The sequence below is a fragment of the Lacerta agilis genome, chromosome 2 (assembly GCF_009819535.1).
Source record: "Lacerta agilis isolate rLacAgi1 chromosome 2, rLacAgi1.pri, whole genome shotgun sequence".
In the NCBI taxonomy this organism is placed as follows: Eukaryota; Metazoa; Chordata; class Lepidosauria; order Squamata; family Lacertidae; genus Lacerta; species Lacerta agilis.
The window spans coordinates 115,000,082-115,251,246 of record NC_046313.1 but is presented as its reverse complement, the minus strand read 5'-3'; the positions used below and the strand labels follow the sequence as shown (position 1 = coordinate 115,251,246).

The window sequence follows — 251,165 nt, the reverse complement described above, 5'->3', positions numbered from 1 at the left end:
CCACTCTAGTCCCCCGCTGCCTCCATGCCAGGCTGTGCCCATCTCTCTTTGCCCTCCAGCATCTGCTTCTCCCTCCAGTGCTGTCCTTGAGCCCCTTTGCCTGTGGGCTGCCTGTCCCTGAACATCCCCAGATTGAGACTGATTTGGGGGATGGGGTTGGAAGGAGAGGGGAGAAGGGCTGGGGGTGGGATCTCCCTCCCCAGGATCCTGACTCCTGTGTTTCCTCCCTTTTGCAGCAAGTGACCAGGGGTCCGCCAGCTCCGCCAGGGGTAAGTGGGGGTGCAGGTGGGGGAAAAGGGGGGCTCTTGCAGAAGACTCTGTGGGGAACACCCCCAAATGGGGAAAAGCTGCTTTCCTGTTACCTACCTTGGGGTTTCCAAGAGTGACATAATCTGGAGTCGAAACAAAATAGAAAATTCTTTCCAGTAGCATTTTAGAGACCAACTGAGTTTGTTCTTGGTATGAGCTTTCGTGTGCAAAATAGAAAAAGAATTTTCTATTTTGTTTCAACTATGGCAGACCAACACGGCTACCCACCTGTAACCATAATCTGGAGTGTCCATTGAGCTGAAAAAAGCTCTTGTGACACATTCTGTCTGTCCCACTGAGCTCCACAGAGGAGCCCCTCCATCTGAGAAATAGTTTCTACCCACAATCTGAATGACAGAGAGTCACATTTTGGGTTCTGGAAGGGATCTCCCCTTCCAGTAGGACTGCTTTGTGTCCTTCCGGTATTCCACCAAAGAGTGCAGTTTGGCTCACTTGCTCGAGCTGCCCTCTGCAGGCATTTGCTCTGCAATTCCATCTTGGTGGTGTTCCTAGCATATCTCATGGCTGATTTGAAATGATGAGGGATGGTGGCTTTCCTTATGAGGCTGGACTAGGTGGCCTTTGGGTTCCCACTAGCTCTGTAATGCTAATGCCCCCACACGCCACACCATAATATTGGCTTCACTTTGAAACACTCCTGTTCTTTATTTCTGCAGTTTCATACCATCCCGGTGTGTGAGATGAGACCAGAAGGAGCCTGCCCAACTTTGGCTGTGAAATGCAGAGGCTCAGAGCTCCTGCTGTCCTTTAAAGATGTTTCTGATGTTCCTTAATCCTGGCTCTCACCCATCCATTCTGACTCCAGCTGTAACTTGAATTTGATTTTACTGTAACTTGAATTTAATTTTGCCAAAAAACCAGAGGCGTTTTTATTAGGCATTACAGGTACAGAAATTAAAAAAGAAGATTTAAAATTTTTTCAGTATGCAGTGACGGCAGCCAGAATCATAGTGGCGCAAAAATGGAAGCAAGACCTACTACCGACAAAAGAGGATTGGATAATGAAATTAACAGAGTACGCAGAGTTAGATAAAATGACAGGAAGACTTCGCGAACAGCGAGACCAAAAAATCATAAGAGACTGGTCTAAATTTCCAAATTATCTGAAAGAAAAAACTCAATTAAATATGTTAATAGGACTACAAGAGGCTTTGTAGATATAGAAGAAATATTGTTGTAGAATGAAATAAGCAATAATGATGTTAAATATGAATAGTAAAGCAATGATAGACTTAAGAGGTATAAAAACAAAAAGAGAAATAATTTTTGAAACCAGAAGGAAGGATTGAGGGAAGTCATGGCTATAAAAGCCAAAGTATTCTGTACCTGTAATAATATGTATAATATGTATAATATACTGTATGTTTGTAAAACCAATAAAAATGATAAAGGAAAAAAAAGAATTTGAGGATAATCATGTTTTTCTGATGGATTTTTGCCAATTTTGCTTTGCAGCTGATTTTCAGAAACGTGTTTGTATTAATCAGAAATGTGTGAAATATGTGCAACTAAAACTTTTAATAGGGAAGGGGAGATTCAGCATGACTTGCAGTGATTTTGATGGTATCTCTTGGTTCTTTGTTGCTGTGGTTCCCTCCACAAGCCCTTCCCCAACCTTGTGTCCCTCGCTTGCCATCCAAATTGAAGGAAAGGCAACATCTGAGAACTGCTTTAGGGGTATTATGCGTGAAATAGGCTAAGCTGTTCCTGCCTCTTGGGCCGCCAAGCCTTTGACTGCCCTATAGGAAGCACCATTCTGCAACCCCCCACCCCCCCACCCCACCCCCGTCAGACACAAAATTTCAGACTTCAAAGGGTTGTCACACGCACACATTTTATTTTACAAAACGCCACTTTCATGCTAACACAGTCCTGGACAATCGACAGCAAGAGACCAAAAGTGCCTTAAAATATTTTTACAACATACTCAGAAACGCCTAAGACATACAGGATCAAGAGACAGAATCGGAAAAGCAGCCAGACTCTATATTTAGGCAACTCCATCCGCTTACCTGGGAGTAAGTCCTATTGAACTCAGTAGGGCCTACTTCTGAGTAGAAGGCTGCTTGGAAAGAAGCTTTTGGGGGACTTCAAAAATGGGAGGCTGGGGGCAAGACTTTCAAAGTACAGCTTAAGTTCTCCCAGGGCAAATGTCCTTATTATGCAAATTCCTTAGAAGTCAGGGTTTTTATTAAAAAAAAAACAATCACAGGATTCTTCGTTACTTTTCATGAAAAGGTAAACCTTAAGAAAAAAATTTTGAGCTGTATTCTCAGATTTTTTTAAAAAAAACATCTCCCCCCTCTCCAATGTTCACAAACTGCCTTCTGATACTCCAACTTTCCTGCTACAGTGGTACCTCGGTTCTCGAATGTATTCTGTTCCGGAAGACCATTTGACTTCCAAAACGTTCGAAAACGGAAGCTTTTACTTAAGGGTTTCCGGCGTTCAGGTTCCGAAACGTTTGTCAATGGAGACATTTGAGAACTTAGTTACCACTGTATTTAATAGCTGCCCCCCCTTCATCTCTCTCCGAAGTGGGGCTCACACCCGCTTTTCTTCCTAACCCGGAGTTTCTACACTCAGAAAGGATCAGCCAATTAGGTGAGTCTCCTAGTGGCCCCATCATGGCAGGACTTCAGGGCTGTGGACCAAGGTCCCACTCAGCAGAAGGCAAACACAGTTATGCCACACACACCACCACCTCGAGAGGGGGATCCCAGAAGACCATGCAGCCCAGAGTTACTGCCCCCTCCTGTGCGGACGTCACTCAGCCTGGCTCCTTTGCACCAGGCGGTAATAGGGACCCCTCCGGTTCATCAGCTCAGAGTGAGTCCCCTCCTCCACAACCTCCCCACCCTCCAGGACCACGATCCTGTTTGCGTTTTCCACCGTCTGCATCCGGTGAGCGATCACCAGCACCGCCCTGGCCTGGCCGCTCATCAGTGACTGCTGGATCTAGGGAAAAGCCAGAACCCTGTATTAGATTCATTTTATTTATTAGGTTTACATCCCAACCCTCCTCCAAAGTTCCATGGGACATATATGTCAACCCTGCAAGGTAGGTAGGTTAGGCTGAGAGGCAGGGGTGGCCTCAAGGTCACCCAGTGAGCTTTAAGGTTGAGTGGGGATTTGAACCCAGGGCCCAGTCTAACACACTAACCACTGGCTCTCTCTCTCTGTGTGTGTGTGTGTGTGTGAGAGAGAGAGAGAGAGAGAGATTGAAAAAGGTTTGTAAACATTATGGATCCTGCTATGTTTCCCCACACAAGGATATAGAGCTTGGAGTGCTCCACATTATATTATTATTATTATTTATTATTATTATTATTATTACCCTGCACATGTTAGGTAGCCCAGCATTTGGGTGGCAGAACAGCATGAAGTCCAGGATATATACTAATAATCATAATCATAATAATTTATTATTTAAACCTGGCCCATTAAACTTCCCATTAAACATTTAAAACTTCCCTAAATACTGTCAATATAATTATGTCATGCAAAGGTTGGCCAAACAGGGCGGAAATGATGGAAAAAACTGAAAGGGCAAGTTAGTATGGTCCCCAGTGAGCACTTTACTAAAAGCTGTCTGGCACTGGAAAATGCAAGTCCATTTATTAATATTATAAATAACAATAATACAAAACCGCTCATGGGTAATGCTTCTCACGTCAACCACAATTCCTCCCCACCCGACACTCACGGCAGCTTCGCTCTCCACATCCAGAGCACTTGTGGCCTCATCCAGCACCAAGACCTTGGGGTTACGGATCAGGGCCCGGGCAATGGCCAGGCGCTGCTTCTGCCCCACGGACAGCTGGCCTCCCTTCTCCCCGACATCTGCAGGGAGGCAGGAATGAGAGAGACAGGGTGGGAAGAGGAAAAACCCACCAACCTAAATAAAGCCTGTTTGCCAGAGGAGTGAGAGTGGTCGCAGGTGTGCAAAGGTGAATTGCATGTAAAGGAGGATCCTGAACTCCTGGGATCCAGGATTTAAAACTTCAAAGCCAAACTGAGAGTATCTGGGTCAAAATTAAGGGAGAGAAAAATAACAGTGATCTCATTGTGGGAGTTTACTACAGATCGCCAAGCCAAACTGAGGACACAGATGATGCTTTCCTGGAACAGATGACCAAGTATTCAAAAGGAAGTGAGATAGTAGTAATGGGGGATTTCAACTATCCTGATATTTGTTGGATGTCAAACTCAGCCAAGAGCACAAGGTCAAACAGATTCCTCACTGGCCTTGCAGACAATTTCATTGTCCAGAAAGTGGGAGAAGCAACAAGAGGATCAGCCATTTTAGATCTGGTCTTAACCAATAGTGATGACTTGGTAAGTGGGGTAGAAGTGGCTGGATCATTAGGTGGGAGTGATCATGCTCTTCTGGAGTTTATTATACAGCGGAAAGGAGCAACCAAGCATACTAAGACTCAAATTCTAGACTTTAAGAAAGCTGACTTCAGAAAATTTAGGGAAATGCTGGGAGTGATCCCATGGTCAGTAATACTAAAAGGGAAGGGAGTTCATGATGGATGGGAGTTTGTTAAAAGGGAGATATTAAAAGCACAACTTCAAGCAGTACCAATGAGACGAAAACATGGAAGGTGCCTAAAGAAGCCAGGGTGGCTATCTAAAGAACTTTTAACTGATTTAAGATTTAAAAGGGATATGTACAAAAAATGGAAAAAGGGGGAAGTCACCAGAGAGGAATTCAAACAAATAGCCAGCAAGTGTAGAGACAAAGTCAGAAAAGCTAAAGCACAGAATGAACTCAGGCTTGCTAGAGAGGTTAAAAGCAATAAAAAGGGCTTTTATGGGTATGTCCGTAGCAAAAGGAAGAACAATGAAACAGTGGGGTCACTTAGAGGAGAAGTTGGTGAAATGCGAACAGGAGACAGAGAAAGGGCAGAACTCCTCAATGCCTTCTTTGCCTCAGTCTTCTCAAAAAGAGAAAACAATGCCCAACCTGAAGAATATGGGGCAGATGATTCAGCAGGGGAAACACAGCCCAGAATAAGTAAGGAGGTAATACAAGAATACTTGGCTAGTTTAGATGTATTCAAGTCTCCAGGGCCAGATGAACTACATCCAAGAGTATTAAAAGAACTAGCAGAGGTGATTTCAGAACCACTGGCAGTAATCTTTGAGAATTCCTGGAGAACTGGGGAAGTACCGGCAGACTGGAGGAAGGCAAATGTTGTCCCTATTTTCAAAAAGGGGGAAAGAGAAGACCCAAACAATTACCGCCCAGTCAGCCTGACATCAATACCAGGAAAGATTCTAGAGCAGATCATTAAGCAAACGGTCTGTGAGCACCTAGAAAGGAACGCTGTGATCACTAAAAGTCAGCATGGGTTTCTGAAAAATAAGTCATGTCAGACCAATCTGATCTCATTTTTTGACAGAATTACAAGCCTGGTAGATGAAGGGAATGCTGTGGATGTAGCCTATCTTGATTTCAGCAAGGCCTTTGACAAGGTGCCCCATGATATTCTCGTAAAGAAGCTGGTAAAATGCGGACTAGACAATGCTACCATTCAGTGGATTTGTAACTGGCTGACTGACCGAACCCAAAGGGTACTCATTAATGGCTCCTCTTCATCCTGGAGAGAAGTGACTAGTGGGGTGCCACAGGGTTCTGTCTTGGGCCCAGTCTTATTCAACATCTTCATCAATGACTTGGATGATGGGCTTGAGGGTATCCTGATCAAGTTTGCAGATGACACCAAATTAGGAGGGGTGGCTAATACCCCAGAGGACAGGATCACACTTCAAAATGACCTTAACAGACTAGAGAACTGGGCCAAAGCAAACAAGATGAATTTTAACAGGGAGAAATGTAAAGTACTACACTTGGGCAAAAAAAATGAAAGGCACAAATACAGGATGGGTGACACCTGGCTTGAGAGCAGTACATGTGAAAAGGATCTAGGAGTCTTGGTAGACCATAAACTTGACATGAGTCAACAGTGTGATGCAGCAGCTAAAAAAGCCAATGCAATTCTGGGCTGCATCAATAGGAGTATAGAATCTAGATCAAGGGAAGTAATAGTACCACTATATTCTGCTCTGGTCAGACCTCACCTGGAATACTGTGTACAGTTCTGGGCACCACAGTTCAAGAAGGATACTGACAAGCTGGAACGTGTCCAGAGGAGGGCAACCAAAATGGTCAAAGGCCTGGAAACGATGCCTTATGAGGAACGGCTTAGGGAGCTGGGTATGTTTAGCCTGGAGAAGAGAAGGTTAAGGGGTGATATGATAGCCATGTTCAAATATATAAAAGGATGTCATATAGAGGAGGGTGAAAGGTTGTTTTCTGCTGCTCCAGAGAAGCGGACACGGAGCAATGGATTCAAACTACAAGAAAGAAGATTCCACCTAAACATTAGGAAGAACTTCCTGACAGTAAGAGCTGTTCGACAGTGGAATTTGCTGCCAAGGAGTGTGGTGGAGTCTCCTTCTTTGGAGGTCTTTAAGCAGAGGCTTGACAGCCATCTGTCAGGCATGCTTTGATGGTGTTTCCTGCTTGGCAGGGGGTTGGACTGGATGGCCCTTGTGGTCTCTTCCAACTCTATGATTCTATGATTCTATGATTCTATGATGGGATGGAGTGAGCAGTTGGGTGGAGGTTCGGGCACAGTGACAACAGGAGCTGAGGCTCAGAGTCTGGAATTCTCCCTGTTCAGAAGAGACTGGAGCCCCACCAATTCTCCTGGAGGAATTCAGTGGGCCACAGAAATTCATGTTATCTCATTGGGGAGAAGAGAGGGTCAGAATCAGGCCAGCTGCCTTTTCTGGAAGGAGAGTGGAGTTTTGCAGAGACGAAAGGAGATGGGACTCGAAAGAGATTTCACCCACCTGCGGTGAACCCTCCTTCCAGCTCATTGATGAAGGTCAAGGCGTTGGCTTCTCTTGCCGCAGCCTCCACCTCTTCCTGGCTGCAATCCTGCACCCCATAGGCGATATTGTCCCATATGGACCCAGAGAAGAGGACTGGCTCCTGTCCCACCAGCGCCACCTGCAGGCAGAATGAAGTGTGACGACTAGGGGAAAATTGGATTCAGTTTCCATGTAAGGCAGACTCTACCATATTTGCACCTTCTCAAACAATATGAGAACCGAAAACACAGCCCAACCTTCAACATTTGCAATTCTCTGAATTTTGCAACTCGAAGCGTTACAAAAATGTGCGTTAAGAAGTGATGATTTAGTGAAAACAGCCCAGGAGAAATTGCTTGCAAAAATGTGTGTATTAGTCAAATCTGCAGACAGTAACAGGTTCATTAGGAGAGATTTGCACTGAAATATTGAAGTTTTCAAGCAGATTTTAAAAAAAACCTTATCCAAATGTGGGGGACACTAACAAGCGCTTCAACCTGGGGCGTTTTTCTTTTTTTAGCTTATTGTTGATTTTTATTATTTTTCAATGTTGTAAATACCGGTAGTTGTTTTCAACTTTTAAATTGTTTCTTTCTTCTTGTAAACTGCTTTGAGGTTTTATTACAAATAAGTGGTATATAAATCTTGTGAAATAAGTGAATAATTTGGGAGACTATGCCCTTTTAAAATGTGTTTTTTTGGGGGGTTGTTGGGCTGTTGCTGTTTTTATTTGGATCGTGGATTTTTTTTAAAAAAAACCATTTATACTTTTCAGATATATACATTTCACTGATTTTACAGTCATTTTGACATTTTAAAACTTGACTTTCTTCCCCCCTTTATGCAATTCCTTAAATTTATTTTTAGTATCTTCTGCCTGTCCAAATTAACTTAATAATAATAATAATAATAATAATAATTTATTATTTGTACCCCGCCCATCTGGATGTGTTTCCCCAGCCACTCTGGGCAGCTTCCAACAGATTAAAATACATGAAAATATCACACATTAAAAACTTCCCTGAACAGGGCTGCCTTCGGATGTCTTCTGAATGTAAGGTTTATCTCTTTGACATGAGATGGGAGGCGTTCCACAGGGCGGGCCCTCTGCTTGGTTCCCTGTAGCTTTGCTTCTCACATTGAGGGAACCGCCAGAAGGCCCTCGGTGCTGGACCTCAGTGTCCGGGCTGAATGATGGGGGTGGAGACGCTCCTTCAGGTATACAGGACCGAGGCCGTTTAGGGCTTTAAAGGTCAGCACCAACACTTTGAATTGTGCTCAGAAACGTACTGGGAGCCAATGTAGGTCTTTCAGGACCGGTGTTATGTGGTCTCGGCGGCTGCCCCCAGTTACCAGTCTCGTTGCCGCATTCTGGATTAGTTGTAGTTTCCGGTAGCCCCACGTAAAGCGCATTGCAGTAGTCCAAGCGGGAGATAACCAGAGCATGCACCACTCTGGCGAGACAGTCCGCGGGCAGGTAGGGTCTGAGCCTGCGTACCAGATGGAGCTGGTAAACAGCTGCCCTGGACGCAGAATTAACCTGCGCCTCCATGGACAGCTGTGAGTCCAAAATGACTCCCAGGCTGCGCACCTGGTCCTTCAGGGGCACAGTTACCCCATTCAGGACCAGGGAGTCCCCGACACCCACTCGCACCCTGTCCCCCCAAAACAGTACTTCTGTCTTGTCAGGATTCAACCTCAATCTGTTAGCCGCCATCCATCCTCCAACTGCCTCCAGGCACTCACACAGGACCTTCACTGCCTTCACTGGTTCAGATTTAAAAGAGAGGTAGAGCTGGGTATCATCCGCATATTGATGGACACCCAGCCCAAACCCCCTGATGATCTCTCCCAGTGGCTTCATATAGATGTTAAAAAGCATGGTTACTCATTAAGTTACTCATTTATTTATCTTATTTAAATATATACTCTGATGTAGCTGCAGGTTAATACAATTTATCTGTAAATATTCAATAAACGATTTCCGTTCTTTTATTTAAAAAACTTGTTATCTTGATTTCTTATTCTTCCAGTAGAGTTTTGCCATTTCTGCATATTCCATATAGAAGAATGGATTATGGATTTTTTGGTTTTATATTATGATTTTATTCTGTAAACTGCCCTGAGACCTGAGGATATACGGCAGTATATAAATTCAATAAATAATAAATAATGAAGAGGAAACAGGAGTTTGATCTCAGCCACATTCCGTGGCCCCCCTGGCTCACCTTGCTGTGTAGGTACTTGTGCTCATAATCCCGGATCGGGACCCCATCCAGCAGGATCTCCCCAGACTGGGGTTCATAGAAGCGCTCCACTAGTGCCACGCAGGTGCTTTTTCCACTGCCGTTGAGACCCACCAGAGCCACCATCTCCCTGGGACGGAGCTCAAAGGAGACATTCTGCACAGAAGGAGCAAGGAAAGGAGAAAAACACAGGGCTGTGATTCCCCTGCTCCAGAGCCAGGAGGGAAACGCAAGTTACAGAGCCTCTTTGCAGATAGGTAAAAAGCAAAATATATTCTAGGAGCATTTGTAGAATTATTTATAAGGTTTCTTTCTTTCTTTCTTTCTTTCTTTCTTTCTCTTTCTTTCTTTCTTTCTTTCTTTCCTTAAGATTGAAAATTCAAAAAGTACATAATTAAAGGGGGGGGGGAGGGGAAAACCCCAAAACTGTATATTTTACAAGGTTGTTACTGTACTTCACCAGATCTTAACCTATTATAGTATTTGTAAAAATGGTTTCCAAATATCACTGAATTTGTCCATGGCAAGTCTACATTTATATGCAAGTTGTTCATATGTTGCGAGTTTGTATAAGTCTTCAATCCAATTGTAGAAATTTTTCCAATTCATCAGGCTGGTTTCAATAAAGAATGGCAGGGAAGGAGAGAGAAATCTATATCCCTTGTTCTCGGTTCAGAGGAAATGAAGCTGCAGGTACTTTTAAACTTCATTCACCTGTGGAACTCACAGCCACCAGACAGCTATAAACCTTAGATGGGGTTTGAAAGACCATTCTGAAATTCCCAGCGTGGTTTTACAAGCCACCCCTGTCCACAAAAACTCTGGGAAATGTAGCTTCATGAGGGGAATAAGGGGTCTCCCAACCACCCTCAGAACCCTTAGCAAACTACAGTTCCCGGGATACTTTGGGATAAGCCAGGACTGTTTAAAGTGGTATGATGCTGCTTTGAACCTTTGGCACAAATGGGGTTTAAGGAAGGCTGGACCACCACATTGGAGGTCGGTCAAGGGGGTCCCCGTTCTCATTTAAAGAGACAGGCCTCCCCATAAGGCCATGAAGCCCGGAGTCTCAAACTGCCTCACAGCACCACTGAGCCACGATTCTCTGCTCCAACATCCTCAGGTGACCAGACTCTTGGCCGTGTACCTTTAAGACCTGAACATCAGGGCGGGAAGGATAGGAGAAGGAGACATTTCTGAAGGAGACGTGACCTCGAAGGAAGTCCGGGGCCAGCGTCCCCTCAGTGCGAACGGATGGTTCCCGGTGCAGGTAGTCAAACACTTTTTCTGCAGCTCCCACATTGCTGAGCGCATCTCCATATACGTACATCAGGGTCTGTGAGGGGAGAAAGAAGAGCAAGACATAAAGGTTTGTCAATATGCTAAACTTACCGTATTTTTCGCTCCATAAGACGCACTTTTTTCCTCCTAAAAAGTAAGGGGAAATATCTGTGCATCTTATGGAGCGAATGGTGGCCCCTGGAGCTGAATTGGCCAGGGGCCAAAAGCAGATTGTGCTTTTTATTTTACAAAGAGAAAATGGGGTGTTGAAAGGACCCCAATCAGCAGCTGATCAGCAAGAGATCGGGAGAGAGATAAGAGTCCCGGCTCCCTTTCAGCCCCGCCTTCATCTGTTGAATGTGCTGCAGAGGGAGGTTGCTTGTTTCCCCAGCAACATGTGACTGGCTGATTAGATTATCTGTCTGGAAACTGTAGAAAAGGCTCCCTTTCCTTTAGAAGCTGCAGAAATGTGAGTTGAACCCCATAAAAATGGGGCTTTTCCTCTTTGCTTTCTCCCCCCTTTGCAAAAGGAGCTTTGCTTTCCCCCCTTTGCAAACAAAAGCTGCATAACTTTTAGCTGATCCTCAAAAAAACAGGGCTTTTCCCTTTGGAAAAAAGCTGCAAAACCTTTAGCTGATCCTCAAATAAACAGGGCTTTTAGAGGAGGAAAACCAGAAAAATATTTTTTTCTTGTTTCCTCCTCTAAAAATGAGGTGCGCCCTATGGTCCGGTGCGCCCTATGGAGTGAAAAATACGGTATTTCACATTCCCACCCTTCAATCACAAAATGGGAGTTGTTAATAAATAATAATAATACCTTTATTGTCAATGTACAACCTGTGTACAATGAAATTAACCGAGCCTCCCCCCCCCAAACACTCAGTCCATTCAGCAGCCTAACAGCCCACAGATAGAATCTATTTTTTAGCCTGTTGGTACAACTGCTTATACTTCTATATCTCCTATGATCCCTTGCGCTGTCATCTAGCGGACTCAAGGGACAGCCCATGATATCATGTGCTGTATTCACCACCCTCTGTAAAGACTTTCTGTCCATGGCTGTCAAGCCAACATACCACACTGTTGGCAGCTCAAGATGTTTTGCCACCTGAGGCAACAACCCTGGTTAGTGTAGACGATGCTGAACCAAACAGACCAGTGGTCTGACTCAATATAAGGCAGCTCCCTGAAGGATGGAGAAGCGGCAGACGGACACGGTATGAGGAGTATGAAGGATGGGCAGGAGTATCACCACCATTTAGGGAGGCAGTGGTAAAACCACTCCTTAAGAAACCTTCCCTGGATTCAGAAAACTTAACTATCTACCAGCCAGTTGCTAATCTCCCTTTCCTGGGCAAGGTTCTGGAGCGAGTGGTTGCTGACCAGATCCAGGCGCTTTTGGAAGAAACTGAATTTCTAGATCCATTTCAATCAGGGTTTAGGCCTGGTTTTGGCACAGAAACTGCTTTGGTTGCCGTTTATTATGACCTCTGTCGAGAGACAAGGGAAATGTGTCCCTGTTAATTCTTCTCAACCTCTTAGAGACTTTCAATACCATCGACCATGGTATCCTTCTGGAACGACTCTCTGAACTGGGGGTGGGTGGCCCTGCTTTGTGGTGGTTCCAGCGCTACTTGGATGGTCGTTCCCAGAGCATAGCTGTCAACTTTCCCTTTTTTGTGGGAAATTCCCTTATTCCAGCGCCGCTTCCCATTGCAAAAAAGGGAAAAGTTGACAGCTATGGCCATTTCCCAATGCAAAAAAAAAAGGGAAGGTTGACAGCTCTGTCCCAGAGGGTGCTGCTTGGGGAATGCTTTTCAGCCCAATGGAAAGACAGGGAAGATGAGGACTTAGACCAGTGGTTCCCAACTTTTCTTTGGCCATGCCCCACCTAAGCATCTCGAAAATCCTGGTGCCTCCCCACCCCCCACCCCCCGGTGACATATAATTCTTCTTATTCAAAAAGTAAACTCCTATTCACGTGGAGGAAGTCTAAAAGGCCATTAACTGCTAATAACTCATTCTTGAATTGCCCCACCCCCAATCAAATTGCCTCCCCTGTGGGGTGTGTGTCCCATGTTGGGAACCATGAGTGTAAACAACGCTGACCCAAATGGACCAATGGTCTGACTCAATATACAGCAACTCCCTGAAGGATGGAGAAGCAGCAGATGGACACGGTATGTGGAGTATGAAGGGATGGGCAGGAGTATTACAACCATTTAAAAAACTTGAAAGCATGACTCCAATTGCGGAATAGATGGAATGTCATTCAAGACTGGAATGCCAGCGCTGTTGCAGCCTCCCACTGTGGATTTTCACCCACCTGTATGTAGGACCCAAAGTCCATCTGGTAGAGGATGAAGGAGAATAAGTTCCCTTGGGTCATGAGGCCAGAACGGATCTGCTGGTACCCAGAGTGAAGCATGATCAGCTTCAGACCCAGTTGCACGAGCTAGAGAGAGAAATTTGGGGGAAGATGTTGAGGACTGGCAGCCACCCTAGCAGGCGTTTCATGACTTGGCTGTTCTGCTCACCCCTTTCCCCCCTCCGAGGATGAAATTCAAATCAGTGGGCCTCTAAAGGAGAATCTATCAAATCTGCACTTTCCCGAAACAAGACACAAACCTAAAGACAGGCAGACTTTGAAATTTCGACCTCCAAATTTGGCAATGCACTGCTCCAGCCAAGTAATGTGTATTGGGAGGGAATGCTTGCAGAAATGTGCCCGTTGCTTGAAACTCCATTTGTTTATTAGGAGAAAGCCACTGTAAAATGCTGAAGCATTCTCATGTGTGTTTCTAAAAACAAAACCGACAGATCGCTGCAGAAATGTGAAGAACAGAATTTAAGATTGGAAAAAATGAGAAACCGGGAGAACCGACATTGACAGATCCTTCCCTCCCTCCCAGGTTCCCCAACAGTCAAGGATGCACCTAGTTTAAATCGGAATTAAGTAGGCCCTGTATCCTTTTGAAAAGTTACTTGTGATTTCCCCCGCCCTTTTGTTTCTTTTTTGGATCTTCCAGTTTGGCTATGAAAGAGGACTGCACAGCCCAACCCACTGAAGGCCTTTTGACAAGCAATGCTCAGTTTTTAAAAGTTTTTAAAGGGAAAACAGTATGGAGCAGGGAGCTCTTCAGAGTGCACATAAAGGTCTGAAAGAAAGGGGGCCATGCGCCCCCCACCTAAAAGAGCGTTCCACATCTGTGGGGTCACCAGCACAAAGGCCCTTTCACCTACCAGCCTGATTGATCCCACTGGTAGGTATATGAGAAGGGATTGTAGGATGTTGAATTCCCCATGTGAGACTGGCCTTGCCTGCCTGTGGGCCGGCTTCTGCACTCTGCCATACCTCCTCACCCTGTACATCCATAAATAAACTGGCCAGTATGAAGACACTGCAAGCTACCTGAAGTGTAGGTGGATTCCTACAAGGCAAGACACAGTGATAACAGCAAGAACCTTTATTGAAACTAACGGAACTGGACAACAGGGGCAGAGTTTAAGGCCCAATGGCAGAGGCCCAGATCCTGAAATGTTCTGTGACTGGGTATCATGTATCATTGGATATCATTAATCATGTTTTTGTACCGTGTTTCCCCTATTTTAAGACACTGTCTTATAATTTTTTTTCCTCAAAAAAACACAGGGTGGCTTATTTTTTTTGGGGGGGGGGGTGTCTATTTTTATTACGTCAGTATGGTACAGTGGAGCAATCTACATTATTCAATTAATCTACATTTATTCAATTATACCAGTGGGTGGACACAGAGGAGGAGGAGGGAGATGATCCTTGGGGCAAAGCAAATAAACAGCATGAGGGAAGGAATAAGCTTCAAAGCGCCAAGTTCCCAACAGGGGTTCCCTCTTACTGGTGTTTATTTCCATGTCCTCTGTGTTTTCTAAACGGGAGGAGGGAGGGAATTCCTTCTTACTGTGTTTATCTTCACTGGTCCGTGCCTCTACCTTTTGATCTCCCTGCGCACAGGCTCCCTGCGCACGCAGGAGGGGCTGAGGAGGCAACGCAGGAGGGGACAATGGCGGCACCATGGCTTACTTTCAGGGTACGTCTTATTTCTCGCAATTGTAAAAAAAAACCCTGCTATGGCTTACTTTATGACTACGTATTAAAATAGGGGAAACATGGTAGCATCTTGTCACAGGAGCCCGTTCGGCTTCGTTTTTTCCAAATAATGAGTTTTGTTATCAAAATTGTTTAGGTTAGCTAACCTTAGTTCAACTAACATGAAATAGTTTGGGAGGATTCTCCCCCTACTGCTCTTTATTCTTTTGGTTTGACTTTCGTAGCTTTCTGTAGTTTCTATAATTAATTTCCCTCGAGGAAACAGACTCTATCCAGTGAAACGAGAAAGAGCCGGCATCTCGTTAGGGTTTTTGTTATGAGGGTTTTCATTTGAGTTGTATATATTCTTGTCTAATTCCACTTAGTTGTTTAGGGGCCCTCACCCCAATTTTTTGGAGTTGCGTTTAGTTAAGTTTGGTTTATATCTTTACAACATCTCCATCTCGTTTCAGGGATTGTCACGGCTGAGTAATTTATACTTTTTTCCTTGGTTAGTCCAGACTCAAGCTCAGGCAAACACAGACCACTGAATATAGTCGTACCTCGTGTTGCGTTCGCTGCGGGCTGCGAAGGGCACGGGTTACAAACGCGGCAAACCCAGAAGTGTTTACTTCCGGGTTTCGCCAGTCTGCGCACGCGCAAAAACGCTCTGCAGTCTGCACACGCACAGAAGCATTATGCGCAGGTTCGCGCACGCACAGAAGTGCGATTATTGCGCTTCCGCGCATGCGCGATACCGCTGCTCGGGTTGCAGACTTTTCGGGGTGCGAACGGCGCCTCAGAACGGATTGTGTCCCACAACCCGAGGTACCACTGTACATAACACCATCAACGCTTGATATTCCAATGTGACAGTGACCTTGAAAAAGCTGCCCAGGACGTCAAGCTGATTGGAAAACAGAAGAACCAAAGAAAGGGGCGCCGTTTCAAGAAAGGTCTCCTGCCACAGCTCTCCTTTTGGAGGATGCTTGTCCCCTTTTTGACCTCCCCAAGCCTCTCCCCTACACAAGACCCCAAGGACTCACCCGTCTGAGGAGCAAGTAGACAGCTCTCTCCCCAATCTCTCTCTGGTCCTTGAGCCGGTGGGTCCTCTGCCAAGGCCGCATCGTAGCGCTCAGACTCCTCCTCCTCGGTGGCAAAACTGCGCACTGTCTCAACGGAGGAGACTGTCTCCCGCACCACCTCCCCAGACCGTGCCAGGGAGTCCTGGATCGCCTGCAGAAGGAACCTGGAGAAAACAAAAGAGAGGGCAAAGGGGAGAGTTTAGGAGCCTGCGCTAAACGCCAGAAGGGGGCAGACCACTGGGTTTGGCTGCAAGATACCATTGCTTCAGGCTACGTGCACACCATTCCTTTAAGAATGTTCAAAGCCCATTTTTCCCCCCTCTCAAAAGAACACTGGGAACTGTAGTTTATCCCTCACCCCTAACAAAACTACAGTTCCCAGGTTCCTTTAGGGGGTGTGTGCTAGCTTACCTTAATATGACTGACCGACAACAGGGTTCAACAGACTACAACTCCCAGCACCCCTGACCATTGGCCCTGCTGGTTGGGGTTGGTGGGAGTTGTAGTCCAACAGTCTCCAGAAGGCACCAGGCTCCTTATCTCTGGTCCACAGCACTACCAAATCCAAAGAGACCAGCTTGCGTATAAAAGAGCAAATCGACCATAACTCCGTTCCATTACGTTTATTGAAATATATTTATATATTGCCTGTCATGTGAAAAAAAACATCCAGGCAGCATAGAAATATGAAAACCAAGCAGCAGTATAATTATGCAATATGCTGGAAAACAGGCAAATTTAACAAAAGTTAAAAATCTTAACAGCGGGCCTCACATGCAGAGTCAAACACGCAGGCTCCAGCGACAAGCATGACGCCCCCTCCTTGCGGGCCCGCCCCTCGCGCCGAAAAATAGCCGCTGGAAGGAGGGAAGAGGCGACATGCCCCCGTTCGGAGCCCGCCCAGTGGGGTGGAGTGGTGGGGGCCAGCCCGCCCCCCGTTGCTACGCCCCTGACTTCACATAAATTCCAGTGGGAGCTCTGCGGAAAAAACTGCAAACTCTATCCTCAATTCTTCAGAGCCCAAGGGGGCTTTTGGGTCCCTGCGGCCCTTAAAGTATATAAGGCCAAAACGTTGGCACAGCTCCTCTATGGAGCCTTACTGGGTCCGCCCTCTTCTATCTCCCCCCCCCCCTTGAGTGAGTTCAATCTAAATTTCTCAGAGCTCTCCTCCAAGTCCCCAGATGTGTTTCAAACACATGGGTTAGACTGGAAACGGGGATGATGAGAGTGGAGGCTTCGTGAGTCCAACATCAATCTACAAATGGCTGACATTGAACCTGCTCCCTCGAGGAATTAGCCCCACTGATCTTCTGCAACCAGTTCCAGTCTACCCCTCTGAATGGACCCTGCCTCTCATCCACAGGGAGGCGCTCTCTCTCAAAGGTTTGGAAAAGAGTGAACAGCAATATCGTTTCTTGCACTCGCAGCTCCCAGTCTTCCCCCGCCTGCTCCCAAGGGCCCCCTCACCTTGTAGCGGGCATCGTAGACCTTCTGGGCAGCCAGCATGACCGGCACCTCAACGAGGGGTCAGCAACGTCAGGCGCCACGACAGGCCAAGCATGAAGGCAAGGAGCCCAAAGACCTTGATCAGGCTGCGGAGGAAGACATTGGCGTTGAGAGGCACCCAGCGGCTCATCATGGTGGTGTCTCTGGAGAGGCGGGAGGTCAGGTCCCCTGTGGGTTGAATCATAGAATCCTAGAGTTGGAAGAGACCCCAAGGGCCATCCAGTCCAACCCCCTGCCAAGCAGGAAACACCATCAAAGCATTCCTGACAGATGGCTGTCAAGCCTCCGCTTAAAGACCTCCAAAGAAGGAGACTCCACCACACTCCTTGGCAGCAAATTCCACTGTCAAACAGCTCTCACTGTCAGGAAGTTCTTCCTAATGTTTAGGTGGAATCTTCTTTTTGTAGTTTGAATCCACTGCTCCGTGTCCGCTTCTCTGGAGCAGCAGGAAAACAACCTTTCACCCTCCTCTAGATGACTTCCTTTTATATATTTGAACATGGCTATCATATCCACCCCTTAACCTTCTCTTCTCCAGGCTAAACATACCCAGCTCCCTAAGCCGTTCCTCATAAGGGCATCATTTCCAGGCCTTTTTGGTTGCCCTCCTCTGGACACCTTCCAGCTTGTCCGTATCCTTCTTGAACTGGGGTGCCCAGAACTGGACACAGTACTCCAGGTGAGGTCTGATCAGAGCGGAATACAGTGGTACTATTACTTCCCTTGATCTAGACGCTATACTCCTATTGATGCAGTCCAGAATTGCATTGGCTTTTTTAGCTGCTGCATCACACTGTTGACTCATGTCAAGTTTGTGGTCTACCAAGACTCCTAGATCCTTTTCACATGTACTGCTCTCAAGCCAGGTGTCACCCATCCTGTATTTGTGCCTTTCATTTTATTTGCCCAAGTGTAAGTGAAAGGAGAGGCTGGTCAGAGCTGGGAGACTGGAGGGATCAAAAGCACATTCCAATAAAAAATATTTTTTTAAAACAAAAAAAGCTCCACCCGAGGCAGGCGGATAACAGCAACAACTGGGGGAAAGAAAAACAGAACATCTTGCAAGGACAGGAAGAAACACCTCTTTCTCTCTATTGTCTTGACTACTGCTTGACTACTGAGAAAGTGAAAAGAAAAACACTTTTCTAAGAAAGGGTGGAAAAGAGAATAGTTGGCGGATAAGCAGATGAGAGGGACGCGGGTGGCGCTGTGGGTTAAACCACAGAGCCTAGGGCTTGTCGATCAGAAGGTCCGGCGGTTCGAATCCCCCGCAATGGGGTGAGGCTCTCGTTGCTCGGTCCCTGCTGCTGCCAACCTAGCAGTTCGAAAGCACATCAAAGTGCAAGTAGATAAATAGGTACCACTCTGGCAGAAAGGAAAACAGCATTTCCTTGCACTGCTCTGGTTTTGCCAGAAGCGGCTTAGTCATGCTGGCCACATGACCCGGAAGCTGTACGCCGGCTCCCTCGGCCAACAAAGCGAGATGAGTGCCGCAACCCCAGAGTCATCCACAACTGAACCTAATGGTCAGGGGTCCTTTTACCTTTACCTTTTAAGCAAATGGAGGGATGGAGAGACCGACCGATGGATGCATAAAGTCCTTTGATGAACAGATGAAGGAAAGAATGGCGCTGTTGATGAACTATAACTCCCATCATCCCTGCCCACTGGGCATGCTGGCTAGGGCTGATGGGAGTTGGGGTCCCATAATATCCGGAGGGCACCAGGATATTCCTTACCTCTGAACTTGGCAGCAAAAACAAACATGAACAGAGTTGCCCACTTGAGTGGCCGGAGCAGGATCTTGGAAGACCCAAGTTCAAATCCTGGAAAGCCTCACATCTTGACATTCCTCATGGAGCCTCAGTTACGCCACCCATAAAATGGGAGTATGTTAAGGCCCCAACATAACAGGGGTGTTGCAAGAATGAACCACAAGCGCTCTGTACGTGTACTAGAGAACACTCAGGGAGCTGGACTGAAAGGCAGGCCTGGGTTTGGAGCCAGGGAGCTCTCACCTGTTTTCACCTCCTGGAAGAACGCCAGGTCTTGCCGGACGAGAGAAGAGAAGAGGCCGCTTCGGATCCGGATGATGGCCCGGGAGACGGACATCATAAAGAGTCCCCCACGGGTGCCGGCAGAGAGAGAGCTGTAACAGAAATGGGGAATGCTCTACAAATGGAAACATTGAGTGTGCGAGCCCTACTCTGGAGGGTAGCAATCGAACCCATGGCTTCAAGTTACAAGAAAGGCGAAAACTTTCTGACAGTAAGAGCTGTTTGGCAGTAGAACTGTCTCCCTCATGAGGTCATGGACTCTCCTTCCCTTGGAGGTTTTTAAGCAGAGGTTGGATGGTCATCTGTCCTGGATGCTTTAGCTGAGATTCCTGCATTGCAGGGGGTTGGATTAGATGACCTCGGGTGTTCCCTCCCAACTCTAAGATTCTATGAATTGCTGTGCAAAAAAAGGGAGAGAAATATGTCCTTATCTGGGAGAGTCCTGACTGTTTATTTCAAGCCAGATACTTCATCTCACCATTTGTGATTTTGGAGGGGGGGGACCTTTCAGGACTGCCCCAACCCTGACCCCACACAGCATGTTGGGATGGGGTGAAATCCAACAGGAAACCAGTATGGTCCTCAACCCAGAGCATGTTCCAAATGGGATCCTTGGAGCTGCCCCCCATGTGATCAGGTTAAACACCTTTTTGAGTCACTTCGCACACTGGAAATTATTTTTTGGGGGCCATGGGCGTACCCAAGGCGGCAGCTGCCCCCCCAGAAGCAAAAATAATAATAATCAAATGGTTATCGGCAACCTAAAAGGAAAAAAAAAGCTCAAGACTGGTCTTTCTCCCCCTCCTAAAATCTCAATAACAATTGAGCTCTCCACTCTTGCCGCAACTCTGTGTGTGTGTGTGTGTGTGTGTGTGTTGCGCCGGCTGTTTCCCCCTCCCTCATGCCGACAAAGAGCTGGCGTGCCTAATCAGAGACCGGATCCTAGCCTGCACCCTGCTTGGTCAAATGGGGATGCAGGCTGAGACTTGGGCAGTGTCAGGGGGCGAATTCATCGTTGCCGGGATTCATCGGTTGCAAGGGAGCTTGGCAAACTGAGTTCCCTTGCATGGTGAGTAGTTCCTTTGGCAAGGACTGAGGATCCTGGAAACTGAGTTTTTCAGCCATTTGAGGCTTTCTGTTTGGGGGGGGGGAGGTTTTTCTGTTTTTTGAAGCTGTTTTGTTTTTGAACCTGAACGACCATGGCTTGCCCCCGCCCCTAGTTTTGATCCTGGGTATGCCCCTTTGCAGTTAGAAAGCAGTTATCCAAGCACTCCTCCCTCCCCAGAACTGCTTTCTGAATTCAATTTGATTCCAAAGAAATAATTTAACTTCCCAGATTATGAGAAAACTGAACACACCCCAGCCGAGCCTAACCGGGGCTCCTTTGCTTTTGGGCAGGGGGTGTTGTCAGGAAGAAACCCACCTTCCGAGCGACGCCAGGCACATGAGGAAGATGGCGGAGGAGAAGGGCATCCGAATCGTACTTCATTGCCCATAGATGTCAATCAAGCGTCCCGTATAGTAAGGGATGAATGTTTCACCTGCAGAGAATTTGTGCTTTGAAGACAGGGAGGGGGGACTCTTTTCGGAACACAGGAAGGGTCCCTTCACCCAGTTAACACCTCCCTGCCACAGACAGGCAGAGCTTCTCAAAATTTGGGAGCCACCCAGAACTATAAAGACCATAGTTTAATGTTAGAAGGTTCCAAGCTCAATTTCAGATGGAGGCATATTCCCCATCTGAAATAATAAGAAGATAATATTTTGTAATATATAATATTATTTCAGATGGGGGACATGGCTCTATCTGAAATTGAGCTTGGAACCTTCTAACATTAAACTATGGTCTTTTATTTCCTTTTTTCCAATTAATTTTTATTCCTCTTCAAATTTATAACACATCAAAACCAAAGTAAAATTAATTTAATACATTCCCCCCCCCAAAAAAAATGGGTTTCCCACTGTCTCAGGTATATTCCATTTCTTCCCCTTCTACATGTTACTTATTTTACAGATTTATCTCTAATTTAGGGTTCCCATATTGCAAAAGTTGCTGAGCAAAATCACACACAGAAAAAACAATTTTTAAGGAAATTTGCCAAATCTATACAGTACAGTACTTCCTAAATCGGCCAAATCTGGCTGTGTCCTGGAAAGTTCCAGAGTTTATGGCAGCCCTACTCTAATTAAAATCATTTTTTTTGTTGGTTGCAAACTCCTCATTCCTCAGCAGTCCCTTTACCAACTCCTGCATATAGATAAAACAAATTATATCAAATAACGACGAGTTAGGTTATAGTAATTTAAATCTTCCATTCTTCTTTCCAACCTGCATTATCCCTGATAGTTTCCAGCCTCTGCCTGTTTGTGCGAACCTTTTGAGCGGAGACCTCTTCCTTTCCAAACGCAAACCAGATTATTTCCTTTCCCTGTTCAGTCTTTGTTATTGACTTACGACCTCTCAAGGCCATTATTTACATTTCACTGGCGATAAAGCTTTACAGCCTGTGTGGAAAGGAGGTGTACCATATTATATATACGGTCTTCTATTTCCAAATAATACAGGTGAAACTCGAAAAATTAGAATATCGTGGAAAGGTTCAGTTCTTTCAGTAATTCACTTAAAGGTGAAACTAATATAGGAATAATTTATTATAATATTGGTCAAGTACATTTTCCAACATACTTGGAATTTGTTTCGGCTACATTGCAATGTAAACATACAAACTCTGTTCTTCTCACAATACAAAGAAGCAAAGAAACCCCACCCATAATTTACCTCCCCTTCAGCTATACAACTACAAATTTAACAATTTAATGGCACAAGGGAAAAAACTATTCCTGTGCCTGGCCGATTTTGTATATGAAGTCCTGTAGCGACGTCCAGATGGAAGTAAATCAAGCAGATGATGACCGGGATGTAAAGGATCTGCTACAATTCTCTCTGCTCTCCTTCCTAACTCGGGTAGCATAAATTGTCTCTATTGAAGGCAAGCTAGCACCAATTACCCAATTAATATATGAGATAGACTCATGACATGCAAAGCGAGATATGTCAAGCCTTTATTTGTTATAATTGTGATGATTATGGCGTCCAGCTGATGAGAACCCCAAATTAACAATCTCAACTTTGGGGTTTTCATCAGCTGTGGCGCCATTAATCATCACAATTATAACAAATAAAGGCTTGACATTGATGCTTTGAATTATGGTGCTGGAGGAGACCTCTTGAGAGTCCCATGGACTGCAAGAAGATCAAACCTATCCATTCTTAAAGAAATCAGCCCCTGAGTGCTCACTAGAAGGACAGATCCTGAAGTTGAGGCTCCAGTACTTTGGCCACCTCATGAGAAGAGAAGACTCCCTAGAAAAGACCCTGGTGTTGGGAAAGATGGAGGGCACAAGGAGAAGGGGACAACAGAGGATGAGATGGTTGGACAGTGTTCTCGAAGGCTACTAACATGAGTTTGGGCCAAACTGCGAGAGGCAGTGAAGGATAGGCGTGCCTGCGTGCTCTGGTCCTGGGGTCACGAAGAGAGTCGGACACGACTGAACGACTGAACAACAACAACAACAGCTAATGAAGACAATTGCTTACATAAATGAACTTTTCCACGACATTCTAATTTTTCGAGTTTCACCTGTATGTAGTACATCTCCCACTCCCCACTTCTCTCTCACACACCACATGCAAACCAACCTACTCACACAGCACAGCCATGGTAAGGAAGGAAAACGCCCTGCGAGGTAGGGCACATCTGGGCGGAAGAGCTTCACCAGCTTCCAGAGGGTGGCCTTGTCTTCTCCTCCCTTGTCCTCTTTCATCCTCCTCCCTTTGCCCCAGGACGTCCCAGATGATGTGGGCCAGAGCACTGCCCCATAGCCCAGCAGGGGCCAGGACCAAGGGGCTGACGACAGCAGGAAGAGGAGGGTCTCCAAACCAGCGCCCCACGGCGAGATAGAGGGGCTGCAGCAGGCTCACAGTTTGCCAGGGCCGCGAGGGGCATCTGGGAGGGCCAGGCCAGGGAGAGGAGCCCCCGTGCCCCACAGAGAACCAGCAGGCGCAGAGCCGCCTCCAGCCAGGCCGCAGGGACCCCCAGGGAGGCCAAGGTGGATCGCTGGAGATCTAGCAAGGGGAGAAGGACCATGTCGCACAGGATGAGAGGGATAGCCAGCTTCAAGGGGGCAGGCAGCATCATGGCGGCCGAGTCTGTGGGGAGAAGGAATTTCCAGGTGTAATTAACAGTCTGAAGTGTGAGAGAGAGTTGTGGAGGAAGGATCTCAGCAGCCTAACCCACATTTTGCTGCTGCCGCCGAGTGCTGAAAGGGAGACCGTCTCCCTGCTGCAAGGCCCATTTCCACCTGGCATAGGGGGCGGAGCCCTGACTCACCTTGAACAGCCGAAGGAGGCTCCTGAGAGGCCACTGGGACATTGCCGGAAACAAACTCTTGGGTTGGGGCAACTGGCTAAAATGTTTTAAAACAGGGGTCAGCAAAACTTTTTCAGCAGTGGGGCCGGTCCAATGTCCCTCAGACCTTGTGGGACTGGACTATATTTTGAAAAAAAAATATATATGAACGAATTCCTATGCCCCACAAATAACCGAGAGATGCATTTTAAATAAAAGCACACATTCTACTCATGTGAAAACATGCTGATTCCCGGACCATCCGCGGGCTGGATTTAGAAGGCAATTGGGCCGTATCTAGCCCCCAGACCTTAGTTGGGGACCCTTGTTTTAAAGGTTCCAATTTTGGTTCCTCTGTTTTGTTTTTGTTGGGTTGGTGTTGGTTAACTGTTTACTTGGGTTTGGCGGTTATTTTGAGTATAACTGTAAACTGTTTATTCTTGTTATTATTGTCGCTGTTGTTATTGGTTTTTATTGATTTATTGGTTTGTTTGTTGCTTGTATAGGATATTTTGTTTTTTTAAATGTTTTGAGGTTTTGTTTGTTTTCATATATGTTGTAAGCTGCCCAGAGTGGCTTGGAAAAACCCAGCCAGATGGACGGGATAAAATTTAACAACACCACCAATAATAATAATAATAATAATAATAATACAGTTGTACCTAGGATCACAAATGCCTTGGCAGTCGAATGTTTTGGCTCCCGAACACCAGAAACCCGGAAGTGAGTATTTTGGTTGCGAATGTTCTTTGGAACCCGAACATCCGGCGCTGCTTCCGATTGGCTGCAGGAAACTCCTGCAGCCAATCAGAAGCTGCGCCTTGGTTGTCGAACAGTTTCGGAAGTCAAACAGACTTCCAGAACGGATTCTGTATTGAGTTCTGAGGTACAACTGTAATAAGATGTCCTCCCATCAGACTGTCAAGGAAATAAACAACTATCTGACTTTTAGGAGACATCTGAAGGCACCCCTGTTTAGGGAAGTTTTTAATGTTTGATGTTTATCGCGTTTTTAATATTCTGTTGGGCAGGGGGCGTCGCTAGGGGGTGCGGTGGGGGCGGTACGCCCCCGGGCGACAGGTGTGACAAGCGGCAGGTGGGGGTGACAAGCGGCGGCCCCTCCCGCCACTCCCCACGCAACGCCGGTCACCCTGGGAGCAGCAGCAGCGCTGCACGGACGGGTTGCTCCCCTCGGCCGTGCGCTGTTGCTCCCTGGGCCTGGCGGAAGAGCGAACGGCGGCACGTGGGGGTGACAAGCGGCAGCCCCTCCCGCCACTCCTCCACGCGCTGCTGCTCCCTCCGGTCACCCTGGGAGCGGCAGCGCACAGCCCGACGACGGAGTGAGCCTGCGTGACATGTTCGTGCAGGCGCACCTGTTGTCGGGACGCCGCTTCCACAGCCTCCTTTTGAGCCGCAGAGCTTAAAAGCAGGCTCTTCGGCTTTAAAAGAGGGCTGCAGAAAGCAGCGGCGGCACTCCCGGAACAGCCCTGGGGGCGGGGCGTCAAGACGTCACAATGTGATGTCACGACACCCCGCCCCCGGGGCGTTTCCCTTTGCCGCCCACGGGTGCCGCGGAGTCTTACTCCGCCACATGCTGTTGGGAGCCGCCCAGAGTGGCTGGGAAGACCTGGCAGATGGGCAGGGTATAAATAATAAATTATCATCATTATCTTCATCATGATAAAAGCTGAGTTCCACCTCCCATGCGGACACTCCCCCCAAAGGTGGCAGGACCGCAACACCCATCAGCGCCCAGCCAACATGGACAATGGCTGAGGATGATGGGAGTTGTAGTCCAGGGTACCAGGCTGAGATTCCTCATCCCTGGCCTAAAGGGATGCCAGGCACGAATCCCACCCTCCAGTACGCTTTCTGTCAGTCTCAGTTTCCCCATCTGTAAAATGGGCATGGCAGTGACCTCACCAGCAAGTAGCACAGTCACTATCTAGTTCACCCAGAATCAACTCCCAGTGTGTTCAATGGAGCCCACTGGGGCCTTGGGTGGGTTCTCGCGAGAGCAGCTACTGGATAGCTCAGTCGGTAGAGAATGAGACTCTTAATCTCAGGGTTGTGGGTTCGAGTCCCCACGTTGGGCAAAAGATTCCTGCATTGCAGGGGGTTGGACTAGGATGACCCTCATGGGTTCCTTCCAGCCCTATGATTCTATGACTGTTGAGCACTTTGCAAAATAAAAATTGCACTGTGCTTAAGAAGGAGCCAGACATAAGCTATCTATGGCACTTACAGAGCAATCCTAACGTTTAAAACTGCATGAACTTCACAGAACTTCAGTTCCCTGGGAAAAGGGATTGATTGTTAAACTCCTCTGGGAAACCGAAGTCTCCTAACAACTCTCTGCAGCCTGAAACTACAGTTCCCAGGAGGCTTTGGAAGAGGACATGGACTGTTTAAAGAAATATAATACAGTACAGCTTAAATCAGGGGTCAGCAACCTTTTTCAGCCGTGTGGTGCCGGATTATATTTTTTTTGGGGGGGGACGGATGAACGAGTTCCCATGTCCCACAAATAACCAGAAATGCATTTTAAATAAATAAATTAAAGGACACATTCCTACTCATGTAAAAACACGCGAATTCCCGGACCGTCCGCAGGCTGGATTTAGAAGGCGATTGGGCCGCATTTGGCCCACGGGTCTTAGGTTGCCTATCCCTGGCTTAAATGAATAGTGCACATGAGGCCCGTTACTCAGAGGTAAGTCCCTACTGAAACCAAGGGGGCTTACTCTCCAATAGAGACTTACCTCTGAGTTAGACTGCCCTGGACAGCGCAAAAAGTGATTAAAAAAACCTTTCCAGACCCAGAAGAACCCACTTTTCTAACTTTGGGGGGCTTTTCTAGTTTGGGGCATTTTGCTCCGAAGAGACTGACAGGGCTGCCCTTCTGGAACTGGATTCTTTCTTGTCACAGTTATTTTAGTCCCCCCCCCCCATCTCCGATCAGAAAATAAAACTGAAACGGGACGATTTTAAAAGGTGGGGAAATATTAATTGTGGGTCGAATTTTTATTGTGCATTTTGTGTGTCCCAGCCCTGCTAAAACGGAGAGGCACGGATCCGATCCGATCTCAGGGACTACCAATTATTTTACATTAAGTAACCCCACCCCACCCCCGCAAAGAAGAAATCAAACATTGCGCGAGAGCCTCTTTTGATTGCAACATCTCCCCGATTTGCATTGAACCCCCCACCCCAGCCAGCCCCACCCCCTTGATGCCCTTATCCTGGATCTCCCACCCCGCAACCCCCTGGCTTTCCTCTCCCCTGCCCGCCTTACCTGCCCTCCGGTCTCCCAGGGAGGAAATTAGCTTTTCTGCTTCTCGCGGGGGATCGAACCGGCGCCCACTTTCGCTTTCGGAAGGGGAAATCCAGCCGCCTCCCTTCCCCCGCCCACGCGGGCCGCATTCCCCGCTTCGGCCACCAGAGGGAGCCCGCCTCCTGCGCTTTATAAAACCTCTATCACAAGCGGCTCTCAAACTCCCCCCCCCCCCTTGGTTCACATTTTCAGAAAAAAACGTTTGCAAGCGCCGCTCCCATTTTTTTTTATTGCTACGAAATACAATGGAGAACAACGGGCAACAGTGCTTGATTTATAGCACAGGACGCAAATACTTTGTAATATAAGTGTAGGGCATCCAGAAAGTCTAAAACAATGCAGCTACAGAAGAACAGGAATCATTCCCAAAATATAATTATAAACGAGTCTCATACATATAATGTACCTTAAATAGGTATACAAACTGGACGAGAAATGTGAGCTTGCAGTGCTCTCATTTTGAAAAGATATTTGGGCGGCTCCCAATCGAGTGTTAAAAACAATACAGCATTAAATATTAAAAACATCCCTAAACATGGCTGCCTTCAGATGTCTTTTAAAATAGGATAGCTGCTTATTTCCTTGACATCTGATGGAAGGGCGTTTCACAGGGCGGGGAGGGTGCCACCACCAAGAAGGCCCTCTGCCTGGTTCCCTGTAACCTCACTTCTTGCAATGAGGGAACCGCCAGAAGGCCCTCGGTGCTGGATCTCAGTGTCCGGGCTGAATGATGGGGGTGGGAGACGCTATACTGGACTGAGGCTGTTTAGGGCTTTAAAGGTCAGCACCAACACCACTGGCGGAGTAAGGTTCGCGCTACCCCAAGGCGGCGAAAGAAAACGCCCCAGGGGAAATGTTGGGAGCATATGGAAACATAGCATTGTAGAGTTGGAAGGGACGCCAGGAGTCATGTTGTCCAAACCTCCTGTGATGCAGGAACCTCAGCTAAATCACACATGACAGACAGTGAGAGGGCACATAACAGAGGATTGAAGGTGCAGGTCAATCCTGTGTCCAGGGAAGCTGTCTACCCGCTCCATGTGGTACTGCAGGCTGAGACCCTACCTGCATGCACACGTCTGGCCAGAGTGGTGCATGCTCTGGTTGTCTCCCGCTTGGACTACTGCCATGCGCTCTACGTGGGGCTACCTTTGAAAGGTGACCCGGAAAGTGCAACTAATCAGAATGTGGCAGCTAGACTGGGTGACTGGGAGTGGCCGCCGGGACCACGTAACACCGGTCCTGAGAGATCTACATTGGCTCCCAGTACTTTTCCGAGCACAATTCAAAGTGTTGGTGCCTGACCTTTCAAGCCCTAAACGGCCTCGGTCCAGTATACGTGAAGGAGCGTCTCCACCCCCTCGTTCTCCAGCACCGAGGGCCTTCTGGCGGTTACCTCCCTGCGAGAAGTGAGGTTACAGGGAACCAGGCAGAGGGCCTTCTCGGTAGTGGTTCCTGCCCTGTGGAACACCCTTGCATCAGATGTCAAGGAGATAAAGAACTATCTGACTTTTAGCAGACATCTGAAGGCAGCCCTGTTTAGGGAAGTTTTTAATGTTTGATGTTTTATCGTGTTTTTACTATTCTGTTGGGAGCCGCCCAGAGTGGCTGGGGTATAAATAAAATTTCTTCTTCTTCTTCTTCTTCTTCTTCTTCTTTTCTTCTTATTCTTCTTCTTCTTCTCTTCTTCTTCTTCTTCTATTCCTAGTCCCTAGTGTGGACAATTGCTGAGCTACGTGGACTGGAGAAGGCAGTGAGGAATGAGCTACAGGCATGGGGCACCCTCCCCCCATATCCGGATTGATCTACGTCAGGCATGTCCAACAGGTAGATCGTGATCTACTGGTAGATCACTGGATGTCTGCAGTAGATCACTGGTAGATAATGGATCCCCCCAAAGAATCTGAACAACTGTGGCGCCCCTAAAAAAAGCTCAACATTCTACCTCCTCCCTGAAAAAACTCAACAACTTGACCTGAAAACCCCCCCCCCCAAAAGAGGGGGTAGATCACTGCCAGTTTTTAACTCTGTGAGTAGATCGCAGTCTCTTGGGAGCTGGCCACCCCTGATCTACATCATGGGTAGGCAAACTAAGGCCTGGGGGCTGGATCCGGCCCAATTGCCTTCTCAATCCGGCCCATGGACGGTCCAGGAATCAGCGTGTTTTTTACATGAGTAGAATGTGTGCTTTTATTTAAAATGCATCTCTGGGTTATTTGTGGAGCATAGGAATTCGTTCATTTTTTTCTCAAAATATAGTCTGCCCCCCCCCAACAAGGTCTGAGGGACAGTGGACCGGCCCCCCTGCTGAAAAGTTTGCTGACCCATGATCTACATGAACCCTCTGCATACACTTTATGTGAAAGGCAATGAGATGAATGAGGAAGAAGTTCCAGACCCTGAAGTCCCCACAGCAAACCTAAACCAGAGAGGCTGTGGCATCGTCAGCATCTCAGAAAGGGCTGTGCTTCGCCGTTCTGCTGTGCAAAACCGAGAGGGCCAGGAAACACCTCCCGGATCTTCTCAATAGCTTGATGACCGCAGGTGTTTCCTTAAAGGAGAGCAGTTGAGTTTCCTGGAACTGCAATGCCGCAGACACCCACGGGGTGTAGATCCAAACCATGAGGACGCGAAGGGCTGAGAGCAACTGTCGTGGTGCCTGGACTCTAGAGAAAGCCTTTGGAGGAGCTTTAGTTCAGCATCAGGACATCTGCTTTTCATGCAGAAGGCCCCAGGCTCCGTCTCCAGCATCTCCACTGGGAGAGTCTCCCTCTCAGAAACCCTGGGGAGCCTTGCCAGTCAGTGCAGGCAATATTGGGGCAGGTGGACTAACGGTCCAACTCGGTTTAAGTTAGCTTCCTCCTTTCCTCTTTAAACAGCTCTCCGTTTAGAAAAAATGGTTCGCAAAGGACGTGGCAAGCCACCCTGGTGTGGCAAGAGAGGTTGACAAGTGTGACAGCAAGATGCAAGGACAGTCAAGCACACTCTATTTTGAACTGGACTACAGAATTGATGCTTTTGAATTATGGTGCTGGAGGAGACTCTTGAGAGTCCCAGGGACTGCAAGAAGATCAAACCTATCTATTCTGAAGGAAATCAGCCCTGAGTGCTCACTGGAAGGACAGATCCTGTTGGCACCACATGAGAAGTGAAGACTCCCTGGAAAAGACCCTGATGTTGGGAAAGATGGAGGGCACAAGGAGAAGGGGACGACAGAGGATGAGATGGTTGGACAGTGTTCTCGAAGCGACTGGCATGAGTTTGGCCAAACTGCGAGAGGCAGTGGAGGATAGGCGTTGCCTGGCGTGCTCTGGTCCATGGGGTCACGAAGAGTCAGACATGACTGAACGAATGAACAACAACAACAACAACAACAACAACAACAGACCTTTTGTAACTTTTAAAGATTATTGTCTGTCTGGTTTTCAGCACTGCATTTGTTGAATCCTGGCAAGGCTTTTAATGTGAGTAAACTCATGTTTTCTTGTTTACTTAACAGTCTGTGTGTGGTTTTTTTCATTAAGAGGGAAACATACGAAGGGAGAAAAGAATCCAAGTCTGCCTAAGCATCCTTGGTATCATAATTGGTCTAGAACAGGCATCTCCAACTCGGCCCTCCTGATGTTTTGGGACTACAATTCCATCATCCCTGACTACTGGTCCTGTTAGCTAGGGATGATGGAAGTGTAGTCCCAAAACATCTGGAGGGCCAAGTTTGGAGATGCCTGGTCTAGAAGGTTAAGCAACCTTTTCCCAAAAAGCTTTTGCATTCTCACACAAGTGAGAAAAAGAGGAAGAATAATAAATAAATAAAATATCCTGTCCTACTCATCTAAATCTATACAACGAAGCTGTCGTGGAAACAGTTTAACTTGAATTCAGTAACTCCCAAATGTTCAGTCCAAAACCTCCCACTACGTATGCTACTTCAGACCTGTTAAAATCTTCTTTAAAACACCGATTTCTTTATTGCACCTCCAGCACAAGGGGATCTATTTCTATACATTTTGGCTAATTTTTCTGGTGTCTGGTGCCACCTATACATCATTTTTAAGATGTTTTCTCTAAGGTTGTAACAGGCAGTGAACTTAATGTCCTCCTGCCACAATCTCTCCCATTGTTCCATCATACATATGTGGTGGACGTGTCCTGTATATGTAATTATTGGAATGCTGTATATGAAGAACATAAAAAATTGTTAAAGCACACATTCAAAAAAAGACCAGAAATGTTCTTGTTAAGCATCCTGCCTGAAGAGATTAAGAAAACAGAAAGAATACTATGTATGTACGGTATAACAGCAGCAAGAATGCTAGTGGCCAGGAACTGGAAAAACCCAGCCACACCAACTATAACGGACTGGCAAAACTAATGATAGAATATTTGCAACTAGCTAAAACAAGTAAAGTTAGGAAGCAGATGACGCAAGAAGTATGGAAAGAGTGGAGGATATTTAAAGAATACTTAAGGAATAGTGGTATAAGTGGAATCCTAATGGCAGATGCAGACTGAACCTTTAAACTAATAAATAGAGACTTAAGGATGGAAAATATGATTTGTAAATGAAATCTATAACTGTAAGCAATATAAATATAATAGCTCAAAATGCAAGGAGGATAATTGGAGGTGCAAGAATTTGTTTGTAAATAAGAAAAGAAAAGGATAGTAGTATGTATATGTCTATTTTGTGTGTTTGTGTTTGTGTATATGTCTATTTGTATTTTTTAAATAATAAAGAGAGATACTAAAAAAAAATCTTCTTTAAAACACCAGCACCGAATCAAAGACTTTATCAATAAAAATACTTTATTGCTGCCCCGTCATAAATGTAGCTCTGTCCCTTTCTGCCCTTTGCCCCTGAGTGCTGAAGCCTATCTGGCGTTCCTTGTGGTTCCCGGCTGCTCACTTCTTTTCTTCGGCGTACTGGTGGAGCAGATCGCTGACATCTGTGCGCCCGACCCGGATCCAGCCGTCTTCCTTCATGTGATACACTGCATGGGGCGACAGAGCGGTACCACACCGGTGAGCATGTGCAAAACTAAAGCAGGCTCTCACCAAACGAGGGGTGTGTGGGGCTGGGTTGGGGAAACGGCTGCAGAACAAGGGTGGGGGGGCACTTACTGTTCACCACACCGCCTGAGTAGGCGTCGCGGTGGGTGGCGTACGAGATGGCCTTCCTGCCGAGTTCGTAGGCCTCCTCCACGCTGAGATCGGGGCGATGGCCGCTGTCCAGGATCCCATAGGCATAGCAGTTCCCACTTCCCGTGGAAAAGAGGGGGCCACCCAGGCGTACCCCATTACTATCTATGTAGTAAAGTCCAGGGACCCTAGAAAAAAAAGGAAGAACCTGTAGGTCTGGCCTCTTTTGCCTCTGACCCCGGTTCGCTTCCACTGCCTGGCTGATCTCGCACCCACTCCCCACTGCTCGTTCCCACCCTATTCCTCAAAAGTCACAAAGTTGTTTCTCTCCCTCAGGCCCTCATTCTGGCAGCACTTCCCATGTGCCTCCCAAGACCCACATTCCACCTTTCTCCCAAGTCGGCATTGCTCCCCCTCTCATTCAACGCATTAAGGAAACCGGCTTATAAAGGTGGATTAGTGACTTACGAGTCAGGAGATGCGTCGATTTTCCACACAGCTCAGTTTCTCCTTGGGGGTCACCACGTGGCAGTGAGGCTGGCACCCGCCAGCAGCTAGCTCACGAAATGAACCTGTGACCCCCCCCCTCCACTAAACCTCTCTTGAAAATGTGCCCGGGTGAGTTTCCGGGCGGTATGATGTCTTCAGGCACCAGGTGAAAACATTCCTCTACAACCAGATCTTAGGATGATTCTATGGCCTTTAATTGATGCTTTTGAATTATGGTGCTGGAGGAGACTCTTGAGAGTCCCATGGACTGCAAGAAGATCAAACCTATCCATTCTCAAAGAAATCAGCCCTGAGTGCTCACTAGAAGGACAGATCCTGAAGTTGAGGCTCCAGTACTTTGGCCACCTCATGAGAAGAGAAGGACTCCCTAGAAAAGACCCTGATGTTGGAAAGATGGAGGGCACAAGGAGAAGGGGACGACAGAGGATGAGATGGTTGGACAGTGTTCTCTAAGCTACTAACATGAGTTTGGCCAGACTGCGGGAGGCAGTGGAGGATAGGGGTGCCTGGCGTGCTCTGGTCCATGGGGTCACGAAGAGTCGGACACGACTGAACGACTAAAGAACAACAACAAACAATCAGATCTTAGGATGATTCTATGGCCTTTAAAATATGTTTGTGGGACGGCAGGTTTGTTCTTGTTTTTTATATATGCTTTGTGGTCACATTTTACACATCACTTGGGAAGACAGGTGAACTAATGTCAGTGTACTGGAAGAAGCAAAGATCACCAGTGTCGAAGCAATGATTCTTCAACATCATCCAACTTCGCCGGACCGGTCATGTTGTGCGGATGCCTTATGATCGTCTTCCAAAGCAACTACTCTATTCCGAACTTAAAAATGGAAAGCGTAATGCTGGTGGTCAACAAAAGAGGTTTAAAGACTCTCTCAAGGCAAATCTAAAAAAAATGTAGGATAAACACCGACAACTGGGAAACACTGGCCTGTGAGCGCTCCAGTTGGAGAACAGCCTTTACCAAAGGTGTCATGGGCTATGAAGACACTCTAACCAGGGCCATCTCGTCATAGGGGCTGGGTGGCGCGGCGCGCCGGGCCCCCAGGAGCACCCCCACGAGCCCGCCGCCGGCTGCTGGAAGCTGATTTTCACCACGGCTGAGCAGGAGCAGCAGCGTCTGAAGCGAAACACGATGCCTCGTCTGCACTCGACGCGGCTCTCTCTGGACCATCCGCCGAGCCCACCCCGCCGCCGGGCGGAAGCGCCGGAAGTGCCGCCTTGGCTCTTACCCCCCTCCCACGTCTCTCCCCCCCGCCTTCGCGGGAGCGCAAAGAGTTAACGAGGCTCTGCGGACGCGCGTCTTGCGCTGGCGAGCTAGTAGGTGGCCGCGAGAGTCCGAGCTAAGGATTGCGTTCCAAAGAGGCTCAGGGAAAGCGAAAGAGGCGGTACGCCGGGGACGGTGGAGGGATCGCTGCGCCACAGCGGCTGATCTCCTTAAGACGGCCCTGACTCTCACTCAGGACGCAAGGGAGAAACGTGCTAAGAGGAAGGCATGCTTGGCAAACCCCCATCGTGATCAACTCCCATCCAGAATCCTATGTCCCCACTGTCGAAGGATGTGTGGATCCAGAACTGGCCTCCACCGTTACTTACAGACTTACTCAGCCCCGTCTTATGCATTAATTGTATTGGCGCAGGGCACCAGGGCGCTGGCCCCTCCGGGGGCACCCCTGCAAGTGCAGCAAGCGGGGGGAGCCGCACAGCCCCGCAGGTGGCCTCCCCCTGCCCCCACAGGCGGCTGGGCGCTTTCCCAAGGGGCGGCTTCCCCGAGGGCGGCCAGCGCGGGAGGGAGGCGGCCCCAGAGGCGTGAAGGCGGCACCGGACCTCCCCACCTGGACCCTGCACTCTCCCCCAGATGCCCCGGACGCCACCCTCCCCCCCCACCAGCCTATCACCACTACTCCCCGGACTTACTCGGCTACGAGGGATCGCCAAAGAAGAAGAAGATGTTCAGATGGAGGGCGGAATACAAATTAAACCAATAAATAAATAAACTATTATTCCCAGAACCTTTGCAAACTACAGTTCCCAGGATTCTGGGGGGTGGGGTGGGCTGGATTTTAGATGTGCAGTGTGTATTTAGGCAATGAATGAGGAGGAATCCTAGAATCCCTCTTCCACCCAGACTTCCTCTCTCATCAGAACACCCAGCAGCCCCACCTTTGAGTCACCCCTTATAGCCATCTCTGACCCACTGTGCTCCCATTTTCCTGAGAGATTCTTCCCCACCCCACTCTGCCTGCCCCCCAATTGCCCCCCCCTCCCCATGGTCATGTTGCTGGTACCTTCTTGTCCCAGCCGCACAGCATGCTCCCCACAGACAGCCCCATCCCCTTGTACTCAGCAAGCATGTTGGCCAGCAGTTTGGAAGCAGCCGAGATGCTGATTCGCTCCTTGTTGCGTAAGTAGTACAATCTGCCAGAAGAAATTAACAACAATAACAACAACAACAATAACAACAACAACAATAATAATAATATATTAATACTCCGTCCATCTAGCTGGGTTTCCCCAGCCACTCTGGGCGGCTCCCAGCAGAATGTTAAAAACACAATAAAACATCAAACATTAAAAACTTCCCTAAACAGGGCTGCCTTCAGATGTCTCTTAAGAATAGGATAGCTGCTTATTTCCTTGACATCTGATGGAAGGGTGTTCCACAGGGAGGGTGCCACTACCGAGAAGGCCCTCTGTCTGGTTCCCTGTAACCTCACCTCTCGCAATGAGGGAACTGCCAGAAGGCCCTCGGCGCTGGACCTCAATGTCCGGGCTGAACGATGGGGGTGGAGACACTCCTTCAGGTGAACTGGGCCAAGGCCGTTTTAAATGTCAGCACCAACACTTTTAATTGTGCTTGCAAGGAAGGAAGGAAGGAAGGAAGGAAGGAAGGGGAGAGGTAGAGAGAGGCAGGAGGAGAACGAAAGGGAGAGTTGCTCTCTCTCCTTCTTTGTCATAACTCCATCACCCCTGCCGTTTTCAGGTGGGGCCAACGACCCATCTTAAGGCCTCCCAAGTAAAACTGTGGTGGCACCATGTCAGGGCTTCACTATCCTTCTGGAATCTTCTGTCTATTCAACCGGACCCAGGCTGGGCTCAAATTATAATCCGTCAAGAGGAGGTCTGGCCTGGTAATTTTTTGCTGTGACTGCTGAGCTACCATTTCTAGAAGACCGGCAAGGGGGGGGGGTCGAGAAGAAGAATATAATGACACAATATTCCAGATCCTAGCTTGTTTTTCCCAAAGGGGAAGACCGGAAGGATCCTGCCTTGCTGCTCACGTTCGCTACGCTACATGTGACTTTAGGAAGCAAAAACGACAGTTGATACATGTCAGAACAATACCTTTATCAGGCCCACCAAAATATTCACAATATAAACGTACCAGCTTTCGGGATCTCCAGAACTCTTCATCGGGCCAGGGGCCTGGTGAAGAATTCTTCAGAACTCTCAAACTTGCACAACTGTTTTGTGCCATTTTGGCTGGCCTAAGAGAAGGCATTACCTTAGAATGGATATTGGAGTTTTCTTATGGCTGCCTTTGCATGAGCACACACTCAGTAATTCATTTCTCCCCCCCCCCCCTTTTGCCCTGCATATTTGTGAGATGGGGAAAATACCTGCAGAAGACAGAGGTTTACTGAGCAACCCAGCGGAGGTTGGATGGCCACCCAGCATGCATCTTTAGCTGAGATTCCTGCATCACAGGGGGTTGGACTAGATGACCCTTGGGTACCTTCCAACTCGGCAATTCTATGATCCTAGGTACCTACCTGCAGTATTTGGCCAGGAGTCGCTCCCAGTACTGGCAGTCTGCAGCACTCCCAGACATGGTGCCCAACAAGTAGGGGTTGATCTCAATCACTTTGTTGAACAACTTTTCACCTATAGGGAAGAGAGTCATTTGTGGGGGGTTCAAGCCAACGGTGGGGAGCATCTTCCCCCTCCCCAGTCTAGACCTAGGTCAGCCAGCCACCTCCATTTAATCTGTGATGCCATTTCAACTCTCTCTGTGGTTACTCACTGATGTAGGTGCCAGCCGATGCCCGGGAATCGGTGGCGACGATGACGCCATGCTGGAAAGTGAAGGCCATTGTGGTGGTGCCATGCTCCAGCTCAATCCGCTGCCCGTTGTTGCCGCTGCCCTCGCAGTGGGTCTGCAGGAAATCAGAAGGCTGGCGGGGGCGGGGGGAGGAGAAAGCAACGGCACGGAAAATGCTTAATGCTAAGAAATCTCTTTTATCTGCCATCCGAATCCACTTTTGAGACTACTCTTCTGTAATACACAGCAACAATAAATTATCCCGATGTCTGGGTGCTTCCTTTCCTCTTAGGAGGACTGCCACAACCCACCCCCGCCCCCACCCAAACTGGTATGAAGCTGAGCTTCAATAAAGAACGGGACAAATTTACAGTATATTTGAAAGACCACTTGGCAGGTTTTAACTAACACTTGCAATGATACATAGACTTTATATATAATAAAGGTAAAGGGACCCCTGACCATTAGGTCCAGTCGTGTCCGACTCTGGGGTTGCGGCGCTCATCTCGCTTTACTGGCCGAGGGAGCCAGCGTACAGCTTCCGGGTCATGTGGCCAGCATGACTAAGCTGCTTCTGGTGAACCAGAGCAGCGCATGGAAATGCCGTTTACCTTCCCACTGGAGCAGTACCTATTTATCTACTTGCACTTTGACGTGTTTTCGAACTGCTAGGTTGGCAGGAGCAGGGACCAAGCAACGGGAGCTCACCCCACGCAGGGAGGTTAAACCGCCAAGCTTCTGATCGGCAAGCCCTAGGCCAGTGGTGGCGAACCTTTTGGAGACCGAGTGCCCAAACTGCAACCCAAAATCTACTAATTTATCGCAAAGTGCCAACACGGCAATTTAATATGGGATAATAATTAATATACTGTAATAAAATGAGTGGGGGGCTGCCCTGAGTTGTTGCTTGGAACACAGTTGTTTTTTTGGGGGGGGGGGAGAAAAACAGTCACACGCCTTATAAACGCTTCCTATTGCACGCGGAGCAGAAACAACACATAGAGTTTTGGGGGACATTTCCAGAGTTTTTTTGGGGGGGTTGCCAAGACATCCAGAGCTTTTTTGAGGGGCTTGGATCACAGTAGTTTTTTTGGTGGGGAGAAAAACACACGCATTATAAACGCAGAGCAGAAACAAACACATAGAGCTTGGGGGGGGCATTGCCCAGAGTTTTTTGGGGGGAAGGGGTTGCCAAGACTAACAGAGCTTTGGGGGGGGGGCTTGGATCACAGTTGGTTTTTTTGGGGGGGGGAGAAAAAACACTCACACGAATTATAAACGCTTCCTATGGCACAAGGAGCAGAAACAACACATAGTCTCAAGGATCGCAGGCAGCAACCAATCAATGAAAACCCTGACAAAGCCACCAATCACATGAACTACAGCCTGCTGGCTGTAAAAAAATCCCACCAATGGCGGGGGGCGGGGAGGCAGGAATATAGCTGCTTTGGGGAGATAAACCTGCCTCTAGCTGCTGCCGGCAGGGTGGGAGCAGTTTACTCACAAGGAGCGTGGGGGGGAAGCTGCTGCCCAATTTGAAAACCCCAAACAACGGCACTGCTGGCGTGATGGCACGTGCCAACAGAGAGGGCTCTGCGTGCCCACTCTGGCACCCGTGCCATAGGTTCGCCACCACTGCCCTAGGCTCTGTGGTCAGGGCCATCTTAGGCAGATCGGCCGCCGTGGCGCAGTGATCCCTCCGGCGCCCCCGACGTGCCACCTCTCCACCTCTGGGGCCACCTCCCTCCCGCGCTGGCCGCCCCTCGGGAGGAGGGGTTGGGCAAGCGGGGGATGAGAGGCATGGCGCTGCAGCAGCATGGGGCTCCGCGCACCTTCCAGCACTCCAGCTGGGGCTCCCCACACGGGATGGGAGGCGAGGGCGGCCGGCTCGCAGCCCGCCTGGGAGCGACATGGCCAGCAGCGGCTGTGCCGGCGGCACGCGAGTGCCCGCCCGCCCATGGGGGTAGGGGCAGGTTGGGGAGGGGGCACACGGTATACCGGCGGGCTCGCAGGAGCGACCCTGGAGGGGCTGGCGCCCTGGCACACCGCGCCAGTAGCCCCTATGGATAAGACGGCCCTGTCTGTGGTTTAGACCACAGCGCCACCTGTGTCCCTCTTTAGATATAATGGAGGATTGTAAATTAGATAGACTTACTATATGCAGTTTAAAAAGTTACTTAAAGAACTCATGGAGGGGATGGGGGAAATCTTGAGATTCGGAAGAATCTTGTGTTCTACCATATGTGATTATAATTGTGAATGGAGTTGTAAAATCAAACAAACAAAAAACATTTAAAAAACAAAAATGAAACAAACTGGTATCAAGCTGGCAGTGGTGGATTTGGGGGCTCTCAAATTTGAGCGGTGTCCTGCGCGATGCCAAAATTTGGCGCTGCCACCCCAACTCCCTCCTCCTGCACTAAATCCTTGTGGCACTTGCTGTGGGGGCCTCTCGGCTCAGCACCCATCCCGTTCCAAAGCGACACAAGTCAATCTTCCTCACAGATCTTTCAAGTGCTGGTGGAGGCCGGTGAGCAGCATTCTGTGCATGCCCATGGGCAGCGCCATTCTTGGGCAGGCAGGCTTTTAAATGTAACTAACTTTGCCAAAGGCAAGGTCGCAAATCGGAAACAAATCCCCAGAATTACAGGAAAGTGTAAGTAAGAAAGATATACAGTAAAAGAAAGTCAGGCATTGCAGGAGGCAGTCCTGGAGCCTGAGAAAGACCAGTCACAAAAGCTCCCCGTCTGTCTCCTTCTGGGTCTGCTGAATTTCCACATAACAATTGGAAATGGGGCTCTATGCACTAGCCAGAGGAAAGGGGGGATTCCCCAACCCCTCCTTGCTAGACCCATGTGGATACATTGGAAGGAAATGAACTTCTGATACGCTTTCATCAATTTGGAGTTGTTTTAGGGTCACAGCTTTTAAAGAGCTGTAATCCAACCTGCGCTTTCTTGAAACTTAACAAAAATCAAGCAAAATAAAAAATAAAAAATCTTCTTCAGATACATGCACACGAAAGCTCATACCAAGAACAAACTTAGTGGTTTCTAAGGTGCTACTGGAAGGAATTTTTTATTTTATTTTGTTTTGACTATGGCAGACCAACACGGCTACCTACCTGTAACTAAAAATCAAGCAAGCAGGCTTAACCAAGAGAAAGTTCTGTTGGAGGCGCACATGGGCCCAGAGACAGATGCTACAAACAGGACTGAACAAATGCAAAATCCCAGCAACTTCTAGTAGGGGCTGGTGCAGGGTTGGGAGAACAAACGACAGAGGCAGGGCAGGGGGCTCTTTCTCTTTGCAGACCCTAACATGTAGGGCCAAAGCTGGCCCCCAATCTGCGCCTTCCGGAATACTGTACAGATAATATATTTTTCCTGCTTCTGTCAACGCCCAGCAGAGGGCAGCGGACCGAGATCACTCCCTGGCGTTGGAAAGGCACTCTGCCCGCGCTCAGAGACTATCCCCAGACCCCCACGGTTCATCGGAAAGTCACCGGACTGCTGCGGCCGAACCGCAGTGGTCCTTCCGCCTCTTCTTCGCCCCTTTCCCCATCTCACCTGCCTCCCGGGGGGCACGGCGATCTGGGGCTTCTCCACCCCGAAAGCGTAATGCCCGGCTGCCCCCGGCCGCGGGGTGTCGGCTCTCCGAGCGGGTTCCAGTCCCAGGCGCCGCGCTCCAGTCTGCAAACGTCGAGGAGCGCCATCGCCGCTTCGCCTCTTTCTTCTAAGTGAAAGCGAAAGCGGCAGCGCCCGACCAGTGTCGCCTCTCCCTGTCTCCCCCCGCCACCTCTCTGCTCCTCCCTCCCCGCTTCCCTCCGTGCGCCACGTCGGGGATGGGCAAGGGCGCGCTTGGAGAGGTCGGCGAAGGAGCAGGGCGCACGGCTGGGGAGAGGCGCGCACCGAGGGTTCCCTATCCAAACAGACCCCACACTCCACCCCCTTGGTTGTAGGGGGCGGGAGAATCTGGGGAAGGAAGTGGGGGGGAGCTGTGGGGGGGGAGAGAATCCAAAGGGAAGAACCCCCCCCCCGCACGATCCTTGCAGGATTCTGTAAATTTTTTGCCATGACCCTTTGGATATCTCCAGGCTCATTGCGCCCCAGCGCTGGTTTTAATTGCATACTTTTCCCTTTCTTAGATTATTTTATTTAGAAACGGTGTTTCGTGAGCTTCGCCTGGGCGAAAACGTAGCTCACAGTGTGTATACACGTGAATAAGGTCACGTGGAGAAAGTGGACAGGGAAGGTTTTTCCTCCATCTCTCACGACGGCAGAACTCGGTTGGCAGATTCGGGGCAGACACAAGAAAGTTCCTCACGCCAGTGCGCTGTTAATCTGCGGAACTCGCGCGCACAGGAGGCAGCGAAGGCCCTGAACGTGGTGGCTTTTAAAAAGCTTGAGACCAGTTCGTGAAGGAGGCGCCCATCGATGGCTACTACTAGCCACCATGGCTATGTCCCCACCACCACCACCATGTGAAGCAGTAAATGCCTCTGCCAGTTCCTGGAGAGCTCCCAATTGGGGAGAGTGCGGCTCTTGCTTGCAGCCTTCCAACTGGCGTCAGAACTTGGACCCCCATTGGACCCGAGGGTCATCCAGCCCAAACCCCTTGCAAATCAGTATACAATAATAAGCAGCACAAAAACGGCGCACACAAATCTACCAAACCATTCCACGTATTGAATTCTATATTGGTAGTCCAATCAAAAAGAGAGCAATGCAAGAAGTCAAACAAAGAAGCCACAAACAGAAAACTCATTCAAGTTGGTACAACAGGACAATTTCAGTATTAAATGTCTTTCGCCAGGCTCCTGTAGATAGTGATGAAAATAGGTCCAGTCAGATGATACGCACAGATGTTAATAGATGAAGGCAAGTCCGACTCCAATCAGATGGAATATGAAGATGTGGCGCACAAAAATTAGACAGGGTGCCGGCGTTTGTCCCCTGTTTCGCCCATGGACAATTTTGGGCTTCTGCAGTAAATTCTTTCCCAGGATTTACTGTATACTCATATATTCATAACAACAAATCAATAAACCTACATACAGCAACAGTGTTTTTTGTGTTGTGTAGGCTCCTATTTGTTATGTGCAAATGGCCTTAGATACCTATTAGATCCATAAATTACCATATAGCATATCTTCAACACAAAAAAACAGCGACAATCTGTTGTTGACAAAGGACAGCGGGACATATAAAGGGCCCCATTACCTTCAGTAGCTTGTTGTTGTTGTTGTTGTTGTTCAGTCGTTCAGTCGTGTCCGACTCTTCGTGACCCCATGGACCAGAGCACGCCAGGCACGCCTATCCTTCACTGCCTCTCGCAGTTTGGCCAAACTCATGTTAGTAGCTTCAAGAACACTGTCCAACCATCTCATCCTCTGTCGTCCACCTTCTCCTTGTGCCCTCCATCTTTCCCAACATCAGGGTCTTTTCTAGGGATTCTTCTCTTCTCATGATGGTGGCCAAAGTACTGGAGCCTCAACTTCAGGATCTGTCCTTCTAGTGAGCACTCAGGGCTGATTTCTTTGAGAATGGATAGGTTTGATCTCTTGCAGTCCACGGGACTCTCAAGAGTCTCCTCCAGCACCATAATTCAAAAGCATCAATTCTACGGCGATCAGCCTTCTTTATGGTCCAGCTCTCACTTCCGTACTACTGGGAAAACCATAGCTTTAACTATACGGACTTTTGTCGGCAAGGTGATGTCTTTGCTTTTTAAGATGCTGTCTAGGTTTGTCATTGCTTTTCTCCCAAGAAGCAGGCGTCTTCTGATTTCGTGACTGCTGTCACCATCTGCAGTGATCATGGAACCCAAGAAAGTGAAATCTCTCACTGCCTCCATTTCTTCCCCTTCTATTTGCCAGGAGGTGATGGGACCAGTGGCCATGATCTTAGTTTTTTTGATGTTGAGCTTCAGACCATATTTTGCGCTCTCTTCTTTCACCCTCATTAAAAGGTTCTTCAATTCTTCCTCACTTTCTGCCATCAAGGTAGTATCATCAGCATATCTGAGGTTGTTGATATTTTTTCCGGCAATCTTAATTCCGGTTGGGGATTCATCCAGTCCAGCCTTTCGCATGATGTATTCTGCATATAAGTTAAATAAGCAGGGAGACAATATACAGCCTTGTCGTACTCCTTTCCCAATTTTGAACCAATCAGTTGTTCCATATCCAGTTCTAACTGTAGCTTCTTGTCCCACATAGAGATTTCTCAGGAGGCAAATGAGGTGATCCGGCACTCCCATTTCTTTAAGAACTTGCCATAGTTTGCTGTGGTCGACACAGTCAAATGCTTTTGCATAATCAATGAAGCAGAAGTAGATGTTTTTGGAACTCTCTGGCTTTCTCCATAATCCAGCGCATGTTTGCAATTTGGTCTCTGGTTCCTCTGCCCCTTCGAAATCCAGCTTGCACTTCTGGGAGTTCTCGGTCCACATACTGCTTAAGCCTGCCTTGTAGAATTTTAAGCATAACCTTGCTAGCGTGTGAAATGAGTGCAATTGTGCGGTAGTTGGAGCATTCTTTGGCACTGCCCTTCTTTGGGATTGGGATGTAGACTGATCTTCTCCAATCCTCTGGCCACTGCTGAGTTTTCCAAACTTGCTGGCATAATTGAGTGCAGCACCTTAACAGCATCCTCTTTTAAAATTTTAAATAGTTCAGCTGGAATATCATCACTTCCACTGGCCTTGTTGTTAGCAAGACTTTCTAAGGCCCATTTGACCTCACTCTCCAGGATGTCTGGCTCAAGGTCAGCAACCACATTTCCTGGGGTGTATGAGACCTCCATATCTTTCTGGTATAATTCCTCTGTGTATTCTTGCCACCTCTTCTTGATGTCTTCTGCTTCTGTTAGGTCCTTTCCACTTTTGTCCTTAATTGTGGTAATCTTTGTACGAAATGTTCCTTTCATATCTCCAATTTTCTTGAATAAATCTCTGGTTTTTCCCATTCTGTTGTTTTCCCTCTATTTCTTTGCATTGCTCGTTTAGAAAGGCCCTCTTGTCTCTCCTTGCTATTCTTTGGAAATCTGCATTCAAGTTTCCCTGTATCTTTCACGATCTCCTTCGCATTTTGCTTGTCTTCTCTCCCCCGCTATTTTGTAAGGCCTCAATTGGTCAGCCACTTTGCTTTCTTGGCATTTCTTTTTCATTGGGATGGTTTTCGTTGCTGTCTTCCTGTATAATGTTACGAGCCTCCATCCACAGTTCTTCAGGTACTCTATCCACCAAATCTAAATCCTTGAACCTGTTCTTCACTTCAACTGTGTCTTCATAAGGAATTGATTTAGATTGAATCTTACTGGCCCAGTGGTTTTTCCTACTTTCTCAGTTTAAGCTGGAATTTTGCTATAAGAAGCTGATGATCTGAGCCACAGTCAGCTCCAGGTCTTGTTTTTGTTGAGTGGTATAGAGCTTCTCCATCTTTGGCTGCAGAGAATATAATCAATCTGATTTCGATGTTGCCCATCTGGTGATGTCCATGTGTAGAGTCGTCTCTTGTGTTGTTGGAAAAGAGTGTTTGTGATGACCAGGCTTGTTACTCTTGACAGAACTCTATTAGCCTTTGCCCCTGCTTCATTTCTGATCTCCAAGGCCAAACTTGCCAGTTGTTCCTTTTATCTCTTGACTTCCTACTTTAGCATTCCAATCCCTATAATGAGAAGAACATCCTTCTTTGGTGTCATTTCTATAAGGTGTTGTAAGTCTTCATAGAATGATCAATTTCGGTTTCTTCAGCACTGGTAGTTGGTGCATAAACTTGGATTACTGTGATGTTAAAAGGACTGCCTTGGATTCGGTATCGAGATCATTCTATCATTTTTGAAGTTGCAATCCCAGTACAGCTTTCGCCACTCTTTTGTTGACTATGAGGGCCACTCCATTTCTTTTACGGGATTCCTGCCCACAGTAGTAGATATGATAGTCATCCGAACTGAATTCGCCCATTCCTGTCCATTTTAGTTCACTGATTGCCTAGGATGTCAATGTTTATTCTTGCCATCTCATTTTTTACCACATCCAGCTTACCAAGGTTCATGGTTCTTACATTCCAGGTTCATATGCAATACTTTTCTTTACAGCATTTGGACTTTCCTTTCGCTTCCAGGCATATCCGCAACTGAGCCGTCCTTTTCGGCTTTGGCCCAGCCGCTTCATCAGGCTCTGGATTACTTGTACTTGTCCTCCGCTCTTCCCCAGTAGCAAGTTGGACGCCTTCCGACCTGAGGGGCTCATCTTCCAGCGTCCATATCTTTTATATGCCTGTTGTCTTTGTCCATGGAGTTTTCTTGGCAGGGATACTGGAGCGGCTTGCCAGTTCCTTCTCCAGGTGGATCACGTTGGTCCAAACTCTCCGCTATGACCTGTCCATCTTGACCTGTCCATAGCTTGCCTGGAGTAATTCAAGCCCCTTCGCCACGACAAGGCAGTGATCCATGAAGGGGTTCAGTAGCTTAGGGCCTCATCAAACCTAAATAGGGCTGTGCATTTGCTGACTCGGGGTCTCGCAGGGCCCTGCAAGAGGGGTCCGCCCTGAATAGGGCACAGCACCCGTCGCTGGGTTGGGAACAGACATTATTTCAACAGCCGCAACTCCATTCTATTAAAAAAAAAAAAAATCTCCAGCACGCAGTTTTCAATCACAGTAGAAATGAAGAGCATCTTTTCAATCTGATCCTAATAAGAACTCCCTAGCCTTTATTATGCTGAGGGTTGCAGCCTGCAAAGATGGAAGGTCTCGCTTGCTGGGAAACAAAAGAAAAAGGGAGCACAGAATTCGTGAAACACTCAATAGCAACTGAAAAAGTGTGCATGCACACAAAAGCTTAGACCCAAGAACAAAATAGCAGCTACAAATCGGTTTCAAAAGGGAGCAACCGGTGCGCTGCTCCTTTCAACCGCTTGGTGGCGCTGGCTACACGCGCTGCGGCGGCCAGCAGGGGGAATGCCAACCTTGCGTGACCGAATCTACCCAGCAACCGATGCGCGTCCCATGCCTTTCTTCAGCCCTTGGTTCGGCGGGACACCGCTAAGTTTATCAGCTCGGACTTTTGCATTATTTCCGATTTCAACAGCGGCCCTTCCTGCTGTTTCTGCAGAATGAGGCCCTGCAGAATGAGGCCTCCTCCCCAGCCCTGCCCTGAAAGCACCCGCTGTTTGCAAGAAACCGCTTTCCTAGGAAAGGGCTCGCCAACTTGGTTCTCCAAGCAGGGCTTCTGTGCCTTTGATTGCAGTGCAAAAAACAAACAAAAAAAACCTTCCTGCCAACTCTCCAGTCCTGGGAACAGCTGCACAAAGTGGATTCCTTTCTGCTGTTTTGCTCTTGAGGCAGGACGGGAAATTCTCTGACCTTGGAGAGGAGGACAAGCCAAACACTGGCTGAGCTGGAAGTTAAATATATCCTTGGGGTTTCCCCCTGGTGATGTCATGCTGCAAGTCTGGAGCTTGGTAATGAACGGGCAGGAAATATTTATGCACAGAGACACCACATAACACGGTGACCCTTCTAGACCTGCTGGACTCCAGCTCTGACCATTGGCCCTGCTGGCTTCTGCTGGGGGTTGGGAGTTCAGCAACATCTGGAAGGCCACAGCTTCCCTAACCGAGCTCTAATGATTTTTCATGCTCTGTAGTTTTCCGTTCCTGCCGATGTTCACCTTTGCTCCATCCGGAAGTAAACTGGCTCTTTCTACTGGAAAAGAGGGCAATGAGAGGAGATAGCCATCTTCAAATAACTGAAGGGCTGTCACATGGAAGAGGGAGCGAGCCAGTGTGGTGTAGTGGTTAAGAGCGGTAGACTCGTAATCTGGGGAACCGGGTTCGTGTCTCCACTCCTCCACATGCAGCTGCTGGGTGACCTTGGGCTAGTCACAACTTCTTTGAAATCTCTCAGGCCCACTCACCTCACAGAGTGTTTGTTGTGGGGAGGAAGGGAAAGGAGAATGTGAGCTGCTTTGGAGACTCCTTCGGGTAGTGAAAAGTGGGATATCAAATCCAACTCTTCTTCTTTCACAGTCCCTTCATCTTTCCCTGTTGGCCACACTTCTTTGAAGTCTCTCAGCCCCACTCACCTCACAGAGTGTTTGTTGTGGGGGAGGAAGGGAAGGAGAATGTGAGCTGCTTTGAGACACCTTCGGGTAGTGAAAAGCGGGATATCAAATCCAAACTCTTCTTCTTCCTCCTCTTCTTCTTCTTCCTCTTCTTCTTTCCTTCTTCTTCTTCTTCTTCTTCTTCCTCTTCTTCTTCTTCCTCTTCTTCTTCTCTTCTTCTTCTTCTCTCCTGCTCTGGAGGTAGGATCCGAACCAAGGCTTCACGTACCAGAATTGAGACTCTGACTCAACATTGGGAAAACTTTCTGACAGTAAGAGCTGTCTGACAGGGGAACGTTCCTCCCTGGGAGGTTGTGGACTCTGCTATCCTGGAGGTTTTTAAGCAGAGGTTGGCTGGCCACCTGTCCTGATGCTTTAGCTGAGATTCCTGCATTGCAGGGGGTTGGACTAGATGACCCCAGGGCACAAATTACATGTGCACAAATTCTTGCCTTTCTGTAGCAACAGGTGTGCTTAACCCCACTGCCCTCTGAGGTAGGTTAGGCAGAAAGGCAGCAACAGCCCCGAGGTCACCCGTTGGGGGGATTCAACTGTCACCCATCTGCTACCACCTTCCCATCTTCCCATTACCTGTTGCAGTGGAATAACCTTCACCACCCTGGTGCCCTGAAGACTGGAAACTGATGGCCTGATAGGTACCAGGGTGGTGAAAGTTGGCTGGGCAGGGATGGGAGAGAAGAGAAAAACAGGGTTATCATAGTTATACGATATACACCAGCCGTATAGAAACGTGTCTTCATTGTCCTGGGGGAATGAGATCCTTTCTTTACAGTGAAAAACAGCGGAAAGAGAAAAACCCACATTAAAAAGTGTATTTCATTTACACACATCTAAGGCAAAGCACATTTCTCTGGTCACACACATAAGAAACACACCAAAAAGCAACATGGTTCCCCCACCCCAGGAAAACGAAACAAAAACCTCAACATTTTAAGCATCTGCCTAGTCCTGTTTGAGGGGGAAAAATAACATCTCAGAGCACAGCCCCTTAGGAAGCCCCCATAGAGCTCTCCATCTCCATGTTATGGCATAAATAAAGAATGGAATTTGATACCCGTGGCCAGCTCTGCCGTAAGTAAAGGTAAAGGTCCAATTAGGTCCAATTGCGGACGACTCAAGGGTTGCCGGCGTTTGTTCACAGACAGCTTCCGGGTCATGTGGCCAGCATGACTAAACCGCTTCTGGCGAACCAGAGCAGCGCACGGAAACGCCGTTTACCTTCCCTCTGGAGCGGTACCTATTTACTTGCACTTTGACGCAGAGCCGTCTCATCCATTGGGGCTGGTGGCGGCGGCACGCCAGGCGCGCAATAGCCTAGAGGGCGCCTCCGTCCTCCAGCCCCGCTGGCAGCGCCTGCCGGCAGCGCCCTCTGACTCCCGGGCGGCGCGGCTGGGCAGCTTGTGCCCCATCGGGTGGGCGGCCGGCTGCGCGCAGGAGCACGAGCTGCCCGCTGCGCGCGGGAGCGCGAGCCGGCCGCCCACCCGATGGGGCACAAGCTGCCCTGCCGCGCCGCCCGGCTGCGCCGCGCCATCCAGATGCGCGCGGGAGCGCGAGCTGGCTGCCCTCGCCTCCCGTCCCGGAAAGCGCTGGAAGGGCGCGCAGAGCCCCGCGCCGCTCCAGCGCCACGCCCCTCATCCCCCGCTCGCACCACCCCCTCCCAAGGGGCGGCAAGCGCGGGAGGGAGGCGGCGGAGAGGCGGCAATGGCAGGGGCGCCGGAGGGATAGCCGCGCCAGGGCGGCAGATCCCCTTAAGACGGCTCTGCTTTGACGTGCTTTCGAACTGCTAGGTTGGCAGGGCTGTCTTAGGGAGATCAGCCGCCGTGGCGCGGCGATCCCTCCGGCACACACCGGCGTGCTGCCTCTCCACCTCTGGGACGCCTCCCTCCCGCGCTTGCTGCCCCTTGGGAGGGGGGGTGAGGGGCGTGGCGCTGGAGTGATGAGGCGCGGGGACGGGAGGCGAGGGTGGCCGGCTCGCAGCCCGCCCGGGAGCGGCATGGGCAGCAGGGCAGCGGCTGTGTCGCTGGGCGCAAGCGCCTGCCCGCCAGTGGGGGCGGGGCCGGGTTGGGAGGGGGGCGCCCGGTATGCCGACGGGTTCACGGGGGTGCCCCTAGGGGGGCCGGCGCCCTGGCGTGGTGCGCCAGTAGCCCCTATGGATGAGACGGGCCTGCTAGGTGGGCAGCAGCAGGGACCGAGCAACAGGAGCTCACCCAGTCGCGGGGATTCGAACTGCCGACCTTCTGATCGGCAAGCCCTAGGCTCAGTGGTTTAGACCACAGCGCCACCGTTAAGTAGGGGGAGGCAACTGCCTCATGGGCTGGTGGGCCAGGCAGCAGGGTGCCCAAGGCACCCTATTCCCCCCCCCCAAAAGCTGATCTATGTCCCTCTATGAAGGCATCTCCTCTCTTAAACTACGGTTCCTACTAATTTAATTTATCACAGTGACATTCCACCTTTTGCTCCAGTGAGCTCATGGTGGGCATTCATGGTTCTCCCTCCTCATTTTATCCTAACAACCCTGCGAGGTAGCTAGGCAGAGCGCCGGGGCCAGGCCTAAGTTCACCCACTGAGTGTCAGGGCCGGCAGGGATTCGGACCCAGGTCTCGACACCCTTAACCCTGACACCCTAGGAGAAGCGGGGCCTGTTTATGTGGCACACAAGTGTTTTAAATGGACGGCACGGATGCGACCAATGCCTGAATACAGGGGAGATGTACCGGTCTGCGAGTTTTGTAGAAAACCTTTGTACTGTATGACTGAAATATAGCCTGCACCATACAAAGGAAAGCGCCGCTTCTGTTGCTTCACGAAATCTGTCAGGCGGCCCCCAGAAGGCTCCCATGAGGAAATGCGGCCCCTCAGGCCTGAAATGGAGTTCTCCACACTCCTGACCCTCTGCTTTTTCAGACTCACAACCTTCCAAAGCTGCTCACAAGAACCGAAGCGATTAAACCGGCTCACTTTTTTTTTTTTTTTTTTTTTACAGTATGGCGTACAAACATACTGAGGGCTACAGTTAGGCCTCAACTGACTGCCCAAGGTGACTTCAAGGGACCTCTGGCAGCAAAATCTATTGGGACGGGCCCTGATAGTGAGGAGAAATGTGGGGTGAGAAGATGGTCCAAGCAAGGACACCTCCTGCAGACAACAGGTGTAGGCCACCTCTGGGTTGACATAAGGGAGGCAGAGAGGATTATGGGATCATGGCCTCTGTCCGGTATGAGTTGACACGTCCTTGATAAATGGCGATTCCCGAGCACCTGTTTCGAAACCCCAGTCATGCCAATCTTTTATGAAAAGATAGCGATTAACAAATGTGTAACGCCTCCGCTAGGGGTGCCAACTCGAATAAAATATTTGGGGTTGGGGGAGCCAGGTAAGCCTCGCCCCCACATAATCGATCATAAGAGTAGCCCAAAACATACGGACAAGATGTGTAAAGATATGCATTTCAAAAAAGCTGGAATTTTGTGGGGTTAAACCAGGAGTCGGCAAACTTTTTCAGCAGGGGGCCAGTCCACTGTCCCTCAGACTTTGTGGGGGGCCGGGATTATATTATGAAAAAAATAATAAACACGTTCCTATGCCCCACAAATAACCCAGAGATGCATTTTAAATAAAAGCACACATTCTACTCATTTAAAAACACCAGGCAGGCCCCACTAATAAACCAGAGATGCTTTAAATAAAGGGCACATTCTACTCATGTAAAAACACGCTGATCTGTGGACCGTCTGAGGGCCGGATTTAGTTTTCCTACCCATGGGTTAAACCCTCTCAGATATAGGAGATGCCTTGAAATAATGATTACTATTCTCACGGAGAGATTAGGAGCTGAGGAAGCTGCCTCATATGGGAGTCAGAGCATTGGGCCCATCAATCTCAGTACTGTTTACACTGGCGGGCAGCAGCAGGTCTCCATGGTTTCAGACAAGGGAGTGTTTTTACCTATTCACAAGAGGACTGAACCCGGGACCTTCTGCAGCAAAGCAGAGAACCTTTGGTCCTAGCAAGGTGATGTCTCCTCAGATCTTTTGCCTTGGCTGAGGTGACAAGCTGCAGGCTGGTGGATTGGGCACATGCCAGGCATTTCCCCATCCCTCCTGCCAAAAAGGGGGCAGTGATGGGCAGTGACCACAGAGGTCTAGACCAGGGATCCTCCGTCAGTTCTGAGCCCACTATAGATGCTCGTGGTCCCACGTCAACAAAGCCATCGTTGTTGCCCTCAACTCCATTCTGCTGCCTCTGCACCAACTGCCAGTAGACGCCCCTTCTTCTCCATTAGCTCCAGGTGGGTCCCTTCTTCCTGGATCTCCCCATCTTCCATGACCAGGATGCGGTCGGCACGCTCCACGCTGCGCAGGCGGTGGGAGATGAGCAAGACAGAGCGCCTGTGGCGAGCCTCCCCTTCGTAGATCTCCTTCTCCACCTACAGAGTAAAGAAAAAAGGAGTTTGTGTGCCGGGAGGTAGCCAACTTCTTCCCCTTACCCCAGTTGCCTCCTGAGTTGTTTTTGGAGGGCTCCTGTGCCTTATGTCAGTAATTTTTTTTTTTTTTACAAAGATTTTATTGGTTTTCCACAAAAACAAATGCAAATACAATAAAACAGATACTACAACAACAACAAATACAACAAACAAAGCAAAAATAACAAAAATACAAACCTACACCGGAACACCAACATTTCTTTCATTAATTAAAAATCTTGTTTCGAATCTACTCGGGGGACTTCCCCGTTTACTCTCCTTTGCTTCCAATTCTAATTTACTTTAATAACTTCACATCTCTAAAACTTGAATCCAATTCCTGTGCCTTAAATGAATCATTCATCAGGAAAAGCAGCGTTTTCTTTTCTTTCTTTCTTTCTTTCTTTCTTTCTTTTTTTATAAAATTTATTTATTTGGTTTTTCAAATTAACATTTTACAGTCGCAACTCACAACATAAAAACAAGATTCCAAGGAATCTCTTGGAGTCCCCTCCACCCTTTTGTAGGTCCTGTTGTTAATCATTTCCTCCTGCATGAGAATCCAAATCTTTTACCTCTCCATTGTGTCCAAAATTCACCATTAAACTACCGTACAAGTGCTATTCCAATCCTACTGTTTACATGGCTTTTAAGATAAGTTATAAATTTTCCCCATTCCTTATTAAAATTTTGGTCATCCTGATCATCATCATCATCCCAACATGAAAGAGGCGTGGGAAAGATTTTTTTATTCCTCCCCCCTCCCAGCATGGGTGTTAAGCATATGGGCACCCCAGCCCTGCAAAATCTTCCCACAAAAGAAGAAGAAGAAGAAGAAGAGGAGGAGTTTGGATTGATAGTCTCGCTTTATCACTACCCGAGAGGAGTCTCAAAGCGGCTAACATTCTCCTTTCCCTTCCTCCCCCACAACAAACACTCTGTGAGGTGAGTGGGGCTGAGAGACTTCAAGAAGTGTGACTAGCCCAAGGTCACCCAGCAGCTGCATGTGGAGGAGCGGAGACGCGAACCCCGTTCACCAGATTATGAGTCTACCGCTCTTAAGCACTACAACACACTGGCTGTGAAGGGGTGAAGAGGGAACATCTGTCTATCCCATGGCTCCCAGGCATGAAAGCCACAGGGGGAATTGCTGCAGTGACCATCTATTTCTGTAGGTATCGGACCCTTTTTCTAGAATATCACAGTAGAGGCACCCAACGCCTCTGGGCTTTCTACCCCTCCAACGGGCCCATCTTACCTGCTGCTGGCTCTCCATGTCGAGGGCACTTGTGGCATCGTCCAAGATCAGCACTCGGGGGTCTCGGATCAGAGCCCGGGCAATGGCGACCCCCTGCCTTTGGCCGCCGGAGATCTGGCCCCCCGTTCTCCAGCATCTGCAGGGAGGAACAGAAATGGCAGGAATTCCTTTGCTTCCATCAAAACTAGGACTGTCTCCAGCCTGAAACCCTAGAGTGCTGCTGCCAGCCTGTGTAGACATTACTAAGCTAGATAGACCAATAGTCTGAATCACTATCAGACAGCTTTCTGTGTTCTCTAAGACTTTCTAGGTCCAACTTAAAACTAGGTCCAACAAGAAATCTACCCACTGCTCAGACCCCCCAATACATTCCCTTCCCTTTTGGCAACCAATATCCTAGCAGGGCTGCCATATTTTGAAGAGCAAAAAAAAAAAAAAAAAAAAAGAGGACACATTTGCCAACTTCTACTTTTAACTACAGGGACGCGGGCGGCGCTGTGGTCTAAACCACAGAGCCTAGGGCTTGCTGATCAAAAGGTTGGCGGTTCGAATCCCCGTGACGGGGTGAGCTCCCATTGTTTGGTCCCTGCTCCTGCCAACCCAGCAGTTCGAAAGCACATCAAAGTAGATAAATAGGTACCACTCTGGAGGGAAGGTAAACGGCGTTTCCGTGTGCTGCTCTGGTTCGCCAGAAGCGGCTTAGTCATGCTGGCCACATGACCTGGAAGCTGTACGCCGGCTCCTTCGGCCTGTAGAGCGAGATGAGCGCCACAGCCCCCAGAGTCAGACACTACTGGACTTAATGGTCAGGGGGTCCCTTTACCTTTAACTATGGATCACGTCTCATTTTTTAAAAAAGAGGACATGTCCTGGAAATAGGACATATGGCAACCCTAGGTGGAGATGCACAAGTCAGATTGCATCTCAAGAGGAGAGAGAGCCAAACATGCCTGCTCTCAAGTGGAAGCAGGAGGTGAGGTCAGCAACCCTAATGCTGAAGGACACTGGCACAGGTCAGTGCAAGCAGGACAGGACGGTCTAGGACGTTGGAGGTTCCTTCTATCTACCTTGTTCTCATGCAGATGCATCAGCCTATGTTGCAAGCCAAGTTAAACCTCCTCACTTGCAACACCTGTCCAATAGGGAAAGGTCTTTCCAGAACTGGTTACTACAACTGAATCCTTTTGATGTCCCAACAACATCAAACATACCATCTCAGGACTATTTAATTGCTCATCTTCCAGCATTGTGATGCAATCAAATGCCAACAGTGCCCTTCAGCTCTCTATATTGGACAAACAGGCCAAACCCTACGCCAAAGGATAAATGGACATAAATCTGATATCAGGAATCACAAGACAGAGAAACCAGTAGGAGACCACTTCAATCTCCCAGGACATTCTATAAAAGATCTCAAAGTAGCTGTCTTAATACAAAGAAATTTCAGAAATAGACTGGAAAGAGAAGTGGCTGAATTGCAACTAATCACCAACTTAAAACCATGGCGAAACCTGGTCTGAACAAAGACATTGGATTCTTATCTCATTATACATAACAAAGCTATCTTTAGCCATCTCACCCCTTGCCTTTCCCTTTTAAGAGTCAACAGGTTTTCCACACCTATCAGCTGATCACCCATTCCCACCACCCTTCTGAGTAATACCCCTCCCCACTCCCTCACTATATTTAAGGATCTGGTGACTTCTGTTTCAGTGTATCTGAAGAAGTGTGCATGCACACGAAAGCTCATACCAAGAACAAACTCATTGGTCTCTAAGGTGCTACTGGAAAGAATTTCCTATTTTGTTTCGACTATGGCAGACCAACACGGCTACCCACCTGTAACTGAATCCTTTTGGTTAAGGTGGAGATGCCACAGATTGAACCCAGAACCCTTCTGGACGCAGAGAATCTGCTCTGCCCCTGAGCCACAAACCCCTCCCATGGATTCCTTACCAGGGTTAGACGGGGATTTGGAGAACTAGGAGGGTCCTGGGGAGGGGGTCCCTACCTGTGTCATAAGCGCAGCTCATCCTGGCAATGAATCGATGTGCTCCCACTCGCCTGGCCACCCCTTCCACTTCCTCCCGGCTCTTCTCCCCCAATCCGTAAGCAATGTTCCTGTGCAGAGACCGAGCAAAGAGCACCGGGCTTTGGCTCACCAGCGCCACCTGCAGGGAGGGCAGAAGAGTTCGTTAGAGAATCTGAAAGACTTTTCTTTATTCCAGGTTATTGCCAAGGAGAAACCCACTGTGCATGTGTAGACTAGGGAGGAAGAGGAATTCATTGGCTTGCACCTTGCTGATCCAACAAGCCTAACTTGCTTGCTGATTGGAATGCGAATCCTGGTTGGATCACACACTTTTAAAAGGGGGAAAAAAACACTGAAGAATTTTCAAACTATATAATCTATTATCCAATAAGAATCTAGATCACAAGGTTACAGAATTCATAGGGGGGAAAGCTTCAGAACTAGGGATAAAATTGGGGACGATGCACTTCTCAAGCATTTGTGACAGGTTTATCTGCACAAAATATTCTTTCCGTAAGAGATGTGTACTAAATGTGGGTTTCAAAGATGGAATGCCTTGAGAAGCATGCATCTTATGTATGCATTAAAAGTGGTGTGCAAAATGCGTACAACGAAGACTTTTTGTGCACTCTTAATTTTTTTTAAAAAAATCTCTTTATTGGTTTAAAATCATAACAAATAAAACCTACTCATCACATATTAACTACATATTCAAGCATATTCAAAACATAATTACATACATACATTACATACATAACTTCAAACAAAAATTTACATGCACACATTTATTCTCACATACCATGCCTACCAACCGTCAGCACTTGAAATCACTCATTCTCAAACTTCCAATTATCCTCTTTGTATTTCGTGTTTTGTTTTATTTAACATAACGTACAGTTATAGTTCCCATTTGTTACTCATATTTTCTTCTCATACTCTCTATTTACTTAAACTAAGTAAATCTTATTTAAAAAATATGCACAACTCGGAACGGACTGAGCATCAGCAGGACTAAACTATGACAGAATTAGTCCATCCTTCGCATGGACTAATGTATTTAATATTTGTTGGAAGCCGCCTAGAGTGGCTGGGGAAACCCAACCAGATGGGCGGGGTACAAATAATAAATTATATTATAATAGTATTATTATGGAACTCAAAAGTGGTTCTAAAATGACTCCAGTTGCAGAAGGAGGAGGCTCAGAGGCCGATGGAGCAAAACCAAGGCTGCAAATTGCCCTCCGCTCTCAACAGGCGTTTCCCTGTGTTGCATAAGATGATGCAGATTGCAAAGGAGCTCAAAGGATATGGAGAATGTGCTTTGGAGAAAGCAACTAAAAATTAGGGGAGAAGACACCCATACCACCCCTGACCTGCTGAAATACAGGGAAGGAACCGTCGCTATCTGTTCTGGGGTGAGATCCCCCCTTACCTTTTCATGCAGGAAACGGTGGTCGTATTTGCTCAGCTCTCTGCCATCCAGGGTCACCTGCCCTCTCTGGGGCTCGTAGAACCGCTCCAGCAGAGCCACAAGGGTGCTCTTGCCTGACCCCGAAGGGCCCACCAGGGCCGTCACCGTGCCAGGGCGCAGTTCTAGGGACACTCCCTGTGGGCAGGAAAGTGTGAGGTTTGGAGCTTTCAGGGTTAAAAAAGCTCAACATTTCGCCCCTCCCACAGGGAAGATGTGTCACAACATAGGAATAGGAATAGGAATAATTTATTATTGGCCAAGTACATTTTCCAACATACTTGGAATTTGTTTCGGCTACATTGCAATGTAACATACAGACACTGTTCCTCTCACAATGCAAAGAAGCAAAGAAATCCCACCCATATTTTACCTCCCCTTCAGCTATACAACTACGACTTTAACAATTTAATGGCACAAGGGAAAAAAACTATTCTTGTGCCTGGCCGATTTTGTATATGAAGTCCTGTAGCGACATCCAGATGGAAGTAAATCAAGCAGATGATGACCGGGATGTAAAGGATCTGCTACAATTCTCTCTGCTCTCTTCCTAACCCGGGTAGCATAAATTGTCTCTATTGAAGGCAAGCTAACACCAATTACCCTTTCTGCAATTCTTACAGCTCGTTGGAGCCTTTTCTTGTCTCTCTTGGAGGCTGTACCGTACCAAACTGTTATAGAATTACAGAGAACAGTTTCAATGATGCCTCTGTAGAATTGGATCAACACTTCCTGGGACAATTAAATTTCCTTAGTTGACGCAGGAAATACAGCCTCTGGTGGACCTTTTTAATAATACTATTGATGTTGCTTGACCATTTAAGTTATAAGAAATTATAGAGCCAATTAAATTATAGAAATTATAGAACATCCGGGATATCTGCTGTATGCGAAGCCTATGTGATTTATGTGACACACTGTTTATTTCCTGGTCAGTCCTACTTTCGGTTTTGACCGGGGCAACATGTCTTCTGTAAGCCCGGGAGAGAAGCCCCGCGATTTATATGCCTGTAAATAAAGCTTGCTTGACTTGAAACAACCTGGACGGTGTGGGAGTTTAATTGCTGGCAAGAAAGGCACACATACCGTTGCGCAAGAAGAAGTTTGAAGTTTGAACACTCTGCAAAAGCACTGGAGAAGCAGGAACCGCAGCAGGAAGCACAGCTGGACACCACTCCAAGTGCTAACTGGTTTGGAGGCTTTTCCAGTTAAAACCAAAAGCCCCAACAGGTTATGGATCTAGCTTATGGACAGAAGCTTTTGAAATTTCTGTAGAAGTTCTAGAGAAGTTCTAAAGGATCCAGAACATTTGTGCCAAGCAGAGAAGTGCCTCCCTGGGCCGGGACTCTGTTGCAGGTATGCCAAGCGGTGGCGGTGTTGGGGGGTGGGTGACAAACATACTGCGCATTATCAATGTCAGTTTGGGGGGTCCCAATAGTCCAACCCCCTGCAATGCAGAAATATTTTGCCTGATTCAGGACTTGAACCCATGACCTTGAGATTGAGAGTCTTGTGCTCTACTGACTGAGCTACCCAGTTTTTATTCAATTCAGGTTCCCTTTCTAAGAGTCTCAGCTGGCCTGCCCAAAGTTCTCTTTGTGCCCCTTTCCTGAGGCTCTGTCTACCCCCACCCTCAGTCCCAGCCTCATCATTCTGTGGGATGTAAACACAGAGCAGCCCAACACAACATTGCTAGAGTGGACATGAAGGTAACTCAGTCCTCCAGGCTTAACTTCCTGTTTACCTGGACTGAGTTACAGGAACCAGAAGTAGGTGTGGTCTCACCTGAGAACAAGATCCCAGGGAACTCTCTCCTTTTTGCCTTGTCTTTTGAACAAGCAGGATGCTCTCTCTCAGCTTGCAGCTGAGAAAAGCAGAGGTGAAGCCTGTTCCCCTATGGAATCAGCTTCACCACATGTAAATATATTTATCTAAGCTTATCTGCCTCTTTGAGCCTCTACTGTAACTCATGGATGACTGTAAGTAAACTCTTTTATATCTTATAATCAGTACTGTATTGTGTCTTGATTTTAAGAGGGAAGAAGGGGAATATACCAGGAATATATATTTCTTATAGAGGCTTTAGCAAGCCTATGCAACCGTTTTCCGCTGTGTTTCAGAAGGGAATGGAACTCTGCTAAGTTTGGAGCTTGCTCACACAAGCTGGGAAGATATATATAAAATAATATATACTCATCCACACTCCTAAACATTCCCACACATTCCCTCCCCCCCCCCCCAAGTACCTTCAGCACAGGAGGGCCTTCCCGTTGGGGTAGGAGAACGAGACGTCTCGCATCAAAACGTGCCCCTGAAGATCCTGGGGTGTTAGCGTCCCCGGAGAGCTAATCTGGGGTGTCCGGTCGATGTACTCAAAAAGCTTCTCGGAGGAGCCCACAGCTTTTTGTACACGTGGAGAAACGGAGAGGAGGACCTGCAAAGAGGGGAAGGGGAAAATATCTGACGGAAGAAGCATTGGAGGAGCCAGGAGCCGGTCATTGGTTCCTCAAATTCAGTATTGCCTGCACTGATCGGCAGCAGCTCTCCAGGGTCTCTGGCGGGAGAGGATTCTCAGAACTAGCTAGAAATATTGCCAGGGATCTCAGCCCCCAAAATAAAAACTTACCCTCACTGCTGTGGAAAACTCCATTTCGTAGAGGACAAACGTAACGAGTTCCCCGCTGCTGACGCTTCCCAAAGTGACCAGACGCCCTCCATAGTAGAGAATCCCCACCTTCAGAGCCAGGCCGGAGAGCTGGAAGGGGAAAACGGGGTTTGAGGGATGCTTGGAGCTGAGCAATCCAGAGTCAAACCGGTCGCCTATCCAGCTCAGTATGGCCTACACACTGACCGGCAGCGACTCCCCAGGGTTTCAGGCAGGGGTCTCGTCCAGCCCTACCTAGAGGTGATGTGAGATTCACCTACTGCATGCAAATGCCTGCCACTTGGCCGCATTGTCTTCCCTTAAAGGCAAAATAATATGCCGGACCTCATGGTTCTAAAAAGTTGTTTAAACTGAAACAAGGTCAGCTGTCTTATACAGAATCAGATCCTTTGTCCATCTACCTAAGTGTGTGTATTTATAAAAAATTATTTGGCTTTTCAAATTAAAAGTTTACATAAATATATTGAGTTACAGGTGGGTAGCCGTGTTGGTCTGCCATAGTCAAAACAAAATAAAAATTTCTTTCCAGTAGCACCTTAGAGACCAACTGAGTTTGTTCCTGGTATGAGCTTTCGTGTGCATGCACACTTCTTCAGATACACTGAAACAGAAGCAACCAGATCCTTAAATATAGTGAGGGAGTGGGGAGGGGTATTACACACCTATCAGCTGATCACCCATTCCCACCACCCTCTGAGTAATACCCCCTCCCCACTCCCTCACTATATTTAAGGATCTGGTGACTTCTGTTTCAGTGTATCTGAAGAAGTGTGCATGCACACGAAAGCTCATACCAAGAACAAACTCAGTTGGTCTCTAAGGTGCTACTGGAAAGGAATTTTTATTTTGTTATAAATATATTGATCATCAAAAACAAGATTCCAAGGACTTCTATCCTCCCCTTTGTGAATCCTGTTATTAATCATTTCCTTCTGCATCTTTTATGACAGTCCAAATCTTTTACATCTCCACTGTATCCAGAATTCACCCTTAAACTACAAGTGATATTCCAATCCTACTAACGATTTTAACTGTTTACAATGGTCTTTCCGTCTAGCCAAGTGTTATTGACACCAGGGCGGTCAAAGCAAGAGTACAAAACCCACACAGGCCACAAGGTGACTTACATTTCTATGTCGTAAATGAAAGTGTTTGCAATACATTTAACACACACAATTAATATATATAATTAAACAAACAATTAACAGATTTAATTATTAAACCAATTTAATACACAAACAGGTGCATGCATTTTTGTTAATGATGCATGACACAAAACTTATTTTTTAAAGGCTTCAAGATATGTTTTTGTTGTGGTTGCTGCCAAAAAAGGCCATGCGGCCCACGGGCTACAGGTTGGACCACCCCGATCTACACTGACTAGCAGTGGCTCTCTGGAGTTTTGGAGGGGGGAGCATTTCCTGCTTTCCCTGGAAGTGCCAGGGATCGAACCCACCACCTTCCACATACGAAGCAGACGCTGTCACTGAGCTGGGAGGCCCCACATCCTTCCCTCTGTCTCAGTCTTCCCAAAGGTTAAGCTTTCCAATTGTTTTGGAAACCCCCAAGAGCCCTGCGGCCCAATTCCTGCCTCCAGCTCCATCCCCCGCCCCACCAAAAAAAGAGCAGTTGGGGCCCCTTACGTCGCTAGTCCACATGGAGGCCGCGTAGGCCACGGCCTCCCACTTGTTCAGCTTATAGGTCTCCTGCAGCTTCTCGTCGTAGCGCCGAGCGGCGCCATCCTCGTTGGCAAAGCTGCGGACGGTGGAGATGGCCTGGAAGGTCTCTGTGGCCACTTCGTTGGCCTTGGCTAGGGACTCCTGGACCTGCAGCGCCAGGTTCTGGGAAGGAAGGAAAGGCGGGTTAAGAGATGGCCATTTCCCCTAAAACTGACGAGTTTCAGTAGCGGGAAGAAGCAGGCAAATTGGAGCATAGCAACCCCCCTTTAGCAGAGGTCAGGTTTACTTCAGTTGATCTTAGCTGGCAGAATCTCTCTCTCAGGGGCATTCTTAGCCCCTTGGCTGCCGGGCGCGGGAAGCCAAGAGGCACCCCTGGGGGTAGGGCATCGCAGTGTGTGCGTGCGTGCGTGCGTCATGACGCACGCGGCGCCCCACCCCGGGGGTGCTGGGCGGCGGCTTCGGGAGTCTCTGCGGGCTGCAAAGACTCCCGAATCTGCCGTCCGGGCTCCCTTGGTGGAGCGCAAGTCGGGGCAGGGAGAGGGGCGGGCCAGCGAGGAGGGGGTGGCACCCCACCTCGCTGGCCCGCCCCTTGCCTCCATGCCAAGCTCCGCCGCTGGAAAGGGGGGCTATTTTCAGCGCTGCCGGGGCGGAGCCGTAGGGGCGGCCAGCAAGGGGGGGTGACACCCCTCCTCGCTGGCCGCCCCTGCGGCTCCACCCCGGCATTGCCGAAAATAGCCTAAAAATAAAATAAAATAAAATTAAAATTAAAAAAGGCCCCCCACCCCTCCGCCCCCCTTGCTACGCCCCTGCTGGTTTTTTTTAGGGGCAGTCTAAGGGAAGAGCCACACCGAAATCACATATAAAGGCGCACAACTTCTCCCAAAGAAGTACAGCTTTCACCCACAAAACTACAATTCCCAGCAACCTCAACGAAAACTACAGTTCCCAGGATTATTTGAGGGGGAATTTTCTATCTTCCCACTACCACTGAATACCAGTTATGGGGGAACAACAAGCCAGAGAGGGCCCTCGCCGAGAGTGACGGGGTACCGAGTTCGAATGACTCACAGCAGTACCCTCCGTGGCACTTCTCATTATTTGGGTACCTGGTGAAATTTCCCAGAGAGCTTTGGCACCAGCAGGATGAAGGGCAAGGCCACCGTGACAAAGAGGGTCAAGGGCACCGACAGCCACAGCATCATCGCATAGAGGAAGACCCCTCGCATCAGGTACCACATCAGCAGGCTGAGGTCGCTGCTGAGGGCTTCGCTCATGGTGTCCGTGTCAGTTGTCACTCGGGAAGTGATGTCCCCTGTAAGGAAGGAGGGCGGAGGGAAGGAGGTCAAGGACGGTGGGACAGCAGAGGGAATATTTGGGCAAGGTTCAAGACAAGCAAAGAGGACCCAACAGCTGTATAATATATGCAAGGAAAACCAGGTCTGTGGGGGGGGGGGAATTATTCCTAATATCTGTCCCCGATGCTTTTCCAGGAATGTGAAAACTTTCCAGACAAACCAGAGCAGCTGAAATACACTCCTGCTTTTTAGCTTTTGAGGAAAACATGCGTTGTTTGGATGAGCATGGAAATCAATGAGGATCAGTGTTGGATTAATGCAGTGTTTTTCAACCACTGTTCCCTGGTGTGCCGTGGGAAAAATTTGTTTATTTGATTCCTATTCAAGAGAATTACTTTATATATAGTCAATATAGGCACAGAGTTAAATTTTTTAACATTTTCTAATGGTGGTGTGCCTCGTGATTTTTTTCATGAAACAAGTGTGCCTTTGCCCAAAAAAGGTTGAAAAACACTGGATTAATGACTGGCTGTGTCGGGTTAGATCAGTGGTTCCCAACCTAAGCATCTCTAAAATCCTGATGCCCACCCCCCTGTGACATATACCGTATTTTTCGCTCCATAAGACGCACTTTTTTCCTCCTAAAAATTAAGGGGAAATATCTGTGCGTATTATGGAGCAAATGGTGGTCCCTGGAGCTGAATTGCCCAGGGGCCAAAAGAGGATCATGCTTTTTATTTTACAAAGAGAAAAGGGGGTGTTGAAAGGACCCTGCTCAGCAGCTGATCAGCAAGAGATCGGGAGAGAGATAAGAGTCCCCGGCTCCCTTTCAGCCCCGCCCCCCATTGTTGAATGTGCTGCAGAGGGAGGTTGTTTGTTTCCCCAGCGACATGTGACTGGCTGATTAGATTATCTGTCTGGAAACTGTAGAAAAAGCTCCCTTTGCTTTAGAAGCTACAGAAATGTGAGTTGAACCCCATAAAAATGGGGCTTTTCCTCTTTCCTTTTCCCCCTTTGCAAAAAAAGCTGCAAAATTTTTAGCTGATCCTCTTAAAACCAGGGCTTTTCCCTTTGCAAAAAAAGCTGCAAAACTTTTAGCTGATCCTCAAACAAACAGGGCTTTTAGAAGAGGAAAACCAGAAAAAAATTTTTTCCTTGTTTCCTCCTCTAAAAACGAGGTGCGCCCTATGGAGCGAAAAATACGGTAATTCTTATTATTCAAAAAGTGAACTCCTATTCACATGGAGGAAGCCTAAAAGGCCTTTAACTTGGTTTAAACAGTCTCAAATTGCCCCCCTTAAAAATTAATTTTTCCCCCTGTAGGGGGGTTAGATCCTTGAGCCCAGCACTGCCGTCAGGGCAGGATTGGGGGGACAGAGAGCGCAGGAATCCTCCAAAATGCAGAGGAATTGACTTGTCACATTTCAGAGGAAGTGGGGTTTTTTTAATTTAAAAAAATTATTTGTTACAATTTGCAAATCACCTTTCACATAAGTCTCACATAAGCCCATTTAACTCTACTTCCACTGTGCTCTAGGAGTTGGGCAATATGCAGATTTCAACGTCGTGATATATCACCAGCTAAACATCGCAAAAAAAGAGGATGAAAGAGGAGAGCGCAAAATATGGTCTGAAGCTCAACATCAAAAAAACCAAGATCATGGCCACTGGTCCCATCACCTCCTGGCAAATAGAAGGGGAAGAAATGGAGGCAGTGAGAGATTTCACTTTCTTGGGTTCCATGATCACTGCAGATGGTGACAGCAGTCACGAAATTAGAAGACGCCTGCTTCTTAGGAGAAAAGCAATGACAAACCTAGGCAGCATCTTAAAAAGCAAAGACATCACCTTGCCGACAAAGGTCCGTATAGTTAAAGCTATGGTTTTCCCAGTAGTGATGTATGGAAGTGAGAGCTGGACCATAAAGAAGGCTGATCGCCGAAGAATTGATGCTTTTGAATTATGGTGCTGGAGGAGACTCTTGAGAGTCCCATGGACTGCAAGAAGATCAAACCTATCCATTCTCAAAGAAATCAGCCCTGAGTGCTCACTGGAAGGACAGATCCTGAAGTTGAGGCTCCAGTACTTTGGCCACCTCATGAGAAGAGAAGACTACCTGGAAAAGACCCTGATGTTGGGAAAGATGGAGGGCACAAGGAGAAGGGGACGACAGAGGATGAGATGGTTGGACAGTGTTCTCGAAGCTACTAACATGAGTTTGGCCAAACTGCGAGAGGCAGTGGAGGATAGGCGTGCCTGGCGTGCTCTGGTCCATGGGGTCACGAAGAGTCGGACACGACTGAACGACTGAACAACAACAAACATTGCAATACTGTATATCAATGTATCACAATGTCTGAAATATGGATGGAACTATGTAGCAGTGAGTGCTGCTGGTTTGGAAAGCAGAGTACAGTACACGTGATTTGGGCCACCAAATAAGTATCTTTTTGTTTCTTTGGAAATGCTACATTTTGATGGGTTCCCCACCCCACCCCTAAAACCCCCCAGCTTCAATCCAAATTGAGAAAAAGGACGACCTAACTGCATTTTAAGGCAACGGTGTGGACACAGCTGTAAAATACAAGGGACCGGGGTTCAAGTCCCCACTGGGCCTGGAAGCTCACTGGGTGACTTTGGGTCTGTCGCAGCTCAGCCTACCTCGCAGGGCAGTTGTGGGGGATTAAACGGGAAAGAACAACGTGTGCCACCTTCGAGCTCCTCAGAGGAAAAGGCGGCATATAAAGGCAATAAACAAGTAATTTAAAACTCCAGAAGAGCTTTAGAAATGGCTTTTTTTGGGGGGGGGGAACAATACGAATTAGCACAAGGTAGTGATCTGAAAATACAGGTGAAACTCAAAAAATTAGAATATCGTGGGAAAGTCCATTTATGTAAGCAATTGTTTTCATTAGCTACTGGAGTTTAATATATGAGTTACAGGTGGGTAGCCGTGTTGGTCTGCCATAGTCAAAACAAAATAAAATAAAATATTCTTTCCAGTAGCACCTTAGAGACCAACTAAGTTTGTTCTTGGTATAAGCTAGTGTGCATGCACACTTGGTATCTGAGGTAGTGTGCATGCACACGAAAGCTCATACCAAGAACAAACTTGGTTGGTCTCTAAGGTGCTACTGGAAAGAATTTTATTTTGTTTTTAATATATGAGATAGACTCATGACATGCAAAGCGAGATATGTCAAGCCTTTGCTTGTTATAATTGTGATGATTATGGCGCACAGCTGATGAAAACCCCAAAGTTGAGATTGTTAATTTTGGGGTTCTCATCAGCTGTACGCCATAATCATCACAATTACAACAAATAAAGGCTTGACATATTTCGCTTTGCATGTCATGAGTCTATCTCATTTTTACCGGGTAGTTTCACCTTTTAAGTTGAATTACTGAAAGAAATGAACCTTTCCATGATATTCTAATTTTTCGAGTTTCACCTGTAAAAGGTCCCAATAGTCGCACGGAAAATAAAGGAGTACCAAAACTTAAAGATGGGACGGGGGTGGCGCTGTGGGCTAAACCACAGAGCCTAGGGCTTGCTGATCAGAAGGTCGGTGGTTCGAATCCCTGTGACGGGGTGAGCTCCCGTTGCTCAGTCCTTGCTCCTGCCAACCTAGCAGTTCGAAAGCATGTCAAAAGTGCAAGTAGATAAATAGGTACTGCTCCGGCGGGAAGGTAAACGGTGTTTCCGTGCGCTTCTCTGGTTCGCCAGAAGCGGCTTTGTCATGCTGGCCACATGACCTGGAAGCTGTACGCCGGTTCCCTAGGCCAATAAAGTGAGAAGAGCATCGCAACCCCAGAGTCGTCCGTGACTGGACCTAACGGTCAGGGGTCCCTTTACCTTTTAAACTTAAAGACAAGTCCCATTCAGCGCAGAGTCTGACATGTTTTTTTACCTGTCTTGTTAGCGTGGAAGAAGCCGACTTCCTGTCGCAGGACGGCTCTGAAGACGTTGCTCTGGAAGCGAGTGTGGAAGTGGTTCATGGTGGTGTTGTAGAGATAGTCGCACAGGAACTCAGCCAGAGCGCTGAGAGAGAAAGAGGGGGGGGGGAGAGATTAGAAAGGGAGGGTGGGCCTCTGCCTTCCAACGCCCTACTTACTCCCACCAATAGCTGTCAAGTATCCTGTATTGGCCGGGATTCCCCCGTTTTTAAACGCGTTTCCCGCTCCTGTCCCGGATGGCTCAAAAACCTGTATATTCCTGGGTTGTGTGAGAAAGTGGATGGGGTGCTTTGGGGCAGCGCCTCGAGAAATGTGCCCCCCACTCAACAGCTTGTTTCGCTCCCCTCAGAGTCCGGCCGTGCGCCTTGCAGGCCTGCCGAGCAACGTGCTGCCCGCCCCCCCCCCGTGGGGCGCGGTGCGGCGTGCTGGCCGGGCCCATGGGTGTTCCTGCCTGGCAGAGCCGGCCCCTCGTCTGGGCGGAGGCGGTGAAATAGAGGCGGGAGGGCAGGCCCACGGAGTTACCGGGGCAGGGTCCTGAGGAGATCAAGCAGCAGCAACCAGGCACAGGAGCCAGGATCCGCAGCGAGGAGATGGCGCAGGTAAGCCCATGAGTGGAGCCTCGGCATCTTTTCCCATCGGCATTAAAATATATAATATTTTGCCGCGTTCTAGCTGCTCCGCCCACTTTTGCTTCTGGCTCCGCCCACCACTGTCATGTGACTGTCATAGGTGAGGCTGCTGATCCCTTCTTTTCAAATCTGAAAGTTGACAGCTATGCTCCCACCCCAAAACCTCCCTAAAACTTCTCCACCTGCTCCATACCTGCCAATAGTGAGGGCGGACATCACCCAGAGAGCTCTCTCGAAGGCAGAGGGGTCGGCCTCACCGGTGATCCAGTCGGTCACATGACCCGTGTAGTACGGGATCGCCATCTCCCCTACAGCACACAAGGGGGGGGGGAGAGACCCTCAGGACTCCGGCAACCCAGGGACAGAATGGTAGGAGTGGGGTGAAGGTGGGGGTAACAGGAGCTGGAGGCTTTTGTTTCGGGGTGAGAAGTGGGGTGTAGCAGGCTTGAGATTGTGCTGTAGCCTGCTTTCTTAGGCTACAGCACAGTCTTCGCCAACCTGGAGCCCTCTGTATAATCCGGCCTGCTCATAGGAGCTGACACCTAGGGGCCGTGGGCAGGGGTGTAGCAAGGGGGGCTGGGGGCGGGCCGCCCCAAGTTCCAGGGGAGGGGGGTGACACTTTGGCCGGCGGGCCCCGAACAGGGGCATGTCGCCTTTCCCCCCTTCCAGCGGCTATTTTTCAGCGCGAGGGGCGGGCCAGCGAGGAGGGGGCATCATGCTTGTCCCTGGCATGACACCCCCTCCTCGCTGGCCTGCCCCTCGCGCAGAAAAAAAGCCGCTGGGAGGGGGAAAGGGGGAGGCAAAGCAGGCCCCCAGCAGCGCAGAGGCTTGCTACGCCCCTGGCCGTGGGGGCTTCGGTTCCCCCACAATAAAATATTTCAGAAAAAGCTGGTGGGCATTGCCATTCAATCGGGGTGTGTGCACTGTGTCATGTGATCGATTATGTGGGGAGGGGCTTACCTCGGCCCCCACAATATTTCATTCAAGTTGCCACCCCTGGGCCTACTACTCGCCCAGCCCACCAATGTCTCTGCTGCAGCCGCTCTTATTATGCACCAAAATTAATCTAGTCCTGAAGCTGCAAGGAAATTGCACCTGCATGTGTTGCATCTGAGTAGATGGTGTTGGGTGAAAACAACCAATAAATTGAAAACAGCCGGCAGCAGGTCAGACTAACACCTACCAGCCTTCCTCCACACATGATTTAGACTACAATTCACCTGTGGGACTCATTGCTACAAGATGCTGGGAGAAGAAGAAGAAGAAAAAGAGGAGTTTGGATTTGATATCCCGCTTTTCACTACCCGAAGGAGTCTCAAAGCGGCTAACATTCATTCTCCTTTCCCTTCCTCCCCCCACAACAAACACTCTGTGAGGTGAGTGGGGCTGAGAGACTTCAGAGAAGTGTGACTAGCCCAAGGTCACCCAGCAGCTGCATGTGGAGGAGTGGAGACGCGAACCCGGTTCACCAGATTACAAGTCAGGATCAGGAGCATACACAACTTTCCCAAAGAAAAAGGCTGGATGAATGCAAAGAGGATGTCAGGTTCCTTTGTGGCTTCCCGCAGGCAAACCACTCGTCTCACTGCACGGACATCCTCAGGATGCAGAGAGAGGTGGACCCGGAAGGGTAATCTTACTTTTAGAAAACATCTGAAGGCAGCCCTGTTTAGTGAAGTTTCCAAAGTTTGATGTTTTATCGCTTTTTATTATTAATTATATTCTGTTGGGAGATGCCCAGAGTGGCTGGGGAGACCTGTTCAGATGGGCGAGGTATAAATATTTATAATTATTATTATTATTATTATTATTACAAGTAAAACTCTGCACTGGAGGTAGAGCTGGGAAGAGGGCTAGAACGAAGCCAGGGGATAGGTTTGGGACCCCCACCCACCCACAATCACTCATACAGAGGTCCCGAGCAACAAAGAACTAGGGCCAGGGCTTTCTCAGTATTGGCCCCGACTTGGTGGAACAGTCTATCACAAGAGACCAGGGCCCTGCGGGATTTGGCATCTTTCCGCAGGGCCTGCAAGACGGAGCTGTTCCACCTGGCCTTTGGGTTGGTTTCTGTTTGATAGTTATGCTTTATTTTTTTATTGGTGGGCTATTTGAAAATGAGACTGCAGTTTTAATTTTGAATTTTTGAATTTGTATTTTAATCTGTATTTTAAATTGATTGTTTTTATGTTTTTGCTGTGATTTTAATTAGTGTTAGCCGCCCTGAGCCCGGTTTTCGGCTGGGAAGGGCGGGGTATAAATAAAATTTATTATTATTATTATTATTATTATTAATTATACAGAGAAAGAGACTCACTTACCCAAGGATGAGACCACCAGCAGCACAGCAATGGCCACGAACCTCAGGGCATCTGGCCTCATGGTGGCGACAAGGCGCCAAAAGGACGCAGAAGGTTTCTTCTCCACCTCCCCCTTCCTGCGGGGGGCCAGGTGGTGCCACAACAGGGCCGATGCCCCCACAACAACATAGCTGAGGGCAAACACATCTGGCCGGGCCCAGCTGTGCGCCAGCTCTAGGGCGACCCCTTCAGACAGAAACAGGCATTGCAAGGTTGCGTAGCAGGGGACCAGGAAGCTGAGGAGGAGCGCTGCAGGCAGGAGGGTGTCTTGGAGGGTCCCCAGGCCCCCGGGACCCCCGTAGCAGGTGGCGGCACAAGCCGAGAGGGTCAGCAGCAGGCACCGTGCCAGGGCGGCGGCCCAGGACGCCACCAGGGGGCTCCACCAGGGCAGCCTCAGCAGGTGCCATGCCAGGCGGAGGGTGAAGAAGTCCAGGAGCGCCACTGGGGGTATCCAGACCCAGGGCACCCAGGAGGGCTTCATCTTCTCCGCAGCTAGAGAGAGATGAGCAGCTGCTGCCTTTGGAGGAGAGGCCGGAAAAGAGCAGTCCTGGAAAGCCCCGCTGAAAAAGAAATGAATTGAGAATTCGGATCAGGCCAAAAAAGATCTCATCTGGGAAAAAGCAGCAAAACACCACGGCGGCGTCTCAAGGAAGAAGCAGCCGCCGACGCCGCAACGCTCAGCAGATCTGCAGCCGCGCACCCAGTTCTCAGTTTCCAACGGAGGACGGCTCGATCCAGCAGCCGGAAAGTTTCTTTCTGCTGCAAATCGGCGTCGCTAAAAAGAGGTTAAAAGGAAGGGGGACGGCGCGCCCCCTGGCGGCCGCACGCCTCCTCGCGCCTCTTTGCGCAAGGGAGTAAAAAAAAAAAGGTTTTTTAATAGAACAGCTTCGGGTGTGTTTTGTGTATCCTGGGAGCTAAAAGTGGAACCGGAGTCAAAAGGGGGAGAGAGGGCGAGATTGGTTTGCAGCCTTTCGTCAGCCGCGCCTCTCTTCTCTGGAAATCCCCTCCGACGACCTCGGATCTTCGAGGAAGCGCAGCCGTTTCTGGGAAGTGGAAAACGAAAGTGGTTTGCTCGGTATCTCAGAAGTGGGACGGGCTGGAGGGCGAGAAGAAGAAAAAAGACCCGTTAGTAAGGATTGGAGGGGGAGGGAGTTGCAAATGGCTTTGTGTCTCTGGCTGGCAGGATAAACTGTCTCTGCAGGGCAGGCGGCGATTCAACCGGTGAAGCTTTTCCTACCAGATGCGCGGAGATGCAACGGGCAAGCTTCACCAGTTGGATTTTGTCAGACAGAGGGAAAAAGCAGCAGGAGGGAGTTTTCTAGGGGTGAAAACACACACTCTGCATCTGGCTAGTGCATTTATATTATTCCACTTTTCGATTTATTGCCATTTAAAAGAAAGAAAGAAACACGCGTGTTCTCCCGTCCACACGTGCTCCCTCTCCACAGATTTTCAGGGAGGTGCGTTTTCACAATCGCCTGGATACAGGGCGACGCCGCCGCCGCCGCGGATGCAGCAAGCAGAGACGTCGACTGAGCACCGGGGAATCGTGGAGCTGGTAGGGCACCCCCAGAGATCCTGTAGTCCGACCCCGTTGCTCAACGATCTCTCTCGTCTTCTCTCACCATCAGCGTGCAGGGCGTCCCTTGCAAGTGCGGATTCCCCCACTTGCCCCGCCCCTTAGCCTCGATCTGACGTCTCATAGAATCACAGAGTTGGAAGGGACCCTGGGGATCATCTAGTCCAACCCCCTGCAATGCCGGAATATGCAGCCGTCCCTTATGGAGATCGAACCTTCGACCTTGGCATTATCAGCACCACGCTCCAACCAGCTGAGCTATCCGATCTGTGCGAGGAACGACTTGCGCTCTGCACATGCTCTGCGACGCTCTCGCCGTCGCGATTCTTCCCCATGCCGGAGGGTTAACGCGCGTTCATTCATTCATTCATTCATTTAGAAATGTGAACCTCGGCAGCGGCAACAGGCTCCGGAGAGCTGGCTGCCAGTAATCTGAACGCTGGGGAAGCGGCTTGGGATGCCTGAAGACCCAGATCCCCATCCAGGGGCAGCAAAGGCTGATCATCGCCCCCCCACCCCACCCCCCATCGCCCCACCGCGCCCCATTCAGAGCCAGGTTAAACTTTAACGCGAGGAGGGGCGCCCTCTGGCGGCCGCGAGCGGCTCTGCAGGCATCGCCGCCGTCTATCACTTTCATTCTCGGCCGGTTCCCGCGGAAGAATCTGCCTGCAGCGCTCCGGATCGGGGGCCACCATGGGCCACCGCGGGCCGCAGAAGATCAGCATCGGCGTGAGTATCTCTGCGGGTATCCTGGACGCGTGAGGTTTGCCTAGGATTCGGAGAGGGCAGGAATCCAAACGGCCCTGGACACTTTTTTGGGGGGGGGGGAGGTGGTCGCTCCCCCCAAATAGGGACTAGTTTGGGGCTGGATAGATGGGTGGGTGGGGGAGAGCGAAATCGGGGAGGGGGCTTAAGGTACATTCACCTGTTTCATGTTAGTGAGGAAAAACGGAGGCAGGAGGGCAGTTTTGCACCACAGTCAGTCACGGATCTCACCCACACTATTTATTTTTATTATCATTATCATCAAGATTATTAAAACAAAACAAAATAAAAAAATTCCTTCCAGTAGCACCTTAGAGACCAACTAAGTTTATGCTTGGTATGAGCTTTCGTGTGCATGCACACTTCTTCAGATACATGCACACGAAAGCTCATACCAAGAACAAACTTAGTTGGTCTCTAAGGTGCTACTGGAAGGAATTTTTTATTTTATTTTGTTTTAACTATGGTAGACCAACACGGCCACCTACCTGTAACTGGAACCATTATTATTATTATTATTATTATTATTATTATTATTATTATTTATTATAATGCTGGCGTGCTCTGGTCCATGGGGTCATGAAGAGTCGGACACGACTGAACGACAACAAATTATTATTCTTTTTTTGCCCATAGTATTTTACTAAATTGTGGGTTTCTCGCAAGGCAGAAATTGCTTTCGGAGTGAGGCTCCCCCCCTTCTAATCCTATTGGTGTATTCGCCTGTTGTGTGAAGTACATCATTCCTCTTCCCATATCCCCTACAGAATACAGGTAGGTAGCTGTGCTGGTCTGCCATAGTCGAAACAAAATAAAAAAAATTCCTTCCAGTAGCACCTTAGAGACCAACTAAGTTTGTTCTCGGTATGAGCTTTCGTGTGCATACGAATATTAACAGAATATTAACAGAATCACAGAAACGTAGAATTTGTAGACCTGGAACGGGCCCCGAGGGTCATCTAGTCCAACCCCCTGGAACTCAGCTAACCTCTGCTTAAAAACCTCTGAGGAAGGAATGGGCCCAGCTGTTCGCATTTTACAGAGGAGAAACTGAGGCAGAGAGAAAAAGGTTTACCCAACATTAAACGACTTATCTGTTAGAAGTGGTGTGACCTCCCCGGGTTCAAAGCTCTACCCACTAGGCAGTAGCACCCACTCCCCAAACGAATGAGATCAAAGTGAATAAACCAGCCCAGAGCCGTGTGCAGTGAACAGTTAACGCTCTGCACATGCACAAACACCAATAAACAACCCCTCCCCGGGCTTTTGTGAACTGTATCAGTTAATTCAAATTGAGGACATTTTTTTTCCTTTCCCCCATTATTCATATTTATTATTTTGCACAAGCTTTTCTGGTTTGGTTGGTGAAGCAGCCCCTCAATTTAAACACGTCCAATAGCTCCCCCCTTCACCTCCAGACATTGTTGCATTTGGGTTGTACCCCTATAGTACATAGAGGTCTACCTGAGAGTAAGTCCCATTGAACTCAAGGGGATATGCCTGACCAGACGCACAGGAGGTTAATATCCTCTGCCTTTTACATAACAAATATTGGAGCAATAGATACAACCAGTGAAACAGTTTCGTACAAAACAGATCCAATCGGGAATACAGTGCAGTTTTGAATCTTCTGTGCGGATGTGCCAGCCTTTCGCTCCTTTGCAGAGGCAATGGCGGATAATACCGCATATAACTGATAAGCAGGAAGTGTGCAGTTTAATGGAGAGGGCGGTGTTATGGATCTGCCCTCAGCCCAGGGCTGGCTCCAGGTCTGAGGGTCCTCTGCTAGCCGCCCCTCCCTATCAGTGGGTTTCAGGTGGACTCCCCTAGATGCGGCGGTTGCACTCTTGTGTAGCCCTGGGCGGCTGTGTCTAGCCCCCTTTTCAGTTTCCCACAGTGCCGCAGAGTGATGCTCTGCCAGGTGCATTGTGGGAAATGTAAGGGCATTTCAGCCACCTGATGCTGCCTGGGTGGGGGGGAGGAGAAGGAAGGGACCCCCATCAGCATCATTAATGAATGCTAGAAAAAATGAGCTGCGAGGAGCATTGTTGTATTCAAATAATAAGTTTCTTCGGCATTGGTTCCATCTCCTTTGCCCTGCTGGATGTCAAATAATAACATTAATATTTATACCCCTGCAAAACGGATCTGTTAATAGGCCCAAAAGAGAGGAAGACAATAAATGATCCCTGGTAGCACGTAGCTACGTCTTTTAACTTGCATCTTCACTACTGCAAGATTGCAAAGCCCGGCTTCCTATTTAGATTTAAAGTCAGCCAATTTTTTTTATTATATATAATTTTTATTAAATTTTCTGTTTTACGGTTTTAAATACTCATTTTCCATCCTTAAAATATCCATGACTTCCCTTCTTCTCTTTCCGTGGTTCACTTTACATATCATAAATCCCTGCATCTTTACAAAAACTGTACCACTCAGTATTCCATTATTGCAACCACGGAAACTTACTTACACTGTTGAATTTATTTGAAATCTGCCAGCGTTCTCAGCTGTACACAGTTACAGCGGTACCCTGGGTTGCGTACATAATTGGTTCCGGGTTACAGATCGTAACCCGAAAAGTACGCAACCCAAACAAGCGCGCGAAAAACCTGGAAGTAGCGGTTTGCGCATGCGTGAACGCGTCTGTGCATGCGCGAACTGCACAGAACGCTTCTGCGCATACGCACATCGTGCGCACTCCGGGTTGCTCTTCCGGGTCACCAGAGTTTGTAACCCGAAAAGTACGTAACCCGGAGTTTACGTAACCCGAGGTACGACTGTATTTCCCATATATTCAATAAACATTTTCCAATCTTCTTTAGACGCATGTTTGAAGCAAATGTTGGAATCTATAACCAGCAGTATTTTATCCTCTCTTCTCTACAGTAGCCTAATTAATAATAATAATAATAACCCTGCTCCATTTAGAATCCAGCTGTCTCACTGATTGCACGAGTCTAAAACTATCAGTGCCAGGGGGCCAGGGCCTCCAAATGCCGACGAAAACCCTACCCCCCATTTCGTCTCCTTTGCAAAAGATCTCCATGGAGTCTGCTTCCCTGGGGCAAATGGGGCACTGCCCCACCAGCCTCACTCTGCCCTCCGCCTGCCTGCCTGCCAGTGCTGTCAAGTATCCCGTTTTCCCCGGGATTCTCCCTTATTTTAAGCAGTTTCCCGCTGCTCTCCCTTATTTTTTATTTCCCTTAAATTTCCCGTTTTAATGGAAGCAGCTCCTCCCCTGCTGGCCAGGGACTGGGTGGGAAGACCTCGCCTACTTGGAGAGAAAAGCCTCAGCCCTCAAAACAATTAGGAGCCGTTTCCCGTGCTTACAGGGGGGTGTATTCCTCCCCCTGCATCAGCCCCTATCCGTTGCCGCCGAGCCCCTCAGCCGGCCAATAGGGTTAGCTGGTGGGCGGAGCCTGGCTGCCTTTGAGCAGCTGCTGCTTCCTGTCCTGTTTTGATGGGATCAGACAAGAAGACGATGGGGCTCCATCGCGCGGAGCACATGGCTGCCCTCCTCTTTGCTCCGCTCCGATCCCGAGCCCGCTTGGAGTTCACATTGCTGCTCCGCCCACTTTTGCTTCTGGCTCCGCCCACCACTGACATGTGACTGTCCCCGGGATAGGTGAGACTGCTGATCCCTTATTTTCAAATCTGAAACTTGACAGCTATGCTGCCTGCTCAGTCTCGGTGTTGTCCTTGTCAAACTCAGTGGGGAGGAGGGACAAGCAATAGAATTACAGTCAAATCACGTCCTGCGTCCGCCTCCGCTTGCGTCCGTTCCGGCGAACGTCCGCAGCAAACCCGGAAGTACCGGAACAGGTTACTTCCAGGTTTGCCACTCGCGCAGAAGCGCTAAATCGAGCTTCGCGCATGAACATTAAGCGCAAAACCGCTCCATGCGCAGACGCGGCGTTTTGGCCTGCGTCATTTTTGGCTTGCGGCCGGGGCTCCAGAAGGGATCCCGGCGGCAAAACGAGGTTCCGCTTTAGTCGGTTCTGGCGCCACCTTCTGTTCGGCTCCTGGCCTGCTGCCCTACCAGTTCCAAGGGGCACCAGTCACCCCTGAAAGAACTCAGGACTCCCCCTTATTTCCCCTTCTGCAGACAACCATCATGGCCGTGGAGTTTGACGGAGGGGTTGTGATTGGATCTGACTCCCGAGTATCTGCAGGGTAAGTGTTGTGCATTTGAGAAAGAGGGGTGTTTGTGGGTTTGTGCACACCTGTCTAATATGTCTGGTCTCTCCACCCAATGGTGGGAATCACAGGGCAATGTAACATTTCCGGGGCTAGTTTTCTGGGCGGAAGTTTCCTTCCTCCGAGATGCGGGACCGCCTCTCCTGGTATGTCCCATGTAGGACCTTAAGGTCCTCAAATAATAATCTTTTGGAGGTCCCGAGCAACAAAGATGCTAGGTTGGCCTCAACTAGGGCCAGGGCCTTCTCAGTATTGGCCCCGACTTGGTGGAACTGTCTGTCACAAGAGACCAGGGCCCTGCGGGATTTGGCATCTTTCCGCAGGGCCTGCAAGACGGAGCTGTTCCACCTGGCCTTTGGGTTGGTTTCTGTTTGATATTTATGCTTCATTCTTTTATTGGTGGGCTATTTGAAAATGAGACTGCAGTTTTAATTTTGAATTTTTGAATTTGTATTTTAATCTGTTATTTTAAATTGATCGTGTTTATGTTTTTGCTGTGATTTTAATTAGTGTTAGCCGCCCTGAGCCCGGTTTTTGGCTGGGAAGGGCGGGGTATAAATAAATTATTATTATTATTATTATTATTATTATTATTATTATTATTATATCTCTTTGTCCAAACGAGGCCTTGAACGCATGAAGAAAAGCCACCTTCCACAGGACTAGCTGCTTGCCCAGTTAAATGGCTGGCTTCCAGAGTCCTGTTTACAGCTCTCAGTTGCTGGAACCACGTGAAGTGTGCCGGGCCGTGCACGACAGGCAAAATGCCCACCTCTGATTTCCTCTGTTGAAATATCTGTGGGATTCCTTTCCTGGAGTTGTGGGAATGTTGATTTTTGCCGCTGTAATGTCTCTCTCTCTCCTTTCGCACTGTGCCTTTGACATCTCCTTCCACATCCCAGGCAGTCCGTGGTGAACTGCGTCTTCAACAAGCTGGAGCGGCTGCACAACCGAATTTATTGCGCCCTATCTGGCTCGGCAGCAGATGCGCAGGCCATTGCCGACATGGTGAGCTACCAGCTAGAGCTGCACAGGTGAGCACTAGTGGCAGCTTCTCAGGTGAGGGAGGGGGCAGGCTGCCAGCAACAGGTGCCATCTCCAGAGGGCCAAGCATCACCTTAGCTCAGGCGATTTTCAGGGTTGTTGTTGTTCAGTCGTTCAGTCGTGTCCGACTCTTTGTGACCCCATGGACCAGAGCACGCCAGGCACGCCTATCCTTCACTGCCTCCCGCAGTTTGGCCAAACTCATGTTAGTAGCTTCGAGAACACTGTCCAACCATCTCATCCTCTGTCGTCCCCTTCTCCTTGTGCCCTCCATCGTTCCCAACATCAGGGTCTTTTCTAGGGAGTCTTCTCTTCTCATGAGGTGGCCACTGCAAAAACAAGAGAGGGAACAGTTACAATTAGAATTGCAACTAATTCATAGAATCATAGAGTTGGAAGAGACCACAAGGGCCATCCAGTCCAACCCCCTGCCAAGCAGGAAAAACCATCAAAGCATTCCTGAAAAGATGGCTGTCAAGCCTCTGCTTAAAGACCTCCAAAGAAGGAGACTCCACCACACTCCTTGGCAGCAAATTCCACTGCCGAACAGCTCTCACTGTCAGGAAGTTCTTCCTAATGTTTAGGTGGAATCTTCTTTCTTGTAGTTTGAATCCATTGCTCCGTGTCTGCTTCTCACCCCTTGCTTTTTCCTGTAAGACCAACTGCAGTCATTAATAATAATAATAATAATAATAATAATAAGAAGAAGAAGAAGAAGAAGAAGTTTTTATTTATACCCCGCCCTTCCAAGCCAAAAACCGGGCTCAGGGTGGCTAACACTAATTAAAATTCCAGCAAAAACATAACACAATCAATTTAAAATAACAGATTAAAATACAAATTTAAAAATACAATATTAAAACTGCAGCCCTTAACAGGTTTTCCACACCTATCAGCTGATCCCCCATTCCCACCACCCTTCTGAGCAATACCCCTCCCCACTCCCTCACTATATTTAAGGGTCTGGTGACTTCTGTTTCACTGTATCTGAAGAAGTGTGCATGCACACGAAAGCTCATACCAAGAATAAACTTAGTTGGTCTCTAAGGTGCTACTGGAAAGAATTTCTTATTTTTTATTTCGTTCTGACTAAGAGAGGGAACGTTCCATTTTAACAGCAGTTTTGGCAGAGCATGGGACTCTTAATCTCAGGGCTGTGGGTTCGAGGCCCACACTGGGCAAAAGATTCCTGGGTTGGGTTGGACTCAATGATCCTTATGTAACTATGATTCTATGACAGGTGGGTGGGACAATCCATTTATCAATCATTTGATGACAGATGATTGACAGGAGGGTTGTCCACCCAGCCCACCTGTCACAGTTGGCTCACGGAGACAGGGTATAATAAAGATCTGGTCTCCCTGGCCAAAAAGTTTCCCCAACCTAGAGTAAACAACAAAGAAAATTGGCCAATCCTTTTTTTTAAAAAAAGAAATAAATACTCTGAGCATGTACAGTTTCTCATTTTAAACTCGCAGCACCTTAACGACTACAGGAATAAAATGGAGTTTGCTTCTGTTTCCCTTGTGCTTAGTGCCTTTGCTTGGACACAAGTATTATTTTGTTGTAAGGGGAAAAAAGTAATATATATTTTTAAGGAAAAATATTTAAAGAAAATGAGCATCTGGACTCAAGTGGCTATAAACATGTCTTAAAAAATAAGAATAAAGGGAGGTTGCTGTGGTGACCAACCTCAATGATTTGGCAGGCCTTGTGGCATTCTTGTGTCTCTCCCCCCCCCCATTTTGCCATTTCCACCATTTTTTGCTGCTTCCTAGCTGTGGGTTAAACCACAGAGTCTAGGGCTTGCTGATCAGAAGGTTGGCGGTTCGAATCCCTGACACGGGATGAGCTCCCGTTGCTCGGTCCCAGCTCCTGCCCACCTAGCAGTTCGAAAGCACGTCAAAGTGCAAGTAGATAAATAGGGACCGCTCCGGCGGGAAGGTAAACGGCGTTTCCGTGCGCTGCTCTGGTTCGCCAGAAGCGGCTTTGTCATGCTGGCCACATGATCCGGAAGCTGTCTGCGGACAAACGCCGGCTCCCTTGGCCTATAGAGCGAGATGAGCGCCGCAACCCCAGAGTCGGACACGACTGGACCTGATGGTCAGGGGTCCCTTTACCTTTACCTTTAGATGGTAATAGGTGGGGTGGGGGCTGGGTCTTGGCCCTGAGGTCTAGCCACACTGCCAGCTGCAAGCCTCAAGATGGCGGACCCCATCAAATTTTACCCCATCAAATTTTAAGCTACCCAACAATTGATTCAGATGTTGTGTGAACTCAGCCTGGTTTCTGGAAGAGAAAATACAGTTTCTTGGTACTGCACCGCCCTCTAGTGGCCAAAGTAGGAAGAAGTCTCTGTTCTCTCTTCTCTGTTCTCACCTGATTTCCCAGAAAAGGAGACTCCAGACTCAGCCGTTAAGGCTGTTGCTATCAGGAGATATCCTGCAGCCAATCAGAAGCGGCGCCTTGGTTTTGGAAGTCGAACGGACTTGCGGAACGGATTCCGTTCGACTTCCGAGGTAGCACTGTACATGTGAAAAGGGGCTTGTGCAGATCTCTTCGCGTTCAGTGTATATTTTAAAGTGAGGGGAGCATATCCTATATAGAAACGGCAAGGTCAATGTTCTTATTCTCACACAAGAGAATCAGCCGGTTTGCGGAGGTGGGGAGACCCCCCCAAATTTTGCAGAAATACAAAAAAAAGTGGAGAAAATGTGAAGGGTGGGAGAAAGTCTGTTGTCTTTGTCCATGGAGTTTTCTTGGCAGGGATACTGGAGTAGCTTGCCAGTTCCTTCTCCAGGTGGATCGTTGTTGTTGTTGTTCAGTCGTTCAGTCGTGTCCGACTCTTCGTGACCCCATGGACCAGAGCACGCCAGGCACGCCTATCCTTCACTGCCTCTCGCAGTTTGGCCAAACCCATGTTAGTAGCTTCGAGAACACTGTCCAACCATCTCATCCTCTGTCGTCCCCTTCTCCTTGTGCCCTCCATCTTTCCCAACATCAGGGTCTTTTCCAGGGAGTCTTCTCTTCTCATGAGGTGGCCAAAGTACTGGAGCCTCAACTTCAGGATCTGTCCTTTTAGTGAGCACTCAGGGCTGATTTCTTTAAGAATGGATAGGTTTGATCTTCTTGCAGTCCATGGGACTCTCAAGAGTCTCCTCCAGCACCACAATTCAAAAGCATCAATTCTTCGGCGACCAGCCTTCTTTATGGTCCAGCTCTCACTTCCGTACATTACTATCCAGGTGGATCACATTTAGTCTAAACTCTCCGCTATGACCTGTCCATCTTGGGTGGGCCTGCATGGCATAGGGCCTTCTCGGTAGTGGCGCCTGCCCTGTGGAATGCCCTCCCATCACAGGTCAAGGAAATAAACAACTACCTGACATTCAGAAAATACCTGAAGGCAGCCCTTTTTAGGCAAGTTTTTAATGTGTGACATTTTTGTATTTGATTTCTGTTGGAAGCCGCCCAGAGTGGCTGGGGAAATCCAGCCAGATGGGCGGGGTACAAATAATAAATATTATTATTATTACTATTATTAATATTATTATTCCCTGAGTTATTCAAGCCCCTTTGCCACGACAAGGCAGTGATCCATCACCCCACCCCAAAAAAACAGGCCAGCGAGGATTGAGCCAGTGTGGTGTAGTGGTTAAGAGTGGTAGACTTGTAATCTGGTGAACCGAGTTTGCATCTCTGCTCCTCCACATGCAGCTGCTGGGTGACCTTGGGCCAGTCACACTTCTTTGAAATCTCTCAGCCCCACTCACCTCACAGAGTGTTTGTTGTGGGGTAGGAAGGAAAAGGAGAATGTGAGCCGCTTTGAGACTCCTTCGGGTAGTGAAAAGCGGGATATCAAATCCAAACTCTTCTTCTTCTTCTTCTTCTTCTTCTTCTTCTTCTGAGCATGCTCAGTAGTCACAGAATGCTGAATGTGATGGAGTATCTTGAAAAAGGGCATGGCATGGCTGGCTGCCCGGCTAGAACCCTGAGCAGGAGTGCGCTGCACTGCTGTGGTTTTCTTGCAGGACCCAATTCCCCTCGTTTTTGCGTAATATTTCGTTCGTCTCCCCGGCAGCTTGAACGTGGAGAGTCCCCCGCTGGTCCTGGCCGCAGCCACCTTGGTGAAAAACATCAGCTACAAGTACAAGGAGGAGTTTTCGGCTCACCTCATGGTGGCAGGATGGGACCCCAAGAAAGGCGGGCAAGTAAGCAGAGAGAACGATGGGCCAGGGATGGTTTCTGCCTTCCCACCTCCTCCACTCATTCTCTGATACCTTCCAGGTGTACGGGACTCTGGGTGGGATGCTGACCCGGCAGCCTTTCGCGATTGGCGGATCTGGGAGCACGTACATTTACGGCTACGTCGACTCTGCCTACAAGCCAGGAATGAGCCGGGAAGAATGTCGCCAGTTCACAATGAACGGTAGCCGTCTAAGCTGTGTCCATTTCATGGTGGTGGCGTGAAAGGGACTTTTTGGGGGGAGTGGAGAGGCGGAAACAAAGCTAGACTCCTAGAAAGTCCAGTCTCATCTTCACGGGAGGTGCAGAGTTTGACCCCGACTCGGAGAGAAGTAGCTCCGAAACGGGATTTGTAGATCCTAATTTCCTTTTTTTTTTTTAATTTATTTACAACACATAAACGTACACTCGTCAAGCTAAACATAGAAATAATAATACAAAATCAGAAGATAAACAAACAACAATAGACCACAAAACACAAACTAAAAATAACGCCAATAATACCAGTAGTACATAACAACGTATGAGAACTTATATAAGACAACTGATCAATTATTTTATACGCACCCACACCCACACATACAAACATTTCAATTCTTCTTTACTTCTTAACTTAAACCTAAATTATAAACATAAACTAAACCTTAGTTTAATACTTAAATAAACACACAACATGTAGACTTCCTGTGTCTTTCCTGATAAGCGTTCATTTTCTACTTGTGAAAGTACTTGACATTTTCATTTGTCCTTTATTGAATTCCAAAACCTTCTACAAACCCAAACACTGCTTCCTTTTCTGACAAACAATATTTTCCTCCAGGATCATTCAAAAGCCGCCACAGACTTTATACCGTTTTTGATGCCTTGCAGGTACTTTCTGTATCTCTCCCATTTTTTCACAAATACCTGTCTATTGTTTCCTAACTTCCACTTTCTTTGGGGTCTGTGGTTTGGTGGGGGCAGGATTTAAAGCGAAATCATGGCGCCGTTGTGTCAAAGATGGAGCTTGGAGAACCATCGCTAACCACTGTTCATCGTTGTTAACCCTTGGAGGAAGTCGCAGTATTTCCTTGAAATGGGTTGTGGTTTTTATAGCTCTGCGAGTGGCTCCATAAAAGCAACAGGGCCCCATCTGCACTAGGCATATCAAAGTGCTGTGATGCTACTTTAAACACTCATGGCTTTCCCCCAAATACCATATTTTTCGCTCCATAAGATGCACTTTTTTCCTCCTAAAAAGTATGGGGAAATATCTGTGCGTCTTATGGCGCGAATGGTGGTCCCTGGAGCTGAATTGCCCAGGGGCCAAAAGAGGATCAGGCTTTTTATTTTACAAAGAGAAAAGGGGGTGTTGAAAGGACCCCGCTCAGCAGCTGATCAGCAAGAGATCGGGAGAGAGATAAGAGTCCCCGGCTCCCTTTCAGCCCCGCCCTCCATTGTTGAATGTGCTGCAGAGGGAGGTTGTTTGTTTCCCCAGCGACATGGGACTGGCTGATTAGATTATCTGTTTGGAAACTGTAGAAAAGGCTCCCTTTCCTTTAGAAGCTGCAGAAATGTGAGTTGAACACCATAAAAATGGGGCTTTTCCTCTTTGCTTTCCCCCCTTTGCAAAAGGAGCTTTGCTTCCCCCCCCCCGCTGCAAAAAAAGCTGCAAAACTTGTAGCTGATCCTCAAAAAAAAGGGTTTTTCCCTTTGCAAAAAAAGCTGCAAAACTTTTAGTTGATCCTAAAAAGGGGGCTTTTCCCTTTGCAAAAAAAAGCTGCGAAACTTTCAGCCGATCCTCAAAAAACAGAGCTTTTAGAGGAGGAAAACCAGAAAAAAAATTCTTGTTTCCTCCTCTAAAAACGAGGTGTGCCCTATGGTCCGGTGCACCCTATGGAGCGAAAAATACGGTAATCCTGGGAACTGATGTGAAGGGTGCTGAGAGTTGTTAGGAAATGCCTCATTCCCTCCACAAAGCTACAATTCCAAGAGTGGTTTAACAATCAATCCCTGTTCTTCCCAAGGGAACATTGGGAATTGTAGCTCTGCAAGCAGACTGGGAGTCTCCCAACAGCATGGAGCAGCCTTAACAAACTACAGTTCCCAGGCTTCTTGGGGAGAAGGCTTGACTGTTTAAAGTGCTTTGGTACTGTTTTAAATGTATAGTGCTGATAGGCCCTACCAACAACAACAGGGGTAGGCAACCTAAGGCCCATGGGCTAGATGCGGCCCAATCGCCTTCTCAATCCGGCCCACAGACAGTCCGGGAATCAGCATGTTTTTACATGAGTAGAATGTGTCCTTTTATTTAAAATGCATCTCTGGGTTATTTGTGGGGCACAGGAATTCGTTCATTCCCCCCCCCCCAAAAAATATAGTCTGGCCCACCACATGGTCTGGGGGACGGTGGACCAGCCCACGGCTGAAAAAGGTTGCTGACCCCACAACAACAAATTTATTATATCATGCTCATCCTCAAAGCTTTTTCTACAGCATCAGCTGAATTTAAACGCCCCCTTTCCTTTCTCTTCCCTCTCCTTTCAGCCATTGCTCTCGCCATGTGCCGGGACGGATCCAGCGGGGGAGTCATTTACCTCGCCACCATCACCAAAGAGGGTGTCAAGGAGGAAGTTGTCGTGGGAGACGAGATTCCCAAGTTCTACGACGAATGAATTTTCTCCCCTCCCCTCTTTTTTATTAATCCCGTTAGTGGAGGCCGGCCCATTTGGACAATGGGGCACTGCCCCACCAACCTGCCTTTGGCTGTGGCTCCCCCTAGTGTTGGCCTCCCTGCCTCCTGCCCTATCAGTCTCAATGTGCACCCCCCTCCGCTGACGGCAATAAACTTTGCTAGAGAAAAACTGTGCCCCGTGTGGTCCATGGCTTTCCACCACTGTGTGCATGCACATGTGTGTTCAGTTGTGTGTGCGCACATTTCTGTGTGGGAATCTGCTTTGTCAACATCTTAATCAGGCTCATGAAGGGGGGAAAGGAGCGAAGTTGGTGTGTCTCCACTTAGGCATTTTTTTTAGGCGCCAGGAATACTTTCCCACAGTCCTGACGTATCAGTGGCATCTCAGGCCCTTCGTTTGACTTCTCTCCCCCTCATCGTTCCACAGATCTGATTCTCTTTGTCTGCTTCTCTGGAGTCCCGGAGATGCAGCAATTTTAAACGGGATCACTCCCGAGATATCCTTCAATCTCTCTGAGGGTCTATCTGTCGCATGTGTGGAGGAAAAAGTGAAACACACTAGCTGGCCCAGCCACGCGTTGCTGTGGGTTTTTCTTTCTTTCTTTTTTTCTTTTCTTTTTAAAATTCTCCAGACCCCAAGAGTATTCTGGAAGCTCCTGTTTTCATTCTTCCCTGTCCCTTTAGAGCAGGGGTCAGCAACCTTTTTCAGCCGTGGGCCGGTCCACTTTCCCTCAGACCATGTGGTAGGCTGGACTATATTTTTTTGGGGGGAATGAACTAATTCCTATGCCCCACAAATAACTCAGAGATGCATTTTACATGCGAAGCTGCGGCGGCCATTTTAGGTGAGGGCACTGGCAACCTTAAAGAGTATTCTCCCCCACCCCAGTCTCAAAATTACCCAGTCCCAAAATCACGCACCCCAGCGACAAAATCCCCTCAGAGCCGGTCTTACTCAGTGCGACCTCTCAGGCATGCCTCCTGCTCTCTGTGTGTTTTTTTTCTCGGCGCATGCGAAGCTGCGGTAGCCATTTTAGGTGAGGACACAGGCATTGTTGCTCTGGCCAGGTCTGATGATGTTGATGGGTGATCCGCCTTTCTATTGGATGCTGTTGGAGTCTTCATTCCTTTTGCTGGTGAGGTATAATAGGCACGCCACTTTTTTTGCCTTTATTCTATATTTTAGGCATGACAGGTGTTTTTATTTTATTTTTATGATGCCAGATCCTTCCTTGATGGTCAAGTTATGCTTTGTCCTAATTTGATGCACTTTGGTCCAGCCGTTACGGAGAACATCTGTGTCTACCGCGCACACAATGGGAACATTTATATATATATAGATTGAAGAGTTCCCAGAAAATAGGCCAGAGGCAATTGTACTTCATCCAGCAGAGCTTTACTGCTACTGAAGGCAAATGAGCATAATGATCACAAATCCAATACATTCAGGATTGGCACTGTCCATAAGAAATCCAGTTGCAGCAGAGTTAACTTAAACTTAACAATATAATAAGACAAAAACCTTAACACTATATACAGAACATCACACCAGAAAGATAGAAAGAAAGAGAGAGAGAATGAAACTCAGGTTCTTTCTGACCTCACTATTTTAGTCAGCATGACCTTGACAGAAAGAAATAACAGTTTGAACCAGCTGTACTCAGAAGGAATAAGAAGAAGGGGAGTTTGGATTTGATATCCTGCTTTATCACTACCCGAAAAAGTCTCAAAGCGGCTAACGTTCTCCTTTCCCTTCCTCCCCCACAACAAACACTTTGTGAGGTGAGTGGGGCTGAGGGACTACAGAGAAATGTGACTAGCCCAAGGTCACCCAGCAGCTGCATGTGGAGGAGCGGAGATGCGAACCCGGTTCACCAGATTATGAGTCTACCGCTCTTAACCACTACACCACACTGGCTCTCAATAACCCAAACAATCACTGCTAGTCCACCCACTACTTAATAGTGTGGAATCAAAATCTTAAACATATTGCTCTTTCAAAAAGCAGGGAGAGGAAACATTACTGAGAAATTGAGGGCGAAGTGCAGTGTTTTTCATCAGCCAAGAGCAATTCTTAAATGTTCACCCTCTGGGTAGGCAAACTAAGGCCCGGGGGGCTGGATCCGGCCCAGTTGCCTTTTGGATCCGTCCTGCGGATGGGCCAGGAATCGCAGCGTGGATCGGCGTGGATCTGATTGTTTGGGCTGCGCCAGCATGCGCATTCAGCGGCGCCTCCTCCCTTCTTGTAATCTGGTGAACCGGGTTCGCGTCTCCGCTCCTCCACATGCAGCTGCTGGGTGACCTTGGGCTAGTCACATTTCTCTGTAGTCCCTCAGCCCCACTCAGCTCACAGGGTGTTTGTTTTGGGGGAGGAAGGGAAAGGAGAATGTTAGCCGCTTTGAGACTCCTTCGGGTAGTGAAAAGCGGGATATCAAATCCAAACTCTTACTCTTCTTCTTCCTCCTCCTGGCCTCTCCCTGCCCTGCCTAGAGCCAAGAGGAAGGGGGCTGGGCTCTGTTGGTGCCAGCAGCAGCAGCAGCAGTAGCATTAGCACTCGAGTGGCCGCCATTTTAAGAAGGCTCTATTTGGGCTTTGCTTCTTTCACACAGAGAAGAAACCTTCCAGAACCCTCTTGGATTAAGCAGAACAGGAAAGATCTCTACACATCAGAACAATACTTCCTGTACTCAGAAATGCAAACTGACACGCTCCCCATACGGGGGAAATCCTCAAAAACCACATCAGCAAACAACCATCATTGGGCCAGAGGCAACTCTCCCTTGTCCGCCCTGGCTGGTGAATCACAAGATCAGGCCTGCTCAGCATCCTCAAGGACCACGCATGGGATGGCCCCACCCTCTCCAGGGTCACCTGCAGAGGAAGAACAAGACAGGTATGCACAAGAGCTGTTTGACAGTGGAATTTGCTGCCAAGGAGTGTGGTGGAGTCTCCTTCTTTGGAGGTCTTTAAGCGGAGGCTTAACAGCCATCTGTCAGGAATGCTTTGATGGTGTTTCCTGCTTAGCAGGGGGTTGGACTGGATGGCCCTTGTGGTCTCTTCCAACACTATGATTCTATGAGAGTGTCTCAGGAGGCCAGGTCCTAACCCTTTTCTGTGCTTTTTATTTATTACAATGGTACCTCGGGTTACATACGCTTCAGGTTACATACGCTTCAGGTTACAGACTCCGCCAACCCAGAAATAACGCTTCAGGTTAAGAACTTTGCTTCAGGATAAGAACAGAAATCGTGCTCTGACGGCACAGCCGCAGCGGGAGGCCCCATTAGCTAAAGTGGTGCTTCAGGTTAAGAACAGTTGCAGGTTAAGAACGGACCTCCGGAATGAATTAAGTTCTTAACCCGAGGTACCACTGTATTTAATTTATTAAAGTATCTCTATACCACTGTAACACGCAACATCAGCGCAGTGCACAAAGTTGAAGGAGAGAGGGTTGTGTGTGTGTGTGTGTGTGTGTGTGTGTGTGTGTGTTGTTTTTATCATATATTTTGTGTGTTTTATCTTGCATTTTTATGTTGTGAACTGCCCTGAGGTTTATGGATGAAGGGCAGTCCACAAATTTAATAATAATAACAATAATAATAATAATGACAAACCTAGACAGCATCTTAAAAAGCAAAGACATCACCTTGCCGACAAAGGTCCGTATAGTTAAAGCTATGGTTTTCCCAGTAGTAATGTACGGAAGTGAGAGCTGGACCATAAAGAAGGCTGATCGCCGAAGAATTTATGCTTTTGAATTGTGGTGCTGGAGGAGACTCTTGAGAGTCTCATGGACTGCAAGAAGATCAAACCTATCCATTCTTAAAGAAATCAGCCCTGAGTGCTCACTAGAAGGACAGATCCTGAAGTTGAGGCTCCAGTACTTTGGCCACCTCATGAGAAGAGAAGACTCCCTGGAAAAGACCCTGATGTTGGGAAAGATGGAGGGCACAAGGAGAAGGGGACGACAGAGGATGAGATGGTTGGACAGTGTTCTCGAAGCTACTAACATGAGTTTGGCCAAACTGCGGGAGGCAGTGAAGGATAGGCGTGCCTGGCGTGCTCTGGTCCATGGGGTCACGAAGAGTCGGACACGACTGAACGACTGAACAACAACAAAATTTAAAAATAAACATAATGCAGAGGAAATATACTTACACATGCCTCAACTAATTGTCCTCACCCTGAATTTACCTGTGTTGGAATGAACGTGCAAAGAGGAAGGCATCACTCACCTGTTGCTGCTCTGTATCCGTCTCTCCTTTTCTCTGCAGAGACAGAATCAGAGAGTTAGGATGGAAAGAGACTTTGTAGAGATCCTCCAGCTTTATCCTCTGCAAGTAGGAAGGACCTCGTGGCAGGTGCCTCCTCTGGTCCCTGCCTAATAATCTCCAGGGGTGAATGAGGAACGAACCAAGCACCAGGGGATGGGGGGGGGGGGGGGAAGACCAGACCATGGAGACACCTGGGTTCCTTCAAAAGGGGATATAGTCTCTCCCACAACAGAATTAGGTCCCTAACCCCCAGCAAGTCCATTCACAAGTTACTTACTGATGCACACCAAGATCGCAGCAATTCCAGCTGCTGCCAGCAGGACAGCTACCAAGATACACCCAATAACAAGTCCCATGTTGGATGCTAAAAGTAGATTAGGGGTGAAAGGGGAAATTATTGAAGGGAAATCCAGAGCAATATTTTCCATTCATGGGAGAGGTCTGACATTCACTTTTATTTATTTGTAATTATAATCCCGCCTTTTTCTCCAAGGATCTTAAGGTGCTTCTCCTTCTCTACTCCCAGCCCCGCAACACCTGTGTCAGGTGTGCAAGAGTTCCCCACAGAACTGGGGAAGCCATAATAAGGTGTTATTCACATCTAAAAACCAGAGCATTTATGAATGCTTTGTGAACTCAGAACCACACACGTTTACAGACGAAAAGATGGCCGCCGTCTTTTACCTATGACAAAATATTTTGAGCTCAAGGCCTGCGAGTTTGCAGGTGCTTTCCTGAAAAAGGTGCGTTACTATGGAAATCTTCAAATTCCAAATGCAGCCGTACCTTGGTTGACGAACGGAATCCGTTCCAGTAGTCCGTTCAACCTACCAAAACGTTCGAAAACCAAGGCAAAGCGGCCAATCGGAAGCCGCGTCGGATTTTTGGCTTCCAAAAAAAGTTTGCAAACCGGAACACTCATTTCCAGGTTTGCGGCATTTGGGAGCCAAAACCGATGAGTACCAAGGCTTTTGAGAACCAAGGTACAACTGTAACTTGTTTTGCTCCCAGAAAGGATCCAACTAAGGGTTGCCAATCTAAGTTGTGATGCAGCTGTTGGGCGTCTCTGGCTGTTTTCCTCACCCTTCATCACTGGGATTGAAATTTAATAGATAAAATGGGGGGGAAATCCCCCTCCCAGAGCCCCCCCTTCCCCTCCTGTCTGCCTGTCTCTCACCTGGCTCCTTCTCCCAGGCCACGTCCAGAGGCTTCTCCAGGCTGTCATGCTCCACCCGGCACCAGAAGCGGTCCCTCTCCTCGGGGTCGATCCTGACACTGAGCAAGACATAGTAGGTCCCGTCCGAGTTGGGGGCGACCAATCCTCGGGAGGTGCCCTCCTGCCAGACCTCCCCGTCCTTCACCCAGTTGGCATCAATCTCCTTGGGGTAGAAGCCATGGACTTGGCAAACGAGGGTTTCCAGGTTGTCATAGCCTGCCTTCCTGGTCACCTTCACCTCCGGAGCCTCTGCAAAAAGGGCCACATTGGGGTTTACAGATAGACATCCACAATGGGAACCTGAAGGAATCCTGTATTCTTTAAGAGCAGAAACCCAAGGGACAACCTAGGCCTGCCTCCCAGAGTGTCAGAATCTCCTCACATCTGCAGAAATTAAAAAGAACTGCAAATAAATGGGATTCCTCAACCTCCCTTGGCATCTTCCCCAGTCAGTGTCTATGGTGGAACTGTTTTTAGATGTTTTATCCTTTCTTTGCCAAAGCAGACTCCTTTGGGAGGGAGGACGGGGCACAAATTAAATTCATTTATCATCTTGTGGTTCCAAGATTGTCCCAGGGAGCTGATCCTGGTTCCTCTCTTCAGGGGGAAGAAATGCTGGACTCGCTATTCTCTGTTCTCTGGGACTTTCCAGCTCAATAGGTAGTGAACAAAGCCAACAGCCCTGGAAAAGACAGAGCTCCTTTATAGTTCCCCCACCTGCCCTGAAAGGGTCCCCTGAGGTTGGAAAGGGCCCATCTCCCTTCTCCACGGCAGTAGCCTCCCCTGGAGTAGGAATGGCAGAAGAGGAGGCCCAGTAACCCAGCAACCTATGCACATTTAATTTGTGCACATACAGCTTTGCAAAAATATTGGCAAAAAATATTGTAAAAACCAAAAAGTGGGTGGGGAGGGGGCGGGCGTCCGGGGAAGGACTTTGGCAAACCCAATCGCCCTTGAATCCAATGTGTTTTCAATATACACAATTTTGGCTTTAGGCACAATTTGCAGAATGTAATCCTTGTTTAAAAACTGGCTCCCTGGGTAGCTGTTGTCTGAAGGGGCTGTTCCAGGATCCCACCCGCTTTGCAGTGCCTGGACTGGTTAACTCTGTCTAGGAGGGGATGTGACTCTGCTGGGGGGAGCAGGAAGGAAGGAAATTCAAGCCCTTTCCCCACAGAAGCCCAAAAGAAGACCTCCCCACCTCATCCACCCCCTCACCTGTCCTCAGCAGAACCTCCATCCCAAAGAGGATGATTCCCAGCCTCCTTTGCACATTGTCACCCTTGAAAATGCTTCATTGTGGCTTTTGAGGTGAAATCCTCACCCTCAAAAAATATACTCAGTGTCTCTGGGGTGAATTATCACCAGGTCCCCATGGATGAATTTGCTCAGATCTCTCAAAGCACGGCTAATACATATGTGTCGTTCCTCAAAAAGGGAGGGTGCTAGAATTATTTCATTTTTAATTACTTTTCATTTTAGCAAAGCTAATAAAGAGAGACAGGAAGAAAGCCAGTCAAAACACTGGATCATGTGATTGGCCCCTGTGCCAGATTCCTGAAGGCGGAAGAGTGGACTGTACCATTTCAAGGCACGGGGTTGAGGAAGATGACACTTCTGAATGTTCCCCATGGGAAAAAGTAGTATTACTCACAAATAAAAAATATAAAGAGGTAGAAGAGGGAATTCACATATTCTCTCACTATGTGCAGGTTTTCTGCTTCTAGGCCACGAGTGGCCAACCTCCAGTCTTAGTGAGGGGGCTGCATCCATATTTTATGGGCTCCCCACACATTTTCTATTTTTAAAAAAGGTTAATTAATTTAGTTTTTAAGATTTTCCCCATAGGTCCATACCGAAGTGTAAAGGCAAAAGCTTTTTCTGTATCCTGCCTCAAATCTGTCCATTTCAATTTTCTTTTTTTACTTAATTTAAAATGCATTTTGCTTTGATGACCACTTCCCTCCTGTTTCTTTGTGCCCCCCCTCCCAATTTGTCTTTTGCCATCCCTTATTCTAGCCAAAGGGACACGGGGGGGGCTGTTTTTAAACTCCCCCCATCATAGTCTAAAATGACACCCCTTCCTCCTCCCAGAGTCCCAAATTTCTTTTTGCCACCACCACCAAGAAAAGTGTTTGCTGTTTGCTCCAAAAAGGAAGACTTTTAAGGGGAGAGGGGGTGGATTTGTAGGGAAACTGCCCCACTGAGCCCCCCTCCCCTCCCCTCACCCTCCCCACTCCCCCCACCCCTCACCTGTCCTCAGCAGAGTCTCCTTCCCATAGTCCAGGTATGTCTGCAGCCACTCAATGCACTCCTCCTCCAGGTAGGCTTTCCGGTACTGGCTGTCGGCCACAATAGGATCCCACTTCCTCTTGGTCGCTTGGGCCCCTGTGTCAGCTGCTGTCCAGGTGAGGGTGTCCTTGTCGAAGTTGACGAAGTCCCTCCCGTCATAGCCGTACTGGTAATGCCCTCCTTTGCGCCCGTCTGATCTCAGCTCACAGCCGTACATCTGCTGATAGGTGTGGATCCCTGGAAGAACCAAAAGAGGCCCAGGAGGTCAAGGGGGGTCAGAGTAGCCCCTCCCCCCCCCATCAGCAAAAGCGTCCAGGAAAAAGGATTTATTTGCCTCAGACTCAGGGAAGAAGCAGCAGTCAGTTGAGAAAAATCAACCAGCATTTTCTCTTTTTTTGAAGACTCATCCGCATAACACTGAGGCAAACACTACAATCCTGAGCCTCTAAAGTCCCCCTTTAGGGGCTTGGTGATGGTCAGAAGGGTCAGCCAATCAGCACCTCTGTCTGGGCATCTGTCTTCTCCTTCAGCAGGACCAGAACTCAAGGCTTGCTTGTCTCAGCCTCAGGATTCCCACCCTTCTCTTCCCCTCCCAGAGGAAAATGAACTAGACAGATTTCCACCTCAGAAGGCCTAAGCTGAGCCTAGCATGGAAGGAAGGGCAGGCAAGGGGGATGTTTCCTTGGCAGGATGTGCAGGTCCAGAGAGTGTCATTCTGGAGGGTCTCTCCCCCCAAATTCTCATTCTCTGCCCCCCCATCCCACACCATCTCAGCCCCCATTAAGACCTTGAATGGGATCTTCCCTCTGCCCTCCCCCACTCCTTCAGTTATGAACTGACCAGAAGGGAAGGGGAAGAGGCTTCTGCCCTGGGTGGAGACCCCCACCCTCCATTTCCTTTCCTCCCAGCAGCCCCCTCCCTGCAATTCTGGCCCCTGGAGGGAAGGATATGGGGGGGGGTGCGACTCTGTGCTTCTCCTGCCTTCCACTCACCTCCGCTCTGGTTATAGCGATTCTGCAGAGTCTGCAGATCCACCCTGAACACCAACTCATTGCCCTGAGATATCTGAGTGTTCCTGTGCCAGTACTGAGGATCGTCCTTTTCCACCTTCCTTATCCAGGGGACATGAGGCAGCGCCTCCTTGGTGTCACTGTCGTACTGAACAAATTGCTGGTCATCCACGTACCCCACAGCGATGAACTGGGGCAGCCCCTGGCCAGGCTCAGACACGGCTGTGTAGAAGTAGCGCAGGGAGTGAGAAGTGGAGCCTGGAAAGGAAGAGAGGGGGGCAGAGAGTTAGGGGTCCTGCAGCTGAAGGAAGCACCCTAATCCTGCTGTATTACAGGCAGACGCCCTAAATTAGGAGATCAGAAGTTCAGCAGGGTTTGGGGGAGTTTGCAGACCTGCCCTTAAACATAAGAGGAGACAGGTCTGTAAACTCTGAGCAGAGGAAGCCTAAGAATCAGAGTTGGAAGGGGAAAAGACAGGATAGAAATAGAAGTAACAACAAGAGCCCATCATGGAGCAGGGAGCCAGAAAAAGCTGTGCCAGGCAGCATGTCTAAATCTCTGCATGTCTCTGCTGAGGCTCCCTGTGAGGGAGAGAGAGGCCAGCTCCTCCCCTTTGGCCAAGGGGGCAGGAATTGCCCCCCACTTGCAAGCGCCAAGCTGATGAGAGCTCCCACAACAGGGTCTGAAGGCTCAGGATGCAGGCACCGATGGAAGCTAAGCAGGCTCAGGTCTGGTAAGTGGATGGAGGGGAGACCAGACGAAGCAACATCCATATATTGGAAGAACAGAAAGCTGCCTCATCCTGGGTCAGACCACTGGTCCAGGTACCTCAGAGTTGTCTGCATTGGGTGGGAGTGGCTCCCCAGGGACTCAGGAAGGGGTCTCTTTCTCTGGGATTGAACCAAGGACCTTTTGTGGGCAAGGCAGGTGTCACACACCCCTCCGCTGGAACTCGGGGCAGCCCACCCCCCTTGCTACGCCCAATAAAGCCGGATGAGCACCGCAACCCCAGAGTCGGACACGAATGGACCTAATGAATGGACCTTTACCTTTAAGCCTGACAACGGCCTTGCAAAGCAGCGGGTCAGTATTGTCTCCCCCGCTTTTAAATATGAAAGGGGAGTGCAGGTGCTGAAGCTCACATCACTCAGTTTGTGAATGGCAGAGGCGAGAAGTGAACCAGCCCCCCCTCCCCAGCAGAGCTCCCTTCCCCACGAGCTATTCCAACCCTGGCCACTAGGTGGACCAAGGAGCAGACACAGCACCCCCCTACCTGAAGCAAAGGAGAACTCACCTTTGCCAATTACTCCGTAGACTTCCCGGTTCATAGCCACCTAGATCGCTCCCCCACCCTTGTTAGTAGCCCTCTTCACACATTACGGTGAATGAGTGTCAAGCGGTTTGGAGGACGACCCTTCCCTTCTTTGTGCGTTAGGGAAGAGACCAGCGCTGCATTGGTAGGTAGATGATGATGAGACCCACAAACACGACCCCCCAAGTCCCTTAATTCTCGCCTTGCGCTCCCTGCCCCCAGGCGGCACGCAAAACGAACAAAAAGTCTGAGAAAAACAGGTATTTCCCAAGGGATCTGGCTCCACTTCGGGTAGGGAACTGCTCCCCCCTGGTCTCCCCCCTTTGATGACAAGCATTGCACAAAGTCACACACACAACCCCCGGGATCATTGGACTTTGGGATCTTTCTTTCCGTCCCGCCGGAAAGAAACAGACTCCGGAGGTACTGACCAGCGCAGTCCGGCAACAGGAGCAGGTGGGCAGCAGCAGCAGCGCACAGGATCCAGCCAGGGCCCCCACGGATGAGGACCCCCATCGGGACGAAGCAATCCCCGCCCCGCCAGCAGAAAGGTCCGGAAGAGGAGCCGTGGGCGGAAATATTCCACCAATGGAAAAAACGGCATGCAGATTACGGCTGTGGTTGCTGGGTAGACCCGAAGACCGCAGCGTGGGAGATACTTGTATGCACTGGAAAGCGAAAGTGAAACTTCTCCCCTGACTCTGCCACTTCCTCGTTTCTCCTGCCTCATCTGCTGGGGAAGCGGGTAAAAACTTGAATGTTGCTGAAACAAAATAAAAATAAAAATCCTTCCAGTAGCACCTTAGAGACCAACTAAGTTTGTTCTTGGTATGAGCTTTCGTGTGCATGCACACTTCTTTAGATACCTGTCTGCTTGGAAGCAAGTCTCACTCAGTTCTGGGGGGCTCACTCTCCCACTGGCTGCAATTCTACACTTATTTACCTGGGAGCAAGCCCCACTGAATTTAATGAAATTGCTTCCGAGTAGACAAGTATGATAGGATTGAACTGCATTCCCACCACCCTTCTGAGTAACACCCCCTCCCCACCCTCTCACTATATATAAGGGTCTGGTGACTTCAGTTTCAGTTTATCTGAAGAAGTGTGCATCCACACAAAAGCTCATACCTATAACAAACTTAGTTGGTCTCTAAGGTGCTACTAAATTAAATTAAAAGACACCTGCTTCTTGGGAGGAAAGCAATGACAAACCTAGTCAGCATCTTAAAAAGCAGAGACATCACCTTGCCGACAAAGGTCCGTATACTTAAAGCTATGGTTTTCCCTGTAGTAATGTATGGAAGTGAGAGCTGGACCATAAAGAAGACTGATCGCCGAAGAACTGATGCTATTGAATTATGGTGCTGGAGGAGACTCTTGAGAGTCCCATGGACTGCAAAAAGATCAAACTTATCCATCATTAAAGAAATCAGCCCTGAGTGCTCACTGGAAGGACAGATCCTGAAGTTGAGGCTCCAATACTTTGGTCACCTCATGAGAAGAGAAGACTCCCTGGAAAAGACCCTGATGTTGGGAAAGATGGAGGGCACAAGGAGAAGGGGACGACAGAGGACGAGATGGTTGGACAGTGTTCTCGAAGCGACTGGCATGAGTTTGGCCAAACTACGGGAGGCAGTGGAAGACAGGAGTGCCTGGCGTGCTCTGGTCCATGGGGTCACGAAGAGTCGGACACGACTGAACGACTGAACAACAACAAGGTGCTACTGGAAGGAATTTTTTTTTATTTTGTTTTGACTATGGCAGACCTACATGGCTACCTACCTGTAACTTGAATGTTGCTGGGAGAGTCTGGAGGGTCCATGTGCATCACGGAGGAGGTGAAAATATTTATTGGAGAACCATAAGGGTTTTGCCAGAATCCTCCTGTAATGGGAAATGGGTAAAACAGCTTTCCTAACTCCAAATCAAATACTTTTGAAAGTCCTCAGTGGCTTGTGACCCTGGAAGTGGGGTCTTCTCCCGTCCTCTCCTCCGCAGATGACTTTTCTCCCTCTCCTTTCCAGAGGTGAGGTGGTCGACAACTGCTAACTGCCAAGGGGGGGGGGTGGAATTCCTCCAGTAGCACTTTAGAGACCAACAAAGTTTGTTCTCCTGGCAAATAGGAGGGGAAGAAATGGAGGCAGTGAGAGATTTCACTTTCTTGGGTTCCATGATCACTGCAGATGGTGACAGCAGTCACGAAATTAGAAGACGCCTGCTTCTTGGGAGAAAAGCAATGACAAACCTAGACAGCATCCTAAAAAGCAAAGACATCACCTTGCCGACAAAGGTCCGTATAGTTAAAGCCATGGTTTTCCCAGTAGTAATGTACGGAAGTGAGAGCTGGACCATCAAGAAGGCTGATCGCCGAAGAATTGATGCTTTTGAATTATGGTGCTGGAGGAGACTCTTGAGAGTCCCATGGACTGCAAGAAGATCAAACCTATCCATTCTCAAGGAAATCGGCCCTGAGTGTTCACTAGAAGGACAGATCCTGAAGTTGAGGCTCCAGTACTTTGGCCACCTCATGAGAAGGGAAGACTCCCTAGAAAAGACCCTGATGTTGGGAAAGATGGAGGGCACAAGAAGAAGGGGATGACAGAGGATGAGATGGTTGGACAGTGTTCTCGAAGCCACTGGCATGAGTTTGGCCAAACTGCGGGAGGCAGTGAAGGATAGGCGTGCCTGGCGTGCTCTGGTCCATGGGGTCACAAAGAGTCGGACACGACTGAACAACAAAAAGTTTGTTCTTGGTATGAGCTTTCGTGTGCATGCACACTTCTTCAGACAGCACACAAAGCTCATACCAAGAACAAACTTATTTGGTCTCTAAGGTGCTACTGGAAGGAATTTTTTTATTTTTTATTTTGTTTTGACTATGGCAGACCAACACAACTACCTACCTGTAACTGCCAAGAGGGGATTTTAAAGTTAGACACCCTTGTAGTTCAGATTTCCTATATGATTGCTTTGTTGCATGGTTTTAAATTTAAATTTCAGATTTTTTGTCGAAAAAGTAGGGAGGGTTGGAAGAATCTGAGTAGTGTGGGAAGGAAATGATGCAGGGAGGAGGGGAGGAAAAAGCAGGATCATAAGGACACAGGCACGACCTCACTTGATACACTTAGTTTTGTAAGTAATAAATTGATTGTATAGCATTTACCGGTATATCCTGCCTTTTTGCTTAGACACCCTAGATGGTTTACAATTTTACACTTCTCCTAAACATAAACCACCCCATCCCTCCTTTTCCTTCTCTCAGGGCATAATGGGGTCTGTTGTCCTGCATCCTATGCAGCTTTGCAATCCTTTCACCGGGGCCAAAAGTGTCATTAATAGTGAGTGGTGTCCATTGCCAGATAGTATCTTAAGCTTCCTTTTTTTCCTCCTCCAACCCAACCCCTTTTCCTTTTGTGTTGTGTCTTTTTTAGTATAGGCCTGAATGCAGGGACTATCTTATTGCTGAGATTTGTAAGCTGCTTTAGGACCCTTTTTTGGCCGAAGAGCAGGATAAAAATGCTGTAAGTAAAATAGCCTCAGCTTCCTGATTTGCATACAATATATATTTTTCAAATCCTGGGAGGTAGAAATGAAACAGCCGTCACAAGTTCCAGACGGGTAGCTGTTGCAGCAAAACACACAGAGCCTTGTGGCATGAGAGTCTTATGAAATGTTATTGCAATACTATGATAAAATTATAAAAACACAGGTAATCACTGTGAGGGATCCTATTCCCTCCCCTTCAATACTTCCCCAACAGTGACTCTCCCTAAGTTTCACTGACAACTAGGATGAATCCTTCAGTGTTCATACGGGAGTTGTCTCTGGGGTACCTCAGGGCTCTACGTTTGAAAACCTCTTGCCACCTATGGGATCTCCCTGCCAGGGTTCCCACCTACTGCAGTTTGCCTTCCCTTTAGGCAAATAAGTGGCACACTTGGCTTCACTGTCCAGCCCTCTGTATGACAGGAGAACAAGCAAACAGTTTCCTCTTCCTCAGGAAAGCTTTGTTCTCTCCTCTTAGTCACACCTCTTAAGGTACTGATACACTGCCAGAGTCAACGAACGTTTAAGCACATTTAACTTTATTAGGTAACTAGAAAACATGGATGTCTCGGGTTATTACTGGTACAAATCTTCTTCTCATGTAATTCAGCTTTGTTATAATATTTCCTGCATCCCTTTAGCAATGGTAATGACCTTTCCTCCCATTCCCCAAAGCCTAACCTCGTATTTTCTCTCTCTAAACCTCCACCCCCCAACTGCCAAACCCCCAACTGCCTTTTAACGGTTGTTCCCCCTCCTTTTAAAACGCCAACTAGCTCCGCCTCCCAGGGAACACCTTCCTAACATGGGAGTGAGAGGTTAACCCATAATGAACCTGAACCATCGGCAGGCATTATTCCGCCACAATCACCACCTCCTTTATTTGAACAAGTTAGATTGGTGCAGCGCAGGGATGTCCAACGCCTAAGAGACTGTGATCCACTCGCAGAATAAATAACTGGCAGTGATCTACCCCGGGAGGGGGGGTTCAGGTCAAAGTTGTTTAGCTTTTTTTTAGGGAGCAGATACAAACATGTTGAACTTGAATAAAGACAAAGCTATCTTTAGCCATCTCACCCCTTGCTTTTTCCTGCAAGACCAATTGCAGTCGTTAACAGTCGTCAACAGGTTTTCCACACCTATCAGCCAATCCCCCATTCCCACCCCCCTTCTGAGTAATACCCCTCCCCACTCCCTCACTATATTTAAGGGTCTGGTGACTTCTGTTTCAGCGTATCTGAAGAAGTGTGCATGCACACGAAAGCTCATACCAAGAACAAACTTAGTTGGTCTCTAAGGTGCTACTGGAAAGAATTTTTTTATTTTGTTTTGTTTTGACTATGGCAGACCAACACGGCTACCTACCTGTAACTTGAATAAAGGAGAAAGGGGATAGGTCGCTCACCGAAATATCGCTAAGGAAACAATCAGCCTCACAGCGAAAACTCCGTCTTCCGTTCTACCGATCATGTGCGAATGGGGAACGGGGCGAGGGGGCAGGGAAGGATGCTGTTTTGCCACAGCAGAGGAAAGGGAGCCCGCCATCGACTGTGCTCTACCAAAACCTCACGGGGGTCAACAAGTCGATCGCAATCGACCTGTGTTGGACATCCCTGGTGTAGCGTATGCTGGCTTCTGCATTACGCATAACTCTTCAAGAGACCCATGAAAACAGACTTATTTTGGGCTAGGTGTGTGTCTGTGCTTTCCACATAAGTTGATGTTAAAGTGGGGAATAAACAAAGTCAGCCAGTCATCAGCTCTGATTACATCCTGAGGAATTAACACTCATTGCCAAACTACAGATACCGTTTTTTCATTCCATAGGGCGCACCAGACCATAGGGCGCACCTTGTTTGTAGAGGAGGAAACAAGAAAAAAAAAATTCTGGTTTTCCTCCTCTAAAAGCCCTGTTTTTTGCAGCTTTTTTGCAAAGAGAAAAGCCCTGCTTTTTTGAGGATCAGCTAAAAGTTTTGCAGCTTTTTTGCAAAGGGAAAAGCCCTGGTTTTTTTGAGGATCAGCTAAAAGTTTTGAAGCTTTTTTTTGCAAAGGGAAAAGCCCTGCTTTTTTGAGGATCAGCTAAAGGTTTTGCAGCTTTTTTGCAAAGGGAAAAGCCCTGTTTTTTGAGGATCAGCTAAAGGTTTTGCAGCTTTTTTGCAAAGGGAAAAGCCCTGGTTTTTTGAGGATCAGCTAAAAGTTTTGAAGCTTTTTTTGCAAAGAGAAAAGCCCTGTTTTTTTGAGGATCAGCTAAAAGTTTTGCAGCTTTTTGCAAGGGGAAAACCCCTGTTTTTTTGAGGATCAGCTAAAGGTTTGCAGCTTTTTTGCAAAGGGGGAAAAGCAAAGCTCCTTTTGCAAAGGGGGAAAAGCAAAGAGGAAAAGCCCCATTTTTATGGGGTTCAACTCACATTTCTGCAGCTTCTAAAGGAAAGGGAGCCTTTTCTACAGTTTCCAGACAGATAATCTAATCAGCCAGTCACATGTCGCTGGGGAAACAAACAACCTCCTTCTGCAGCACATTCAACAATGGAGGGTGGGGCTGAAAGGGAGCCGGGACTCTTATCTCTCTCCCGATCTCTTGCTGATCAGCTGCTGAGCTGGGTCCTTTCAATACCCCCTTTTCTCTTTGCAAAATAAAAAGCACGATCCGCTTTTGGCCCCTGGGCAATTCAGCTCCAGTGACCACCATTCGCTCCATAAGACGCACAGATATTTCCCCTTACTTTTTAGGAGGAAAAAAGTGCGTCTTATGGAGCGAAAAATACGGTAGATGCAGGGAGCCGTCTAATCTCTTGCGTTTCTTTTAAAGCATTAACAGCTGCATTTGCTGGAGGCCACTGTTCCAGTTTTTATTATTATTACTAAAACAATTTCCTCATCCCCACCATAATTTAGCTAAGCAATTAAAAATATAAGACTTAGGAACATCTAAAGCTGCCTTCCATAGGGTCAAACTACGTCCTTCTAGCTTAGAATTCTTGGCACCAACATGTGGCATAGAGTCACAAACAGTATTTTTCTTTTTTTTAAAAAAGGACGCTGCACACTTCCACCCTAAGATATGGTATGACGGAGAGCAGCAAAAAAAATGATGCAAAGTTCCCATGTGCTTCTTCCTGCAGAGCAAAAGCCCCAAACCCTTAAATCTGAATAAGAGGGAGAAAGTTCTAAAGAAATCCCATCTGCGACAGGAAGCACAAAGATCAGCCCATTATAGGGCCAAGTATTTTTCGACTTGCTGGCTTGACGCAATCCTTTCAACAGAGGTTCCTCCATCTGGTGTCCCGAGGCCCATCCTGGAATTCTCCAATTGAGCTGCTTCAGATTTCCAGCTTGCATCTCTTCCTTGAACGGCCCCCATAACTGTCAATACATGGCTCTCCCTTATTCGCTGTCCTGCCATCGGGCAGGCAAAATAACTCCACAAGAGGAGGGCGATCTACCCACCTCTCTGCTCAGATGTCAGAGAGGTTCCTCTGTTTCTACTGCTCTTCGAGCCGATGTATCTGCTGCAGAAAAACACACAGGAGGGTGTCAGGTTAACTGAGCACAGTGAAGCTGGCAAGGGATGGGGGCATCCAAATCACAGAGCATCTAGTCCAGCCCAGCTCCCCTTGCAGAGGACTCCAATCCCAGGGCATGATCAAGACCAGGCACCCCCAAACTGAAGCCCTCCAGATGTTTTGGCCTACAACTCCCACGATCCCTAGCTAACAGGACCAGTGGTCAGGGATGATGGGAATTGTAGTCGAAAACATCTGGAGGGCCGAAGTTTGGGGATGCCTGATCAAGACGTACATGAAATGTACAAAACAAAACAAAATAAAAAATTCCTTCCAGTAGCACCTTAGAGACCAACTAAGTTTGTTCTTGGTATGAGCTTTCGTGTATGCACACAAAAGCTCATACCAAGAACAAACTTGTTGTTGTTCAGTCGTTCAGTCGTGTCCGACTCTTCGTGACCCCATGGACAAGAGCACGCCAGGCACGCCTATCCTTCACTGCCTCTCGCAGTTTGGCCAAACTCATGTTAGTAGCTTTGAGAACACTGTCCAACCATCTCATCCTCTGTCGACCCCTTCTCCTTGTGCTCCTCCATCTTTCCCAACATCAGGGTCTTTTCCAGGGAGTCTTCTCTTCTCATGAGGTGGCCAAAGTACAGGAGTCTCAACTTCAGGATCTGTCCTTCTAGTGAGCACTCAGGGCCGATTTCTTTAAGAATGGATAGGTTTGATCTTCTTGCAGTCCATGGGACTCTCAAGAGTCTCCTCCAGCACCATCATTCAAAAGCATCAATTCTTCGGCGATCAGCCTTCTTGATGGTCCAGCTCTCACTTCCAACTAAGAACAAACTTAGTTGGTCTCTAAGGTGCTACTGGAAGGATTTATTTTATTTTATTTTGTTTTGACTATGGCAGACCAACACGGCTACCTACCTGTAAATGAAATGTACAGGAAGCAAAAATCAAAAGGGCACCTTCTGGGCAAAAGTATCCAGGTGAGGCTTGTTATGGACAAAGGTACCTAACCCACACATCAGAAGCGTTGAACTCCTGAACTTTGCTTCAGAGCATGGGTAGGCAAACTAAGGCCCCGGGGGCCAGATCCAGCCCAATCGCCTTCTAAATCCGGCCCACAGACGGTCTGGGAATCAGCGTGTTTTTACATGAGTAGAATGTGTCCTTTTATTTAAAATGCATCTCTGGGTTATTTGTGGGGCATAGGAATTTGTTCACACATGACTGAATACATGGATCTCGCAGAACTGACCGCGAAACTCCGAGACCAGAGGGAAGAAACGGTGCACGAGGATTGGAAGACTATTTGAAAAGACGTGAAAAGATAGACATTTGAAATTGAAATCAGTGGATATATAAGGCTACAGTAATGCCAGAAGTTAGATTAAGATAGGATATAAGAAGTAGTTAGAAATATGATATGTTTGTTTTTATTAGGATTAAGATTAAAGTTAAATGATGATTATTGTTTATTAAGATTAAGATTAGATGAGAAAGAAGATTTTATAATGTTATAAAGTTACTAAAGAAGATTAGAAATGAACGCAGAAGGGAGGATGTGAGGAAGTCCCCAAACAATGTTAGGAACAAGATAAGGATAGTTAAATAAGTGTTTGTTTGTTAAGGTTTTTGTATTTTTTTGTAGTTTGGAGTTTTTGTTGTATTTTGTATTTTGTGTTTTATTGTTAAAATTTAATAAATTCTTTATAAAAAAAAGGAATTCGTTCACACCCCCTCCAAAAAAATATAGTCCAGTCCCCCCAAGCTCTGAGGGACAGTGGACCAGCCGCCTGCTGAAAAAGTTTGCTCACCCCTGCTTCAGAGCAAAGGAACACGCTTTGCTGCATAGCATTTATATACATATGCAGTTATATACATGCCACATGCATTTATATACATATGCAATTATATACATGTCACTGGTTTCTATACATTTCTCTCCATTAGACAACCTATATGTAAAGGTATAGGACCCTTGGACAGTTAAGTCCAGTCAAAGGCGACCAGGAGGTTGTGGCGCTCATCTTGCTTTCAGGCCTAGGGAGCCAGTGTTTGTCCACAGACAGCTTTCTGGGTCATGTGGCCAGCAGGACTAAACTGCTTCTGGCGCAACGGAACACCGTGATGGAAACCAGAGCGCACGGAAATGCCGTTTACCTTCCTGCCACAGTGATACCTATTTATCTACTTGCACTTGTGTGCTTTCGAACTGCTAGGTTGGCAGCAGCTGGGACAGAGCAGCGGGAGCTCACCCCATTGCAGGATACTGGCACACACGCTGCGATGAACCTCCACTTCAGACTCTCCCCTTGTTACTAAATGAATTTTTAATCAGGTGTTCTGGGTCAAATTACAATGCACCCCACCTGTCCCTCTGAGGTCCGTCTGTTGTTGCCCTTCCCTTTTATCTATAATCTGGGGATCCCTTAGTAACGGGAGTTTTCCTGTCCAGCGGCCGTGGCCGGTTATATCCTCTGCTCTGGGCTTCAGGGGTTAACCTCTCCTTTGCCTACAGTTCGGGGTCTCTCCTTATTAGATCTCTTCACTATATCAGTTGGCTATAGCCCTCTTAGCAACTCTGTGGCAATACCAAGGTTTCCGCCCGCTAGCCCCTCCTGAGGGAACTCCAAGACACAAACTATCGCCTTTCAGGTTAGTTTTGTCCTTTCCCTGAGTTCCCCTCCTCAAGAGCCTATATAACTCGCTGCACCAAATGAACGACGATATTTTCTTAGCTCAACAATAAGAGGTCTTTATTTCTTACAGAACATAACGGTTTCAGTGATGGTTCATAAGCTTAGTTTCACAACAGTGTAAACTCTTTCTTTCAGCAACATATACACATCTTCAACGATCCTAACCTAACCTAACCTAACCTAACCTAACCTAACCTAACCTAAACCTAACCTGGCCCCACACCCTCCTTCTTCCAGTCACCACTCTCCTCCCACTAACGGCTGCTCCCTCCTTTTAAAGAGCGGAATGTCCCGCCTCCCAAGGGGTATCTGCCACTCAAACTGGGGAGCCCATTAACTCCTAAAACACCGAGGGTCTCTGAACAGCCCCTAACTTAGATCTGATTCATTACACACGCACAGCGAAAGTGATGCCAGACCCAATCCTTCTAAATGGATGGATCCAACAGCAGCTCCAACCTGCCCCATGTAGACTGGATAAACATTGCTTAAATCTGCTAAAGTCTCACACTCCCTTCATCTCTCCCTGTTGGCCTCGCTGGCTGAGGCCAAAAGCATTTGGAGGGCTCCAGGTTGGGGAAGCCAGCAGTTGAGCATTGGCACTGGCAGAGCTGAGCCAAATACTTTGCGGAGAAAGGTGAGTTTTGGAGGAGGCACTTGAAGGAAAGGGGGTCCTATGCAGGTGTGTGCGGAGGCAGTTTCAGACATACAGGCCAGCAGAAGGTGTGCCCTCACTGCTTCTAGTGAAGGACAGAATGCTGCGAATTGCCCCGTGAATTGCCCCTCTCTCAATTTCCCCTTAATGTAATTTTCTGTTTTCTGGGAGTATGGGAGGTTTAGCTGCCCTTTAAAAAAAATAAATAAATATCAACTTTATTTAAATTTAACAATTTCACAACAAATTTAAAAACCTTTCGTAGATACAAATACAAAGGAATAACAACAACCGCAAAAGATAAAAAACAAACAAACAAAAACAACAAAAGTAGAAACCACAAAAAGTTGAAAAGGGGAAAGGAAAAAAAATAAAGAAAAAAGAGAAGGGGAAAAAAGGGCAAGACTAAGTGTATAGTCACGTAGGTAGCTTCTTCCAATGCAAGAGAGAAACAAGCAGAGGAAACAAAATACAGTAGTTAATTCTAATTACACATTATTCAACGTTTTTCCTTTCCTATATTCCTCCCTGCATTGCTGCAGTTCTACACAAATAATCTATACAAATAGTCTATACAGTGACTTCCACCTTCCATACAGTACTTTGCTTCAGATTCATCCTTCCGTCTGTTTTAAATCTTTTTCCTATCTTTCATCTTTCTTAATTTTAATTCAAAATAAATCTTCCTACTTTCTTTCCTTTCTTCACAAATTTCTTTCACTCTAAACTGAACCAGATTGTCGATTTTGATCCTTGTTTTTTAAGCTGCCCTTACCTTTCCGTAAGATGTATTTTATTTTCTGTCTCCAGTTTTACAGTGACCTTGTGCTGTTTCGAGTTCACACAGGCACCCCACATGCCTTGAACAAATCCTCCCTTGTGCCACCGTCCCACCCTAGGCCTGTCCCGTGCCGGAGGAAAAACTCGCAAAGAGGGACATCTCACTTACTTGGCGCAGCTTGGTGTCTTAGCCACATCTCTGCAGAGAGAGAATCAAATTATGAGTTTCAGTTGTCACAAGGGAGGGCACATAGCATAGCCAAGGCCTGCAAAGCCCCAAAGTCACAGAAATCCCCTACATTTTAAGTGGCCAAATGAAGAGGAACAACGAGAAAAGTTTTCCTTCACAAGGAAAGAGCTTAACTGTGAACAGTTGTGAGACCTAGTCAAACAAGTGGGTTACAGATTCTGGAGCCTCTAGTCGTTTTACTCATGACGATTCTTCAGGACAGAAAGGGATGCAACGGAGATCGTCCAGCCTCCTTGTGGGGAAGGACCACCCAGCAGATGATTTTCTGGGGAAAGATCCCAGCAGACACTCCAGGAACCTGTCACTAGTAAAAGGTAGGAAGTCTTCCAGATTCCAACTACCGTATTTTTTGCTCCTTAGGGCGCACCTCGTTTTTAGAGGAGGAAATGGAAAAAAATATTTTTCTGGTTTTCCTCTTCTAAAAGCCCTGTTTTTTATGATCAGCTAAAAGTTTTGCAGCTTTTTTTGCAAAGGGAAAAGCCCCGTTTTTTGAGGATCAGCTAAAGGTTTTGCAGCTTTTTTGCAAAGGGAAAAGCCCTGGTTTTTTCAACCTCCCTCCCTCTGCAGCACATTCAACAAAGGAGGGCGGGGCTGAAAGGGAGCCGGGGACTCTTATCTCTCTCCTGATCTCTTGCTGATCAGCTGCTGAGCAGGGTCCTTTCAACACCCCCTTTTCTCTTTGTAAAATAAAAAGCATGATCCTCTTTTGGCCCCTGGGCAATTCAGCTCCAGGGACCACCATTCACTCCATAAGATGCACAGATATTTCCCCTTACTTTTTAGGAGGAAAAAAGTGTGTCTTATGGAGCAAAAAAAACATCGGAAAATCGGGACACTTGGAGGGTACGTGGTACTTACTGATGCCCACGGAGATGCCGGCCACCAGGACTACAGCCCCCACGATGCATAGAATTAGAAGCCCGCTGCTGAATGCTGGAGGTTGAACAGAAGAAAAGAGAAAATAAATACAATTTTTATTTAAAAAAAAAAGTATTAAAAAAGCTTTTTTAAAAAAAGAAATCAAATTTCTTTAAAAATCCCTTAAAAAGATAGTTTTTTAAAAATCCTTTTAAAAAAATAAAAAAATGTCCAGTAGCACCTTAAAGGTAAAGGTAAAGGACAGTTAAGTCCAGTCGCGAACGACTCTGGGGTTGCGGCGCTCATCTCGCTTTACTGGCAGCGTACAGCTTCCGGATCATGTGGCCAGCATGACTAAGCCACTTCTGGCAAAACCAGAGCAGCACACGGAAACACCGTTTACCTTCCCGCCAGAGCTGTACCTATTCGAACTGCTAGGTTGGCCACTAAGTTTGTTCTGGGTATAAGCTTTCGTGTGCGTGTACACTTCTTCAGATAGAAGAAAGAGGCCTGGAAACGATGCCTTATGAGGAACGGCTTAGGGAGCTGGGTATGTTTAGCCTGGAGAAGAGAAGGTTAAGGGGTGATATGATAACCATGTTCAAATATATCAAAGGCTGTCATCTAGAGGAGGGAGAAAGGTTGTTTTCTGCTGCTCCAGAGAAGCGGACACAGGGCAATGGATGCAAACTACAAGAAAGAAGATTCCACCTAAACATTAGGAAGAACTTCCTGACAGTAAGAGCTGTTCGGCAGTGGAATTTGCTGCCAAGGAGTGTGGTGGAGTCTCCTTCTTTGGAGGTCTTTAAGCGGAAGCTTGACAGCCATCTGTCAGGAATGCTTTGATGGTGTTTCCTGCTTGGCAGGGGGTTGGACTGGATGGCCCTTGTGGTCTCTTCCAACTCTAGGATTCTATGATTTACAAACACTTCGGGTTCATAGAATCATAGAATCCTAGAGTTGGAAGAGACCACAAGGGCCATCCAGTCCAACCCCCTGCCAAGCAGGAAACACCATCAAAGCATTCCTGACAGATGGCTGTCAAGCCCCTGCTTAAAGACCTCCATAGAATCATAGAATCAAGAATTCTATGATTGACAGGAAACTCAGAACAATATTTTCCCCTTAAGGGGGAGGCCACAGGACTTGGGAGCTCATGAAATTCAGAGGGGTTCGGGGAGGGATATCTAAGACAGACAAACACACACCCCCGACTCCATCTCCTCTCCTCTCAAGGTTTGCATGAGTCCCCGACCATATCAGCAAATAGGAAAAGTTTGTCTCCAATTGGAGGTTGTCAATATCAGCTGCGATGCTGCTAGTTCCCTGGGGTGCTCCGTCCTCCCATAAGCCTTTGCTCCCTGCTGCCTCTCACCAGGCTCCTGCCAGGCCACATCCAGGTGTTTGGCCAGAGCTCCGTGCTCCACGTGGCATTGGAAGCGTTTCCTCTCCTCGGGGTTGGTTTTAATACCGAGCACGGCGTGGTAGGTCCCGTCTGAATTGGGGGCGACAACTCTGCGGAAGGTATCCTGCACCCACACCTCTCCGTCTTTCCTCCAATAGGCGTTGATATCCTTCGGGTAGAAGCCGTACGCCCGGCAGACGAGGGTGGCCGGGCCTTTGGAGTCCTCCTTACTCGTCACCTTCACGACGGGAGGCTCTGTGGAAATGACAGAGGCGTCCAAATGCTGGACTTGCAGCTTTTTGTGCTCCAAGACTTTTTTTCACCTTCATTTCCTCTCACACTTTATGAATTCAAGTGCCGGGGGTTGGGAACCAAGCAGCTCTAGAAAAGACAGGATTCCTTCATAGTCCTCCTGCCTGCCTGCCCTGAAAGGTGCCCAGGAGGTGCAGGAATAGATTTAGACAATAGGAAAAAGGATATATAGTTTAGTTATTATTATCCTCCCTCGCTCATGTGAGTGAGATCAGCAGAGTACCATCCTTTGCCAATTTAAAACTAGAAGCTAAGACAATGTTACTTTAAGCTTCTAGAAACAATAATCCAGGATGCTTTCAGGCAGAATGGATTTTCCTGGTACAGTGGTACCTTTGTTTTCAAACGGCTTAGTAGTCCAACAACAACAACAACAACAGAGAATTTTTGGACCAGTGGGCTCAACAAATTTCTACAGTGATGTCAGGAGAAATTTGTTGAGCCCGCTGGTCCAAAAATTCTCTGGACTTCCAGTAGAGATCTAGCTTACCCTTTTACTCCAGGATTCTAACCCAACAGTAACCTTGCAAGTGGCAAGGTATCTGACTTCGGTTTTGAACTATAGGAGGCGAAATGGCCTATTACAGGAATCCTAATGGTTCTTTTCCACCCCTTTTGGGCCTATAACTCCTGATAGGTTGAATTTTTATTTATTTCTCCTGATTGTGAATATTTTATGTTATTATTCTTATTTTAATGTAATTATTTTAGCTGTTTTTGCATGGATTGTAAGGCAGGTATGATTTGCGTGTCTATTTATGTATGAGCTTATAGCTGCAATAAAGTTTTGTTATTATTATAACAACAACAGCAGCAGCAGCATAATAATAATAATAATAATAATAATAATAATAATTATTATTATTATTATTATTATTATTATTATTATTATTATTATTATTTATTTATTTATACTCTGCCCATCTGGCTGGGTTTCCCCAGCCACTCTGGGCGGCTTCCAACAAAACATTAAAATACAATAATCAATCAAACATTAAAAGCTTCCCTAAACAGGGCTGCTTTCAGATGTCTCCTAAAAGTCTGGTACTGTAGTTGTTTTTCTCTTTGACATCTGTGGGAAGGCGTTCCACAGGGCGGGCGCCACCACCGAGAAGGCCCTCTGCCTGGTTCCCTGAAACCTCACTTCTCGCAGTGAGGGAACCTCCAGAAGGCCCTTGGTGCTGGACCTCGGTGTCTGGGCAGAACAATGGGGGTGGAGACGCTCCTTCACGTATACTAGACCGAGGCCGTTTAGGGCTTTCAAGGTCAGCACCAACACTTTGAATTGTGCTTGGAAACGTCCTAGGAGCCAATGTAGGTCTTTTAGAACCAATGTTATATGGTCCCGGCGGCCACTCCCAGTCACCAGTCTAGCTGCCGCATTCTGGATTAGTTGTAGTTTCCGGGTCACCTTCAAAGGTATGGATCCTAAACGTTGCAAACCTGGAAATAAATGTTCTGGTTTGCAAACTTTTTTCAGTAGCTGAACATGCTCCATTTTGAGTGCCACACTTTCATTTTGAGTGTTACGCTGAGGTCTGTCTTTTTCTGCTATTTATTTTGTGTTTTTGTGGCTTTTTGTTGTTGTTGTGATTGTGTGGAACCCAGTTCAGCTACTGATTGATTGATTGATTGATTGATTGTGTGACTGCAGTACCTTGTTTATTGATTTCATTTTATGGATCAATGGTCCTGTTCCATAGTAAAATTCATGTTAAATTGCTGCTTTAAAAAGTCTGGAACGAATTAATCCGTTTTGCATTACTTTCTATGGGAAAGTGCTCCTTGGTTTTGGAACGCTTTGGTTTTGGAACGAACTTCCTGAAATGATTAAGTTTCAGAACCAAGATACCACTGCATTATCCCTCTTCTCCCCCACTTAAAAGCAATCACACACACACACACACACACACACTGTTTTGTGAAGAAATAAAAGCAGTGTTTACTTACATAATCTGGGTCTCAAAGCAGCAATTACAGCAGCAAAATTAAGGCAGGTTTATAACTACTATCGAAGGTACAAAAGTACAAAATCTAAGTACGAAACGGTGGCTGAGCATGCAGATGCGGTTACAGCTTCTTGCCAAGGCACAGAAAGGAAGTGATCTCGCAGGTTTTTCTCTAGCCAATTTAACAGGAAAGCTCTGAACCTCAGCCCTTTCATATATGGCAAAACATGAATCATTGGGTGACCACAATAATGTTCCACATAAGGTAAAAAAGGCCCCAACTCCCTGGAATGGAGGCGACATATGAGTTAACCGGCAGGTCCAGCGAGAATTTCAGGAAGACGTGAAGCCATAAAATACCTTAGTGTTTTTTATGACTTTCCATAGGGCTGAGGCTTTTATTTCAGGGCGGGGTGGTGCAAAGAGAATAATTCAAAGCCTGGACATGTTCTGATATATCCAGCCTGAAAGTTCTCAACATCAAGAAGAGAGAATTAAACCCTTTCAAGCAGAAAACTTGGTCAGGTCTGTCTCCACTCTGCTTGCGTTCTTTATTTATTTCATTTTTAAAAAAATAAATCATTTTTATTTTATTTTACAGATATAAAATTATAACAACCCAGATGCGTATCCATATATAGAGATTACTCTGAATCTCGAGACTCCCCCCCACCCCCTCCATGGGTCCTATTGTCAACATCTACAACTGCATATTTTCCTATGATCTATATTTTATATCCATCTATATGATCCGTAGTATTTGTTACATTACAAGTGAGATTAAATTCCTGCTAATGTTTTCATCTGCTTGCAAAGGTCTCACAAATAAATTATATTTCCCCCCCCATTCTTTTAAAAAGTTTTTGTCCTCTTAATTCCTGATGTTCTTTATTCATTTCAAAAGATGGGGATAAATATTCTAGAAGTGTGTCCTCTCCACCACCCCCAAGCTGTCATCATCATCATCATTATCATCATCATCATCATCATCATTATTATTATTATTATTTCTACAGTCATACCTCGGGTTGCGAACGCTTCGGATTGCATACTCCGCAAACCCTGAAGTAAAGATCGCCCCACACGTTACGACAAACCTCCCTGCCCACTACCCCTCTGTTACTAAGTGTATTATTTCTGAGGTGTTCGGGGTCACTTTTTCTATCCACCCCACCTCGATGCCTTGAGGTCCGTCTGTGTGGATAATCCCCTTTTATTATAACTAGGGCTAACTTAGTAAATGAGTTCTCTTGTCCAGCTGTCATGGCCTGTTATATATATATATTGCTCTGGGCTCCTGGGTTAAGAATACCTCTCAGCTCTATCAGTTCTGGGGGTCTCTCTCTCATTAGATTCCCCCCACTGCGTCAGTTAGCTAAACCCTTTTAGCCACTGTGTAGCCTTACTGAGGTTTCTGCCCTTTTGCCCCTCCTGAGTGAAACTCCAAGACACAAACTATCACCCTGCCGGTCAGTTTTGTCTTTTCCCTGAGTTCACCTCCTCATGAGCATCCATATATCGCTGGACCAAATAAATGCCGTTTTTCTCTTGGCTCAACAAAAACAAGTCTTTATTTATTTCAGAACATCATGTTTCGCATATTTCAATAGTTAATCAGCTTAGTTACATCTAGAATATAAACTCTTTCAGTATAACCAACTGATCTTCATCCTATCCTAGCCTAACCACCACTATCCTGGCCCCACACCCCTCTTCTTCCCTGTCTCCACACACACCCTCCCTCTTCTCAACTGCCAAAAAAAGGCTGTTCCCTCCTTTTAAACAGGGGGTCGCCCCGCCCCCAAAGGATGAACTGTCTGTCAAAATGAAGGTGGCTTAACTTTTTCTGCGCTGGGGTGTCATACCTCCTCCACCGTAGGGCCAATCCGTCACACATGTGCAGAAGCGTTCTGCGCAGTTCACACATACGCAAAAGCACGATATCGCGCTTTCACGCATGCGCAAAATGGACACTTGGGTTGAGTACTTTTTGGGGTGCGAACGGAACCCCGAAACGGATCAGGTACGTAACCCGAGGTACCACTGTATCATGTGGCAGCTCTTGGCTCCCATCAGGGCCGTCTTAAGTAAATCCGGTGCCCTGGCGCGAAGATCTCTCCAGCGCCCCTTGCACTCCACCAGGCAGGGCCAGGCGCAGCAGGCAGCTGGAGGGTGCGGCACGCGGGGACGCCGAACTCACGCTCCGCCGGGCAGGGCCAGGCGCAGCGGACAGCCAGAGGGTGTGGAGGGGTGGGTGGGGACGCTGCCAGCTGTGCTCTGCCTCCACCTGCTTGGCTGAAGCGGCGGCGCGGCGCTGCCGTCCAGGGAGCCTGGCTGCAACGCCGACGGGAGGCTTGCCGACAGCCTCCCCGCGTCCGCAGCCCGAGAAGAGGCGGGCGAGAGCGGCGCTGCCGCCGCCGCTTCAAGTCCCTCGTCTGGGGGTTGGGGGGGAGGAACGGGGCGAGGGGGAGCAGCCAGAACGAGAATACTGTACCCCTAAATTGCCGCCGCTGATCGCCTCCTCCTGCCTTCCCATGCCCTCCTCCAGTCCTGCGCAGTGGCAGGCTGGAGAAGCGCTCCGGCGGCCAATTGCGGCGCCGAGAGGAGGTGCGGCCGCCGGGGATCGCACCCGCCTCCCGGGCGGGGCGCACACACCAGCCAGGGAGGGAAGGAGGGAGGCAGGGCTGATTGCTGCGCACCCAGCTCGCCGCCGCCAATCGCCTCCTCCTGACTTTCCCCTGGCGGGGGGCAGGCTGCTACCCCTACTGAGCCCCCGACGTGGCCCCGGACCTCTTCTCTGGCGCCCTCCAGAACGTGGCGCCCTGGTGCACCGCGCCACTAGCCTTTATGGCTAAGACGGCCCTGGCTCCCATCACCTTTGCGGTGTGGTCTAGGATGGGTTTAGGCTGGGTAGAATATGAAGGAATTTCCACACACACAGACACAACCCATCACAGGTCTTGTTCCCATCTCCCTGCATCTGCCCTCACGCAAACACTCACCTGTCCTCAGCAAAGCCTCCTTCCCGTAGTCCAGGTATCTCCGCAGCCACGCAACGCAGTCCTCCTTCCCCTCGTAAGCCATCACAGAGACCGTCTGGTTTCCAGTCCGGCTCACTCGGGCTCCTCTCTCGACTGCCATCCAGGAGAGAGACTCCATGTCAAGGTCAAGGTAGACTCTCCCATCGTAGGCTTCCTGCTCGTGCACTCCTTGGCGCCCCTCTTGGCTCAGATCGCAGCCGTACCTGACCTGCCAGGTGTGCAGGCCTGTGAGAAGGGGCAACGCAAGAGGTCAGTGGGACAGGGGAGCAGGCGAAACCCCCACAGACCCTTAAAAGAGGTTGGGCAAAAATTTGATTATTTTTAACCTCAGGGAAGAAGAGGCAGACTGGATAATTAAGTTAAGTTAGATGATGTGTAAGTCTAAGTTTAAGAGAAATAGAGAAGATTAAATAATTAGGTAATTTTGTTTTAAAAAGTGATCAATATGTTTAGATATATAATATGCTTGGAAATTACAAACAAGGAATTTAAGAAAGACAAAAGTTACTAAAGAATATTTGACAAGGGACGCAGGAAGAGGAGATGGGACGAAGTCCCACCACAATGTGAGGAAGGAGTATTTGATAAGAGGTAGATTTTGTGTTTATCTTGTGTGATTTGTAGTTGGTGTTTGTTAGTTTGTAGTTTGTTTGATTTTTGTGCATAAAATACTTAATAAATATGATTTAAAACAAAAAAAACAAAAAAATGCTTGGTGCATGGAGGGAAAAGGGGCTTCTGTCCAGAGTAGAGCTCCTCCTTCCTTTTCTCCCAGTTGCCCCCCCCCAGGCTCCCCATTTCCTGACCAGGGGAGGGATAAATATTGGGGAGGGGGACTCGCTGCCCCTTACAAAACCCACTCACCTGTGCTCTGCTCGTGGTCACGCTGCACACTCTCCAGAACGACTCGGAAGACTTCCTCCGCATCCCGAAAGATCTGGGTCATATTGTCCCAGTAATGGGGGTAGTCCTGCCCCACCTTCCGGACCCAGGACACCTGAGGGAGGGCTCTTTTCCTGTCACTGTCATACTCAATGAAGATGTGGTCATCAATGGACCCCTGAGCGGTGAACTGGGGAAGCCCCTGGCCAGGCTCAGACACCCTCGTGTAGAAATAGCACAAGGAGTGTGAGGAGGAGCCTGGAAAGGAAGACAGAGAGGGGCAGAATTAGGGGTCCAGTAGGTGGCCATGTGGGTTAAACCACAGAGCCTAGGGCTTGCCGATCAGAAGGTCGGCGGTTCGAATCCCTGCGACGGAGCGAGCTCCCGTTGCTCGGTCCCAGCTCCTGCCCACCTAGCAGTTCGAAAGCACATCAAAGTGCAAGTAGATAAATAGGTACCACTCCGGCGGGAAGGTAAACGCCGTTTCTGTGCACTGTTCTGGTTCGCCAGAAGTGGCTTCATCCAGGGGTGTAGCAAGGGGGGCGAGGGGGCGGGCCGCCCCGTATTCCATAATGGAGGGGGTGACAAATTATCAAGGAACAAAAAAAAATTGATTTTTTTTTTTGAAAAAAAATTCCAATTTTTTTGGGGGGGAAATACCTGCTCCGAAGGTCTTATGTTACTATACTAGGGATTATATAGCTATATATTAAATTTCATGCATATCGGTTAATATCTTGACCCTCCTCCACCAAAATAGCTGTTCACTTGGCTGTTTTCCTATGTCATAAAGGCTGAAATTTCAGTTCAGAGAACACTTTACTGTTCCCAACCCTAACCCTGTGGAAAGCCATCTAATTAGACTTTAATTTGATTTTGAGATGTTTTTAGGAGGTAATTTAATTATTCTTTGATTTTATACCAATGTTATGTATCTGATGTTAGCCACCCTGAGCCCGACTTTGGCCAGGGAGGATGGGATATAAATAAAAGTTTTTATTATTATTACTTGTTATTATTCCTTTGTAAGAAAATATGAAATAACGTAAAACAATTTTTGCGGGGGGGGGATGAATGGGAGAGTTGACAATAAATTTTCCGCACCGGGTGCCACCTGACCTTCCCATGCCTGGGGGGGGGGGGTGACAATTTTTTTTTTGCCCCCGGCTACCAATTTACCTTGCTATGCCCCTGGCTTCATCATGCTGGCCACATGACCCAGAAACTGTACGCCGGCTCCCTCGGCCAGTAAAGCAAGATGAGCGCTGCAACCCCAGAGTCGGATACGACTGGACCTTTACCTTTACCTTAGAATCATAAAATGAAGGTATCCCCGAGGGCCATTTAGTCCAACCCCCGGCAATGCAGGAATCTCATCTAAAGGTTTCTAAGTATTTAGGAAGGATGTTGACAAGCTGGAACATGCGCAGAGGAGGGCCTAGAAGCCAAGCCTTATGAGGAACGGTTGAAGGAGCTGAGTAGCCTGGAAAGGAGGCGACTGAGAGGAGATAGGAGATCCATCTTCAAATATTCCAAGGACTGTCCCATCGGAGATGTAGCAAGCTTGTTATCTCCTGCTCTGAAGGCTAGAACTCAAACCAATGGCTTCAGGTTTCAACAAAGGAGATTCTGACTAAATATCGGGCAGAACTTTCTGACAGTAAGAGCCGTTTGGACAGTGGAACCGTCTCCCTCGGGAAATTATGGACTCTCCTTCCTTGGAGGTTTTTAAGCAGAGGTTGGATGGCCATCTGTCCTGGATGTGTTAGCTGAGATTCCTGCATTGCAAGGGGGTTGGATTGGATGACCCCAGGGGTTCCCTCCCAACTCTAAGATTCTATGAATTGCTGTGCAAAAAAAGGGAGAGAAATATGTCCATATCTGGGAGAGGCTGACTGTTATTTCAAGCCAGATACTTCATCCCACCATTTCTGATTTGGAGGGGGGGGGAACCTTTCAGGACTGCCCCAACCCTGATTCCACACAGCATCTTGGGATGGGGTGAAATCCAACAGGAAACCAGTATGGTCCTCAACCCAGAGCATGTTCCAAATGGGATACTTGGAGCTGCCCCCATCAATGTGATCAGGTTAAACACCTTTTTGAGTCACTTCACACACTGGGGAATTTTTTTGGGGGGGAGGGGGCTTTCCTTTGGAGTTAGAAAGCAGTTATCCAAGCACTCCTCCCTCCCCAGAACTGCTTTCTGAATTCAATTCGATTCCAAAGAAATAATTTAACTCCCCAGATTATGAGAAAACTGCAAACACCCCAGCTGAGCCTAATCAGGGCTCCTTTGCTTTTTGGGCAGGGGGTGTTTTGTCAGGAAGAAACCCACCTTCCCAGCGATGCCAGGCACATGAGGAAGATGGCGGTGGAGAAGGCATCCAAATCGTACTTCTTGCCCAAGATGTCCCTTCCAACTCTAAGATTCTATGACCCAGTGCTTTTTTCCTAAACAAAGTGTTTAGGGGTACTCTCATTTTCCTAAAGGTAAAGGGACCGAATGACAAAGCCGCTTCTGGCGAACCAGTGCAGCGCACGGAAACGCCCTTTACCTTCCTGCCGGAGTGGTACCTATTTATCTACTTGCACTATGACGTGCTTTCGAACTGCTAGGTGGGCAGGAGCTGGGACCAAGCAACAGGAGCTCACCCCGTGGCAGGGATTCGAACCGCCGACCTTCTGATCAGCAAGCCCTAGACTCTGTGGTTTAACCCACAGCGCCACCTGGGTCCCCCTCATTTTCCTACTCATATTGAAATACTGCCCCTCAATGAGCCCAAACTTAGATTCACAAAATGTTGAGGGGTATGCGTACCCCTGCGTCTCCACAGAAAAAAAAGCACTGCTATGATCCATGAATCTTTGTCCAACATGGAGCTCAAACCCACACCCCTGAGAGGAAGAGTCTCATGCTCTACCGACTGAGCTATCGATTCTGCCGCTCTTTGCTGACTTGGAAGAAATGCAGTATTTTAGCCATAATTCATGTGTGGGCATGGACCTGTGCATGTTCCTTGCAGTTCCATGCACTCTCTAATAATAAATACCACCCTGGACAGCACAAATGCAAGAAAATTTGCTATTTGATAAAGCACATTCCATTAACAAGTGAACACAAGTTACCAACATTGGCACAATCACATAAAAAGTAAAAAACCCAAATGTCAGTTGAGTCCAATGACAATCGGATCAAAGAGCAGTTCTTTTGTACTTTATTTTGATGGCCATATCGCTTCGCAAGTTGCTTTGGGTGCCTTCTGGGGAGGGGGGAGAAACTAAAAAGGTGATGAATAATATTAGAGATGTTAGCACTCCAACGGTGGGCAATGCCTTTTATTCGGCCGTCTGTTTTCTGCACATTTTGCTTTACAACCAACTAAAATGTCACAATAGTGGCAAATTTTCTAGTCCTCTTTGTTTGCCCCAAGCGGATATTGCACAAGGAAGAATATAAAGCAGGAGTTTTTCGCTTGGTGTTATCGCTGGTGAGCTCAGCTTGAAGTCGTGGTCCCAAGGAGGAGATTGCCCTGCAGAGGAAGGTTCGACATTTCCTGTTTTTTAATTCTGCCGATCTGCTGTTTTCCCTTCAAATTAAGAGCCAAACTACACCTAATGTAGCTGTACCAAGTGTGTGCGGTTGTGGTTTGTTATCAAGACCGCAACATGACAGGGGCGGAGGACATAGGGAGGGGAGGTTTATTTTTTAAAAAAACTTTAAAATCAGCTTTTAAAACTACAAATCGCATTGGTGCCCATTGGTGCCCCCGACCCCGGCCCAACCAACTAACCCCAGAAACAAAATAAAATAAAAAAATTCCTTCCAGTGGCACCTTAGAGACCAACTAAGTTCTTGGTATGAGCTTTCGTGTGCATGCACACTTCTTCATTGTACAGTATCTGTGGGGAAAAAAGACTGTATCTGAAGAAGTGTGCATGCACACGAAAGCTCATACCAAGAACAAACTTAGTTGGTCTCTAAGGTGCTACTGGAAGGAATTATTTTATTTTATTTTGTTTTGACTATGGCAGACCAACACGGCTACCTACCTGTAACTAACCCCAGAAAGTGAAACTTGCCAGAGAGGAAAGAGAGTCTTGTGACACCTGAAAAATTAAGAGGCTTTTTTATGCCATAAGCTTTGAGAACTAACATCTACTGGAGGAGGTGCAGAAACTGTTTTCCTGAGCGGTTTGTGTTTGTGTGTGTTCACACATGGAGGTTGTTTTTTTTTAGGGGGGTAAATAGTGAGGCCAGAAGTAAAAAAGATGCAGAAATGTACCTGTTACAGGTAGGTAGCCGTGTTGGTCTGCCGTAGTCAAAACAAAATAAAGATTAAAAAAATTCCTTCCAGTTGCACCTTAGAGACCAACTTTGGTAAGTTTGTTCTTGGTATGAACTTATATGTGCATGCACACTGAAGAAGTGTGCATGCATGTACCTGTAAGCTCATACCAAGAACAAACTTAGTTGGTCTCTAAGGTGCTACTGGAAGGATTTTTTAAATTTTTATTTAGAAATGTACCTGTTACTACAAACGTTTCGCCCACCGGGAAGCCAATTAATGCACAGACCCCAATAAATGCAGCCCAGCCATGCAATTAAATCCTTGCATATCGTGGAAAGTCGACTTGCACCCCTGTTCCTGCCTGAATTCCTTTGGGCGTCCTCCCAGCAAGAACTGGGACAGCAAAATCCGCCTGGCACCGTCATCTTTCAGTGCCAGGCAAAAGCTTCTCTCTTCTGCCAAGCAGCTTTGCAAATTAGGGTAATGTTGCTGAATGTTATTTGTGTTTTGTGGCCAAAGCAAAATTGTATTTTCTCTCTGCTGTTTGGCTGGGATTTATCCCACGGCCTTCATTGTATTTTTCTTTTCTCCAACTTAATGTTATGGTTGGTGTTTTTAAAATGGTGTAAGTCACTTGCTTTGGCGGGTGGTGCTGTGGGTTAAACCACTGAGCCTAGGGCTTGCCGATCAGAAGGTCGGCGGTTCGAATCCCTGCAACGGTGTGAGCTCCCGTTGCTCGGTCCCTGCTCCTGCTCTAGCAGGACTGTAGTTCTCTTCAGGTGAAAATGTGGTGTGTTAAATTCAGTAAATAAATCAAGAGAAGGAATGCGGGGGACTTATGGGAACTGGGGAGGGGAGATAAGGTTTTACCTCTTGCTTGTTTCTTAGAAGGCCTTTAGTTTCCCTTCCTTATTGCTACGGCTCTCCGATGTGTGAATCGTAGTTCGCCAGGCGCTGGGCAGAAAGGAAACAACAGACAAACACAGAAAGCAGGGGGGCCACCCCATCTACACACCAGACTTTTACAACACATTCAAAGCACATTTCCCCCGTTCCCAAAGAATCACAAGAACTCTAAACTGCTGGCAATTTAGGTCTTTCAGGGGTAAACTACAGTTCCCATACTTATTTTTCCAAAGCTGGAGGGAGGTGGGGGCAGGTCAAACCAGGCAGCACGGAAATATTTTCCGGAGGGGGGCTAACAGGCCGTACATTCAAAGCAGATGCAACAAACATTGAAAGCAGCTGGCTCCCCCCCCCCAAAAAAAGTCCAGGGAACTGTAGTTTGCAAAGGGCGCAGGGAATTATAGCTCTGCAGGGGGGGAAATGAGGGCTGCCTGCAACTGAAAGCGCAAATTATGGTCTGAAGCTCAACATCAAAAAAACTAAGATCATGGCCACTGGTCCCATCAACTCCTGGCAAATAGAAGGGGAAGAAATGGAGGCAGTGAGAGATTTCACTTTTTTGGGTTCCATGATCACTGCAGATGGTGACAGCAGTCACGAAATTAGAAGACTCCTGCTTCTTGGGAGAAAAGCAATGACAAACCTAGACAGCATCTTAAAAAGCAAAGACATCACCTTGCCAACAAACGTCCGTATAGTTAAAGCTATGGTTTTCCCAGTAGTAATGTACGGAAGTGAGAGCTGGACCATCAAGAAGGCTGATCGCCGAAGAATTGATGCTTTTGAATTATGGTGCTGGAGGAGACTCTTGAGAGTCCCATGGACTGCAAAAAGATCAAACCTATCCATTCTCAAAGAAATCAGCCCTGTGTGCTCACTAGAAGGGCAGATCCTGAAGTTGAGGCTCCAGTACTTTGGCCACCTCATGAGAAGAGAAGACTCCCTGGAAAAGACCCTGATGTTGGGAAAGATGGAGGGCACAAGGAGAAGGGGACGACAGAGGATGAGATGGTTGGACAGTGTTCTCGAAGCGACTAGCATGAGTTTGGCCAAACTGCGAGAGGCAGTGAAGGATAGGCGTGCCTGGCGTGCTCTGGTCCATGGGGTCACAAAGAGTCGGACACGACTGAACGACTGAACAACAACAACCCCTTTGGCGCTTGCAGAGTTTTTGTAAGGGCTGCAGCCATTGCTACGCAGAGTAGACCCAATGGGCACGACTAACTTAGGTGCATGAATTTACATAGGCCTGCCCTTGGAGATCTTTTTTATGTGCAGCAAGTGACTAATAAGTTCGATACTGTTGTGAGAAGGACGAGAGAGTTCACCCCCACCTGAATATACCTGTATTTAGGAAAACACGTTTCTATCTTTTTATCACCCAAATTTCTGGGTTGGAGGAGTGGGCAGGACTCAGGAGGTGCCCTGAACAAATTTGGAGCATTTTCTGCTGACGAAAGAGGCGCTAAAGTATGGGTTGCATTCTGTGCAAATCTACTCTCTCCAACAACCCGCTCACTGTTGCGGACAAACACACACACATGCGCACGTACTGGGTTCCAATTCTGCTCCCCGGTCGACATTTAACCCCCGAAAAAAGCCACTCACCCGCGCAGCCCCCCAGCAGGAAGGCAGCAGATGCCAGCAGCAGCGGCAGCAGCAGCCAGACGGGCCACGGGCGCAGACCCATCAGCAGCTTCGCGTTGCACAATCCTCTCTAAGAAGCCCGGGGAACTCGCGGCCACTGGAATCCGGGCAAGAACCGGGACATCTCAGTCTGGTTGGGTGTCTCTCTGGGCGTCTCCGCGGAGGATAACTGCGCGCGCGCGCTCTGCTGTTTCTGAGCAGTTCCTATTTACAACTTTACCTCTGTCTGTCTGTGACGCTCTTCTGCCTCCTGCTAGCTACTTCCCAGGTCGAAAATGCAAGCAGTAAGATTTCTTAGAAATCACCAGTGTACGTCTGAGCAAGTCACGGGGCGCATGCAAGATCAGGGACGTAGATAATAAACACACACCGGGAGAGAGAGAGAGAGAGAGAGCGAGAGAAAGAGAGAGAAGGACGCCCTGAAATTCTTGCAGTCTTGCCGTTTCTTGCAGATGGATACGAAACAATTAAGAAAAAATGCTATTTTAATTTAAAAGGGGGGTGGGAAGCTTGGCAAACTCTGGAGCCCCATTCATCCCACTGGAGGGGGATCAGAGCTATCTGTGCAAAAAGACAGGCTGTATCTGAAGTATCTGAAGAAGTGTGCATGCACACAAAAGCTCATACCAAGAACAAACTTAGTTGGTCTCTAAGGTGCTACTGGAAGGAATTTTTATTTTATTTTATTTATTTTGTTTTGTTTTGACTATGGCAGACCAACACGGCTACCTACCTGTAAACAGACACAAAACAGTCTGCCTCCACCACTGAGATGATCCGGGAAGCCTTTGCAGCATGGAAAAAGCCACGCATCAGGGATCTCAGTCACCCAGGAGAGTAAACTGGTCACTTTTGTGACATTGGGTAGGTGCCTTCCCATTTCATCAGATGCATGAAGATTTATTTATTTTTTATTCTCTTTGTAAACCACTTGGAGTCCCCTCTCCCTTTTTTAAATCAAGTGATGTATACATGTTGTGAAATAACTATATATATATAGTTTTGAATTATGGTGCTGGAGGAGACTCTTGAGAGTCCCATGGACTGCAAGAAGATCAAACCTATCCATTCTTAAAGAAATCAGCCCTGAGTGCTCACTAGAAGGACAGATCCTGAAGTTGAGGCTCCAGTACTTTGGGCACCTCATGAGAAGAGAAGACTCCCTAGAAAAGACCCTGATGTTGGGAAGGATGGAGGGCACAAGGAGAAGGGGACGACAGAAGATGAGATGGTTGGACAGTGTTCACGAAGCTACTAACATGAGTTTGGCCAAACTGCGAGAGGCAGTGAAGGATAGGCGTGCCTGGCGTGCTCTGGTCCATGGGGTCACGAAGAGTCGGACACGACTGAACGACTGAACAACAACATTATATATACAGTATATATACACACACACACACACACACACACACACACACACCAGCACACTCGGACTATCTCTTGAAAAAATGGAAAGGGGCTTGTTTCGACCAGGAGGGAAACAGAGCTTCCTGGGACTCTCAGCTTCCCCCCTTAAAAATAATAATCAAGTTACCAGTCCCTAAGGAGGAGCAAACACTTGGAAGCCGGTGTCTGTGAAATGAGAGCAGGGGTGCATGAAGGAGAGCTCAGGCACTCGGGGAATTGGGAAGAATGAAGAGATTTTGCAAACCGTGCTGCTTTGGGGAAAACACAGCATGTGTACACTAAATTTCCCTTTCTTTGTTTAGCATGGAGAACACACAGACCAGGCTGTTACTGAGAAAGTTCTCCATACCTGTTCTCAGTGCACATCTTCTCCCCTGCGACGCTACTGAGTGAAACTCAGGGAAAGAGAACAGACACTGAGTTATGAGTTCCAGTTACAGGTGGGTAGCCGTGTTGGTCTGCCATAGTCAAAACAAAATCGAAAGTTCTTTCTAGTAGCACCTTAGAGACCAACTGAGTTTGTTCCTGGTATCTGAAGAATACCAAGAGTTTGTTTGGTATCTGAAGAAGTGTGCATGCACACGAAAGCTCATACCAGGAACAAACTCAGTTGGTCTCTAAGGTGCTACTAGAAAGAACTTTCAATTTTGTTTTGAGTTATGAGTTGTTTTTATCATCTATAAAGCACCTAAAATGTAGTAAACACACACACACACACACACACACACACACACACACACGACAAAGAAAAAACTCCCAACTACAACATGAGATGTTTCAACTCTCGCCATGTTTTGTGACATTCGGACTGTGCGCCAATCTCTGTGTGTGTGGCCTCGGTTTTGATATCTGCATGTATGCATCTTTAACATTTCTTCCCTTTATCAGTATATTTATATATTTGTGTACTTGACTGGTCTTTCTCCAGTATTAGGAAGAACTTCCTGACAGTGAGAGCTGTTCAACAGTGGAATTTGCTGCCAAGGACTGTGGTGGAGTCTCCTTCTTTGGAGGTCTTTAAGCAGAGGCTTGACAGCCATCTGTCAGGAATGCTTTGATGGTGTTTCCTGCTTGGCAGGGGGTTGGACTGGATGGCCCTTGTGGTCTCTTCCAACTCTATGATTCTATGATTTTTATCTGTTTTATCTGTATTCTTAGTCGTAATGGCCTGTTGGCTACGTGAATAAAGTTTGATTTCATTTGAAAAACATTTCTTCCTACTTATTTACAAAAACAAATGGGGTGTCAATCACAGAGTTTTGCAAGTCAGAAACACTTACCGTACTGTTCCGTGTATAAGACTAGGTTTGTTTTTTTTACAAAAAAAGGTTTAAAAGTGGGGCTCGTCTCAAACACGGGTAGTGCTGAGGGGTGTTTTCGTAATTTGGAGTCCCCCAAAATGTCTTATACATGGGGGCGTCTCATAGACGGAAAAATGCGGTAGTCGACCACCAAGCCCATTGTTTACACTGAGACATGCATACAAAACATTAGATAAAACAGATGGAGGGTCCATGTATTCCTCTTCCATTTGCAGCCTGGAAATATCTCTGGCGGGGGGGTCTCCAACGTTGTTGTTTTTAATGTATTTTTATTAAAGATTTTCTTGATTTACAAAAATATGTGCAATGTCTCTCTCTCGTATTTTTTCCCTATGTAACATTTTTACAAGTAAGTTTCGTTTGTTGAGACATTAGGAAGAAAGGGGGGAAAGAGGTGGAGAGGGGGAAAGATGGACGGGGGTGGGGTCGGGTGATGGTTTTTCTATTTTACTTAATATATGTAGGGTTTGGTGTCAGCGTTGTTTGTGCAGGTTCTCTGCTGTTCACTTTTGTTCCTTTGGTGGTGACAGAGGTTGGGGTTGGCCTAGCCCAGGGGTCAGCAAACTTTTTCAGCAGGGGGCCGGTCCACTGTCCCTCAGACCTTGTGGGGGGCCGGACTATATTTTGAAAAAAAAATAAAAATGAACAAATTCCTATGCCCCACAAATAACCCAGAGATGCATTTTAAATAAAAGCACACATTCTACTCATGTAAAAACACGCTGATTCCCGGACCATCCGCGGGCTGGATTTAGAAGGCGATTGGGCCGCATCCGGCCCCCGGGCTGCGGGGATTCTTTGGCTGGAGCTTCCCACGCGCAGGACAAGGTCAACTGCACACGGGATACCAGTTGCTGGGGGATCTGTGGCCAGCGCCTCACGTGCGCCCTTGCCCAGAGCACCGGCCAAGCCTGCGGACGGGACGGCTGATGATTCCGGAGCCCAGCTCACACAGCGCCATGAAGAGGAGTGTCCGCCAGGCTGAATCTGAAGGATGAGTGAGTTGTTCAGATGAATGAGTGCCTCGTAAAAGAATCTGCAGGCACTTGCGACCTCTTAAGTTGTTCCCAAAAGCAAGGAATAAAAGTAAAGGTGGCCAAAACGGCAGCCAAATGATAAGCTAGTAAAATAGCAAAAATTAAACTAAAATGAAATAAAGACAGACGACCATGGTTTCTCTTAATGCGGCTTTGGCTAACTCACGCGGGCGGTTTCTTCTCTCTATACCTTGCCACGCAACCTTCTATCTGAGCTTGTCCATACCACCTGTACTCTTCTTTTAGTTCCGCAATGGTTCTACCCAATTATCCCAAAACCTCCCAAATATTCCCACCGTAATTCTTCCGCAATACTACCCCAAGTTCTATCTTAGATCGATCTTTTCACCTATCTATCCCGCCCAGCACGGGGAGCCGCAGCCTTTTATTGATAAGAACAAGCAACGTCATGATCAACACTTTTACCAATCAGAACACTGTTGCTGCCCTTGAAAAGGGCAGGAAGCCGATTAACTGACCATTAAACAGTTTAAACTTAGAGCCAAAAAAGTCCCGGGCAGAGCGATCCCAGCGGCAAGTCGCCCACTGGATCCTCCTTTCACTTTCACTTTTAACGTGGAAGTATACATCAAATAGTACCTAAATAATAATAAACAAACACAAATGACCGTAGGTGCAATCGCACCCACGAGTTGTATTCCCACACCGGGCCTTAGTTTGGGGAATCCTGGCCTAGGGTGTGGTTGTTCATTTGTGGATGGCTGTGGTGGTCTTTGCTTTTATGTGTGAGTGGGGTGGGTTGGTGTTTTGGATCAGGTTAGCCATATTGATTTGTAAGCTGTTGGTGGATTTTTGTCGTTGTCTTGTTGGGGTGTGTGTGTGATAAAGGGGATAAAGCCATACCGGGGTGAAGGCGTCTTCTTCTGTTTGTCCCCGTGTCAGTTTCAGTTTATTGGTTAATTTTTCTAGTAAGGCTGTTTCCCATACTATTTGGTACCATCGGTCCATGCTTACTCCTGACAGGTCTTTCCGGTGTCTGGTTATGATGTTTCTGGCTGCTGAAAGTAGGTGGGTTGTGAGTTCTTTGTGGTGTAAGTGGGCCTTATTGTCTTGGAAGATGTTTAGTAAGGCCAATTCTGGGGTGATTTCTAATACTTGCTTGGTTATTTCAGTGGCGTAGCTAGCCTCAGTGCTGCTGGGGGCGGCGGCAGCGCAGAGGCACCCCCCTGGGGGAGGGGCACGACACGTGCGTCGTGACGTCATCATGACGTCACGATGCACGTGTATGCAGAAAGGGGGGGTTTCCCCCTTTCTGAGGCTTTTTTCGGCGGGGGGTGGTGGCCAGCTAGGAGGGGGTGACAAGCGTGACACCCCCCCCTCACTGGTCGGCCCCCCCCGCCGAAAAAAGCGGCGGAAAGGGCAAAAAGAAGCAGAGCAAGCGCTTGAATGCGCCTGTTCTGCTTCCTTTCCCCGCCCCCCCCAGCGTTTTTTCGGCGGGGGGGTGGCCAGCGAGGAAGGGGTGACAGGTTTGACACACCCCCTCGCTGGTCCCCCCCCCCGCCGAAAAATAGCCGCTGGAAGGGGGGAAAGGCGACATGCCCCCCCCCGTTCGGGTCCGCCCGGTGGGGCGGGGTGAGAGGGGCCGGCCAAGGTGTCACCTCCCTCCCCTTGACCTAGGGGTGGCCCGCCCCCCGCCCCCCCGACGCCCCTGGGTTATTTTACATATTTCTCGTATGGTTGTTGTCCAGAATAGTTGGGTTTTGGGGCACTCTCACCACATGTGGAAGTATGTGCCTGTTGAGGTTCACCCTCTCCAGCATTTTGGTGAGGTTCCTGGGTGTATTAGCGCTAGTTTTCTTGGTGCTAGGTACCACCTGTAGGTGAGTTTCAGAGCGAGTTCTTTTCTTTTCGTTGATATGGATTTAAAGGGGGGTTTAGACCACATTCTGGTCCGTTGATTGGGGTTAATTTCATAGCCTAACTATGTCACCATTGTTTTATGCCTTTAGGCACCTCTGGGATTTAGAGGAAGGGGCATGCTGTCAATCAATAGCTGCGGTGGCTGAGTGTGCCTTGCACAAAAGGAAAAGCTCTACTCAGCCAGAAATGGACAGTCTCTAACTTGCATGGTTGCTAAATGAGACACACACCCTTTTCCCAAAAAAAGCCATCCTGTTAAAGGTCCGTTAGCTGCAAACCATCCATTAAAATCATGGATCCAGCACTGATCAACACCACTATTGACAGAGAGGTTGCTTCTAATACGGTGGTTGTTCTGGGAGGAAAATCCCTTATAATAACCATCTGGTACCATACGTGGGTGGCGCCGTGGGTTAAACCACAGAGCCTAGGGCTTGCTGATCAGAAGGTCGGCGGTTTGAATCCCTGTGATGGGGTGAGCTCCCGTTGCTCGGTCCCTGCTCCTGCCCATGTAGCAGTTCGAAAGCACGTCTAAGTGCAAGTAGATAAATAGGTACCACTCCGGCGGGAAGGTAAACAGCATTTCCGTGCACTGCTCTGGTTCGCCAGAAGCGGCTTAGTCATGCTGGCCACATGACCCGGAAGCTGTACGCCGGCTCCCTCGGCCAGTAACATGAGATGAGTTTGCAAGGGATGCTGCGTAAAAGCTTGAGCGTGCCTGCTTTGCTTCCCCCCCAAAGGGAAATGGCCCCAGCCAGCACCGAAAGAACTGGCCGAAAGGGGAGAAAAAAAGGAAGCAAAGTGGGCACATTCAAGCTTTCCCCTTTTTTCCAGGCGCAGGCATGGGGCGTTGCGCTGTGCATGTGTGCCATGATGTCATGATGCACACACATGCCGCGATGCCCCGCCCCAGGGATGCCTCTTGGCTTCCCACCCCAGGCAGCCAGGGGGCTAGAAACACCCCTGAGAGTGGTACCTCGGGTTACAGACGCTTCAGGTTACAGACTCCGCTAAGCCAGAAATAATGCTTCAGGTTAAGAACTTTGCTTCAGGATAAGAACAGAAATCGTGCTCTGGTGGGGCAGCAGCAGCTGGAGTTCCCATTAGCTAAAGTGGTCTTCAGGTTAACAACAGTTTCAGGTTAAGAACGGACCTCCGGAATGAATTAAGTACGTAACCAGAGGTACCACTGTAGTGTAATAGGTTAAGATCTGGTGAAGTACAATAACAACCTTGTAAAATATACAGTTTTGGGTTTGCCCCCCTCGCCTCTTCGTTTTCCCTTCTCTTTTTCTGTTTTGTTTGTGTCTCACCATGTCTGGTGCACATATAGGTAAAGGTAAAGGGACCCCTGACCATCAGGTCCAGTCGTGTCCGACTCTGGGGTTGCGGCGCTCATCTCGCTCTATAGGCCAAGGGAGCCAGAGTTTGTCCACAGACAGCTACCGGGTCATGTGGCCAGCATGACAAAGCCGCTTCTGGTGAATCAGAGCAGCGCACGGAAACGCCGTTTACCTTCCCGCCGGAGCGGTCCCTATTTATCTACTTGCACTTTGACGTGCTTTCAAACTGCTAGGTGGGCAGGAGCTGGGACCGAGCAACGGGAGCTCACCCCATGGCAGGGATTCGAACCGCCGACCTTCTGATCAGCAAGCCCTAGGCTCTGTGGTTTAACCCACAGCGCCACCTGGGTCCCTGGTGCACATATAGTTATGTACTTTTTGAACTTTCAATAAAGATGTTTTTTTAAAAAGAAGCCTTTTTTAAAATAGGAAATTTGCCCAAATATTGACATTTACAACATGGATTGCCATACGCCTGGATTCCCCCGGACATTTTAACTGAGTTTTGTAAATTCCACCCGGACACTGTTTCCGACAGACGAATCCCGGATATCCTCCAGATGGCGAGACCCCTAACACGTCCCAAAATCCATTACCACTTCTGGATGTGAGGCAATGCATATTGGAAATGCCTTTGGGCAGATCCTTTGGCCAGTGCTGACCAAGGATAGGAGCCGAAAGTGTTATAGGAATTTTAAGGTCTTAGATATATAATAAATGTTCGTAAGTGTACCAAGCAAACACGTACAGGAATGTATAGGCCACATGTCTGAGAGGACAGTCCTGAAACCATTTTGTCTCCTAAAACTGACCAAATGTTTCTCTGCAAGGAGGGAGGGGGTGAGGGAACCTTCCCATTGTCTCAGGAATTAATTACCACCTCAGAGGAATGGCCAGACTACCAGGAAAGGCAATCAGATAAGGCATTATCATATAACCTGGCAGACAGGAGATTCCACCTAAACATTAGGAAGAGCTTCCTGACAGTGAGAGCTGTTCGGCAGTGGAATTTGCTACCAAGGAGTGTGGTGGAGTCTCCTTCTTTGGAGGTCTTTAAGCAGAGGCTTGACAGCCATCTGTCAGGAATGCTTTGATGGTGTTTCCTGCTTGGCAGGGGGTTGGACTGGATGGCCCTTGGGGTCTCTTCCAACTCTAGGATTCTATGATTAAACAATGCACTTAGATTTCTGCTGTAGACCGCTTCTTCTGTGATGTAGGTATGATGTATCTGGGGGGTGGTCTTGGGCTACACCCCTTCTGTGATGTATGTATGATATATGGAGGGGTGGTGTTGAGCTCCAGGGCAGGGAATTTCAAAATGTCTATATAAGGGCAGGCACACCTTTGTTCTGGGTCCTTCTCCAATCTCCTGTGTGTGAGGGTGTGAGCAAAGCAGCTAGTAAGATCAGGCTTACTAGCTGCTTTGCTTCTCAATATTCTCTGGTTGGCCTCTGTTATTTCCTCCTCCCGATGGAGAACCTACAAAGGACTCTATGAGGGCTCTTGTGTACCTATAAGGGAATAAGGGCAGATTTTGTTTATAACAAAAGCTTCCATACAGAAGCATCACTACGTGCTCAGGAGAGGAAGGATGGATGGGGAGGGCAGAGGGGAGCAGCAGTGATTTCCCATTTTGTATTGGAAACAGAACAAAACTAAAATAAAATGCCTTGTTGTCATTGCTTGGCATTCCTTTATACAGTGCGTGTCCGATGTGGGTCTTCACAATCGAACTCCTGTTTCATGTGGGAGACAATATCTTGTTGCACATTCAAATCACTTCTGTGAGTTCTTTGATGACATGCACGGTTTATCTTGTTATTGTAGTTGTTTCCACACTCCAAGCACTTATAGGTTTTCACCAGCGTGCGAGTCCTTTGATGCAAATTCCAGCCTAATATTACAGTGAAGCTCATTCCACACTCCCGGCAATTATGTGGCCTCTCCCCATGTGAATTTGTTGGTGTCAAGTGAGGTAATTTTAATGTTTTGCCACAGGCCTGGAACTTTGATGGTTTCTCCCTTGTGTAAACTGAGAGACACATCTAATGAGATGTAAGATATATCCTCTGAGTGAAGCTCTTTCCACACTCCTGGCATTTATAAGCTTTTTGTATGGTGTAAACACTTTTATGAACATGGAAGTTTGCATGCTTAATGAAGCTTTCCTCTCTCTCTCTCTCTCTCTCTCTCTCTCTCTCTCTCTCTCTCTCTCTCATGAATTCTTTGATGACAAGTGATGCCTATCTTCCTTTCCACACTGCAATCATTTACTGTACATGATTTCTCACAGACTGAGATTTTGCAATGAGCTTGACATCCTGTTTTCAAATTGATAGTTTTGCAATTCACATGGTATTGTTTTGTTTCCTTTCCACCCTGTTTTTCTGGGGCAGTGAGCACTCTCACGGTGGTTCCTGCCTTGATAAGAAGAGGATTTAATCGCTTTTCTCTGTTCCAATCCACTTTTCCTCCTCTGCTGTTCCCTCTTTCTTTCCCACAAGAACCTAAGCAGATCTCCCTTGTTCTTGGTTTCTGATTTGTCACCCTCTTCGATGAAGAAAGGAAACGGGTTACAACCTGAGGAAGAAACGGTGCCTCAAATAATTGGTTAGCCAAAAGTGCTTCATGAGAGCCAGTGTGGTGTAGTGGTTAAGAGCGGTAGACTAGTAATCTGGTGAACCGGGTTCGCTTCCCCGCTCCTCCACATGCAGCTGCTGGGTGACCTTGGCCTAGTCACACTTCTCTGAAGTCTCTCAGCCCCACTCACCTCTCAGGGTGTTTGTTGTGGGGGAGGAAGGGAAAGGAGAATGTTAGCCGCTTTGAGACTCCTTCGGGTAGTGATAAAGCGGGATATCAAATCCAAACTCCTCCTCTTCTTCATGAGCCACCTTGAGAATGTTGGCAAGCGTCTCGCCCAGGGCAAGTTGTGAGACTGACCCTCCAGGCAGGGACAAAGCCTGAGTGCATTCCTGGCTACTCGAGGCCAGTGGCTCATTGATATGCAATTGTTCCCCAGCGTGAAGAACAACACACACAAGCCATTAAGGCTAAACTATTTTATTGTTGTCTTTGTCCATGGAGTTTTCTTGGCAGGGATACTGGAGTGGCTTGCCAGTTCCTTCTCCAGGTGCCACTGGTCCCATCACCTCCTGGCAAATAGAAGGGGAAGAAATGGAGGCAGTGAGAGATTTCACTTTCTTGGGCTCCATGATCACTGCAGATGGTGACAGCAGTCATGAAATAAGAAGACGCCTGCTTCTTGGGAGAAAAGCAATGACAAACCTAGACAGCATCTTAAAAAGCAGAGACACCACCTTGCCGACAAAGGTCTGTATAGTTAAAGCTATGGTTTTCCCAGTAGTGATGTATGGAAGTGAGAGCTGGACCATAAAGAAGACTGATTGCCGAAGAATTGATGCTTTTGAATTATAGTGCTGGAGGAGACTCTTGAGAGTCCCGTGGACTGCAAGAAGATCAAACCTATCCATTCTTAAAGAAATCAGCCCTGAGTGCTCACTGGAAGGGCAGATCCTGAAGTTGAGGCTCCAGTACTTTGGCCACCTCATGAGAAGAGAAGACTCCCTGGAAAAGACCCTGATGTTGGGAAAGATGGAGGGCACAAGGAGAAGGGGACGACAGAGGATGAGATGGTTGGACAGTGTTCTCGAAGCGACTGGCATGAGTTTGGCCAAACTGCGGGAGGCAGTGGAGGATAGGCGTGCCTGGCGTGCTCTGGTCCATGGGGTCACGAAGAGTCGGACACGACTGAACGACAACATTTTATTGTAGATAAGATGCAGAGTACGTCTCTGCTCGCCAGCTCAGTAAGTCAGAGCTGTGCATAACGCATCTAGCATCTCTTGAGCCAGAACTGAAAGTGAAAGTAAAGATATACAGTAACATCACATGGTTGAGAAAGCAGACAAAACAGCTGTCTTTCTCATGGGAAAAACACAAGTCATACCAGCCTCGCTGCTGCTTTTGTAGCTTTTTGTACCAATATCCTAACAGAGAGGGCTGGCAGGCCTAAATATGCTCAGACCTGAAGTTCATGGGGATGTCTTGAGTCAACCCTGCTCTCTCCCAGCCTAGCCTCCCTCACAGGGTTGTTGTGAGGAAAAAGTGAAGGGGGAGAACAATGGACGCCACCTTGAGCTCCTTGGAATATCAATGTAGTAATAATAACAACTATAATATTAACAATAATCCTGTCCAGAATAGCGCACTTCTCCTACAAAGTCTCTCCTAACTGGAGGTGCTACAAAGTCCTGGAAAATCAAGAATTGTAAAGTAAGTGAACTATAGCAGGACAATGTTAGAAAATATTAGCCGAAATTTTTGAGGCCGAAAGGAGGGAAGGGGGTAAGAAAAAGGGGAATAGTTTTGAAAACGTGGTTAGAATAGATAAAATTGGTTGAGGAATAAGGAAAGTGCAGAAGTATAATGAGGCTGAGGTAGTGAAGAAATGTTAGTAATTAATTGTGGAATATTAATGTTTTCTTTTGTTTCGACTATGGCAGACCAACACGGCTACCCACCTGTAATGTTAAAAATATTAGCCAAAATTTGTGAGGCCGAAAGGAGGGAAGGGGTAAGAAAAGGGGTGTAGTTTTGAGAATGTGGTTAGAACAGTTAAAATTGGTTGAGGAATTAGGAAAGTGCAGAAGTATAATGAGGCTGAGGTAGTGAAGAAATGTTAGTAATTAATTGTGGAATATTAATGTTTATAAAAGTGTTAAGGAGGAAAGAAATGTGGTTTAAAATAGATTAGAAGATGAGAGGAAAACTGGGAATTATGTATTACTATGAGGTCAGCAGGGGGGGGGGATCAGAGGAAGTCTATTTAAAAGATGAAATTGTAAGATGTATGAATACCTGGCCCAGGAAGTGGGTTGGAGTTAAGCAATGATTTTTATAAAGTATGGGGTTAAACACAAAATGATTTTATGTACACCTGTGAGAGGGGGGTTTGGATACTTTGCTCCCCTCGGTGGGAGAGGGGGGAGTATGAAACGTTTAACCATGTAATGATTTGTGCTTTTAATTGGAAAAATTTCAATAAATAATAATTTTTAAAAAAGTAAGTGAATTATAGCAATGTCAACACAGGAAGGTTTGGGTTGAGGAAATGTGAATGAATTCTTCTAGCAACTAAGTTTTGTCCCAGAAGAGAAGACAAGTACAGTCAAACCTCGGTTGTTGAAGGTCTCAGGATGCCGAACGTTTCGGAAGTTGAACGGACTTTTGGAACGGATTATGCTCGAAAACTGATGTTCTGATGTAAATTACACGATCCAACAGAGAAATTAGTTAGGGTGGTTCCTTCATCTGAGAGACAGGGATGAAAGCCTTCTGTTGGGTTGACAATCCCTCCCAACAGATCAATTCAAAGGCTACTATCCTGTCTTCTCAGAGGCCAACTGGATACCCCTGGATGCCCCAGAGGCAGGACATGACCACAACAACACCGGCCTGCTCATGAGCCCCTGGCAACTGGTCTTCAGACCCCTCATGCTGGAGGTAGCCTTTGTCGCTTGGACTCTCTCAGAGCTTTCTCCTTCGTGACTGACCCCCCAGGGGTAGTGGCCATCGCTATACTCCGAGGAAGGAAAAACCCATCCTTTTAGCTATGCACAGTCTGTAATTGATACCTGTGTGTCCTTACCTGGGACCCAGATGAACGACCTAGAACCAAAGTTGTGGGGTCAACACAGCAAGCAGGACTCTCTGGTCCTACACAGGGATTGCAGTACCGATGTTTCTTTCTTTTCTTTTTTTATAATAATTTTTATTAGTTTTCAATTACAATCCAATAATAGCCTCATTATAACAATACCAATTTATAGTACAATTATTAATACCAATTGTTCAAATACCAAATTATATAATTTAAATAGAATTGGTGGCTTTATTATTTGCTTTATTTCTGCGTTCCAAAAATCTTATTAATTTCCATTACATTCTGGTCATAATAATCCTTATGCAACAACTGCAATATTAATAACTTCTATTCGTGTTGACGCATTAAATGACTTATAAGCTACAAGTGGGGAACTCTAACTATATCCTTGTTCTTCCTTTGTGTGGCAATTATTCTGTCTGTGGTGTTTCTTCCTGTCCTTGTAAGATTTTCTGTCTTTCTTTCCCCTGGTTGTTGCTGTTATCTCACTCGCTGGATCATCACCGTGTTGTGATGAGTGGGCTTGCACATTCCTATGACCCTTGTGAGCAGGGACGTCTTAGCCATTGAGGCTACTGGCACAAGGTGCCACAGCCTGAGGAGGGCGCCTGCGCCCTCCAGCCCCGCCGGCAGCACCGCTCTTGCCCCCCTCTTCTCGGGCTGCGGACACAGGTATGTTGTCGGCGAGCCTCCTGTCGGTGCTGCAGCCAGGGCTCCCTGGAGGGCAGCGCCGCTGCTTCAGCCGAGCAAGCGGAGGCAGAGCACAGCTGGCAGAGCCTCCACCCGCCCCTCTGCGCCCTCCAGCTGCCCGCTGCGCCTGGCCCTGCCCGGAGGAGCGTGAGGGGCGCCGGAGGGATCTTCGCACCAGGGCGCCGGATTTACTTAAGACAAGCCTGCTTGTGAGCAAAGCTGTCGGTAATCTCGTACTCCCAGCAGGGTCACCCAAGGCGGTAAGGAGCTAGACAAAGAATGATCCAAGAAGTCCTCAACGGCAGAACAGACGGATGATAACAAGCGGTATGTTACAATGGCTGTGAAGGAGGATGAAGGCTGCAGCAGACAGGAATCTACCGGGGTCGCCGTGACTACTCATGCCATCGGAACAGAGCCCTACTGTGAAGACACTGCGTTGGTCAGTGTGCACTGATCTACACACATAAAACAAATTCATGCACAGGCGTCTTCCAAAAACCCACCCCAAAGTCCCATGGCGATCGGCAAATGGTAACGGAGGCAGAATCGTGAAATCTGGAAGCCCCTAGTCATGAACCGGCACATGGGCGGTGGATACAGATTCAGTCGTTCTGACTCAAGGAACGAGGCAGTTGAGCAGCTCTGCAGCTGTATCCATGACTGAGCAACCCTTTTAGGATCCACTCTGCTCACCCTGAAAAGTGGGAGGGGCTAGAAAAGGTGCCCTCAACATAGTCTGCCTCCCTTTTTCCCTGACTGGATTACTGCGCCCAGTGGGGTCACCACCCAGTGGTCGTAAAAGACAATTGAACTTTGGAACATGGAATATACGGACTTTGTCGGATAACATAGATAATGAGTGTCCTGAACGCAGAACTGCCATCAATGCAAGAGAGCTGCGGTGTTCTAACATTGATATTGCATTGCTTCAAGAGACTCGAAGAGCAGGCGAGGGACAACTGAAGGAAGAAAAAGGGGGCTACATTTTCTTCTGGAAAGGACTATCTGAACAAGAATGTTGACTACATGGGGTAGGCTTCGCTATAAAAAACGATCTTGTGAAGCTCCTGTCAGAAGTCCCTACCGGCATTAATGAGCGACTCTCAACCCTTTGAATAAAACTCACCAAAAACCAACAGTCTACTTTTATAAGCATTTATGCATTGGGAAAGAAGGAACCAGAACGGAATCTTACTTTTGACGTTATGTGCAGTGCACACCCTTGTTATTACCAACACGCTCTTTCAACCCCCTGCTTGGCAGGGAGTTGGACTGGATGGCCCTTGTGGTCTCTTCCAACTCCATGATTCTATGATTCTATGACAGAAAAATAAATTTAAAACTTCATGAAGGCATCCTCGGTCAAACCACTGGCACCTCTTAGACTATGTTATGGTCTGTGCTAAAGATTGCCGTGATGTGCTCCTTACCAGAGCTATGACGAGTGCCGAAGACTGCTGGACCGATCACCGACTAATACGCTCCACGATGGCCATCAATATTATACCTCAACGCAGGCTTCAAGGGAGGAAACCAAGGCCCAAATTAACACTCAAGCCCTTCAAGATCCATGAAGCAGAATTGCTTCCAAACAACTCTTAAGGACCTTCAGAATTCCCTGATAACATCGAGGAACACTGGACCAAGCTAAAAACATCCATTATTGAAGCCTGTGAAAGAACTATTGGATACCAAACCAAGAAACACCAGCACTGGTTTGATGAGAATGACAGTGAGATTGAGCGCATGATTGACAAGAAAAGGTAGGCCTTCAGATCTGGCAAAGAGATAGAAACTGTACCACTAAGGGGGGAAAAAACCTATGCCAATGCTAAGGCTGAGGTTCAAAGAAGAACCAGAGAACTAAAAAACACCTGGTGAATTAAAAAAAGCTCAAGAGATCCAGCACTTAGCTGACACTCATGATGCACAGAATTTCTTTAAAGCTACAAAGAAGCTATTGCACTGCGCTGGAAAGAACATCACCAACATCTCCTTAACCGCAGCTCCCGCGTAGCTGCTGCGATCCTCTCACAAATTCCACAAAAACAAGTTATAGGTGAGCTTGCAGTATCTCCAAATCTGGGAGAGTAGCATACAGCTATTAACCAAACACCCAAAGTCTTCAAAGTGGGTGGAATTGAACTTACAGAACAACTTCACGAGCTCATAGAAAAAATCTGGGAGAGAGAAGAGATCCCAGCAGACTTTAGTGATGCCAAAATTATCGATCCCTTTATTAAAAAAAAAAAAGGGGTGACAGGAACGATTGCAGAATCTATCGAAGGGAAACTCCCCACCGGAGTAGAAATCATACATTGAACAGATGAAAAGCTCTTCAATCTGAGCAGGCTGAAAGCAAAGAGTAAGGTTACCGTAACTTCCGTCATAGAGCTTCAGTATGCTCATGACAACGTAGTGTGTGCATGCTCACAGGATGACCTCCAAACCATCGTAAATATCTTTGCAGAAGCTTACGAAAAGCTTGGCCTATCACTCAACATCTAAAAAACCAAAGTGCTGCACCAACAAGTACAAATTAACCCCTCTGCACTGCCACAAATCCAACTCAATGTTGTAACGTTGGAAAATGTTGATCACTTCTCCTTCCTGGGCAGTTATCTTTCCACAAGGGCCAACATTGATGCCAAAATCCAGCATCGCCTGAGCTCTGTGAGTGCAGCTTTCTCCCAATTGAAGTGCAGAGTGTTTGAGGACCGAGACATTCACAGGGAAACCAAAATGCTTGTTTACAAAGCTATTGTACTACAGTACCAACCATCACCTCCTGGCTAATAGAAGGGGAAGAAATGGAGGCAGTGAGAGATTTCACTTTCTTGGGTTCCATGATCACTGCAGATGGTGACAGCAGTCACGGAATTAGAAGACGCCTGCTTCTTGGGAGGAAAGCAACGACAAACCTAGACAGCATCTTAAAAAGCAGAGACATCACCTTGCCGACAAAGGTCCGTATAGTTAAAGCTATGGTTCTCCCAGTAGTAATGTACGGAAGTGAGAGCTGGACCATAAAGAAGGCTGATTGCCGAAGAATGGATGCTTTTGAATTATGGTGCTGGAGGAGACTCTTGAGAGTCCCATGGACTGCAAGAAGATCAAACCTATCCATTCTCAAAGAAATCAGCCCTGAGTGCTCACTAGAAGGACAGATCCTGAAGTTGAGGCTCCAGTACTTTGGCCACCTCATGAGAAGAGAAGACTCCCTGGAAAAGGCCCTGATGTTGGGAAAGATGGAGGGCACAAGGAGAAGGGGACGACAGAGGATGAGATGGTTGGACAGTGTTCTCGAAGCTACTAACATGAGTTTGGCCAAACTACGAGAGGCAGTGAAGGATAGGCGTGCCTGGCGTGCTCTGGTCCATGGGGTCACGAAGAGTTGGACACGACTGAGCGACTGAACAACAACAACCAACCTTACTGTACGCTTGTGAAACATGGACCACATATAAACGCCATCTCAAACTCTTCAAAAGATTCCATCAACGATGTCTCCAGAAAGCGGAAACTTGGGAAGACAGGCAAACTAATACTGGAAGAAGCAAAGATCCCCAGTGTTGAAGCAATGTTTCTTCAACATCAACTTCATTGGACTGGTCGTGTTGTGCGGATGCCTGATTATCGTCTTCCAAAGCAACTACTCTATTCCAAACTTAAAAATGGAAAGTGTAATGCTGGTGGTCAGCAAAAGAGGTTTAAAGACTGTCTGAAGGCAAATCTTTAAAAATGTAGTATAAACAGCGACAGCTGGGAAACACTGGCCTGCGAGCGCTCCAGTTGGAGAGCAGCCTTTACCAAAGCTGTCATGGGTTTTGAAGATGCTCAAACTCAGGACAAAAGGGAGAAATGTGCTAAGAGGAAGGCACGCTTGGCAAATACACACCGTGGTCAACTCCTGCCCGGAAACCAATGTCTCCACTGTGGAAGGACGTGTGAATCCAGAATTGGCCTCCACAGTCACTTACGGACTCATTGTTAAAACTGTGTTTATGGAAGACAACCTGACTCGGCTACGAGTGATCGGCAAAGAAAAAGTTGCTGTTATCCATCATGCCTTGGGCGAAGCTGGTATCCCATTGTTTTTCCAGAAATTTCTCCACTGTTCCGTGCTTCATTGTTTTGCAATTTAAACAACAGCTGCAAAAGTCACTCTGTCGCAATAAATAACCTGTTTTCACCATTTTCTCTCTCAGCCTGGGAAAAAGAGCAGTTTTTCAAACGCAGATGACTCAATAATGAACCTTATCAGTTTTTCGGCAGTTAACAGACTCCTTTCATCCTTCCTTCCAACTGAAGATATATGAGCAATTACACTTCCAATTAAATTTAATTCCAAGTCCTCTTAGTGTTATTCAGTTCACTCCGTAAATAATAAAGGATGGGGAAGAGTCAGCTCTAAGTTTCCATCCTAAACCTTTTGCAAAATAGAGCTTCCCTCCCTTTTTCCTTTTTTTATATACACAGTTCTGTTTAATGTTATATTCCATATCTATGATCCAATTTCTGCATCCTCGGCTTGTACAAGTATTCTTATCTCAAGTTCAAACCTTAAAGTCCTTGCAGTTATTTTTGTTCCGCAGTTTGTGATTTCATCTCTTCTAGCACACGCCTGTACTTTAGTCCAATTAAGCTCTAATTAATAGGAGAACATTTGCTTCTTAATGGAGACATTGGATGCTTTTTGGCAGGCAAAGTGTTTTTGCACCCAAGGCTTCCCTGACCCCTGCAATCCATGCTGGAGAGAGAACCAGATACCGAGATGAATTGCGAGTGAAGTCCATTCCCCCCTGTCCCTGCCAATGAGCCAACCTCCATATCTGCCTTGGCAGCTGTGGATCCCCTATTCATTATGGCTAATTGGGACTAAGTTAAAGGCCCTCTGTGGGGAATAAGCTGCTGAGAAATTTGGCTGTTGGAGTCGAGGATAGTGATGAAATTAATTCCTGCTGTAGAGGAGCATCAGAAGAGAAGAGGAGCTTTCTATGTTTTCACGGTTCTGGTCTCTGTTCCACTGTTTGGAGCTTTCAGGGTTAAAGAAGCTCAACAGTTTGCCCCTCCCACAGGGAAAAAGATGTGTCATATATCCGGGGTATCTGCTGTATGCAATGTCTTTGTGATTTATGTGACGCACCGTTTATTTCCTGGTCAGTCTTACTTTCACTTTTGACTGAACCGGAGAGGCAGACATGTCGTCCGTTTCTCCGGGAGAGTGTCCGTTATTTATATGCTTGTAATTAAAGCTAACTTACTTTGAAACAACCCAGACGTTGTGGAATTTACTGCTGGCACAAGGCACACATACCGTTGCGCAAGAAGGAGAAGTAAGAAGTCTGAAAAAACTCTGCAAAAGCACTGGAGAAGCAGGAAAGCGCAGAGGAAGCGTAGCTGGACACCACTCCAAGTGCTAAACTGGTTTTGAGACTTTTCCAGTTAAAACCAAAAGCCCAACATCCACCCTCATTATCCTGCATATTCTTTAAAAAAAAAAACCAACCAATTTTATTAGAGTTTATAAAGAGAAATACAAAACTTAATACCAAATCTCTTTTTAAAGCCAAGATAAGCTAAAGAAGCTATTGTACTGTGCTGGATGGAATATTACCAACATCTCCTTAACTGCAACTCCCCTGTAGCTGCTGAGGTCCTCTCACAAATTCTGCAAAAACAAGTTAGAGATGAGCTTGCAGTATCTCCAAATCTGGGAGAGTTGTGTACAGCTATTAACCAAATAAAAAACAACAAAGCCAGTGGACCTGATGGGATACCTGCCAAAGTCTTCAAAGTGGGTGGAATGGAACTTGCGGTACACAACAACTTCACAAGCTCATCAAAAAAAATCTGGGAAAGAGAAGTGATCCCAGCAGACTTCAGGGATGCCAAAATTATCCATCTCTTTTAAAAAGGTGACAGAACTGATTGCGGAAACTATCGAGGCATCTCTCTATTAGCTGCAGCCGGCAAAATTCTTGCAAGGATCTTCGCAAACCGTCTCTTAACAATATCTGCGGTGACCCTTCCTGAATTCCAAAATGGTTTTCGGCCTTCTAGGCCTTCTAGATTTTCACCGCTCCACAGCTTCAAGAAAAATGCAGAGAGCAAAACCAACCCTTGTACATGGCATTTATTGAGCTGACTAAGGCTTTTGACGCTGTAAATCATAATGCCCTGTAGACCAGGCTTCCCCAAACTAAGACCCGCGGGCCGGATGCAACCCGAGGGACTCAGTTATCCAGCCCGCGGCGCTACCCACTGCCACCGCCTGCTCTTACCAGCGAGGCGTGCCTCCCACTTTCAGGTTGGCGGAGTGCTGGAAATAGCTTGTGCGCATTTCCGGCACACGTCTGGGTGTGCGGAGGCCTGTGCGCACATGCACAAGCTATTTCCGGTGCTCCACCGACCCAGAATTGGCCCGGAAATAACGTTTGCACATGCGCACAAGCTATTTCTGGCGCTCCGTCGACCCGAAAGTGCGCCGGAAATAGCGTGTGGGCGCGCGCTCCCCCGCCCTCCGGCCTGCCACGCGATCGGCGCTGGAGGAACCAGCCCGAGGCCAGGTAAGTTTGGCGACCCCTGCTGTAGACTGTCCTTCTGAAAATTGGCTGCCCAGATAAATTTGTGAACATAATTCGGCTCCTCCATGATAATATGACAGCAACAATCGCAGATAACAACGGCTCTCAAAGTGAACCATTCGCAGTGGGATCAGGTGTTAAACAGGGTTTTGTTATTGCCCCAAATCTATTCATTATTTTCATTGCCATGATCCTACACTTTGTCGAAGGGAAACTCCCCACCGGAGCAGAAATCATATATCGAACAGATGGAAAGCTCTTCAATCTGAGCAGGCTGAAAGCAAAGAGTAAGGTGACCGTAACTTCCGTCACAGAGCTTAAGTATGCTGATGACAACGTAGTGTGCGCACGCTCAGAGGAGGACCTCCAAACCACCCTAAATATATTCACAGAAGCTTATGAAAAGCTTGGCCTATCACTCAACATCCAAAAAGCCAAATAACCCCTCTGCAGCGTCACAAATCCAACTCAATGGTGTAATGGTGGAAAATGTCGACCACTTCTCCTACCTGAGCAGTTATCTTTCCACATAAAAATAAAAAGGAAAGAAAGAGAAAGGAGGAAAAGAGAGAGAAAGAGCGCTAAGAAGAAAGAAACTAAAAAGGGCTTCAAAGAGAAAATGGGGGGGGGGGGTAGAAATTAAAGCGTTTCTGATTCTTCATATATCCACTATACATATAAACAATAATCACTTCTGCACATTTTCAAACAGGAAGGGTTCAGCCTCAGAGTTTGAACTGCTCTCTGTCACTGGCTCTCCCTGCTCACTAAACCCTGTTGCCCCTTTCAGCATCCGACACACACTTCCCACACTTCCACCACCAAACCCCTGGCTCTTCCGGGGGTTCCCTTGGGGGTTCCCTGGCTGGGAGCTCCCACCACTCCTCTTTGTCCAGCCATTCCCTGACATCTTGAACCTCCCGCTCGCTGCTAGGGATCTACATCCACGTACCAGTGCACTGATCATTAAATTCCTCAACTTGAAAGATCAGGAGACTGCAAATCCTAGAATCCTAGACTCGTCAAGCTGGAAGGTACCCTGAGGGTCATCTAGCATGTCCTGCTCTTTCACCCAACGTGGGGTTCAAACCCACGATCCTGAGATTCATAGTTTCGTGCTCTTCCTTTGCTGGGAAACTAAAGTTTCCAATTCAGGGAAGGGTAGGGGGGGTCAGGAAGCTTGTGGAAGTGCCATGTGTATTGGTGGGAAGTTTTAACACGGAGATTTTCCAAGGGGCTGTGTTAAAAGCAAGAAGAGCTGTCTCTGAGCTTTGACCAGTTGATATATTAACTGGCCGTTGTTCTCAAGGAGGTAAGAGGTGAGTGTGTAACCTTAGATCACATGCGAGGCTATTGTATTGCAAATCTGCCAACTTGGAAAGCTGGTGGCTCTTTCTCTCTTGTCAAACTCCATGGAGTAAGGACTTCCCTTCCTTGGAGGTTTTTAAGCAGAGGTTGGATGGCCATCTGTCATGGATGCTTTAAGTTGAGATTCCTGCATTGCAGGGGGTTGGACTAGATGACACTTGGTGTCCCTTCCAACTCTGTAATTCTATGTAAATGGTTTTACAGGAGCACAGCCTTGAGGACTGAAATGCCAGAATGCTGGCAATGAAGCCTGTGTGTGAGAGAGAGCTATGTTTGCCCGCTCTGATTATAAGTTGATTTTATTTGTAAGATGCTGGGCCTATGCTCAACAGCACAAGAAACTGTACAGATATTTTGAATATCTCTTCGATGCTTTTGTTATGTTTTTAAAGAAAGTTCTGTCGGTCAAAGTTTGGGTCGGGACAATGCTTCATTCCCAAAGGACTCAGGTTTTATGCATCCAGTCAGTTCAAATATCAATATCTGCAATATTCCATACCACCCAGAGTCTTGCAGGCCAAAACAGCCACATTTTTTCAGGGGCAACAACTGGTTGCAGTCCATCTTTTCGGAGGAGATCAGGATCCGCATTTCTTCGGGGCGGCAAGCAAAAGAGCTTCAAGCGTGGACCAGATCAGGATCTGCATTTCTTCAAGGCTTGCTTGACCAAAGAGCGACAGTCCCCGGCCATAGTAATAGTAATTAATAATAATTTGTTATTTATATGCTGCCCATCTGACTGGGCTGCCCCAGCCACTCTGGGCAGCTGCCATTAAAAAAATATATAGTAAAAACACAACATCACACACTAAAGATTTCCCTGAACAGGGTTCACCTAAGTGCGATTCGCGGATGGTGACTTCCTGGATCCCCTTGGCAGGAGGAAAAAAGACCCAGAGGGGAAAGGGGGCTTCTGTTGGTCACCAGTCCAGGGTCTCCTTTTGGCTGGTAATCTTCGGGCTCTTCTCGCCGTAGAATTGGGAGAACCAACGGCGGTGCCTCTGGATCGCCCCATCTTCCTTCACCAGAAGCGGTTTGGAGAGGTATTGCTTGTGGTTCCATATCATGACGTCCCGCTCAAACTGAAAAAGGAGACCAAAAGGGGGGGGGAGAGAAAAGTCAATCCATTGCAGGGATCACAGCAGTCTAGTGAAAGGCGTCTGCAGATCAGTCATAGGATTGTAGAGTTGGAAGGGACCTCGAGGGTCATCAAGTGCAAACCCCTGGAACAGGAACAGGATGACAGAAATACCCCCACCATTCAGCCTGAGGTCCAGCACCGAGAGCCTTCTGGTGGTTCCCTCACTGTGAGAAGTGAGGTTACAGGGAACCAGGCAGAGGGCCTTCTCGGTGGTGGCCCTCCCTCCAGATGCCAAGGAAATAAACAACTACCTGACTTTTAGAAGCAGTTACAGGTAGGTAGCCGTGTTGGTCTGCCATAGTCAAAACAAAATAAAATAAAAAAATTCCTTCCAGTAGCACCTTAGAGACCAACTAAGTTTGTTCTTGGTATGAGCTTTCGTGTGCATGCACACTTCTTCAGATACTTCAGATACAGCCTGTCTTTTTGCACAGATAGCTCTGATCCCCCTCGAGTGGGACGAATGGGTTTCTAATGCTGCCTGCCCCCTTCGTCAGGGGTGCAGGTCTGGCCGGCTTTCCAGCCCACGGGAAGGTCTCGGTTTCCCCCCCCCACACACACACTGCTCAGGTGCCCCCCGCTGGCACTCCGTACCTGGCTGCACTCTGCCCGGAGGAGCATCTTGGGGATGAAGGCAGGAACGTTCTTCTGGAAGTATATTCGGTGGATCACCTGCTGCATGAGAGGCTCCACGGGGGTGACGCTTTGGATGATGACTCCTTGGCCCAGGAGGGGAAAGCGAAGGACGAGGAAGACCAAACCGGGCCCCACCTGCAGGGAGAGAGGGAGAGAGAGACAGAGAGGGAGGGAGAGAGACCGTCAACCAGCTTGGAAGCAACATCATGGACTGTCTAGCTTGGTGCTGAGAATGCCAAGGTTGCAGGTTCGCAACGGCGGAGGAAGCCTCTTCTCTGCCCGGGGGGGCGACGCAGAGGCACCCCAGACCCAAAAAAAGCTGCTGAAGGGGGGGAAAGAGAGTGAAGCAGGTGGATAAAGCGGCTGAAGGGGGGGGAAGGAGAGCGAACCTTTCCTTTCCCCACCCCCTTTCAGCGGCTTTTTTCGCTACTCGGCTCCCTGGGCGGAGCCCCGACATGGAGGCGAGGGGCGGGCCAGCTGGCCCTGGGGGGGGGTGACACTTGCTGGCCCGCCCCTTGCCTCCATGCCGCATCTCCGAAGGCCAGCTGAGTGGCGGGAAAACCCGCTGAAAGGTTTTTTTTCACCGCTCGGCTCCCTGGGCGGAGCTGGCGCGGCATGGAGGCAAGTGGCGGGCCAGCAAGTGTCAACCCCCCCAGGGCGGTACCCGGGGTGGCCTGCCCCCCACCCCCTTGCTCCGCCCTTGCAGGTTCGAACCCCATCCAGGACAGCTGCCTTGACGGGGGTTGGACTGGATGACCCTCTGGGTCCCTTCCAACTCGACAGCTCTAGGCGTCTGTTGCTCAGCTGCTGCTGTTCAGAGGCATCCTGGTCCTCTGACCTACATAGCAAGCCAAGCCTGAAAGAGAATCTGCCTTGGGAAGGGCAAGGCAAAGTGGCTTCAACCAGCCTGGACAGGTCACTGAATGAGAGAGAAAGAAAGAAAAAGAGGGGGGGAGGGAGAGAGAGGCAGAGAGAGAGGCAAAGAGAGCATAATGTATAAATCTAAATCAAATCAGTGTTGGCAATGTAAAGAGAAAAAAGGTTCTTTTTATCATATGTGGAGTGGTGGTCTTGTAGTAAGGTTAAAGCTTACTGGGAAGTGATCTATATATATAAAATGTTCCCACTGCGTGTACGCCGGAAACCTATGTTCTCATGTAACCGCTGCACCAAACAGCATCAAATTAGGACAAAGCGTAACTTGACCATCAAGGAAGGATCTGGCATAATAAAAACATTTAAAGCCCACACCTGTCATACCTAAAATAAAGGATAAAGGGGGGGGAGTGGTGCACCTATTATACCTCACTAGCAAAAGGAATGAAGATTCCAACAGCATCCAATAGAAAGGCGGATTGCCTGTTGACGTCATCAGACCTGCGCCAAAAAGAAAACCCCGTCCACCATTTTATAACTGCCATCTGTAAGCACCCAAGGACTTTCTGACACAAACTGCTTAGTGGAAATGTGGAAAAAAGACAGAGCAGGGGGCAGGGCAGTTGCGGAAGAGAGGAGGGAGGGAAAAAAATGCGGGAGCGAAATAAGCCAAAGGCTGCCTGAGAGGTCGCAGTGATTAAGACCAGCTCTGAGGGGATTTTGTCGCTGGGGTGCGTAATTTTGGGACTGGGGTGGGGGAGAATGCTCTTTTTAATGGCGTAGAGCATGGGGCCAGTTAATTGTGAGGAGGGGAGTGTTTGTGGGGGGTGCGCTTTTACAGTAAAAAAAACCCACAGCAAGGCCCGCAGTAGGCCCCCATAAGGTGCCCAGTGCCCTCACTTAAAATGGCCGCTGCACACTCACAGGCATTTTACAATTTCCCAAGTGCCCTCACCCAAAATGGCCGCCGCAGCTTCGCATGTTCAACACACACAGTTCCAAGTGATCAATACCACCAACCAATGTCTTCTTTTATGTAAAATGCATCTCTGGGTTATTTGTGGGGCATAGGAATTTGTTCATTCAAATGGTCTGAGGGACAGTGGACCGGTCCACGGCTGAAAAAGGTTGCTGACCCCTGCTCTAGAGGGACAGGGAAGAACGAAAACAGGAGCTTCCAGAATACTTTCGGGGTCAGAATTTAAAAAAGCAAAAAACCCCACAGGAACACGTGGCCGGGCCAGCTAGTATATAATGAAATGAAAAGGATGTTTAAAATAACGTCCATAAAAAAACAAAACACAGAAGCTTTTCTCTTGGGAATATGGGACAGAACTATCTAAACTGTATAGAAACTTATTAATGTATGCTACTACAGCGGCAAGAATGTTACTCAACCAGAAATGGAAAGAAGAACATGTCCCAGCAGAAGAAGCGATACAAAAACTTATGCAGAAATGGCAAAACTTCACTGAATTTTTACAGATACGTTGTAAACAGACATAAACATTGGCAGGTCATTGTAATAACCTGCAGTTTCATAAGAGTGTACTGTATATGTAAAGAAGATGAATATAAACGAACAAATTAAGTGAATTTGGACATGTGGTAGATATTAAAAATTAATTTAAGGAACCGCAGAAAGTGGGGGGGGGGGGAGGAAGTCAACTTTTGAAATGTCAAAATGATTGTAAAATCAGTGAAATGCATAAATCTGAAAGGTATAAATAAAAATTTAAAGAGAGGAGGAGAAAGAGGGGGGAAGGAGGGGGGAGAAAGGGAGGGAGAAAGGGGAAGAGGGAAGGAGGGAGACTCCTGGGTTCCTCTTGCCAAATTTACAAACCAAAAGTACATATTGGATAGCTTCCATTGATGAGAGCATGATGCTGAGAACGCCAAGGTTGAAGTTTCGATCCCTGTATGGGACAGCTGCCTTGCTGGGGGCTGGACTAGATGAACAACTCCACAAATCCACGACAAGAGACAAGCCATACTCTCACATTTCTCCGCCTCTTTCTGTGATGCTTGTATGATCCTTTCAGGTGGTCTTTGGCTAAGGGGTCGGGCAATGTGTTTAAAAGCTACGACCCAATTTTGTTCTGGGTCTTCATCTTCATTCTGGGATGTACTGTATTTTTCGCTCCATAAGACGCACCTTTCCCCTCCTAAAAAGTATGGGGAAATGTCTGTGCGTCTTATGGAGCGAATGCATGGTCCCTGGAGCCGAATTGCCTAGGGGCCAAAAGCAGATCGTGCTCTTTTTTTTACAAAGAGAGAAGGGGGTGTTGAAAGGAAGCCACTGAACAGCTGTTCAGCAAGTGATCGGGAGAGAGATAAGGCTCCCTTTCCAGCCCCGCCCCCTTGCCCAGGCCTCCATTGTTGAATGCAGAGGGAGGCTGTTTGTTTCCCCAGCGACATGTGACTGGCCGATTAGATTATCTGTCGGGAAACTGTAGAAATGGCTGTAGGACTAGAAGCTGCAGAACTGTGAGTTGAAACCCATAAAAAGGGGGCTTTTTCCTCTTTGCAAAAAAAAAGCTGCACCACATTCAGCTGATCCTCAAAAAAGCAGGGCTTTTCCCTTTGCAAAAAAAGCTGCACCACTTTCAGCTGATCCTCAAAAAAGCAGGGCTTTTCCCTTTGCAAAAAAAGCTGCACCACTTTCAGCTGATCCTCAAAAAAGCAGGGCTTTCCTCCTCTAAAAACTAGGTGCGTCTTATGCAGCGAAAAATACGGTAATAGCTGGGATTCAGGGGGGTTGGACTAGATGACCCTGGGATCCCCTCCAGCTCTACAGTTCTATGATTCTAGAATACTTAATTCCTGGGTCATGGGTTCAAGTCCCACCTTGGGCCAAAGATCCCTGCCATGCAGGGGGGTGGGGTGGCTGAACCAGATGACCCTAGGAAAAGTCGAGAAAAAACACAGTCTACAAACCATCCTCTTACAGCCTTTCCCCGTCACAGACTATACCTGCCAGGCTGAAGCGCTGAGATCCATGAAGCCGAAGTGCTTTCCGAAGAGAGTGATGTAGTGCTTCAGCTGCAAACGGGAACAATGCGCATTGGGCTCCGGATCCGGGTGCCAATCTGCCTGCGGTAGAAAAAATGGCAGAGTCATAGAATTGCCGAGTTGGGAGGGACCCCGAGAGAGATGTGGCCCAACCCCCTGCGAGACAGGAACCTTGACCCAGAGATACAGAGTCTCGTGCTCTTCCGACTGAGCTGTTGGGTGGGACCTGCAAGGGTCATCCAGTCCAACCCCGCTCAAAGCAGGAAAGGTTTGCCCAGCATGGTGCTTAAACCCACCACCCAGAGTTTTAGAGTCTCATGATCTTCCTCTAGCAACCGAGCTAGAAATTATTGACCTTGGCGTTCAACTTGGCCAAGGTAACCCCAACCCTCCTTTCATAGTATCAGAGTTGCCGAGCGGGAAGGGTACCCCCAAAGGTCATCTAGTCTTACCCCCGGCAACGTAGGAATGATATTTGTGTTTCAAGCGCTGGGTCCCGCCGGGGGGGGGGGGGAGAGCCCCCTTTACCTGCCAGTGGTGCCGGAAGAACGTCCAGAAAGGGGAGTCCATGTAGCGCAGGTCGGCACCGCTCAGGAAAGCGTGGCGGTGGAGGAAGGAGAGGTGGGCCGTATCCGCTCCGTTCTCTGGGATCTCCTGGCATCGAGAAAGGACAGAGCTGCCTGGAACTCTGCAGTGCTTCTGCCAGTTGGAAGGGTCCCCCCCAAAGGTCATCCAGCCCAACCCCGACTCAAACATCAAAGACAAATGGGCATCCAACCTCTGCTTCAAAACAAGGAAGGAGAGTCCACAACCTCCAGAGACCCCTCCAAGGGGCTGGCTTGGTCTTAAACAGCTCCCCCCTTTTTTACCAATGAAATGTATGTATGTATGTATGTATGTATGTATGTATGTATGTATTTATTTATTATTAGCTATTTTCCATCAATGATATGATATTATTATAAATAATAACAATAATAACAATTCCATTTCTATACTACTTTCTATTTTAAAGGAAAAAATCTCCAGGCTGTTGACAACCCAGCCAGATGGGGTACAAATAAATTATTATTATTATTATTATTATTATTATTATTATTATTATTATTATTATGGAATCAAATCAAACAGTCCAGAACAAAATAATTTCAAGCTTCAAGGAAATCTCCCATTGCCAGTTCAGTGCAACAATAAAGGTAAAAAACAAAAACAAAATTCAGTCCTGCTGGACTTCATAACATAATTGTAGAAGACAATTTTGAGCGTGCCTTTCCAAATGTAGACAGTTGCTTTCATATGTTTGTAATATTCACAGCCTCGGCCCAGTATACCTGAAGGAGCGTCTCCAGCCCCATCGTTCTGCCCAGACACTGAGGTCTGGCGCCAAGGGCCTTTTGGCGGTTCCCTCATGCGAGAAGTGAGGTACATGGGAACCAGGCAGACAGGGCCTTCTTGGTAGTGGCGCCTGCCCTGTGGAACGCCCTCCCATCAGATGTCAAGGAAATAAGCAGCTATCTGGCTTTTAGAAGACATCTGAAGGCAGCCCTGTTTAGGAAAGTTTTTAATGTTTGATGTTTTATCATGTTTTGAATATTCTGTAGCGAGCCGCCCAGAGTGGCTGGGGAAACCCAGTTAGATCGGTGTGGTTTAAATATACTATTATTATTATTCTCAGCATGGCCCGCCCCCAACTCTTCAACCCCTGCACAAATCCTGCCACTCAGCCTTACCAAGTGCCACCATCAGACCATGCCGTGACGCCTGCCCACCCTCCTCCATCGGGACCCCCGACTCGTCACAGCGCCCTGCCTGGCTGTGCCCCCACAAGCACCTCAATGTGCACGTTGACAAAGTGCTCAGTGATGCCGCGGAAGGGGCACGGGCGCGGCAGGAACTCTTCGCGGTCCGGGACTTGCCACGTCGGGTCGATGCCGTCGCAGTGGTACCAGACCAGGATCATGTCGCTGACCTCGCACGATGGCCACACCTTGATCTTGGCGAATTCGGGCACTGCGGGGAGAGGGAGCGGGCGTCAGAGGCAGTCCCAGTAGGATCCGTGTCTCCTGATTCAGAGAGCTCAGATGAACCGAGCTATCCAGTTCACCCGTGTTCAGCACCTTCCGGCATGCTTGCGAACAGGGCCGGCGCTAGGGTTTTCTGCGCCCTAGGCGAGATCACCTTCTGGCGCCCCCCCGGCCAATCCCTAGCACCGGCCCTGCGGAAAAGCCCGATTTCGGGCTGCTCCCCCCTCCTCCACCACTCTGCCGCTGGGGAGCGACACCGGGCAGTGGCAGGGGGCGGGGGCAGGCTGGCCAGCACCCCCCTCCATTTTGGCGCCCTAGGCAACTGCCTAGTTCGCCTAAATGGACGCGCCGGCCCTGCTTGCGAACTGCTAAGGGAAAATCCTGGGGTGCGGATTTACTTCACTGTCCAGCCCGTATGGGTTTCACTCCCCGCGGGTCCCTCTGGTCAGCAAAAGGAGGAGTCTCTCCAGCCATGTTAAAGAAACGACAGCCAGTAGACCTGATCTTTATTGTTGCAACAAGTCAAAACAAAATGAAAAATTCTTTCCAGTAGCACCTTAGAGACCAACTAAGTTTGTTCCTGGTATGAGCTTTCGTGTGCATGCACACTTCTTCAGATACACTGAGACAGAAGTCACCAGATCCTTAAATAAAGTGAGGGAGTGTGGGAGGGGTATTACTCAGAGGGTGGCGGGAATGGGTGATCAGCTGATAGGTGTGGAAAACCTGTTGACGACTCTTAACGGCTGCAATTAGTGTAAACAGCTTCTGTTTCAGTGTATCTGAAGAAGTGTGCATGCACACGAAAGCTCATACCAAGAACAAACTTAGTTGGTCTCTAAGGTGCTATTGGAAAGAATTTTTTCTTTTGTTTTGACTATGGCAGACCAACATGGCTACCCACCTGTTGCAACAAGGTTCAAACACACCAAGAGTAGGAACTCCAAGACTAGGGTTGCGTGAACTTTTAAGACCTCTCCCCATTTCCCGTAACACATTATCAAACAGCATCATTGATACGCCACAGATATGTCAGTAGGAGTGTTTGGTGTGTAGAAACACGAGCCCATGGCCCACCCCTGTTCATCATCCTTGTTCCTGACACCTTTTAAGTACCTGCTTCCAGTGGCGGAGGAAGAGAAGAAGAAGAAGAAGAAGAAGAAGAAGAAGAAGAAGAAGAAGAAGAAGAAGAAGAAGAAGAAGAAGAAGAAGAGGAGGAGGAGGAGTAGTAGTAGTAGTTTGGATTTGATATCCCGCTTTATCACTACCCGAAGGAGTCTCAAAGTGGCTCACATTCTCCTTTCCCTTCCTCCCCAACAAACAAACACCCTGTGAGGTGAGTGGGGCTGAGAGACTTCAGAGAAGTGTGACTAGCCCAAGGTCACCCAGCAGCTGCATGTGGAGGAGAGGAGACACGAACCCAGTTCACCAGATTATGAGACTGCTGCTCTTAACCACTACACCACAAAGGACTCTATGAGGGCTCTTGTGTACCCATAAGGGAATAAGGGCAGATTTTGTTTATAACAAAAGCTCCCATACAGAAGCATCACTACGTGATCAGGAGAGGAAGGATGGATGGGGAGGGCAGAGGGGAGCAGTGGCTCTCGGAAGCCGCTCGGGTGCCTAGGGCGGTGCGCCCAGGGGCGGGGCGAGCTGCCCCATAGGGGCGGGGCGCACCATGGGGCCTCTGGAGTCTGCCTGCCTCCTCCCATTCAGCTGCCCTACAGCTGCGGGGGGAGGCAGCGGGCAGACAGTTTGGGCAGCACAGAGCCTGCACGCAGTGGCTCAGGCACGCAGCAGGCCCCGCAGTGAGTGCTGCCCGGCATTTTGTCACACACACCCCAGTGGTGGCACCCGGGGCGGACCGCACCCACCACCCACCCCTTCCTCCGCCCCTGCCTTCTTCCAAGAACAATAAAAGTATTTACACATCCCCCTAGCTGCAAGGCTATCCCCACAATTCTCCTTTGAAAGTAGCAGGATTCAATCCACCATCCCGATGGATTTCTGTCCGGGTATGTGCTGCCCTCGATTGTCTCCTGCCTCCTATTGTGAGGCTACGTTCCCACCTTATGGAGGGGCAGGGAGTATGTGACCTTACGCTTAAGGGATTATGGAAGCAGGGGGAGCCCTCGATTCCCCTCTTCCAGAGGAGTCATTAGCCGTGGGAACCAAGGAAATCCATCAAACCGTTGAATTTTGGTGATTATTTGATTCTATACAAAATAGAAAATTCTTTCCAGTAGCACCTTATAGACCAACTGAGTTTGTTCTTGGTATGAGCTTTCGTGTGCATGCACACTTCTTCAGATACACGAAAGCTCATACCAAGAACAAACTCAGTTGGTCTATAAGGTGCTACTGGAAAGAATTTTCTATTTTGTTTCGACTATGGCAGACCAACACCTGTAATTCGATTCTATGTTGGACAGTCAGAGGAAACAGTACAGTGCACGGTATCTGCTTATTGCCACAATTTTATAGACTGCTTTCCTGAGCCTCTTTGCTGTTGTGTATTATGGTGCCTGTGTCAATGGTCATTGTCCTGGCCTTAGTTTGAGGCTGTGGTGGCGACTTGGGATTTTGGGGGAGTCATTTAATCTCCCCCCCCCCCGTTCCTGGTTTTAACAGAACCTTTGCTTATCCTCAGGGACGGAGGTGGCGCTGTGGTCTAAACCACAGAGCCTAGGGCTTGCCGATCGGAAGGTCGGTGGTTCGAATCCCTGCAACAGGGTGAGCTCCCGTTGCTCGGTCCCAGCTCCTGCCAACCTAGCAGTTCGAAGCACGTCAAAGTGCAAGTAGATAAATAGGTACCACTCCGGCGGGAAGGTAAACGGCGTTTCCGTGTGCTGCTCTGGTTCACCAGAAGAAGCTTAGTCATGCTGGCCACATGACCCGGAAGCTGTACGCTGGCTCCCTCAGCCATTAACACGAAATGAGCGCCGCAACCCCAGAGTCGGACATGACTGGACCTAATGGTCAGGGGCCCCTTTACCTTTTTGCCTTATCTTCAGAGATTTCTGCTTTGTCTGTGCCCACATGGCCTTGCGCACCTCTGTGAGGGCTGCCCCCCCTTGGCCCCCAAAGTGCTGAGCCGCTCCCTGTCTTCCAGGCCCCAGGTGTGAAACAGGTTCAGGGTTCAATGAGATCAGGGGCGTAGCAAGGGAGGCGTAGGGGGCGGGGCGCCCCATGTTCCATAATGGAGGGGGTGACAAATTATCAAGGTACAATTATTGCCTACTAGGGCGGTTCATAAAAAACTTTTTTTAAAATGCCTGCTCCAAAGGTCTTATCTTACTATAGCTATATACGAAATTTCATGCATATCGGTTAATATCTTGACCCTCCTCCACCAAATAGTTGTTTACTTGGCTGTTTTCCTATGTTGTGAAGGCTGAAATTTCAGTTCAGTGGAGCACTTACTGTTCCCAACCCTAACCCTGTGGAAAGCCATCTACTTGGACTTTAATTTGATTTTGAGATGTTTTCAGGAGGTAATTTAATTATTGTTTGATTTTATACCCATGTTATGTATCTGATGTTAGCCACCCTGAGCCCGACTTCGGCCGGGGAGGGCGGGATATAAATAAGTTTTATTATTATTATACTTGTTATTATTCCTTTGTAAGCAAAATATGAAATAATGTAAAACCATTTTTGCAAGGGGGAGGGGGAATCAATGGAGGAGGGGGGGGTGACAAGAAATTTTTCGCACCGGGTACCACCTGACCTCCCTACGCCTCTGAATGAGATGGGCAAAGGCAGCTCACCTTTCTCGGTGTACGGGATACTGACCACCTTGCCGCTCTCTCCATCGAACTGCCAGCCGTTGGAACGGGCACTCAATGCAGCTGCCCACCACCTGGCCTCCGACACCGAGGTTGGCACCCAGGTGAGGGCAATAGGCGTCCACCACACAAGCTTTCCCATCCGAGTTCCGGAAGACGGCAAACTGCTCCCCTGCCGGAGGCAAAGAGAGAAGGCAGGATGAGGCCCAGGGAGCTAAGGCTGGCTCCTCCCTCAGCTGGGGTGAAGGATTGATTCTCTCTTTTTTTTAAAAAAAATAATTTTTTATTATTTTATACTACATTACCACAAAAAATAAAATATACATTCACATTCTTTTTCCAATTTTGGCTATCATAGCCGTGACTTCCCTCAGACCTTCCACATGGCATTCAGAATTATATCTTAATATTATACTTCTTTGATCTACCATTGCTTACATTATCATAAATCTCTTACTCACTCTATCTACCATAATTACAATAATATTTCTACACATGAACTACAAAGCTTCTTGAAGTCCTATTAGCGTATTCAACTGCGAATTGTTTCTCAAATAGTTCGTAAACTTTAACCCGTCTTTGATGAATTTCTGGTCCTGCTGTTCCCGGATTCTTCCCGTCGTTTTGTCCAGTTCTGCATATTCCATTAATTTCACTGTCCAGTCTTCTTTTGTCGGTATTTCTTCTTGTTTCCACCTTTGTGCTAGCAAAATCCTAGCTGCAGTCACTACGTATTGGAAAAGTTTAATGTCCTGTTTTTCAATGTCTGTACCTATAATACCTAGTAAAAAGGCTTCAGTTTTTTTTTAGCAAAATTATATTTCAACATTTTTCTCAACTCATGATATATCATGTCCCAATATGCCCTCACCTTCTTACACTCCCACCACATATGATAAAAGTTACCGACACTTTCCTTACATTTCCAACACTGTGAAGGATTTGATTCTCAACTGAGTGGGGGAAGCCCAAAGAGAATCATAGAATCATAGAATCATAGAGTTGGAAAAGACCACAGGGGCCATCCAGTCCAACCCCCTGCCAAGCAGGAAACACCATCAAAGCATTCCTGACAGATGGCTGTCAAGCCTCCGCTTAAAGACCTCCAAAGAAGGAGACTCCACCACACTCCTTGGCAGCAAATTCCACTGTCGGACAGCTCTCACTGTCAATAAGTTCTTCCTAATGGTTAGGTGGAATCTTCTTTCTTGTAGTTTGAATCCATTGCTCCATGTCCGCTTCTCTGGAGCAGCAGAAAACAACCTTTCTCCCTCCTCTATATGACATCCTTTTATATATTTGAACATGGCTATCATATCACCCCTTAACCTTCTCTTCTCCAGGCTAAACATACCCAGCTCCCTAAGCCGTTCCTCATAAGGCATCGTTTCCAGGCCTTTGACCATTTTGGTTGCCCTCCTCTGGACACGTTCCAGCTTGTCAGTATCCCTAGGTCGAAGGTTGCCCTATTTCATAAAGTGAAAATCCAGACACGAAGGTTGGGCAAAGTTGGGGAGGGGGCTAAAATGACATTTTTACCCATTTTATAGGAAAATTGGGCTGCCGTGTTCCCAGGTTTTCCCAGACATTTCAAAATTCCACCTGGATGCCACCCAACCTCTGTTTAAAAGCCCCCAAGAGGGGAGAATGGTTGCACTCAGCTCTGTCCTCTATTTTGGTGGTTCATGTGAAAAGGATCTAGGGGTCTCAGTGACCCACAAGCTTATCATGAGTCAACAGCGTGATGCGGCAGCAAACAAACAAACAAAAAAAGCTAACACTATTCTAGGCTGCATCTAGTGTCCAGATCCAGGGAAGTAACAGTCCCACTGTATTCAGACCAAACCTGGAATACTGTGTTCACTTCTGGGCAACCAGACATTGGCAAGCTGCAAGATGTGTAGAGGAGGGCAACCAAGATGCTCGAGGGTCTGGAGACTAAGCGTTAGGAGGGAGCTGGGTATGTTTATCCTGGAAAAGAGGATATAAGATCGGCATCTTCAAATATCTCAAGGGCTGTCACATGGAAGATGAAACAAGCTTGTTTTCTCCTGCTCTGGAGGGTAGGACCCAAACAAATTGATTCAAGTTGCAAAAAAGGAGATTCTGGCTAAACATCAGAAAGAGTTTTCTGCCAGTAAGGGCAGTTTGACCGTGGAACGTTCTCCCCTCGGGAGGTGGTGGACTCTCGTTCCTCGGATGGCCATCTGATGCTTTAGTTGAGATTCCTGCATCGCAGGGGGTGGGGCTGGATGACCCTTGGGATCCCTTCCAGCTCCATGATTCCGCGATTCAGCTGTTTGAAAGGGGTGACTTAAGGAGAAGAGTCCCGGAATGACGAAAACAGGATTTAAGCCTAAAGCCGTAATTTGGGTAAATGCCCGATTTAAACAAAAAAGAGGCTGTTGCAAAAACCAGGCGTGGAAAAATCTCGCATCCACTTTGAGTGTGTGACACCAGGCGTATGATAAGACGCACTTCGCGGTTGGACAGTATTATCTAGGGCAAAATGCAGCGGGTTTTCTCCTGCTCTGGAGGGTAGGACCCAAACCAATGTCTGCAAGTTTTATCCAGCTCTGAGAAGAGGAGTGACTGTCCGGATGGGGCCAAACGGAGCCCATCCTGTCCGCACAGCGGAGAAGCAGAGAATAAAAAGCAAAGTCTGCTATGCTCCGTGGCTAGATATAGACTCATAGAATGGTTGGAAGGACCCCCAAGGATCATCTAGTCCCACCCCCTGCAAGGTGGGAATACGCAGGTGTCCCATACGGGGATCAAACTCGCAACCTTGGAGTTATCAGCACCACACTCTCACCAACTGAGCATGAGGCTCTTAATCTCAGGGTCGTGGATTCAAGGCTCATGTCGGGCAAAAGATTCCTGCGTTGCGGGGGGGTGGGCTAGATGACCCTTAGGTTCCCTTCTAACCTCCACATTTCTAATGATAGATATACTTATTCGGCTATAAGCCCACAAGGTAAAACAATCAATAAATAAAACAGCATTTTACATTCTGAAATATCAACTAAAATATTTCAACGCATATCTCCTTCGCATTACTTACAATCTCCAGATGTACCGTATTATGGCCTTAAAGATAAAGATGGAACATAGAGTTTACTAGATTTTTAATAGTCATGAAGCATTCCATGAAGTCTTTTATATGAAAGAACTGAAATCAGGAATCTGGCAACCTGTAATGTTCTATAAGAACATTCTAGAATGTTCTAGAATTCTCGCCTGCCACATTTCTAATGGTCTGTTCCTGCTGTGCTTCATACGGCATAAAAATCTAAACAAACGCTCAAAAACGGCAAGAGTAGCCGGCCCGATGCCTCCGGGGAGCCCACAATCGTGCAGAGATGCATAGCTTCTCCAGAGCGCACAAATGAGTTTGGGTACGAGCTGCAGATTCAGCTTAAAAAAATAAATAAATAAAAATCCGATATTGTAAATTTAATTGTAAAATTAGTAAACTTTCCCCAAATTAGTAAAACATCTGTTGTGCCTTGCAGGGGGTGGGGCTAGATGACCCCCTGGGGTCCCTTCCAACTTGACGATTCTGGGCTTCTACGATGCCGGAGAGCTCGGGTTGGTTAGAGTGCGGTGCTGACAGCACCAAGGTTGCAGGATTGATCCCCTATAGGGCAGCTGCCTCTTCCTGCCTGAGAATAGATGACCCTCAACATAGGAGCCAACTATGCTTTGGCCCTCATAATCAAATATTTTAGGGGACCGGCCCCCCATTTTATAAGCATTGCCATTCAAACGGTGTTTGTGTGCGCACTGCATCATGTGATCAATGATGTGGGCCTCCCCCCATATTTTATCAAGGTGTCACCCCCTCACAGTCCCTTCTAACTCAATGATTAAATGCCAGAGGTTTTCAAACTTTTGAGTCCTCACTCTTCTTCTTTGGCTGTTTTCTGATTTTTTTGGGGGGGGGGGGGGTCCATGGCTCTCTTGACCAACTACATTCTTTCTGCAGCTCCCCTGAGTCCAGTTATATCCCCCCTTGCCTGCAGAGCCGGCAGCCCCTCGCCCTTTTCGAACCCCCTCCCTTGTTCCCTCAGCCTCCTCTCCCCTCCCCTCTCCTTGGGAAGAAGAAGAGTTTGGATTTGATATCCCGCTTTTCACTACCCGAAGGAGTCTCAAAGCGGCTAACATTCTTCTTTCCCTTCCTCCCCCACAACAAACACACTGTGAGGTGAGTGGGGCTGAGAGACTTCAGAGAAGTGTGACTAGCCCAAGGTCACCCAGCAGCTGCATGTGGAGGAGCGGAGACGCGAACCCGGTTCACCAGATTATGAGTCTACCGCTCTTAACCACTACACCACACTGGCTCTCTCTGGGAGTCCTCTGAGCAGCCGCTGCTGCCGCCCTGGTCCCTGAGCTGTCCCCCTGCCCCAAAGAGAGGTGCCTCCTCACACTGCCCCACAGGAGCCTGGAAAGGGGATGCCCCCAGCCTTAGGGGCCCAACAGAGACTGGCCAAAGGTGAATGTGAGGCCAGCACCTGGGGTGGCAGCAGCGGGCGTTGCCAGGCCTGCGTGGCACAAAGGCTTCCCTTCAGCTGCGGGCACTCAGCTCCCAGGCAGGCCTTGCACACAGCAAGCACAAGAAAGGCCAGCACAGAGTCTTCCTTCCTGCCTGGCCGGCCTCCCACTTGTCTGTTCGTTCCCAAAAGCAAGGGCTGGCAGGCTGGCTGGCAGGGCTCCCTCGCCCGCTTGCTTGCTTACCGAGGCCGCCTCAGCTCCTGGCACCCAGCACCCCCCTGGCCAGCCCAGAGGCACCATTCGCCTGCAGAGCTTGTAGCCAGGGCTGTTGCAACCAACAGTTGTGCAAGCCTGTGGGAGGCAGAGAATCGAGGGCATCAGAGGAGGGAAGGAAGGAAAGAAAGAGGGACAGAGGCCAGTGTTGCCCGTGGCCATCCTTCAGGGCACCCCAGGGTGCCACGGCACACAGTTGAAATATCTCATTGTTGTTGTTGTTGTTGTCCAGTCTTTCAGTCGTGTCCGACACTTCGTGACCCCCTGGACCAGAGCACGCCAGGCACGTCTATCCTTCACCGCCTCTCGCATTTTGGCCAAACTCATGCCAGTTGCTTCAAGAACACTGTCCAACCATCTCATCCTCTGTCGTCCCCTTGTCCTTGTGCCCTCCATCTTTCCCAACATCAGGGTCTTTTCTAGGGAGTCTTCTCTTCTCATGAGGTGGCCAAAGTCCTGGAGCCTCAACTTCAGGATCTGTCCTTCCAGTGAGCACTCAGGGCTGATTTCCTTAAGAATGGATAGGCTTGATCTTCTTGCAGTCCATGGGACTCTCAAGAGTCTCCTCCAGCACCATAATTCAAAAGCATCAATTCTTCGGCGATCAGCCTTCTTGATGGTCCAGCTCTCACTTCCGTACATTACTACTGGGAAAACCATAGCTTTAACTATAAGGCAAGGTGTTGTTGGCAAGGTGATGTCTCATACCCTCCAGTATTTCTCCAATGAAAATAGGGACTTCCTGTTCCATAATGATAATTATATTACGTATTAATACACAACATATCTTACTGGGTTGCCTCAGCCATTCTGGGCAGCTTCCAACATACATAAAAACACAATAAAACATTAAGCATTTAAAAAAAAAAAACTTCCCCATACAATCATACCTTGGAAGTTGAACTGAATCCGTTCTGGAAGTCCGTCCGACTTCCGAAATGCTCAGAAACCAAAGCGCAGCTTCTGATTGGATGCGGACCAGTCGGAAGCTGTGGAAGCCCTGTCGGATGTTTGGCTTCCAAAAACAGTTTGCAAACCGGAACAGTCACTTCCGGGTTTGCGGCGTTTGGGAGCCAAAACGTTCGAGAACTAAGCTGTTCGGAAACCAAGGTATGACTGCACCTTCAGACGATTCGGGAGTCGGATAACTCCGTACCCTCCAACATTTTTCCAGTGAAAATAGGGACGTCTGAAGGAAAAGTGGGATAAAATCAGAAACTGGGACGGTTTCTCTAAATCAGGGACGTCCCTGGGAAATAGGGACATTTGGAGCTTGTGGTGGATTTACAAGCAGTGTGAAGATGCGGCTAGGAGCAAAACGGCCACCTAAACTGGACTGCAGGAAACTCATTTCTCAAGGTCAACCGGGGGAAGTTTTCCCATCAGAAGCCACTGCCCTCGGCCCAGCCTCATCCATGGGGGGCAAGCAAAGGAGCCAGAAGGGCTTATCAGCACTTTGGGACAGCCTCTTTTCCCACTGCGCAGACCTCGTGTCAAATCTTGCTCACAGAATCCCAGAATTTTCGGGTTGGAGGGGACCCTGAGGGTCATCTAGTCCAACCCCCTGCAAGCCAGGAATCTTTTGCCCAATATGGGGCTCAAAGCCACGTTGCTTGAAAAAAACAACAACCCGGGTCTGATTGATGCCACTGGAGTAGCCCGACTCAAATTGATTCCTTTTTGGTGGTGTACTTTCTGACAAACCCAAAGTTTTGAGTGTCAGCAGCGCAGATGCTGACAAGGCGGAGCAACGTGGTAAGTTGGCCGCTCTGCCAAAGAGCGCTTAAATTCTCTTTTAAAAAATGAGCTGGCTAGGAAGCTCTCCAGACATGAATATATTCCTTGGAAAGACAGAAGAGAGAATAATTGAGGCCCAGGGGCGTAGCAAGGGGGCGGGCCGCCCCAGATTACATAATGGAGGGGGTGACAAATTATCAAGGAACAATTTTTTTGAATTTTGTTTTTTTTTAATGCCTGCTCCGAAGGTCTTATCTTACTATACTAGGGAGTATATAGCTATATATGAAATTTCATGCATATCGGTTAATATCTTGACCCTCCTCCACCAAAATAGCTGTTTACTTGGCTGTTTTCCTGTGTCGTGAAGGCTGAAATTTCAGTTCAGTGGAGCACTTACTGTTCCCAACCCTAACCCTGTGGAAAGCCGTCTAATTAGACTTTAATTTGATTTGAGATGTTTTTAGGAGGTAATTTAATTATTGTTTGATTTTATACCAATGTTATGTATCTGATGTTAGCCACCCTGAGCCCGACTTTGGCCTGGAGGGCGGGATATAAATAAAAGTTTATTATTATTATTACTTGTTATTATTCCTTTGTAAGAAAATATGAAAAAACGTAAAACCATTTTTGCGGGGGGGGGATCAATGGGGGAGTTGACAAGAAATTTTCCGCACCGGGTACCACCTGACCTTCACATGCCTCGGGGGGGGGGGGTTGACAAAAATTTTTTGCCCCCAGGTATCAATTTACCTTGCTGTCAAGGCCCATATGGCCTTCCATGGGATTAGACTAGATGACTCTCGGGATCGCTCCCAACTCGATAATTATAGGATTCTACGAAATATCTCAGTCGGAAGAGCAGGAGACTCTGAATCTCAAGAGTTGTTCAGCTGAATAACAGTGCCCCCTCATAATTAAGATCTCATTTATTTTTGTTTTAATTGTGCCGAATCCCGATTCAGCTCATTTTATTGGTTATATATATGGTTTTTATCAGTATCTGTAATATGTGTCTTTCTGATGCAACGGCCTGTGGGCTATGCAAATAAATAAAGTTTGTTGTTGTCTCAAGAGTTGTGGGTTCGAGCCTTGCGTTGGGCAGAAGATTCCTGCCTTGCAAGGGGTTGGACTAGATGACCCTAGGGGATCCCTTCCAACTTGACAATTCCAAGGCTGAACAGGGCGGGGGGGGCATGCGGCCTGCCTTTGGCACGCTGCTCGCTTCATCAACCTGCTTTTCTGGCTCTGCCGCACGGGGCGAGGAACTGGAGGAAGGGTCAAGCAAAAGCCGTTGAGAATGCCTCTGCTGGGGTGGGGCAGCCAGGAGCTCAGTATGGGCAGTGGCGGACTGATGTTCCGGGGTGGTCCGAAGTCCCGCCTGCGGTGGGGTCCCCTTCGCAAACAGCAACAAGGCCGGGGTCACCCCAGCGACCTTCTTTCGCAGAGTTCTTCCACGACAGATCGCCCCGTTTTCTTTCTTTCTTTTAACTGCTGCATCTCAGTCAACCCAAAGCAGAACCGCTTGATGCAAAAAGCGGCTGCTTTTTGAGAATCCTGGAGCTGTTGAGTTGAAAGGGACCCTGTGGGTCATCTAGCCCAACCCCCCTGCAACGCAGGAATCTTCAGCCCAACGAGGGACCCACGTGGGTCAGAAATGTAATAATAATAATAATAATAATAATAATAATAATAATAATAATAATAATAAATTTTTATTTATACCCCGCCCTTCCCAGCCAAAAACCGGGCTCAGGGCGGCTAACACTAATTAAAATCACAGCAAAAGCATAAAAACCAATCAATTTAAAATACAGATTAAAATACAAATTTAAAAATTCTAAATTAAAACTGCAGTCTCATTTCCAAATAGCCCACCAATAAAAGAATGAAGCATAAATATCAAACAGAAACCAACCCAAAGGCCAGGTGGAACAGCTCCGTCTTGCAGGCCCTGTGGAAAGATGCCAAGTCCCGCAGGGCCCTGGTCTCTTGTGATAGGCTGTTCCACCAAGTCGGTGCCAATACTGAGAAGGCCCTGGCCCTAGTTGAGGCCAACCTAGCATCTTTGTTGCTCGGGACCTCCAAAAGATTATTATTTGAGGACCTTAAGGTCCTACCTGGGACATACCAGGAGAGGCGGTCCCTTAGGTACGAGGGTCCTAAGCCGCATAGGGGTTTAAAGGTCAAAACCAGCACCTTAAACCTGACCCTGTACTCCACCGGGAGCCAGTGCAGCTGGTAGAGCACTGGATGAATGTGGTCCCGCGGCAAAGACCCCGTGAGGAGCCTCGCCGCGGCATTCTGCACCCGCTGGAGTTTCTGGGTCAGCTTCAGGGGCAGCCCCGCGTAGAGCGAGTTACAATAATCAAGTCTGGAGGTGACCGTCGCATGGATCACTGTGGCCTGATCTGGGCGAGAGAGGTAGGGGGCCAACTGCCTGATACGGCGGAGATGGAAAAATGCCACCTTTGCTGTGGCTGCAACCTGCGCCTCCATGGAAAGAGAGGCGTCGAAGGTTAAACCCAAACTCCTGACAGGAGGCGCTGGCACTAAGTGAGAGCTGGACCATAAAGAAGACTGATCGCCGAAGAATTGATGCTTTTGAATTATGGTGCTGGAGGAGACTCTTGAGAGTCCGATGGACTGCAAGAAGATCAAACCTATCCATTCTTAAAGAAATCGGCCCTGAGTGCTCACTGGAAGGACAGATCCTGAAGTTGAGGCTCCAGTACTTTGGCCACCTCATGAGAAGAGAAGACTCCCTAGAAAAGACCCTGATGTTGGGAAAGATGGAGGGCACAAGGAGAAGGGGACGACAGAGGATGAGATGGTTAGACAGTGTTCTCGAAGCTACTAACATGAGTTTGGCCAAACTGCGGGAGGCAGTGAAGGATAGGCGTGCCTGGCGTGCTCTGGTCCATGGGGTCACGAAGAACACTGTCCAACCATCTCATCCTCTGTCGTCCCCTTCTCCTTGTGCCCTCCATCTTTCCCAACATCAGGGTCTTTTCAAGGGAGTCTTCTCTTCTCATGAGGTGGCCAAAGTACTGGAGCCTCAACTTCTGTCCTTCTAGTGAGCACTCAGGGCTGATTTCTTTGAGAATGGATAGGTTTGATCTTCTTGCAGTCCATGGGACTCTCAAGACTTTTAATCTCTGGGTTGTGGGTTCGAGCCCCACCTGGGGGGGTCCCTTCCAACTTAACCATTCTAGGGTTCTATGAAAACAGCAGGCTTGGAAGGGATCTGAGGGTCATCCAGTCCACCCCCCCCCTGCAGTGCAGGAAGATGCAGCTATCCTTTACGGGGATCGAACCTGCGGCCTTAGCTAAACTCTCATCCTTTCTTTCATATTAGCTTCCAGTTCGAGTGTCGATTGCTCAGTCTGGGAGTGGCGCAAAACGAGCCCAAAACTTTGGCATCAGTTTGGAGTCCGTCATCAGACAAAGTTGGCTGTTTGGGTGTCAACAGGTCACCCTGGTTTACCCCATTTGTGGGGTGGCCCACAATGTTCCCATGCTAGCACACAACTAGAACATCGATTTGTAGGAGAGTCAACATTTCTGGGTAACACCTTAATGAAGATGACTGGGCTCGGCTTTCGGCCACAGCCCCTAAACACCCACCCTTTCTTCCTTATTGCGATGGGCTCTTCTAGGTCATGGGTTCAAGCCCCTCATTGGGTAAAAAAGTCCTGCCTCAAGGGGGTTGGACTAGATCAGGGGTAGGCAACCTAAGGCCCATGGGCCAGATGCGGCCCAATAATCGCCTTCTCAATCCGGCCCGCGGACGGTCCGTGAATCAGCGTGTTTTTACATGAGTAGAATGTGTGCTTTTATTTAAAATGCATCTCTGGGTTATTTGTGGGGCATAGGAATTCGTTCACCCCCCCCCAAAAAAAATTATAGTCTAGCCCACCACATGGTATGAGGGACGGTGGACCGGCCCACAGCTGAAAAAGGTTGCTGACCCCTGGACTAGGTGTTCCTGGGGATCCCTTCCAGATCAACAATTCTTCAATTGCAAAGCCGAACAAGGCAGGGTGGCGAGGTCTGCCTCTGACATGCTGCACACTTCCACAACCCGTTTTTCCGGCTCTGCCGCGCTGGCTGGGGACTGGAGAAAGGTTCGTTCTGAATCCTTTGGGAATGTCTCCGCTTCGGTGAGACAGCCAGGAGCTGCCTGCTCTGTGGAGAAGGCAGCCAAAAAACAAAAAAAAGAGAGAGAGTCTGCCAAGGTTGCAGGTTCGATCCCCGTAAAGGACAGCAGCACACTCCTGCCTCGAATGGGGTTAGACTAGAGGACCCTCGAGGTCCCCTTCCAATTCTATAGTTACACGGAATACAATACAGAGAGCGCCAGAGACCTGCCAAACTCAGCTTTGCTCGAAAAGGCCTGGAAGAAAGTGGGACACCGAGATAGCTCAGTCAATAGAACATGAGACTCTTATTGCCAGCGTTGTGGGTTCGAGTCCCAGCTCAGGAAAAAGATTCGTGCTTTGCAGGGGGTTGGACTAGAACAGGCATAGGCAACCTTCAGCCCTCCAGATGTTTAGGACTACAATTCTCATCATCCCTGACCACTGGTCCTGTTAGCTAGGGATCATGGGAGTTGTAGGCCAAAACGTTTGGAGGGCCGAAGGTTGCTTATGCCTGGACTACAGGACTCCTAGGGTCCTTATTCTTTTGATTGTATGAGAAGACTTTGCACATATCCAACTGAGAGCTGGTGTAGACTTGACCTTCCTTGCTGAGGCGAGATTCCCTAAGGACCACATTCCCACGTGGAGATCTCCGGATGCCAGATTAGCGACGGACATCTTATCTGGTTGGTCCCTCCAGCTTTCTTAAGCAGATAAGCAAAAGAGCTTGTTTATGACATTTATAGCCTACCTCCCCCCCCCCCAGGAAAACCTCCCTGCTTAGTTAATCCCTACAACGACCCTGCAGGGCAGGCGAACAGGCAGCGACTGACTCCAGCGTCACCCAATGAGCTTCATAACCGAGTGGGGACTTCAACCCAGATCTCCCAGGTTCTGGTCCGACCCTCTAGCCACTACACCTCACTGCCTTCCTCAATTAAGTCGGGCCATAAAGACGAGGAAAGCAAATATCCCTTCGAGAAGGATCTGAAATATTTTCCAGGAAGCTTCTGGGTGGTTCTGGATTGGATGTTTGAACGTGTTGGAGATTTTTCCTTAAAAACATAAGAAATGTCACGGCAAAAAGAATCCAGTCGGGATTCAGGCCTCATCATGGGACTGAAACTGCCTTGGTCGCGCTGGTTGATGATCTCCGGCAGGCTAGGGACAAAAGTGAGAGCTGTTTCCTGGTTCTGCTGGATCTCTCAGCGGCATTTGATACAATCGACCATAACATCCTTCTGGACCGTCTAGAGGGATTGGGAGCTGGGGGCACTGTTATACAGTGGTTCCGCTCCTTCTTCCTGGGCCGTGTCCAGAAAGTGGTGGTGGGGGATGAGTGTTCAGACCCCTGGGCCCTCACTTGTGGGGTGCCTCAGGGTTCCATCCTCTCCCCCATGCTTTTTAACATCTATATGAAGCCGCTGGGAGAGATCATCAGGGGGTTTGGGCTGGGTGTTCATCAGTATGCGGATGATACCCAGCTCTACCTCTCTTTTAATTCTGAACCAGTGAAGGCCGTGAAGGTCCTGTGTGAGTGCCTGGAGGCGGTTGGAGGATGGATGGCGGCTAACGGATTGAGGTTGAATCCTGACAAGACAGAAGTACTGTTTTTGGGGGACAGGAGGAGGGCGGGTGTGGAGGATGCCCTGGTCCTGAATGGGGTAACTGTGCCCCTGAAGGACCAGGTGCGCAGCCTGGGAGTCATTTTGGACTCACAGCTGTCCATGGAGGCACAGGCTAATTCTGTTTCCAGGGCAGCTGTTTATCAGCTCCATCTGGTACGCAGGCTGAGACCCTACCTGCCCGCAGACTGTCTCGACTCTCGCCAGAGTGGTGCATGCTCTAGTTATCTCCCGCTTGGACTACTGCAATGCGCTCTACGTGGGGCTACCTTTGAAGGTGACCCGGAAACTGTAATTAATCCAGAATGCGGCAACGAGACTGGTAACTGGGAGTGGCCGCCGGGACCATATAACACCGGTCCTGAGAGATCTCCATTGGCTCCCAGTACGTTTCCGAGCACAATTCAAAGTGTTGGTGCTGACCTTTAAAGCCCTAAACGGCCTTGGTCCTGTATACCTGAAGGAGCGTCTCCACCCCCATCGTTCTGCCCGGACACTGAGGTCCAGCGCTGAGGGCCTTCTGGCGGTTCCCTCACTGCAAGAAGCAAAGCTACAGGGAACCAGGCAGAGGGCCTTCTCGGTAGTGGCGCCCGCTCTGTGGAACTCTCTCCCTTTAGATGTCAGACAACTACCAGACATTTAGAGGACATCTGAAGGCAGCCCTGTTTAGGGAAGCTTTTAATGTGCGATATTTTAATGTATTTTGATTTTTGTTGGAAGCCACCCAGAGTGGCTGGGGAAATCCAGCCAGATGGGCGTGGTATAAATAATAAATATTATTATTATCCTTACACATTTTGTGATGGCGACCGCAAGCCAAGTTTAAGGTGAAATTATCATAGAGTTGGAAGGGACCCAAGGGTCATCTAGCCCAACCCCCAGCAATGCAGGAATTTGGCAATTAGCTGATGTACCTCGGTTTCTAACTATGCCTACTGCTGGCTGCAATATCAGGCCTACCTTACTGGGCCTGTTTTTTTTAACACTTACCAAGGTAGGATATGTGATCCGTAAACTGGTATGCAAATTACTTCTTCTAAGAGCTGGTGGTTCGCCAAAAAGAAGTTTAATTATTATTATTATTTTATTTATATGCTTCCCATCTGACTGGGTTGCCCTAGCCACTCTGGGCGGCACCCCATGAAAATATTTAAAACACAATAAAACACCAACCGTTAAAAACTTCCCTGTACAGGGCTGCCTTCAGATGTCTTTGGAAAGTCAAATAGTCGCTTTCTGAAGGCTTGCTCAGCTTTGCGGTAGGCACACAAACAAACACACACACACACACACCCTTTCGAGAACGGCCAAATGGAAATTGAGGCCATAAAGGCTTCTGACAACACTGCAACCCAGTTATTGCAAACAACTCATAGAATAGCTCGCCGCAAAAGGCAGACGGTTTCCTTTGTTCCTGGTTTGATTAAAGGGTGTATGTCGAATCGCCGGCAATCGTGGGTGAGCCGGCGAAAGAAGCTCTGGCAACGAGACGACTTGGCAAGCTTTGAGCTTCCCAAACATCTCCAAGGCCACCAAGTGGGATGCAGAAGACGCGGAGCTCTGTGTAGGCAAGTGGCATGGCGAGTTTCTGCAACAAGGAGCAACGAAGAGAACAGCGGGGAAAGAATCATAGAATCCTAGAGTTGGAAGAGACCACAAGGGCCATCCAGTCCAACCCCCTGCCAAGCAGGAAACACCACCAAAGCATTCCTGACAGATGGCTGTCAAGCCTCCGCTTAAAGACCTCCAAAGAAGGAGACTCCACCACAGTCCATGGTAGCAAATTCCACTGTCAAACAGCTCTTACTGTCAGGAAGTTCTTCCTAATGTTTAGGTGGAATCTTCTTTCTTGTAGTTTGAATCCATTGCCCCGTGTCCGCTTCTCTGGAGCAGCAGAAAACAACCTTTCACCCTCCTCCATATGACATCCTTTTATATATTTGAACATGGCTATCATATCACCCCTTAACCTTCTCTTCTCCAGGCTAAACATACCCAGCTCCCTAAGCCGTTCCTCATAAGGCATCGTTTCCAGGCCTTTGACCATTTTGGTTGCCCTCCTCTGGACACGTTCCAGCTTGTCAGTATCCTTCTTGAACTGTGGTGCCCAGAACTGGACACAGTATTCCAGGTGAGGTCTGACCAGAGCGGAATACAGTGGTACAATTACTTCCCTTGATCTAGATGCTATACTCCTATTGATGCCGGATGGGCCGCTCCAAGATAGGCAGAGAAAGGGGTTGGCATTGGGTGCCAGGAGACACCAAGGGGCACCCAGGTTCTGCCACCCTGTACGCCAGTGTTAGAAACTGAGATGTGAAAGCGAGGAGCGGGATGGCACCTTAAACCGAGGTTATGGGTGCATCAACGGAATTTCTAGACACAGTTTTTGTATAACAAGAACACAAAGCTGAAAATGAATGAACTGCAGCTAAAATATTGTGTTCATTTTTCACACGGTCTGGTCCTTCCCCTGTCCACATCCCCTAATCTTCTTAAGAGGGTCTCTTCTCCAGTCTTCAGAGAGTAGCTGGAAGTGGGGAGGCAGAAAAAGGTCCCCCTTTCCTTCCACTCCGCAGTTTTATCTGAAATCTTAGGCGCACTACTGCGCCCAGATCTCAGAAACTGCTCACGCTAATGAAATTCCCTGTCGCAAAATGCGCCTAGGACAATGGGAGTTTTGAACATTGCTGTACGCAAATTGAAAAAAAAATGTGGTAGTTTGGCGATGGGCAGTGCTAGAAATTCAGAACTATAAGCTGGCACCAAATGGCACCTTAAACCTAGGTTGCAGTTGCCACAACAGAGTACCTGGGCATCATTTTTTTCCTACCAATGAAATTTATGATTATGATCCAGTATTAGAAACTCAGATATATAAGCTTAAATAGCACCTTAAACCTAGGTTGCAATCGCCACAACAGATTTTTTTTTTGCAGTGAAATATATTATTATTAGTGTTATTATTCATTGCATTTCTACACTGCTTTATATTTTAAAGGAAAAAAAAATCTCCAAGCAGCTGACAACACATTTAAATGTCAAATAAAACAATCCGGAATGAAACAAATTTAAGCTTCGAGGAAAATATTTCAGGTCACATTGCTTTGCCTATATTTATTGACCTACTGAATGTATAGAGCTGCCCCGTAGCAGAAGGACTCTAGGAAGGCAGTGGGGTGTAGTGGTTAGAGTGTCGGATGAGGAGCTGGGAGATCAGGGTTCAAATTCCTCCACCCCGTCCTGAAGCAAACTGGGTGACCTTGGAGTCAGTCGCAGCCTCTTCACCTACCTCGCAGGGTCGTTGTAGGGATTAACTGAGGAGGGGGGGTGAACCATGTACTCTTTGGAGAAAAAGGTGGGGTCTAAATGCAGTGAATAATAAGCTCTTCTGCTGAGCTGCTTAAGAAAGCTGGAGGGCCCATCCAGATGGAGATGTCAGTCGCCAGCCTAGCATCCAAAGTTCTCCGTGTGGTTGCAATTGGACCTGCGCCAGTCACAAAACGTAATTGGCACCTGGGGAATTTCTAGTACTGGCGATGGGGTTCGGGCAGAGCTTAGCAGGGAACGGCAGGAGCAGTAACACCCCTCCCAGCAGCTGCCACCACCCTCCTGCCCTCCAAGTTCCCCCCTCTAACCTACATTCTGACTCTTTAAAACAAAAAAGGGCAGCTCTTTTGGGCTGGGAGGCAATGGATTCAAACTACAAGAAAGAAGATTCCACCTAAACATTAGGAAGAACTTCCTGACAGTGAGAGCTGTTCGGCAGTGGAATTTGCTGCCCAGGAGTGTGGTGGAGTCTCCTTCTTTGGAGGTCTTTAAGAGGAGGCTTGACAGCCATCTGTCAGGAATGCTTTGATGGTGTTTCCTGCTTGGCAGGGGGTTGGACTGGATGGCCCTTGTGGTCTCTTCCAACTCTAGGATTCTATGATAAGTTTCTAAAACAGTCTGAGACTGGATTTGAGTTTCCTGTGTAGACAGGGATTGTTCAGAACAGTTTCAGTTGCAGGAGGGTACCAAAACCTGCAGTACAGAAGACAAAAACTAAATGGGGGTATGCATTTTGTTGGCCTCTGAGTGCTGCCTGTCAGCATCCACCGATTTGCCTTTTCTGCCAAACACATCTGCAAAGTGCTGGCAGTGAGAAGGGTGGCGGAGGAGAAAGGGAAAGACATGGAACAGTAAAATTGGAAGGGACACCAAGGGTCATCTAGTCCAACCCTCTGCAATGCAGGAATAAACTCAGCTAAGGCACCCCTGACAGATGGCCATCTAACCTCTGCTTAAAAACCTTCAAGGAAGGAGAGCCCACAACCTCTCACTGCCGAACAGCTCTTACTATCAGAAAGCTCCTCCTGATGTTTAGTTGGAATCTTCTTCCTTGTAACTTGAAGCCATGGGTTCGAGTCCTACCCTCCGGAGCAGGAGGAAACAATCTTGCTCCATTCTTCCGTGTGACAGCCCTTGAGATATTTGAAGATGGCTATCTTATCTCCTCTCAGGTCTCCTCTTTTGCAGGTTAAACATACCCAGCTCCCACCTAAGGCTTGGTTTCCTGACCCTTGGTCATCTTGGTTGCCCACCTTTGCAGACGGAGCAGAATTTAAGATTTCCAGGATTCAAGTTGCCACATACAAACACACCAAAGTCACGCCTAGCAACCCCAGAGGGTCGTCTAGCCCAGTGTTTTTCAACCTTTTTTGGGCAAAGGCACACTTGTTTCATGAAAAAAATCACGAGGCACACCACCATTAGAAAATGTTTAAAAAAAAATAACTCTGTGCCTATATTGACTATATATAAAGTAATTCTCTTGAATTTTTCAATTTTTCCCACGGCACACCAGGCAACATCTCATGGCACACTAGTGTGCCACGGAATAGTGATTGAAAAACACTGGTCTAGCCCAGCCCCCTGCAATGCAGGAATAAAAAGCATTTTGCAAAATGTGCTTCCCGTAGTATATATTCTCACAGGTGTCTCAGAAGAAAGATTCTATTGACTGTGGTCTTTTCTGGGTGTAATTGGAGTGGGTTTATTTTATTTTATTTTATTCAACAGAGGTTGTCAGCGATTCTTGAGCTGAGATTCCTGCCTTGCAGGGGGGCTGGACTAGATGACCCCGGGCTCCCTTCGCTGTCAATCATTCCGGGATTTTATAGCCGGCAGCATTCCTGACTCGCGGTAGAGGACTCGTGGAAAAGAAAGGGAGAAAGATTTCCCCGCAGCTAGCAAGCCAACTTTCAGAGACAAAGCTACGACCGACCCTCGTGGGGACACCCTGGATTCCTTTCCATGGGGTGGAATCCCGAGGCAGGGCTTGCCAACAGCGCGCTATGCCGCGCGCTTGGCAACAGGATTCCGGTGCGCTCTCAGCACTTCCAAGCTGCCCGCCCCGCAATCTGCCCATGCTCCGGAACCCCACTTACCCAGAGCAGCCACGTTGCGCACCTCTCCGCGGGCCAGCTGCGCCGAATCCAGCAGGCGGAACCAGCCGTTGGGGTAGACGGGCGGCAGCTGCCCGAGCCGCCGGCTCCTGCGCGCTCGCCGGGCCGCCTCTGCGCGGCTGCACCCGGCTTCGCCCGCGTATCCCACCTCGTCCGGAGCGCGCAAAAGCCGCAGGGGGCGCAGCGCCAGCCACGAGAGCAGCAGCACCCCAAGCAGCACGATCCAAGCCCCGGGATCCGCGGAAGGCAGCGCCCCGAGAAGCCAGTCGCGCAGCGCCATCGCGCCCCACCTGCCGCGCCCGGCTGCGCGCCCGGACCTCTTATGGGCGCCCTCAGGAGGCGGCCCCACCCCAGCCAGCCCAGCCCAGCCCAACGAAGAGGGTTTGGCTGGGAATTTGACCCCCGGGTGCAGCCTCCAGGGGGCGCCACTGAGGCTCTGCCCGCCTTTGGAGTCCCCGGGAGAGATGGCATCTGGCTCTGCAAGTTTGCGAGAGAGAATCCTGGTATCGTCGACCTGGAAGGGTGGAAGGGACCCGAGGGTCATCTAGCCCAACCCCCGGCGATGCAGAGGAGGAGAGGAGGAGGGGCCGTATACAAATTTAAGCAAACAAATGTTCTAAGTGGAAATAGTGCCCTTCCTGGCTGTTATAGGATCAATGGCAAGGATGATGTGCCTTTCACCCTCTGATGCACACTAGTCAGCTTCCAGATCAGTCTCAAATCAGAGACGGTTTTAGGATTGAGTAACCAGGCTGCTGCCCTGCAAGGGCACCGAAACGATGCTGGGGAAGGAAAGGGAGGGGTTTACGCCAAATTTTAGCCTTGCACAGGGCATTGCTGAAATCTGAAGGCCTAAAGTCCACCAATGCTCAGATTCAATTCTGACAGCCTCTCTAGTTTTCAGCCACTCAGTTCCACAGGACAGGCTAAGTCGAGTCTCTAGACAGTAGGTAAAGGGACCCCTGACCAGACGACTCTGGGGTTGCGGCGCTCATCTCGCTTTACTGGCCGAGGGAGCCGGCGTACAGCTTCCTGGTCATGTGGCCAGCATGACTAAGCCGCTTCTGGCGAACCAGAGCAGCGCACGGAAACACCGTTTACCTTCCCGCCGGAGTGGTACCTATTTATCTACTTGCACTTTGAGGTGCTTTCGAACTGCTAGGTGGGCAGGAGCAGGGACCGAGAAGCGGGAGCTCACCCCGTCGAGGGGATTCGAACCGCCGACCTTCCGATTCGCAAACCCCAGGCTCTGTGGTTTAACCCACAGGGCCACCCTCCCAGTGGAGGGAGGGACAAATTAACAATAGATGCCATCAAAAATCACTGCAAATCACGCTCAATATCATCTCCCCCTTCTAAAGGGAAATAGCCTCTAGTTGTGTGTATTTGGCACATTTCTGATGAATACAAACATGTTCCTGAAAATCAGCTGAAAAGTAAAATTAGCCAAAACCCTGCAGAAAAGTAACTTCCCCTCAAATGCAAGTTACTGCTGAGATTCCTGCACTGAAAGGGGGTTGGACTAGATGACCCTCGGGGTCCCTTGCAACTCTTCAGTTATATGATTATATGAATCAGAATGGCTGAGGGAGAGCTAGGATCAACAAGCTTGATAAACAGGGCTAAAAGAGAGCAGGAGCCAAGTCTCCATACTTCACAGAGAAATGTGACCAGGCTCCTTCTGGTCTCATCTCACTCACCAATCTGAGATCAACAATCTGGGACATTGACTGGATCCAGGAAGCTTTTTATGTTGTTGTTTTTAATACTGTTTTTACTTATTTACATGGTACAGAAGATAAATTTTGGGGTGGAAAACAATTATTACAACAGTAAACTTGTCCTGATAAAATTGCAGACTTTTATCATGCCATGCGTTGAAGTTTCATTTCATTACTCTAAGACAGGCACGCCCAACAGGTAGCCAGTAGATCACTGGACGTCTTGTGGTAGATCACTGGTAGATCACTGGCTCCCCCCCAAAGAAGCTCAACAACTTTGGCTCCCTAAAAAAAACTCAACATTTTTGCCTTGTACCCCAAAAAAGCAGGGCTTTCCTCCTCCGTCAAACAAGCTCAACTTCTTTTACCTGAACCCCTAAAAATGGGCCTTCCTCCTTCCTAAAAGCTCAACAACTTTGACCTGAACCCCCCAAAAGGGGGTAGATCACTGCCAGTTTTTAACTCTGTGAATAGATCGCAGTTTCTTGGGAGCTGGCCACCCCTGCTCTAAGAGATCACGCCATATTTCCCCAAGAGTTCTGGGTGGATTCCTGCCACAGTCTGAACAATTTATGTATTCAATAAACATTTGCTGGACCATAAAGAAGGCTGATCGCCGAAGAATTGATGCTTTTGAATTATGGTGCTGGAGGAGACTCTTGAGAGTCCCATGGAAGAAGATCAAACCTATCCATTCTCAAGGAAATCAGCCCTGAGTGCTCACTAGGAGGACAGATCCTGAAGCTGAGGCTCCAGTACTTTGGCCACCTCATGAGAAGAGAAGACTCCCTGGAAAAGACCCTGATGTTGGGAAAGATGGAGGGCACAAGGAGAAGGGGACGACAGAGGATGAGATGGTTGGACAGTGTTCTCGAAGCGACTGGCATGAGTTTGGCCAAACTGCGAGAGGCAGTGAAGGATAGGCGTGCCTGGCGTGCTCTGGTCCATGGGGTCACGAAGAGTCGGACACGACTGAACGACTGAACATGAACATGAAACATTTGCCATTTGTCATAAAAGGAATATGAATTGTGCTGCTCTCGCCTGGCATGTTAGTTTCTCAGCCAATGCTATGGACCATACTCTGTTATACCAAAAATCTAGGTTCAGCCACCTGTTACCGGCATATGAGCAGCAGCCAATAGAAATGCCAAGAGGTCATCTTTAGGATAACCACAAGCAGACGGGAACCTAAGCCCAAGTAGCGCCAGTGCAGGGGACATTTCAATTGTTTTCTTGTATATCAAGCTTACAGGAGAAACTCGAAAAAATCAGAATATCATGGAAAGGTTCATTTCTTTCAGTAATTCAACTTAAAAGGTGAAACTAATATACGAGATAGACTCATGACATGTCAAGCCTTTGTTTGTTATAATTGTGATGATTATGGCATACAAGCTGATGAGAACCCCAAATTAACAATTTCAACTTTGGGGTTTCCATCAGCTGTACGCCATAATCATCACAATTATAACAAACAAATGCTTGACATATCTCACTTTGCATGTCATGAGTCTATCTCATATATTAAACTCCAGTAGCTAATGAAAACAATTGCTTACATAAATGGACTTTTCCACGGTATTCTAATTTTTCGAGTTTCACCTGTATTTATTTGAAGGCAGCATTCCAGAAGGGTTTGATGATGTAACACCAAACTCCATGACCAGAGGGAGGAGAAGGTGAAAGAAGATTGGAAGAAATTCAAAGAATATTTGAAACAACATGAAAAGCTAGATATTTGAAATTGAAATCAGTGGACATTATAGGCAATAGCATTAAAATGTTAGTTTAAAATAGGACATAAGAAGTTTAATTGTGATTTCGGCATTTTTTGTATTTCTGTTAAGAATAAGGTGATAGTTATAAGATGTTAGATAAGGATTAAGATTAGTTATAAAAGTAGAGTTAAAATAGTTACAAAGTTACTACAGTATATTTGAAATGAACGCAGAAGAGAGAATGTGAGGAAGTCCCCCGCAAGTAAGATTGTAAACAAGATTAAAGAAATTAAATAGGGGTGTTATTGTTTTATAAGTGTTTTATGTTTTGTATGTTTGCTTTTTTGTTGTTTTGTATTTTGTATTTTGTATGTATTTTTTCTCTTTTTTGTCTGTATTCTTTTTAAATACCAATAAATTCTTTATTAAAAAAAAAGATGATGTAACACCACCACATATGGAAATAGGTACCTTTGACTGCCCATCCCCTCCGACAATAGGGATTGACTTCCTTACATATTTGGGATAACCTCACCGGTGTATAATGCCACCAATGCAGAAGTTTTAATGAGGCTTCCCTTATTTTATTTTTTTTGCAGAAACTGATTTCAACATTCTCCCAGACCACAAAGCCATCCATTTTTCATTTGGTATTTGCACATCTATGTCCATTTCCTGCAACATTTTTGTGTACAATAGATTGCCATATTCTAGTGTTATTGGAGCTTCAAAAATCGAGGAAGCCCGGCCCTTAGACAGTGGAGAGAAGTTAACAAATATGTGCTCTACTGCTGTTTGTTTCCTGTTTACTGGAATGGAAATGTCTGGGTTTGACAGGAATCCTCACAGCTGGTTAAAGTGGTACCATGGTCATTTAAAGTTTGCTATGACGAGGGTGGCGCTGTGGTCTAAACCACAGAGCCTAGGGCTTGCCGATTGGAAGGTCGGCGGTTTGAATCCCCGTGATGGGGTGAGCTCCTGTTGCTCAGTCCCTGCTTCTGCCAACGTAGCAGTTCGAAAGCTCGTCACAGTGCAAGTAGATAAATAGGGACCGCTCCGGCGGGAAGGTAAACGGTGTTTCCGTGTGCTGCTCTGGTTCGCCAGAAGCGGCTTTGTCATGCTGGCCACATGACCCGGAAGCTGTACGCCGGCTCCCTCGGCCAGTAAAGAGAGATGATCGCTGCAACCCCAGTCGTTTGCAACTGGACCTAACGGTCAGGGGTCCCTTTACCTTTACCTTTACGGCAGCTATGAATTGTTCTTTCTGTAGGGGTTTGCATGTTGTTGTTGTTGTTGTTGTTGTTGTTCAGTCGTGTCCGACTCTTCGTGACCCCATGGACCAGGCACACCTATCCTTCACTGCCTCCCGCAGTTTGGCCAAACTCATGCTAGTCGCTCATGCTAGGGGTTTGCATAGAAACCTTTTAATCTAAAAAGGCCCACCTGTTCCCAACCATTCCAATCTAAGCATCGCCCTGCTTCTTTAAATGATGGGTGAAACCGAAGAGGGATAAAGGGAGATCTTGGGGGAGCCAGTTTTTCAAACTTTGCTTTCCACACATTTAGTGTGGTGCAGAGAAAAGGGTTTGCAATAGTATGGTTTTTAGTAAGTGAGGAGTAACAAGAGATATGTTCTATATAAAGGATCTGCAATTTCTGTATCTACCCATGGTTTTCCTTTTTGCCTGTGGATCAGTAATATCAAATGCTGCCAGTGTGGTGTAGTGGTTAAGAGTGGTAGACTCGCAATCTGGGGAACCGGGTTCGCGTCTCCGCTCCTCCACATGCAGCTGCTGGGTGACCTTGGGCTAGTCACACTTCTCTGAAGTCTCTCAGCCCCACTCACCTCAAAGAGTGTTTGTTGTGGGGGCGGAAGGGAAAGGAGAATGTGAGCCGCTTTGAGACTCCTTCGGGTAGTGATAAAGCGGGATATCAAATCCAAACTCTTCTTCCGTTGGAAGGCGTTGTAATGAGTTTGGAGATGTGGGATTCCAAGCCCGCCATTTTGGACACTTCCATATATAATTCTGGAGCCTAGTCGTGCTTTTTTTCCGCTTCATGAATAGACTTGTTTATTGAGCACTGACAAATTTTAAATTGTTTGGCTGTAATCATGATTGGCATAACTTGAAAGAGGAAACAAACATTTTGGCAGGATAGCCATCTTTACCGCAGCCATGCGTCCTGATCTTGATAAACGTAGGTCTTTCCAAGGTTCAAGATTCTGTCATACCTGTAGGAATACTGGTGTGAAGTTTGCTTTCTTTAGAGCCGATAGATTTTTAGCTCTCTCGTGTGGGTATCCCAGTGGCATGCTGAGAATTTTTTCCTAGGGGAATCAATCAAACCGCCTGCAAGGCAGGAATCTCCACTCAAGCATCCCTGGCAGATGCCTAAAAACTTTCAATGAAGGAGAGTCCACAACCTCCCAAGAAGTCCATTCCCCAGACAGCCGATTTGCCAGTTCCGTCGGGAGAACACACCCACATGTTGGAGGGATTCTGAATAACCTTCCCCAACATTGTGAGGATGGACCTACGCGTCTGATAGACATTTGTTATACCATCTTCATCATTATATTGAACATTATATGGCACTTTGTATTTTTGCACTTTGTACTAGCACTTTGATGATTTAAAGCATATATAGGTTTGCGTCTGATGAAATATTTATAAATGCCCTTTGCATTATATTGTCAGTTTAGTTTCATATTTATGCAATTCTTCCAGTGATATACACGGTTTTGTATTTTTTCTGATTTGCCAGTTCCTAGCAGTTTGCAAAAAGAGAAGTTTGGCTTTGCTTTGTTTTTTGAAAAAGACAGCCCCAGGTGGGCAGGTGGATCTCCCCCCCCCTTTTAAAAAAACATTTTTAACACCCCCTCCATTCTTCATCATCTCCCTTTCTATGATTGTGTTGTTGTTGCATGTTGCTGCTGATGCTTCAGGTTCTGACAGATTGGGGCTGTGGGCTTATTTTTATTATAACACCACACTTTGAAAACACACAGAGAGACAAACATAGAGGCTGAAGGAAAGGAGGAAGTGAGATATGAAGGTTGCAGGGATCCTGTATTCCACCCCCATCCCACAGGCACGTCAGGCTTTCTGAGTCCTCTTCCTTAAAAAAAAAATGAAGAAGGGGCTACAGTTCTGCTTCAAACAGCCACTTCCTGCTCAAATGTGTGTATTGCTCTGCAGAGCTGTGCAGTTTTGCAACCTTCATGGAGGTAATCAGAGAGAGAAAGAGAAAGAGAAAGAGAAAGAGAGAGAGAGAGAGAGAGAGAGAGAGACACGACATATGCACACACATACACAGAGCCTGGAGACACTGGCCAAGCAGGTAAATGGAAAGGTCCTGCCAAGGACAATAAGGGAACTAGGCTATTATTATTATTATTATTATTATTATTATTATTATTATTATTATTATTATTATTATTATTATTACATTTTATAAACAGCCCTATACCCAGAGGTCTCAGGCTAGTCCCACTAGTCCATGAACCACATGCCACTAGGGTATTCCAACTGTTTTAAAGTGATTTTAGGTGGTTTCAAATTAGCTGATTCTAAATTTAAATCTTTTAAATGGTATTGTTTTAACATTGTGATGTTTGCTGCCCTAAGCTCTTTTGGGAGGAAGAGTGGGACAAAAAGGCAAGACGAATTAATTTCAGTGGGAGAACTTCCTCCTGGGATTGTGGGCTTCTGGGGGAAATCCTGCCTTCGTCCCACCACATCCTGCCCCAGCTCAGATATCTACATATTTATTTTATTATAATCCCAACCCTCCTTTCTTTCGTCCTGGAACCAAAGGCAGCATCCAGGTCGTCCCCCATCCAGGCACTGACCAGACTTCAGACCCTCTTGGCTTCAGAAATATGGCGGCCTCATGTAACTTAATCCCACCCCTGCAAAACCACAGATTATGTCTCCTATCTCGCTTTGGATACTTGGTTCTTCAGCCACTTCGCACTGGAAGAACAAATATTGGAACCTCCCTGCCAGAGGCTACAAACTCTGAATATTCTCAGGAACTTCAAAATCTCTGGAACTCTTGTGGTAAGAAGGAAAGAACCACCAAAGAAGGGGGGGGGAAACACCTTTATTTATTTCAGTCAAACGGATATTACAAAAGGAGTAATAATAATTACATCCAGTGTCTTCAAAGCAAAGTGCAGCAAATCCGTTGGGTTAGGCAAGAAGAGTCCTGCGGCCCCTGCAGGTCTAAGAGAGTTATTGCATTCTTATTTCTAGGAAAAGAGTCTCCTTAAGGAATACCAGCCTATGAGAAGGGAAGGGAGATGGTGGGAATCATAGGGTGGGAAGCGCAGAGAGGCGAAGGATGTTCCTCAAGGGCCACAGGTGGAAAAGCAAGAATGGGCGAGATAAAAATTAGACAAATTGAAGGCAACAGAACCAGTTTACTCTGAAGAGTTCATGTGGCCTGACTCCCAGTGGGTCACCCTTCCTAGAAGGCTGTGGGGAGCAGGCACCAAGTCTCATGAACTGCAGCCAAAAAGATGGGGCTTCTTATTTCAGATCAAATTGCGGCCATGGAGCTCCTGACCTGCCTCTTCTCCTTGCTGCCTTCCTCCTTGGCTGTCTGCAGGATCAGTCCCTCTCATCCCCTGAAGGAGAGTTGCAACGCCCCATCTCCTTAGCCTGTCTTACCTCCTCTCTGTTCCCCGTTTTCTCTGTTTTCCCCTTCAACTGCTTCTTCCTCCCCCTCCAGCCTGTTACTCAACTCATGGGACCTGGAGCTGCATGAACCAGGCTGGAGAAGTGGAGCCTTGCAAGGTATCTGGTGAGAAAGAGGGTCTGGAGAAACCTGCGTCAGTAGCTACCACTGCCCATGGGAGGGTCTGAATGCCCGCTGGAGCTCCTCATTCTCTGGCTCTGCCTGAGGATGTTTGAAAAGACTCCAGCAGAAGTCACCTCTGGACCTCTCTGAATCTCGTCAGAGGTTCTGGGGATGGAGGGGGTGACCCAGGAGGACTGGTGGTGGACATCCCTCCCAGGAGCTTCATCTGCAGGGGGACTGGAGCACGGCTCTTGGTCAACACAGACAATACCAGTCCATATCCAGATGTCGTAACTGTAGATGATGCCCTCCTTGGCTTCTACGGGATCAATGGCCAATGTCTGTCCATCTTCGGAGACAGACTTGCAAGGTTCCAATTAGAATCAGATCCAATTCTGACAGCCTCTCTTGTTTCAGACTCTCAGTTCCTTCTCTCTTTCAGCTTCAACTCCTGAGCATCTAAGTATCCTTCCTCCCTGCCAACCATCCCTCCCTGCCAGTTTCTTCACTTCCTCACACAGAAGGTGGGTTGGAAAACACTCAGCCAGAGCAGTTAGACTGCTTTTATACATTCCATGACATAGCATCCGCTTAGCCAAAGGCTGGGCGGCCCAGGAGGCAGGTCGGCACTAACAATTTAGCCTATTTCACGCATAATACACCTAAAGCAGTTCTCTAATGTTGACTTTCCTTCAATTTGGATGGCAAGCGAGGGACACAAGATTGGGGAAGGGATTGTAGAGGGAAACACAGCAACAAAGAACCAAGAGAAACCCTCAAAATCACTGCTCAATCTCCTCATCCCCTTTTAAAGCTTTTAGTTGCGTGTATCTCACACATTTCTGATTAATACAAACACATTTCTGAAAATCACCTGCAAAGCACAAGTCCATCAGAAAAACATAATTATCCGCAAATTCAAGTTACAGCTGGAGTCAGAATGAATGGGTGAGAGCCAGGATTAAGGAACATCAGAAACATCTTTAAAGGGCAGCAGGAGCTGTGAGCCTCTGCAATTCACAGCCAAACTTGGGCAGGCTCCTTCTGGTCTCATCTCACACACTGGGCTGGTATGAAACTGCAGAAATAAAGAACAGGAGTGTTTCAAAGTTAAGCCACCATCATGGTGTGGGGTATCAGCATTACAGAGCTAGTAGGAACACAAAGGCCATCTAGTCCAGCCTCACAAGGAAAGGCACCATGCCTCATCATGTCAAATCAGACCCAAGATATGCTAGGACAGTGGTGGCGAACCTATGGCAAGTACACTTCCATGCCGGGGGTGGAGGAGAGGAGGGCTTGTGTGCAGCGTCCAAAGTCTGTGGCACCAGGGCCTGGCGAGTGAGGGGCCCAGCAGGCATTGACTTTTCATGCGCCAGGGCCTCCTGCCAGTCTGTTTTTCCTACTCGGGAGTAAGCTGTCTTGAGTTCAGCAGGGCTTAGCTCCCAGATCAGTAAGCATATGAAGACGGCAACCTAAGAAGGGGCTGCTGGGTTTACATGTTCGCTGAGCTTTCCTGCGAAGCCAACAGAAAAATTCATTCTGTGGAGGCTGAGATCAAACAGCAGCCAAAGAAATGGCTAATAATAATAATAATAATAATATATTAATTATTATTATTACCCCACCTGGCTGGATTTATTTATTTATTTATTTATTTATTTATTTTTATTTGTATGTGTGCACACAATCATATTATCTCATATGAAAAACTGGGAGAGGGTGGCTCTTAGTACAGCCCTCCATTGTATACTAGAGACCAAAATTTTGGAACCTTCTGGAAAAAAATGTATTTCCAAAGTTTGATGGCTCATAACACCACTTTGTTTTGGAGTAATGCCAGTGCTTTTTTTCTGTGGGGACACAGGGGTAAGCATACCCCTAAACGTCTTGTGAATTTAACGGGAGAAGAATTTCACTATTTTTCCTGATTTGAACTGTATTTATTTTCCACCGGTGGTGATTTTCTTGGGTCAAAATGAGAGGAGTACCCCTAAACATTTTTAAGAAGCAAAGCACTGAGTTATACCATAAAATTATATATCAATGGAAAGATAATTTAATGAAGAATGTAATGCAATAACTTTTATGAATGATTATTTATTGTATCTGAAGAAGTGTGCATGCGCACGAAAGCTTATACCCCCCCCAAAAAAATTGTTGGTCTCTAAGGTGCTACTGGACAAGTTTTTGGGATTTTTTTTATATTTCAACTGCATTAGACTGACATGTCTACCTACCTTTGAAACACACAGAAAAAAATGAGATATATAGGTTAAATAGCAGTGTTGGCACTTTGCGATAATTAAGTGGGTTTTGGGTTGCAGTTTGGGCACTCAGTCTCTAAAAGGTTCACCATCACTGTGCTAGGAGCACCACCAAAATGAGCCTGCAGACCAAATGCCTGCAGAGGGCAGCTCAAGAAAATGAGCCAAGCTGCACATTTTGGGGAAATACCGGAAGGACACAAATGAGTCCTAATGGAAGGAAAAATTCCTTCCAGAACCCAAAATGTGACTCTTTCTCATTCAGATCCTGGGTAGAACCCATCTGGCAGATGGCAAGGATCCTCCATGGAGCTCAGATGGACAGACAGAATGAGTCACAAGAGCAATTTTCAGCTCAATGGACACTCCAGATCAGGCATCCCCAACCTTCGGCCCTCCAGATGTTTTGGACTACAATTCCCATCATCCCTGACTGCTGGTCGTTAGCTAAGGATCATGGGAGTTATAGGCCAAAACATCTGGAGGGCCACAGGTTGCGGATGCCTGCTCCAGATTATGTCACTCTTGGAAACCCCAGGGTGGGTAACAGGAAAGAAGCAGCTTTTCAGAATTTGGGGGTGTTCCCCACAAAGTCTTCTGCAAGAGCCCCACTTTGCCCCCACCTGCATCCCCACTTACCTGTGGCGGAGCTGTCGGGCCCCTGGTCACTTGCTGCAAAAGGGAGGAAACACAGCAGTCAGGATCCCGAGGAGGGAGATCCCACCCCACAGCCCTTCTCCTCCCTCCTTCCAACCCCATCCCAAATCAGTCTCAATCTGGGGATGTTCAGGGACAGGCAGCCCAGAGGCAAGGGGGCTCAAGGACAGCACTGGAGGGAGAAGCAGGTGCTGGAGGGCAAAGAGATGGGCACAGCCTGGCATGGAGGCAGGGGGGACTAGAGCGGGGGTGGGTGAGATCTGGGCAGAAAGGGGGCAGAAAGGCAGAAGGTGGGGGGAGAGTAGTGCCGAATCTGGAGGGAAGGGTTCCTGACACCCTCAGACTTGAGCCAACCAAGCAAATCTTTAGCTTCAGGTTCTAGTAAATTAAACAACCAGAGATCCCTCTCTCCTCACACCCTCGGCTCTTCCTCCTGCTGCTGGCTGAAGCCCCTCCCTCAGCCGACAGTCTCTCTGCAGCCTTTTCCTGGCCATGAAGGACCCCTTGCTGCCCACAGACAGGCTGAGCAGACAGGCTTAAGCTTTCCATCAGGGTCTTGTGCTTAAGGACTAGGCCACCACCATGTGAATTTTTGTCTGTTTGTAACCTGTTACTGCTCCATAGTGGAGGGAAATATGTCAGACAGAGAGAGGGGAGGAGTCACTCACTTGAGGCTGCGTTGTAGGCTAAATCCTCCCTCCGTTTCCCTGTAGAGACAAAAGCAGAAGGTCAGAGCTGGAAGGGACCACCAGAGGCCACCTAGTCCCATTTCGACAATCTGGCTCTTAGATGCTGAAACTTTCCCTGCAGATGCTCCTCCTGTCTCTTCCAAACACCTCCTAGGAAGGTGAGTCCTGAAGGTGAGCTTTTCAAGGAACTCAAGTTACAAAGAAGTTGAAAAAAATGAGAAAATTAAATAAAAAAATCAACATAGGGAAACGAGGCAGTGGATAAATTCCAAGAGACTGGGAGGAAACGTTATCCAGTGCCTTCACTCATTCCTTTTCAGATTATTATTTCACTCCAAGAAGGCCCCTAATCCTCAAACTTGCCCAGTGAGGTGGGGGGGGGGGGAGAGTTTACTTACAGCGAATGAAGAAGATGATCAGAGAAACCAGAGCGATGGCAGTCAGGACACCCAAAGTGGCTCCCACAATGAGCCCCAGGCTGACTAAAAGGGGACAAGAGACATTTTTATTCAGACTGGCGGCAGCAGCTCCCCAAAGGCCTCAAGCAGGAGATTTGAGTGGAGGTGCTGAGCTATGAGCCCAGGAGGATCTTACGTGTGCAAAGCAGGCCCTCATTCTCTCTCCTAACAGGCCAAGGTCCTCTCTGTGGTGGCCCCGATACAGGGGAGTTCTTTTCCACCAGAGTCCAGCCTTAGAGGTCTTCAAAATAACCAATTTATTTAAGGAAGACAGTTGATAGGCACATCTGTTTCATCATACACTCCTCCTACTCAGGCGCTTCATCTGTCATGACCCTCCCCTCTGAGGACCCCCCCCAGAGCCCAGCATTACAGGCCTTCAGGGAAGGCACAGACCCTTAGAAAAAAGCATCTTGTATAGGGTTGCCATACGTCCACTTTTTCCTGGACACACCTTCCTGTTTCAGACTTAATGAGGCAAAATGACCAGGTTTTTTTTGTTTGGGTGGAATCTATGGAGTTGAAGTCCACAGTGCTGGTGAGTGAGCACGAGACAAGAGCCCTGGTCCCCTCTGCCCTGCCTGTGTGTCTGGCTCAAGGGCTGCTTCCATAATCCTTGTCACAGCCACATAGTTGATTCCCCTCAGGTTGCTTGTTATCACGCCACAAATAACGGGAAGTGAGTGTGGTGACCATTTTCTACACCTCTTTGGCACCAGTAAATAGTAAAGGAAGCCTTGGGTCATTGCTGTTGCATTGAAAACAACTGGAAGTGTGGGTGGCCTTGGGTCATTGTCGTTGCATTGAGAACAACTGGAAGTGTGGGTGGCAGCCATCTTAACACCCCTTCCGCGTCTGTAAACCCGGTCATGGTGCCGCAAATAACCAGAGGTGTGGCAAGCAGCCCCTTTCTTTAACCCTCTCGGGCGCCTGTAGCAATTTTAACGGAAGTGTTAGGGATAATTGTTTTTCCCTTTTCTCTTTAGCCAAACCGTTGAAGATCATAGTTACAATAAATACAGCAAATATAAAGGATAACTAATAAAGCAAATAAATACATAAATAAATAGATAACTGAATATTATTATTTTGTTGTTGAAAGTTAAGAATATTGCTACTAGAAATGTATCACAGCTTCTATAGCCTACATATAGTTGGGGTATTTGAAATGAGTCGTCATAGCGATCAGTAGTTAAAAGGAGAAGTCGGCAAATGTGTCCTCTTTTTTGCAATTCAAAATATGGCAACCCTAACACCAGAGCTTGTGAAATGCAAGGGGGTCCCAGGCAGGGCAGATAACCCAAAATGGCCCCCAAACAACCCTCATCTCCTCCCAAGGTGCCCACGAGTACATACAGAGCTGAAATAGGAAAGGGGGGGGGGTCTCTTTCCACAGATGGGTGCCAAAATAAAGTTTTACTCCACACACTGTGCTGACACATTTGATTTTGAAGAAGTAAAATATCTGCCCACGTTATGTGACATCACAACTACTTGGGCTTAAAGGCAAAAAAGTGACAGCCAGTTTTTATCTACGACATCCAATTTGAGTTCAAGGCCAGTGAGACACTTGCTGGAAAAGGCTGCATCTCTGTCGAAATCTCCAGATTCCAGTTACTGCCTTCAAAGACATACGCAGGATCTAACTTGGGGGTTCCCCATCTGAGCTGTGCTGTTGCTGAAGGGAGGAGTTGGGTGAAAATCCCCCTCCCAGAGCCCACCCCTTCCCCTCCCTGCTGTCTGTCTCTCACCTGGCTCCTTCTCCCAGGCCACGTCCAGAGGCTTCTCCAGGCTGTCATGCTCCACGCGGCACCGGAAGCGGTCCCTCTCCTCGGGGTCGATCTTGACACTGAGCAGGACATAGTAGGTCCCGTCCGAGTTGGGGGCGACCAGTCCTCGGGAGGTGCCCTCATACCAGACCTCCCCATCCTTCATCCAGTTGGCATCAATCTCCTTGGGGTAGAAGCCGTGGACCTGGCAAACGAGGGTCTCCAGGTTGTCATAGCCTGCCTTCCTGGTCACCTTCACCTCCGGAGCCTCTGCAAAAATTGAAGCACTGGAGTTAAAAGATAGACATCCACAATGGGAGCCTGGGTGACTCCTGTATTTTTTAAGAGCAGAAACCCAAGGGACAACCTCGTCCTGCTTCCCAGAGAGTCAGAATCTCCTCACATGTGCAGATAAATGGGATTCCTCAACCTCGCTTGGCATCTTCCCCAGTCGGTGTCTATCTGAAGAAGTGTGCATGCACACGAAAGCTCATACCAAGAACAAACTCAGTTGGTCTCTAAGGTGCTACTGGAAAGAATTTTTGATTTTGTTTTGACTATGGTGGAACTGTTTTTAGATGTTTTATCCTTTGTTTGCCAAAGCAGACTCCTTTGGGAGGGAGGACTGGGTACAAATTAAATTAATTTATCATCTTGCAAAGCTCTAACACTTTTCAAATATGACAACCTATGGTTCCAAGATTGTCCCATGGAGCTGCCTCTAGGCAGTGTTAGTATTTCACCCCCTCCCTTTGTGAGAATCGTGTGACTTGTGGTCTGAGAGAAGGGGGAGGGAACTGAGTCTTTGATCTCTTAATTAACTTCTCTGTGTCAGACAGAATGTGACCTTCACTGTGTGTGTTAGACAGGGTTCGTTCTGTAGATAAGATGTGTGGAAGAAAACTTAGCCACACAAGCTGTATAGTTATGTATATATTGTAGCTTGTAGAAAAATAAAGAAGAACTGTTTCAAGTTAACATAGCCAGCGCTTTATTCAACCTCTGAGGAAGTGAGGGTGCTCATGACAGACAGTCTTGAGTCCAGATCCAGATCCTGATTTATCCTGGCTTAAATCAACATATGGTAGCAGAGGCGGATGGTTTCGTTCCTCCTATGGTGGCAAGCGGCTGGTTGGCGTTCCTCCTGTGTTGCAGAGCGGCTGGTTTTCGTTCCTCTGCAGATGAAGGCTGCTGAATCCTGCTGCTGCTGTGTTTGGTGAGACAGTTCGGCTGCTTCATTTCGGAGCTGTTTTCAAGCTACAGAATTGATTTACAATGGTATGCTGTTTAGCTGCCAGAACAGATAGCAGAGACGCTTTTCCAGATTCTTGTTAATTGCGCTCAGTTTGGGGGAGTGAAGTTAAAGGGAGTTAAGGCTTATTTTGCTGCATGAAGAAGTGGTGTTTGCTACAGTTAAAAACGCAAGCATGTCTTCTGCACAGTTTGGCCAGATATCTCTCTCTTTTCCTCCTCTTACGCCAGAGACTTACCCTACCTGGCAAGTTAGAATGAAAGCGCTTTTACAAAGGGAAAGGCTTTTCCATACCATTGAGGATGATCCCCCACAGCAAGATGACGATGATTGGGATGCCTGGCATGAAGCTGATCAAAGAGCCAGAGGGACTATTGTTCTGGGCGTTTGTGATACCCTGTTGGTTAGTTTAGAAGATGCTGAAACGGCAAGAGCTGTTTGGGACAAACTTCGTAATTTGCATCTTAGGCAGGGAGCAGGGAGCAGTATTCTTTTTTTCAAGAAATTGTGTAGACTGGAGTTGCAGAAAGATGGCGATTTGCCCAGCCATCTGTCCCAATTACAACGTCTTAGACAAGACCTCATCCAAAGAGATGCTGTTTTCTCCATGCTAATGATTAATAGCCTGGATGAGTCATATGATGCTATTGCTTCTCAGTTATCAGCATTGCCTAATGATCGTTTAACACCGGATCATGTATCTGGCGTGCTCTTAAATGAGTTTGACCGCAGACAGACTGTTAAAGAAAGCTGGGGCAAAGCTGCTGAAAATGTTTCTAAGCCTTCAGCGGGAGAAAGTGAAACTACTGCAAAGGCACTGAAATCAGTACGTTGCCATGGCTGCGGAGAGCTAGGTCATTATCGGAGTAATTGCAAGAAAGCTTCAAAGAAGAAGGGCAACTTCAAAGGTGGTGGAGGACGACGCAGACCTCAAGGGCCAGCTGCACAAAAGGCTTTGATCTCTCGTTGTACTGATAAGGACGCATACTCTGTCTTTGTTGTCGATTCTGGGGCCACGCGCCATGTTTCTAATGATAAAAGCATTTTCATTAATTTGCAGAGACAAGAAGGCCGAATTCAACAGGCCGATGGGTCAGAGATAAAGTCTCCTGGCCAGGGAACGATTTCTCTGCAGAATCTTAATGCAACAGTTAAGAATGTTATGTATGCACCTCATTTGCAGGACAATTTGTTGAGTGTTTCTCAGCTTACTTCTCAAGGTCTCAAGCTGGTGTTCACAAAGTCCCGATGTGACATTATTAGAGACAACAAACTCATTCTTTATGCCAAATGTGTTAATGGTTTATATGTATTGCCTTTTGTTACAGGTGCAACAGCTGGTACAGCTAAGAAAACTAAACAGGCCCACTGCAACATATCAATTGATAAGAATGAGAAGTTGCATAACCATTGTATTCATGATTATCATCGCTTGTTTGGCCATCTTCATTTTCAGGCTTTAACAAAAATGCAAGATTTGGTTGATGGTATGAAGGTTAAGAAGTGTCCTTACCACATGAAATGTATCTCTTGTGCAGAGAACAAAATCAAACAGGCTTCCAAAGGTGTAGAATCAGGAAGGGAGGTTACAAAACCTTATGAAGTAATTCATGCTGATTTGGTGGGACCTCTAGCGCCCTCTAGAGGAAATTCACGGTATTTTCTAGTTCTGATTGATTCATTTTCCAGATATGTCTGGGTTTATGTGTTGCAAAAGAAATCAGAGGCTTTTCAGAGATTTCAGCAATTCTGTGCATGGCTTAAGAATGTGCACAATGAACATGTACGCTGTTTTTTTACTGACCGAGGTGGTGAGTTTTGTTCAGAAGAATTTGAAAGTTTCCTCTCTGAACAGGGAATTGAACACTTGACCGCCACACCCAGGTCACCATGGCAAAATGGCCTGTGTGAGAGAATGAACCAAACGTTGCAACAAGGGATAAGAACTCTGTTGCATGATTCAGGCCTCTCTAACCTTTTTTGGGGGGAAGCTCTGTCTTGCTTCACTTATGTCTATAACAGGAGATTTCACTCAAGTATTAAGAGTACTCCGTATGAGATGCTGTTTCAGAAGAAACCATTTGTAAAACATTTGAAAATTTTTGGTTCAGAAGTCTGGGTACACACTGTGAAAAATGACAAATTGAGTAAGTGTGGTCAACATGGTATCTTTCTAGGATATGAGAAAGGTTCTTATCGTGTTCTGATGACAGACACAAAAGCAATAAGGTTGACCAGGAGCATAGACTGCAATCCTAAATGGGACACAGTTGGTATTTTCCAATGTTACCCACTGTCTGATGGTGGAAATGTAAAACCAAAACCAGAAAAGAAAAAGGTTGAATCTGATGATGCTGATTCTAGTGATGGTGGAGAGTCTGATCCAGATACAGACCTTCACAGTGCCCAAGCCTCAGTTAAAGATGAGCCAGAGGCTGGTGCAGATGAGCAACCTTTGTTCACAATAGATCCTCATTCCCCTAAAGAGGAAGTGGATCCAGATGATCAGGAGACTGTAAGAAGGTCCGAAAGAACCACCAAGGGAAAACCACCAAAGCGTTTTTCCGTTGAGTTTGCCAAAACTGCTGTTACTGCCAGTAATTCAGATTCTGTGTTTGAACCAACCAGTTACAAAGAGGTTCAAAACATGTCAGCCAAAGACGCAGAACCTTGGCTTAATGCCATGAAATCTGAATTGAATTCCCTCAAGCAAAATGAAACGTGGGAATTGGTTCCACAAGAACCAGGCATGAAATTGGTAGATAGCAAGTGGATTTTCAAAGCCAAAACTGACAAACATGGTAAAGTGGTCAGACACAAAGCTAGACTAGTAGCTCGTGGTTTTTCTCAAATTCCTGATCAAGACTACCACGAGACATATTCACCAACAGTTAGGTTTGAAAGTGTCAGACTGTTGATGAAACTTGCTGCTGAGGAAGGCATGACAATTTCACACCACGATGTGAATACCGCATTTTTATACGGTGTTCTAGATGAAAACATTTATATGCAACCACCAGATGGTGCACAAGTAAAGAAAGGAATGGTGTGCAAGTTAAAAAAGTCTTTGTATGGCCTCAAGCAGAGTTCTCGCTGTTGGTATACCAAACTTACTGAAATACTGTTTTCCTTAGGTTTTGAACAAGGAAAGGCCGATTCCTGTGTTTTTGTAAAGGAGCACAAGCAACAGAAGTTGTATTGCATCTTTTATGTTGACGATCTCTTATTCTTTTGGAAAAATGTAAATATTTACAAAGACACACTCACAAAGTTGCAGAAACATTTTGATATGAAAGATCTGGGAGATGTGACTAATTACTTGTCATTAGAAGTTGAAAGGAATGACAAAGGTGATGTTCTGTTACATCAGACATGCAAAATTAATGATTTGGTCCAGAAATTGAGACTCACTGAGTCAAATGCAGTGGACACTCCCATGGTCACAGGGTACCAACATGACACAACTGCTACAATGTTTCCTGATGTTACATTGTTTCGGAGCATATTGGGCAAGCTAAGTTTCATAGCTAGATGTACCAGGCCTGATATTGCCATTAGTGTAAATCTGCTCAGCAGATATTCAAACAATCCCACAGTGCAAGACTTTAAGGCGCTCAAACGCATTGTAAATTACCTTAAAGGTACTATGCACTATCGCTTGCGTCTTTCTAGCCAGAAGTCAGGTGGTCTAGAAATTTACACGGATGCCAGTTTTGGAAGTGACGCAGTTGATGGAAAAAGCACTTCAGGTATCTGTTATATGTACAACCAATGTGTTTTTGATTGGGCATGTAAAAAGCAAGCGACTGTAAGCTTGAGTTCATGCGAAGCAGAGCTCAATGCATTAACTCACTCACTTATGGACATTGAGTGGTTACTGCAGCTATGCCAAGACATTAGACTGAAAGTTACTTGTCCAGTTAATGTATACCAGGACAGTAAATCTTGCATAGCACTGATACATTCTGAAGGTTGCAAGCAAAGAACAAAGCATTTGCAGATAAAATTACAACGCGCCAGAGAATGTATTCAGAAAAATGTTGTGAAGGTTTCATATGTACCAGGGAAGGAAATTCCTGCTGATGTGTTGACTAAGGCTGTGAACAAGGAACAACTTGGTATATATGTTAAACAGTTACAGTTATGTTAGATTCTCCCAAACCTCGGGATGAAATGGGGGAGTATGTTAGTATTTCACCCCCTCCCTTTGTGAGAATCGTGTGACTTGTGGTCTGAGAGAAGGGGGAGGGAACTGAGTCTTTGATCTCTTAATTAACTTCTCTGTGTCAGACAGAATGTGACCTTCACTGTGTGTGTTAGACAGGGTTCGTTCTGTAGATAAGATGTGTGGAAGAAAACTTAGCCACACAAGCTGTATAGTTATGTATATATTGTAGCTTGTAGAAAAATAAAGAAGAACTGTTTCAAGTTAACATAGCCAGCGCTTTATTCAACCTCTGAGGAAGTGAGGGTGCTCATGACAGACAGTCTTGAGTCCAGATCCAGATCCTGATTTATCCTGGCTTAAATCAACAGGCAGAGGGGCAAATTTCACCAGGTGGGATTTGAAAGGGCCCACTTCCTTTCTCCATGGCAGCCTCCCCTGGAGTGGAAATGGCAGACTAGGAGGCCCAGTAAGCTAGCAACTTATGCACCTTTAACTTGTACAAATACAGCTTAACACACTTCGCAAAAAATATTGTAAAAACCAAAAACAGGGTGGGAAGGGGGCGAGCGTCCGGGGAAGAAGGACTTTGTCAAACCCAATCGCCTTAGAATCCAATGTGTTTTGACTATACACGATTTTGGCTTTAGGCACGATCCTCAGAATGTAACCCTTGTTTAAAAACTTGGGTTAATATTCAAGAATGCATCCCTCCCCCTTCCTGGCTCCCTGGGTAGCTGTTGTCTGAAGGGGCTGTTCCACGCTCCCACCCGCTTTGCAGTGCCTGCACTGGTTAACTCCGTCTCGGAGGGGATGTGACTCTGCTGGGGGGAGGAGGAAGTAAGTTCATTTCCCCACAGAAGCCCAAAGCAAGACCTCCCCACCTCACCCACCTTCACTTGTCCTCAGCAGAACCTCCATCTGAAAGAGGATGATTTGCAGCCTCATTTGCACTTTGTCACCCTTGAAAACACTTCATTGTGGCTTTTGGGGTGAAATCCTCAACCTCAAGAAATAAGCACGGCTAATACGTATGTGTCATTCCTCAAAAAGGTAGCCGCCCAGAGTGGCAGGGGAAACCCAGACAGAGGGGCGGGGTACAAATACTTAAATACTTAAATACTTATTATTATTATTATTATTATTATTATTATTATTATTATTATTATTATTACATTTTTTATTAATTTTCATTTTAGCAAAGCTAATAAAGAGACAGGAAGACAGCTAGTAGTAAAAACACCTGACCGTGTGATTGGCCCCTTTGCCAGATTCCTGAAGGCAGAAGAGTGGACTCTACCATTTCAAGGCACGGGGTTAGGGAAGATGACACTTCTGAATGTAAAAAAGTAGTATTCCTCACAAATAAAAAAATATAAAAAGGTAGAAGAGGGAATTCCCACATTCTCTCACTATGTGCAGGTTTTCTGCTTCTAGGCCGTGAGTGGCTAACCTACAGTCTTAGTTTGGGAACTGCATCCAAGACATATTTTATGGGCTCCCCACACATTTTCTTTCTCTTTTTTTTAAAGGTTTAATTTCTGTAGTTTTAAAGACTTTCCCCATACGTACATAGCAAAGCCAAGAGGTTTTTTGTATCCCCCCTCAAATCTGTCCACTTCCTTTTTTTCTTTTTTTACTTCCATTTAAAACTAATTTTGCTTTACTGGCCTTTCCCCTCCTGTTTCTTTGTGCCCCCTCCCCCAGTTGTCTTTTGCCATCCCTTATTCTTCTCCCAGAGCCCCAAACTTCTTTCTGCCACCACCACAAGGAAAAGTGTTTGCTTTTTGGTCCAGAAAGGATGACTGTAAAGGGGAGGGGAGCAAGCAGGGAAACTGCCCCATTGAGCCCCCCTCCCCACCCCACTGCCCCATCCCTCACCTGTCCTTTGCAGAGTCTCCTTCCCATAGTCCAGGTATCTCTGCAGCCACTCAATGCAAGTCTCCTCCAGGTAGGCTTTCCAGTACTTGTTCCAGGCCAAGTCAGCATCCCACTTCCTCTTGGTCACTTGGGCCCCCATATCGGCTGCCGTCCAGGTGAGGGTCTGCTTGTCGAAGGCGATGAAGTCCCTCCCATCGTAGGCGTACTGCCAAAGCCCTCCATTGCTCCTGCCTGGGCTCCACTCACAGCCAAATAACATCTGAATGGTGTGGATCCCTAGAAAGACAAAAAGAGACACAGGAGGTCAAGGGGGTTCAGAGCAGCCCCTCCCCCCATCAGCCAAAGCGTCCAGGGAAAAGGATTTATTTGCCTCAGACTCAGGGAAGAAGCAGCAGTTACAGGTAGGTAGCCGTGTTGGTCTGCCATAGTCAAAACAAAATAAAAAAATAAAAACATTCCTTCCAGTAGCACCTTAGAGACCAACTAAGTTTGTTCTTGGTATGAGCTTTCGTGTGCATGAAAAATTAACCGGCATTTTATCTTTTTGAAGACTCATCTGCATAACACATTCATTGAGGCAAACACTACAATCCTGAGACTCTAAAGTCCCCCTTTAATGGCCCTCCTCTCATCGCCTCACACTTTCTCCCCCCCAACCTCCCCCCCCCCAATTCCTAGTGGATTCCCCCAACTCCCTGGAGGTGGAGGAGGGGTGGGTTGGTTTCCCTTCCTGTCCAAGAGGAGCATCCCTTGCAGGAAGTTCAGTCTGTCCCCACAGCTCTGCTCCTCTAGATCTTGTCCCTCTGGGTATACACCAAGTTTCATCAAAATCCAAGACGGTGGGTGGCAGGACCGTGTTGAACTGACATGGAATGACCCTAACATCTTTTGACTCATTTCAGAAGGAAGTTTAAAAAACAACAATGTGTGCCAAGAGGCTTTGGCCAGAGGTCCACCAGCTTCTCCTGAGTTTAAATGGTTCCAAGGCTGGATGGGGCAGGGGGTGGGGGAGGAGTGGGGCAGAAATCGCCAGAACTGGACAAAGGGGGTGAGAGACCTTTCTAAAGGGTCCTGTTACACATCCCTAAGATTGCTAGACAATAAAGTAAGTACAGATGGATAATAAATGCTGGAGATGTGGGATCTTATGCAGGTTTACTCAGAAGCAAGTCCTATGGAGTTCAGTGGGGCTCCTTCCCTCCCAGGTTACTGGCCATAAGTTTTCCAACTAAAATCAGATAGAGTGAAACTCTGGAAATAACACAACCCAAAGTACTTAGGCAACACATTATTTCTGATATTAATGGGCCCTGATCCTGTTCTGGCCTAATGCTCCTTTGAGACACAGGACAGTAAAACATGGCAGCCCCAGGCTAATAATTGCCAGTGTAGATCTTCTGGGGACTCCCTTCCTCAGGCTGCAGGAAGACCTTGGGGGCTCTTGTCTCCCCCTCCACCTCAGCTGCCCACCATGCCTATTCTTTTAACCATGTATTTGCCACTCTGATCCCCAAAACCCAGTCCATTTGTGTTCCTTAAACAGGCTTCTCTTTCCACACTGTACCAGGGAGTGGGAGGGGCTTGGTGATGGTCAGAAGGGTCAGCCAATCAGCACCTCTGTCTGGGCAGCTGGCTTCTCCTTCAGCAGGACCAGAACTCAAGGCTTGCTTGTCTCAGCCTCAGGATTCCCACCCTTCTCTTCCCCTCCCAGAGGAAAATGAACTAGACAGATTTCCACCTCAGAAGGCCTAAGCTGAGCCTAGCATGGAAGGAAGGGCAGGCAGGGGAGACATTTCCTTGGCAGGATGTGCAGGCCCCTCCCTGCAATTCTGGCCCCTGGAGCGAAGGATATGGGGGGGGGACTCTGTGCTTCTCCTGCCTTCCACTCACCTCCACTCTGGTTGTAGCGATTCTGCAGAGTCTGCAGATCCCCCTTGTACACCAGCTCAGCATACTGCATGTGCTGAGTCTCCGTGTGCCAGTACTGAGGATCCTCCTTTTCTGCCTTCCTTATCCAGGGGACGCGAGGCAGCTTCTCCTTGGTGTCACTGTCATACTGAATGAACAGCTGATCATCCACGTACCCCACAGAAATGAACTGGGGCAGCCCCTGGCCAGGCTCAGACACGCCTGTGAAGTAGTAGCGCATGGAGTGAGAAGTGGATCCTGGAAAGGAAGAGAGGGGGCAGAGAGTTAGGGGTCCTGCAGCTGAAGGAAGCAGCCTAATCCTGCTGTATTACAGGCAGCAGCCCTAAATTAGGAGAGCCTCTTCTATTTCTTGTGTCGTTATTGGGTGGTTGAGAGTTATTAGTTTTTCCTCTGGGACCTTTTGCAATCCATTTTTCTCCAGGAATCGGTCTATCTCTGCTTCATCTGTCTTCTCCTCCTTGTACAGTTGTTTATAGAATCTCTGGAAACACCATCTGATTTCCTCCGGTTTCTCTACATTTTTTCCATTTACTACCAATTTACTGATGACATTTGCCTTTTGTCTTTTCTTTAATTGCCAAGCTAGTAGTTTTCCACATTTATTTGCAGATTCAAATGTTCTTTGTTTCATCATTTTCACTTTCCATTCGATGTCTTGATTCATGATATTAGCGTATTGGGATTGCAAGTATTTGATTTCTTTTTGAATTTTAACACATCTGGGATGTCCTCTTAGTTCTTTTTCCTTTTCTTTGATTAATTTCAACAGTCTCTCCATCTCTACACTTTGTTGTTTCTTCTTTTTTGCCTTTTCACTAATGAGGAATCCTCTCATTACCGCCTTACTTGCATCCCAAGCAATCCTTTTCTCCACATCTGAGTTCCAATTGATTTGAAAATATTCTTTCATCTTTTTCGCCGCTCTTTCTACTAGCTTGGTATCTCTCATCAATGCATCATCCATTCTCCACCTAAAAGAATCCTTGGAAATCATTTTTAGGTTTGCCTGTACCGGATTGTGGTCTGAAAGCGTTTTAGGACCGATTTCTGCTTTTTGTAATTTTGGAGCCAATTCATTCGAGATCCAGATATAATCTATCCTCGACCATGACTGCTAAGATTCGCTGAAATACGTTGCCTCTGTTTCTGTGGGATTTTTTAATCTCCAAGAATCTACCAAGTTCAAATTGTCCACCATTTCAAAAAATGTCTTTGGGAGTTTCCCATCATTTGTTAATTTTGTTCTTTGAGATCTGTCCATTAATGTGGAAACTGCCCCGTTAAAGTCTCCAAGGCAAACTACCTTATAGTCCAAATAATCCAACAGCAAGTCATGGATTTTTTTGTAAAAAATCGACTTTCCATCATTTGGTGCATAGAGTCCCAGGATTAAAAAATTTTCGCCTTGTACATTAATTTCAATTGCGATGTATCTCCCTTCTTCATCTTTAAATAGCTGTCTTGGGCTATATTTCTCCTTTGCATAAATCACTACTCCTCTCTTCTTGACCTTATCCGATGATATGAATTCTTGGCCTAATTTTTTGTTCTGTAACAATCTTCTGTGACGCCGAACTATGTGGGTTTCCTGTAGACATATTATATCCAAATTCTTCTTTTCTATGCTGTAAAACACTCTGCGTCTCTTTGGTCTCTGATTTAATCCCCGAACGTTCCAAGTCATTAACTTGAGCGCCATTTCTTTGTTTATTCCTCTCCTCCAGTTGCCTGTCCTTTCTTATCTTGTTCTGGATCTTGGCTTGGTCCTGGTGGTCCCGGCGGTGGTGGAAATACTTCTGGGAACTTGTAGAACTGTGCTGGATCCAATGGAGTTCCTTTGAAATGTTCCAGATGCTTGTCCAAAAACTTTTGCTTATCCGCCAAGGACCTTATTCTTATCTTTTTCCCTTCAAACGTAAATGCCAGGCCTTCTGGAAATTCCCAACTGAAGGAGATTTTTCTTCTTCTTAGCTCCGTCACCAGGTCGTTATAGGGAGCTCTTTTATCTAAAAAGAATCTGGGGATATCCTTGTAAAAAATTACTTTATTCTGCTGTACCACCAGGTTGTTTCTATAGTGTAAATCCAGAAAGTAGTCTCTGTCGTGCCTATCGTGTAGCACAATCAAACAGTCACTGACTGTTTTGGTGCTTTTCTTTCCTCTGGAACCTCTTGGTCCAAATCTGAAGGCCTTCACTATGCGTGCTGAGACGTTTACCTCTTCTAGCTCCCAAAAGGTCGAGAATAGTTTCACAATATAGGCTTTCAGGTCTTCCCCCTCCAATTCTGGAAGACCCCTTATTCTTAGGTTTCCTTCTCTCTGATGTAGTTGCAAAAAAGCAAGAGACTCTTCCACAGTCCTCTGTCGTGTTCCAATATTTTCGATCTGCTCCAAATCTAAATTGTCCAATTTTTCCTCCACCTTTTTTATTTTTTCTCTGACCACTTTAATTTCCTCCGAGTCCTTTTTTAACGTGGTCACCTCCTGCCCAATTTTATTAATTTCGTCTCTGTTCTTTCTTACGTTTTCCTCAATTTGGCCAATCGATTTTTCTAGCGTTTGGGTGGAGGCTTTAATATCGGCCTTAATATCAACTTGGAGCTTTTCTATTGCAGAGTTAACTGTTGTATTCACTGATGCACCAATAGCATTAACCGATTCTTGTGTTTGCTTCAACCCTTCGGTGACACTTTTTAGGCCTTCTGCAATTTCTGCAACGCTTGCAGCCAATTTCTCCATTTGTTCCTGAAGAGTTAAGGAAACAGAGCCTTTCCTTTTTTCAGAGCCAGTTCCTTTAGATCTAAGTTCCATTCCTTGTGGGCTCTGTAACTGTAATCTCAAGGTCACTCCAGTTGCTATAGTAACAATCTCAGACATTCACAGCAGAAGACCAACAGTCCCAAAAATAAACACCAGGTGGCCTGCAGCTAGCCTTCTGAGAACAAAGAGGCTGCTGAGCCAGGAGTCCACAATAGTCCATTAATCCAACTTTTAGGCAAAGAGTTCAGGTTTTTCAGAATTGTAAATTCCTTAAAGCCAAGAAGAGTCTATTTTAAATAGCCCAAGCCAGTAGCTGTTTTCTCACTTGCAGTGTAACCACCAAGTCTTTAAAGTAACTTGTATCTGGCTGTAAAAGAGTCAAAGTATCTCCACTGGTAAACAGTCACTGTAACACTGGAACACCAACAAAGAAAAAATGGCAACAATATAACCCAGCCCGCTACTGACCCGGAATCCTAATCCAGAGGGTGAGGGGCTTCTTCTTTTGCCATATCAACTGTTTTTGGAACTTTAAACAAACTTTAAACAACTTTTAAATCACTTTTAAAAAGTTTGGCAGAGTTCGCAAAACTTTTCCGTTAGCCGCGGCTTTGATCCTTTAGCGCTACCAAGCTCGCGCAAACAGTTCAAAGGGAACAGGCTTCCTTTTAGAGTTTCCTCTGCAAGCAGTGCTCTTTAAACTTGTGAAATAATCCAAAATTTTGACTTACAGAGTTTCTTTGGAAGTTTCTATGTAGGAAGTGCCGGGTGCTCAGGTCTGGCGGGATCGCTGCTTTGATCCTCCGCAGGCAGCCGCTTCTTCAGTCCCGTGCTGGGGCTCCGCTCGCCCGATTCTCCCCCTTACGAGGGTAAATCGGGAGCGGAGACAGCACGTCTGGGACCCACGAAGCTGTCGGTCCACGGGACGCTCTTCCCGTGGCTTTAAGGGACCCGTGGCGCAGGCACGGAGCTCCCTATCGCCTAACGGAGGACGGAGCCGTCGGACTCCCGTCCGCCATTGACTCGGCACCTAACCGGAAGATGCAATAAACAACATGCAATTGGGGAAGGCTCCAGGACCGGATGGATTAACAGCAAAATATTATAAGACATTGAAAGACTGGCTATCACAGCCGTTAAGAGAAATTTGCAATAGAATACTAGAAGGAGATAGGGCACCAGAGACGTGGAAAGAAGCCTTTATCACACTGATCTTAAAACCAGATACTGACAAGACTCTAATGAAAAACTATCGTCCAATATCCCTTTTGAATGTGGATTATAAAATCTTTGCAAATGTTTTGGCTACAAGGTTGAAAAGAGTGTTGAAAGATCATATACATAGAGACCAAGCAGGTTTCTTGCCAGGAAGGCAAATAAGCAATAATACGAGGATCATTGTGGACATTTTAGAAAAACTGGAGAGAGACATAAACACAGATGCAGCACTATTGTTTGTTGATGCAGAGAAAGCTTTTGATAAAGTATCCTGGACATTTATGAAAAAGAATTTGGAAAAGATGGGAGTTGGAGAAAATTTTTTAAATGGCATAAAGGCCATTTACACAGAACAAAGAGCAAAAGTTATTGTAAACAGTGTGATATCGGAGGAGATCGAAGTAGAGAAAGGAACAAGACAAGGGTGCCCTATCTCCCCTTTACTCTTTATTACGGTCCTGGAAGTCCTTCTGAATATGATTCGGAAAGATAAACAGACAAAAGGAATTAAAGTGGGAGAGAAGGAATACAAATTACGTGCCTTCGCGGACGATCTGATGCTATCCCTGCAAGAACCAGAAGGCAGTGTCCCCAGAGCCTTGGAATTAATCGAACAATTTGGACTTGTATCTGGCTTTAAACTAAATAAGCAGAAAACCAAAGTTTTAGGTAAAAATATGAGTGCAGAACAGATCCAAAGAATTCAAGAAGCCACAGGCCTCAATTTTGTTAAATCTGTAAAATATCTAGGTATCAATCTCACAAGTAAGAACTTGAACCTGTATAAGGACAATTATGAAAAACTGTGGACGGAGATAAAAAAAGATATGGAGATCTGGACAAGACTTAAACTGTCGTTAATGGGAAGAATAGCAGTGGTCAAAATGAATGTCCTACCAAGGATGCTGTTTTTATTCCAAGCCATACCAATTTTGGACAAATTAGACTGTTTTAAAAAATGGCAAAAGGACCTATCGAAATTTATATGGCAGGGCAAAAAGCCAAGAATAAAATTTAAGATTTTAACAGACTCTAAAGACAGAGGAGGCTTTGCCCTGCCGGACTTAAGGCTTTATTTTGAAGCTGCGGCCTTTTGCTGGTTAAAGGATTGGTTTAAACTAGAGAACGTTGATGTGTTGGACTTGGAGGGACACGATAATATGTTTGGTTGGCATGCATACCTTTGGTATGACAAGGCGAAAATCCACAGAACTTTTAAGTCTCATATTGTGAGAAAATCCCTATATCAGGTTTGGACTAGATACAAAGACTTGTTTGAGAGAAAGACTCCTAGATGGATCTCCCCAGTGGAGGCCAAGGCATATAAGAGACCGAATATGTCTGCAAACTGGTTAAGATATATGGACATATTGCAGCAGGAAGGGGACTCCTTTAAGCTAAAAAGCTATGATCAAGTAAAAAGTCAGGTCCCCGACTGGCTGCACTATTATCAGGTTTACGAAACATTTAAAATGGACAAAAAAATTGGTTTTCAAGTAGAAAAATCAAAACTGGAAACAGAACTGATAGAATCGAACTTTAAAAACCTTTCCAAAATGTATAATCTTTTGCTAGAGTGGCATACAAAAGATGAACTGGTTAAATCGTCAATGATAGATTGGGCAAAAGATGTCGGACATAACATTATGATGGATGACTGGGAGAGATTGTGGCAAAAAGGTATTAAATTTACTGCTTGTCATGGTTTAAGAGAAAATATAATGAAAATGGTTTATAGATGGTACTTGACACCAGTTAAGATTGCTAAGATGAACACCAAAATGTCAGATGTATGTTGGAAATGTAAACATGCGAAAGGTACCTTTTTTCATATGTGGTGGTTGTGCCCAGTGGTAAGTGCCTTCTGGGACAAGATTTATAATGAGCTTAAGAAGGTAATGAAAGTTACCTTTTGTAAGAAACCAGAGGCATTTCTCCTGAGCATAACCAATGAAGAGATACCCAGTCAGGATAGAGTGGTTTTTATGTATGCCACAACAGCAGCTAGAATTTTATTGGCAAGAACATGGAAAGGTGAAGAGATACCAACGGTGGAGGAATGGCAGATGAAGATGATGGAATATATGGAACTCGCAGAACTGACCGTCAGAATCCGAGACCAGAGGGAGGGGAAGGCGTCGCAGGAGTGGAAAAAATTCAAAGACTATTTGATTAAATCAGTTAAACTGAATATTTGAGCAGAATTAAACAGAACATCGGCTTTGGTAGATATCTATTAGATATGAATGGTAAGAGGAATTGTTGTTATGTGAAAGATGTATGTGTCAAAATATGTTAAGATAGGTTGTTAAGATAAGATATATAGTGACTGAGATATTTGACTAAGTGAAAGCTAAGTATATTAAAAATCGGGTAAAAGTGATTTGAATAATATATAAAGCTACCTTGAAGAAGTATATGCTTTTCGAAGACAGTGGAGGGAACGGGGGAAGTCCCCAAATAGAGAAGTTAGAAACAAGAAATATTCAAAGAAAGATATTGGTTAAGGTTTGTATATGTTATCTTTATGTCTTTATTGTTGTTATTGTTTTCAATGTTGATTATGTTTATTGTTTATTGTTGATTATGTTCAATGTTTATTGTGTTTTTTATTGATGTTTATGCTATGTGTTGTTGCTGTATTTTGTTCTCTTTTTTCTATTGGAAAATAATAAAATCTTATAAAAAAAAAAAAAATAAAATAAATTAGGAGAGCCAAAGTTTATCAGGGTTTGGGAGAGCTTACAGACCTGCCATTAAACACCGAAGGGGCAGAGCAGAGGGAGCCTAAGAATCATATAGAGTTGGAAGGGGGAAAGATATAAATAAAAGTAACAACAGCAATAGTCCATGGAACAGTGGGCGAGAAAAAGCTCTGCCAGGTAGCACTAAATCTCTGCATGTCTCTGCTGAGGCTCCGTGTGTGTGTGAGAGAGAGGCCAGCCCCTCCCCTTTGGCTAAGGGGGCAGGAATTGCCCCCCACTTGCAAGCGCCAAGCTGATGAGAGCTCCCACAACAGGGTCTGAAGGCTCAGGATGCAGGCACTGAACTGAAGCTAAGCAGGCTCAGGTCTGGTAAGTGGATGGAGGGGAGACCAAACAGAATTCATATATGGGAGAACAGAAAGCTGCCTCATCTTGGGTCAGACCACTGGTCCAGGTAGCTCAGAGTTGTCCACACTGACTGTAAGTGGCTCCTCAGGGACTCAGGAAGGGGTTTCTTGCCCAGCCCCCAGCCCCCCCCCCCGATGATTGAACCAGAGAGCTTTTGTGGGCAAGGCAGGTGCTACCCCTCTGCCCTATGTCCCTTCCTCTCATGTGCTGCCTTGAATTGCATGGAGGAAGAGAAGTGGAATATTAAATGAAAAGAAGATCATGTCCCAGACTTAATGTAAGAACCCAAAGAAGAGTTTGCTGGATCCGACCAATGGCCCATTTTGTGCAGCATCCCATTCATCTGGGGGGGCTACTGTGAGAACGGGATGCTGGACTAGGCTGTGTTGTGATATTCCATTCCACCTTAAGGGCAGAAGTGAGGCTGTAGCATGTCACATGTCTGCGTAACATCCCAGCACTGCTGGGAACTTCCGTTTTGTAGTTAGTTCTTTCTCTTTCTCTTTTGAACATGGAAGAGATCGCACATGTTCATCTCTTTGTCCTGCTGTTTGCTTAATAAAATGCTTGTAAATATGCTCATACCAGCCTCTGTCTTGCCACTTCTGCTGTGTGTTAGACTGTAAAGGCATGCCTAGCTTCCTGGAGGCTAGGTCCCTGATTTTTGCTGTTTCAGGGATCGGGACTTGACCAGAAATTCGGCAGTGGTGAGTGAGCCAACTGGGGGCCTGCCAGTTGCTCCGGTCTCCCTGGAAAATTACCAACATGGTTATGGGCCCAGATCCACAGCGCTTACACAGAGGTATGTGGAGGAACGAAGCATTTCACTCCCCGCTGGCCAGCGGCTAGAGGACTTTGATTTACGACCTGCTAGATAAGCAATTGTAAAGAGCTGTATTCCTGGCTGAAGTGAAAAAGCAGGAATGGATCTTTTTGAAACTGCATCAGGGCAAGCTCCTTGTCCATGTTTGAGTGGACAGAATTTTTTTTTTCAAAATAAATTTTTATTATTTTTCCAAATACATCAAATTACAGCCAATTCAACATCTAACATAAAATACATTCACAATTGCTCTGCCGAGCTACGACTCCCCTCCCTCACGTCAGCAGGTTTTCTAGTCCATTCTCAACACGCAGTTTTTATCACTTCATATTAAACTATGTCAAAGGTCTATTCCAGTCCTACTAGTGTTTTTAAACTTCCACGATTCAATCTTAAGTATTCCACAAATTTACTCCAATCTCTTCGAAAACCTCGAGTCATCCTGGTTTCTGACCCTACCGGTCAGTTTTGCTAATTCTGCATATTCCACCATCTTCGTCTGCCACTCTTCAATCGTTGGTAATTCCTGTAATTTCCACTTTTGGGCAAACAGTGTTCTTGCTGCAGTTGTCACATACATGAACAATCTTTTGTCCTTCTTAGCTATTTCTTCTCCCATCAACCCCAACAAAAAGGCTTCTGGCTTTTTTGGAAAGGTATATTTAAACATCTTCTTAAGTTCGTTGTAAATTGCTTCCCAAAAAGCCTTAACCTTATTGCAAGTCCACCACATGTGATAGAAGTCCCCCTCTTCTTGTCTACATTTCCAACATAATTTGTCATGTGTTCTATACATTTTTGACAATTTCACTGGAGTCAAATACCATCTATACATCATCTTATAAACATTTTCTTTCAAAGTTACACATGCAGTAAATTTCAAACTCTCATTCCATAATTTTGTCCATGCATCATATTCAATATTGTGCCCAAAATCCATTGCCCATTTTATCATCACTTCTTTCGTTAACTCATCTTTTGTATGCCATTCTAACAACAAATCATACATTTTTGTCAAAAACTTACTTCTACCTTCTAACAACTCAGTTTGTAATCTAGATTTTTTGACTTCAAAACCAGTTTTTCTATCTTCTAAAAACAAGTTATTCACCTGATGATACTGTAACCATCCTGTAAGAGTATCTTCAATCTGGTGATATGGCTTTAACTTCCAACCTCTTTCTGTTCTCATCAGCAAATCCCCATATGTGGATCTTTTACCTTCCATATTAACTTTCTTTAGTGTAAGTACATCGATCGGTGAGATCCACCACGGGGTCTTGCTCTCTAGAAGTCTTTTATTTCTTTCCAAATCTATTGTCATAGCCAGTTTGGTGTAGTGGTTAAGAGCGGCAGACTCGTAATCTGGGGAACTGGGTTCGTGTCTGCACTCCTCCACATGCAGCTGCTGGGTGACCTTGGGCTAGTCACACTTCTCTGAAGTCTCTCAGCCCCACTCACCTCACAGAGTGTTTGTTGTGGGGGAGAAAGGGAAAGGAGAATGTTAGCCGCTTTGAGACTCCTTCGGGTAGTAAAAAGCGGGATATCAAATCCAAACTCTTCTTCTTCTTCTTCTTCTAAGTCCAACAGGTCAGTATTTTGCAATGTTATCCATTCTTTTAGCCAGCACAGACATGACGCTTCATAATACAATTTCAAATCTGGTAGGGCGAAGCTCCCTCTTTCCTTCTTATCAATCAGCAATTTAAATTTTATTCTTGGTTTCTTCCCTTGCCAGATAAATCTTGTCAATATTCTCTGCCATTCTTTGAATTGTCCTGTTCCTTTAATTATTGGAATCGTTTGAAATAAAAATAACATTCTTGGTAAAACATTCATCTTGATTGCAGCGATTCTTCCACTAAAAGATAACTTAAGTCTATTCCATACTTCTAGATCTCTTTTAACCTCCTTCCAAACTGGTTGGTAGTAATCTTCAAATAAATTGATATTCTTAGGGGTTAACCAGATTCCCAGATACTTAACCTTCCTTGTCACTGGTATGCCAGTGTTTTGTTGTAATTCTTCTATTTTATCTTTCTCAACATTCTTCACCATCATCTCAGTCTTGGTTTTGTTCAACTTAAATGAGGTACAGGCGATCTTTCACCCCACAACCTCTCGGCAGGGACTTCACCAGGGGTATCCCGAGGTTTCTCCACCACCATAAACTTCCACTCTATCCAATTTAAATCTAAAATGCCTTTCTCAAGTAAAGAAAAGGTCTTTAATAAATCAGTCACTCACTCTGTAGGATTTCCAAACCGTAGATCACTCCTGCGACATTCTGTCCTGCGCCATTTTCCTCACCGCTGTCGGGTGGACTCCCTTGTTGCGCCCTTCAGCTGTCCGAATTCTTCCCCAATTTCAAATTGAATAAAATTTACTGGGGTCTTACCCCTTCCTTCAATCAGAATCCAATCTTTAATTTAAGGAAATCTGACGCTTTCATCAGAAGCCAGAGGCTGCGCAACGTCGGGTTAGCGATGCCTCCCTTGCGCCCGCAGCTCGACCCCGTCTTACGGATTTATAGCAAAAATCCACAGAGCGGGAGAGCACGCTTTGGCGCCTCTGGGTGTCGCAAACCGCAAGGTACCCCCTCGTGGGTTTGGGGGTCGCAGAGCCTTTGCGAACCCCCCGAAATTCCCGACGTTGCTCGGAATTCCCCGGAGGGCTATTCCGCGCTTCTTCCCGATGGCTGCGCCGAACCCCACTTGAGAAAGAAGACCCCACAGTGATAGCCGGGGCAGGAGGACAAATGCAACTTTGGGGTCAGGTCTTAACATTTGGCCCAACGGATGTGAGGGCGATCTGGCTGCGACATCTGTCACCCCATTGATCGCCAGGGTTGATTCGGCTGATCTGACTGGCTAGGCGGGTGTCCCCTTCCTCCCTCACCGCTCCATGTGCGTCCCTCCCGAAGCTGCGCGCTCGGTGGAAGAGGACGACCATCCCAGATAGAAGGAGTGTACCATTCTTCGGTCAAGGGTATACGATAGCTGCGCTCCCCTGCTAGAACCTCCAAACAAACATGTGGCCCAACATCCCCTTTCCCCACACTTGCCCCATGAGATCAAACACAGGAATGGAGACAGAGCTCTGGCCCAGGTGGCCTAAGGTGGCCACAGCAGATCCCCATCAGAAGAAATTAACTTTTGTTGACATCAATCAGCATATTTTGCTGTTCCTGCCCACTCACCACACTCCTTAACCCTCTTCACAAGTCACAGTGAATTGTACTAAGGGGGCTTTGTGCCTCCTTTATGCATTAGGAAAGGACCAAGGCTCCATGGTACTTCTCTAGGGCTACCGCTGTACAGGGTACAGGGTGAGCCCCACAGAGATGGCCCTCCAGGACAGCTGCAGCCCCTTAATTCCCACCCTGTGCTCCTTTGGGAGGAAGGTGTGAATATAAACTCAATTTAAAAATATGACTCTGTCACTACCAACAATGGCCTCACAGATTTGGGTGTAAAGATGGAACCTCCCTTCCAACACCTGTTCTATTCTCTGCCTACAGTAGGCTTCCTCAAACTCGGCCCTCCAGATGTTTTGAGACTACAATTGCCATCATCCCTAACCACTGGTCCTGCTAGCTAGGGGTCATGGGAGTTGTAGGCCAAAAATGTCTGGAGGGCCGAGTTTGAGGAAGCCTGGCCTAGAGATTATCCGAGACCCACAGTAACAGTTAACAAAGACATGGGCAGAGATTGGAGGCGAGGGAGGGAGCTGAGCAGAGGTTTTTCAGTTTTTTACCCAGAGCAACCCTACCGCTTCAGCTGCCACCAGAACATTCCCCCCCCCCCCCGACTGACAAGGGGGAGGCGTTTTGGTGCCTGGTGTTGCCGCTCATCTTTTCCACCCCTGGACAGAGAAGCAGAACTGAGTTCAGCAAGAGCTGGGGCATTTCCATGGCAAAAGGTAGGGGGGCACAGTGCTGGGGGGAGGAGAGGAGGCAATTCCTGTTTTGCCTCAGGTAGCAAAATAGGACATACTGTATTATTATTATTATTAATAATAATAATAATATTGCATTTATATACCACCCTATACAGGGTGGTTCATAGGCAGGACCCTGAGGGTGCCACTCCCTACAATGGTGGCATCTCAACAGCAGCATCCATGGCAGATGGCCATACAACCTGTGCTAAAAAAAAAACCTCCAAGGAAGGAGAATCGACCACCTTCTGAGGGAGTTCCACAGTGGAAAATAGAGTGCAAGGAATCATAAACCTGCACGATCAGTTTGCTTGAATTACGTACACCTTGATGGTGTGATCAAATGGGACCCACTTCCCAGCCCGCCCCGCCCCCCAGGACGAGGGCTTCCCCCAGTTCAAACCACAAGAGCTCAGAGCAAGGCTGCCTCTGGTTGTGGCATCTGGCTAAGCAACACAGGGAGTTCTTCTCCGTGGTCGGGAGACCAAGAGCAGCAAAATGAGTCACACGTGAGCCCCCAAAGTAAGGGGGAATCTGAAGGAACTTAGTGGTCTCCACCACCCTTTGCCCTCCTGAAGCACAGTGAGGGGGCAGCCCCCCATATCGAGACGGTTTAACAGAGAAATAACAGGTCTTACTCTTTAGTTCTTAAAGCATTTTAAGTTACTTTGAGAATTTTTATGCAACAAGCAACTATTAAACTAATGATAGTATTATATTCATACCATTTTCCATTAGAGAACCACAAAACTATTTACAATAAAAGCAAAAAATATTTTTTTTTGGAGGGGGGAACCACAAACATGAGAAAATAACCAACCAACCCAAACTAGTTAATCATAGCTACAGGTAGGTAGCCGTGTTGGTCTGCCAGTCAACTTCTTCAGATAAGGTGCATGCATACTTCAGATAAGAAGTTTGCATGCGCACGAAAGCTCAAACCAAGAACAAACTTAGTTGGTCTGTAAGGTGCTACTGGAAGGAATTTTTTGTTTGTTTGTTTGTTTCAACAACAGTGGAAAGGTCTCCCTCGGGAGGTTGTGGACTCTCCTTCCTTGGAGGTTTGTAAGCAGAGGTTGGATGGCCATCTGCCATCATATTCTTCAATAAAGAGGAGTGCAAAACAAATGTTATCTCCCTCATCTCATAAACAGCAGCGGTCAAAGACAATTCCCGCATAATCTCAACATCATATTCCCCCTTCCCACTCACAAAAATGCCCTGCTGGTATCTCCAGATCTTTCTCCCACCCCATGAAGAATGAGGTTGTCTCACAAGAGTGTCGGCATAAAACACTTTTCTTTGGGCAACCCTATCCGGATACTTAAACGCTGACATGTTTTGACCTCTTATTGCTAATTTTAATTATTATTTAATGGTTTAAACTTTTTATTATTTTACTATTTCCTGTAAAAAAGTTAGTGTTTTTACCATAATAAAGCAGGATATACTTTTCTTTGTTAAACTAAAGGAGAAAAACACCAAAGACAGCAACCAGGAATGGGGAAATAAGAATTTACTTGTGTTAAACACTAGTATACAGAGCCATTGGATTGGTGAGGTGGGGGAGCAGGAATATTCTGAGCAAAGGCAACTCATGTCTAGGAGCCCCAGAAGTCAGGCAGAGGCTCCAACTTTTTAAAATTATTTTTTGGGGGAGGGAGAATAGGGGACATTCAAGAGGAACTGGGCTGTAGGGTGGGGGCCCCCTTTTGTTTCTCAGGTGTTGCTTGTGCCCTTCCTGCACAACGGGCTGTACAAAAACGGCACAGAGAAGCCCCCTGCATAATTTACAAAACCTACATTTTTGACAGGCAATTGGAAAGGAGTTTTTTTGGTGAGGGTGAGTGGGGGGAGTTACAACTGGAAAGCAGAAGAGCCAGATGATGGACGTGCCTATGAAAAGGGAACTCCTGAACAAAAGAACATTGGGGTTTCGCCCCGCAATGATGTCAGCTCTACACCCGTCCAGCACACACTCACACAAACACATACATCAGAGTCAACACGAGGGTGCAGCAGGGGGGCGGGACATGCGAGTCACTTTCCCCACCATTAATCCTGCCAACACCTTCAAGCTTTGTTTCGTTTTTGGCTTGAGCTACGAGCCAAGGAGTGAAGCAGCCCCTGCCCCGGACGGCATACAAAACAAGCAACAAGTCCTAGGAATTGAAACAGATGTTTCGAAAGGGATCCGGCTCCACTTCGGACAAGAAACTCCCCGACCGCCCCTTTCAGTGCCCACGAAATACAATTCACAAAGAGTCGTGAGCCCCCCCCCCAAAAAAAGGGGACTTAGTGCAAATGATTTCCTCCCCCCGCCCCAGAGCACAGTCCTTACCTGCGCAGTCCAGGAGCAGCAGGTGGGCAGCCGCCCACAGAATCAGGGGGGGCCAGCGGAAGAGGACCCCCATCTCCCCCCAAACAGCGCCCCCTTTCCCTCCTCTTATTCCAGCGACGTCCTTCTTCCTCTGACGCTCTGAGGCCCGCTCTCTGCCCCGCCTGCGGAACCACCAGCAGCGGGAGCCGGGATTGGGCGACAGGGAAATATTGCGCCAATCACAAAACTCCGGGCAGGTTGCGGAATCCGTCGCCTGGCAGAACTCGAGGCGCAAGTGGTGAACTGGAGGGGGAAAGAGAAAGTGATTGCAGATCCTCGCTGGGAATCTCCGCCTCCCTCCCCCTGGCAGCCCTTCCTGTCCTACCCTGCAGGGAGGGCGGAGGGGGGTTGCCAGGGGAGGACCCCAGGTTCAATCCCCGCATCTGCTGCCTTTTCCAAGAAATCAGGAAAGAGACAAGTTGTGGCCGCCAACAAGGAAGTTTTTTGATTTAATTGGTGGCGGGGGGGGGGGGGGCGCTGTGAAGTCGGAAGCTAAAGAATTGTTTGGGAGTTCTCTTTTTCCCTAGCTGCATGAAAAGGGCAAGCTGCATAATCTCTATCATCCCTATTTCCCCTTGTCTGATGCCAAAGTATTGTTGTGAGTTTGGGGGGTGGGGTTAGTCTGCAGGATGCCTGAGTCCCTTCTAATTCCTGGGGTTCTGGATCCAGCAAAAGTGGAAATCTAATGGAGGGATCCGTTGTTGAACTATCTCGGTGAGATGATGGCTGTAGACAGGGCCGTCTCGTCCATTGGGGCTGGTGGCGCACCGCGCCAGGGCGCAATGGCCTGGAGGGAGGGCACGGGAGCGCGAGCTGGCCGGCTAAACCGTGCCATCCGGCTGCCCAGTGGAGCGCGAGCTGCCCAGCTGCGCCGCGCCATCCGGCTGCCCGGCAGAGTGCGGGAGCACAAGCCGGCCGCCCTCGCCTCCCATCCCAGAAGCACTGGAAGGGCGCGCAGAGCCCTGCGTCGCTCCTGCGCCACGCCCCTCATCCCCCGCTCGCCCACACCCCTCCCAAGGGGCAGCAAGCGCGGGAGGGAGGCGGCGGAGAGGCTGCACGCCGGGGACGCCGGAGGGATTGCCGCGCCACGGCGGCCGATCTCCTTAAGACGGCCCTGGCCGTAGATGTCACCTAAGTACCCTCCTAGTATAACAAAAGAAGTTGCTCTCACCCCCACCCCCAACTGTCTGGTAGTTAGAAAGTCAGAAAGTATGGCCCTTGTGTGTGAGCTGGGCTGAGAGGAGTCTGCAGGTGGAGAAGCTGTTTCAGCGCCAGGCTTGATTTTTGTTGGATGCCAAGGCTGTGACTCTGGGAGAAGCAAGATCTCCTGGAGTGGGAATACTGTAAGCCCCTCTGTGAGGTTTGGAGCTTTCTGGGTTAAATAAGCTCAACAGTACGCCCCTCCCACAGGGAAGAGGATGTGTCACAACATCCGGGGTATCTGCTGTATGCGATGTCTTTGTGATTTATGTGACGCACCGTTTATTTCCTGTTCAGTCTTACTTTCGGTTCTGACCAGAGCGGAAATGTCGTCCGAATCTCCGGGAGAAGCTCTGTGATTTATGTGCTTGTAAATAAAGCGTGCTTACTTTGAAACAACCCAGACGTGGAATTTATTGCTGGCACAAGGCACACATATCGTTGCGCAAGAAGAAGAAGTTTGAAGTTTGAAAAAATCTGCAAAAGCACTGGAGAAGCAGGAAAACTCAGAGGAAGCGTAGCTGTACAGCACTCCAAGTGCTAAACTAGTTTTGAGGCTTTTCCAGTTAAAACCAAAAGCCCAACACCCTCCATCAAAGGCTCAGGTGGTACATATCTCAACTTCCTTCTGTCATCATATTGGCCCAAGCATGAGTTGCCCTCCCCCTGCCTTGGACCCTCTAAGCCTGCAGGCCCAGGGGTGTCGGGGTTGGGGGGGCCCCCTTTGCACAGTCAGCAGGACCCAGCAGCTGCCAAACCTCTTCTGGACGGCCCTGAGCAAAGGCTGAGTGCTTGGCCCAGAGAGCGTTTGGCCCACATCCCACTTGCAGAAGCCTGAACGTTTGAAACATGAGCTAAGCATGGGACACACAGAGAAGCTCTGCCTTTTCCAAGAAATCAGGAAAGAGACAAGTAGTGGCTGCTCCTTGTGCAGGTACAAGGAAGCTTTTGATTTTATTGGGTGGGGGGGCTGTGTGCAGTCTGAAGCTAAAGAATTATTTGGGAGTTCTCTTTTTCCCAAGCTGCATGAAAAGGGCAAGCTGCATGATCTCTCTCATCCCTATTTCCCCTTGTCTGATGCCAAAGTATTATTGTCAGTTGGGGGGGGGGGTTAGTCTGCAGGATGCCTGAGTCCCTTCTAATTCCTGGGGTCCTGGATCCAGCCAAGGTTGAAATCTAATGGGATCCATTGTTGAACTATCTCAGTGAGATGATGGCCGTAGATTTCACCTAAGCACCCTCACCAAAGAAGTTGCTCTCACCCCAAACTGCCTGGTAGTTAGAAAGTCAGAAAGTTTGGCCCTTGTGTGTGAGCTGAGCTGAGAGGAGTCTGCAGGTGGAGAAGCTGTTTCAGCGCCAGGATTGATTTCTGTTGGATGCCAAGTCTGTGACTCCTGCGGGGTGAATGCTGTGAGCCCCTCCATCGAAGGATCAGGTGGTATATAGGTGCAAATAAACCCCACACCCTAAAGACACAGCCGTCTCTTCCGTCCCTCCTAAGGAAACCAAACTCTCTGTGTAAGTGCTTGGATCCCCTGGAATCTTGCCCCTCTCGGAGACTGGGGTGCTGCGTGACAGTATATTCAAAGCATATATGAAGAAAACAGCCCCCTTAATCATTTGCAGAAAGGGAGAGTCTGGGGGGCAGCTGGACCAGCGTCCAGAGTCAGTGATGGGCGGGATGTGGGTCAACAAGCTGGACCTCCCTCCCCCAACAAGGTGCAAATGCTAAGAAGGGAAATGCCATTCGCCCCGTCCTAAACATCGACAAATGTGTCCAATAGTTCACATTTTGTTCTGTTGCTGCAGGATATCTCTTGGATGTTTTAAAAGAAGTTGGGACTAATTCATGGAGGAGGAGGAGGAGGAGGAGGAGGAGGAGGAGGAGGAGGAGGAGGAGGAGGAGAGGGTTATGGATGGTCCCCAGCCAAGATGGCTCTGCTCTTGCTCCCCATTTGGAAGCATTTTCACTTTTCACCTGCTCCATCTAGTTTTTCCTGGACAGGGATAGTCTGCCCACAAGGATCCATGTTCTGCTCACCTCCTGACAGGATTATTGCAAAATGGGTTGTTTCCCCCCAGTACAGTAGGGATGCTTCAGCTGGTACAAGATAAACCTGACAGGATTTTCACTGCTGCAGCTCCTTTTTAAGACCAAATCTCACCGGGGCCAAAAGAGCCCTCTGCCTGTTTGTCTGGTTCTCAGTTGAATTGAAAGTACTACAGGTAGTCTTGTTTTAGAAATTCCTCAGTGGCTTGAGGCGCCATCTCCTCCCCTGGTCTCCTCTGTGGAGACTTTTCCCTTCTTCTTGGAGGTGGAGTGGGCAAGCACAACTAACGGCCAGGAGGAAAATGTTTTGTTCTTCACAGACTTTCTAAAAAGTTTTCAGGACTTTAGACTTTGCCTGCAGCTCTGCTTTCCTGCTGGGTAGCTTTGTTACGTGGCTTTAAACCACCCTTGAATCAATTTAGAGGAATGGTGGCATGAAAATGAACAAATAACAAAAGCAACTGCTTGAGGCAGCCCCTTCGGGAAGCAGGAGGCAGCCATTTCCCCTCCATTTCTGCTTCACTGCCAGCCCTCCACAAAATGGCTTCCGTCCCCAACAAGCAGGCCGGGTGGGGCTGCCTCAGGCTCCCTGCTTCCCTCCCTGCAGGGGAGACCTGCAGCCCACAGATAACGCTGCATGACGGGGAGGTCGGCAGGCAGAAATGTCACTCAGGGGAAGACGTTTTATTTCTCCACACGATGCACCTCAGTGCCAAGATGGGGAGAACTTTGGCATTTGTCCCTCTTGGCCTGGCCTATGCCCTCTCCAGCCTTGGAAAGACCCGTCTCCCTCAGCATGCAGAGCTAAACTCTGAGCCTACACAGTTCTCTTCCTCAAAGCCAAGTGGCCAGGACTCCTGGGTCCTCTTTGGGAGGAGACTCGGCAGGAGCCAGGACTCCTGGGTCCTCTTCCGGGCAGGCAAAATACATCTTCCTCTCTAGCTGACTCTGCCTTCAAAAAATGAATATTTATATCCAGGTGGCATTCATGTTCTCCTCATGACAACCCTGACAGGCCCAATGTCCCTGAGAGACCTTCATGGGAATTTGAACCCGGTTCTCCCAGACTCCATTATCCCAGTCAAACCACAGCCCCACACTGGATCCTTGTAGGCTTTCCCACCTCTCAAGACCAGGCCCTGCAGCAGGGACATCTCTCCTCACGTTATTTTTGTCCCGTTCTTGGTATCGTGTGGAAACAGCAACAAGTCTTCTTGCCCCTTAAAGGCTAACAAATAGATTATGGCGTAAAAAACGTTGTTGGTGTCAGGGGCGTAGCAAGGTAAATTGGTACCCGGGGGCAAAAAAATTTTTGTTAACCCCCCCCCCCAGCATGGGTAGGTCAGGTAGTACCTGGTGTGGAAAATTTCTTGTCAACCCCTTCCCCTGCAAAAATGGTTTTACGTTATTTCATATTTTCTTACAAAGGAATAATAACAAGTAATAATAATAAAAAACTTTTATTTATATCCCGCCCTCCCCGGCCAAAGTCGGGCTCAGGGTGGCTAACATCAGATACATAACTTTGGTATAAAATCAAACAATAATTAAATTACCTCCTAAAAACATCTCAAAATCAAATTAATTAGATGGCTTTCCACAGAGTTAGGGTTGGGAACAGTAAGTGCTCCACTGAACTGAAATTTCAGCCTTCATGACATAGGAAAATAGCCAAGTGTACAGCTATTTTGGTGGTGGAGGGTCAAGATATTAACCGATATGTATGAAATTTCATATATAGCCATATAATCCCTAGTATAGTAAGACAAGACATTCAGAGCAGGCATTTTCAAAAAAAAAATTTTTTCATAATTTCCCCCCCAAAAAATAATTGTTCCTTGGTAATTTGTCACCCCCTCCATTATGGAACCTGGGTCGCCCCCCCTTGCTATGCCCCTGCTTGGTGTGGTTCTCTGTTCCAAACTGGATTGTTTCTCAGGGGACTTTGCCCCCTTCTGCCTCCCTCGGCAACCTCTGAGTCAGGTTGGAAAGTCCCAGGGCAGTTCCCAGAACAAGGACTTTTTATTTCTAATGTTGGTTTTCATTTTTACTTATAAGATGAATAGCTGAGGGTACAGTAAAGAGTCTTTGGCGAGTTACAATAATCTAAATTTCGTTTGCATGCCAAGCTAGCAAAGGAATTTCAAGTGACCGCATCTCAGGCTGCCTGCCTGACATTTCTCAGATTTTTCTGAGGTAGTATTCATTCTTCATTAACACTGGGGTTTGTGTGTGTTTCGTTTCTTGCCCTCACGCTCTCTCTCTGCCACAAGACACCCTCACCCATTTCTCCACAGTCTCTAGTTGTATTTTCTTGCTTTCCCCTTTTTGCAATCCTCTGCCCCCGCCCCCCCCAGGCTGCTTTCTTCCCCAGTTGAAACGGAAATCAGGTGATTTCTAGGAAATCCTTCAAGGGACCAAAACAAAATAAAAAATAAAAAAATTCCTTCCAGTAGCACCTTAGAGACCAACTAAGTTTGTTCTTGGTATGAGCTTTCATTTTTTTGTGGGGTTTTTTTTTTTTTACAATGGCAGACCAACACGGCTGCCTACCGCTACCTATAACATCAAGTTGAAGCAAGTCACAGGTTGGGGGGGGGGGATGCTTGAGGTTCTCCCATATATCACATATTTGGAATTGGTGCAAGTGGTGCCTGCCAGCCTATGGCATGGAAAAGCGAAAATATACAAAACTTATACAAAATCACGTAATTAGAAAAAAAAAACTATTTAGAGAATGGGGAAAGTATAGCAACTTATTAGAAAGAAAAACACCATTGTGGATATCCCCAGTGGATGCTATGGCCAGGAAAAGAACAAATAAATTAAGCAGAGGCTTGACAGCCATCTGTCAGGAATGCTTTGATGGTGTTTCCTGCTTGGCAGGGGGTTGGACTGGATGGCCCTTGTGGTCTCTTCCAACTCTACGATTCTATGATTAAATATGGATAAGCAGTTGTTAACTTACAGTGAAATTTTATATCTTACAGGACAGGAACCAAAACTGAGAAATCTTGAGGAATTAAGAAATCTGCTTACCAATTAACTACAGGTACATTAATTCACATTAATGAATTGTTTTAGATAGATAGGGGAAATGGCTTTGCAGATCAAAAGTCTCAGTTTATCAAAGACCTATTAGATACAAATATAAAATTATTATCAAAAATGTACAAACTGCTGTTGGGGTTGGAAATGAAAGAGGAATTTGTGAAATTTAGCAGGATTAAGTGGGCACAAGATGTGGGTCACAATATTGATCATGAATTATGGGGAAAGTTGTGGAAAATAAATATGAATTTAACGGCAAGTTATGCAATAAAATAAAATATGATGAAAATGGCCTACAGATGGTATTTAACACCCACCAGATTGGCGAAAATGTCTAAAGAAGAAAATGGTATGTGTTGGAAGTGTAATGAATTTGAGGGATCTTTTATTCACATGTGGTGGTCATGTAAAATAAGGAATATTGGGAAAATATATATGAATTTTAAAAGATACAGGAAAACTTTCCCAAAAAACACCTGAGATTTTCCTTTTGGGGATGCTAACAATGGAGTTCCCCCCAAAACAACAGTGTTTATTACTATACGCCACTGCCGCACCGCAGTTAGAACCTTATTGGCACAAAGGAGGAGAACAAGGATAGTACCCACTCAGGAAGAATGGCAGTGAAAAATGTTCAAATGTACTGAACTGGCTGGTCTGACAAACAGGATAAGAGAAAACAAATATAAGGAGGAATGGATAATGTTTACTGAATATTTCAAGAACCAGTATAGAGAAAGACATAGCAGGTCTCGTGTAAATCCAGCAGTTGAAATAGATAAGAGAGCAGTTAATAGATAACAAATTGGATGACTAAAAAGATTTGGATTACGCAGATTAGTAGAAAAGCAAAGGAACCAGGAAAAGTGTGGAAGGGAAGTCATATGGTATATTTATACATGCTGTATTTGGTATGAAGTTGTAAGTGGGGCAGAGGAAGAGGTGGGAAGGAGGGGGGTTTAAATATTCTCTCTATTCCAATTTTTGAAAATGAAATTAAAAATAAAAATTTGATCCCCTCCCCACAGAGGCCTGTTTTCAAGGTGGGCACCCACCCCCACCTGCCCCACTTACCGATGCAAGGATCTGGTAGAGCTGCTTAAATGTTAACATGTGTCGCCAAAAGTAAAAAAGGTCCCAGTCTACAACCTTCTAAGATTTTACAATAAAATAATACTGATACAGAAATAATAATTTGGGATGCTTTGCAACCATCTGTGCAGTTCTCCATGTGTTGCCTCAATGTACTATTATCTGCGCATGTGCAAATAATTTGCAGTGCTCCAATATCTCCTTGTTTTCTGCCAAGACCCACTGGACATAGCATAACTCACACACCAAGGCCAGCTCAATACATTTTGACACCTGAGGCGGACCCCAAAATGGCATCCCTCTCCCCACCAGGGAAGAAGGGGTGAGGGAAGATTTATATCAAGGGTGGAGGGAGAAAGAGTAGCTCATTTTAAATGGTATTGTTTTAACATTTTGATGTGTGCTGCCCTGAGCTCCTTTGGAAGAGTGGGATAAAAATTTAAAATAAATATTTTGGGGGATCTACTTTTCATCTCAGTGGGAGAACTTCCTCCTCGGATTGCGGAATTTTGGGGCAACCCTGCCCTGGTCACCTCCCAGCACAACCTACCCCAGATCAGATATCTACATATTTCTTTTATTATATTCCCAATCCTCCTTTCTTTCGTCCTGCAACCAAAGGCAGCATCCAGTTGGTGCCCTATCTAGGCACTGACCAGACTTCAGACCCTCTTGGCCTCATGTAACTTAATCGCACCCCTGCTAAACCACAGATTATGTCTCCATCTCGCTTTGGACACTATTTCTTCAGCCACTTTACAAATGAAGACCAATTATTGGCACCTCCCTGCCAGAGTCTGTGAATATTCTCAGGAACTTCAAAATCTCTGGAATTCCTGTGATAAGATGGAAAGAACGACTAAAGAAGAAGGGGGCCACCTTTGTTTATTTAAGTCAAACTGATATTACAAAAGGAAAAATAATAATAATTATATCCAGTGTCATCAAAGCAAGGTGCAGCAAATTCGTTGGGTTAGGCAAGAAGAGTCCTGGGGCCCCTGGAGGTTTAAGAGAGTTATTGCATTCTTATTTCTACGAAAGAGTCTCCTTAAGGAATGCCAGCCTATGAAAAGGGAAGGAAGATTGTGGGAATCATATAGTGGGAACCGCAGAGAGGAAAAATATGTTCCACAAGGGCCACAGGTGGAAAAGCAAGAATGGGTGAGATAAAAATCAGGCAAATTGAAGGCAAAAAAAACTAGTTCATTCGGAATAGTCCATGCGGTCCGACTCTCAGTGGGTCACCCCACCTAGAAGGCTGTGGGGACCAGATAACAAGTTTCATGAACTAAAGGCCTGCAGCCAGGGGCGTCGCTGGGGAGGGGTGGTGGGGGCGGTATGCCCCCTGTGACAGGGTAACAAGCGGCGGGTGGGGGTGACAAGCGGCGGCCCCTCCCGCCACTCCCACGCACCGCTGCTCCCTCCGTCACCCCAGGAGCAGCAGCACACGGACGGGGTGCTTTCCACCGCTTTTTTCGGTGGGGGGCGCTGACCAGCGGGGGGGGGGGTCAAAGTTGTCACCCCCTCCTCGTTGGCCACCACCCCCCGCCGAAAAAAAAGCGGTGGGGGGGCGGGGAAAGGAAGCAGAGCAGGCGCATTCAAGCGCGGCTCTGCTTCTTTTCCCCCTTTCCACCGCTTTTTCCGGCGGCGGGGGGCCGACCAGCGAGGGGGGGTGTCGCGCTTGTCACCCCCTCCTCGCTGGCCACCAACCCCCGCCGAAAAAAGCCTCGGAAAGGGGGAAATCCCCCCTTTCTGCATCCACGTGCGTTGTGAAGTCATGATGACGTCACGCCGCACGCGTTGTGCCCCTCCCCCAGCGGGGTGCCTCTGCGCTGCCGCCACCCCAAGCAGCGCAGAGGCTAGCTACGCCACTGCCTGCAGCCAAAAAGAAGGGGCTGCTTATTTCAGATCAAATTGTGACCATGAAGCTCCTGACCTGCCTCTTCTCCTTGCTGGCTTCCTCCTTGGCTGTCAGCAGAATCAGTCCCTCTCATCTCCTGTAGGAAAGTCGCCGCCCTCTTCAGCCACTCTGTTCCTTCTCTCTTTCAGCTTCAATTCCTGAGCATCTAACTATCCCTTCTCCCTACCAACCATCTTGCCCTGCCAGTTTCTTCACTTCCTCACACAGAAGGTGGGTTGAAAACACTCAGCCAGAGCAGTTAGACTGCTTTTATACATTCCATGACATTACATCCACTTAGCCAAACGCTAAGTTTGGCCAATCTGTGGGAGGCAGTGAAGGATAGGCGTGCCTGGCGGGCTCTGGTCCATGGGGTCACGAAGAGCCGGACACGACTGAACGACTGAACAACAACAACAGCCAAAGGTTGGGCGGCCCAAGAGGCAGGTCAGCAGTAACAACTTAGCCTATTTCACGCATAATATACCTAAAGCAGTTCTCAAATGTTGCCTTTCCTTCAATTTGGATGGAAAGTGAGTGACACAAGATTGGAGAAAAGCTTGTGGAGGGAACCACAGCAACAAAGAACCAAGAGAAACCATCAAAATCACTGCTCAATCTCCCCACCCCCTTTTAAAGCTTTTAGTTGTGCATATCCTGCACATTTCTGATAAATACAAACACATTTCTGAAAATCAGCTGCAAAGCAAAATTGGCCAAAATCCCATCAGAAAAAGATGATTCTCCTCTAAAGTTACAGCTGGAGTCAGAATGGATGGGTGAGAGCCAGGATTAAGGAACATCAGAAACATCTTTAAAGGACAGCAGGAGCTCTGAGCCTCTGCAATTCACAGCCAAACTTGGGCAGGCTCCTTCTGGTCTCATCTCACACACTGGGCTGGTATGAAACTGCAGAAATAAAAAACAGGAGTGTTTCAAAGTTAAGCCAACATCATGGTGAGGGGTATCAGCATTACAGAGCTAGTGGGAACCCAAAGGCTGTCTAGTCCAGCCTCACCATCCCTCATCATGTCAAATCAGACATGAGATATGCTAAGAACACTGCCAAAATGGGCCTGCAGAGCAAATGCCTGCAGAGGGCAGCTCGAGCAAGTGAGCCAAGCTGTACATTTTGGGGGAATACCGGAAGGACACAAAGTGGTTATAGTGGAAAGAGAAATCCTTTTCCAGAACCCAAAATGTGACTATCTGTCATTCAGATTGTGGGTAGAAACTGTTTCTCAGATGGAGGGGATCCTCTGTGGAGCTCAGATGGACAGACAGAATGTGTCACAAGAGCTTTTTTCAGCTCAATGGACACTCCAGATAATGTCACTCTTGGAACCCCCAAGGTAGGTAACAGGAGAAGCTTTTCCCCATTTGAGGATGTTCCCCGCAGAGCCTTCTGTAACAGCCCCCCTTTGCCCCCCCCACACCCTCACTTACCGCTGGAGGAGCTGTCAGACCCCTGGTCGCTTCCTGCAAAAGGGAGGAAACACAGGAGTCAGGATCCTGAGGAGGGAGATCCCATCTCCCAGCCCTTCTTCTCCCTCCTTCCAACACCATATCAAATCAGTCTCAATCTGGGGATGTTCAGGGACAGGCAGCCCAGAGGCAAGGGACAGCATTGGAGGGAGAAGCAGATGTTGGAGGGCAAAGAGAGAGATGGGCACAGCCTGGCATGGAGGCAGCGGGGGACTAGAGCGGGGGTGGGTGCGATCTGTGCAGGAAGGGGGCAGAAAGGCAGAAGGTGGGGGGAGAGTAGTGCCGAATCTGGAGGGAAGGGTTCCTGACACACTCAGACTTGAGCCGACTAACCAAATCTTCAGCTTCAGGATCTAGTAAACAAGCAGAGATCCCCCTCTCACTGCACCCTCGGTTCTTCCTCCTGCCGCTTAAGGACTAGGCCACTACTATGTTAATTTTTGTCTGTAACCTGTTACTGCTCCATAGCGGGGGAAATATGTCAGACAGAGAAAGGGAAGGAGTCACTCACTTGAGGCGGCTTTGTAGGCTAATTTCTCGCTCTGTTTCCCTGTGAAGACAAAAGCAGAAGGTCAGAGCTGGAGAAGAAGAGGAGGAGGAGGAGTTTGGATTTGATATCCCGCTTTATCACTACCCGAAGGAGTCTCAAAGCAGCTCACATTCTCCTTTCCCTTCCTCCCCCACAACAAACACTCTGTGAGGTGAGTGGGGCTGAGAGACTTCAGAGAAGTGTGACTAGCCCAAGGTCACCCAGCAGCTGCATGTGGAGGAGTGGAGACGCGAACCCGGTTCCCCAGATTACGAGTCCACTGCTCTTAACCACTACACCACACTGGAAGAGACCTCCAGAGGCCACACAATCCCATTTCGACAATCTGGCTCTCAGATGCTGAAACCTTCCCAGCACATGCTCCTCTTGTCTCTTCCAAACACCTCCAAGGAACTCATGTTACAAAGAAGTAGGAAAAAGTGAGAAAATTAAAATTTAAAAATCAACATGAAACCCAGGTAGTGAACGAATTCCAAGATGCTGGAAGGAAACATTCTCTAGTCCCTTCAGTCATTCCTTTTCAGATTATTATTTCACTCCCAGTAGGCCCCTAATCCTCAAACTTGCCGGGGGGGGGGAATAAATAATGAACTTTAATAGTGTAATTCTAGGCATGTCTACTCAGATGTAAGTCCTATTCAGTTCAACACAGTGTCATTCATTCATTCATTCATTCATTCATTCATTTATTATTATACTGCCCTTCAATGGCCAACATGAAGTTTGGTTCAATGTTCAAAGGACACATGAGAGGCAGCAAACGCATTCAGGATTTACTTACTGCGGATGAAGAAGATGATGATTGCAGAGACCAGCAAGATGGCAGCCACGTTACCCAAAATGGCTCCCACAATGAGCCCCAGGTTGACTAAAAGGGGACAAGAGACATTTTTATTCAGACTGGCGGCAGCAGCTCCCCAAGGCCTCAAGCAGGAGATTTGAGTGGAGGTGCTGACCTATGAGCCCGGGAGGATTCTACATGTGCCAAGCAGGCCCTCTTTTCCTCTCCTTATAGGCCAAGGTCCTCTCTGTAGTGGCCCCAGAGTTTTTTCCACCAGAGTCCAGCATTAGAGGTCTTCAAAATAACCAATTTATTTAAGGAAGACAGTTGACAGGCACATCTGTTTCATCACACTCCTCCTATTCAGGCGCTTTCTCTGTCATGACCCTGATAGGAAGGGATTCCCTCCCCTCGGAGAGCCCCCAGAGCCCAGCATTACAGGCCGTCAGGGAAGACACAAACCCTTAGGAAAATGCATCTTGTGTAGGGTTGCCATACGTCTGCTTTTTCCTAAACATGCCCTCCCATTTCAGTCTTAAAATAACAGGCCTTCAGGGAAGGCACAGATCCTTAGGAAAAAGCATGTTGTTGCCAGACGCCCAGTTTTTCCTGGACACGCCCACTTATCCAGATTTAAAATGTCTGTCCAGACAGATTTTTAAAAGGAGGCAAAATGTCCAGGTTTTAAATAGAGGATAATTAATTAAAACAAACAAATAAATAGCTGAATATTGTTATTTTGTTGCTGAAAGTTAAGAATAATGTTACTAGCAATATATCACAGCCTCTATAGCTTACAAATAATAGAGGTATTTAAAATGAGAGTCGTCATAGAAATGCAAAGTTAAAAGCAGAAGTTGGCAAATGTGAGGGTGGATAACGGGGATGAGGGACCCAAAACAACCCTCATCTCCTCCCAAGATGCCCACAAGTACCTATAGAGATGAAATTGGAAAGGGGGAGTCTCTTTCCACAGATGGGTGCCATAATACAGTTTTATTCCACACACTGTGCTGACACATTTGATTTTGAAGAAGTAAAGTATCTGCCCACATTCTGTGACATCACAACTATTTGGGCTTAAAGTCAAAAAGGTGATGGCCAATTTCTACCTACGACATCCAATTTGAGTTTAAGGCCTGTGAGACACTTGCCGGAAAAGGCTCAATTCTCTGTTGAAATCTCCAGATTCCAATTACTGCCTCCAAAGACATACGCAGGATCTAACTTGGGGGTTTCCCATCTGAGCTGTGCTGCTGCTGCTGAAGGGAGGAGTTGGGTGAAAATCCTACTCTCAGAGGCCAGCCCTTCCCCTCCCTGCTGCCTGTCTCTCACCTGGCTCCTTCTCCCAGGCCACGTCCAGAGGCTTCTCCAGGCTGTCATGCTCCACGCGGCACCGGAAGCGGTCCCTCTCCTCGGGGTCGATCTTGACACTGAGCAGGACATAGTAGGTCCCATCCGAGTTGGGGGCGACCAATCCTCGGGAGGTGCCCTCCTGCCAGACCTCCCCATCCTTCACCCAGTTGGCATCAATCTCCTTGGGGTAGAAGCCATGGACCTGGCAAACGAGGGTCTCCAGGTTGTCATAGCCTGCCTTCCTGGTCACCTTCACCTCCGGAGCCTCTGCAAAAAGGGCCACATTGCGGTTAACAAATAAACATCCACAATGGGAGCCTGAAGGAATCCTGTATTCTTTAAGAGCAGAAACCCAAGGGACAATCTAGGCCTGCTTCCCAGAGAGTAAGAATCTCCTCACATCTGCAGAAATTAAAAAGAACTGTGAAAAAAATGGATTCCTCAACCTCCCCTGGCAACTTCCCCAGTCAGTGTCTATGGTGGAACTGTTTTTAGATGTTTTATCCTTTCTTTGCCAAAGGAGACTCCTTTGGGAGGGAGGACTGGGTACAAATTAAATTCATTTATCATCTTGAAAAGCTCTAACACTACTTGTGGTTCCAAGATTGTCCCAGGGAGCTGATCGTGGTTCCTCTCTTGAGGGGGAAGAAATGCGAGACTCACTGCTCTCTGTTCTCCAGGACTTTCCAGCTCAATAGTTAGTGAACAAAGCCAACAGCCCTGGAAAAGACAGAGCTCCTTTTATAGTCCCCCACCTGCCCTGAAAGGGTCCCCTGAGGTTTAAAAGGGCCCATCTCCTTTCTCCACGGCAGCAGCCTCCCCTGGAGTAGGCATGGGGCTGTTTTTAAACTCCCCCCATCATAGTCTAAAATGACACCCCTTTTCTCCTGTAACGGAAAAATCCCAGGTGTGGAACTGCCCAGCCACCTGGCCCTTAGGGATAAGCCCACTGGTTTCTGCGGAGTTAAATAAAAGAAGTCCAGCCACTGGAGCAAGGACAAGACAGGGTTTATTGCGCAATAGGTTACAGTCAAACTGCACACCCAGAGCAGTGCTACAAGAACTTTTAAAAACTCCTGTCATATCCCAGAATACAGTTTGGAAACATCATTACTACATCATCACTACATCACTAAAGGGAAGGGTTATACATGATTGACATATAGGAAAGACAAGATTAGCATATGGGGGAAACAGAGCAATATCAGGGAGATAGCCCTGGGCCAATGTGAATTGGTGTTAAGTACTGGCAAGGATACCTTGAGCACTTATCTGGGAGAGAACAATGGGATTCTGGTTGAGGGATATTAGCCTGAAGCACGCAGAGATTACCTGCTGAGGCATTTCCCTGTGTACGTGGTCTCTCGCCTACTGGATCATGGCAGAGAGATGGGTCCCCTTAAGGGCATCACTCCATACCCCAAATGAGTTTACTCGGGAAGAGACTTTGCTTACCGTGTTTCTCCTAAAATAAGACACCGTCTTATATTTTTTCCCCCTCAACAAAACTCAGTATGGCTTATTTTCAGGGGATGTCTTATTTTAACCGCATCGCATCAGTACGCTGCATAGCCACGCCTCTCCAGGCTGTTTTAATGGGAGGTACCACGTTACTATGGCTTATTTTCGGGGTATGGCTTATTTTTGGGGAACGGCTTATATTTCGCAAATGCATAGAAATCCTGCTATGGCTTATTTTATGGCCATGTCTTATTTTAGGAGAAACAGGGTAGGTGACCCCCCCATAATTTCCATAACATTAATGTTATACAAGATTAACATAGAGGTAATGTTTAGGAGTGAAATGTAAATGCAGTGAAATGTAAATGAAAGGTAAGTATCGGAAGGTACATCCTGAGTACCCACTGGGAAAGAACAATAGCCTGTGTTTGCATAGTCTAAAGGAAGCATTTGCCCAGTGATTGTCCCTGGGGGGGGGGTACTTTGACCAAAGGTGCAAATCTGTGGCAGGATAAATTGGGAGCTATGCCTCCTTTATAGGTTTTGGGGTACAGATCTCTATTAAAATGTGGGCTATCATTATTTTGTGCGCACACCCTCTGGTCATTTAGCAGAATACCTGCTCCCTTATATGTGAGTAAAAATGGCCAGAGAGTCAGAATTCATAAAATTCAAATATTTTCAGTTATTTCAGCCAGGCAGACTAAATTCTCTGCCCCCTCATGTATGGGAAAATGGCTCTTAAGCTTTAAAACTTAAAATAATAGGTGAAATGGTAAAAACTTAGATAATCACTCCTTTTAAAAAAACAAACAAAAACATTCTACTCTTAACTCTGAAAGCCAACATTTCCACCTTTCTTTACCAAAAGGCAAAGCTGGGCTGAATTTCAACCACCACCACACCAGGATTTAAAAATTACCCTCCAATGCTTGCAGACACATGGCCTTCCACATAGCTATAAAGTGTTGAAAGGGACCCTGAGGTCATCCAGTCCAACACCCTAAATTACAGGGTTCACAAGTTTTGTACTACCTCTTTTTTTAAGGCTTAAGGCTAATGAAAATCAGACACTGCAGTTTATCTTGTAAAACTTAAGACTTCTGCAGCAGGAAAAATTGTGTATTGAACACTGAGTTCACAAGTTCAAAGTTTTTATATAAAAATTCAAAGTTACAAATCCCCCCTTTTCTGCCTGCTCCCCTTTATTGCAGGAAAAGGGGTAAGCACACACACACCCTCTTTTACTCTTTGGAGGGGGAAAAATGGCCTTCTACAGTCTCTTTAAAACAACAAATCTTTACACACCACTTCCACCCATTCCAATATTTGCCATGTTTTTGGGTTGATCAAGCCCTCACACATTTTTTTTTTAAACTGTGCACACTTAAGAAGCTATGGCCAATTTCTAAGGCTGACAAACTCAAAAGGAGAACCTGGGCAAACTCCGATTTGGGGACCTAGGGACCAGAAAGAGACAGAAACTGAAGGGGCATTTTCCAAGAAAAGGGCCAGTTAATCCTGGCTGATCTTACAGACTGATATTGGGAGCCTTACAATAACCCTTATGTCCAACCGAATCAAAGTTAAAACTGGACTCAGATAGACAATTGCTGGCTATGAAAGCTTCTACCCTTAATAACACTTTTCCTAGAAGGAACACCATATTTTCATAGGCATATAGTAATAACAATTCCTCAGAACAACAGCAACCACATTTCTCTCTCAAAGGGGAACCTACCTAAGGCTTAATGAAATTACAGGCACTGCAGTTTAGCTTGCGAGAGCAGTTATACTCAACTTGGCTGTCTGCAGCAGAAACATTAGGCTAAATTCACAGCACATTCCAAAGTAGACTAGAACACAATAGTAGACCAGCTCTCATAAACTTAAGTTGCAACTAAACATTTCTCATTAGGTACAGATTTCTTTCCTGTTTGGTTGCAAAGGGAAGGGGGGGCAATCCCCCTCTCAGAACACAGTCAAACCCCTTCAGGGGATTTTCCTACCACTTGGAGGGACACTTTTTGAGCTGTTGTAGGAACCCCCACACACACACATACATACAAGTCTCACAAGCACACCCATACACGTGTATCCCCTAGAATGGCCGTCCCTGTAGATAAAGGGAAGATAGGCCCGAAGATCCCGCTTCTTGTCCTATCTCCGATCTCTCCATTCATAAAACGATGTTACGGAACAGCGCCCCTGGTGGCCAGCTCGCTGGTACTGCAGGCTCGCTGTTTTGACAGCTCTTCTTGTTGTTGTTGTTCAGTCGTTCAGTCGTGTCCGACTCTTCGTGACCCCATGGACCAGAGCACGCCAGGCACGCCTATCCTTCACTGCCTCTCGCAGTTTGGCCAAACTCATGTTAGTAGCTTCGAGAACACTGTCCAACCATCTCATCCTTTGTCGTCCCCTTCTCCTTGTGCCCTCCATCTTTCCCAACATCAGGGTCTTTTCTAGGGAGTCTTCTCTTCTCATGAGGTGGCCAAAGTACTGGAGCCTCAACTTCAGGATCTGTCCTTCTAGTGAGCACTCAGGGCTGATTTCTTTGAGAATGGATAGGTTTGATCTTCTTGCAGTCCATGGGACTCTCAAGAGTCTCCTCCAGCACCATAATTCAAAAGCATCAATTCTTCGGCGATCAGCCTTCTTGATGGTCCAGCTCTCACTTCCATACATTACTACTGGGAAAACCATAGCTTTAACTATACGGACCTTTGTCGGCAAGGTGATGTCTTTGCTTTTTAAGATGCTGTCTAGGTTTGTCATTGCTTTTCTCCCAAGAAGCAGGCATCTTCTAATTTCGTGACTGCTGTCACCATCTGCAGTGATCATGGAGCCCAAGAAAGTGAAATCTCTCACTGCCTCCATTTCTTCCCCTTCTATTTGCCTGGAGGTGATGGGACCAGTGGCCATGATCTTAGTTTTTTTTATGTTTAGCTTCAGACCATATTTTGCGCTCTCTTCTTTCACCCTCATTAAAAGGTTCTTTAATTCTTCCTCACTTTCTGCCATCAAGGTAGTATCATCAGCATATCTGAGGTTGTTGATATTTTTTCCGGCAATCTTAATTCCGGCTCGGGATTCATCCAGTCCAGCCTTTCGCATGATGAATTCTGCATATAGGTTAAATAAGCAGGGAGACAATATACAGCCTTGTCGTACTCCTTTCCCAATTTTGAACCAATCAGTTGTTCCATATCCAGTTCTAACTGTAGCTTCTTGTCCCACATAGAGATTTCTCAGGAGACAAATGAGGTGATCCGACACTCCCATTTCTTTAAGAACTTGCCATAGTTTGCTGTGGTCGACACAGTCAAATGCTTTTGCATAGTCAATGAAGCAGAAGTAGATGTTTTTCTGGAACTCTCTAGCTTTCTCCATAATCCAGCGCATGTTTGCAATTTGGTCTCTGGTTCCTCTGCCCCTTCGAAATCCAGCTTGCACTTCTGGGAGTTCTCGGTCCACATACTGCTTAAGCCTGCCTTGTAGAATTTTAAGCATAACCTTGCTAGCGTGTGAAATGAGTGCAATTGTGCGGTAGTTGGAGCATTCTTTGGCACTGCCCTTCTTTGGGATTGGGATGTAGACTGATCTTCTCCAGTCCTCTGGCCACTGCTGAGTTTTCCAAACTTGCTGGCATATTGAGTGCAGCACCTTAACAGCATCCTCTTTTAAAATTTTAAATAGTTCAGCTGGAATATCATCACTTCCACTGGCCTTGTTGTTAGCAAGGCTTTATAAGGCCCATTTAACTTCACTCTCCAGGATGTCTGGCTCAAGGTCAGCAACCACATTACCTGGGGTGTATGAGACCTCCATATCTTTCTGGTATAATTCCTCTGTGTATTCTTGCCATCTCTTCTTGATGTCTTCTGCTTCTGTTAGGTCCTTTCCACTTTTGTCCTTAATTGTGGTAATCTTTGTACGAAATGTTCCTTTCATATCTCCAATTTTCTTGAACAAATCTCTGGTTTTTCCCATTCTGTTATTTTCCTCTATTTCTTTGCACTGCTCATTTAGAAAGGCCCTCTTGTCTCTCCTTGCTATTCTTTGGAAATCTGCATTCAATCTCCTGTATCTTTCACGATCTCCCTCGCATTTTGCTTGTCTTCTCTCCCCCGCTATTTGTAAGGCCTCATTGGACAGCCACTTTGCTTTCTTGCATTTCTTTTTCATTGGGATGGTTTTCGTTGCTGTCTCCTGTATAATGTTACGAGCCTCCATCCACAGTTCTTCAGGTATTCTATCCACCAAATCTAAATCCTTGAACCTGTTCTTCACTTCAACTGTGTATTCATAAGGAATTTGATTTAGATTGAATCTTACTGGCCCAGTGGTTTTTCCTACTTTCTTCAGTTTAAGCTGGAATTTTGCTATAAGAAGCTGATGATCTGAGCCACAGTCAGCTCCAGGTCTTGTTTTTGCTGAGTGTATAGAGCTTCTCCATCTTTGGCTGCAGAGAATATAATCAATCTGATTTCGGTGTTGCCCATCTGGTGATGTCCATGTGTAGAGTCGTCTCTTGTGTTGTTGGAAAAGAGTGTTTGTGATGACCAGCTTGTTCTCTTGACAGAACTCTATTAGCCTTTGCCCTGCTTCATTTTGAACTCCAAGGCCAAACTTGCCAGTTGTTCCTTTTATCTCTTGACTCCCTACTTTAGCATTCCAATCCCCTATAATGAGAAGAAACAAAATCGAAAATTCTTTCTAGTAGCACCTTAGAGACCAACTGAGTTTGTTCCTGGTATATAATGAGAAGAACATCCTTCTTTGGTGTCATTTCTATAAGGTGTTGTAAGTCTTCATAGAATCGGTCAATTTCAGTTTCTTCAGCACTGGTAGTTGGTGCATAAACCTGGATTACTGCGATGTTAAAAGGTCTGCCTTGGATTCGTATCGAGATCATTCTATCATTTTTGAAAATGCATCCCAGTACAGCTTTCGCCACTCTTTTGTTGACTATGAGGGCCACTCCATTTCTTTTACGGGATTCCTGCCCACAGTAGTAGATATGATAGTCATCCGAACTGAATTCGCCCATTCCTGTCCATTTTAGTTCACTGATGCCTAGGATGTCAATGTTTATTCTTGCCATCTCATTTTTGACCACATCCAGCTTACCAAGGTTCATGGTTCTTACATTCCAGGTTCCTATGCAATACTTTTCTTTACAGCATTGGACTTTCCTTTCGCTTCCAGGCATATCCGCAACTGAGCGTCCTTTCGGCTTTGGCCCAGCCGCTTCATCAGCTCTGGATCTACTTGTACTTGTCCTCCGCTCTTCCCCTGTAGCATGTTGGACGCCTTCCGACCTGAGGGGCTCATCTTCCAGCGTCATATCTTTTATATGCCTGTTGTCTTTGTCCATGGAGTTTTCTTGGCAGGGATACTGGAGCGGCTTGCCAGTTCCTTCTCCAGGTGGATCACGTTTGGTCCAAACTCTCCACTATAACTTGTCCATCTTGACCTGTCCATAGCTTCCCAGAGTAATTCAAGCCCCTTCGCCACGACAAGGCAGTGATCCATGAAGGGGTTGACAGCTCTAACAAGGTGCAAATACATTGTTTCCGTATTCACTCAGCCGTGACTAATCCAATCACAATGTAGCAACTTCTTTATATACAATGTATCCGCTCTATCTTTATGTGCCTTTTCGGACTTGTTTTATGAAACCCCGCCACTAGCAAATAACAGGGCAGACTCAGGGCTTCATCCTCCATGATTGTTCACCCTCCTCCATGATCTGCCAAGCGTGACACCACGTTCACAGGAAGACTGGACCTTCCCGCCTCAACTTCGCCAGACAAGGAAATCTGTTTAATAAAGGACTGCCGTTTCTTAGTGGATTCCACTCAATGAGACTGTGCTCAGCCCTACCCTGGGGCAATAACACCTTTTGTCTTCTCCTACTGCACCACCGGGAGGGGTAGCCCAGGTGCGAAACCACTCAGATTTCTGCTCCTAGCCCCTCCCGTCCTGAAGTTCTTTAATGTAGTCTGATGTAATTTTGGGGGGTGTATCTCTATGTGAGGGGGGGAGGCAATAAAAGTTGGGGACACTTCCTTCTCGGGGCTTCCATCTTTCCTCCGTGCTGAGGAGTGGGAGCCCTGTCGCGACAGTAATTTCTCCAATAAAGACCAAGCCTACTGGCTGCTTTTTGCTCCTAACTTTGGCGGTGGTCTCCAGTTTTTGCCCAAGGGAGCCCTCAAATTGCTGCGTTATCAGAGCCTCTCTTGAATAATAAATATTTGCACACCTCAGTATCATATTTAATAAAATATTAAGTTATTACTTATATCCCACCCATCTGGCTGAGTTTCCCCAGCCACTCTGGCCGGCTCCTAATCGAGGGTTAAAACATATCATGTTTAAGTTGATCAGGTCCAAATAGCTTCTTTAAACTAAAATTTGAAGCAAGCTTGCAGTTTTAAACTATGCGCACTTAAGAAAGGGCAGTCTGATGGCCAGTTTTAAAACACAACTCTCTTAAGATCATAGAATCATAGAATCATAGAGTTGGAAGAGACCACAAGGGCCATCCAGTCCAACCCCCTGCCAAGCAGGAAAACCCCCCTGCCAAGCTCTCAGACTGGATTTTTGTAATTGTTTCTGGTTTTCTCTGGCCCTTTTAAATCACTGAATTACATAAGGAAAACAAAATGACAGAGACACAACAGACACACATACACATAACAGACAACATATAACATGTAAACATAGATTTCCATCCTTTAGTTGGTTATTGTAAGGAGTTGGCTCGCTTCCTGTTTGTTTTATTAAGCAAAGTTAATAGGAAGGTCCCACGTGAAGTGGTTTTATGAGCCTCCTTGCCTCTTCAAACACCACCAGTTAATCAAACTGGCAGGGCTCACAACATTTTGATGACTGGGTACCCTTTTTTATATGCATGCGTAAGGGAATAGAGGACACAGGGCAATATCTTTTACTAGCTAGTTCCTTGAAAATCTTATTTGCATCCATACCGTCTGGTTCCTCCCAGACCTTCAACCTTTTCACTAAACCTGGGGTGCAAACTACCACTCTGCCATGTTCCGCCCGCTAAGCTGAGTTCCCTCCTGGCAACTTCCACTCTGCCACCACCACCAAGAAAAGTGTTTGCTGTTTGGTCCAGAATGGAAGACTACAGGGGGGGAGGGGAGCTGGTAGGGAAACTGCCCCCCTGAGCCCCCCTTCCCACCCCACTGCCCCTCCTCACCTGTCCTCAGCAGAGTCTCCTTCCCATAGTCCAGGTATCTCTGCAGCCACTCAATGCAAATCTCCTCCAGGTAGTGCTTCTTGTACTGGTTCTGGCCCAAGTCAGGATCCAACTTCCTCTTGGTCGCTTGGGCCCCTGTATCTGCTGCCGTCCAGGAGAGGGTGTCCTTGTCGAAGGCAATGAAGTCCCTCCCGTCATAGGCATGTTGATTGTATCCTCCTTTGCGCCCTTCTGACCCCAGCTCACAGCCGTACATCAGCTGATAAGTGTGGATCCCTGGAAGGAGCAAAAGAGACACAGGAGGTCAAGGGGGGGGTCAGAGCAGCCCCTTCCCCCCATCAGCAAAAGAGTCCAGAGAAAAGGATTTATTGGCCTCAGACTCAGGGAAGAAGCAGCAGTCAGAGGTGAGAAAAATCAACCAGCATTTTATCTTTTTGAAGGCTCATCCGCATAACATGTTCATTGAGGCAAACACTACAATCCTGAGCCTCCAAAGTCCCCCTTTAATTGCCCTCCTCTCTCTCATTGCCTCACACAACCCCCCCCCAACCCCTAGTGGATTCTCCCAACTCCCTGGAGGCGGGGGAGGGGTGGAGGTTTTCCCTTCCTGTCCAAGAGGAGCATCCCTTGCGAGTCCTTCTTTCCCCTCATATTGAATTATGCCTCAATATATTTAACATAAATGTTCAAAAGTCTCCATGCATCCATTATTTCAAGATGGGACGCAAACATCATTCTCCACCCCCCCCCCCATAGACATGTCTTTGTATGCAATAATACTCTGAAAAACAAACTGGGGGTCATGTAATGTTGCATAATTGAATATAATGCATAGTTTTAAATTCTTTTCATCTTTTTCTTACTTGGTCTTATTACCTTACTTGTCAGCATTTAAAGTTTCTGACTGAAATTTCACAATATAGCCCATTTTCATAATTTTATTTTTTTTAAAAAAAACATTTTATTACATTTCTATTTTATACATTCAAATACAAATTATTCCTTCTATTAATTTTTTGCTCATTTGAGCTTAGCGACGTCCCTCCATCCCGCCCATGGCTTTCAAAATTCCTCATATAGCCTCGCATTTATACATTTTTCAAATCTACTTTTTCTTTTTAAATTTATCTCAATCTTTAAATAAAAGTAAAAAGGTACTAATTGTAAACATTACAAGACTTTTTACAATCCTGCTAGTGTTGTCAATTGATTACAATGAACCTTTAAATATTGTGTAAATTTACTCCAGTCTTCAATTTTCCTAATTTTAAATACCCCAAAACTAAAAACAAGTCTGCACTTTCGGGGGGAAACAAACCTATAATAACCAATATTAATTTAAATTTTCAGATGAACAACTTTGTTCCATTATTTTTTTCTATCACAGCTATGGATTGTAGGAAAGTTGTACCCAGTAGCTATTTTCCCCCTACGATGTTCAAAAAAACACAAAAGACATAAAACCCCCCATAAATTTCATTCTTTGTTGAGAAAGAGCATGTCTTTGCAATAATTTTCACCATTGAAAACTTTTGATTCCATCACGCCCACATGCTGAAAATTTAGTTTCTCTAAACCTAGTTTTTCCAGGATCTTAAGAAGGACAGAAACGCAGATTTCATGAAACTTTGAAGTGCTATAAAATTAAAACCGTTTGAGATAGAGGGGAAAAATGAACTAGACATATTTCCTCCTCAGAAGGCCTAAGCTGAGCCTAGCATGGAAGGAAGGGCAGGAAAGGGAGACATTTCCTTGGCAGGATGTGCAGGTCCAGAGAGTGTCATTCTGGAGGGTCTCTCCCCCCAAAGTCTTATTCACTGTCCCCACCCCCCCATTAAGACCTTGAATGGGATCTTCCCTCTGCCCTCCTCCACTCCTTCAGTTATGAACTGATCAGAAGGGAAGGGGAAGAGGCTTCTGCCCTGGATGGAGCCCCCCACCCTCCATTTCCCTTTCTCCCAGCAGCCCCCTCCCTGCAATTCTGGCCCCTGGAGGGAAGGATATGGGGACAGACGGACGTGACTCTGTGCCTCTCCTGCCTTCCACTCACCTTTGCTCTGGTTGTAGCGATTCCGCAGAATCTGCAGATTCACCCTGAAGGTCAGCTCAGCACCCTGAGATATCTGAGTCTCCCTGTGCCAGTACTGAGGATCCTCCTTTTCCACCTTCCTTATCCAGGGGATGCGAGGCAGCAGCTCCTTGGTGTCACTGTCGTACTGAACAAATTGCTGGTCATCCACGTACCCCACAGAAATGAACTGGGGCAGCCCCTGGCCAGGCTCAGACACGGCTGTGAGGAAGTAGCGCAGGGAGTGAGAAGTGGAGCCTGGAAAGGAAGAGAGAGGGGACAGAGAGTTAGGGGTCCTGCAGATGAAGGAAGCAGCCTAATTCTGCTGTATTACAGGCAGAAGCCCTAAATTAGGAGATCGAAAGTTCAGCAGGGTTTGGGGGAGCTTACAGACCTTCCCTTAAACATAGAGGAGGCAGAGCAGAGGGAGCCTAAGAAACATAGAGTTGGAATGGGGAAAGAGAGGATATAAATAGAAGTAACAACAACAAGAGCCCATGGAGCAGAGGGCGAGAAAAAGCTCTGCTAGGCAGCATATCTAAATCTCTGCGTGTCTCTGCTGAGTGTCAAAACAAAATAAAATAAAAGATTCCTTCCAGTAGCCCCTTAGAGACCAACTAAGTTTGTTCTTGGTATGAGCTTTCGTGTGCATGCACACTTCTTCAGATACACTGAAACGGAAGTCACCAGACCCTTAAATATAGTGAGAGAGTGAGGAGGGGTATTACTCAGAAGGGTGGTGGGAATGGGTGATCAGCTGATAGGTGTGGGAAACCTGTTGACTACTGCAATTGGTCTTGCAGAAAAGGCAAGGGGTGAGATGGCTAAAGATAGCTTGGTCATGTATAATGAGATAAGAATCCAATGTCTTTGTTCAGACCAGGTTTCTCCATGGTTTTAAGTTTGGTTATTAGTTGCAATTCAGCCACTTCTCTTTCCAGTCTATTTCTGAAATTTCTTTCTATTAAGACAGCTACTTTGAGATCTTTTATAGAATGTCCTGGGAGGTTGAAGTGTTCTCCTACTGGTTTCTCTGTCTTGTGATTCCTGATATCAGATTTATGTCCATTTATCCTTTGGCGTAGGGTTTGGCCTGTTTGTCCAATATAGAGAGCTGAAGGGCACTGTTGGCATTTGATTGCATACACAATGTTGGAAGATGAGCAATTAAATAGTCCTGAGATGGTATGTTTGATGTTGTTGGGGCCAGTAATGGTGTTGTCCGGGTTTATGTGGCAGCAAAGTTGGCATCTGGGTTTATTGCAGGCTCTGGTACCAGTGTCCATGTTGAGTCCTGTTGTTGTATTATTGTGGGTGAGGAGTTATTTGAGGTTGGGTGGCTGTCTGTACACGATGAAGGGTCTTCCTCCCAGAGCTTGAGAAAGAGGACTGTCATTGTCTAGGAGAGGTTGTAGATCTCTGATGATGCGTTGTACTGTTTTAACTTGGGAGTTGTACATCAAACATACCATCTCAGGACTATTTAATTGCTCATCTTCCAACATTGTTGGAACAGAAAGCTGCCTCACCCTGGGTCAGACCACTGGTCCAGGTAGCTCAGAGTTGTCCACACTGACTGGGAGTGGCCCCCCAGGGACTCAGGAAGAAGTCTCTTTCCCAGCCCTGCCCCCCCGAGATGTCAGGAATTGAACCAGAGACCTTTTGTGGGCAAGGCAGGTGCTGCCCCTCTGCCATATGCCCCTTCCTCTCATGTGCTGCCTTGAATTACATGGATACAAAGAAGAGCTTGCAGGATCTGACCAATGGCCCATTTGGTCCAGCATCCCATTCATCTGGGGGGCCACTGTGAGCAAGGGATGCTGGACTAGGCTGACCACTAGCCTGAAGCAGAAACAGGCCTAGTTAAGCCACTCCCTTGGAGCTGCCCCACAATCTGACCTTCTGCACTGAACAGGTCTGACCTGGGTCTTGCTTCCTGGACTCTGGGAGGCTTTGGCAAGATCTCATGGGAACTCAGGACTAGTGGTGTTAAAATTCTCAAGAATAACCTTTTGGAGAATATTCTCCGGAGAAGATTCTCACCTCACATCACTACTCAGGACAGCCCCACAAGATCTTGTGAGAACCTACCAGAGTCTGTGATGCAAGGCAGAGAGCTTAAAAGCTCTTTTGGTGCTGGGAAAACCTTGCACAAAAAGAGCTATCTGCCGTCTGCATGTATAATTTGTGATTCCAACCGGCCAGCTGCCAACAGAATTAAGTTGAAACCATTCAAGTTTCCTGCACTTTTCACGAGTTTTCCAGGGACAGATGTAAAGCTAATTGGCCTGTAAATTCCAGGATCCTTCCTGGATCCCCTTTTGATAATTGGCATTTAAATGGTTCAATGTTACACTGTCGCAATCTTTCAATGTTGTGGTCTGAGCTACCACAGACAGAGTGGGTTCCCCACTTGAGAAAGAAGGCCCCACAGTGACAACAGGGGAAGGAGGGCAAATGCAATTTTGGGGTCAGGTATCACTGTGTGGCCCCACGTCCCCTTTCCCCACACTTGCCCCATCACAAGATCGAACACAGGAAGGGGGACAGAGCGTGGCAAAGGAAGAACCTCTCCCCAAAATGGCTCACTTTCCCACAGGCTGTACCAGCTCTGGCCACCAGGTGGCCTAATGAGTCTCCACAGTAACAGCCAACAAAGACTTGGGGAGAGACGGGAGGGGAGGGAGCTGAGCTTAGGCTTTCAGCATCATACCCAGAGCTGGCCCACCCAGGAGGCGACCCCACCACTTCTGCCCCACCAGAACCCCCTCCCTGACTGGCAAGAGGGAGGTATTCTGGCACCTGGTGTTGCTGTTCATCTTTTCCACCCTGGACAGAGAAGCCAAGTTGAGTTCAGTGAGAGATGGGGCATTTCAGTGACAGAAGGTAGGGGGGCACAGTGCTAAGGGGGGAAGAGGAGGCAATTCCTGTTTCGCCTCAGGTCGCAAAATGGGACATATTATTATTATTATTATTATTATTATTATTATTATTATTAATTGAATTGATATACTGCCCTATACCCAGAGGTCTCAGGACGATTCACAGAACAAAATTAAATCTAAAACCACAAAATATTAAATCAAGATATAGACAACAACCCAATACCCCTCCAAAAAACCCACCCACATTTTAAAAGGATGTCAATCAAATAAATCAAAGGTGTGGTTAAAAAGGAACATTTTTGCCTGGCGTCTAAAGGTGTATAATGAAGGTGCCAGGTGAACCACCCGGGGGAGAGCATTCCACAGACGGGGAGCCACTGCAGAGAAGGCCCTGTTCTCGTGTTGCAAACCTCTGGACCTCTCAAGGTGGAGGCACACAAAGAAGGGCCTCAGAACAGAAGATGATCTCAGGGTCCAGGTAGGTACATATGGAAAAAGGTGGTCCTTGAGGACCCATCATACCCCTGTGAAAATTGTGTTGCATGCATTTGGACAACTTCACCCTCAACGAGGAAGGCTGCCTCTGGTTGTGACATCTGGCTAAACAACACAGGCAGTTCTTCTCAGTGGTCGGGAGAAAAAGAGCCACAAAATGAGTCACACGTGAGCCCCCAAAATGAGGAGGAACTTTAAGGAACCAGTGGTCTCCACCACCCTTCGCCCTCCCAAAGCCCCCCTGCCCACCCCTGTAGCAGAAACAGTTAGGGGGCAGCCCCCCATATGGAGAGGGTTTAAGAGAGAAATAACAGGTCATTCTTTAGTTCTTACAAGTTTTAAGTTACTTTGAGAATTTTTATGCAACAAGCAACTACCGGTATTAAACTAATGATAGTATTATATTCATACCATTTTCCATTAGAGAACCCCAAAAACTATTTACAATAAAAGCAAACAGTATTTTTTGGGGGGGATGGGGGCATAAACATAAGAAAATAACCAACCAACCCAAACTAGATAATCATATTCTTCAATAAAGAGGATCAGAGAACAAAATAAATATAATCTCCCTCATCTCATAAACAGCAGAGGTCAAGGAGAATTCCCACATAATTTCAACATCATATTCCCCCTTCCCACTCCCCAAAATTCCCTGCTGGTATCTTCAGATCTTTCTCCCTCCCCATGAAGAATAAGGTGGTCTCACAAGAGTGTCTGTTTAAAACATGTTTCTTTGGGCAAACCTATCCAGATACGTAAATGTTGACATGTTTTGGCATCTCATCGCTAATTTTAATTATTTTGTAATGCTTTCAACTGTTTTTATTATTTTACTGTTTCCTGTAAATTAATAAGAGTTTTTACCACAATCCAGCAGGATATACATATTTTTAGTTAAACAAAACATGAGTGGCAATCCCAAAAGGAGAAAAACACCAAGGGAATGTGGAATGAAGAATTTAATAGTGTTAAACACTTGAATAGTATGCAGAGCCAGTCGACTGGTGGAGCAGGAATATTCTGAGCCAGGGCAATTCATGTCTAGGAGCCCCAGAAGTCAGGCAGAGACTCCAACTTTTTTGAATCATTTTTTTTTGGGGGGGGGGAGAATATAAAAGGAGGGGGTATTCAAGGGGAAGCGGGCTGCAGGGTGGGGGCCCCCACTTGTTTCTCACTTCATCTTAAACTACTTGGCGTGTACGAAACGTAGTGAAAGGGGCTGTACAGAAACGGCACGGAGAAGCCCCCTACATAATTTACAAAATCTACATTTCTGACAGGCAACAAGAAAGGGTTTTTTTTGGGGGGGGGGAGCGGGGGAGTTACAACTGTAAAGCAGGAGAACCTGAGGATGAATTTGCCGGTGAAAGGGAATTCCAGAACAAAACAAGATTGGGAATTGCCCGTGGGGACCCCGAATTCAGACGTTTCCACCCCGCAATGAAGTCAGCTCTACACGCGTCCAGCTCCCACCCCCAGGCTGGTCTCCTGAGTTTATAGCTGAGTTTTCAGAGCGGCTGAGGATTAAATTAGAAGAGGGAAGGTAAAAAAATAGAAGAGGAGAGACACTGCACTGTATCTGTCTGTCTGTCTGTCTGTCTGTCTGTCTGTCTCACTCATACAAAAACACACAAACCAGAGTCAACACGAAGCTGCAGGGGGACGGGACATCGGAGTCACTTTCCCCACCATTAATCCTGCCAACACCTTCAAGCTTTGTTTCGTTTTTCGCTTGAGCTACGAGCGAAGGAGTGAAGCGGCCCCTGCCCCGGACGGCATACAAAACAAGCAACAAGTCTGGGAAACAGAGGAAAAGGGTAAAAGGCGGATCTAGACGGATCCTCATGGATCCTCCATATTTTTACAAATAACTGCAAAAAATTTAGTGTGAAATCACATCTAGAAGCCACGCCTACAGTCTGGAGCATAAAAAACGGGAATCCAACACTTTGCTGCGCTGTAGCACCACAAAAACATAGATCCGAGGCATGGATCCACATGAATTCATATGATTTTTATATTGAAACAAAATAAAACCACCATGATACTCCAGACCAAATATTAATCTATAGGCAGCACCAAAAAAATCACGTTTCCAATATTCCGTGAGGCCGCAATGGCGCAAAAACATGGTTCTGAAGCGCGGATCCTCACGGATCCTCACCCTTTTTGCACTGCGCCACATCAAACTCAACGGCAAATGACACAACATAGCCAGGGGCACAGCCTGCACCACAAAAAACACGGATCCACCGCTTCCTGGCGACACCACGGCCCAAAAACGTGGTTCTGAAGCACGGATCCTCACGGATCCGCACCCTTTTTGCATTGGGCCACATCAAATTCACCGGCAAATCACACATCATAGCCAGGGGCACAGCTTGCACCACAAAAAACACGGATCCAACGCTTCCTGGCGACACCATGGCCCAAAAACGGGGTTCTGCACCACAAAAACATAGATCCGAGGCATGGATCCACATGAATTCATATGATTTTTATATTGAAACAAAATAAAACCACCATGATACTCTACACCAAATACTAATCTATAGGCAGCACCAAAAAAATCACGTTTCCACTATTCCGTGAGGCTGCAATGGCGCAAAAACATGGTTCTGAAGCGCGGATCCTCACGGATCCGCACCCTTTTTGCACTGCGCCACATCAAACTCAACGGCAAATGACACAACATAGCCAGGGGCACAGCCTGCACCACAAAAAACATGGGTCCACCGCTTCCTGGCGACACCACGGCCCAAAAACGGGGTTCTGAAGCGCGGATCCTCACGGATCCGCACCCTTTTTGCACTGCGCCACATCAAACTCACCGGCAAATCACACATCAAAGCCAGGGGCACAGCCTGCACCACAAAAAACACGGATCCAAAGCTTCCTGGCAACACCACGGCCCAAAAACAGGGTTCTGAAGCGCGGATCCTCACGAATCCGCACCCTTTTTGCACTGCGCCACATCAAACTCACCGGCAAATCACACATCAAAGCCAGGGGCACAGCCTGCACCACAAAAAACACGGGTCCACCGCTTCCTGGCGACACCACGGCCCAAAAACGGGGTTCTGAAGCGCAGATCCTCACGAATCTGCACCCTTTTTGCAATGCGCCACATCAAACTCACCGGCAAATCACACATCATAGCCAGGGGCACAGCCTGCACCACAAAAAACACGGGTCCACCGCTTCCTGGCGACACTATGGCCCAAAAACGGGGTTCTGAAGCGCGGATCCTCACGAATCCGCACCCTTTTTGCACTGCGCCACATCAAACTCACCGGCAAATCACACATCAAAGCCAGGGGCACAGCCTGCACCACAAAAAACACGGGTCCACCGCTTCCTGGCGACACCACGGCCCAAAAACGGGGTTCTGAAGCGCAGATCCTCACGAATCTGCACCCTTTTTGCAATGCGCCACATCAAACTCACCGGCAAATCACACATCATAGCCAGGGGCACAGCCTGCACCACAAAAAACACGGGTCCACCGCTTCCTGGCGACACTATGGCCCAAAAACGGGGTTCTGAAGCGCGGATCCTCACGAATCCGCACCCTTTTTGCACTGCGCCACATCAAACTCACCGGCAAATCACACATCAAAGCCAGGGGCACAGCCTGCACCACAAAAAACCCCGGTCCAAAGCTTGCTGGCGACACCACGGCCCAAAAACGGGGTTCTGAAGCGCGGATCCTCACGAATCCGGACCCTTTTTGCACTGCGCCACATCAAACTCACCGGCAAATCACACATCAAAGCCAGGGGCACAGCCTGCACCACAAAAAACACGGGTCCACCGCTTCCTGGCGACACCACGGCCCAAAAACGGGGTTCTGAAGCGCGGATCCTCACGAATCCGCACCTTTTGCACTGCGCCACATCAAACTTACCGGCAAATCACACATCAAAGCCAGGGGCACAGCCTGCACCACAAAAAACACGGGTCCACCGCTTCCTGGCGACACCACGGCCCAAAAACAGGGTTCTGAAGCGCGGATCCTCACGAATCTGCACCCTTTTTGCACTGCGCCACATCAAACTCACCGGCAAATCACACATCAAAGCCAGGGGCACAGCCTGCACCACAAAAAACACGGGTCCACCGCTTCGTGGTGATACCACGGCCCCAAAACCTGGTTCTGAAGCACGGATCCTCATGGATCCTCACCCTTTTTGTTTTGGGCCACCCAGAAGTCACCGGAAAATCACACATCATAGCCCGGGGCACAACCTGCACCACAAAAATCATGTTGCACCACATTAATCACAAAAATACCCTCTCCTGCACTGTTAATGTGACCACTGGAACGTTTTTATTAGAGCCAAGAGGAGAATGTACGACTATATATTGTACCAAGATATGGTTCGTCTTCAAGAACAGATCAAATTCATGCTGAAGTATTAAAGAAGAAGAGAAATATGAATCTGCTTGTTGTTGTTGTTGTTGTTGTTGTTCAGTCGTTCAGTCGTGTCCGACTCTTCGTGACCCCATGGACCAGACCACGCCAGGCACGCCTATCCTTCACTGCCTCTCGCAGTTTGGCCAAACTCATGCCAGTCGCTTTGAGAACACTGTCCAACCATCTCATCCTCTGCCGTCCCCTTCTCCTTGTGCCCTCCATCTTTCCCAACATCAGGGTCTTTTCTAGGGAGTCTTCTCTTCTCATGAGGTGGCCCAAGTACTGGAGCCTCAACTTCAGGATCTGTCCTTCTAGTGAGCACTCAGGGCTGATTTCTTTAAGAATGGATAGGTTTTATCTTCTTGCAGTCCATGGGACTCTCAAGAGTCTCCTCCAGCACCATAATTCAAAAGCATCAATTCTTCGGCGATCAGCCTTCTTGATGGTCCAGCTCTCACTTCCGTACATTACTACTGGGAAAACCATAGCTTTAACTATACGGACCTTTGTCGGCAAGGTGATGTCTCTGCTTTTTAAGATGCTGTCTATGTTTGTCATTGCTTTTCTCCCAAGAAGCAGACGTCTTCTAATTTCGTGACTGCTGTCACCATCTGCAGTGATCATGGAACCCAAGAAAGTCAAATCTCTCACTGCCTCCATTTCTTCCCCTTCTATTTGCCAGGAGGTGATGGGACCAGTGGCCATGATCTTAGTTTTTTTGATGTTGAGCTTCAGACCATATTTTGCGCTCTCCTCTTTCACCCTCATTAAAAGGTTCTTTAATTCCTCCTCACTTTCTGCCATCAAGGTAGTATCATCAGCATATCTGAGGTTGTTGATATTTTTTCCGGCAATCTTAATTCCGGTTGGGGATTCATCCAGTCCAGCCTTTCGCATGATGCATTCTGCATATAAGTTAAATAAGCAGGGAGACAATATACAGCCTTGTCGTACTCCTTTCCCAATTTTGAACCAATCAGTTGTTCCATATCCAGTTCTAACTGTAGCTTCTTGTCCCACATAGAGATTTCTCAGGAGACAAATGAGGTGATCCGGCACTCCCATTTCTTTAAGAACTTGCCATAGTTTGCTGTGGTCGACACAGTCAAATGCTTTTGTGTAGTCAATGAAGCAGAAGTAGATGTTTTTCTGGAACTCTCTAGCTTTCTCCATAATCCAGCGCATGTTTGCAATTTGGTCTCTGGTTCCTCTGCCCCTTCGAAATCCAGCTTGCACTTCTGGGAGTTCTCGGTCCACATACTGCTTAAGCCTGCCTTGTAGAATTTTAAGCATAACCTTGCTAGCGTGTGAAATGAGTGCAATTGTGCGGTAGTTGGAGCATTCTTTGGCACTGCCCTTCTTTGGGATTGGGATGTAGACTGATCTTCTCCAATCCTCTGGCCACTGCTGAGTTTTCCAAACTTGCTGGCATATGGAGTGTAGCACCTTAACAGCATCCTCTTTTAAAATTTTAAATAGTTCAGCTGGAATATCATCACTTCCACTGGCCTTGTTGTTAGCAAGGCTTTCTAAGGCCCATTTGACTTCACTCTCCAGGATGTCTGGCTCAAGGTCAGCAACCACACTACCTGGGGTGTATGAGACCTCCATATCTTTCTGGTATAATTCCTCTGTGTATTCTTGCCACCTCTTCTTGATGTCTTCTGCTTCTGTTAGGTCCTTTCCACTTTTGTCCTTAATTGTGGTAATCTTTGTACGAAATGTTTCTTTCATATCTCCAATTTTCTTGAACAAATCTCTGGTTTTTCCCATTCTGTTATTTTCCTCTATTTCTTTGCATTGCTCGTTTAGAAATGCCCTCTTGTCTCTCCTTGCTATTCTTTGGAAATCTGCATTCAATTTCCTGTATCTTTCACGATCTCCCTTGCATTTTGCTTGCCTTCTCTCCCCCGCTATTTGTAAGGCCTCATTGGACAGCCACTTTGCTTTCTTGCATTTCTTTTTCATTGGGATAGTTTTCGTTGCTGTCTCCTGTATAATGTTACGAGCCTCCATTCACATTTCTTCAGGCACTCTATCCACCAAATCTAAATCCTTAAACCTGTTCTTCACTTCAACTGTGTATTCATAAGGAATTTGATTTAGATTGTATCTTACTGGCCCAGTGGTTTTTCCTACTTTCTTCAGTTTAAGCTGGAATTTTGCTATAAGAAGCTGATGATCTGAGCCACAGTCAGCTCCAGGTCTTGTTTTTGCTGACTGTATAGAGCTTCTCCATCTTTGGCTGCAGAGAATATAATCAATCTGATTCCGATGTTGCCCATCTGGTGATGTCCATGTGTAGAGTCGACTCTTGTGTTGTTGGAAAAGAGTGTTTGTGATGACCAGCTTGTTCTCTTGACAGAACTCTATTAGCCTTTGCCCTGCTTCATTTTGAACTCCAAGGCCAAACTTGCCAGTTGTTCCTTTTATCTCTTGACTCCCTACTTTAGCATTCCAATCCCCTATAATGAGAAGAACATCCTTCTTTGGTGTCATTTCTATAAGGTGTTGTAAGTCTTCATAGAATTGATCAATTTCGGTTTCTTCAGCACCGGTATTTGGTGCATAAACTTGGATTACTGTGATGTTAAAAGGTCTGCCTTGGATTCGTATCGAGATCATTCTATCATTTTTGAAATTGCATCCCAGTACAGCTTTCGCCACTCTTTTGTTGACTATGAGGGCCACTCCATTTCTTTTACGGGATTCCTGCCCACAGTAGTAGATATGATAGTCATCCGAACTGAATTCGCCCATTCCTGTCCATTTTAGTTCACTGATGCCTAGGATGTCAATGTTTATTCTTGCCATCTCATTTTTTACCACATCCAACTTTCCAAGGTTCATGGTTCTTACATTCCAGGTTCCTATGCAATACTTTTCTTTACAGCATTGGACTTTCCTTTCACTTCTAGGCATATCCGCAACTGAGCGTCCTTTCGGCTTTGGCCCAGCTGCTTCATCAGCTCTGGATCTACTTGTACTTGTCCTCCGCTCTTCCCCAGTAGCATGTTGGACGCCTTCCGACCTGAGGGGATCATCTTCCAGCGTCATATCTTTTATATGCCTGTTGTCTTTGTCCATGGAGTTTTCTTGGCAGGGATACTGGAGTGGCTTGCCAGTTCCTACTCCAGGTGGATCACGTTTAGTCCAAACTCTCTACTATGACCTGTCCATCTTGACCTGTCCATAGCTTCCTTGAGTAATTCAAGCCCCTTCGCCACGACAAGGCAGTGATCCATGAAGGGGACCAGAGCGGAATACAGTGGTACTATTACTTCCCTTGATCTAGACGCTATACTCCTATTGATGCAGCCCAGAATTGCATTGGCTTTTTTAGCTGCTGCATCACACTGTTGACTCATGTCAAGTTTATGGTCTACCAAGACTCCTAGATCCTTTTCACATGTACTGCTCTCAAACCAGGTGTCACCCATCCTGTATTTGTGCCTTTCATTTTTTTTGCCCAAGTGTACATTTTTCCCTGTTAAAATTCATCTTATTTGCTTTGGCCCAGTTCTCTACTCTGTTAAGGTCATTTTGAAGTGTGATCCTGTCCTCTGGGGTATTAGCCACCCCTCCCAATTTGGTGTCATCTGCAAACTTGATCAGGATGCCCTCAAGCCCATCATCCAAGTCATTGATAAAGATACAGGTAGGTAGCCGTGTTGGTCTGCCATAGTCAAAACAAAATAAAATAAAAAATTCCTTCCAGTAGCACCTTAGAGACCAACTAAGTTAGTTCTTGCTATGAGCTTTCATGTGCATGCACACTTCTCATGCACACGAAAGCTCATACCAAGAACTAACTTAGTTGGTCTCTAAGGTGCTACTGGAAGGAATTTTTTATTTTATTTTGTATTGATAAAGATGTTGAATAAGACTGGGCCCAAGACAGAACCCTGTAGCACCCCACTAGTCACTTCTCTCCAGGATGAAGAGGAGCCGTTAATGAGCACCCTTTGGGTTCGGTCAGTCAGCCAGTTACAAATCCACTGAATGGTAGCATTGTCTAGCCCGCATTTTACCAGCTTCTTTACAAGAATATCATGGGGCACCTTGTCAAAGGCCTAGCTGAAATCAAGATAGGCTACATCCACAGCATTCCCTTCATCTACCAGGCTTGTAATTCTGTCAAAAAATGAGCTCCTTCCCTCCCAGGTGACTGGCCTTGGGTTTTCCAACTAAAATCCGATAGAGTGAAACTCCCGAAATAACACAACCCAAAGTGCTTAGGAAACAGATTATTTCTGATATTAATGGGCCCTGATCCAGTTCTGGCCTAATGCTCCTTTTGGACACAGGACAGGAAAACATGGCAGCGCCAGGCTAATAATTGCCAGAGTAGATCTTCTGGGGACTCCCTTCCTCAGTCTGCAGGAAGACCTTGGGGGCTCTTGTCCACCCCTCCACTTCAGCTGCCCCCCATGCCTATTCTTTTAACCATGTATTTGCCACTTTGATCCCCAAAACCCAGTCCATTTGTGTTCCTTAAACAGGCTTATCTTTCAACACTGTGCCAGGGAGTGGGAGGGGCTTGGTGATGGTCAGAAGGGTCAGCCAATCAGAACCTCTGTCTGGCCAGCTGGCTTCTCCTTCAGCAGGACCAGAACTCAAGGCTTGCTTGTCTCAGCCTCAGGATTCCCACCCTTCTCTTCCCCTCCCAGAGGAAAATGAACTACACAGATTTCCACCTCAGAAGGCCTAAGCTGAGCCTAGCATGGAAGGAAGGGCCGGCAAGGGAGACATTTCCTTGGCAGGATGTGCAGGTCCAGAGAGTGTCATTCTGGAGGGTCTCCCCCCCCCCCAAGTCTCATTCTCTGTCCCCTCCACCCCACACCTTCCCAGCCCCCATTAAGACCTTGAATGGGATCTTCCCTCTGCCCTCCTCTACTCCAGTTATGAACTGATCAGAAGGGAAGGGGAAGAAGCTTCTGCCCTGGGTGGAGACCTCCACCCTCCATTTCCTTTCCTCCCAGCAGCCCCCTCCCTGCAATTCTGGCCCCTGGAGGGAAGGATATTGGAGGGGGGGAGTGTGACTCTGTGCCTCTCCTGCCTTCCACTCACCTCCGCTCTGGTTGTAGCGACTCCGCAAAATGTGCAGACCCTCCCTAAACGACAGCTCAGAGCCTTGTCTTTTCTGAGTCTCCGTGTCCCAGTACTGAGGATCCTCCTTTTCCACCTTCCTTATCCAGGGGACGCGAGGCAGATCCTTCTTGGTGTCACTGTCGTACTGATCAATTTGCTGGTCATCCACGTACCCCACAGCGATGAACTGGGGCAGCCCCTGGCCAAGCTCAGACACAGCTGTGTAGAAGTAGCGCAGGGAGTGAGAAGCAGAGCCTGGAAAGGAAGAGGGGGGGCAGAGAGTTAGGGGTCCTGCAGCTGAAGGAAGCACCCTAATCCTGCTGTAGCCCTAAATTAGGAGATAAGAAGTTCAGCAGGGTTTGGGGGAGTTTGCAGACCTGCCCATAGACATAGAGGAGGCAGAGCAGAGGGAGCCTAAGAAAGGGGGAAAGAGAGGATATAAAGACAAGTGACAACAACAAGAGCCCATGGAGCAGTGGGCGAGAAAAAGCTCTGCCAGGCAGCATCTCTAAATCTCTTCATGTCTCTGCTGAGGCAGCATGTGAGGGAGAGAGAGGCCAGCCCCTCCCCTTTTGCCAAGGGGGCAGGAATTGCCCCCCACTTGCAAGCGCCAAGCTGATGAGAGCTCCCACAACAGGGTCTGAAGGCTCAGGATGCAGGCACCGAATGGAAGCTAAGCAAGCTCAGGCCTGGAAAGTGGATGGAAGGGGGACCAGACAAAGCAACATCCATAGATGGGAGAACAGAAAGCTACCTCATCCTGGGTCAGACCACTGGTCCAGGTAGCTCAGAGTTGCCCACACTGACTGGGAGTGGCCCTGCAGGGACTCAGGATGGGGGTCTCTTTCCCACCCCCGAGATGTCAGGAATTGAACCAGAGAGCTTTTGTGGGCAAGGCAATTGCTGCTCCTCCACTCTACGTCCCTCCCTCTCATGTGCTGCCTTGAATTGCATGGAGGAAGAGAAGTGGAATATACTATATGAAAAAATATTATCTCACAGACTTAATGTACACAAAGAAGAGCTTGCAGGATCTGACCAATGGCCCATTTGGTCCATCATCCCATTCATCTGGGGGGGGCACTGTGAGAAAGGGATGCTGGACTAGGCTGGCCACAGGCCTGAAGCAGGCTCTCCTTCTCTTCTGGGGGTGCCACATATATGCAGAAACAGGCCTAGTTAAGCCACTTCCTTGGAGCTGCCCCACAATCTGACCTTCTACACTGAACAGGTCTGACCTGGGTCTTGCTTCCTGGGCTCTGGGAGGCTTTGGCAAGATCTCATGGGAACTCAGGACTAGTGATGTTAAATTCTCAAGAATGATCTTTTGTAGAATATTCTCCGGAGAAGATTCTCACCTCATATCATTACTCAGGACAGCCCCACAAGAACTCGCGAGAACCTACCAGAGTCTATGATGCAAGGCAGAGAGCTTCAAAGCTCTTTCAGTGCTGGGAAACCCTTGCACAAAAAGAGCTCTCTGCCTTCTGCATGTATAACTTATGTGATTCCAACCGACCAGCTGCCAACAGAATAAAGTTGAAACCATTCAAGTCTCCTGCACTTTTCACGAGTTTTCCAGGGACAGATGTAAAGCTAATTCCTGGATCCCCTTTTGATAATTGGTGTTTAAATGGTTCAATGTTACAATCTTTGCAATCTTCCAATGTGCTCAGAGCTACCACCCACAGAGTGGATTCCCCACTTGAGAAAAAGGCCCCACAGTGATAGCAGGGGCAAGAGGACGAATGCAACTTTGAGGTCAAGTCTCACCATGTGGCCCCACATCCCCTTTCCCCACACTTGCCCCTTCAGGAGATCTAACACAGGAAGATTGTGGCAAAACAAAAACCTCTCCCCAAATGGCTCACTTTCCCACAGGCTGTACCAGCTCTGGCCACCAGGTGGCCTAATGAGTCTCCACAGTAACAGCCAACAAAGATTTAGGGAGAGACTGGAGGGGAGGAAGCTGAGCTTAGGCTTTCAGCATCATACCCAGAGCTGGCCCACCCAGGAGGCAACCCCACCACTTCTGCCCCACCAGAACCCCCTCCCTGACTGGCAAGAGGGAGGTATTCTGGCACCTGGTGTTGCTGTTCATCTTTTCCACCCTGGACAGAGAAGCCAAGTTGAGTTCAGTGAGAGATGGGGCATTTCTCTGGCAGAAGGTGAGGGGCACAGTGCTAAGGGGGGGAAGAGGAGGCAAATCCTGTTTTGCCTCAGGTAGCAAAATGGGACATATTATTATTATTAACTGAATTGTTATATTGCCCTATAACCAGAGGTCTCAAGACGATTCACAGAACAAAATCAAAATATAAAACCACAAAATATTCAATCAAAATATAAACAACAACCCAATACCCCCCCCCAAAAAAACCCACCCACATTTTAAAAGCATGTCGATCAAATCAAAGGTGTGGTTAAAAAGGAACATTTTTGCCTGGCACGTAAAGGTGTATAATGCAGGTGAGCATTCCACAGACAGGGAGCCACTGCAGAGAAGGCCCTGTTCTCACGTTGTCACCCTCCGAACCTCTCAAGATGGAGGCACGTGAAGAAGAGCCTCAGAAGATGATCTCAGGGTCCGAGTAGGTTCATATGGAAAGAGGTGGACCTTGAGGACCCATCATACCCCTGTGAAAATTGTGTTGAATGCATTTGGACAACTTCACCCTCAAGGTGGAGGAAGCCCGCTTGAGTTCGGCCAGTGACTCATCTCAAAACAACTAGGAAACTAAAATAAAAACCATAGATGGGACCCTGAGGGCCCGCCCCCTGCAATGGTGGCATCTCAACTGCAGCATCCATGGCAGAAGGCCATACAACCTCTGCTAAAATACCTCCAAGGAAGGAGAACCTACCACCTTCTGGGGGAGTTCCACGGTGGAAAACATAGCGCAAGGAATTGTAAACCTGCAACATCAGTTTGCTTGAATTACGTACACCTTGATGGTGTCGACTCTGCTACCAACACAGGCAGTTCTGCTCAGTGGTCGGGAGACAAAGATCCAAAAATGAGGCACACGAGAGACCCCAAAGTGAGGAGGAACTTGAAGGAACCAGTGGTCTCCACCACCCTTCGCCCTCCCAAAGCCCCCCTGCCCAGCCCTGTAGCAAACAGTGAGGGGGCAGCCCCCCATATGGAGAGGGTTTAAGAGAGAAATAACAGGTCTTACTCTTTAGTTTTTAAAGTTTTGCAAGTTACTGTGAGAATTCTTACGCCACAAGCAACTATCAAACTAAGGATAGTATTATATTCATACCATTTTCCTTTGTTGTTGTTGTTCAGTCGTTCAGTCGTGTCCGACTCTTCGTGACCCCATGGACCAGAGCACGCCAGGCACGCCTATCCTTCACTGCCTCCCGCATTTGGCCAAACTCATGTTAGTAGCTTCGAGAAGTTTGGCCAAACTCATGTTAATAGCTTCGAGAACCATTTTCCATTAGAGAACCCCAAACACTATTTACAATAAAAGCAAACAATTTTGGGGGGGGGGGCATAAACATAAGAAAATAACCAACCAACCCAAACTAGATAATCATATTCTTCAATAAAGAGGATCACAGAGCAAAATAAATATTATCTCCCTCATCTCATAAACAGTAGAGGTCAAGGAGAATTCCCACACAATCTCAACATCATATTCCCCCTTCCCACCCCCCAAAATGCCCTGCTGGTATCTCCAGATCTTTCTCCCTCCCCATGAAGAATAAGGCGGTCTCACAAGAGACCATTTTTCTTTGGGCAAACCTATACAGATACGTAAATGTTGACGAGTTTTGGCCTCTCATTGCTAATTTTAATTATTTTGTAATGCTTTCAACTGTTTTTATTATTTTACTGTTTCCTGTAAATCAGTTAAGAGTTTTTACCACAATCGAGCATAATATACATTTTTTTAGTTAAACAAAAAATGAGTGGCAATCCCAAAAGGAGAAAAACACCAAAGGAATGTGGAATTAAGAGTTTACTAGTGTTAAACACTTGAATAGTATGCAGAGCCAGTCGATGTCTAGGAGCTCCAGAAGCCAGGCAGAGACTCCAACTTTTTTGATGGGGGGGGGGGAGAATCTAAAAGGAGGGGGTATTCAAGGGGAACCGGGCTGCAGGGTGGGGGCCCCAATTGTTTCTCAGGAGTTGCTTGTGCCCTTCATCCTAAACCAGTGTTTTTCAACCACTGTTCCGCGGCACACTAGTGTGCCGCGAGATGTTGCCTGGTGTGCCGTGGGAAAAATGGAAAAATTCAAGAGAATTACTTTATATATAGTCAATATAGGCACAGAGTTAAATTTTTTAACATTTTCTAATGGTGGTGTGCCTCGTGATTTTTTTCATGAAACAAGTGTGCCTTTGCCCAAAAAAGGTTGAAAAACACTGTCCTAAACTACTTGGCATGTACAAAACGTTGTTAAAGGGGCTGTACAGAAACGGCACAGAGAAGCATAATTTACAAAATCTACATTTCTGACAGGCAACAGAAAGGTTTTTTTGGGGCGGGGAGTGGGGGAGTTACAATTGTAAAGCAGGAGAACCTGACGATGAATTTGCCGGTGAAAGGGAATTCCAGAACAAAACAAGATTGGGAATTGCGGGTGGGGACCCCGAATTCAGACGTTTCCCCCCCGCAATGAAGTCAGCTCTACACGCGTCCAGCTCCCACCCCCAGGCTGGTCTCCTGAGTTTTTATTTGAGTTTTCAGAGCGGCTGAGAATTAAATCAGAAGAGGGAAGGTAAAATATAGAAGAGGAGAGACACTGTACTGTATCTATCTGTCTGTCTGTCTGTCTGTCTGTCTGTCTCTCTCTCTCTCTCTCTCTCTCACACACACACACACAGACACAAAAACACACAAACCAGAGTCAACACCAAGGTGCAGGGGACGGGACATCGGAGTCACTTTCCCCACCATTAATCCTGCCAACACCTTCAAGCTTTGTTTCGTTTTTTGCTTGAGCTGCGAGCGGACCCTGCCCCGGACGGCATACAAAACAAGCAACAAGTCCTAGGAATTGAAATAGATATTTGGAAAGGGATCCGGCTCCACTTCGTACAAGAAACTCCCCGGCCGCCCCTTTCACTGCCCACGAAATACAATTCATAAAGAGTCGTGAGTGCCCCCCCCCAAAAAGGGACTTAAGTGCAAATGATTTCCTCCCCCCGCCCCAGAGCACAGTCCTTACCTGCGCAGTCCAGGAGCAGCAGCAGGTGGGCAGCCACCCACAAGATCAGGGGGGCCCAGCGGAGGAGGACCCCCATCTCCCCCAAAACGAAGCTCCCTTTTCCTCCTCTTATTCCAGCGACGTCCTTCTCCCTCCGCCGCTCTGAGTCCCGCTCTCTGCCCCGCCTGCGGAACCATCAGCAGCGGGAGCCGGGATTGGGCGAGGGGATAATATTCCGCCAATCGGAAATCTGCGCGCAGATGGCGGCAACGGTTGCCGGGCAGAACTAGAAGCGCAAGTTTGGGAGCGAGGCCGGAGAGGGAAAGAGAAAGTGATCGCAGCTCCTCCCTGGGAATGGCCGCCTCCCTCCCTCCCTCCCCCTGGCAGCTCTTCCTGTCCTACCCTGCAGGGAGGGCGGAGGGGGGTTGCCAGGGGAGGACCCCCCCCGGTTCAATCCCCGCATCTCCAGGGGGGTCTGGGAATGCCCCCCTCTCTGAAACTGGGGAGAGGGGCTGTGAGATCCTGAGCGAGATGGACTCGTGGGCTGAGTCAGTGCAAGGCAGCCTCCTGGGTCCCCTTTTTAAGAAGCCCTCGGATGGCTGATAGCTCCCTTCTTCTTCTTCCTCCACTGTCAGAG

At 47.3% G+C, this 251,165-nt stretch overlaps 7 protein-coding genes and 1 long non-coding RNA gene across 8 annotated transcripts; 1 reads left to right on the top strand and 7 right to left on the bottom strand.

The window, feature by feature from the left end:
• Positions 1-2,891: 2,891 nt before the first annotated feature.
• On the bottom strand, positions 2,892-27,253 carry TAP2 (transporter 2, ATP binding cassette subfamily B member). Its single transcript, XM_033142486.1, is given in 17 exon segments — positions 2,892-3,288; positions 4,037-4,173; positions 7,198-7,357; positions 9,447-9,620; positions 10,612-10,800; positions 13,072-13,200; positions 15,858-15,920; positions 15,922-16,047; positions 17,364-17,420; positions 17,422-17,570; positions 19,421-19,551; positions 20,883-21,000; positions 23,168-23,191; positions 23,194-23,380; positions 23,382-23,444; positions 23,446-23,669; positions 27,164-27,253. Coding segments are annotated over 16 exon segments (2,112 nt in total). The 5' UTR covers positions 23,659-23,669; positions 27,164-27,253; the 3' UTR covers positions 2,892-3,096.
• Positions 27,254-31,987: 4,734 nt separating this feature from the next.
• PSMB8 (proteasome 20S subunit beta 8) lies at positions 31,988-41,511 on the bottom strand. The gene is made up of 7 exons (XM_033142078.1): positions 41,380-41,511; positions 40,478-40,882; positions 36,891-37,041; positions 36,640-36,751; positions 35,155-35,284; positions 32,324-32,549; positions 31,988-32,193 (listed from the first exon to the last, which is right to left on the bottom strand). The coding sequence occupies exons 1-7, from the start codon at positions 41,509-41,511 to the stop codon at positions 32,105-32,107; spliced, it is 1,245 nt and encodes a 414-aa protein (XP_032997969.1). The 3' UTR covers positions 31,988-32,104.
• Positions 41,512-50,810: 9,299 nt separating this feature from the next.
• On the bottom strand, positions 50,811-69,328 carry TAP1 (transporter 1, ATP binding cassette subfamily B member). Its single transcript, XM_033142491.1, is given in 13 exon segments — positions 50,811-51,304; positions 51,306-51,461; positions 52,756-52,886; positions 54,761-54,926; positions 56,220-56,393; positions 58,502-58,524; positions 58,527-58,689; positions 58,882-59,010; positions 60,564-60,761; positions 61,706-61,911; positions 65,806-65,936; positions 66,674-66,788; positions 68,802-69,328. Coding segments are annotated over 13 exon segments (2,436 nt in total). The 5' UTR covers positions 69,322-69,328; the 3' UTR covers positions 50,811-50,980.
• Positions 69,329-71,074: 1,746 nt separating this feature from the next.
• Positions 71,075-83,516, top strand: PSMB9 (proteasome 20S subunit beta 9). The gene is made up of 6 exons (XM_033142458.1): positions 71,075-71,148; positions 75,293-75,360; positions 76,287-76,418; positions 80,510-80,639; positions 80,716-80,857; positions 83,200-83,516. Exons 1-6 carry the CDS (start codon positions 71,113-71,115, stop codon positions 83,325-83,327), a joined length of 636 nt encoding a protein of 211 aa, XP_032998349.1. The 5' UTR covers positions 71,075-71,112; the 3' UTR covers positions 83,328-83,516.
• A 2,625-nt stretch (positions 83,517-86,141) lies between these two features.
• On the bottom strand, positions 86,142-120,243 carry LOC117042852 (BOLA class I histocompatibility antigen, alpha chain BL3-7-like). Its single transcript, XM_033142511.1, has 11 exons — positions 120,147-120,243; positions 113,323-113,598; positions 112,420-112,683; positions 107,127-107,411; positions 106,745-106,747; positions 92,122-92,397; positions 91,091-91,366; positions 88,799-89,086; positions 87,899-87,985; positions 87,583-87,615; positions 86,142-86,218 (listed from the first exon to the last, which is right to left on the bottom strand). The coding sequence occupies exons 1-11, from the start codon at positions 120,226-120,228 to the stop codon at positions 86,157-86,159; spliced, it is 1,932 nt and encodes a 643-aa protein (XP_032998402.1). The 5' UTR covers positions 120,229-120,243; the 3' UTR covers positions 86,142-86,156.
• A 22,058-nt stretch (positions 120,244-142,301) lies between these two features.
• LOC117042753 (cholesterol 7-desaturase-like) lies at positions 142,302-171,011 on the bottom strand. The gene is given in 8 exon segments (XM_033142388.1): positions 142,302-142,588; positions 143,242-143,418; positions 147,133-147,252; positions 147,700-147,825; positions 149,003-149,181; positions 152,969-153,029; positions 153,031-153,158; positions 170,690-171,011. Coding segments are annotated over 8 exon segments (1,251 nt in total). The 5' UTR covers positions 170,988-171,011; the 3' UTR covers positions 142,302-142,426.
• Positions 171,012-179,682: 8,671 nt separating this feature from the next.
• Positions 179,683-182,583, bottom strand: LOC117042857. Its single transcript, XR_004426086.1, has 2 exons — positions 182,548-182,583; positions 179,683-180,033 (listed from the first exon to the last, which is right to left on the bottom strand). It is a non-coding gene; the product is annotated as an uncharacterized LOC117042857 (long non-coding RNA).
• Positions 182,584-182,958: 375 nt separating this feature from the next.
• On the bottom strand, positions 182,959-250,704 carry LOC117042535 (DLA class I histocompatibility antigen, A9/A9 alpha chain-like). The gene is made up of 13 exons (XM_033142077.1): positions 250,550-250,704; positions 232,457-232,732; positions 230,407-230,682; positions 221,700-221,987; positions 220,365-220,451; positions 219,545-219,583; positions 218,995-219,027; positions 208,217-208,498; positions 205,748-205,800; positions 194,839-194,857; positions 192,094-192,369; positions 184,778-185,065; positions 182,959-183,050 (listed from the first exon to the last, which is right to left on the bottom strand). Exons 1-13 carry the CDS (start codon positions 250,623-250,625, stop codon positions 182,959-182,961), a joined length of 2,085 nt encoding a protein of 694 aa, XP_032997968.1. The 5' UTR covers positions 250,626-250,704.
• Between the last annotated feature and the right edge of the window lie 461 nt (positions 250,705-251,165).

Excerpts from the sequence above, each read along its gene's own strand:
- PSMB8 (XM_033142078.1), bottom strand. The coding sequence starts at position 41,511 with ATGACCCTCGGGTCCAATGGGGGTCCAAGTTCTGACGCCAGTTGGAAG. Across the intron at positions 35,285-36,639 it reads CTCCTGGCCAAATACTGCAG|ATTGTACTACTTACGCAACA; the intron begins GTAGGTACCTAG and ends TTCTTCTGGCAG. Across the intron at positions 32,194-32,323 it reads CTCAGGCGGTGTGGTGAACA|TGTATCACATGAAGGAAGAC; the intron begins GTAAGTGCCCCC and ends CGCCCCATGCAG.
- PSMB9 (XM_033142458.1), top strand. The coding sequence starts at position 71,113 with ATGGGCCACCGCGGGCCGCAGAAGATCAGCATCGGC. Across the intron at positions 75,361-76,286 it reads GACTCCCGAGTATCTGCAGG|GCAGTCCGTGGTGAACTGCG; the intron begins GTAAGTGTTGTG and ends TCCACATCCCAG. Across the intron at positions 80,858-83,199 it reads TCGCCAGTTCACAATGAACG|CCATTGCTCTCGCCATGTGC; the intron begins GTAGCCGTCTAA and ends CTCTCCTTTCAG.
- LOC117042852 (XM_033142511.1), bottom strand. The coding sequence starts at position 120,228 with ATGGGTCTGCGCCCGTGGCCCGTCTGGCTGCTGCTGCCGCTGCTGCTG. Across the intron at positions 87,986-88,798 it reads GGCCTGGGAGAAGGAGCCAG|CATCCAACATGGGACTTGTT; the intron begins GTGAGAGACAGG and ends ATCTACTTTTAG. Across the intron at positions 87,616-87,898 it reads TGCGATCTTGGTGTGCATCA|AGAAAAGGAGAGACGGATAC; the intron begins GTAAGTAACTTG and ends CTGTCTCTGCAG.
- LOC117042535 (XM_033142077.1), bottom strand. The coding sequence starts at position 250,625 with ATGGGGGTCCTCCTCCGCTGGGCCCCCCTGATCTTGTGGGTGGCTGCC. Across the intron at positions 208,499-218,994 it reads GTCTGACAGCTCCTCCAGCG|TTCACCACTTGCGCCTCGAG; the intron begins GTAAGTGAGGGT and ends TTCCCCCTCCAG. Across the intron at positions 205,801-208,216 it reads GCTGCTCCTGGACTGCGCAG|GGGTGGAAAAGATGAGCGGC; the intron begins GTAAGGACTGTG and ends TTCTCTGTCCAG.